This window comes from Scleropages formosus, chromosome 13 (genome assembly GCF_900964775.1).
Source record: "Scleropages formosus chromosome 13, fSclFor1.1, whole genome shotgun sequence".
Classification (NCBI taxonomy): domain Eukaryota; kingdom Metazoa; phylum Chordata; class Actinopteri; order Osteoglossiformes; family Osteoglossidae; genus Scleropages; species Scleropages formosus.
In genome coordinates, this window is record NC_041818.1 from 12774183 (window position 1) to 13062540 (window position 288358).

Here is a 288358-nt window from a genome sequence, read left to right on the forward strand (position 1 = left end):
AGGAGAGGGACTGTAGGGGTGCTCTTTTGGACGTGGTGCGGGAGCGGAAGTGTGGGCAGATGCCGCTCGTCATGGGGGGGATGTCGAGCGAGGGCCAACTTCCCCCATCCCACCGTGTTTCAAAGCTAGCGTTTGTTGTGACGGTGCTGGACTAGCATGACTGCTGCTGCGAAAGACAGCCAGACCACCCCCCCACCCTTTTCCTGCCGTCTCAGAGAGCAGCTGTTCTTGGTGAACCAAGAACCAAGTTTTCTTCAGTACGTTAAAACCCTTGAAATTTCATGTAAAAATCCAGCAAAGTACATTAGGAAGCCAGGAATAGACACCAGTGCAGCCCTGGCTGCCATTCCATTCCTACCCATCTCTTGGGCCTTGAGAAACCTTGCGCTATGATAGACTGACGCCTCGAGACACTTGCCCGTCTAAGGTTTTTCGAGATACACGAATGCACCAAATCAACGAGCGATAACGCCACCCTCACCGTAAAGAAAGACTCCAAATCTCTGAATGGTCTACTCAGATCTTACAGTAATGAGTTACTTCAAGGCCATATTTCAGCCAACTAAGCTAAGATGTCAGCTATTAAATATGCATGATGCAGTAATGAGGAAACATTCCTAATTAAATGAGAGTAATACTGTTATTTCATTTTGAATAGGGCATGAATACTTCATGAATGGTGTGGTAGCAATTAATACATTAGTTAGTATTCATGCGAATTAGCCCTGTGTACGTCCCGTCGTGAAAGTACACATCGGAAACACAAATCGAGAAGGCTGCTCCGAGAAAGAAACTCTCTCAAAGACATTTCTGTACAAATGCGCTGAGGTTTTGCGCTGGTGTTTATTTACTGTCACTTGATTAATGTGGGGTGATAAATCAATGCGAGAGGCCGATCGCATCATTGCAAAAGAAACATGCATTCTGAGGGGAAAAATTCCACCACACACAACTTTGATGCTTATAAGATGTGCGACTAGCTAAACCAAAAGAACCTTGTCCTTATTGATCTGCCATCATGCCAAAGTTTTTTTCTGCCTTCAGAAATAAATACAAGTGTTATAAAAGGTTATTACTAATAGAAAAGTGAAAAAAGAAATCGTCAGCATCTTCTTTCTTATCATTTCAATCATCATTTTGGAAGGACATTTCCTGGTCAGAAACCTTATGGTCTCTTTCTTGATCTGTCATCCATCCATCTCCAGGCCTCCTCCATCACTCTCATCTTTTTATTTCATCACTCTCCCTTTCCTCCATATCTCACTCTCTGACTACATCTCTTCGCTCATCTGTGTAACCCTATCCCCTTCTTCCTCTGTGTCTTTCTCACGATGACACGTCTCTTTACTCACCTTTCAGCATCCTTCTCTCCAGCCCTCTTCATCCCTCAGTCACTGTGTCCCTTAGTCTCCTACCTCTGTCTCTCTCAAATCCCATTTATTCTCACTCACTTTCTGTCCTTTTCCTTCTGCACTTGAGAGACCTGTATAATACTTGAAACTCTGAAAATGAACTTAAAGCCTACGAAGTTTTCTAACTAAACAGTACAATTAAATATTAATTTCACCAAAAGGTGCAACAGTGGGTGACTACAAAGACATGATGTCACACCGTCATGGAAGAAGGTGGCAGGGCGGTTGGTGGCAGAGTTTTGCTTTTCACTGCTCACTTTCTTTGTAACCATATTCCATGCTTAGGATGACCATGCCATCTGAAGCTGCAGAGGGCAACATTATTCACATGTCATGGAAAGGATCTTCTTAGTGTTTACCAGGTCACCAGGCTCAAGGCTGAAGGGTATAAACCTGCTCCACCCTCAGTTTGTTTCCATCAAAATTGGATTTTGGTGGTGTAGCAGAGACTATCCAGGAGTATTCCAGCAAATGGCTCGATCGCATACAATGAGACACAAGTGCAATCTTCAGAGCCCCCATCCTTCCTCAGTATAATTTAAACAATGAAATGCATAAATAAGTTATCATATCAATATGCATGTAGTGGAAGTATTTACAGTAAAATTTATCTTCTTATCCTCGGCTCCTCCGTTGTCTCTCTCCGTATCTCTCCCACTTGTCTTTCTCTCCATACTCTCTCTCTTTCTCCAACTGCTGAGGGAGAGGATGCAGGGAAATGGTTTCTGTTACAGACGGCATTAGTAATGCAGCGCATATACAGCTATGGCCCCCAGTGGGTAATTAATCACAATACAATGTCCAGGAAATCAGTGCCAAACCTCCCTTTCGCTGCGCCTCCGACAGCGGGGAAGAGACGCCTATAGGAAAATCAATGTGCCATAGAATGCTATGTATAAATAATAAACACTTACACCAACCAGACAGACTAGGGCAGTTCTCTATCATTTACTCCGTCAGCTTCTTGTTAAAACTCAGCAATTCTATTTTTGTCCTCTCCACTCAAAAACTGTTATTCATGTTCTATCAGAATACTGACCTTTGATCTGTCCTGCAATACTGGAAATAATCCAAGCTATACTAGTTTACAATGTAAATGTCAATTTAATGTAGGACAATTCAGAACGTGAAGCATGGATTTCTTAAAATAATTCTGGGCACCTTGGAATTCTTTATATACAACAGCAGTCAAAAGTTTGAGTCCACCTGCATAGGCAACATTGTCAATATTTGTATGAGAGGAACTAGATGGGAGAGTGAAAGCCAAGCAACGCTGAAGTCGCCTACATCTCTGGGAACTGCTGTAAAAGAGCTGGAAAGACATGTGGGCTCATTTCCTTTGGAAAGTTGTGAACAAAATTACAATGAAAATAAACTACTTTCCAGTAACTGTACTCAAACTTTTCACCACTTCACAGTGCTGTAAATGGAATAATAGTAATGTAACGATGTAAACACATGCTTAACACTTTAGAAATATTTATTATTATACATTACAGACTTAAATTCAGTTTAGAGATGTATCATATTTGGCTGGTGTGATCAGTGAGCAGTGAGTGTTTAAAGCACAGATAATGTTAGTGATATTGATTCCAGTGACTCTGTGGTGTTATAATGCATCCACGATGTTCAAGTGCTGGTACTAGTACCATTGTGCTTGGGTCATGGTGTTAATGTGTACAGTGTGTACAGTGCTGGTTGATTTTAATGGTGCAACGTCATTCAGTTTTTATCATTATTAATTGCATTTTTTTCTGTTTTGCTTTTAGTCTTGTGTTGCTGATTTCGACTATGGTGTTTAATTTTTGGTGTTATAAATGCAGTGTTCAGGTGTCATTTCAATGACCCCACTATGTTTGAGAACTCAACTTTTCAGCCCAGGGGAGTAAACACAGGTCTGCATGACACCGCTCACTCTACATTTTGCACTGACATGTCTGAACAGTTGCATCGTGGGTGGAATGAGCACCAGCTGACTAGTAGTGTGGAAGTGAAAACTCTTCCAGAGCTGCCCCTGAAGCATGGCCCTTGCTCACAAACAGGCAATAATGAATATTGTTTAAACAGCGCAGACCTTATTTCATTTCAGCATTACTGATCTGATATCCTGTGGATTCTTTTGTATGAGGGTGTAGATTAACATATCTGAGTTGACTTCATTACTCATCCATGCTAGGTGTATGACTCTTCTCCTCCATACTGGTGTACAGCTTCACTCCACCATATGTTACTACACTGCTTCTTGACTCCATGTTGGTGAACCTCATCTCACCCTTCTCACAGTTACAAAACTTCTCCCAACTATGGTGGGAAACAACTGACTTCCACCATGCTGGAACACGTGTCATTTCATCCATGTTGGAACAAACTCCTCTGCCCTTCTTCATAACGCATCTCCTTTTGGCTTTTACACAGCTCATCGGATCCATGTTAGTGCTATATCCTGAAAAAGAGAAAAGAAATCTACGACTACTGAAGGAAACTCTTCTAGATGAACAGTCATTAACATCAAATGGTAATTAGATATAGAGATAAGAGAAGCAAGCGTCCTGTTCCTTGACATCATCTCATTCTGCTCTGTTTTTATACAGATCAATTATTAACTGAATTAAGAGCTTGATGTCTAGAGATCAAAATTAATTGTTTTTGACATTCTGTCATCATTAACTAACTTCATCATATGAGATACTTGCTTTGAGACGATAGATGTGATCACAGGCTCCAGACATCACTGGGGACTTCCTGAATCGCTCTGAAAAGGCAGCATGCTTGATAGGAAGGTGGGGTTCCTTCTGAATGCTTAATTGTAAAAAGTATTCCAATCTCCCACACGAAGCTTTGTTTCAAATGTTCGGTTCTGGACAGTTGTGATGCAGCTTGTTTTCACAGACAAACACACAGACACACAGAAACACACAAGCGTACTTTTCCATCACACGTGAACCCAAACAAATATTCAAAAGACTTGCTGAAACTTTAGTGCATGAACCTGTAAAATGAACATAAAAAGCTTGCTATTGGCTCATGGAATCAGCTGAACATGCAGACCGGTGCTCCAGTTCCAGCTTTTACTGAATTCCAGTTCACTTATCCTTTGATAAATTTATCACCCGCATGTGAATCTACCCCATTGAGTTTGGTAATGAAATCCCATTATTTACCTTGATTTTCGTTCATTGCTCTCTGAAAACTGATAGCCACTCTAAATCAACATTAAAGTGCTTTATTAAATGTCAACTTTTTAAAAGTCACGGCGAATACAACCCCCTCAGATTAAATATCGACAGACAACACAATGGTTTACTGGCATGTTAAAAGTATTGATTGTGGCAATCCAAGATATACAAGATCCATATAAAAAGATTCAAGATACCCGATGGCTGCTTCCTGGGGACAGTTAGGTCTGCATGTGCTTTCAGTTACTTATATAGGCAAACAGGTCCAGCCTTAGGCCAACTGAACCCATTGAATCCAGTGGAGCCCTACTCCCACAGGGAATTGAAACAGTGAAGCTAATTTTTCCTTCCAGATACATTGAAAATCCTGGAATTACTTGATTTGAAAGAGTTGCAGGATTTCCCTTTCTTTTTATTGCCATGCACAGACTGTTCTAAGGTCAGACATGCTCCAGGATAGACTTAACAGCCTTGCAATACGAAACATAGAGTTTGATGAAGCAAAAATTTAAACTTCGACAAAATTTTGAGGGATTTTGCAGAACAGAACACAAGACAGATTTAAGTATAATTCTTTCTTATTGTGCTTTATGTCAAAATATATGCTAATAAATGTAAATATTGTTTTGTTTTTAATAAAACGTAATGGTATACGCATATTACTGATAACCAATGTGACAAAGTCCTAAGTCCAAAAGCCCATATCAAAATGTTCTAGATTGGGCCTCGCAGTTGCTAAGGCTGGATCTGTATGCTAACATTAACATACAGGCAAACCCAAGTGACCAACTCAGTCAAACACTAAGCAGATATAGACAATGGGAACGGGAGACGTCATTCCTCCATCATCACCATCACCCAATACATTACCCATTCAAGTCAACACTGGAAGTTATGGTGCCACTGCAAAAATTGTAATTACGTATGAATAATGCTCCTCTAAATTTATGTGATAGTTTAACCATGAACGACTGTAAATATTAAATTTCATGGAGGGAAAGACAATTGGTTGAGGAAATACTGATCTGCCTTCACCCTGACAAGCTTTTTTGCTTGTTTCACTTGTGTGGTGTTTATAACACATTTAAAAAACTAATTGACCATCTTGAAAGTGCTTTGGACAAAATATATCACAACTGATCTGATGTTAAGGTGAGAAAATATTAATCTACAGACAAAACAATAACTTGCACTGTGGAGCTCTGTGCAAGCAGCATCTCTTTAGTTTCTTGGCTCTTTGTGTTCTACCAGGTGCTACTGGAGTCTAAGGGTCATGAAAGTTCTATCTAATAATGTTGCCTAAGCATGGATGGAACTTTATCAAAAGCATTTGCTGGAACATGGTGCTGGATTTGTCTTCTTTTTTCTCATAATATGTTGTAGAAACAGAGACATCAGGTTAGGTTCTAACTTTCCCTCTTGGCGCCATTGGTGGTCGGCACATTGGCTGTCTTGCGCTGTCTTATAAACCAAAAGCTTGGTCATGTCTACCTGGAAATGACTAGAGAAAGTATATTTTCCTACATGTCACTGATCTGCAGATTCTAGATTATTGTGGAGTGTCAGATAGAGCACTGGACTTTAGACCTGAAGGCTTCTATGAGATACTGGGTATATGATTGGACCCTGGGCTTCAGGGTTAAGGGTTATTGCAGAGTCATACCTGATGGTTGTACATTGGTGTGGAATGGTGGTAAACATACTGGACTCAGTCTTGGGTGCAGATCAACCTTCTGCTGCATCCTCCCCATTAACATGCAGACTCCTCCGTCAGCTCTGCCTCGTTGTCGGGGAAGCCCATTAAGCAGATGACATACGCAAATGACATCCCCTTCTGCCCATCATGTAAATATTCTCCTCCCACAGTCCTCACGTAAGCCCTCTGTGCTTAAGGGCTCCTCGATTAACACGCCAAACACTTTAGCTTAGCGGCAGCCCTCTGCACAGAACCATCATCTGTTATGTTTCTCTAAATGTGTGTTTGATGAGCATGTACATTACCTGAGTGCTGCCATTTGAACACAGCGTGACCGCATTTGCAGAGTTATCAATACAGATTGGGATGCCAGGGTGGCAGCATCTGTTGGCAGGGCAATTTAAGCTACCCATCTTGCAGTCCCCTTTGACATTAAGCATCTCAAACATCTCCCACATTCATTCATTTACTCTCCTCCTGCAGGGATTCCTGAAGAAATCTCCCTCCTATCGTTTCTAATTCACAGTATTATCAATCTCTCGGCTGTGATTGTCACTTCAAGAGATGTGGATATTCATATACTTTATATGAAAATTTCTCTCAACACCTGTAGTTTTCAATTATGCCAAGAAGCCCACTGCTATTTTAATCTATAATTGAAACACAATTGTAGACGCATGTTGGAACACATTTCCGCACCACACTGGGCTCAAATATGAAGCCAATTGAAAAGTTAACAGGTAGTCATTTTAATCCCGATGTAAAGTAATCTTGGCACTTTCTGAGATGTAGGAAAAACCTTTGTAACTAGGGGTCTGCATTGCATGTATAGAACTGTGGGTTGGGTGGACTGGGAGTAAACTGTGGAACATGAACAGAGCCTAAAATTGGTGCCCTCAAACTGAAAAGAAGATAAATGATAGGTACTTCTAAACTCCTGCTGGGACTGCTGACATATTTAGCATAAATCTCCCTCTAGCAACACAGACATACAAAACTGTGGGGACACAAGCATCTGATGGACCATTCTGAAATGTAAATCAGATCTGCTGCTGCAGGCAGTATTGAAGAACTCATAACAGTAGACCTCTGACCTCAGGCAGTAGTGAGGACATGACAGCTGAGGACCATTGACATCAGGAAATACTGTGGACCTCACAGCCGAGGACCTCTGGCCTCAAGCAGTACTGATGACACCACCCCTCAAGGTCTACCATCGGAAGGGCATTCAGATCGCTCTCAAATATCTCTTTGGGATTCACATTTTGGTTAGATTGCATTATGTGCCGCCCGTGGAGTGAGGTTGCCTCTCAGGTTTCGGTCCCTCTGCCGTGTCGTGTTCCTTTTGTTCCGGCACTTCGCTGCGGTGGGCAGTAAATCGCATCGCAGGCGCTCCGTCGGAGGCTGACAAGCACTGTGTCTGGGGTTCTTCAGAGGAGACGCCTCCCGTGCTTTGATCAAGTGTTAGCGGGCGTTGAGAAACGCCTGCCAGATGTGTGCCATCAGCAACATCCTGTCATTCTTCCCTCTGTTCGGCAAAATCGAGACTCAGCCTTCAATCCCCCTTTCAGGGGAGGCTTGATGCGGCTCTCCGGCTCCACACAACAAATGAGAGCGGAGAGCGGAGGAGAGCGGCTGACACTCGTGCGCGCAACTTGGGGTGGGTGGAATATTTAGAGGTAATTAACTGACAAACAAACGTTTCTAAGCTTTTCCCCGTCACTCGCATGGCCTTGAGGAAGACTGGCAGGGGTGTTTTGTTTTCTTGTCTCGCTGTTCGTTTTGTTTCTCTCCTTGTGCTTCCTAGTAACAAAGTTGTCCCAAAGTTAAGAAGAGTAGATAGTAGTCAATCATCTAGGGTGGAGACCATGATTCCTGTTGCTCTTTAGCTCTCAGCTGACTTCTTGCAAAGTGTGGTTCTCTACCTGTGCAATGTATTGACTGTGCACTTGGAGGTCCCCAAGGGTTTGATAAGGGCATCTTTCATTGTTTCTTCACCCCTGAGGCCAAGGGTCAGAAGTGTTGTCCTCCGAGCGTTCTGATTATATACACATAGCATTTCACTTGTTTCTCGTTTGCTTTTTGGTTGCAATTCACTTAGACAACTTCAGACAAGTATACAGTCTGCTTCTGCCCCCTTCTGTGAATGTTTGTTTCTAGGGGCTACTGGAATGCCAGGACAATAAAAGCAGTGACAGTTAGCGTGTTGGCACTGATGGGTCTAACTGGGAAGGATACAGGTTAAAGAGCTTTAGGAATGACATACATGGTCTAACGCAATAAGGGCACAGTAAGTTGCCCTTATTATCGTAAAACCATCTCTCTTTGAATCATTGAAAGATATAGTCCATCTCTGAAAATAACAACCTTTAAACTATTTATTTGCCTAGAAGGCACTTTTCTCCAAATTGACTACATGCCTTACATTCTAATGACTGTTTAAATTATTACTGCATTGCTCGAGGGTGCAACAGCAGGGCCCTGCCTAAGATTCGAATTAACAACCTTTTGGCCTCCTGTTGCAGACAGGTAGACAAGGGCTAGATATTTTGATGTGGTGAGAAGAGCTGCTGACCTAGATCCTCCAATGCTCCAACAGTGTGCTTGCGTGGCTTTATACTGCAGAACATGCTTTGACGTTCTGCCTTAGATGTCTTCCCTAACCTTGACCTCTCCCAGTGAGAATAGTTATTTTCGTGTCAACTGTGAAAAGTCAAGAACATTGGAACACCAGTTTTTGACACAGCCTATTTAGGAATGTTTCTAACTTTGTCTATTTCCACTGATACTTATTTCGCTACTGTTCTTGACACTGCTTATTTCAGGAATGTCTGAATTACCTTAACGACCAACCAACCAATGTCAACAACCCGCTTGTCCAGAGCAGGAGCCTATCACAGAAACATGAGACACAGGGCTGGAGGGGGAGGGGAAACACGCAGGACGGGACGCCAGTCCATTGCAAGGCACCCCAACCAGGACTCGAACCCCCAGACCGGCCACACAGTGGGCACCGGCCAAACCCACTGCACCACCACACCCCACTCCCTTAACAAGAAATGTAATCAAACACTTGTGTAACATGTGGTTGGTATAGAACATTGTATACACTGGGATGGAGCCTGAGTAGTTTTCAGAATACCGAGGCCTGTTTTGTGACACATCGTTATTGAGAAAACCGTATGATCAGAGGCTGGCAATCTGAATAAATTCTTTTTCTTCTGCAATTGAAGTTTTGAGTCTATGTCTTACTTCCTCCTTGACCACCGCCACTGTGCCCATTCCTCAGCGTGGTCCAAAGCACTTCGAAATGTTTTGCTTGTTCCACATGTGGGTCCACCAGGCATGCTGACTTAACATACAAACTTTCCACTGTGCTATAACCTTATATTTCAGTCAAGTACTTTAAGAGAGACAAATACACGGAGAACAAGAGGTGGTCTCCTGCTTAGGGCGCCACCATTTAAAGAATTAGCACTCTCCTCCCCTGTGACGCCACAGCAGATACCCAGCCACCGAAAGGCATATTTATGACTTCATATGGTGTAATGTGCCGCCCATCCCCCTCCCTTTTCCCAGTCGCTCTCAAATTCAGATTTCCACATCAAGAGAGCCATCGCATCGCCGGAATCAAAGGGTGTTGCGTGTCTTTGAACTGGCTGATGAAGAGATGAAAAGGCCGAGGTAGCTGGCTCCACGTTTCAGAACACTTCCTGTCTGTCCAGGTTTACCTGGATGAAAGCCACCGCTCGCTCACTCTTCCCTGCCGCTCTACTCTTCTCTATCTGGCCCTCCATGTCTCTCTCATACATTTAAATCACAGAAAAAATGTTATTGGCCTGAATGGGACTGTCTGTCTTTCCCGAAGCAGTTCAAAGAATTCAACATCTAACACACAAAATAAATATAATGCAGACAATATGAAAAATAATGCGACAATCAAATTATGGGGTGCCAAAGTGTTCAAAATGGCAAATTAGTAACACAATAGTAACAAATAAGTCAAATCAAATCCGAATCGCTATTTGGTACCTGAACTAAGCAAGTTTGCACAGTGGTTGGGTCCCTCGGGTTTGGGACAGCGAAATACACCCTTATTGAAGCTGCCAATTCTCCCCCCCCCCCCCCCCCCCCCCCGAAAGTTACAGACGAACTCAAGAGCAGAAAAGCTCTTGCAATGCTCTGCTAAGAAATAATGAAACCATCCTCAGATGATTAAGAAAATCTCAGGCGTAGGTTTTAATTCAATGCCTGAAAGTGATTGCTTTGTTTAAAAAAAAAAAATGGAGAATGGTGGCAGCAGAGAAAAGAGAGCACTTCTTTCTGATTTGCACACACCTTGCTATTCTTTTTTCTACTATTGTGATTTTTCTGTGCTTCTCCAGAGCTGTGTGAAAGGCTTGTCATCCAGCTTATTCCAGTACTGCGTGTTTCATTATAGGTGATTGACAGAGGGGGAGTTTAATCTCGGAATTAGTCACCAGTGTGCTCCTGCTCCCCAATCAGGGGGACAAGCGCTGCTTTGATTAAAAGAGAGAGAGAGGGTCTCGCCTTTGATTGGAGCCAATGATGTGAGTAGGAATTCATGTGAAGAGCAACTTGACTTGTCATCCAGGTGATTTAGTCAGCCTGAGTTAGGGACAGTGACCACGTGATGCTCTTATCCATTTGCTGAATTTATTTCATAGATTCAGAGGGCTAAACATATCTAAACATATCTTGCCCTACCCCATGGGTCAATGGTCAGGAGTCAAAGATCAGCTCCCTGGGCTTTTTCCATGTTCCTCCTATGAAAGGCTTGTAGGTATGGGGTATTTGGCTATGAAGACCCAACGCAGTTGATCAAATCCTCATTCTGCAAAGTGAAAAAGGTCATCCCATTTTTTTCTGTTGAATGTTCCCCATGCCTTACCTTTTAGTGTGGCCAGTTACGAATGCACCATCACAAAATCAACCAGTTAAAGATCATCTGTTCTTACTGGCAAAAGCTTGCCTTCCCTTGAAAGGAGACAGCAAGCATTTCTGTCATTCAGTAATGATACCTGGGCTTCACTTTTGTGTGTCCTCCAGGGTCATGACCAGCATGAGGTTCTAGCATCTCATGTACAAAGCAGTGTATCTAGTTGTGTATGCTAAACTGCAGTTGTGTAGGGAATTAAGTTCCCATCCTTCCTGTTCACACTTTGATTACTTTGTATTTATTGCATTAGATCGAGACACAAAATGGTAGCCCACACACACGGTTATTTCTGTTCTGAGTCTATTCTTGGAGCCCAGAGAATGGAAGACTTGAAATCACGTCTTCCTCAGCAGCTGGACAGTCAGCCGGTCCAGTCTGTTTCTGAGAACCAGGTTTCTTCAAGTGCTCAAAGCTGTTTGGTTCTATTTCGAGAGGGTCTCAGGTGACAGTACAAGAAAGAGCAGGTAGGTGGGCTGGCTTGTATTCAGGATGTGCTTCGTTAAACTTGTAGATCATTCCATTACAGAAATGCAGCCTTGTTCAAAACTGGTAAAGGCTCACTTCACTGTTCAAAGAATATCATTTGGGATGGGCGTTTGAAGCCAAAGATGGGAGAGGAGGCACAGCTTGACATGCTTTGCAAGGCCGGTAAAGGTGGATAAGGAGTGGCTAGAGGTGGGAGTTCCAGTGGGGAGGGAAGTGAAAAACTGTGATTGGTCCAGATAATGCAATGATAATACCACAGTATACCTTCTCCTTCGCAACCCCCCCCGCCTAAATCTGCCAATGGGGCCGAATGCTGGCGTGGGCGGGCCCGGAGTGGGCGTCGGGGCAGTATGGATTGGCCGCCAGCAGGTACAGGCCTGAGTGACAGCCCTTAACGAGAACCCTGGAGATGGAGTCAGACAGCTGTTTGTTTGGAGCACGCAATAAAGAACAAACTGGGAAACTTAGCAGCAACTTTCAGTGATGGCCTCCAGCACTATGTCCCTGGTCTGGAAATGTGCTCTAAATTCCACCGCTAATAAGAAAAGTGGTGTGGGCCCTCGGTCTTTCTCAGAAGCCAACAGATGTTATTTTCATGACCTTTGGACTGTAGCTTGTTTGCAGATCATGCTGTTGCTGATGTCACTGGGGTATATTTAAACCCAGCAAGGGCAGAGTTTATGCAACATAATAGATATTTCTAACACAACTTTTTTTTTTTTTTCTTCACTGTGTCGGAACATGGAGAGGTAGTGTGATCTTCTCAGCATATTTTATCATCATGCCGTGTGGTCTTGTGTGAAGGCTTCCATAGGATTTCCGTAAAACTTTAAGTGACCGGGGGTCTACACATCATACACATTTCTCTGTTTTTGTAGAGGCTCAGCGGTTCTGAAGATGTGTGTGTGTGTGTGTGTGTGTGTGTGTGTGTGTGTGTAGAGGCTCATACCAGCATTTGTAACTTACATTTTATATTCATCATATACACGCACATATATATTGTAACGACCCACGTTGCCGTGGGTTTGAGCGGGAGAACGCATCCATCATAATTGGTTGAATTTGGGTGACATGCTGGGAACATAAGGGGGTGATTGCGTCTGCCAGTGGAGGAGAAAGAGGAGAAAGCCCAAGGGGCCCTAAGCAGGCTGGTTTGGGGTGTAGGTCTTTGAGGAAAGGGGTCCTCCGACTGTGAGCATTGTTTCCTTGTGTGTCGGTGTTCCAATAAACGTTCCTAATGAACGCTGCCCGTGCATCCTTATTTGCTCCATCCGAACCCAGAGTGCTGCATGCCACGATATGCATGTCGTGCATAATTTGTGATTTTACCAAAGCAAATCGATAAATGTAGTTGGAGTAACGCTTGAAAAAATTTTGCCCTTTAAAGATCTGAAACCACAACTCCTTGATAGCAAGGTCAAGCCTGACAATGCACTGGTCCTGTCTGCGGCTGCATGCTTGCAGGGTCAGGGTGGCAGGAGAAAAAGTGTGCAGGCTCTTGTAATACTGCTTACAAATAGGAGGTGGCAACTGTGCCTCATTTCGAAGGCTCTTCCCTCTCTCTCTGTTGTTGAGGAGCACACAGCCACTCTGATCCCGATGACAACTGGGGGGGACTTGTCAGGAAGTGCTCCTCGGGAAAAAAAGCTTCTCCCTCCAAAAGTACCTTTTCTTTTGGAGGGAAAAAGAAGATGACGAAGGGGGGAGGGTGGTGTTGGAGGTGTAGAGGAGCTGGGGTGGGTGGATGGTGGTGTTAGGTAGAGAAATATGTTCACCTCAGCGTGCCTGGGTCCCGGGGGAAGGGAACGTTTCTCTGTCTCTCCCTGCTCGGTGTCCCAGCCACCTGTTGTCTGACAGTCTGACGGGTGTTCAGCTTTGTTCCATATGTCGTGAGAAGGGGACCACAGAGAGAGGGAGGGAGACAGTAGGGAAAGAGGGAGAAAGGGCGATGTAGCTGAATTGGACGACCGGAGGAAGAGGAAGCAAGAGGGTAAATCAGGGAGACAGAAACGGGGGAATGGAGGGTGAGACAGAGGTAGGGAAAATTCTGAGAAAAACACGCAGGCGCAGCGAGCGGAGTGGAGATTTGCAGTGGGACTTGTTTACCAAGGGGTGTGAGGTGCTGGGAACAAAGATAAATCCAGTGCATCAACAGCAGGATGTCTTTTGTACAAAGGTAGAAGGTGGGATTGATTTATTTTTTTTTTTAGCTGCACTCATGATGGACATCATGCTGTCAAGCCATATTCTTCTCTTTATGGGACAGCTGTCCATGAAAATTGTTTACCATGAGACATAGTGTCAGCCAATGTCCACCGACCCCCCCCCCCCAGTGCACCCTAGTTGTCACCTGGGCACAGAGCACTCCATTGACGCTTCAGCCCACATGTCCTCCTTGTGAAAGCTGTGAAACGGCGCCTGTTCGTTCGTACACAGCACTTTGTGTCTAGAGTGTGCGCCGTCTCCACGCTTTCCACTGTAAATGGTCCCACTGGGGGGCTCAGAATGAGCGGTACTAATCTACCCAAGATGGTTCCTCAGCTCAACAGCTGAAACTCACTGCTGAATTTGTAATGCCAGAGGGGAAAAAGTTATGAGCCTTTTCACTCACAATACAACATACACACCTTCACTTTTAATGTCACCATTAAACCTTGTCTATCCATTGCGTTTTTTTTTCATGATTGGCCTATGACTGGGGCTCGGGTTTGAACCGTCTGCTGTGCTCCCTTGCTCCATTTTTTAAACATCCCACCATTTAGTGGATAGACACTGTTTCTGGAGGGAAACTGTGTTTGGGAAAGTTGTCAACTAAAATACTTACTAATGGCTTTTCAGTAATAATCTAGGCAGTTTGAACACAAATCTGTAATCTTATTACAGATTACATTAATTGTTTCAGAAATCTTGACAATATGAGATGGATATTTATGTCAGGGCATTCTTACAATAATCTCTTGTCAAGTACGATGTCATGCCTTAGGCACTTTATGCCTGTGCACTTTATAACAACTCAGGTTCAACATTTATTGTCTTTACTTGCCAAACACATAGTAACTGAATAAACAAATATCATGTGGCAAAGAAGGAGACCCATTTCCCAGGACCTACCCTCGTTTCTATGGCAACTCCATTACTCTGTAGTCGATACAGGAAGATGTCTTTGACCTGTGTTATTGCTGGCTAACCTGCGTTTGGAGACAAGCCGAGGCACAGTGCTGTCAGCCCTCGTCCAATCGCCCAGGCTAATAATAAAAAAGAGAAAACATTCAAGCCAAAAGCCCCATTATCCACTCTTATCTGAATGACTGGCCAGATAGCTTTCATCAAGCTGTTGACCTCGTGGTTGTCATGGTGACCACCTCCCCAAGCCAGTGGTGTTCAAATGCAGAAAGAGTCCCAGGAAAGCTGTGGGGGCGGGGGGGCTGGATAGGGGTTGTCTAGGGCGATGTTTTCCCTGTTTAGAGGGCAGAGACTGGCACAGGAGGGCAGGAAATAGCAGTTTTTTTCCCCCAAGGGGGCAGTGGGATAGCTAGGGCCAGACTTGGGCTGACAGAGTCCGCAGGTGCTGGCTGGAGAGGTTGAGCTCACCGATGCCCGCGTGCATTCATAGACAGACACACAGACAGAGGCGCACAGTGAAATTGACATCAAGTCTGAAAATAAATACACGTACACACTTGCACTGAAACACAACTTTGCACATACACACAGGTGCAGATACATGCAGTGAACCCATAGACTGTTTTCATCAGACCAGTGAGCCTGAACAGAATGGGCTTGTGTTCATTATAGACCTTGCAGACAGTTCTGGGCATGTCCACAGGTTCGGGGGATTTTTAGTGGGGATAGAGATGAGAAAAAGACTCTGGAAACCAAGACCACGATGAATGCATACCACTTATGCACATCAGCAAATAAACCATCACCTCCTCTCAGAGCCCTGCATCCATGAGCTATACAATAAACGTCAAAGGTCATGTGGTTGTACGTGTGCGTGGGTGTCGCTTACCTCATTTGTGTTTGTACGTCTAGTGTTTATGATCTTGGGTGAGCTACCGACTACCCTCTGTTACAGGACATCATAAAGGTCTAGGACACTGAAAAGGAACAGGAATGGGAGGAAAGGCCATTAACTCAGCCTATTTCTAGCCTCAGCCTATCTTATCTTTTTTTAAAAGTCCATCCTTGGCTGTTTGTCATATGATTATGCACCAGGCAGCCTAATCCACACATCCTTAAGAAGACTAATGGGTTGCACAATCAGGGAGGCAAACAAAGGTCAATGCCCTTTAATTCCATTAGACTGTAATCACGGATCAGAGTTTCAGGGTCCGGTGTATGCTCCTCCGTGATGGGCCTGCAGACAGTGCTCGCAAACGTCCCGGTCCCAAGGGGTGGCGATCAAACAGTGAGGCTCTGGAAACAGGCTTGCGGTGTGTTTCCCAGGGCAACACTGCTGACGTTTAACCTGTCGCATGCCCTCATAGAAGGAGCGATCTCAGAGCTGACGTGTGATGATCAAAAACACCATCACGGCTCGCTTTAAGCAAGTGGCCTTCAGACAACTGTATGCATAACGTCCGGAGATACCAGGGGCCGCACATGACAAGTTACATGGTCTGCACATGGAGAAAAGAAGAGACAATTAGCACAGAATTTAACAGCTTGGTAGAAAACTTAAAACTAAAGAAGCCTGACTTCCTGAAGGAAAATCTCATGCTTCCCTTGTTTTATCAAAATGCATCTCCTGTTATACAGTCTCCTTTTCGTGTTGCTGCATTGACTGCATTCACACTCCAACTAATGGTATGACTTCTCCACACAAGTAGATGGCGCTGTGAAGTCCTTTCGTTCCCATGATGACAACAGCAAAACACGTGCATTTAGCACCTGCACGTCCATCTGAAGAGGTGTTAAAGAGCTGCAGGTACATCTGTTTGTTTACAGATTGAGGCTGATCTTGTTAATGCACTACTTTGAGCAAACTGTCGCAGCTCCCAATAACCACCAGAAAGCACCATGCAAAAAAAGCAAAACTGAAGGCCAAGGGGCACACCTGAACCCTGCAGATACACAGGTAAAGTGTCCATTGTCCAAAACAGTTCCCTCTTTCACTACTGTTTATGCAAGCAGTCATTAGACCACTTTATACTGGTCTTTCTTTTCATCTGTAGTCAATTGATGTTGAACTTGTTCAAGTTGTTTGCTTATTATTCTAATTATTGTTTTGACCCAAGTAATGGACGATTAAGCTCCTTTTAGACATTCTAAAATAACTGTTCACTGGCAAATCCGGTGAAACCTTTCCTCACTCATTTGCATATGTGTGGAAAATGGTTCAAGCGTCTACAGCATTGCCATGGAAACCCAGTCCTTGTAAATATCTGCTTTACCTGTCTGCTCTGCTGTCTCTGATTTAACTCTGTCTGGTAGTCATGTTTAAGTGTAACCTTAAACTATAGTAGTGCCTACTTACTATTACAAATTATTGTATATTACTGATCTAAATTCAACGGGGATTGTCGTTGAGGAAGCCACGACCTCATTCTGAGTGTGACCTCTGAACTCGGGCAAAGACAGTCATGATGACTATGGGGCAAGCAAGAAGCGGGTAAAAGAAAATACTTATTTTCTCCTAAAGGTTTTTTCCATGCTGTAGCAGTTGCCAACACACCCCACAATGCCCCCCCCCCCCCCCCCCCAACTGAGTGGCGACATCAAAGGCTGTGGATGTGTCCTGCTCCAATTTGCACCCCTCCGTCTTTGACTTCTGGCACAAATTGGCAGGTGCCCGACATCCTGCCACAGAAGGGGATACCCTGGCTAAATTAAACCTGCACCAGCAAAGCCAGGCTCTTATGATCTGCTGCTACGGAGTTCCCAGATGGCTAATGGGGCAGCCCAAACTGGAACCACAGTCTAGGCCGTCGGTGCTTGTGAAGGCGATCGGAATGGCAGGGAGATCCAGGCTCCTGACAGTGTCCCGCCTTGAAGCCTCGCGGCTCTCTTTCCACATCTGTTCCCGTCAGCCGCTGCTTCTGTGCGTTTCGGAGCGGCTGTGAATCGCCCTGGGGACACTTTCTGTGCGGGCAGCCAAATGAGCGTAATGCTGATTGATTGGACACTTGTATGGAACGGAGAATATTCTGCTTATTATTCTTTCACACACTTAAAGATGTGTGTGTGTTTAAATTAGTCAGTTACCATGAGGAAATCTCCTCAGTCACTGCCTATAATAAAAATAGCTCAAAGAAAAAAAAAAAACGTGTTACAGCTTATTCTGCGCAGGAAAGTCGACCCCAGACAGCCGTCTTCAAGGTTGGAAAGCGTTCTGCTTCAAGTTCTTCCGGCGTTTTATTAGTCTTATCCTGATCTCCGGGCGCGAAGATCACTGGAGAACCTAATGGGGCAATTAGGGAATGAAACGTCTCTCTGGCAGCGCTCTGCCAATACGGAGGAAATGTCAAGCTCGGAACTGCAGTTTGACTTCTGATTCAGAAAGGGTGGAGTGAGTTTACTCAAGCAAGAGGAGAGTCTTCTGAACTTTGACCCCTCACCTTTATTTAAATGTCAGTCAGGATTCATTACAGCTCAGGCTTCCTCACAGACAGGGTGTTAACTGGGGAGTTCCTGGGCTTCACAAGGACTGAGATTTGGAGGAGGATTCCTATCTTCTCAGAGCAAAGGAGTTGTGATCTTTCCTGACACTCGTCCAACTTGTATCCGAGAGAACCGATACCTCCAGTCTCAAAAATGTCTCCTATCAGGAGATTTCTGTTTATTTTTAACTGGGAAGAGATGAAATCAGGCATTTCAGAGAAACTGATTTTGCAGAAGATAGGTTGAATTTGGTTTGGCCTCTCACATTTCAAACAGTTCAGTTGCTGCTCATGTTGACTGTTAAAGTGGACATACATCGGTTCTCAGTCCACCGTGTGATTAAATTACTCTCAGTTTTATTCTTCGATTCCACAAGTTGAGAACAGGGTCATCAAAAGGTTGGAGTATGTATTCATAATTCCATGATGTTATATTTTGTGTGGAGGAACGGTGGATTTGACTGGGTCATGCTCTCTGGTGGGTCTGGGGTTCGAGTCCTGCTTGGGGTGCCCTGCGACGGACTGGCGTCCTGTCCTGGGTGTGTCCCCTTCCCCTCCAACCTTGCGCCCTGTGTCGCTGAGTTAGGCTCCGGTTTGCCGCGACCCCGGTTGGGACAAGCAGTTTCAGGCTGTGTGTGTGTATTTTCTGTGTTGCATTATTGCTGTGGAACATCTGCGTGCCAGAGAATACTGACATCAGAAAATTAAAAGAATCAGCCACGTCTATTATATGTCGAAGTAGCCTCAAAGTTTGCCTGTTGCCCTCGACCACAGGAAGTGCTATGAAGGCCTTGCCTGCTATTTTCTACAAGGAAAAGTTCAGGTGGTCCCTGTAAAGCACTGAGTCACTGCTCAGGCAAGGGCCTACTCCACAGAACACGTCTTCTGATGACTATGAGGAGGCAATTCTGTCCAAAGCAACCCAGCCAGAACTTCTAATACGATGTGACACAGACAACGTTTATTTTTTTTTCTTCTCATCTCGAGGCGGAATCAAATAAATATGTGTGGGTGACAAAGAAAAGCTGCTTTCGACTTTTTTTTTAATAACGTTTGCATCGCTCCCTTCCACTGTGGTGAATCATCATTGTGAAGGTCGGAACGGCGACAGGAACTCGATCGCACACGAAACGGGTTGTGTGGCAACCGGAGCGCTGTCTCCAGGTCAGGAGAGCGAAGGGGTGCTGAGTGAAGAGGCCGGGTTCCAAAGTAATAACAGCTCCACGCTTATCTCTGAATCAGTTTATCTGGAACAGAGAGCAATGTAAACCTATGGATTCTGGTAGCTTCTGAACCACTATTGCACTCTGAATATATAGAGGAGAACGGGAAGAAGAGAAAATTCTGGAAAGGAGGGGAGGTCAATCGATGCTATAATAGGGGAAATTTCTTCAAAAAAGTGACAAGTAAAAGATAGTGGATATCAAAGAGAGAGCGGAGCTAATCTCAGCTATGTGCATTCTCCAGACAAAAATGAGAGAAGAACTTGGCCTGGAACTGGAGATCAGGAGCAGATGTAGCGGCTTACTAAAATAGGCATTGATTAAATATGAAGCGGCCAGAATTAAATTTGCAAGAAACTGAAAGTGACAAAGTAAAGCTAATACACTGAAAACACAAGCGCACGTATCGCAGGATGTCAATCTTAAAAACGAAGCTAATAAATCGTTCTTTATAATTCTAACCCACTGAAACAGCTGACCAGGATGAGTCCCACGCAATGAAAAATCTCCAAAAAAGCCCAAATTATTCTAACTCCATCAGCTCCTCATAAGAAGTAATGATACAGCATGATGGAAATTGTTTGGATGATTAGACGCATGGAATGAACTCAGCTCAGGTACAGCTGTGAATGTTGCCCCATTGCTGTGATTTTAGTGTGCTTTCCGTTGCCAAAACCCTTACTTTTTATGAAAAGTGCACATATACACATCAAATGGTCAGACAAAAAAAGTCAGTAAAAAGCTTCCATTTTGATTATGAAATATTTCCCTCCATTATTTCTTTCTTGTTCAATGCTCGCAGTAGGTAAAGCATATACTTCCCAGGTTTCTTGAACATGACATAGGCATGAGAAGGTCTCCTTTAGCTATTGAAGGGTCTTCTTGATCAACCCCAGACAAGATGTAAATACTGTACCACAATCATAAGCATGATGTGCTTTTATTCACCTCTTTAAATACGTCATTACACACGGAGGGCTAGTAGTGTAGTGAGTAGGGCTGTTGCCTTTGGCCCTAAAAGTTGCACGTTCAAATTCCACCTGCAGCTGTAGTACCCTTGAGCAAGGTACTTATCCTAAAATTCCTCCTGTAAATTTACCCAGATATACAAATGTGTGAATTGACTAACACCGTAAGTCATTTCCTACAAAAGCGTCAGCTAAATTAATAAATATCGATGTCCTAATTCAGTATGAAGATCAGGCATCAAAACCAAACATGAGGAATGTCATCTTCATAGGTCCCAGGGGAAGACCACCTGGCTGAGTAAACCCTGAGTGAATAAACACTCCGGTGAGGTCCTGACCTCCTACAGTGAGCCACCCAGGAGCCCCGTGGTGAAGGGGGCCATAAGAACGGTGCCTCCTGTTGGTCCGCAGGCAAAATGCACACCTCCACTCTTGTGCTGGATTGCAAACACAAGTACCCGAGCGCGGAGCGGCCCGCGCTGTTGGAGTTATTAGCGAGATGAATAATTCATCTTTGCCGGGAGTCAATATCTCACTGGGATCTGGGAATCTGGTCAGATGCTTGTTTGCCCTGTGATAAGCGGCCCCAGTTCAATATTGCATCAGGCGGCGCAAATCGCAACGTTTTTCGGCCCCCGCATGCAGATCTCATGCCACCAGCCTATGCGGAACAAACTGAAGGAGAGTGTGTTACATCATTTCATCTGTGATCAGGTGGGGGGGAGGGCTGTATTTTGACTGCTGTATTATTAAAACAAGGCCAGACGGACTATCTGCTCGAGCAAACAGTGCACCTTTCTGTGCTTTTGCTTATTGCTCATTGCTTACTGCCCACACACTGCAGAGAGGGCAGCGCTGCTAAAGCCAGGGAACTCCCGTCCACCTGTACCATGTTAATGACGGTGTCCTCGCAGCCAAATCGGCATAACAGCTACGGCATCTGGTCTGCCGGGGCTTTGATGAAATTGTCTTTTTTTGCGTTTATATCACTTTGTGTAATTAAATAAGTGGGCAAATTTAACTTCCAGTATTATCTCCTGTTAATCCTATACTAGCCGCTTTAGTACGAATAAAACCATAATAAACCCTTTTTGTGTCTTTTTTTTGCCTCGCAGAAATATGCACAGACTGTCAAAGTGGTTCGATATGGACTGCACAACCAGCTTGCCTTTGTTGAAACATAAAGCTAAAAGTTTCCTAATTACTTACAACAAAGTTTTTATTCTTTTAACCAGAGAGAGTGGAGTCGACAAAATCCCGTGTCTACAAAAGCACATGCTCATTAGAAATCAGTGAAATTTGCATTAAAATCGCACTCTTTAACCTTTAAATTCCTTTTCGTAATGATTAGGGAAGCCATGCTGCACTCAACAGATTGAAAGGGTTACTTAAAAATTAGGGAAACATAAGGAGAACGCAAGCTGTTCAGGTGAGGTATGATGCAAAAATGAAGCAAACAGCCTCAACTTCTCACCATAACATTTAAAAAGTTAACAGGAACACCTGGTCAGACTGTTGGGATTTTTTAGTTGCATTTATTTTATTCCCCATGGTCCCTCCACCCTTCTCCCAAAGCATGCGCACACACACACACACACACACACACACACACACACACACACACAGACCATCTGAAATACTCCCACTTCGAACTGAGTCCCTCTTGCCAGTATTCCTCTGCTGTTTCCACCACTTAGCACGACCCACCTTCACTCCAACCATCTCCCCCAGAATTATTTTTTTCCTTACTGAAGCCAACATATAAAACCTCACAATTTCTACAGATTAATGCTTTTACATATTTTAGCTTAATAGCTGAATTTTTTTAACTACAGAAAACATTTTTAACTCAAGCACCATTATGGCTGGCCTGCTTGGTTGATCTGGACAAATTTGGCTTTCAGAGGAAAATAAATGATTGGGATGAAAAGTGTAGCACTTTCAGAAAAGAAAAAAAAAAAAAAAATACAAATGCACACATTTAAAAAGCTCTGACAAAATAACATTAATAACAACAAACACAACAGTGCTAATAGCACAAACAGCAATGAGTAATAAATTAAAAATAAAAGCACTTGATGATCAAAATTGTTTCGATTATATATGAATAAAGTAAAGAACAAATCCATTGCTTGTGCTAAGAAGAAACCGCTCTTATCGGCTCTTTTGGAAACTTGGATTCTTTCGTTCTGATGGATCAATGTGAGGTTAAATTTGAGGTTTGTTTGGTTGTCTGCCTGAGGTTACCCATTTTTTAAAATGCTGCCTGAAGTAATTAGGCTGCCTTCTCTGTGCCTAACAAGCATACTGAATGACTTTAAAAGGCATGCGTAAAACTCTTAGAAAAGAGACAAAAGCCACTTGTGGTGCTGATAGCTTTTTCTACATGTTCTAGATAAAGATATTTTTCCCTATTATACATGTATATTATAGCTCTTTGCATATGGAAAAGACACAGATACACATTTCCTGGCCTCGTATAAATTGGGGGAAGATAATGTGAGAACTGAAAACACGATCTGCATACCACACTGTGAAAGGCAACGCCTGTTCAAGTAAATAGTAATAAAATAATTATGAGGCATATGGATGAGTTTATTGCAGAATTTTCATGCAAAGTAGGATGAGTCACAGTGAGTTGGGCATGGCGTGGCCATTCAGCACATTACAAGGCAAAGTCTAATTAAAGTAAAGCATGAAACACGAGCATTTTGGTGTACTTGGCGTACGTCATTTGCTGTCCCATCATCCCCTCTCCGATTGCTCTGGATCAAGCATCAACATGCAGGCAATGTGACCCACCATTGTCCCAGTGGCAGGACTTTGCCTGCGGCATAGAACACTGTCTCTGCAGTACTGTGTGGAGAACATCGCTGCCACAACTCCCTGATTAATTATTCTCTATAATTATTTTTTTTTCTAAAATCAGAGGAAATAATTGTTTAACTGGTGGGTATAGGTGACCCCTTTTGACCCCCCTGCTTCTGAGGATCCTCCCAGAGCATGGTATGTGTTCTCGATTAAACAAAGCGCTAAATGCAGAGTGGGGACACCACTGTGTCTAGGGTTTACTCTGGGTACTATTAATAATTTTTTTTTTTGCCAAACATTGTCAATTTTTTGCAATGCAGCCCTACTACAAAAGACTACTAAATATAACCATAAACCAGATGACTCAGCTGCAGAGGTGGCTTCAGGTCTGATCGATATTTGCAGTTTGTACAGGGCATGCATCAAATTGGGCAGTGAGGCAGCCCACAAGGTCACTTATAATCCAAACACATCCGGCGAGAAAAACTCTTTTAAGATAACTGAGCAGAAATATTGAGGATCAGGGGTTGCGCCGTGCGCGTGTTTTACAGCGCAGGGAGACATTTCACACATGCTGGGGGAATATGGCACCGAGTCACCTTAGAGCTGGAGGATGCGGGGAGAAGATTGGGGACGCGTCAGCTGAAATCATGTCAGCTGAGGTTACTCAGCCTCTTCATCACTAGAACGCAAAGTTTGGCTCCGCAGAAGGTACTGCCCTCCCGGAACAAAAAAGTTATTATTGTTTATTTAACAACAAAAAGTTAATCATTATTATAATTGTGTAAATCATAATTTGACATACTGCAACATAATAAAAATAATAACAATAATAAAAGACAGGTGTTTCATGTGGGATGGGGACTCTATATTGCAAGTAGTGTGTGTGTGTGTGTGTGTGTGTGTGTGTGTGTGTGTGTCTGAGAGAGAGAGAGAGACAGAGAGAGAGAGAGAGAGACAACTCTGCAATGCACTCGGTCTCACCCTAAAGCGGCTCCAACCCATCACGACCCCTGACAAGAACAATGAGTTAATGAAAGTGAGTCAGTGAAGAATAATAATAATAATAATAATAATAATAATAATAATAATAATAATAATAATAAGAAGAAGAAGAAGAAGAAGAATATAATGAAGGGGGCGTGGTGGCGCAGCAGAGTTTGGCCTGTGCCTGCTCTCTGGTGAGTCTGCGAGTCCCTTTTCAGGTGCTTTATGCGCTGTCCTGGCATCCTTGGTGCCCTGTCCTGGGTGTGTCCCCTCCCCTTCCAGCCCCACGCCCTGTGTTGCCAAGTTAGGCTCCGGTTTGCCGTGACCCCGCTTCGGACAAGCGATTTCAGTCAATGTGTGTGTGTGTGATAATAATACTAATAATAATTGTCATCAACATCATTAGAAACATAAAAAACATACTTAACCTAAAAATAATTTAGGTAACACTTTAAATATAAAATTCCAGTAACGAAGGTTATCAGTTCAGTTATTTAATTTGCAATAATTTAAATGGTAAATCTAATATGTTCAATACGTTTTTTTCTTCTTTACAAAAGTGTGCTTACAATTTTTTTTCCCATGTTTTCTCGCCAGAGGAGGGGTATTTTCCTTAGAAATATCAGAGGTCTGTCAGCTCCAAGCTGGAGCTGCCGAGTAAAAGCAGTAATAAATCGCACGGTTATAAGTTATAGCAATAAACCCGCAGAAACAAGGTTTATGCACGAGTCGATGCCATGCGTCCGGTACCTGGACGCGTCCCTCAGCCGCACACCTGATGTGCAGCCGAAGTGTCGCCGTTTCACGCTTGTTCGCGCAACGCCCTGAAGGTGGCGCTAAGAGAACAATGAACAATTCCTGCTGAGCTTAAGAAAGAGAAATCCAACAAGGCAGAAAATGGGATTTGGGCTCGGAGACGTCCACACCGGGGCCACGGTGCGCACACGTGCGAGCCGGGGAAAGCGCGCTTCGCTACCGGGGCTGCGGGAGCGCGCGGGGCCCGCGTTCAAACCAACACCCTTCAACGCATCTGGTTTTGGACCGTGAGAGAAGGACTTCGCTGCATATTTCGCAGCGTGTGGCCAAAATAGCAGCGAAGATGCAGACTAAGCAGTTCGTGCGACGGATGCAGGAATGAATGTCACGTCTGCACGCGGTCCTTGCAGAAAGCGGGACACGAGAGAAATGCGTGTTTCACTGCAGCAAATTAAATCCGTTTCCGTGGCTCTTTTGCGGCGCTCTACTATAAGCACTTAATAAGGCGTGATAAACGAGGGATGCGACCCCAGATGTCCAGCAGCAAGGCCCCGGTATTTTTGCAAATCCATTAAGTTTTATTGGTAATATTTTGCCCAGTACCCAGCAAGTTTTTCAAATATCTTGATGTCCCCAGAACGCAGAAATCAGTGACAGCTGCCATAAGTATTAGAGCAATAAGGTAGCGATAGGAAATAAACACGGGCATAAGGAATTCGTGCAATGGTGTTATTGTATGATTAACTTGTACACTTATTTTGCATCATGTAATGTCAAAAAAAGACCGTAAATGAGTTGAGCGAGTGCAAAGTAGAGGGAGGGGGGGGGAGAGGGAGCGGGAGGGGGGCAAGAGAGAGAGAGACAGAGAGAGAGAGAGAGAGAGAAAGCGAGAGAGCGAGAGAGAGAGAGAGAGAGGGAGAGAGAGAGAGACGCAATCGTGTGGAAATCGCTCCACTCGCACTTATGCATCGCGGAGCCGCGCAGAGGTGATCGAACCCGAGCAGCATCAGTGCGACAGACTGAGAGCGGATCAGGCGAGCGCGTGTGACGGATGGACAGAGCCCGTGGGCAGTCCGCGCGCCCTCCGCACCCACTGGGGAACCCGGTGGCGAAGAACTCTCTCTCTCTCTCTCTCTCTCTCTCTCTCTCTCTCTCTCACACACACACACACACTGACACTGTGACTGTAAGACTGTGACACTCTGAGGAGCGCCGTGGGGAGATGGTCGGACTGCGCGGCGGAATGCGGTGAGACCGGTCCGCACTTGAGTCCACGGGCTTCCTCATCGCCCCGACAGAGGAGACGGTGTAGAAGGAGGAGGAACATCAGACGTCTGATGCCCCAGAAAGACAGTTCTTTCCGAGCCGCGCATCATCGCCGCTGACAGTTCGCAGAGCATCGCCCGTCCTCTCTGTGGGATTCGTGGAAGTGGGGAAGGAATAGCAGCTCATCTCACTTCACGTGGATTTCTCTGCACTCCGGGGATTGCGCGGCGCAGCGCGGCGGAGCGGGGACTCCGGTTGCGGATTTCTCTCTATCCTGTGCTGCTGCTGGCGGAGTGCGGGGTGGCTGTTCCAGGGCTGAAGCGCACGGTGACGGGAACGCTGACACCGCTCCCTCCTCATCCTCACTCTCATCCTCATCCTCGGCACGAGCCGCCTCGCGGAGGAGCCCGCAAAGGTATGAACTCCGCACGGTCCGTAGGGTGAGGCACCCCACGCGAGAAAACAAGAGGGGGGAAAAAAATCACACGTTTGTCACCGGGAAACTCCATCTTTTATTTATTTATTTATTTGTTTGTTTTAAATAGGCCCGCGACAGCAGCTAAAGAAAAACTTGCTCTTCAGATGCTGAAATTCATTCATTTGGCAGCAATTCTTCCAATAGATGTATATATCTTTTAATGTAAGCATATAAAATATATTGCTGCTCAAAATATTTCCAGTTATTACCCATCGTAAAAATGTTTAATTTATTGCTTTGCGCATTTACTCTATAAATAGTACTTGGTGAGCAGGTGTAGGGAATGTGTGCCCGCCTCCAACGGCACCATGAAGGGGACACTTGTTGTTCTCCTCGCTACCGCTTCCAGTTAGTATTCAGGGCATGATCACCTCCTCCTCTGATTAGTACACTTGTACCATGTTTTTACCCCAGCACACCCTTAATGTCGATTTCTCTGATCGAGTCTCTTCGGGATCGCATGCCCGTTCACTGCGTTTTAGCTACAGTCGGTGTTGCCTTGCTTGTTACGCATGCATATTATTGCGTTTTATTTCCCTTCTTCGTAAGAAATGACACTGAGGAGTCCACCTAGAATCGGGGTTCCGTGTGAGGAAACTCGTATCGATTTACCATTGATTAGTGCTTTCAGTTTGCCGCTCTTTGCCCTGCTGGTGTTACCGAGGCTACAGCCGCAGGATGAGGATCCCGTCGCAGGAAACTGCGTTTCAGAGTCCTGTCATTTATAATTTTCCAGCATAAACGTATTTCTCAGTCAGTGGGGGGAAGTCATGCATTGCTTCAGTCAGCTGTGCCCGTGTGTTACCTTTTAGAAGAACTGTTTTTAATCGCTTACGCAACCTGACAGCATGATATGAAAATTGGCGAAGTGTTCATGCTGACACCCCGAACACCTGTAGCTCCTGCCGGTGTAAAACGTGCCGCGCGTATCGGGCTGCTGTTCCCAGCCCGTTCGTTCTCGGTTCTGCCACACGACGAAAGGAGCGTGTGGCACCCAAGACCGCCACATAATCGTATGTGCCGTGTTATTGATTTAGTGATTAAGTGTTGTGAGGAAGTCGGCGGGGACAGACCGGTCAGTCCGGCTCCTTTGCCGAAAACCGGCAGCGCGCGCACTCAGTCAGGAATGTGGCCGAACTCGACCGGTTTGTTCACCTCGTCCTCGTCCTCGGCTCTCATTCCGGCCGTCTCCACTATGTGCCACTCAAACTTTTATTTTACTCAGACAGGAACCAGCGGATATTTAAAACATGCCATTTTGAAGTCCACCATCGGCGACGTTACGCGCATTCGCACGCAGCCTTTGATCCGCTTATTGCTCCACTTTTCGTCGCGTGTTTCTTTCAATCTTTTGCCTTCAACAGGAACACGCGTTAGCTGACAGACTTGGCTCTCGTTTTCAGTTTTCTGCACTTAATATCCACTCTGCACCTTTGTGCCCGAATGTAGCTAGCTGTCCATAAGAAAAAAATGACTTTTCACGTTAGTATGTCTAAGTCTTTAGGTAACGTGCCGATATCATGTGTATAATATTATACATATATAAACACAGACGTTAAAGAGACTGAAAAACGATGTGGATCCTGTTAATTTCTTGCAGCTTTGCAGTTCGGTGGTGTTTTTTTTTTTTTCTGCGAAGCGAACGGTCAAAAGACGGTGATTTTAACAGGATTTATTGTGACTAGTGAGGCGGACACCGGAGACTACAGACGCGCGCGCGCGCGCGCACACACGCGCATTCTCAGGTTCTACTGAAAATACCACACGAACTCACCCTGTGAACTAACCCTTCTCTACGTGACAAACCCTGAACACCCCCCCCGAAACACACACACACACACACACACACACACACACACACGCTCACACACACGCCACTTCATTTACATGCGTGAATTAAGTTGGGGAAAAAAGCAGATCGATGTAAACTGACACAGTAGGCTATTTGGAGCTTCTTTATTATTATTTCATACACACACCAGTGAAAACGGGACATGGGAGGAAGGCAAAAAAAAAAAAAAAAATCTGCATTTCCGCGAAAGCCTGCTATCCAAGTGACTTTACTGCGCGTTCATTTCACACAATATTTGACATGTCACAGAGCTATGCTGAAGATAATTTGGACAGTTAACATATGGGCTCCTTTGTCCAAAGTGTATGTTATTCACAATAAATAGCCCTTACTGTCATAGCTTTGTAAATACACATTTAGCCTCTTACGCACGCAGCACTAAACGCTGTGTTGTTGTTATGTTATGTTATTCCACAGCTTTTTGCAGTCAATGCATTTGTTATATTTCAACCACTTTGAGTCGTGGCAGAAAGTCGATATTCGGGTGACAACTGATCATTCTCCAAATTCGGCAGTAAAAGACGGTGACATTGCATCCAAACCGCAGATCGCAGGAAACCATCGGGTCATCGCGTGCCATTTTTACCCAAGGCAGTGGAAGCTCTGGTGTTTGGGGTTGTGGTCATGTAACCAGAAGGTTGTTGTTTCGAACGCCTGCCCTTACTGTAGTAGAGAGTTTTACCCTTTACTGATAACAGTGACTCAGTGTTTTAATGGGCAAAATCGTAAGTTGCTTTGAATGAAGGATTCAGCTAAATCAAGAATAATGTTAATGCAGTACTTCACACACACACACACACACACACACAGTAGGCCTCGCACACACACGTTAGACTTCATTCTCCACAATTACTCCCAATCTGTCTCTCAGCGGGCCGTCCGCAAGCGACTACATTTCAGACTGGCGGTTATTTGTGTGTGAAGATCAATATTCAGCAACAATTTTGGTGACTTGTTTTGTGTGTTTCTGTTGTGGTGTTCTCTCTTGTCTCGTATCAATACTTTCATTAAACTGCGCATCCAGTCGATTTTCTCGGATGAAATCAATCTGCAACGGGAGGACGCGGTCAGCTCCAAGCGGCGCGTCCAGAATAAGCTGTGAACGCATAGATAACTAAATGAAATAATTGCGTTTTATAATGTGTTTTGCCAATGCTTGAGCGTGTAAATTAAGGATCTGAGACAAAACCCCCTCTTCATTAAAATTCAAAAATTTTGAAATTGCTTCTTTTGATGACACTTGTCTATATAGTTAGCCCCAGACCTCGGAGAACCACTATAAAGGGCGTTTTTATTCCTTCGTTTTTAGTTCTTTTTTTACTAGGATTTTGATTTTTGAACCTATTCAGATGGAGCGCATTGAATAATATTCGGTAAACAGGGCGAATAAAGAGCGTTACCTCTAAAATAAACAAATTCCAACTTAATGAGGCCAAGTAGTATAGATAGTATAGATAGTATAGTATGTTTAGAGGCCGGTTTCTTGTAACCAGAGGGTCGTCGCTTCGAGTCCCACTCCAAGGGTAGTACCCTTCATCAAAGTACTCACGCTAAAAATAACCCACAGTATTAAATGGGTAAATCACTGTGACTGCGTAACACTAGACTATGCCACATCGAACCAAGATCCGACAAATAAATTGCAATAAATCCACACTTTTACATACACTTAATTTTACTGTGTTATGCTGCCCAAGGGGAGCTCCGCGGTTGGTTCGTGAAACGCGCCGCACTTCAGCCAGTTTCGCTGGAAGCGGAGCACGAGACGGGAGCGGTCGCGCGCTCAGGACTTCACCCTAGTCCGACCCTCCGAGTCCTATCGCGCTCGCCCTGTGACGTCATCCCGGCGAACCTTCGCGTCGTTTTTTTCTCCGTTGCTCGCCTTGCTCGAGGTTGGACGCTGTATGTTTTCTTTTGTTTTAGTTAGTATATGTTATATGCTGCCGTACGCGATATTTAGTTTGAAACGGCGGTGTCAGCTTGCAGGCTCTGGAGACCAAATATAAGTTATATACTACTTATGGGGACACACAGCAAGGTTTATGTTTATGTTACACACCTGTACGTATCAGTGTAGATAGACGCTTTTCTTCTTTGAGCAGGCCTGCGCTACACAACAACCACCTGAGTGGATATGTTGTTATGATGAGTTGTGTTGCGCGCGGAGTCTTTTCTCTACAAAGAATGTTTACTTCGGGTTTACTTGTGGCAAATTGTAAAATATGCCGGCCTGTTTGACAAGCAGCAACGCCATAACCAGGCGGTCGCTGTCAAAAACGGTGAGAAAAAGAGCCGTGTGTTGTCTCGCCTGTCTGGAGCGCGTTACACGTCGCGACACCGCGCAGCGCGGGACCCGGCCGGCGGAGGCGCGTGGCGCTGGATGCCGCTGCGCGCGCGCCCCCCCTCCTGCCTGCGCGCGCGCCCCGTTCTTTGATCGGCGGGATCCGTGTCACAGTGTTGGCGCATCCCAATTAGGACTAATCTGGACAAACAATGTCTGAAAGAAACGATTAAAGTAATCCGTCAGTTTGGACTGTTAGGAGTGCGCGGGGGGGGGGCAAAGACCACCTCAGGCTCGAGTAGCGCGTGAGACCCCTAGGAAGGGCATGGTAGGGACCCCTACGGGCTGGTGGTCCAGGTGGCTGCACTCTGGGGAGACCTGCTCTTTACCCTCTTTCCTCCCCTGTCCTAGGGAAAGATACCCAAGCCATCATGTTCTGGAGGATGTTCCCCCCCTCCCCCCTTTCACTAGTATTCCTTTAAAGTGCAAACGGTAATAGGAACAAGTGGGGGGGTAGAGTTCTGCGAAGAATCCTCCGATACACCGCATGGTCGCCAAAAATTGGTCACAGAGAGGAGACCATGCCCCCGCCCCATACAGACGGAAGGGATGCACTTTGTCCCAAGCTCAACGGTGCTGCGGCGGGGTGTGTTTGTACACCTGTGAGTGTGTATGTGTGCTCATGCGATACTGGGCAGCGCTGTAAAGTACTGATTACCCCGGTAGACCAGGGCTCTGAGTTAAATATTAAGCGCTGCATTACTGTTCTGTTGGGAAAGCGGACTGAGCTGGATTCTGTTATCGGCACTCCGTCACTGGATCCATAAATGTGTGTTTGATGGAGAGACAAGCCTTTGTGTCTCCCGGCTTATCTCGTGGAGATGGTTATGAAGAATGGTGTCAATGTATGCAGGTACATCTTGGTGTTACTATGGTAAAATGTCGTGGTTTATTCAACATGAGTTTATCTTGTCCTTTCCCCTTCATGGCTGGAGATAAAGTAGCCCTTAGCAGCTCGCTGTGGATCAGTTTGGTGGTTCACCTTGTAGTAGTTTCAGTTGGGATAAAGTTAAAGCAAGTGGTGGTGAGTCACACTCAGTGCCATCAGTCCACACACACCCACACACTGTCTGAAATCACTTTCCCCAGGCAGGGTTGCGGCGAACCGGAGTCTAACCCGGCAACACAGGACGCAAGGCTGGAGGGGGAGGGGACACACCCCGGACGGGACGCCAGTCCGTCACAAGGCACCCCAAGCAGGACTCGAACCCCAGTCCCGCTCTTCGGCCAAACCCGCTGTGCCACCATGCCCCCCTGCCATCAGTACATTTACATGTATTCATTTAGCATATGCTTTTTTCAAAGCGACATACATCTCAGAGAAAAATACAGTGAGTGCTTTACATCAACAGAAAGAGACTCTTAGATACAGACACGTGATTCTAAAGTACAGTTAGTTTCTTTCTTTCCACCATATCAACCAGTATACATCACATGAGTAGCTGCGTAAAGGGTTTTTTTCCAGCGGCAGCACAAGTGATAATTCAAGGGTGATTTCGCTCTAGCTGAAGACAGAATGTTGTTGAGAATATTTGCGACAGAATCATTGTTAATAAATCCATTTGACGCCCGCAGTTAAAGGTGGGTGCCCTGCTGTGTAGTTTTTGGCTACAGAAAAGCTCTTGTAAAAGTTTAGAGCTTATTTCAGTGTCTTACATTTATTCATTTTGCTGACACTTTTCTCCAGAGCAACTTACAATGTTAATGTACTTTACAATTATTTACCCTTTTATAGAGCTGGGTAATTTTACTGCAGCAATTCTGGATAAATATCTTGCTTGAGGGTACTACAGCCAGAGGTGGAGAGCAAAACAGCGACCTTTGGCTCCACAGGCAGCAGCTCAAACCACTACCCTATTAGCTGCCCCAGCTTGCTGATACCTTGGTATCTTGGGTGTGTGTTGTCTATATAATGAGTGTCCCATCTGGGGATGGGTCCAACCTGCCATACATGGTCGGTGCTTGTATGAGGGTTATTCTGAACATAAACAAGCATTTTGTCAACTGCTTGACTAGGATCCAGTGTTTCCCCGACAGTGTACGCTGTTTGGCTCGACTCTCAGCCCCCACCTAGTGCCCTCTGAGAGCTGCTTATGGAAGGTGGGGGGGTTAGGCGACAAATTCCTTTTCATAAGACTTGCAAACTTTCGCGCTTGCTGTTGTTATGAATATGTCAGCGTGCATGTTTGCTGAATACCGGCTCGTCTGTTTACCGTGTTCACGTCCCACGAGGGAGTGTACACCTTGGCTGGCTGTTGAAGCAAAACGATGAGTTCACGTGTGTTTTCTGCAGTCGGATGAGACGTGAAGGTGAGGGTTGTGCGTACGACAGGTTAGGTCGAGGCCGCACGGTTTCTTTGTTTACCTTCCGAAACCTGGCTTTCTGGTAATGGGTGGTGAGTGCCGGATCAACTGGAATCCAAGGTGAGAAATTTGTTTGGACAAGGTTATGGATAATGCGAGGGACTGTCTTAGAGGAAGTCGCTTTCTGGGACGGCAGAGGTGTTGTAGTGCTTTGCGGTTGCCTCGCCTGCCGTCGTACCTTCGATTGAGGTACTTTCCCTGAATTGCACCAGTCAGAATACACTACTGTATGAATGGATAAGTCATTGTGAAGGTAGTTGTATAACATTAAAAGCCATCTTAGGTAAAGCAGTCAGGTAAATTAATGTTAATAAGGAAAATAAGGTGAAGCCCGCAGTGGGCAGCCGTGTACGAAGGACCTTATGGTACGACAGGAGCTGGATTCATTTCAAGGAGTGTCCTTCCTCTTATTGTTATTAACCATTCCTTAGGTGACACCTTTGTGCAAGGTGACTTGGGTGCTTCAGCATATTTAATTTAAATTGCTTTACTGACCTTTCCAGCTGTGCAAATGGGGGAAGGAGAGGAGCTGCGAGCTGTGTGTGTTGCTCTGGAGAAAAGCACCTGCTAAGCAATTGAAGAGCGAAATGCAGAGTGCTATTGTTTCGGCAGAACATCAACACGGCCAAGTCCGAGCGTGCCGACGGGTGCTTTTGATGGACTTGGTGACCTATTGTTATTGAAATTACCCCCGCCGGAGAGTGCTGCCGTCCACACCCACCTCCCGTGGAGAGCTCCTGTTATGTAGAGGAGGGCGGCGGACAGCTTTCAAGTCTGAAGCACAGGTGTGGTTTCGATGGGTGTCTGGTTGGCTGAGGAGGTCGCCAGAGCCCGGCTGAGCAAGTCGTTTCCATCACAAAGCCGCTTGTTGCCGAGGCTTTTAAGGTTAACGGTCGTTCTCGGGTTAGCTTTGGCTTTATAAGGAGACATGGAAAGGCCTGTGGGTGCACCGCTTCTGGTTTTTTTTTTTTTTTTTTCTCAATCCAGAGACTGTTGCTTAAATGGGATTTCTGTTTTGTACGGGTCTTGTTTAAACAGAGGTGGAGCGGGTAGCGGGTCTGCACTTTCCCATGCTTCTTTTATTTAATATCATTGAGTTCCCTCAATTTTCTGTTTGGTGTGGGCTTTGATTTAAAAGGAGAAGTGGACAGGGTAATGGGACCGTACTCGTTCCGCGTAGTGCGCTCGTTTTAAAGCACGAGCTCCGACGGTCCTTGCTGTTGTGACGACATTGCTTTTATTAGGAAGGCCAGTGTTTTTACAGTGTAGGGATACTAATGGTGAGGTGTTTTTTTTCCCCTCTCTCTCTCTCTCTCTCTCTCTCTCTCTCTCTCTCTCTCTCTCTCTCTCTCGCAGTGTGTTCCCAGCCCTGTATATGAGGCCAGAGCGTGGGAAACCAGTGTTGTGAGGATGTTAGGGCCTCTGTGCCTCAAGCTATCAGACCGAGCAGCAGTCCCGTTACACAGCCACGACACTTTCCGTTGTCCCCGTACCCCCCCGCGCTATGCTTCTCTAACCGTTCGGCACGAAGCTGCTGCCGCGGGGACTCTACAGTCTCGCGCCGAGCAGCGAACAAACGGACAGACGGACAACCACGGCGCTTCCCCCGGTAACCCTGGGCGGACCTCTCTCCCGCACTCCTCTCTCGATCCTGTCTCCAGAGCTCTCGAGCTCAGCGCCGTTTCGCTCGCGCGCCCGGAGTCCCCCACCCTGATGTTAGCGGTGTCGCGTTTCGGGCGGGAGTGGAGTGGAGCGCTTTCTCAGGCTTTGTGTTGGGCCTTCGTCAAATGCCTGAAGTATGAGCCTGCGCCGGGTGAGGACTGAAACATTTGGCAGCGTTCTGGAGAAGATTTGCAAGAGGGCCCGCGGAGGCATCTGGGGGCCTGCTCTTCATCGCAAGCTCTTGAGACTCACTTGTACTTGTGCACATGAATGTGCCTGGGACATGTGGAATTTCACCTGGTCTCCTCTGTAATTTAGCTTGACACCAGACAAAATGCCATGCCTTCTGGTCTCCGGCGGCGCACTCACCTGCGCGTTAGCACGTCCAACGAGAGTGCTCTGTACATCTTTCGGCGTGTTGTCGGCTCTGTCGCATTCGCATGGCCTTTGTTCCTTGCGTAACACGCCCAGTCCACGCGCAAGTCCGTGGCAATTTGGTAGCCACCGCACGGTTACCCAGTGAAGGGATTCTGCTGGACCCCGGCCAGGTTTTGCTGTGCGATGGGTCAGAGCTCTCGCCGGAGCGGTTCAGGCAGAGGTCGGCGCTGGGGTCTGTGTTTTCCTGCTGTTAATCCTCCGCAGCGTCTCATTAGAGTTGCCTTAACAGGAAGTGGCGCTGCTAGCTTAGGAGAGCCTATGCAATTAGTGCGGCCTGGAACATCAAAGCAGGATGACCCTAACCTTAATGGACTAAAAAGGAGTGTGACTTATTTATTTTATTCATACAGGTTATTCATTAAGTCGTGGCTGTGACGGGATTTAAGTTGGCGGGGACTATGCTTGCCTTCCCCCTGGTCTAGCAAAGGGAGCGGATCGTATTTTATTATTTTTTATTTTTCTATGGCAGGAATGTTGATTAAAAAGCATAGGGCTCTTCTGAACATTTCAGAAAGCGAAGTGACCAGTTGAAGATAAAAAAGACCCTCGTCCCGACGCTTGCCTCATTAGAGATCTCCACGGAAACCGGAGGGGAAGGCTCCCGGGGGAGATGGGCTTTCCCTCCATCCAGCGCTCATTTTAATGACTTCTCTCTTTCTCCCTCAGCCACATTCTTTTTCGGCTGGATGCGTTTTGCAATGGCGATGGGTCCCGTTTGCGGTGGAGCAGGGTTCCCCCAGCATGGGGTTGAGTGAATGCAGGCTGCAGCGTGGCTGGCTCTCCTGCTCGGGACTGTAGTCCTGCCACACCGTACCCTGGGGTTTGCCCCTTGGACCCTTCTTCAGAAGTGAGAGTGCAAGGGCCTGAAGAATTAACCCCAACGACCTGGCTGCTCCTCTCTGGAGCTCGTACTAGATCTACGTTCACTCAGGATATAATTAAAACCTAAAATAAATTGCAGCCAGCGAAGAAAGGAAAAGAAATGGCTAGCTCGGGGAATATGGATCAAAGCTAAACCTAAAATAGAGAGTGGTAATTAATACGAGAAAGAACAGGTTAGAAATCAAAAGGGAACATTGCATTGAATAAATTACATTGTATAAATTGGCGCTTTACAGAGTGGTGTTCAGGCGTGGATATTATCACGGTGTGAGTAAACCTTTATTTTCCGATTAGGGCATTTTCGGCTTCCCTTAAAAAATACGCCCTCCAGAAATATTTGGTTTCCTACTCAAAGCGGATACAAGATGCAGCTTAATAAGCTTTTCGCCTGGTATGTCACACTCAGAAAATACCGTGGGACTTTAACACGGAGTTGGAATTTCAGGAGGCTGAGATAGGAGGAATGTGTGAAAGGTTTCTCACGATGGCTGTGTTGTGTTTTCACAGGCCAAAACGGTGCCGGTGGGCTGGAGAGATGGACCTGCAGTGTGTTGAGCTGCTACTGTGGGCCTTTTTTCTGAGCCTCTTTAGCCGAGTGGCTGGGAACGTCATCTACCGGGTGCCTGAGGAGCAGCCCCCAAACACTCTGATTGCCAGCCTTGCTGCTGACGAGGGTCTCCCGGACTCTGGTCACCTGTACAAGCTGGAGGTAGGCGCCCCCTACCTGCGTGTGGATGGCAAGACCGGGGACATCTTCACTACAGAGGTGCCTATTGACAGGGAGAACCTGAAGGACTGCCGCAACCTGTTTGAAGGAGAGCCGTGCATCCTGGAGTTTGAGGTGTCCATCACAGACCTGAACCAAAACCAAGGCCCACGACTGATTGAGGGGAAGATCGAGGTCCTGGATGTGAATGACAACACCCCGCAATTTCCCTCACCAATTCTTACTCTCTCCATCCCAGAGAACACCCACGTAGGCGCCCTCTTCTCTATTCCCGTGGCCACTGACAAAGACTCAGGGCACAATGGTGTGGCCGATTACGCCTTGCCCAACGGACCCGACACCCCGGGGCTGTTCGGCTTGCAGGTGGCTGAGGATCAGGGCGAGAAACTACCACAGCTGATCGTCATGGGCAGCTTGGACCGTGAGCAAAAAGACTCGTATGACCTCAGCATCAAAGTGGTGGATGGCGGGAGCCCTCCACGCTATAGCAGTGCCTTGCTCCGGATCATCATCACTGATGCCAATGATAACGCCCCAAAGTTTGAGAAGTCAATTTATGAGGCTGAATTACCAGAGAACAGCCCTGTCGGACACTCTGTACTCCAGGTGAGAATTTTACACGTACGCATATAGTCGGCGTGCTTCCAGCCCGTGGTGAAAACGTGTGCACAGTTCATTAGTATGAGTGGAGGCATGTTTTCCTGATGTATGGATGATTGACCCATTGTAAGTAGTGGGTCTACCAGTGTAAGTCACCTTGGTAAATAAGATGTGTGGGCTGATAACACAGCATAGTATCCATTGGAAGTCGCTTTGGAGAAAAGCGTCTTCTAAATAAATAAAATGTAATGTATTTCACATCATATCAGTTATGTTCAATCAAATACACATTATCAACATTTAAGTGCAGAGTTAGTGGAAATCAGCTGTTGCCAAGAATAACCTAGGTAGATATTCCCCGTTCCTAGTGCTTGCTCAACGCTTTGTCTCCATACCTCCCAGGTTTAAGAAGGCTATTGAAGTGTTTTCTCTGACTCGTAACACAGGCCGCTTCTCAATCGATTCTGCACGTTGCTTTCATCAAAATCCCCCTCAGCCTTCCCCCTCCCTGTCCCCTGCTCCTGGGTTCAGGTGTCTCATGGAAACTCCCAGAATGAACGCAATTAGCGACTGTGGTCCGTAGGGTACAGAGCGAAACCAGAACTGGCAAACTAAGGTGCCATTTATTTCCTCCCTGCGCAAGGGCACTCAAGTCCACAAAAGCAGGCTGACAAGTGCTCTCGTACATGGAGGCCTTGCCTTGCTCCGCGGGGACTGGGCGAACTTCCAGCAGCATCGGGGCTAGGGTTAAGGAAATGAGGAAACCAAATCATATTTTTACAGACATCGATTTTTTTTTCCCTTGCCTTGGTGGCTTAAGCTTTACAAAACGGTACTGAAGTATTGACAATTGTAGGGAATTGCATATTGAATTGCAGAGCAAAGATTAGGCAAGCCACGGAGTTGGAAGCATTCCAGGAACTATGTGAGGATGCAAGTGTCCAGGCGAGGAATTGTTTAAAAGTTGTTGATTGTTTGGGCAGCAATTAATTGGTTCTATCAATGGTTTCTCAAAGGGCTCATGAAATGTATTTTTTTTTCCATTCTGTTTCAAAAGAAATTGATTGACGTTCAGACGCAGTTGATTTCACAGATCAGTTTTTAAGTGGTATTTAATGCAAATTATGGGGAAAATGTTATACGGTATTTTCTTGTTTAAAACTAAAAATAGTGTTAGACAATTCATAATTTTATAACCAGAAAATGCTGTGCTCATTTTTACAAGACACTGTAAATTAATGTAAAAACAATAATATCTGAGATATTCAATTTTTTTAAAGAGGGGGTAAGAACGTTTTGGTGAAGTAAAGGTGACTTGAATTTTGTTTGTGATTTAAGGGATAAGTGCAGGTTCCATTCAGTTGGACTGGTGGAAATGAAATTTTTTTTGTAAGAGGAAAGTAGGAATTTTATGGTGTGCAAGAGCTTGTGAGTGGAAATATAGTACAGTATTAATGGAGAGTTGGAATTTAGTGTAAATGGGGTGGAACTGTAATGTTTAGGGTTGTGTGGGAATAAAATGTAATGTAAAACCAGCACATATAAAACACAGCTCTTAGTATTCAACATACACATGCAGACTAGAAGCGATACAGGGGTGAGAAAAGAAACTGTAACAAATCCAGCCAAAAGCATTGTTTGTATTTCTCACTGATGCCCATGCCACTGGGTATATGACAGAAGTAGCAGATTTTCTGCATTAATGTAAGTGTGTCTGGTGTAAAAAGAATAAAAGATTGCATCAAGCAATCCGAATACAAAACTCTCATACGGAAGGATTTCAGCATGTATCCTAGATTGACTCTCCTAGGAAACCAGGCTTATATTCATGTGTTGAAAATCAAAGAGGATGGTATAAATCTTGTTAAAGGGCAGTTTGCTGGAAGGGTGCTGCATATTTATTACCCTAATGCAATCGGGGTGAGTTCTCACATTCCTGCTTCGGTGGATGGGGCTTATTTTTGGCAGGGTTTACCGCGTTGTTGGCTGATCTGATTCAGGCCCATAGGCTCTCTGTCACTCTTTTCAGTCTCCTCCTAATAGTGCTGTGTAAAAGGTCTGTTATTAACGAGAGGGGCTAATTAGCATGCAGACTCTCATTCGTCCAATTCACTGCAAATGAACCGTGTGACGATCATTTAATAGGATTGTTTCTTCGGCCTGTGCCTGGTGTACAGTGTATGTGTGCCAAAAGTATGCTGTGTGAATATCTTATGAATGTTGTATTTTGTTGTGCCCTCTATGTTTTCAGGTGAAGGCCAATGACTCTGACATGGGGCCAAATGGAGAAATTGACTACAGCTTGTACCAACCTAACGATGCAGTCCAAAGACTACTGAGAATCGACCGGTCAACTGGAATCATCTCTGTCAAAGGCCCTGTGGATCGGGAGGAAATCAGCATCTTGAAGTTCTACGTGATGGCACGGGATAGGGGACCAAATTCAAAAAGCTCTAAAGTCTTTGTGATTATAACTGTAAAGGATCAGAATGACAATGCTCCCACCATAGAGATCCGTGGCATTGGGCTGGTGACCCACCAGAATGGCATCGCCAACATTTCTGAAGACATGCCCATTGGAACGCCCGTAGCACTGGTCCAGGTATCGGACCGTGACGAAGGTGAGAACGCTGTGGTTACATGTGTGGTGGCAGGTGATGTGCCATTCCAGCTGAGGCCAGCTAGCGAGGCGCCCAGTGACCGCAAGAGGAAGTACTTTCTGCAGACGACTACACTTCTGGACTATGAGCGCGTGAAGGACTATCGGATTGAAATTGTGGCGGTGGACTCGGGAAACCCGGCTCTCTCTAGCACCAACTCTCTGAAAGTTCAAGTGATGGATGTGAACGACAACTCTCCTGTCTTTTCCCCGTCGCTGTTTGAGGTGGACTTCCCAGAAGAGAATCAACCTGGAGACAAAGTGTTGGATGTGGTGGCCACGGATGCTGACAGTGGCACGAATGCTGAGCTCATCTACAGCATCATGGACTCCTCTATGAAGGCACTCTTTGATATCAACCCTAACACGGGTGAAGTTCAGATGCGGACACAACTGGACCGAGAGCAGAGAGAGCGTTACGAGTTCCATGTTGCTGCAGCCGACAAGGGTGTCCCCAGTCTGCGAGGGACAGCTACTGTTGTGGTCAGGGTGTTGGATCGTAATGACAATGACCCCAAATTCATGCTGAGTAGCTACAGCTTCTCTGTCCTGGAAAATATGCCTCCACTCAGCCCTGTAGGAATGGTGACAGTGATTGACGCAGACAAAGGGGAGAATGCACGGGTGCACCTTTCGGTGGAACCAGACAATGGTAAGTTTGTCATTCAGAATGGCACTGGCACCATCCTCTCCAGCATCTCTTTTGATAGGGAGAAGGAAAGCACCTATACATTCCGACTCAAAGCTGTGGATGCTGGTGACCCACCAAGGTCTTCCTACGTTGGAGTGACTATCAATGTCCTGGATGAGAATGACAATGCTCCCTACGTCACAAAACCCTCCAATTCAACCTATAAGTACCTCCCTCTTGTTACGAACCCTGAGACCCAGGTGGAGGTGGTGGAGGCAGAGGACATAGATACAGGCGCTAATTCTGAATTGACGTACAGCATCACTGGTGGCAATCCACATGGACTATTTCGCATCTCACCCATGAGTGGAGAGATCACCCTGGCTAAGGAGTTCACCCAGAAGCACAATGGCCTCCACCGACTGGTGGTGAAAGTCACTGACAAGGGCAAGCCACCTCGCCACACCACTGCTCTTGTGCATTTCTATGTCAATGAAACCATGAACAATGTCACCCTGGTAGAGTCTCTGGTGGGCCACAGCCTTTATACCCCACTGGACACTGATATTGCTGGTGACCCCGAATATAGCCGTGCTGCCCAGCGCAGTAACATTCTATATGGCAGCTTAGCTGGCATTGCTGTTGTTATCCTGATCATTGTTGTGGTGATGGTCATTCGGTACCGCCTGCAAAAGGAAGCCAAGAGCGGTTACCAGGCAGGCAAGAAGGAGACTAAAGACCTGTATGCACCCAAGCAGGGCCCCAAGAGCAACAAGAGCAAGAAGGGAAAGAAGGGAAAAGCCCCCAAGCCAGCAAAACCTCTTGAGGAGGATGAGGAGGCCAACCGCCAGAAGACACTGAAGTTCAACCTCATTAATGATGGGGTCAATGACAGCCCCCGAATCCACCTCCCTCTGAACTACCCACCAGGGAGCCCGGACCTGGGCCGCCACTACCGTTCCAACTCACCTCTGCCTTCTATCCAGCTGCAGCCCCAGTCCCCTTCAGCATCTAAGAAGCACCAGGCTGTTCAGGACCTGCCTGCCACCAACACCTTCGTTGGCACGGGTGACAACAACTCGACAGGCTCCGACCAGTATTCGGATTACAGCTACAAGGCCAACCCTCCAAAATACAGCAACAAACAGGTAGGAGACAACTTCCTATACCAGGACAGGAATATCAGTTGGACCAAAGACGTGTGGTAAGAGTGGGACTGATCATCAACCAAAGAATAGTGTATTGCACTATTACTCTTCCACACACTGTAGACATGACACCAAACTGAGAAAGCCATTGGTTTTATTTTGCTTTATTTTATTTTGTTTTATTTTAAGTGTTTTTGTTTTTAGTGGAGAAGATCCATTTGAACTTTACAGTAGTTGTGTTGTACATGAAGGAGTTAATGCTGTCTCTTTTTCTGTGGTTTTTTTTTTTTTATTTCTTCATTTTTTGCGGACATTTATTTAGCAGGGCATAAAACATAAAAATTCAATTGTCTGTAGACATGGAAGGATTCTTTCTTTTAGCTGCAGTTTTTTTTTTCATTATAACTGCTTGTTTTGCAGATTATTGGTAGCAATATCAATCACAAAATAATTTAGCTGTTTGTGATGTTTTGCTGGGAACATACATTCAAAGTGCATTACTGCTTTATATAATGGGCGAAATTCAATCAAGCTGCATTGGCAGTGTGTACTCCTTATAGTTTTTGTTGCGCTTGGAGTAACAGGACTGTTTCTGTTATGCACAAGCAGAATTGCGTGGGGATAAAGCCCGCTGTAGGATGTTGGAACATATTTTTGTTGTTTCTGAGGCTGACATTTCAGAATCCCATTGAGCCATTGAAAAATGAATTTCTGGTGTGTTCATTTACTGGGGCTTAAGTAAATTTGTTTGCACAGAATAATGGCAGGTAATTCCGTCCCCCTTGTCTGTCTGCCGAAAGTGCCTTGCTTAATTTAATGTACATACCGGGAAAGGGGGGGGGGGGGGCGGTGTTAAATGCTTGCTTGTGACAAAGTTGCAGTTCATTTGTGAAGAATAAGGACAAGGTTCCATTTGACCGCCCATCGTAGGTTGAATGGTTACACAACTGTGAATTATGTTTGAATTACTTATGCCTTGCGAGAAACAGTACCAAAGTTGGTTGTTCCAACAGTTTGACCTCTGAGTGTTAGAGGCAGTTGTAGTATAAGGAAGGTATTTATGTCGATAATTCTGAATTTGAAGGTGGAGTGAAGGTGTTTGGGGCCTGCAGTATGTTTACGTTTTTACGTTGGCCGAATAATTGGCAGCATTTGTTGCATTTTGTAGGAATTTAAGTTCCCGAAGCTCTCCTTGTTATTTGAATTCACCTGGCACCACTAGCCTGCTTTTTTGGAACCAAAACCTACACCTTGCCATCATAAAATATGGTTCGTTGCCAGAAGCTTTCCCTGCGATGAGATCTATAAAGGATTTAAACCTGCTCCCAAAATAATGGCGGAATACGTGACTCTGCAACTTGTAACTAAGACTCAAGAGAAGCGGAGCAAAGTCTATTTATCCGTATGCAAAACATAGATGGCAACAGAGTGTTACGTGGGAGTAAAATTAAATCTTCATTCCAACATTGTATGTTTTAATAATTAATTAAGTAATGTGACATGTTGAGTGGAGTCAGGCTGTGGTCTAATGTATGAGGGTGACTGTAAGATCTCTGGGCTGGGCTCATCAGGGTATTGCTTACACTGTTTTTGTGCATATGTGTTAACTGCGAGTTGTTTCGATGCCTGTGCACCACTTGTATGCTCAACTGTATTTAAAGCTGCAGATACCCTCTCTTTATATTATATAATTATATACACAATTTGCTTTTGTCAGTTTTATGCAAAGTCTGCAATAATGTAAATTGTAAATTTTGTATCCATTTTATAAAGCAAAGCTAATTTAATTTCAATAAAAGTTCTGTGAAAATGTTCAGATTCACTGTGGTTGTCCGTTCATGGTGTTCTCACAAGCAGATACTAGAATGCAAAAGGTACAGTAATCTCTCATTAACCGTCACGTGTTTCCATGGGTGACACACTTAAACCATGATGACATACCAGTAGACCTGCCAAACTAAAACAAACCGATCTTGCCATAAACCCTCCAATGTTGAGCTAAAGAATAATAGTCCTGATTCAGTCTCCATTCCTGCTCTTGACATACTAATTGTACTGTACGGCCTCCACCGTTACTCTGAATCGTACTAAATGCATCGTATCCTACATCCTTACTCTAAAATACACTGACTACTTTGTACGTATATCTTATGTTCTTACTCTAATATATGCTAGCCATACTGTGTGTCCTCTAAAGTTACTCTGTAACATGTTTACCACTTCGTACTTCTTGCATGGTTACTCTAAAACATAGTAATTGTAACCTAGACCTTCTTCCATTGTTATTCTGAAACATTAATTATAAATGTTATCTTGTTTTAAGATGTACTACAGAGTACGTTGGAAAGTAGGCTGCCTTTATGAAACGTAATAACTGAAGTTTAGCTAAACTTCACATTTAAACAATATTGGTTGTTAGCACAGTGACCTTGGCATTCATGCTACACTAGTAGTCCTTGGCAAGGATGCTCACTGACAAATGTAGTGTATATCTGTATTCCTGCATCAATATGACACAAATACAACACATGGCATGGCATAACTTGTACTGACAGTGTGAAACACACTGAACTAAACAAAAGTGTTTCCTTTTTTGTACTAAAATAATTCATACAAATTACAGGTGACGCTGGATGTTTGGTAAGAAAAGAAATAGCGAGCCTGCGAGACACCCCACCATTCCCAGTAAAAAGAGCATGCTTTGAGTTCACGTACAGTGTTCCCATATAGGAACTCCGTTACATTAGCCATTTATGTTTTTTTTTTTAAATTATTGCCCTGCTCCAGTTACAGAAACATTTGATTGTGTATTTGTTCCAGTAGTCCTAAATAATCCTCCATTCATGGTACAGTTCCAGCCTCATGACTGTCATTGTCTTCTGTTTTTGACCTTTTTGGTTCCCTGTTTTTATAGAAAAAAATTCAAATTACAAGTGTCAGCCTCTCATTCCTTAATACAGCAGACAGTGAGAGGCCCTTTTTTCTTTCGTTTGTGGATTTTTTTTTTTTTTTGGGTCCTAAAATAAAAGAAAAAACGACGACACATTCCAAGAAGTATTAGCTCCTTGTGTCTACAAGTTTCAACAGCTCACTCAACGGGAGGAGTATGCAGGTGCCAAGGTCACCGCGATCGAGACCTCCAGGTTTCTCAACAGGCCTACCCTTTCTTACAGGTGCAGATATGGGCTGGGGCGGGGGGGGGGGTTAATAAGATGTGGATCCCAGCACCGGTCAACTCTAGAGATTGGTATGCTTGCAACGACTGTGCTTTGGTGCTGTCGCTTCTGCATTCGGCTTGCACTGTTGCCATGGAGACGGAATGACCAGTGTGCTCTGTGCTGACTCACTGCCCGTGCGATGCAAGGGGAGTAGAAGCAGGGGGGTGGGGGTTGGAGCAGGAGAGAGCGAGGGGGTGCCAATCTCACGCCACGCCAAGCTTTCAAGCTCCCTCACTCCGTCCCACTGGTCCTGTGCTATGCAAATGGCTGAATCCGCCTCCCTCCGTCCATTTGTTTATTCAGCTTTATTTTTCATAGGCTGCCACACAAATCCAATTTGGCGCTTAATTTATCCTCCCGGTAATGTTCACATCATTACATCTTCCACTGAAACGAATGGAAGTACCAACCGGATTTCCGACTGTCTGAAAGAGAATACTGTACCTTAAGCATAATCTTTGCTTGCATCCTGCAGCTGATGGAAGGAAAATATATTTAAAAAACACACTGGGATACTGCAGCCTTAAAACAATGTGTGTCTGTCCCTGCTTACCTTTGTCGTTATTTACGTGTTTGTGTATGTGTTTGATTTTGATTCTTAGCTGTTGTGTATGTCTTTGTATGTGTATGTGTGTGTTATGGATGAGCATTGCAGCTACACTGAGTCATAACGTGATAGCAGGGGCCACAAGCAGGGTTTCCGGGGCAAATGGCAGGTTACAGATGTGTTATCACCAGATGCCACGGAATCCTCTGGGCTACAGTGGGTCTGGGTCAGGTCAACTCCGCTTTTGCTTTTGCTCTTCTCTCCTTTCCAACACATGAAGAAAACTGGATGAAGCTATCCATCCATTCTCTCAGTGATACAGATGGCAGGACGATTGACGCCGACTGCAATCTGTCATATTAATCCATGCGGTTTGTGTGGCCCTCTGTGAAGGTTTCAAGTCCAGCACCATAACACCGCTGGCTGCCGGATAACCACGGGTTTGGTTGTCTATTAGTCTGGTTAATGATCAGCCAGGAGAAGGTGGATAACAGCTGACTTCAGTGGCTCGAAAGCTTGTCTGTTTCCTGGTCGTCAGGAAATGGAAGAAAACATCCATGGGAGAAAAGCAAATAAATTATCCCATGAATTATTCATGTGTTCCAGTATATGATGTTGAGATGATTAAAATAAAAAAGCTTCTAATTTTAAAGAGCTGGATTTTGTTTTTTTTTTTTTTTTTTTTTTTTTTTTCTTTCCCTGCTTCAGTGACGTGGTGATAAAATGAGAATCATTACCCCCGAAGCCACACACCTGTTTGAGCTCTCAGATTGATAGCATCTTTTGTGCGTGTTTCACGGGTGAAAATTGCACCAATTTTGAAGCGGTGTGGGAAGAGTGTCCAGGCTTTGTGTGCAGCAGGGATTCATCTGCAGTTAGGGATATTAGGGCCGGCTATTTCTGCACCGACGGGACATCAGCTCATTTGCTTGGCTTGTTCAAGGAACAAAAGATGGTGGGGGGAGAGAGAGCTTATATTGGTGACAGAAGATCATTCAAACAGTCCAAATGGAAAGGGGCTTATTTTGGTTCCTAAATGTCCACGGGGACAGATATAATAGCTACCTGCTTCAAGACAATTCGGGTTTGTGTGCTGGCAGGACAGGGCTGGAGTTGTGCAGCTTCTCAGCTCACAATGGGGCTGTTGAGGCATCAGGTAGAGGTTTCTTGTTGGGGGTGCTGGGGAGAGGAAATCACTCAGCAGCAGGAAATTAGAATGGTGTAGTGTCCCACGAGCGGGCACGTGTCAGGCCTCCTTGCCCGAGGGGACGAGCGTACAGGTGAACTGAGAAATGAAAGGCCCATGCTTACAAATACTCTATTCTTCCTCATCCCAAAGCTTCAGGAGCAGAGTCACCAGCTGACGCCTCCACTGTATTTGTAATGTTCCAGTATCAGTACCAATTCCAGTCCTGCAATGTGAATCGGTTTTAGTCATTTATAAATTAATACCTGTCCTGTAGAACACAATTCTTTCACCAAGAAAAACTGTCCTACTGGAAATGGTGTCCATCAGTATGATACATGCCTGGAATACTCAGCTGTTTCTGAAGTGGATTTAAATACCGGGATGAGTGAGAAACAACTCTTAGTGCAACATTTTCAAAGTTCAAACCAGCAGAGTATGGAGTCCCAACCATTTGAAAACAAGTATTCATTGTTTGGTAGTAAAAGTCCTGCTTGAATCAGTATTGTCAGTGTATGAATGAGGTCTTCTCATGGATGAACCAGTATCTATGAGTGATAATCAGTCTAGGATGACTTACTGCCATCCATGTGTGAAGGAATAGTAGTCATGGATGAACCAATATCATCCACATTTGAATGAGTTCTAACCCTGGGTGACACAATCCAAGTATGAATGGGTAAGAGACCTCGGTAAACCAATATGATCTATGGATGAACTATTTATGGTCATGGATGGACCAGTATTATCCATGAATGATGGAGTAATAATCCTTGGTAAACTAATATCCTAAGGATGATCAAGTAATAGTCCTAGATGAACCAATATTATCCATGGACAAGCAAGTACCAGTCCTACCTGAACTAATGTCATCCTTGATTGAACGAATACTAGTCCTAGATGAAGCAGTATCATCCGTGGATGAATGAGTATTAGTCTTGAATGAAGCAGGATCATCCATAGAGGAACTAATACTAGTCCTGCATTAGCTCACTACAAATAAATGTGAGCCATGTGATCAGGAGGCATTTTGTTTTCGGGAGTTTGTTTAGGAGTCAGACCGGAGCGACACGTCCTTCCTCGTTACCTCCAGCCCTCTGTGCCCGGCAGCTGTCACTTCCTTCCTGTCTCCCATCAACCCGTGGGGCAACGCTGGGTGACTTCACACTTCCCCTCATTGCGCCCACGACCCACTCTTCCCTACAGGGCCACCACATTCCCCAATTGTCAGCCGCCATCTGCTGAAACGCCTCCTTATTTCCATGCCCTGGCCAAACGACCGCCTGGTGACTGCGTCTGCATTTATGTGTCCTGACAGCAGAATGCATGTATATTCAGTGCCCAGGCCTGGCAGCACAAAAATAATCATCATAATAATCATAAAAGAAGGTGCATTAAACTTGGCTCTGGATTGAGCTTTCCCCACTTGCTGGGTTGAGCTTCCACCATGGGCTTGCAGCCACATCTGCATTGAAAATAATATTAAAGTGTTATTGAGTATATAGTCCATCTATATAGCCGTGAGGGAAGTTCCTTGCATGGCGAAACTGCGAGTTCTGTACAAGCCTCGGTGGGTTCCTCTCTGCGTATCTCAGATAGGGAGTGCTGTGTATAATTAGCTTGGCTGCGTGGAGGGAAGTTCGGGGCTGGGAATTAGAGGAGACGGATTGTATGCACTTTGCCAACTCTAGTGTGCAGTCGTTCACTGAGGCAGTCAAGCTGCTGCTGTCATATATATGACATTAATTGATTGTTTTTCCTTATTTGGGATCTGCTGCACATGCGTGCGCAGACTCATTCGGAAGCACACGCTCGCTGGATGACACGCGTATACTTACATGAACATGCACACACAGATATAAAGGATGAGATGACCACGTCGTCACACGCACACACAGTATGGCAAACACTTGCATGACCGAACACGCTGAGAGATAGCGGCAACATGCATACAGTATTCTACACACACAGATTTAGAGTAATTTACAATGCATCTCACACACACAACGCAATGAGTAATTTACATCTGCTGAGTTGGACAGCGTAATGCAAATTCACACATGTGGGTAACATCACTCATACACTAACTCTACTGTGGACACATAGGAGTTAAAATATATAATGTCATGTATACAAACTGATTTTTTTTTTTTTTTTTTGATGCAAGCTATAAGTCTTAGGGGCAGAAGAAAAATGGTGGCAGTCTGGGTACATACAAGAGTGTAAGATGTAATTGTCATTGAAGGAATGTACTGGAACAGATGTTAACTTACTTTATCACGTATTTCCCTCTCATCAAGAGGGAACAGATTGACCAAAAATAAATAAATAAGAAGGCATTGGCAGCCATATGGAGGGCCAAGCAGAATTGCTTTCTAAGCGGTTTTAATAGGGGTGCGGGGACAGTTGTGGGGGCGGTGGCTTCACGGAGTAGGCGGGGTCAGCGATGACCCAGCAGCGGCTGCTTGGATGCTGACCTTTCGGGTTGACGTTTCCTCGTCGCGTCCCTGTCTGTGCGTGAAGGCCCGAGGCAAGATTCCATTCCTGCCCCTGGCAGCGGTACACAGATGGCCCCATGGGAACAAGGGAGCTGCCTGCCTGGTGGCACCAGGTGGAACTTGTTTCCCTGGAAGAGCGTGGCACCTTTAGCACGCCCCGCCACTCCCTGCTTCCGCCCCTGCGGCCGAAGAGCCACGTACAGCGGCTGTGGCCCTTTCTGCTCTGCCACCGGGTGTGTTGAGCGATTGAGCTGCTGAGGGCTGACGGGGACGTTGACTGACAGATGCAGCCCCGTGAGGCAGGCACTTGTCAGTGACGTGTTTTACGTTTATGCGTTTGCCAGGCTGGTGTGTGCCAGCTGCCTTAGAGTAAGACTGATTATGACCTAATGATAATAATAATAATAGTAATAATGCATTTAGATTTATTCTTTATTTCTTTTCCTCCAAAGAAATGTGCAACTCGGAGAAAAACAAAAGTACGTTTCGCCAACGGACAGAGCGATACAGATATAGACACGATTCTCAAATTTCAGTCATTTAGTTCCATACCGTCTGTGAAGATTCTCAATCATCCAGGTCATGGTATGTCTAAAAAAACAAAGCTAAAACAAAAGCAACTAGACTTGCATGAGTTTTCTTGAAAACGTTTCACCACTCATCCAAGTGGCTTCTTCAGTTCTAAAACAGGGTCCGAAGGTGATGTGTTTTAGAACCGAAGAAGCCACTTGGATGAGTGGTGAAACGTTTTCAAGAAAACTCATGCAAGTCCAGTTGCCTTTGTTTTAGCTTCGATTTTTAGATATTACTTCCATACCATTGTTTCTGTCAGTGTACATTACGCAAGTTAGGCAGCTTGTAGTGAAGCAGTTAGAGCTCCTGCCTTAGGGCCCAAATGTTGTAGGTTTGAATCCCACCTCCCGCTGTAGTACCCTTGAGTAAGGTACTTACCCGAAATTGCTCCAGTAAAATTACCCAGCTGTACAAATGGGTAAATAATTGTAAGTAGGTTACATTGTATGTCGCTTTGGAAAAAAGTGTCAGCTGAATGAATTAATGTAATAATAATAAGTAGCTCCATATAGAATTGTTGGGAGTAAGTGTAATTATTCATTCATTTATTTTTTAAACATTTATGGGGCAAATAGGAGATCAGGACAGAAGAGGGTCTGAAGGAGATGTGTTTCGAGACCTTTCTTGAATATCACTTGCAATATTAGCAGAAGAAGAATACATCTTCTATCGGTAGAACAGAGGTTTGTTAATGGGACCAGGATAAGGTGAATGGGCAAAGGGGTGAACCTGCAGCTCAGACCAGGAGGCTTGTGTAGGTCAAGGAAATAAGGAAATGGGGTGGGGCAAGCAGAGTATAGTTCTGCTTTGGTCTTCAATCATCACAGTGGAAGAGCAAGAGCGGAAGAACACAGAACACACCCCCGCCCACCTCAACCCCTGCACTTCCCTGCCCTTCCCCCAAATTCCCTGACTGTGTCTCTGTGGCAACAGATTTAGAGACCCAAAGAGAGGAGGGATTAACGCTCGAGCAGGTCATGAAGGAGGAGTCAGCGGAGAGACCGGTTTCAGGCAGCGGGCTCTGGGTGGATGGAAGGAAGACGACCCACTCGGCGGCGGGGAGGTGTGTCCGCCGGATCGGCGGGGCCGGGCCACTTCTCGTCAATCAATATTTATTGTCCTCAGTGGGCAATTCATTTGCCGGCGCAGTCATACAAATAGACAACAGAAGGGAAACTAAATCTAAAATCCATGCGTCACATACACACATGCATTGAGAGCAGAGAGAGGATGTGTCGGTCAGGCATCAGCCCTACAATCAATCATCGCCCCGTACCCTGCACTCAAGTGCTATTTACATCCCATTATTCACGGTATCTGTTTGCTTAGCAGACATTTTCAATCAAAGAAACCTACCGAGCTTGCAGTTTTGCCTGTTTATACAGCAGTGCAGATTAAGTACCAACGCTTAGTGCTTCAAAAAGAGTTCTCCTCATCGCAGCTGACCAGCCATCATTCTCACCATGCTTCCAGTTCTTCAACCACTGTACCACCTGCTGCCTCAAGTCACAGAAGTCCCATTTGTACATGTCATTCTCTGCTCTTCATATCTTGATTTCTTGTGTTTTAAGCTCTCCGAAAAAAAAAATGACTGGGGGATATTGTTACAATCGGCGAATTTCAATGCTAGGACTGAATGTAAAATGTTTTCAAGGTTGCCCTCCTTGACCGCATTCCCCAGCTGGATTGTTAAACTGGTTGTGTTCCTCGTGAACCGATTGAACCAATCATGTCCAATTGGTGTTGTGGCACGTCAGAGGAACCACTTGCCCCAGTTTATGATTTCGGTATTGAGATGCGAGTTGCTAGAAGATGTTGAGGGGTGGGTGAGATGGGGGTTGGGAGTGTTTGTAGAGCCCATTCCTCGTGTCCCGATGTGAGAGGATGCATAACCATTCATGGTCAGATAAGGTCATGCAGCGTTGCTGGCTCTGACAGTGCCCCAAGGTACACTCAGTAGCTGCCCATTGAGCATGAAGTGTGGAACCCCCCCCCCCCCCCCCCCAAGCCCTTGGGGGCACGTGCACAGGCGGCTCGTTCCTAAACCCTCTCCACCCCCTGCCATTTCTTCCTCCACTGGCCTGCTCCTGCCCTTCCTTCGTCCTCGGGCTATGCGGACCGGCTTTTCGAAGTTGTTACAGAGCGGGGGCCATGAAGGGGAGGAATTGCCAGAGGGTTAGGGTAGGCTGCTGGAGCAGAAAATAGATTCATTGACAGGAGAGTTGAGCATGAGATTGTCTTAAGGGTTCGGTTTGTTTTTGCGGTTTAACATGACATGTTTGATGGTGGGCTCGGCCTTTTGGAAAGCATTCAGGGAGCAGGGAAATGGCTGGCGGCCGGCTCGCTGGGCTGGAGATGGAGGACTTAGGTTCAGATGAGGGTGTGATCTGTAGAGCACAGATCATCTTAAAAAAGCATATTCCGTGCAACGTGGGTCATGTCAGGACAGCGTAATACATTGTAAAGTATTACTATACCTTGGACAGTTCATGCACAGGACAGAGACGCCTGGAGAGCCCTCGTTGGCATCCTATGCCCCAGGAGGGGTGGAAGCCGTTAGTAAGTAAGGGCAGTTCACGCTTGTAGTACATGTTGTTTGACAGGACAGTGCACTGTCTTCAAGTGAGCTAATAGTAGCTGGGATACTGCGGTATATTGTACTCATCTAATACAGTATAATCATCAGTGAACACATTGTATAATATGTTTGCCTGCTGAATTCGCCTGCACAGTGAGGTATTTCACTTCCTCGGTCCTATCAAACTCGTGGTAATACAGTGCAGTTTACGGTACCGCGGTGCTTCGGTCCACACAGTTTAAAGGAGAAGCTCGCCTTCCTTCATATCTTTTCATGCTTGTTCAGTGTAGGGCAGTGGTACAGAGCCTGTTCCAAAAGCACAGGGCGTGAGGCGGGGTAGACCCTGGATGCCCGGCCGTTCGATTGAAGGGCACCTTTAAATGAACGTGCTATAATAATAAATCTGACGGTGCTAACTGTACTTTAGTGAGCTATTGTAGGATGCAATATGTGTTTATGAATCCTTGGAGTAGATGTGCATATTACTGTGCTGAACACTGCTCCTAATGCGATCCCATTTAGCCAAGCCTTAGTTTTACATCCAGTTTTCTCAGCGTGCATGCATTTGCATTCTTCCGTGCTGGGAGCTTTACGCTCGGTGAACATTTATTCGTACCGAAAACCTCTGACAAAGCAGTTTTTCACACTTTCATTGACTGTGTAACGATGGTCATAATTCAAGAACGTCATTAATCGCGCCTTTTCAAAGTCCTAACGCACATTCAGACAGTGCTCCTATCGGCACCCCTTATCAACTTTTCTCCCATATTTCCCAGCAGTCCCTACCGGTGGCATGCGCACGCCACTGTCAGCTTGACTAATGCACTGACAAGAAGTGGTCATTCTGACAACGAGATCGACGACGGCACAGTCCCCGTCGCTTTCCTCTCGAGCCGTACATCAGCTATCTTGCCTGCTGATTGCCGTGTTTAATATTGCCAGCGTGTTGCTCACCTTGAGAACGGACTCCTCCTTAGCGAACTGTTTTGGAAAGATAACACAATCTTTCATAGGGAAAAATGCATTATTTACGAGCCCCATCGCAATTTCTCTGTGCTTATTATCAAGAATCATTAAGCCCTGGGAACACTTGGGCTTTTTCTTCTGCGGGGATGGCGGGGGCTGTGGTGGGGAATGTGTCTGTGTTTATTGTGAATATGCTGATGACAAGTGACCCAGGCATTTGTCTCTCTCTGGCGGGAGCGATGGGGACCGCCGTCGCACGCATACCAATGCAGGGTGCTCCGCGCAGAGCCGGGGATCCGGAGAGAGGCGGGGGGCAGCCGAGCGGCCGTACCTGAGAGCGGTGCGACGGGGGAGCGCAGGAGAGACGGATGGAGAGGGCAGAAGATGTGAAAAGGAAGGAGAAGGAGGGAGAGAAACAGAGACCAGGGGAAAGGGATGAAGATGTGACAGGGGAGCGGAGAAATGAAACACGGAAGGAGACAGTCAGTCCTCTCTCTTTGGTTTTCTTTCTTTGAAACTGATTTGATTCTTTCTCACGCTTGTTCTGTGTCAGGTGGGGTTCTCGTTGGGCTCCAGGCCAGAGCTAGCGGTTAGTATCTGGATGTCCTGGAGCTGATGGTTCGCTCCTCCTGGTACCTGTGTAGTTGATTAGGCCCGCAGGTGATGCGGCGGCTTGGCCCGCAGCTAAACCATCCAGGTGTTAACGCGCGGACGTCCTGAGGCATGCTCTCAGCCGTAGCCCGTGTGGGAGATGAGCGGGTTATCTAAGCGTGACGCAAAGCACGGGAAACCTCTGTCGAAGCGGCCAATATAGAGCAGGCGGTAGAGGGAGGAAAGGAAAGGTTGCTTTTCTCTTCCACGCGCCTTTGTCTTCTGCAGGGCCGCAGAGGTTCTGTAGGCATTTCGGCTCTCCCGTGCACGGAGTCAAACGCTCAACGTGGAGCTGACTTAGGAACGGGATGGCCGGTTGCACACACGTACAGGGATGTGCGGACACAGGGCTACGCGTTGTACTCAGGTGACAGAGCAACGGGCCGCACAGAAACGTCGGGAGCGGCGAGACCGCCGGAATATGCGGCAGCTGCTGCTTCTGGCTTACATCCGGATATGGGGACAAACCAGGTACTAAAGCCGTTATTTACTCTGTGATCGTCTTAGCAGCAGTGCGCACCCATCTCTCAAATGGAGATTAGTAGAGATTAAGCGATCCCAGATCCTCTTTCTGATATTTAGCCGGTCTAATCTTTGCATTACAAGGGGGCCAGAGAGGTTCTGCGCGCTGACGTGAAAACCCAGGCGTCGGCCAGCGATCCCCGGTCAGGGCAGGGCCGCCGGACTGTAGCGCCACGCGGTTGCTAGCTGGCCACCGGATGAGGCTGAGTCTGGGAGGTCCCGCAACTGGTTCTCCGCGAGAGGGCCTTTGTGCCTTAAGGGGCTTAATTAATGCTGTCTTTAGCGTAGTAACCCAAGAGATTACCCAGAAGCAGGAGCTCACCGCCATTACATCCCGCGGAGTGGAAATGTTTCTGGAGAAAAGTTTAATTAGAGCACCGGGGTTCAGATTCCACTCCTCGCCTGACACCCCCTCCACCCGGGCCTCTCTCGAGTGGAAATGAATGTGTCTATTCAGGGTAGCAGTTTCTGACAGATGAATGCTTTATGGATAAGCTCCTATAATTCCAGCTCACTTCATTCAGTCGCTTCGTGCTTAAAGTCCTTTTATTTTTTTTTTTTTTTTTTCTCCCTCCCAAACGCTAGTAAACATTTTTCAAAAGACGGGGGGGGGGGGGGGGGAGAAAAGTCAGAGCCACAGAAAATTGAACAGACAATTTAAATACCCAAACAACTTCAAAGTAAAAACATTAAAAAAAGCAGTGTAGACCGAAAGACAGAACGAAGTGTTATTGCGTCGGAATCCAGGGCCTTACATGTACAAATCCGCCGGCGAGGCAGAAGAAAACAGGGGACGCTGACAACTGGAGCCGGGCTCGTGCGGCTTAGAGTCTGTTTAAGATTCGGGTTTTCGTACGGGACGGAACAACGGCACCGTCAATACCAATGAACGTTGCGAACGGGGAATCGCATCGCCCCGCCTCCGTTGTCAGGATTGATTCGAATCTCCTCGGACCGCTCGGGCTCCTTGTTTTCCCCTCCCCGCGCTGTTCGTCAGTTTAAACGCTAATTAGAAGCAGGCTGTGTTCGTCAGAGCTCGCTGCCAGAGATAAGGTGTCAATATAGGAAGTAAACAATGCGCGCTCTTATCTCTTGCGGCCGCATCGGGAACAGGGGCTCGGGAAACGGGGTTACTCGGCGCGCGGTCTCTCGCCGTTCTCGACGACTCGAGTCCAGCAAGCTGTTGATTCGGCCGCCGTGAGGGTCCGTTTGTTTTGCTGTCCCTCTTTCTTCAAAGCGAAATATAGTTTAAAAAAGCTTAAGCTCCCTGGTCTTCATCTGCAGCGTCAACAGGCTAGGATGGCAACGTGACACGCTGCCCCATATTTACTTTTTAAGTCTTTCCCGGTTGGATTTTTGAAGATCGCGGCTCTGCGGCCGCTCGGCTCGGCCCGTTCCATGGACATCAAGGAGAGGCTTTTTTTTGTTTTTACCCTCGGTGACTAAGGGTGTCCTGAGATGGAGTGGGTGTGCAAACAAAAGCTGGAAGTGAATATTAAAACGAAGCGGTGCCATCCCTTCACGCTGCCTGGAAGAGCACGCCGTCGCCTCGTTCCAGGTCCTACATGCCGTTAGTGTTTGCTCCTCGAGAATGATGGCCAGTTGACATTCTGCAACAATATGCTGCAGCAGCGGGGTGAGTTGCTACTGACCTGACAGCAGCATATTTAGCTCCGTGATTCTTTCCCTCCCTGAGAGGTCAGTGATGGTCAGGCCTTCGGAATCCAAGAGGGGCGGCCGATTCGGGAGCTCGCGGTCGAGGCCTCGTCCTGGAGCCCTTCAGGTCCTCCACATGTACTTGTAGAGCTTTCAGCCGCCTTCTCCATCGAATGGGCAGCATCTTCTTCTTTTTTTTACTTTTCTCACTTTTTATCATCAGTGCTTTCCTTTCATGACTCTACCTCTCAGTTGGAGGCACAATGCATGTGTGAGTGTGTGCGTATATTTGTGTGCGTTTGCTGGTGGTGGGGGCGATCATTCGGGAGACGAGCAGCGCTCCCTATCGCTTTTTAAAACGATGATTTCCAGGTTATTGAGCAAATTCCATTTCCCGGAGATAAGGGCAGCCACTCCACCGTTGATGAGGCACGGCCCTGTGGGCGGGCCCCCTGCCCCCCCCAGCAGCCCTGTCCGTTCCCAATCCTCTGCTTGACCTCCTCTGATCCCCATTTCTCCTGCACTGCTCCTCCGCTTCCCCTCGCGCCCGCCGCTCTGTTTGTACATCTCATAAATCCGCCGCGCTCTGTGAGCGGGAAAAAGACTTTGGGAAGTGAAGCGGCGATGCCGGGGTTTGCAGAGCGCAGCTCCTGCTGCCTTCGCCCCGCTTGAAGCGTAGCGTGTTATTCCGTGTGTGTGAGAGAAGCTGTGTGTGGTATGCTCCGTAAAACACTGAGCGCATAAATCTTGTCTCCCACAGCAATGGGCGACTCCGCCAACACCCTGTCTGTCCAAAATATGGCCGACTCTTGGGGAAGAGCCTGCGTATGCAATTCTACAGAGGCTTTCACAAAAAAGAGAAACTTCTCATCAGATTTCCAATTTAGAGGGATTACTTTTAGGTCATTATTAATGGAACCCATATAAGCTTTTGAGAGCAGATCCGCTGAGTGCTATCTTTGCTCAAATGTGGCATTAGGGCCTTGTGCGGCCATTGTGACGGACCAGGGTAATGAGCTCCGTGCGTTACCCCACCCAGCCGGGGTGGGGGGTGGGGGGTGCTTCGTGGGGAAACTCATCCCAGAAGCCATGTTATTGGTGTCATGTAGTTATTCTCCATGGGAGTGTAGATAAAGAATCGCTCAGTTAATCCTTTGGTCTGGGGCCATGGCGCGCTTGGAGGTTGCCGATCGACGGCAGGCTGGAGCAGAGCGGCACCAGGATGATAGAAGAGAGGCTGAGGGTTCGAGAGGAGATAGGCTGATAGACAGACAGAGAGGTTCCGGAGAGGGCTGCGGGAGAGGAAGGGACGGGGGCAAGAGAAATACAGCTTGTGAGAGAATTAGGAGTGAGGCACAAGCGGTGTTTAAACACAGAGAAGGCAGATGGAACTAGTGTTAAATCCATAAACAAAAGTAATTGCATTCCTCCAATGTCATGAAATTAAAAAATAATGATTATGGTATTATTAAGCTATAAATTACCGATTTGTCAGTGTCTTCTGGGAGGGATCTTTTAGTGTTTTCTTCATCGCTGTGCATTTTTCACATCCTTGGATGTTTTCCATAAACCCTCTTGCAGTGTTTCAGAAAGGGGTGGTCAGTATGTCACGTCAGGGCATTTGACTGGTGTTCTGATTCTAAAGGTGATTGGTTTGGGTCTCTATGTTGCTATGCAGCCAGACCCCAGAGGTCCCCATTGGGCCATCCTTCATATTCCGCTTGAGTATTAACATTCAAACGTGGTGAATCACTGGCTCAAAGCCAGGCCTGCACTTCCACCTGAACATTACCTGAGAGAAAAGGCGGCATGCCTGTGACTCACTGTTCCTGTCTGAAGGTGTGTGTTTTGGCGAGATTTCTGCAGAAATACAGTATAATGGCATATGAACAATTAGGAAATGATGGTGTAGCAATTAAATCTTGAGGACAAGGAAGGAACAAAATGAATTGAGGAAGCGAAAGAAACAGAGGGCAGAAATATATATACTACTATCCAAAGTTAACTTTTCACTGTTGTCCTTTCAAATTGTGTATGCAGTAATTGTTGGAAACCGTAATCTGTGGAGTTTATTCATTGCTTGTCTGGGCCAATATGCTTAGTACAAGATACATTGTGGGGGAAATAAGGCAAAGGAGGGAAAGGAGAAGGAGAAAGCGAGCAAAGAAGATGGTCGGGCGAAAATGGAAGAGTGGGATCGGACAAGAGTGACGTTTTCAGCCTCTGCGGTTGTCTTCTCATCACGGAGTGGGAGGAAGACAGACTGATCTCACGGCCTCTGCCTCCTCCACCCCCCCCACTGATCTCTCTCCTCCCGCCAGATGAGGAAACCAAAAGAGCATGAAACTTGCCAGAAAAGTCTTAACCGAGTGGCTTAACCGAGTCTCGATTCAAATTTCCTCCTTTCCGGGGAGCAGCTGAGCATCAGCGGAGCCCCCTGTCCTGAGGAATGAGAATGAGACAGCGAGAGGGTGGGACGCCCCCCCCTCCTCGGGATGATGTCTGCGCAGCCGCAGCAGTGGGAGAACATTGTTTCTACGTCTCAGTATTGTAATTGCTCATTGTCTCTCCATCACTGCAGTCTGAAAAAGCTGCACGTGGCACTAGTCACTGCCCGGTCCAGTTAAATAAGGAAACGGTCTCTATATCTGAGCAGTTTAAAAGATAATAATTAAAATAAAACAATAAATACTGCTCTTCTGGACCTCAGTTAAGTGAAAAAGGGAGCGAAGCTAGCAGAGGGATCGACTAGTGCGCGGAAGTGACCCAGGCGGTGAAAGACGGTTTCCCGCAGTGAGGTCTCCTAGCTGGTGGCAGGGCTGGGTAGCACATCAAGCTGTCAGTCTCGCTTCGAAATGTAACATGGGAGGGACTAGCTGTGACACATCCCCCAATGGTCATTACACACATCTTAGGGAAGACAGAGCACACTCCTGTGCACGTCGGGGCCCTTTTTACCAACTGCACTTCCCTCCGCCAGGACCGTGGAATTCCATTTCTCTCTTCCCTTTCAATCCCTGTCTCCTCTGATATAGCGATACGGACACGGTTATGAAAGTAGCCGAAAAAATTCAGATGATTAGCCTGGAATTAGACGGGCTCTTTTTTTGCCGTCCACAGCCATAAAATGGAACGACGTTCGTTTATCTCCTCTTCATTTTCTCATCATTTCGCATTTAAACAATTTGTTCCGTATGTATAGCTGCTCTCTCGTCTGCTGTGGGAAGGGGAAAAGAAGCAAAAATACCGAAACCACTGCGAAAAGTGTGATTTCGGATGGATTCAAACGGAAACTAGCGTACTGGACTGTAGCAGATTCCAGCCTTGCTATCTTCATATTCGTCACAATCAACACAATAGACAATCAATGCGTCAGTTTGCTGCTCATTGATTGTCTCCTGCCTTGCCAATGCTTTGCATAGCGCAGCGATGAGGCCTTGACAAATATTAATGTTGGACAACATGGAAGCATGCAAAAAATTGCAAATTAAACCAAAAGACACAGCGACAAAATTTAATTATATGCTAAGAACAAAACGAGAGGGTGGCCCCCAAGTTGCTATACCCCTACTTACCTATGGATGTATCAGAAAGCTTATTTTTCCCAGCCTGAAAGTGTTTCTTTGCGTGCGTTTCTGAATCTTAGCTAGTACTGCAATATAATGAATTTCATTGTTTCGCAGTCTGTGCACCCAAACGCTCACAACAATGGTGGCCAATGATGGTCGTGATGCTTAGGGTTAGAGTGAAGCCCGAACTTTGTATTTCTTAGTAGAAATCGTAATGGTCGCATCACAACTTGTTCTCGTCATCACTGCATTTATAAGTAGTTATAATTCACTCATTACGCCCCAACTAGACTGCTATGCTTCTCCACATCTGGCCGTTTTGTGGTCCCACGCACAACAGGTCCAAAATCAAAAACTCTCGGTTTGTCTCCGTTGTGGTGGAATGAGCTCCTTCTGTCACTCGAAACTGCTGAATCCATCTCTATGCAAGAAGAGTCTCAAAACACATCTCTTTCAGACACACTTCTTTCCTCATCTCCTATCCTGTGCGCTGGCCAAAAAGGTGTTGTTGGACTAGTTGACTGTAGTTAGTGAGTCGGGTGTCGGTACGTGTACCTCTCCATCCGTCGGTGAGATGCACTTCTGTTTAGTCTAAGTTGTATGTCGCTTTGGAGAAATCATCCAATAAATCAGTATGTACAAAAATAAATAATTGATTATTCAAAAGGGTATGGGGATTTTTTTTGGGCTGCCAACATGATAGTTTCAGTTCCAATGCAAATGGAAGCTCTACGTTCATTTTAGTATGAGGAGAGGTGCTAGAACACAGTGAAGGGACAATGAGAGGAGACTGAAGGAGACAAGGAGAGGCTTCTTCTAGCTGAGTTACTGCTCGGCTGTAACTAAGGCCTGCAGGGCGCTAGCACCATGCTGCTGCGCAGGCCTCCATTCTCCTCGTCCCGGTGGTCTACTTGAGTTTTCTGTTCCAAATCAGGATCGCCTGCAGCCCTTTGTATGCCATGGCAGGAACACTGGGATCCAGGACTCAACCGTTCAGCTGAGCCGCTCAGGGCCTCAGTGGTGGACCCTTTTGGTATCTACTTTTACCTTGGCTTATGTACAATTACTGTACACCCTGGCACATGAATGGGAGGAAGGTGTACACTACAGGGTCAAGGTGGATATCGACATTTGCAGTTAAATAGTGATGAAATGGAGGAACTCTGGCAAAGCTGTCTCCTAGGTGAAGTGCGGTGATTTATGGCTGGCAGCTCGTCCGTCAATGGGGCCTCCCAGGGCTCAGATGGATGAGAGGGATCAGAGCCTGGTGGGGGGCTCTATCTCGCTTCTGTCATGCCTCAAGCCCCACCCACAGTTGCGCTGTGCGGGAGAAGTATCCTGCCGGAGAAGTTAGTGCAGTTACATTTACATTACATTTACATTACATTTACATTTACATTTATTCATTTAGCAGACACTTTTCTCCAAAGCGACATACAACCCAGGGAACAAAACAAAACAAAAAAGCGTACTACACCAATAGTTGTGATGCAAAGTCGTACGACTGTATCCCACCCCTAGGGTCTAGCGCAGGAGTGCGGATAAGCTGCGCCCTATGCAGCTGAGCCCGAACTGCTGCGGTGGAGGTGAGGCCGCTAGGGACCTTACATCAGTTGTTATGGGCAGGAAGTAACTGGAGCTGCCTGCTGACCACACAATCCCAGGGACGGGACATGGCTGACCCTCACTTTACATAAAATTTGCATATGCTTGCATCGGGGCCACGGCCACTCTGTGCGGTCCTTGTCCGGGCTTTGACCCGCTGACACGGGGACCGAGAGGGCTGTGAAAAGGGGACTAATTGCCCTGAGCCTTTTGCCTTGCAGGTGAATGACAAACGGGCACTTTATGGCTGGGATAGCCTGGCGGAATCTGCTCGTTGTGCGTTTCGCCTCCCCGATTCATCCCCCACCCCAACACACGCATACACAGCGTTGCTCTCAGCAGCGATGTCTCCGTGCGTGGCAGGTAGTGACGGCAGTCGGCCGCCTGCTTTTCAGCAACAACACTTTTGTGTCGATACGCGCGCTAAACGCTGTTTCGGCAGCCGAGTGCCAGGCGCTGTGTCGAGCTTCTGGCTGGGGGCCAGCGCTCCAGATCATCTTTCATTTACGTTTGGAGAGAGCTGTGTGCAGATGCTGGAGGTGCTGGCACTGTTTGTTTAGCAGGGTGCACGATGAGTGATCCCTTTGTGTGCCATGATGGGCTGTCTCAGGGAGTGTTTGCATGTACATGTGCTTGAGCGATTGAGTATCTGTAAGTGTGTGTGTGTGTGTGTGTGTGTGTGTGCGTGCGTGTGTTTGTTTGCAGGCCGGATTGAGTGACTTCGAGTGAGTATTTGTCTGCATGCCTGATCCGGAGAGTGATTCTGGCTAAGCGACTGCGTGTACGTGCTTGCACGTTTCACCGAGCACCTGAATAACGGTGTGTATATTTGTGTATATGTGTGCATGCATGGCTGAATCTGCAAGCGAGAATGAGCGAGTGTTCGCGTGTGTTTCTGTGTCTGTGAGTGAGTGAGTGAGTGTGCGTATGTGCGTGTGTCTGCGGGGTGTGTGATGCCACAACAATTTGCCCGAGTTATTTGTGAATGTCTCCAAGCAGATTGCCTCTTGGTTTCACCTGCTTCAGGGTGGAGGAGGGACAGGGTCGGGTGCCTTTTTTTCGGGGGAGGGGGTATGTCGCCGTGCTGCGGGGGTTAAGTCCAGCCACAGCCAATCAGCCTCAATCACCCGTGATTGCGGCTTGACAAGCCGAGGAGAGGCCGCAGGAAACAGGACTTTTGTCGGGGGGCGCAATCATTTGAAGGGGTTTTAAATCGCCCTCCCTCACCAAAGACACCTCTGGGCAAACAGCTGCATTCCTAAACACCATGTGCAGCTTTTTCCCCCACACTCATGTCTCACATGGCCATTGGGTTGTGTGGTGGTTGAAGAGTTCAGCTCAGCGGGGAACAGAAGCTGTGTTCTTTTCCTTTCTCTCGAGATTGCTGTCACCGATTGTGATTATTGTCAAATTGTCATCCACATCCACATTTCTGTATTCAGTTAGTCTGCCCTACAGGGAGGCTTTGACACATTACTGTTTCCCTTTATTACGCAGATTAAGTGGTGCTTTTCACTTACTGGGCAAATTTCACGTTGCCTTTTCTCCATTACTTACTTCTGAGAGATTCTTTTCTGTATTGAGTAGCTTTCAGATTGCCTTTACCCTATTGGCTATTTTTATTTTCAAACTGGCGTTTTCCACTATTTGACAGTTTTGAGATTGCTTGCTCTCTATGGGATATCTTCGAAGGTACTCTTTTCCTATTGGGTGGTTCTGAAAAAGCTGCCACACCGGTCCTTCCCCACATGCTGTACCGTAACTGGCGTTTCTAAGATGGTCACAGGGAGGAGTTACTCGGAACAAAAACATAGCAGTGCCGCCAAAGCTTTCGTTTTCGTCATCTTGTTTTTCTTCTGGCATTGTGATGTCTGCGAAGTGCATTGATTTGAGCATGATGTGTTTTACAAAGTATGCGGGTTTCACAAAGTAGCGTGGGTTTTCTATAGCAGACGATGGTTGAGAAGAAGAATAACAGTAAGGCTGATGAAAAATGAAGTGATGTCCCTTGAATTACCCTGCGACAGACTGGCATCCCAGTCCCAGGGTATATCTCCTTCAGCCTTGAGTCCAGTGCCTCTTGGACAGGCTCCGGTTCGTGGTGACCCGCTCAGGAGAAGTGGTTATGTCTCCTCAATTCATAGTATGAAAACAATGGACATAACTTACATACAAATATGGGACAGACAAATCCCACCCAACACATTATATGCACATATATTTGCAGTAATGAAATACCACGAAAAGCATTATATAGCTGACACTTTTGCCCAAGTAGCCTAAAATGTTAGATAACCAACTTTGCATTTATTTACTTTTAAACAGCAGGGTGTTTTTATTGTGGCAGTTCAAGGTAAGTACCTTGATCAAAACTGTTACAGGAGGATTTGAACCAGAACCTTCTGATTACAAGGCAGGAGCTCTTACTGCTACGTCACATATTTACATTGATATTTGTCTATACAAGGGGGGTGCCGTGGCGCAGTGGCGCAGTGGGTTGGACCGGGTCCTACTCTCCGGTGGGTCTGGGGTTCGAGTCCCGCTTGGAGTTCCTTGTGATGGACTGGTGTCCCGTCCTGGGTGTGTCCCGTCCTGGGCGCGTCCCCTCCCCCTCCAGCCTTACGCCCTGTGTTGCCGGGTTAGGCTCTGGCTCGCCGTGACCTTGCCTGGGACAAACGGTTTCTGTGTGTGCAATATATTTAAAATTCTTCTGTTGTTATACAGGATGACGAATCTCACTTTACCTCGGTGACTTATGTGGTTCATCACATCCTGTGAAATAATACCCGATATGTATGATTCCCAGTGCCGCTGGCCAGTTGGCTATATTTTTTGGTATTTTCAAAGGACATTGAGTTTCAGCAAGATGGTTTTGTCTGGTCCCCAGTAGGGCCCAAGATCATACAAGGCACCCAAGATGATGACACAGGCCTCATTGTCGAGTGAGTTAGGCACACTGTCAGCTGGAAACCAAGCCCCTTCGTTCGGTGTGGGAGTAGTCGATATCTAGCCATTTTCTGAGGTGAATCCCTGACTCGACAGAAATGCTTGTTGTTTTTTCCCCCTCTGTGCCACACTTGGGTAATAAGACTTGTTTAATAAGACCCTGGTTGTATAACCCCTAAAATCCATCGTTGCATAATTCCCTTTCCTGTGCCACACGGCGTCAGCTGACACGCAGAATAATTTTGTGCTTTCTCTCATTATTGATGCCGTTGGGGCCCCAGACAGAATAGCAGTCTGTTTTATGAATATTGTATCACCCTGGCCAGGCTCTGGGTTGGAATAGGAGAGTTTGTGCTGCGCTCCTGCCTTCTGGGCGCTCAGGGTCTGGGCAAGCAGGCAGCAGTGCAAGTATCTCGCTGACGCACATGTTAATATGCATATGCAACTGTTTAATCCACTTGATATCTTGACCATGCTTTGGCATTTCCTTTGCAGTCAATCTGTTGTTGTGTAGCATTGTGTGTGTGTGTGTGTGTGTGTGTGTGTGTGTGCGCGCGCCTGCCTGCGGTGGGACCAGATTCCTCTTTCTCACAGATGGCAGAGAAGAGGCAGGGAAAGGACTTAGCAGCTCCCCCTGGCTGCCTGGAGGCTTGCAAGGCCTGGCAACAGGGTCTTCCTCCTGCACCGCAAAGCGTAGGTGAGGGGTCAGGTGGGCAGTGTTGATGGGTACATGTGGCGTGAGTGGGTGAGGCGCAGGACATCGAATCTGTCTAGGCAGATCAGTGGGAGGTGGGGTAGAGGAGATGTGTGCGAGCGATCGCGGGACGCTCGCGTTGGTCATCCTGGTGCGGGGCAATAACTCCCCCTTGGCCGCACCACCTGGGAGGGGGGGTGTGTAGCCCGGAGCCCAGCAGATACACCGGGGAGGCGAGGCTGAACCCCGGCATCAATGTGCCCGGCAAAGTGCAGCCATTGGGAAGAAAAATGACTCATTTCACTGTGTGTCGAGCACTTTTTCTTCTTAATTTAATTGTCTCCGCCAATAGTGGTGCTGGGGTTTTGCTAGGCAACGGATACGGCTGCTCAGAGTAAGCTCCGACTGCGATTGTGGCGTGTAATGAGGGCTGCAATATTTCATTTTCCTACCTGTCAATTATTCCGTTATTTCCCCAAGCTGCACTTTACAATAATGTGGATTCGTCAGCGCCAGCGGATTTTAATGCCAGACATATGAAAAGCTCTATTCTATAATCTACTAATAGTCAAGTGCAAACCAAAGCTTTTCGTTGGTACGACCAACAATATCAGATCTGCATAAACAATAACATACATAGAAAATTTATATTATTTTTCGCTCTTTGAAGCTTGCGATACGAGCGGTGCCACTCGCGATCCCGTTTCGGCCTTTACGCCGTCATTTGATCAGCATGCTGGTCTGGACCGTGTCCTGGGAAGAGTACAGGGCTTCAGCCAGAGAGCAGGAGAGTTGGAGAGAAACTTAAAGATCTGGACAAAATGGGTTTGGGTTGGAATCAACCCCATGTATGGAGGTCAAGATGCTGCCGTTTCAAAGCCCGTGTTGAGTGGCCAGCAGGCTACCCCTAGAGCCGCTGTTCCGTCCTCTAAAGATGCCGCTCGCTCGCATGATATTCTTTCATTTTCTAATATACTGTGGTTTATGCTGTCTCTACATTTGACCAAATGTTCTGTGGTGGGAAGAGCCCAGGTTGTGTTTGTCACCCATCCAGTGGTAATATGAGTCAGGTAAAAAGGTGGAACATCCTGTTTAGTGCCAGAAACACGCTGTGCCCATTGACGGGATGCCTGCATGTACGCGATCCTTCTTGTGCTGGCTTCCCAGGAGTCCCACAGTAGGCCACCTACTGCGCACCCCTCAGGCACCGGGTAACTCAGAGACAAGCGCAGGGAAAATAACAGCACGGGAGTGACAATGACGTCGCTCTCCAAACAAGCTGTCAGAAGACAGAGTATAGCAGACAGTCATCAGCAGGGATTTGTGGCCAGATGGTTGTGGATTCAAATCCTACTAGAAGCTCTACGGCTATACCCCGAAGCCATATACCTGATATACCAAAGCAAAATATGCATGTGTAGAAATGGGTTGAATTATGGGATTTGTTTGCTTGGATGAATACGACTTTAGGACAAATACAAATCCAATGTTTTCGGAACATGCGACATCTTCTTATGACACTTTTCAGGTGTTAAAGAAAAAGAAAAAAAAAACATTTTCCTTTCCCTTGTTTAACTTTCAGTTCGCATCCTACAATGTTATGTCCCATATGAAGCGGGTTACACTAATCCAAGATTAACTGTGTTTTTTTTTTTTTTTTTCTTTTCTCAGAACATCTGAGTGAAAGATAGAGAAATGGGACAGTCCATTTACAGGCTTCCGTACAGAGTGAAAAGCTTTTTCATGCGAGGTATTTGTTAATGTGCGAGTTGGTGCCATTAAATGTGAGATTCCTTAAAGATTATTTGGGTTTCGCTAATCGGGAAGCCTGCGCGCGGCAGCGTCCGCGTGCTGCGAGAGGCGGGCCGCGCGGAGAAACGGAACATCCCAGATGGTTGCTAATGCGCCGCGCATATCCGTGTGTTTGTGTGTTTAATGCACACGGGGACTGGCAGGAGGGGCCACGAGAGAGGCTTTAAATGCGTTTGCTTCGTATGAGGACTTTAAAGGGGACGTGCGTGTGACGGGGAGAGATTCTCGAATAATTTACTTAAAGGATCGTATGGAGCATTTTAGCAGCACCACGGCTTGTTGAGTTAATGGTTTTTACCGAGGTCGGGCCTGTCACGTGCTCCATGCACCCAACAGGCGGGTCGAGGCGCCTAGCGCTTAGCGATTAAAGACGAGGGTCCCGATTAAAGATTGCGCTTATCGGGCCTCCGCCGTGTTTCCGCATGTGCACGAGCGCGCCTCCTACTGTCCCCGCACGCGTGGTGCGGAAATATGCCCGTCCGTGTGAAAAAGACATCTGAGGCTGACGGAGATCGTCTGCGGAAGATTGTTGGGCAGATGATGGGCTGATGGGCTGATGGGCGATGCTCACGGGTAACGCTGGGCAGGAGAGCAGAGCGTGGGAAGACTCCGCGCTGCTCTCCGCGCTCCTCCCCGATTCAGCCAACTGCTCCTCTCCATCCCTCCAGAGCACCTCCAGCGACGCTGGAGAACAACAGATTACGGTTCACTCGGACGCTTCATTTTATCAGCCGTCTTCTTGGATCCGCTCCGTTCGCCTCCGCCACGGCGCGCGACCCCTCCTTTCCTGCCGCCGCTCCGCTTGCATTAATATTGATTTCCGCCCCTTGTTTCACAATAACTTCTCGAGCACGGTTAAGCGGCGGTTTGGTACAGAAGGTGCCGGACAGCGCGCCGAGCTCCTTAGCGCTCGATCGCATCGGCATGTCATCGCCAGTGTCGTTGAAACAGTGGGCTCGCGACTCGTGGCCAGATGGAGTCGTGCGATTGCTCGTGTTAAGGGCAGCTGAGACTTCAGGTGCAAAACCACTCAGTGGTGTAACATCAGAGTCGTTCAGGACTTTGGAGATACACCTGTGCCTGCCTGACTCCGGGAGTGTAAATATCTCTTTTTTTTCTCCCAGTTGGAGCTCCAGCTGTACTTTTTGGCATGAATCAAGCCGTTATGGTTGTAAATATATTGGTGAGTTTTATCACAGCTTTATGTGTTTGAGTCACGCGCGACCTTAGGGGTGTAGTTTTGGAGTTTGGGGGTCATCGGGTGCTTTGTATGTGTGGACTGTAGTTATTGGAGTCAATCGTGAGCTTCGCTTGGCAAATAGCCCTGTCAGGGAGGTATCATTATGTTTGAGTCATTCAAGTCTTTTGCCGTTTTAAATACTCCTGTCAGGGCCACGCAGCAGTAACTCGGTCAGGAAGCAAGGCGGCATCTGCTAAGTACAGGGGAGATAAGCGTTCATTTGAGCTCTCATTCTGACATGCAGCTGATGGTTCCTGTTGGACTCATGGTGTGTGTGTGTGTGTGTGTGTGTGTGTGTGTGAGAGAGAGAGAGAGAGAGAGAGAGAGAGAGAGAGAGAGAGAGAGAGAGAGAGAGAGAGAGAGAACACTGGATCTTGAGTGCAAATGTACAGTTACCGGAGATAGTCGGTACGGTAGTGTTTAAGGCAGTCGATGGTTCCCGGTTCAAATCCCACTCCTGCTGCAGTACTCTTGATCAAGGTTACTTACCCTGAATTTCCTGCTAATGTAATGCACACATTGTATTTTCGACGAGATGCGCGTCGCTTTGGAAAAAAAGCGTCTGCTAAATGAGTAAATGTAAATGTAATCTGGCACAGTAAAAATATCCCTCCGTGGGTGAATGACTGTAAAGTTTTTGTAGCACCCTAAGTCACCTTGTCAGATAAATAATGAATGAATGATAGTGTTCGTGAGCGACGTTGGACGGTCTTAACGTGAGCGATCGCTGTTTAAAGGTGAAACGGATGAAGCTCCAGGGACTGCAGGCAATCAGACTGTATTCACAGTAATGTTGAAGTGCTCCAGGGTTGGACAATAGGCCAGTGTTGTGAGCCAGGCCCGGTATGTGTTTAGCTGATAGTTTATGGCAGCGTGTCCGTCACTACGTTATGAAAGGGATCATTTGTGTGTGGAAGAGCCTTTGATGTTCTATGATAAAACCCCTCTCGGCCCCTCCTGTGCTGGCGTCTGGGAATCCGACGGACCTTTATCTCGCATTCCTCTGGAATAAAAAAAAAAAAAAAAAACACGGCGCTCACGCCGTACCCTGTTATCAGATGCGCGCGGGAAGCGAAAGCGAGAGCGCACGCCTTTCATTTCGGCTCATTATTTCGTAATTTCACAACCCAATAACTTTTGCGTCTCCAAAGAGAGACGTTCTGCGCCGCTCCTGCGTGGAGCAAAATAGGTCGCGTTGCGCCGCCGCAGCACCGGCTCTGGAACAGGAGTTGGGGAGGATTAATTGTGGCTACGGGGGGTATACCAGGTTATTTGTGTTCTGGTAGGCGTTTCATGGCAGCAGACACCCCCCCCCCCCAACCCCAACTCTGAGAGATGCTTTTGCTGGATACCTGCACATGTGAACTTTGTACAAGTATTTGTTCGGCAGATGAAGCGCTTGTATGTTGCCAGCTCCTCGCCCACCGTTGAGGGCTAGGAACACACAGTGGATGATTTTTCCCTTTTTTTTTTTTTTTTTTTCCCTTTTTCGCAAGAGGAACAATGTCGAGGTTGTAGGAAGCTCCACTTGTCTCTCTGATCCATTCCAGGGGGAAGTAGAGTGAATAAATTGGCTCAGAACTGTACTCCATCACACAGTACACTCTGCAAATTCTACAGGGAGCTGGTGCCCAACGTTGACCTGAAGCACAGCATACACAAGCAGGAAGTGCCACACCTGGACAGTAGTTATAATGAGACTGTAACACACCTGGAGAGCAAGTGTGGACTCTTAGCACCCCTGGGAAGGAGATATAGAGGGATTGGAACACATCTGGATAGGCGATGTAGAGGGTCTGTAACACACCTGGATAGGAGATGTAGAGGGACTGTAACACACCTTGATAGGACATACAGAGAGACCATAACACACCTGGACAGGAGATATAGAGCTTTGAACGCAGTGTGTTCTGCTCTGAATGTACGGCGGTGGAGGAGACACGCGAACCTTGCGGTGTTCATCCGCGCACCGATACAAAACCAAACAGGAGGTGGTGGGGGAGGCGTCCGCACCCCATAATCCACTCTGCATCTGTGCCGGTGTCGTTTCATTTGTGACAGTCATATTTAATTCCCATTTTGTAGAGCGGTTAAAAAGCAAAGTGGAGCAGAGCGCCCGCGCTCCTGCGCGCCTCAGCGGAGTTTATTGAAGCGCCGTGGCTTCGGGCCAGCTCTCCCCTCCCATTTGTCTGCGTCTGCGGAGAGCTAGGGAGATGGAGTTATTATTCTCCTCATTATTGTTGCATCTCTTCCCTCGGAATAATAACCATTACGCCGTATTCTGGAAGAAGCAGGTTCTCTTTTTTTGTTCCGCCTTTTTTTTTTTTCTTTTTTTTTTTTTTTACTAGAGCAGTTAATTCTGACGCGAGGCCGCAGTCCGCAGCGATACCTGATCAAATATCAGCGACGGCACTTGATGTATGGCTCCATTAGCCGTGCCTTTTGATTCTGCCCGTTCAACTGTTTGTCAAGACGTCGCTCTCAACACAAATCCAGGAAACCAATTTACATTATGTAAACCCTCCGTGGCGTCCGCGTTCGCTGTACGCGCCACCGATTTGTTTTTTTCGTAAACAGCAGTCTAATATCTGTGAAATGAGCTTCGAAGCAAACATCAAGAGGTAATTGTCCCGGGTATTACTGTGTCAAAAGTGTTAAACATCTCTCAGACAGAGAAGGAGGGGGACAAACTGTGGCTGACGAGGCCTTCCGCTCTCCGGATCCCAGAGAGCGTAATTTCCATGCCAGCCTCCTTGGTCTTATCTCATTATTGAAGTCCCGCTAAAAAATGGAGGGCAGGAGATCAAGAGGGAGTGAGCCTTTGCGATAATTATCTGTCCAAAAGCAATGGCTAGTCCCGTTGATGGAATCCAGTTTAAGTGCTTTAACACAATGGGACAAATTAGCTAAAGAGGAGGTAGAGCGATGTGGAGATATTCTCCAGAGGGAGCATAAGTGAAGTTGAAAGGTGGGCGACTTTCTGTTGGTGGCCTTTCTGAGGTTCCCACACTATCCGCACACCATCCGCTGGTGTACCACCATGGTGTGATAAACTTCTGCAGACCCACCTAAGGCAAGGGAAATTGAGGGGCCAGTCACTTTGCTATCTTCTGCCCCATTGGGTTCAACGCAGTTTGGCAGTCTGCAAAACTAGAAGACTGGACTTGGAGATGCTCCCAAAGAGGATGCTTCGGGTGTAGATGTTGCACGTTGAGAGACTGCATCGCACCCAGCTGCTATCATTATCGGGGGAACCCTTGAGGGGAAGGGGCCGAGACAGCCGGAGAGATGGGAGAAAGAGAGGGATGGATAGAGAGAAAATTCCGACAGCAGGGAGTGGAGAGAGGATGTTGTGGGGAGAAATGCAGGATGGAAGTACCGGAGATGAGAAGTAGGAGGAGATGAGTGGAGAGAAAGGCCCGGGGAGAGAGAGAGTAACAGAGAGAGATCGATGGAAGGAAATGGGTGCGGAGTGGCGATCAGCAGCTCCTCGTGAGAAGCCACCGAGGACTGAGAAGGATTGCTGGTCCCAGCAGCAGAAGCAGCCCCAGTCCCAGCTGGCGCATCAGCAGCATCTCTGGAATGCGTGGTACTATTAACTGTTCAGGTACATGTGGTGCTGGCAGCGCCAGCTCCGCACACTCATGCGCCGCGTTAGGGCACGGTGCTGGCTCTAGATCGACAGATGGCCGTGGTGAATGGGAGTCCAATGGGGGGCATGTTATTGACTACAGACTGGCAGTTGGAGGATGTGGTGAGTGGCGGTTCGGACGGCGGTGTGGGGTGGTGTAATGGAGCAGGAACAGCTCCCCCCCTCCTGGAGGAGAGGCAGGCCTGAGCTGACAGTGACAAATGGATCATCTGCTTTTTCCAGCCGTGAGTCTGATTCTCCCCACCACGGATCCTACTTTGTCTTATTCATGCGCTAAGCAGGCGCCCTTAGCCAGACAGAAAAACGACACGCTCCGCATCCTCAGCTACCCATCCTGCAGCTTAATCACACAGCTGGGCGCCAAACGGGGCAATCCAGGTAAAGTGCCTCACCCAAGGCTGGAGTGCTGGTTACGCTGTGCAGGCCCACTGCCTTAGCTCTTCTCCACAGCAGCGATGTCCAAGGGGAGAAGACGCAAGCGACTGACTGGTCATTCTGGAGGGTTGCAGTTGTCCGGTATGTCTTAAGTCATTAGGGCCCGAGTGCTTCAGCCAAGTGTTTGTGGCCCACTTTGTCAGTTGGGTTTCTACTCAAGGCCTTTAAATTTCAGTGCTGTAACCACTACTCCGCACTAACACCCAGCCCTCAGGTCCAAGCTTCAGCATTCCAACCTCTGCTGCAATATTTACTCAGCGAGTGGAGACGCTCACGGTATGAGCTGATCGTTCTCTTTACGCTCAAGGGTTTTATGGGGTCATAGCCACCCCCCGTGCTCAAACCTGGAGCCCATTCAGCGCAGCATTCTGCTGTCAGTACACTGTGTAATAGGCAAGCTCGCCTCAGTAAACCACTCCCCGGGTTCCGCTTTAAAGGCGCGTGATTTATAGCCGCCAGCGGGCCTGATTGATGCGGTCTGACTCAGGCCCCACGCGGCCATAAACGCTTTCCCCCTTGCCGCACGCTCACCTGAGGCCGGCGCTTTTCCTCCCCGCTCGTCCGAAGAAGAGGCATTCCGGGAAACCGAGAGCGGCGCTCTCAGCGCGCTCGCGGGGATTATGACCCCGCCGCAGTGTGTCGGCGTGTTCGCGGCGGGCATCGCTGCTGTTGCGACGCTGCAGTGGGTACACGCACCTGCATTGTCTGTTTTATAACAACTGTTGCAGTGGGAATCTATGGTGGCTATTATGCAACCCCATAAGTATTGTATAGCTTCTGTTGCAGCGTGCGTTTCTGAGATATCTAATGTCTAAAATACAGCTAGTGCGGCGAATATAATGTAACAGCAGAGCAATGTGTGTATCTGGTTTGTGCGCAGTGTAGCCAGCTGCTGCAGTAGTGCTTTTTTATATATCTTCTTTTGCTGTGTGCTTACCGGCGATGGGTATGCTGTGTGTGATAAAACTTCGAGATACAATCTACATATGTATAGTTAGTTGACACCTCTGGAATGGATGTACGAGCAATATTGCGGTGTGCACATCTACTGTTTGTACAATATTCTTTTGTTACGGAATGAGTAACTACGATGCGTATGAGTGTATTCCTGTGGCGGTGATGATAAAGCTGTGGCACTGTAAATGGTAAACTCTTTTGTATGTTGTACGTTCCAGCTGCAGTCGTGGCATGCGGACCATCGGCGCGCGCGGGGCAGCGGCCTTCTTTCTCCGAAACTGCAGCCATGTCCTGAAGGCTCTTGCGAAGGATTTCCGAATGATTGATGGTATTGCTAGAGGTCCAGATTTGCGGGAAGTGACCCCGTGAAGGCCCGACCTTGTGACTTCGGAGGCCCCTCCGACCCTAGGCGGTTGTTATGTAGCTGGCACTTGGCAGGCGGAAGCATCTGGCTGGGGGCTCCAGCCGGGTCTGGGGTCTGTCTCTCACGGCTGGCTCTCAGCAACACCAGATGCGTGAGGCCGCTACGCACGCCGCCCTCCTGTCGTCCGTCTTCCCGCTTCGCTTTGCTGCAGTGCGCCACAGAGAAACACGCGTGGCTTCCCGCTTCATGCGTTTGAACAGTTCTGTGTTTCCTGGAGCACTTCGTCAGGAGGACAACGCGTCCACTCGTGGGGTTTGATGCTGAAGCTTTCTGGTTCTTCGCTGATGAGATGCAGGCATTCCCCATTGCAGTCTCCACACTTGAGTTAAATCCTCCTTCTCGCTGCCCCCGTGCCGCGGATCCCAACGCGTGAGGTTCTGTTTGCCTCCGGCGACTTCATCTCCCCGACCAGGCCGTGCGAGCTTTGCGCTGTTTGTTCAGGGAACAGCGGCTCGCAGGACCTCGCTTTGCTCCGGGCTGCAGCTGGGGTCGGAGGTCCTCCGCAGGGGGAATGGGTCGATTCGGATGCGGCGGGTGAATCCTCCCTCCGCTGTGTTTGTGGGCGTGCCGCCGGCTCTCCAGAAGGTATTAGCAGCACCACCGGCGCTGGGCTGTACTCCGGTATCCATACGCATTGCCCATCTCAACCATGACCCAGCAAAGGGGGGTTACTCTAAAGAGGCCCCTGCAAACCACAGGATGAACAGACAGCGACGGCTTCTGATACTCTGCCCCCCTCTGACCCACCGTGCTCTTGCATATGTTGCTGAGGTTAGCCCGTCTCTCCGGGGTCAGCGTTGAAGAAACGATTTTTTAATCGTTTCCCTCCGCAGGCAGCCCAGTCAACGTAGCCAGGAGCAATCTATTTCTTGGAAAAGCATCTAGGGTGGTTTGTGGGGGGGGGGGGGTGCATTCCCTGTCGTCTACCCTTAATTACCTAAATTAGGGAGAAGGGGAAGAAAGATGTTCTGTGAGATGAGCAGGGTTCCCCTAGTAACGTTTATCTTAATTATCCAATTTATCTAGATTAAATTGAAACTTGAACCCCACATTAATTAGTCACCTAATCTGCTCTCCCTTATTGGGTCGTGGGGAATGCGGGCCTACCTTTGTTCCGTTAACTTCTGCTGCGGGTTCGAGCGTCCGAGGCCGGTCGTGGTCATTTAATGCCGGGAAAGGGTAAGCCGGCGGATCCCGGGGTGCTTCGGAGGAAGCCGCACACGTCGAAGCGTTCGCTCTGAGAAGATTATGGACCTTTTTCTGTCCGGATGAACGTGTGAACATTTTCTACCGAGAAAGATGAAGAAGAGCACCGTGGACCGAGCCAAGCGCTCGGGAAGCGTGCGTGCGTACACATCCGTAAGCCCACGGGCCACATCTCCCCTGTTTCCACAGCGAGCAATGCGCCGTTGACTTGCCACGTGGCCGTACACAGCTGAGGACTTAGCCAGCGATCGCGAGGGAGCTCCGCTCTGCCACCTCCCTCTTCTGCCCGCTTTCCTCTTTGCCCCATTCTTTCTTCCACCCTCCCCTTCTTTCTCTCCTTTTCGTCTCTCCTCATCTCTGCGGTCCCGTTCCCTCTTTCACCCGCCCCGGCTGTCGGGATACGGAGCTCGGCCGCGTGCTGCTCACTCAGTCTGTGTGATGTGAGGGGGATTTGGGGTGTTTGGGCTCACCGACTCTGACAGGTTTTAATTAGGGTCCCGACAGGTCTCGCGTCTGAGCGAAGAGGCAGAACCGCAGTCAATAGCCGGGGCCCTCCGTTTAACTGCGTGCGTTGCCGTGGGAGATCGCACACGCTGTATTTAATCAGATGCCCACCGCCCTCACCTCCCCATATATTCCTTGTCACAGAGCGGCAGTATTTTAGCAGCGAGCAGAGCTGAGCCGTGTGGTAGAGGAAGCGGGACGGTGAGATTCTTATCAGAGATGCTTCTCGGCTTTAATTATTCCCTGTGTTTCTATGTCTGGGCGGACTTCTCAAAACTCTCAAACAAGATGCCGGCACTCAGGACAATTAATCGCGTTTTATTTTATTTAAATTTTAGTTAAATTTTATTTTATTTCTTATTCTAATCCTCCCAGCACGGGCCTTCAAGACAACACGGAACGAGTGAGGCGGGGTGGTGACAAAGGTGCGGAATGAGGAATGCCCCCATCAACCCTACCCCTGATCAGTCAGAGCTTCGTATAAATGCACTCAGGATAATTTCACATGTTTTCGCACACACAAACACGCACACGCGTGCCATTGCCAGCCGGTATGTTGTCACATCACATCTTACAAAGTAAATAGGCCTCTACTGTCCTTTAATTTTTAGGGCTGTTGGCTTGCAAGCTGAAGGTCCCTGGTTTGTATCCCACCTCCTCCTGTAGCACCCTTGATCAAGGTACTTACTCTGAGCTAACACAATAACAATGCTGTAAAGCAGGGTAAATCATTGTGGAGCTGATCACAATGTAACACTATAAATTGTATCTAACACCGTAGATCACTAGGACAAAGCAGTATTTCGGTAGTGGTTAATATTAATAATACATGTGTCTTGTTGTCCCGCGTTTTGAAAGTATATTATCGCCTCATTCCCTTCCTCTCCTCCAGGAGATGTGACCCTAACACACTAGATGTCTCTTACAAACAAGTAAAAGCGTGATGCGTGCCGGTCACGGGTGCCCCCAGCGACAGGCGCTCTCAGGCCATCGGTCCCATTCATGGTGAAGTGCTTCATTTGCCTGCGAAATGGTGGATCTGCTGCATATAGATCGGGTGAAGGAGGCTGGCAGACTACCCTCAGCTCTCCTCTCCCATCCTCTCTTCTCCCTCCTTCCCTTTCTTTTCCTCAAGTGTCTTCCATTTGCATCTTGTTACGGGGCATACTCCTTCTCCGGGGCTCGGAGACACCCATCCCCGGCAGCCCATCTCCCAGTGTTTATGCAAAGCAGGTGTCTGGTCTGCATCACATTCGCTCCGCGACAGCGGACGTGCAGGTCCGAAGCTATAAACTAATCTATCCAGTCACGTGAGAGCGCTCTGGCATTTCTCTCCGCCTAGGCCACGTTTACCGAAACTCTTAAAGCCGGACGTCCGGAAAATGATAACGCGGTGAACCGAGACGATGGAGAATGCAGAACCTGAAATGACCAGTGAGGCTGCTTCCCAGCATCCCATCCCCCTTTCCTTTCCCTGCTTCCCTGCGCGTGTAAATCTGACAACGGCAGTCGTCTGCTATAGTGCATTTGCACGTGTTTGTGTGTATGTTTTTTTTTTTTTTTTTTTTTTTAACCCAGCTGAATGCACGTACTTTGTTTCACAGGTTTTCCGGTGTGGTTTATCTCGGTCTAATCACGGTTTCGCCGCCCGCTCCAGGCACGTTCCCGATCCGCGCTACCTGCAGGGAGACCAGCCAGGCATCCTGCGCTCTCTCGTATTTGCACCGGCTCAGCCTCTATATTTAGGCTCGCCATTGATCCGCAACCTTTGCACACACCGTTCCGTTAGCCGGTCAATACGGCCAGCGTGCGCCGTATGACCGGGGACGGCCTCGGCCGCTGCGCTCGCCGACGCTGATGCCAGCGTGTCGGGTCCTCGGCTGGAAAAAGCAGCTCACTTTCACTTTGGCTGCGAGTGCTGCTCCAGCGTCAGGCTTGATCGCCCTCCCGTTTGTACCCAGGACCTCACACCTTGTCATTACCATTTAGCAGATGCTTACATCCAAAGCAACTATCGTACTTTGCAGCGTCCAACACAGCTGCGCGGCGGGGAGTTTAAAGCAAAGCAATTCAGGTGGCAAAAACTGGATGATTGCAGCAGCCCAGCTCAATAACCACCTGTTGACCAAAAAACACAAAAAAAGTGTTTTGCTCTCCCCTTTTTTAATAATAGATAACCCACGCGGGGCCCAACTGGGCCCAGGTCTGGTGTACCCTTCATAACCAGGGCGGCAGCGTGCAGATTAAGGGTCTTGGAGCCGGGGACTGGTGCCTGTTATTGGGATAAACGCGCTGGTCGTCTGCAGAGCCAAAGAGTAGGAGGTGAACACAGCAGCTCACTCTGCGTGGGTGCATTTTATGGCCGCAGAGTTACTGCCCGTGGTTACAAAGGCCATTTTAGAAGCTTGTCAATACCTCAATATGTTCAGATCCCAGCTCTAGCCTTGGAATTGTTGTTGCAAATCTGTCCGTAAAACCTTGTCTGTTTTACGTCTCTGTCACCACGGGAGCTTCTCCGAGCCCAGAGCCTGCAGTATTATTTAGTTTGTTCTTCTAGGTTTGGTAAATTGCATCTGAAACCACTTTAGGTGCACTGCTGAAGATATAGTACACAAAGCTCATTACTCCATGCTATGACAAAATGAAGATACACCTTTTGTCGCGACACAGTGGATATACGGTTCACGTCATGATGTAATGAATATATAGCTAGTGTCAGGGCAGGAACCAGGTGTAACTCATGGTAACTTCGCGGTGCAGAGTTTATACCCCCAGTGGCTGTTCTCAGATAGTAACGAAGGAAAAAAATATGTGTTTCAGATGGTGGGGATGTGTTGGCGTGACGGGGTATGTCTAGGAAGACACCCTCTTGCCTTCTTCCCTCCTTTCTTGGCCATGCTGTAAGCGAGCATCGTTGACAGAGAAACACATTGCCTATTAGGGGCCTAGCGAAACAGGCGTAATTGAATTAGTTCCTCTCCCAGCAAATACAGAAATAAATAAGGGAATGACAATTCACAGCGGAGCAGGAGTGCTGCTGCCTGGGGAAGTGCCGCGCACTTGCGGGGCTCAGGCTCCCTCTTCGACAGGCAGCTTGGATCTCCTCGTGCCACGCCGTCCAGCCCAGGGCCGTCAGATAGCGGCTTCCCACCATCCCCCTCTCCCGCGAACGCTCGGCAGGAGTGTGGCGGGCGCAGGGACTCCGGGGGCCCCAAAGGAAGGAGGATGCTAAGAGATTGTTAGGAGACTGTGTTCGCGAGGGACTTTCGGGGGATGGCGGAGCGGGCCTGGGATCGTGGAGCTCCGAGGACAGCAGCCGCGTGACTCGGGCCTTCGGCGAAGGTTGCGGCACCGCTGGCCGGAACGCCTTCTGCGGATGATGTGAAGCGAAGCTGGTGATTCTACTCACACAGCCTAAAACTGCATCTACACCATACACCGTGGCAACAAAAGGGCAAAAAAAAAAAATTCATTACATAAAAGCCAAGCAGCCATATGTATGCATAATTTAGCATGAGGATGTAACTGTAATTGGGAGGACATAAACATCTTGGGCTGAGATAATTGAACAGTTGCTGCTCTAATGGATGTGTGTTGGACACGTGCTTTCGGGCGCTGGCGGTGCGTGACAGCTGCTTGGAGAGTGAGGGAATTCGGGGATGGCGGGAGGCAGCAGAACTGTCCGGAGAGGAAGACGGAGTGAGACGGAGGCTGCGTAAATGAAAGTTCAGGAAGGTGAATGTAGGTTCAAGCCCGGTCGTGCTGCACCCTTCTCCTCTAGGCTTCCCGAGTACTCTTCGATCAGCATCTCCGGCGTTTCGCATCACCTCAAACGCTGCACCTACCGGATATTCATCGTCAGAACAACACCTCCGTGTTGCCATGATGTCAGGCTCCACCCCGGAGTCACTAGAACTGTGGACAAAGCCACGATGCCACCCCCGCGCAAGACGGAAGTGGTGCAGCCTGCTTTGGGACGTGGCGGGCAATTGGGCCGCGTGCCCGTCCACGTTCTCTGCCTTTCCCTCTCTCGCTCTCTTTCGCTCTCCACGATGAAAGATGGCGCCCAGCGGGGCCAAGGAGCCCCTGGCAGCCGCTCAGGCTTCCGCCGTGCTCGCTCACCGCCTCTGAGTAATTAATTTTCAACATGGCTGGGTTTGCTCTCTCAGTTAGGGGAGAGAGGGTACAGTGCCTGCATCAATACTAATTTTGTTTGGAGGAAAACAAATGTATTTAATCCTTGGTTGTCTTGTCCCTGCCGTCTCCCGCCCCCCCAGGCCTTGCGGCGTGATATTCATCACCACCACGAGCGGAATCTTAATGCCCTCCATGTGATGGAATGAATATTTAAAACTGAGCAAAGTGAAATGTTCGAAGGCAGCGCCTGCTCTTAAGTGTAGACATCCATACATTAGCTAAATGGCTTTTTGGGACCGCACATCCACGCCACGTTGGACTCAAGCTTCGGGCTTTTCTGTGACCTTTCCATCTCGGGTGGAAGCGAAGAAGGGAGGATGCAGAAACCTAGGCTGGATGAAGGGGGTATTTCTTTCTCGGTCTCTACAGACCCTAGGGCGGCTGGGAAAATGGGCGGAGTGTACCTGTAGGCTGCTCCGCCCACCTCCCGCCAAGGAGACACGCGTGTTGGTCGTGGTCCCCAGTTAGGGTGACTCAGAGATGTGGGAATGTAGACAAATCAGAGGCACATCAGACCCAAGCGGTGAAACGGTTCAGCAACTGGCGCTTAAAAAAAAAATGTATTCACAGATTTGATCTGACGCACGGATCTGAGCCAATGGTGTGATTTGAAAGTGACACAAAAATGTTCTTACCCGCACGAGAAGTCGAGACCATCTGTACAATTTTCTTTTTTTTTTTTTTTCTTTTCCCGACACTCAAAGATTTTTAGATGCGAGAGTGGGAAAATATCTCGCCGGCACCTGCGTTTCGGGATGCGATGGCACGCTCGCACCTACTGTAAAATCGAAGCCAGCGATGCGAACGAGGCAACGGGAGGTTGCCGATTCAGGTCTCCGCAGAAGAGCCACCGTTGTACCTTTGAGAACTATACTTAACCTGAGCTGATCCAGTGAGCCATGCAGCTGTGGAAATGGGTCAGGTGTCAGGCTGTGAGTCACTTGCGTTTAAAAATCCGACTAAGCACGTAAGTTAGAAACTCCGGGAGAAACGAGTGCCGTCGACCCCCCCAACCCCGGAGACGTGATCGGTCGATAGAACTCGATTTTACGCTGTTAGGTGACGTGGCGGAAATGGATGATGTGAGAAGAGCGTCGTGCTCCTCCGTAGAGGACGCCGTCGGCACACACCTGTTTCCCTTTCTCCTGACATTGCCGCGTGCGTCTGGCTGCCGTCTCCTGTGCGCGCATGCCGGAAACCCTTGATATGTAAACGCACCGAGTCAGAGGAGAGGAGGAAAGCACGCCTCATCTTCCTGACGCTTCCGACGTTGCCGCCGTGCCCCTGTCCTTCAGTTCCGCCCGAATCTGTTCTGAGGATGACGGTCGCTTTACGGTTCAGAGCGGAGAAGCCGTGCTACTCCTCGTGGCCACATTTTTAATCCCTTTCTCATCCACTTGGTTGAGGAGTAGGCGCTTGGATGGCGCTCCACGGAGCGGCGCTGGCCCGCCTGCGATTAGGGGGTGCCCGAGGTCAGACCCGCGACGGCAGGGATGCAGAGCACCGCAGCACAGGGACCAAATGCCGCCGTGAGAGCTTCCGCACACGGCACAGCGAGCGCTCGCCGAGCCCTTCACACTCATTAAAGATTCAGCGCCTCCTTCAGCGCACCTCTGAAAAGGAGGCTCAGTGTGCTACAGGTCTGAAACACACACACACCCCCGTCTCACTGGCTAATCAAGACTGCTCCCGCAGTTACATCGACTGTAATGCAGGAAAATCACACACATTTACGTTCATTCATTTAGCTGATGCTTTTCTCCAAAGCGACTTACAATTCTTCGCCCGCTTATACAGCTGAGTTATTTTACTGGAACAATTTAGGGTCAGTACCTTGCTCAAGAGTACTACAATTTACATTGATTTATTTTTCAGATGCTTTTCTCCAAAACGGCTCCCAATGAGCTCTATGTAGTGTAATCAGCCCACACACCTCATTCACCAGGGTGACTTACACTGCTAGATGCACTACTACTACAATTGGAGGTGGGATTAAACCTTTCGCCTTTGAGTCCAAAGGCAGCACCTCTAACTACTTCACTACAATAGTACAGGGTAGTTGCACACCTGTGACATACATATTACCTACGTTGTGTGACGCAAGACACTTATTTTGCGCCAGTCATCTAATGCATGTGCAGGATACTCACGTTCGCGTTGTCGAAGAAAACATTTTTAAACGCATATATGGCATTCAGCTGAAAAAACGCCTCTCCGCATCTTTTTGTACACTTATCTCCTCTATCAGTTTAATCCACTGGTGTCACAAAAGTACCATTTGTGTCAAAAAGCAACGATGTATCATATGTACCGCTTTCCCTTTGTCTCATTTTTTGTTCTCTCCTACGTCTGCACCACCTCCCCTTCTTTTTCTCGCTATCTGGGTGCTGCAGTCTCTCTAGGTGCTAAAGTCAGACAGTAACATCTGGCATCATGTGGGAAAAGGGGCGGGGGGGGGGGGGGGGGACTACAAACAAACGAAAAGGCCTTTTTCGGGGAAACCCATTGTTTTCCATTTATTCTCCTCTGTTCCCTGCTGTGCTGGAAACCTGGGAGTGAGAGAGGGAAGCACCCGGAGACACAGCGAAGGAGATGAGACACAGCGAATCCAATAGCCACACTCCCAGCCCCCTACCATACACACACACACACACACACACACACACACAGAGTGACTCACTGCAAAGCCGCGAAGCTGCAAAAGCAGGTGACAACACTCGCTAATAAACAACGAGGCCATCGGTGAATCACCAAAAATCGCCAGGGTCCCCGTTGCGTCACGGGCAACGCGAAGGAACCCGGCCCTCGCCGAGGACCACGGGCACCGCGCCTGGCTGCAAGGCGCCGCCTCTCCAGCGTTCATTGCGTTTGTCTGGAGGGCCCGGCACATCTGCGTCTCCTTCATTGTGCCTCCACAATAGGACAGAAAGGGAGATCATCAAGAAATCGTTCAAGTATGATGAGGCAATTTGCTGTAAATGTTTCTGCTATTGATTGCGGATCCGCAGATCGCCGTTTGTGTTGTGCCTGGAAGGGTCGGTCTCAGGTGCGTTCGTCTTCGCCGTGAAAGGTCCCTCGGCGCGTTTGCCGTCCGTGTGCGGCCCTCGCCGACGCGGCTCGCGCTGCTCAATCCCGCCGCCGCACGCCCGGTGCTGGTATGACCCTGCACGGCCAACTGCTGCAAAGGCTCGCTCGGCGGGGGGCCGGGGGCACCGACAGATCAAGGGGGTTTTGGGGTCGGGAAAAGGCATCTGCAGCCATGGACCGCGGTGCACGACCTCAGGTAGCAGCACCAGCGGAGTGTGCGGGTAGATCCTACGGTACACTTTAACTGCTGCTCATTTGCAGAACGACTTCGCATGATTGCAAGGTGCTACAAATGTGGCAGCAACACAGTCGTGGTGGTGCGCGTTCCTTAATTTTATATTTGCGACAAAGCGGCAGCATCCCTTTTCTTCCCATTTTGAACGTACTGTAAATCTGAGCCATTTTCTTTATGTATTCTGGGAGGAACGAGGGAGGGTTATTAAAAGGCTCTTTTGGGTCCGGCCTCTCTCCCAGTCTCTTTAAGTGTATACATAAAAAATGATTCCTTTCCACCCTTAAATGTGCTGAGTCGGACGTTCGCAGCGCGAGCCATAGATAGCGTCCTACATTCCGAATAAAATGCAGCGCCACGCTTTCTTCATTCTGAGGAGATTTCTGTGGATCACAGTTTACCACCTCCGTTTCAGAATTATTTCTTTCCCCTCTCCCTTGATGTCTGTGTTCTCCTCCCATTCCCCGTTTCCCTCCCGCTCTCTCCATCTCCGCCTGCCCCGAGGCACACTTACAGCGTACGTTAGCCCTGGCGCGGCATGTCCGCCGCACCGCTGGCCCCCTCCGTCGGGACCCAGTGGCTTGTCAGCGCGGCGCTGTGACACACAGCAAAGCTGTCGGCACACGCGGAGTAGCGCATACTTTAGCAGGCAGCGCACCGAGTGCAGAACTACATCGTCCGTCACGGAAGCGAACGCAGCGTCCAGGATCAAGTATCGTAAATCCATGGAAACTGCCATACGACATGGCAGAACACGTGGTAAAACAGAGTGAAGTGTGTTCGGTCTTCCACGGCTCGTAGTGTGCGCTTCAACGTTGTTTACATTTATTCATTTAGCAGACACTTTTTTTCCAAAACAATGTCTGGTGATTGGGGGGGTGCAGTGGTGCAGTGGGTTGGACCGGGTCCCGCTCTCCAGTGGGTCTGGGGTTCGAGCCCCGCTTGGGGTGCCTTGCGACGGACTGGCGTCCCGTCCTGGGTGTGTCCTCTCCCCCTCCGGCCTTACGCCCTGTGTTGCCGGGTAGGCTCCGGTTCCCCGTGACCCCGTATGGGACAAACGGTTCTGAAAATGTGTGTGTGTGTGTCTGGTGATTATTATCAAATGTTTACCCGACACCTTTATCCAAGGTAACTTAGGCTGATTGACAGCGCTAAACTTTCTACGGTAATCCACCTATTTATACAGCAGAGCAATGCAACACTCTCATTCACCGCCTCTCTTTCGCTCTCTCGTGAGGTCTGCGGTCACCGACTCATCTAAAACGCGCGTGCTCAGAGTGTGAGAAGAAACCAGAGCGCCCCGAGGAAAGCCGCTCAAACGCGGGAGGAGCGTAGAAACTCGAAACAGACCGATCCACATCCCCGGAGGCACCGGCGCTGCCCGCTGCAGCGCTGAGTCACCCGGGGAAGATACTCTTGCACGTCTTGTAACACACACCCCAGCTGTGGGTCTCTTAGAAGGAGCTAATCTCATGCTGTAAATTGGTCAGAAGAGATGAAAGAGCAGTTTCACGCTGACTCCAGCCCATCCACACTGTCCGGCTTGGCGTCCTCCCGGTGACACCCCCTCCCCGACATATGTAGCCCTATCACGGCTCTCATGTTCAGCCCAGAAAAACAGGTCGGAAAAGATTAGCGTGATGCTGCTGCGGGGCCAGCGAATGCCACGCCAGGGCTCCCTCTCCCAGCACGGGCTCCTTGCCGGCCTGCCAAGGGGACCCCTCCATCTGGCAAAGGCCAGCCGACGAGAAAGTCTCCCCTCCCTGTACTCTCCTGCTCTTCTGCCGCCCGCCACTGACCTTGCAGGAGAGCGAGAGGTTCTTGGATCGCCATTCTTTCAGCATATAAATGGTGGGTTTTACTGCGGTGTTAACCGCTCCCGCGGACCTGTCAGCCCTCGAAAGCGCCTCTGCGGTGGCTCAGCCTGCCGCACGATCGCACCTGCGCGTCCGCCGGCAAGCGCAACTGCGCAGGTGGGGTGACGTCTGAACCCGCAACACGGGAAGCAAAGGGCGCTTAGGGCGCTTTCCAAGTCAAAGCCCTAAAAGAAGTGCACGAAAGTGTAAACGGTCGATTAAGGGTAGGGCTTTTGCGGTGTATTTTTGTCGGTTGGTGTGACGGGTCTTGTGAGCGTGGTCTTCTGCAAAACGGACGCTGGAAGAAGGCGGTTTCCCCCTCTGAGCAGAAATATATACTGTAATTGGGTGTTTAAAGAAGACTCCGAGTGGAGAAGGAATGTGCTTTCTGCTGGAGTACGGCGCTCGAGAGGGACAAGAGCGCAAACTGCAGCTGTGCTCTTCCGTTGCCGGGGGTTACAGTATGTATGCAAACATTTACGGCCTTGTCCTGTTGCAGGGTACAGTATTGAGTTGTTCAGACATAATCGGAGCATTTAACTTGTCATGATGAATCATAATTTTGGAGGAATTTGTGCCAAATTAAAAGTCAGTCCCAGTTCAAAGGCTTCGCTGTTGGCCCGGAACTGAAGGTTGCGGGTTGAGAACGTGTTCTGGAAAGGCGGGTGATGAATGGTATTGAGCAAGTACGGCCCAGGTGGCGGTTGGTGGCTTACCTGCCAATGTCTGTCATTGTCACTAACTGCCACCGAGCCTGTGTCACCGTCTCCACACGCAGCGCAGGTGGAGTTTGCTCCGCGGGTTAATGCCGGTAAACGCGTTGCGTTCCTTCTCTAGAGAAAAATGAGCCATGGGACCGTAACCTGTGACCCCAGGACCCAACTGTGTCGAAACTGGCGACACCACAATGGGAGGAGTGTCCCTGATGGCATTCAGGGCTCATGGTGGCAGGCCCAGCGGAGTGCTGCTGAGGTTGCTCACCTCACCTCTCCTCCACCACCCCACCCTTGTTTCCACCTGCCGTTAGCCTGTGCGGAACAAGGTTAAATATTTACACACACCCTCACGTGCCACCTTTGACCCCACGGCCCCTCCGTTCCCCGAGATCGTGGCTCGTAGGGCACACCTGTGAAACCAAACAAAACAAGTCCCTGTTTCCGTCGCGCCGCATCAGTGTACCGTAGGCTTTTCGCACACTAGTGGTGATTCCTGGGGTGTAAAAGTTTCCAGCTGTATATTGAGAATCCTGTCCTATTTGGACTCTCACCGATCCTCACTTAGACAGATGCTCCTTTCTCAAAGAGCAATTGTGGACTGCGACTTTCCTTATTATTTGGTACGAAAATATAGCAGTAGCGTGTGCCGTCGCGGTTAGAGCTGCCGCTTTTGGACTCGAAGATCCAAGGTTCCAATCCCACCTCCAGCTGTAGTGCCTCTGAGCAAGGAGAATAATTGCCCCAGCAGAAAGTACCCTTCTGGCTGAATGGGTAAAATAAACTGTAAGCAGCTAAGGTGTTTCTAAGTCGTGTTGGGGAGAAGCATTGGTGAAATCAGTCAATGTAACGTAATTCCAAATGTTTTTGTTCTCCCTTCTTATCGTTTCTCCTTGCGTGAGCTATGAGCCTCGTCCCTTTCTCTTTCTGTCCCTTCCCATCGCTGACTTGCCGTGTCTTTAGATGTCCCCCGATGTCCAATTTCTACGTGTAAGCGGAGCGGGAGAGGAGAGGTGAGCTCACACACAGAGTTGCTGGTGTTAATGGCCTGTGAGATGAAACATGGCAGCGGCCGGCATGGTGGCAGAGTGCAGCGCACGCTTGTGTTCGCTCGTGAACCGGAGCGAGGCGTCAGGGGCGGGGGGTCGTAGCGCAGTCTGGACCCCCGCGGTTCCGGCACCCAGGATGGCTCCGCTCAGACTGCCGGCTCCGGGGGTTAATGGCAGCCAGCTGTTCGCCGTTGTTCTTCTTTTCGCTCGGCACGCTGCTTCGCACTCTCATCCGCCTCGTCTCCTCCTGGCCTGAGCTCTAGCCTGCTCTCTGTCTAAGTCCATGGTAAAGAGCCTTGGCTGTGGGGCGTGAGCTCACAGTGCACAGTGAGTGTAGCTGATGAAAAATATTGATAAAGCCACGTTTGCCTTTAAAAAAAAAACTGCTGGCAGCTTCGTACCTAAAAATATTGATTCTGGAAATGTTGATGGTCTGGGAAAGAGCTGGTCTGTGCCTTCGGTTCAAAGGCCGCTGCCTTTAGACAAATAAAAGAATTAAAGGCGACTTACGCACACGGACGCACAGAGGCTCGTCGCCGCTGGGCCCTTAAAAATGTCACGAAATATCCACGCTGTGAAATATACGGACCTCTACAGACACACGCGGAATTAGCCATTAAATCTCAGTGCTGCACATGCACAGGGTGACTAATATGGAGCCTTTACTGCATGCAAACACAGAGTGACTAATGTAGGCACTTTAATGCTCATGAAGTGTGGGAAATGCAGACCTCTTACTCCACGCACGCTGGAGCGATGCACACAGTTGGCACTCGACGTATAGATGCAGCGACTAATGCAAACACTTCGCCGCACACACGCGGAGTGTGTAATGTAGAGCCTGCCCTCATGCATAGTGGGATGTATGCATTGTTAACTCGGCACACGTATAGGGAGTGAAGTGCCTGCCCTGCACTTACACACACGCGCACACAAAATGAGGCTTTTTTTTCCTTCTCTCTCTCTGCTCGACCGGCTTCGACGGCCTGCTCCTGACAAGGGCGAGCGTCCCATAAAAGGTGATGTCATTATCCCCGTCGATCCCTCATAAACAAATGGCTGGTTGCTTATGGAAACAAGCCCCGCCCCCCCAGCCCCGAACTTTCGGACGCGCGCGCCCACCCTTTTTAGGTCTTGCCGTACTTGCGCTGCCCCGAGCCTCTAATAAGACCTGGAATGTGGATGTGCTCGCCGAGCCTGTTGGTCGACCTTCTTGAGCCAGTGACCCGAGTACCCCGCCCCGCATAGCTCCTGGGTTATTTTCCTCACAGCAGGTTATGATGTGCTCATAACTAACATACCTGTTGGAGGAGTGAGTCCGGTGACTCACCGAAAACAATCAGCTCCCAGCGTTAACTCAAAGCAAACAGGACCCAGTCACCTGCCGCACACTCCCGCCGAGAGCCTTTTGAACCGAACGTACACGCTCACAATCGTATATTTTTAAAAGATAATATAAATATGTACTTTTGACCGACGCCAAGGAAGCGGGAAGTCTCTAATCATGTATATTGTAAAGTTACCTCCTGATTAACCTATTTTATCTTCCTGCCTCAATTTCTCCGCTGTCGGCAGGAAGTCAAGAGAGAAGGCCACGCAGGATTTATGTGCGGAATAATGATTTGGCGGACTGCTGCGGTGGCTATAGGCGAATGCTAAAGAGCACGGAGGAACGTGTCATTCATAGTCCACTGGAGGGGAGCTGCGATAGAAGCAGCCTGCTTGAAATTCTGCGGCGTGCCGCTGCCCCCTTCCAGATCTTCAGAGTAAATAGGACTAATCTAGGAGAAGTTATATTGTTTAATTAAAAGCACTTTGGTGAGCGGAGGAAGCTTTCCCCCAGCGTCTCCCTAAACCGCAATATTATTCTGCCGGATGCCCCAAAGCCCCCCGGCCCGGTTCACGAGCATTCAAAGACCAGCAGGGGGTGTGGCGGTTAAGAAAGTGGATTTGTGATCCGAAGCTTGCCGGCTGTAAGTCAGGGGGGAGAGAAGTATTACTTTTGTAGGAAACTGAGCTGCGCGCATTGTTTTGGGGTGAAAACAAAGTTAAGCAACTCGGCGAGCGGTGACAGAACCCCGCCGCTTCGCGTTTTTACGGCATCGCAGAGGTACGCGGCACCGCCCTGGCCCCGTCCCTCGATTTGACCCCCTCCGACGGAGCACGTCGCGCCTCCCTGCATCGGGCGCGTGATGTTCGCTAAACTCGACGCCCGTCCACACTGCTGCCTTCCGTCGCTCATTAGCGGCGGCTAACAGGTGGGAGGGCATGGCAGAGGGGAGGGCGAGCCACCGCAGCGAAACGACATCACTTCCTCTCCTTCCACAGCGAGTGCTAATTACCGCGTTGCTAATTACCTTTCTTGTTTTGAGTGCAGCACAGGGGGTTGGGGGGTTGGTATTTGGTGGTCTCGGGGAGGCGGGGACCTGGAAGCTGACACCAGACCCTTCGTGCCCACCACTGCTTGCGTCTGGACCACCTACAGCACACGCACACTCTGCTGCGTGCGCCCCATTTATTTTTGCACTTTTAAATGCTTTATCGTATATATTATTTAGCTTTTTTTTTAAACTTTCCGTACTGTCTCGCTTCAGAAAGCACCTGGAGCTCTTCCGTAAAAAAAAAAAAAAGTGTTATATAAATAAAGAGCATCGCTAAAAGTGCTTCCATTACTCAGCTGCTTAGCAAGCACCTTCATCTAAAGCACCTTACGGACTTTCACTCGCGGTTCTTGCTCATTTATACGGGAAGGGTATTCGCCATATCAAATCAGCTTAGGCGCCGCACGACCGACCGTGGTTCCCTTTGGATCGGAGCCCGCAAGCTGTGGATCGTCACGTGACCCGGCCCTTCGGCGGCGAGGGATATACCACAGGCTGACGTCAGGAAGGCATGAAAAGGCCACGTGCTCTTTTTCGCCACGCCGTGCTTATTCCCGTCTGTCAGCTGAGAGCGGGGAAGGCGGAGCAGTGAGAGATTCCCTGTGACTGCATCTACGCGGTGCCTTTTAGCATTAATAGATGATGCCTGGTGTCGCTCCCTCCGGCAGACAGCGCTCCCGATGTTCGGCGAGAAAGGGCCTTTTTGTTCAGCGGGAGCCCTCTCGCGCCACAGCGGACGCCTGGTGTGTTCGTCAGCTGTCGGTTCGATTAACCCCCCCCGGATGACGAAGACAATGATATTTGCCCCCTCTCGGACCGGAATGCGCTGGGGCCCGACAGAGGCGGAAGGACGTGGCTAATTGAGAGTCCAAGCGCACGGAGACGCGGGCTTGTCAGGCGACCTTTCGTGAGGCATGAGCCATCTTCATTTGAATACGACACCGCTGCTGTTTCACACTCTGCTGCTCAGATTTAATAAACTGTGAACGATCAGCGGGAGAAAAAAAAAAAAACACAGACCCGGCCCCCACTTGGGGCACGGTGTCAAATGCTCGAGTCAGATAGCAGGAGTCAAAGAGCAAAGCCCGATACCAGCATCAGATGTTGTAGGAGATACCTGAGGAAGTCGCCAGGTTTAGGAGACTGAGCGCGATGCCGCAGCGGGACACTGGGCGCACGGAGCGGAGTCTTAGCAGGTGCCAGAGTCGGAGCTCGGAGCCGCAATCACTGGAGCGAACAAGTAGACAGTGAGCGCAATGAGACAGCGGTGCTGAAGCACATAGGTGCGTTCCGGTGTGAGACGTCATGGTCCAGCTTGGGCGATGTACTGGGTCCTCACTCAATGGAGAGGCGCTCTGCATCAACTCTTAGTTTAACCCTTCGACCCCTGGTCCAGCCAGGGTCACCCCCCCCGAAGCGCTTCGAGTCCGCTGCCCTCAAACCTTTCTTCTGTGCCGCCAGAAATTGCCTCATTGTGCGTTTGATGTCAAGGGGAACGGTGGCTGGACTAATGGAATCCGCTCGTCATTAAATTGATTGACTGTATTTACATTTTACCCAGCTATCCTCACGCCATCTCGCAGCCTATTTCACAGATTACCTGCTCACTTTGAAAACGAATGAAGGTAATTGAAGATAACGGCGCTTTAGTCTCCTGATATTACTATGTCAACATTAATAATATATTAGCGGCATAATTGGACCTAAATTGTCAAGGCACATTCAGGAGTTCATCGAAAGAGAATACTTAGTGATGCTAGTGCTGGTCATCAACGATTCATGAAGACTGATGGGAATTGGGCAGTTTGTCTTTCATTTTTTTTCCGCGGTTTTTCAGCTTGTACTTAGAGCGGTAGTGGCAGGACAGCGGGGCAGGTGCTTCCCCTCTCGAGGATTTCCACACGCTTTGAGCTGCTGTAATCTCCCTCTCCATAAACTGGAGACCTGGGTCACGGTGGATTTGACTACCTCCTCCCATTCTCTAGCGGCACAGTGGTGCAGACCCTCACATCTCCTGAGCTGTGCTTTTGGAGGCAGCTTCAAATCCAGCTCAGGGGGTGCGACACACATGAAAGAAAGCAATGGCAAAACACTTCTTTACCCTCTCTTACCATGAAAGTCTCACAAATGGTCATGCTGAAGTCACTCAAAGTGGACTTCACAGCATCCCCTCATCATCTGGGAATGCTTTGCATACATGATCGTGGTGATGATACAAAAATTAAGTGGCAAAATATTTGAAAATACAGACATCTGGGTTCTTGCTTCCGAACCTTGAGTGTGGAGCTTGTCAAGAACAGATTCCGCTGAATAAAGTTTGAAATCTTGCTTTTGATAAATCAGCATAATAGTAATAATAATAATAATAATAATAATAATACATTTGTATAGCACTTGCCTCTCTGGAATTGCTACAAAGAGCTTTTTTCTTAGTGAGACACCTTCCTGAACCACCAGCAGCGTGTGGCAAGCTCCATTCATTATGAATGAAGCAGGTAAAATGCTATTGGACACACTTGAGCCGTGTTCGTGCTCTGCAGTCCTTGGTGCCAAGCTCTAGCGAAACCCTCAGAAGTTCTTCTCCAACTCCGCCTCTGAGCGCCAGCCGGAGAACAAATGGCCGGCGCGGCTGTCACTCGGCCTTGTGCGGGATCGTACTGGCTGGCAGCCATCGGGGCCGCGTGTCGGCACTGCTGTTTGCGCTCAGAGAAGGGGAACAAAGGCAAGGCGCACGCCTGTCAGCCTGCGCTTCACACCTAATCGAGGATCCGGGTTGCCTTTAAAAGGCTGGCGGAGGTGCTCTGTGTGCACAGTGCCACGGAGGGACAGTCTGTGCACGTGCCGCGGCTCTCGAGGGCCAGGGGAGGCCCGGTCCGGCCCAACGGGACACGTCCCCAGGGTGACCCAAGGATCGCACCTGTATGTTAGGCCTCCCCCGGAGCTGTCTCGGAGGTTCCTTAGTAGTTGACCGCAACACACACTTGTGCAATCACTCAACTATAAGACACACAGCATGCTCACACGTACATAGTAAACATTATAAATCGTGCACATGGATATATGCAAACATAGTACATCCAGCACTCTGATGCACGGATATACTTAACACATGCATCTCATAAACTCACACAGCACGCTGAGGCACTTTGCATTTATTTATTTAGTAGATAGTTATCTCCAAATCATCTTACGATTACCCATTTGCACAGCCAGATCATTTTTACTGGAGTAATTCACAGTATGTACCTTGCTCAAGGGTGTTACAGGAGAAGGTGGGATTCGAACCTGGCTCCTCCAAATCCAAAAGCAACAGCTCTAATTGCTGCACCACCTGCTGCCCCAGCACAGTAATTAAAAAAAAAAATTAAAAAAAAAACAAATCTACAGAGTAAAACAAGCACTCAGAAACATAGTGAAAAAATGCGCACAGAAATACACACAGGGCTGCAAACACGTGCGGCCCGTAGCATACTGACATACATAAGACACAGTTCCACATACCAGACACACGCACACGGCCAGTAGAACACATCCAGTGTTGCAGCATGGCTTTCCTCATGGGTCCGCATGCGAGGCACGCGTAGAGCTGAGCCCGGACGTGTTATTGGAGGGGTCCGTGTGGAGTTCAACACGCGGAAGGGCCCGCGATGGGTGCCAGCGCTGCCCTGCTGTCGAAGAGAGGCTTCGAGGGCAAGGCTTACACGCGCCGAGAGGATTACTAATGCTGAGCTGGTTCCTTGTATCAGCAGTCCATATTTTATTTTCCCGTCAGAATAATCTGGCGCATTTTTTTGCAGGCCCTTTCTAATGTTGTCCTTGCTTTTCCTTGTATATCAGAACACATCTCATTTTATGGTTTAATTTTCTCTTTGAAGCGGCAGAAAACGCCCAGAGAATGCTGACTGCACACAGCGGCGCAACATGAAAGGCGCTCGGCCCCAGATAAAACGAGGCAAGCTCTCCGCTGCCGCCGCCGCGCTATTGTTGCTTGTGTTTTTCAGCCCTTATTACGGTATGCAAATGTTCTCTCTCTTCCCCCACCCCCATTCCATCTGCACGCGCTCCGCAGGGATCGAGTTAAAAATACCCATCATGCACCACGCCCGTGCCAGGAGAGGGATGCTTCGGCCGAGCGAGTGCGGCGTGAAGCGGCCTGTCCGCATAGAGACGGAGCCCCGAGCAGAAAGGAAGCCACTTCTGCTACTATCCTTCGATCCCTTTTGGCACGGGATGGTGCGGCACGCGGTCTGCTTTGGATAACGGAACTCGTTGAGCCGTAGATCGTACCCCGGAGCTGTGGATCTGAGACTGGTGCCCTGCAACAGGCTGGGCTCACCTGCAGGGGCCTTCTCAGTCTCACCGCTTGGCCAAGGAGCTGCTTCCATATGGTGGAGCACGTTGCAGGGCAGGCGGGGACGTTAGCGTTAGCTGCTAACCGCAGTGGCCACCGACCCAACGCGTGGCCCTAGAATTTGTCACCGGCTGACCCGTGGCAGTCAGGGCAGAGGCCCTCTCCCACCTTGTTAGGGAAAAAAGAGGCAGCGCAGGCCTGAATTACCCTTCGCTGGGGCAGCCCCTTTTGGCCCGAGAGCGTGTAAAAGCACCGGTCTTCGATGACTTTACTGCTGAGGTTCTCGCTCAGTTCACCCTACTCTCCGCAAGATTTCAGCCGCCGCTTTCTAACAGAGGAAGACGAAGCCTAATGTTTTTTGAGCCTATCGCAACGAAGACTGTGAGCCTGTTACCCCACACCTGTAACGCAGGGCCAGATTTAGGGCTAGTATTCGTGATTTTGTTGTGATTTGGGTTAGAGATATTGGCAGGGTTTCGGATAAAGTTAGGGTCAGGGTTAAGGATAGCCGCAATCCTAACTCAAACCCTGGAGCAAAAGGGCCATGAGTTTAGCCACAGCATGGCATGAGAAGCAACCCAGGAGGAAGAGCAAGCAGGCCTGTCCAGCCCTGCCCTTTGGCAAATAGTGCTTGTCACCCTGGGAAGGAATCACTATCAGAACATATTTCCTCAGATCTGGCATAAAGGAAAGGCTTGCTTCCCTTCTGTTTAGCACCTTGTCTTCAACAATAAAAACACATGTTAAAAGTGCTCAGACTCTCTTCTCCCTTTCTACTGCTGGGCAGCTTGGAATCCTTTCTGACATGGCCTCCAAGCGAGGGAGGTGCCGCTGTGATGTTTTTTGTTTGAGCTGTCATGTTCTACTTTTCATCCTGTCGGCGGAGAGCCCTCATCTGCCCGTCAGTCACAAGGCGGGAAGTGGCGTGTCCAGTGGTAGGTCTGGCCTCAGGTGCGCCCGCATTCGGGTCGAGAAGCTTTCCATTATCGGCCTGCAGCTGACCGGCACTCGCTTCCGCAGCTGCTCCCCCACCTCCAGGCGGCCCACCCTCCACCCCTTCCTACTTCAGCCTGGACTCCAGCAGAGCAGAATAGCACCCGCTCCTCCTCCTTTCGGAGCCACCAGCAGTTGTCCTCCATTGTTGTCTGCGCTGGTTCCCCTGGCTGCTGATCTCCTCGTTCCTGGAAACGGAGGGCTGACCCCTGACCCCCGGTAGCAGGGGTCGTAGCCCTGTATCCTGTCCTACCATTTCCCTGGCAAGCTCACGCTGAGCCAGACGTGCTGGAGTCACTCGATGACTATTAATAGGGGCTTCTGGTCAGGTTGGGATCCACATAGTTTGTACAGCCAGCAGGGGCGGGGCTATAAGCCAAGCATCATTTGCATACCCGCAGAGAAGAGCGCACAGTAGGCAGGTTAGCAGGGTCGTGACACAATAGGAGGCTCCGCAGGTGGGATGACATGGTCGGCCACGTTCTGCATGCCATAAAAGACTAAAAGGTCATAGCGGAAATGCTGGATGGACCAGCGCCATTGCTAAAGAAATTTTTTTCTTGTTTTTGATTTTAGAATACAAACAAATTTCCCTTGCTCAAATTGGCGGCAACAGGTACAGCGTAACAATCGCAGTTGCTTCGCACTTGTCGAACATGGCCTTTGTAGCCCGCAGTGCAGCAGCCTTGGAAGAAGACTGATTCAGAGGAGCTTCAAAAGCGCAGGCCGACAGAGGGATACAGTGACACGAAGACACACTCGCGCAGATCTGAAGGCAGATGTGCAGGTACTGACACAGTCAGATGGAACACCTATCAGAAACACACACAACCAGGCCCAGAGGGAGACAGACAGGCAGTCAGACAGAAATTCAAACGAATGGAAAGGTGGGCAGACAGGCTGATGGTGGCAGAGCCAGCAGGGAAAGGCACGCTTGTAGGTGTGCAAGTAGGGTGGAAATCGGGGGTTCTGCCAAGGACACATAGATGAGGAGGGCGGCAGGCTGCCTGCAGGCTCACCCTGGCAGCAGAACCTTAACAGTGCTGCATTGTTGGCCCTAAAAGGCCCTGCTTTTCACTGAAGAAGGGGCTCAGGTTTGACTCGGGAGGGGGGCACGGGGGCTTTAATTGATTCCATTATGCGTGCAGGGCAGTCAGGCAGGGGGGCTCCCTCGGGTAGGAGGGTACACAAGCTCTTCATTATTTGGGCCTCTCTAGACACGATACCTGCAGAGCGGAACGGCCTCGCGCTGACACCCAGGCTTACCTCCCTCCCCCCACTGCATTTCCCGGTCTCACTGGGGGCTATCTCCACCAGAAGGCATCACGCTGCTAAGTGAATAAAAGTGATGGCAGCTCCTGGCAGCCACAGCTGGTTGGGCCAATAGGCCACCCGTTTCGGTGTGGCCCTTGCACCCCGAAACATGGCATCACGGGGAGAGTCTCGTGCGGTCGGCCGTTCGTGGCAGCTCGTCCGAAAGCATCTTGCACATACCCTGCAAACAGAGCAAACGGCATGCGGCACGGTCCATGAGGGGTGAAGGGGGCGCAGTTGAACGAGGGTCCTGTGGTGCAGGTTCCAGGCAGGTTTGATGGCAGGACCAGTCTGAACATGCAGGCAGTTGTGTCGGGGGTGGGGGGTTCTTGCTCGTAGGGAAGAAAGTCGGGACTGACAAAAGCAGCTGGTTTTTCAGCCCTACAATCAGCCCCCAGAGCAGCAAACAAATGAGGTTTGTTCTTAGCTTGTCATCTCTGGTGCCCGAAATAAACACATGGTCACACTCTCGATACATGTCTTTCCTCTTATGTGTTTAATGTGATCTCACCGAACCTAAGAAGTCACAATAGATATAGTTAGTGCATCCAGAGCAGATGTCACCAAAAATACTGAGCTATCTTACACGGTATGCATAATGTAAAAGAACATTAATAAGGACATCTTATTTATCATCAGTTAAGTAATGTAAAATTCTAGCTTTGACTTCAAACGGCCATTCACAGCACATCAGAGAATATCAAGCGAGCCTCGGCGCAGGCTGCGGGGGAAGCAACAGCGAACAACAGGATACGTCATGGAGCCAGTCATCGACGATGAAATAAAGGCAGCTTCCCCCCATAGATTTCCCAGCGTCATATTTGTATGGAAAATCCCATTTCATAACATAATAAGTCTTCCTTTTGACTACCCCAGGAAATAGAATCTGCAGAAAGGGGAAGAAGTAGAGAAAACACTAAAACTCCAAATATGAGCGATTGATGCCAATAAGCATCAATGTCTTGAACCTCTAAACAACCGAACCGAAACGGAATATGTACATTAAGAAATCCACATCCTTTCATAGACATAGTAAATAATCTAATGGAACTTTTCTAGGGAAGACGTTTTTTTTTTTTTTTTTTTTTTTTTTTTTTTTTTTTCCAAAAGTCAAAATTGTCTTGACATCTGTTTATTTGCAGAGGAGGGAGGAAATTCCTGCTCCATGCCTCACATTCACAGGTAGTTCCTGTTTGCAGTGCATGTGGTAGCGAGAGGCTATACATTCCTGAGAACAATGTAAAATGCAACGAAATGAACAATAAGCGCCGCCGTGTGTGGCTGTAAGCAGCTGCGCGCATTGTTCTGCTCGCGGTGGAAAACTTCCTCTCACCGCGGAGACATCGGACGCAAAGAAAGGAAACGGCTCTAGTTAAAATATTAATGGGTTTTTCGTTCGGCTGAACGTGATCCGCAGCCGTTCGCCACTCAAGTCGAACGGAAAAGCGCGTCGCTGCCAAGTCGCACGTTCGCGTGGCCCTTGCTTAAAGAGCATGGCCGGGATGACTGAGTTGGAGGCATGGGCCGTCGGCACGGCCCAATAGCGCCCCCTTCACAGAGGCACGCACGCCGGTGGCAGCTCGCACGTCGCAGGACCCTGCGATGAGGAGGATGCGGGACTCGGAGGCCATCGATCACGGGCGCGGGCCGGCCCGAGAAGCGGGAAGCTTAATGCCGCTTGATGTATTAATCATACAGCGGTGTAATTGAAAGGCTGCACGCCGACTTGGGCGCTGCATCCACCTTCAATCAATGTCTCATTTCAGCCCCTTTGTGTAAACACTTAGTATTGTTTGGTGGAATATTAATGGAGCTATTTGGTGTGCACACTGTACCGGAGGAAAGAGGTGACGGTGACGTCCCAGGAGCGCGCCTGCGCGCACGCCGTTGTGAGGCTGTACGCCGCCGCATCGCGTGCGTGTGTTTGCGATCAGCTCAACTCACCGGTCAGTTTTGCCCTCGCGGTACGCGGTCTTCTGGGGACGGCGGTCTGGATGGACCCTTGATGTGGCGCTCAGCAGCGGCGCTACGTGACACCTGTGCGGAGCAGATTAATGAATGTGGCGACAGGGAGCTGGGCCCCTCTTTGTGGATGTAGAGGAGGACCATCCTCACACGCTGCTCATTCATCTGCAAGCAAATGAATAATTCATATCCTCGCCCTCATACACCCCTCATCACAAGCCTGATGGGTATAATCTCACACACCTGGAAGTGATAACACCTTTAAAGTATTGCCATTAGCGAAAGTCCTGTGGTGGTGAGGAGTGGGGCCTTGAGCTGGTTTTGCCAGGTTTCCCTTTTTGTGTGCAGTGGGTGGCATTGGTGTTAGATACAAGTACCTGGAAACCGAAACCCACACACAGTTTCCAAACCGCTTGTCCCTTACGGGGTCACGGGGAACCGGAGCCTACCCGGCAACGCAGGGCGTAAGGCCGGAGGGGGAGGGGACACACCCAGGACGGGACGCCAGTCCGTCGCAAGGCACCCCAAGCGGGATTTGAACCCCAAACCCACGGGAGAGCAGGACCCAGGCCAACCCACTGCACCACCGCACCCCCTGAAACCAAAACCCCTGCAAGGAATTTATTTTACAGCTCCTTTAAATGAAGGATGTTTATCATGAATTTCTTCCTTTATTTAAATTACTTTTTCAATTAGAGGTGACTGCTGGTCCAGCAGGGTGAGAGTTTACAAGTTATGGGAATTTTAATCCTCCTAGGTTCAAAGATAATTTTGAAAGCGGTGCAACGTTTCAGCAAAACAGTTCAAGACAAAGTGAAAATGAGGCAGCTGTGGTGTCCTGTGAAGTTCAGGGAGTAGAAGGTCTCATTCATGATCCGGAGCACAATTTGGACCGCTCCGCTGCTCCGAGACACCCATTCTGACTAATCAGACTAATGCTCTCTATCAGCATTTACAGTCACTTATGAAACTGTGAAAAACAATTATACTGAATTATATACAAATGCTGTTGCTCTACCTTGTTGATTAGAAGAAAAAGCTCAAGTGTGATGTACAGGTGAGGCTACCCACTTACTGCTGACCCCACAACCTAGGGCGGACCACCCTGTGGGACCATGATTGGGCAAATTTGCCAGTCCTGCTGGCTCATTTACCCAGTGACCTACAAAGCTCTCTGCAAGCAAGCACCTAACCTACATAGTGAATGGCTATTTCAATGCTTACCTTTTACTTATTTATTTCTGCCACAATGTCAGTAAGTCGGACAACTGTGCTACTTATTCTGAAAAAGTTTGGTGGGAAGGAGTAGTGACAAGGTGCAGATTGCTGAGCGCCCTTCAATGTGGACGGCTGGAACCGCAATGGTTAGAGCTGCTGTCTTTGGATCCGAAGGGTGCAGGTTTGAATCCCTCCTCCAGCTGTAGTACCCTTGAGCAAGGTACTTACCCTAAATTGCTCCCATTAAAAAAATTACCCAGCTGCATAAACGGGTAAATTATTCTAGGTATATTAACACTGTAAGTTGCTTTGGAGGAGAGCGTCTGCTACATGAGGTCTTTCCAGTAGGTGGACTCTTCCAATCCTAGATGTGGATATAATTGGCAGCAACACTGGGGTTGAGTGAATGATTTGCAAACAAGCCTTATCTGGTTCCTGCAATGCACAGGATTACCTGGCATACTTCAACAATGGTTATCTGCTCCACATGGCCCTGGATCAGATAGATAGAAGGATATAATGATGGGTTTTACATCAGGCTCCTTTTGTCGGGCTTCAGCGGGATGCCCTTGGCTCTCCGAGAAGTGATTGACAGTTGAGGACTTTTATTAGCCCGAGACCTTCTGGTGCACGTCCAGGATCTTTGCTGTGTAAAGCCTGCCTTTAGGTGGCTGTGATTAAATGTGGCCCAAATGAGGCATTTTCGGGTCCATAAATCCAGGTTGTAAATTTATGCCTCAGCACATGAGAGCCTATAACTGTCAGGACACGACGAGGCGATTCACTTACATGGCATGTGACAGCAGTGCCGCGGCTGCATTCCGAATCGCAGGACCGCAATCAGAGATTGGATTTCCTTCGAAAGGTGGGACCCGGGGTGATTTGTGCGTGATGCCCCACGGCATCTTTCATACTGCAGCCAAGCAATGGCCCTTCATCACTTGTGTCTTCTAGAGAACCACCAGAGCTGTTTGGAACGTGTGCCGTTGCTATAGTTTTAAGGGTAGCGAACGTTAACATTTGGACGTTAACGTTCGACTTCGTATCTATCCGAACGTGTCGGGGTTTTCGGTATTTGGTTTGGCGAGTGTGTGGGATTTACTGGATGACTGAGTTCCGTGGCTGTGCGGAGATGTTTGAGTGTTTGGGAAGGGATTACAAAGTGGTGAGGCTGCACATCACTTAGCCTCATGACCCTGTTCTCACCCTCTGCTGGATTAGCACATGGCAGGAAAAATGGTTTGCATTTCTGTGTGTGTGTGTGAGCTAAGATATAAAGTGTTTATTTATTTATTTATCCCCCCCCAGCTCTTATCAGCGTAGACTCACAGAAACGCACAAGCGCGCACACAAACACACAAGTCCTGCTGATTTTCAAACAGAACCGCTTAATTAGAAAAGACAGATCAATGCTTTCTGATTACGAGGTGTCGGGAGATGAAGCTTCTTGCTTACGACCGTGCGTTTCGCTTTGTTCCCTCCATTTTCAGACACAACAGCCCTTTTCCGCCATCCGTCCCTACGCCCCCGCTCCAACCCCGGCATCGATCGCTCGCGAACTTTTTAATGAATCCATTTCGCAAAGTTGCTGATTTTCCAGCTTCTGCCACCCATATCAGCGCCTGCCGGTGCCCTCTCTGCGGCCCGCGGTTTAATCCCTGCTCGGTATTCGGACCAGGCGGTCCTGCTTCCCGGAGCTCCACCTTGGGTCCGGCCCGGGCCCCGCAGCGTTGTCCGCGCGCCTTTTTTGAAACATTTTGCCCTTTTTTGATTGGAAAAACTTCTCTGGCGCTGCTCCAAGCGCTTTGTTTATGCACCGTTTTCTGTGTCATTGGACTGAGGCTGTGAGAGCGCGGGCAAATTTAGCATCCCTGACCTAGAATTGCCGGGCAGCGGAGCTGCGCTCGCAATCGCTGCTCTCGCCTCCACGAGCCCGGGCGAGGAGGGCACAGGCGATGCGGTTACAATAGATCTGCTGTCACATTCGATAAGTGCGCCGGGTGTGGATGTCCAGTTCGAGGACTGTCGTGTGGACGTCCTCAGAGCCGCCGAGACAGAAGGCTTGCCCCGATACTCTCGCCGCTTCCTCGTGTTGGAGGTGGAGGCTCCGAAAGACTTGGGTTTGAGATTTAGTTCCGTGTTCATCGCTGCTGGCTCCACCCACCTGCACATGGGGGGTCCTTACCTATCAAGGCTGCCAAGATCCATCCGTGTGTTGATACTGCCAGGCCCGGCTTGTCACCTGTCGTCTCCTCCCTCCGTCATTCGCCGTTCGCTTCATCGGCCTCGGACCCGGACGTTTCCGTCCGTTGACGGCATCTTCCGCCCACCTGGCGCGCGGCTGGCAAACCGACTACCACATGTTCCCTCTCTTTTTCTTGTCTTAAAAAATTGCTCTCCCCATAATCACCCCAAAAACATATGAACAAACACAACGGCAAGTAAACAGCAATGCCTTTGTATGAGCACTAACAAGCACATAAAAGCCTGGATGGGGTTTTGAAGAGGATAAGCCCCTCTATAGTCAAGGGAAATGCAGAGCCGTGGGAGAACCTTGGGAGCTAAGCTGACTTTTGTAGGCACGTGCTCTGGGGGCAGCGGGGGCGGAGGGGGCGAGGCGCAGCGGGGGGCCGGGTTTGGGTACAAACAAGAACCTTGTGTTCTTCTTGAGCACAAGACCGTAGGATTCGGCATGGGGCAGGCAGGCAGACGGGCACTCGAGCAGGACAACAAAGCACTTTAATCTTCCCTTTATTTGTTAGAAATCATATGCTATTCTTTATCTCTGGAGAGGGCGAGGGGATAAAGCCCCCTCCCCTCCGAGCCTTTATCCCCCGAGTGCTGTCGTGAGCATGGCATCTGGGGGACACCCCAGGACTGACTGTCTCAACCACTTGTTGGGAGGGGGAATCTCCGATATGAAAGATTTCATTTAAAAAGCGATAAAAGCGCATGCCCCGAGCTTAGTGTTCCCTTTAGTGTTCCTGAGAGAGATGAGAATGTTATTAGGCTGTGATATGGGCAAGGCTGCGTCCGCGGGGAGGTGGGAGAGCATTCCTCCACCAGTCAATTCCATCTGCTTCAAAGTGCGCGGCTGCTGGGACGGCTGCGGCGACCGGGAGACCCGCCCCCCGCGCGGAGGCGGCCCTCTTCCACATGTTCGACACGTCAATCCAACGAGCACGTGTAGACGCACGTACGCCGATGAGTGCAGCACGTGCGTTCCTTCACATGCGTGAACACACAAACATGCACGCACGCACGCAAGCGGTGTGGATGCACTCCCACACAAATGCAAATACGCATACGTGCATGTGTTCGCCAAGCGGCGCGTATGCGGACGCGCGCGCGCGCGCGCGCGCATCTCATCCGGTGTATTGTTTCAGTCACAAAGGATCCACAAAATGTAAAAAGACAGGCTAAAAGGATGACGTAATCTTTGAAAGCTTCTTTATGAAACAAGTCCTTTATTGCTTTTGGGTTGGAGCTGGTGTAGCGGCAGTGTTATTGCAGCCTGTCACAGCTTTATCTCTTATTTATTGGTGCCACAGAGCTGGAAGGGACTGGGGTGTAATCTGATGGGCCTCAAGACAGAGCGACGCTGCCTTGTGGGACTGCGCCCCCTGCAGTGCGATCTGTGCAGCGTAAGTAGAGGCTGCAGCGGGGATCGTGGTATGGGGCATGGACCGTTTGACGTCGACTCTTCGGGTTGGATGGAAGAGTGGAGCGTACGGTAGATTCGGAGACGCGGGAGCGTTCACGGTGGGTATCGTAGAGGAGGCAGAAGCTGGAGTAGTGCGGTGCGTGTTTGCGGTGGTGAGGTTGGAGTAATGTGACGGATGTTGGTTGAGACGTTCAAGTAGACAGCTGGATGCTGAGACCGTACCCATCGTGCACCAAGGCTGAATCACTACCAGTACTAGCTGCGTGCGATGTGGCCCACAGCGAACGCTCGCAAGCTATTGTTTTCTGCGGCCTGTCTTGTTTCAGGTATTTGTTAGTCAAAAAACACGTCGTCATGGCAATGATCCGTACCAAACTAAACCAACGGGAGTGAAACGGACTCTTTTGGCGCCAGCGCTGCAAAGCAGGGTTACGGTCGGGTGGATCCGCCGCTCTTCCGAGCGCTCGCCCCTGGTATGCCGAGCAAAGCTGCGCTCCGGCGCTTCCCGAACAGCCGAGGGGGGCGGAGCCGCCGGGTCCCCGTCCAGGTGGAGTCCAGGTGGAGTATTAGCCGCTCCGTTGAGGCCGTGTCCGGGAGCTGGAGGAGGGAGTTTCGAGCGCATGGCTGCAACCTGGAAACTTGCGGAAGGACGTTGCTTTCGTCCGTTCTGATGTGTCTCCGGATAGCCTGACCTCAGCATCTCTGTGATTAAGCTCCTCCAGGTGCGTTTGGAAAAAACCCACCTTCAGCTTGATGTATTTGTTCATCCTTTGGCAAAATGCTGATGTATTTTTTCTTCCCCTCGTCTTCGTAACCTTGTTTTATGCTACTTCTTGTTATTTATTTTGCCCGCACATCCCATGACTCCAGCACTTTGCTAGGACAGGAAGTGTCAAGTGTCGTGGGGTGGGGGGTGGGGGGTTTGCATTGGCGTCAAATTTCAGAAATTCTCTTTGCCCCCCCACCTACTCACTGTGTGTGCCACCAGTTTGCAGCTTCATGCGCGCAAATCTCGCCCCGACTAAACAAACTGGGTCACTGCTAGAGTTTGGCTCTCAATCTGAATGTGTGTGCGTGTGTGTGTGCGTGTGTGTTCGTGGGTGCGTGCGCACCCATGTTTGTGCATTTCTTCCGTTTGGACCGTTAGCGGTCTTATGATCCCAGCCAGTAGCGGGCAGTGTAAATAAAGGCTCCGGGGTGACCGCGTGGGGGGTGGGTCGGGACCCTCCGCTCGGCGTGGGAACTATCCAGCAGCCTTTCTGTTCACGCTGACAATTTTACTGCTGATGCGCAAACGCAGAACGTAAAGCTGGCAATTTGTCAGGTTTAGATGAAATCTACGGCACGGTAAATGAGGCGGAAACGTTGCAGTATATGTTTTGGAAACAACGAGAACACAACTCCTTGTCTTTTTCAGCTTGGCTGACCTCAGGAGGAATCGAGCGCTCGCCTGTTTATCTATTTATTTATTTAACCGCTCATAGCTTTTGTCTGAAGGCGTCAATCTAATTCGGCGCGGTTAAACTGAAAGCTCGCGCGCAGATATCGGAGGGTATCCGCGTGGCCCCCGGAGGTCAACCTGGTCGGCGTGAAAAACGGCTAGAGGGAAACCTGCAAGGTGAGATACCCAGCGGGGCATCATGGGAAACAGCCCCTCCCTTTCAGACCAGGAGCGGCAGTCTCCGGCCCTGTAAGTGGGATAAAAACTCCCAGTCTGCAAATTCCTGCCCTGTGCGGTTTTATCTGCCCCGGACTCGGTTCGCGTGGGCTCGCGCACCTGCGTATTGACAAGGCCGTCTGGCGCTCGAGGACCAGCTGCCGTGTTGTGCTATCGGTGACGAGCAGCGGCACCTCTCGTACGCAGATGCTTCCGGAGCAGCGAAACGATAAGTAGTTAGTGCGCCGTCCGGGCCCGCGCGTGGACGGGTGCGGGGGCAGCGGCTTTAGGAGAAGCTCTTTAATGTCTCATTCTTAAGCTGAACTTGGGCCTGGCCGGTTCTTGCAGAGCGTGTGTGGCCTGTGCCGTCAGCATGCCCTCCTGCTGGGCGAGTCCCTCCGCCGGAAATATCGCACGCATAAAGACGTGGAGTCGCATGCGCTGGGTCACATCGAAGGGTCTCTGCAGGCTGCGGGAAGGGTGTGAGATACACTGATGCCTGTGGGTCCCGAACATATGGGATACGCTGACGTCTGTGGGCCGGCAGGTGGTGTAGCGGCTAGAGGTGTTCCAGTCGAAGGACGTGGGCCTGAGTCCTGCTCCTGCTGTAGTATGTTGAGAAAGGGATTTTTTTTACATTATGTTTATTCATTTAGCAGATGCTTTGATCCAAAACAATGGTAACGATGAGTTTTTCAAGACCACTTAGAGTACTAGATACACTATATGCCCCTATAACCATTCCTCCGTTTCCACAGCAGAGCAACATAATCCACATACACACACACATGCACAATGGGCAATTTTGAGTGTCCAGTTATCCTGAAACCCAGGTCGATGGACTGTATTAGAAACTAGAACAGCTGGTGGAAATGTATGCATACGCAAAGAGAATATACAAACTCCACCCAGACTGAGCTGGATTCAAACCCACATCCATGCCCATAGCCGAGGAGTTGTGATGCCCAAGTGCTACCCGCTATGCCACCGTGCCTTGCTCTGTTACTTCAGTAAAACCCACCCAGCCATCCAAATTGGAATATACAGTAATTGCACACACACACACACACACACACACACCGGAGCCTAACCTGGCAACACAGGGCGCAAGGCTGGAGGGGGAGGGAACACACCCAGGACGGGACGCCAGTCCGTCGCAAAGCACCCAAGCAGGACTCAAACCTCAGACCCACCGCAGAGCAGGACCCGGTCAAACCTACTGCTCCCCTGCACCCCCTACCACAGTAACTGCAAGCAGCTTAATATACTATATACACCTGACATCGTGTACTAAACTACAGTGGAGAAAAGGGTTGGCTAAGCTCAATAGTAATAATAATAATAATAATAATAATAATAATAATAATAATAATAATGATCATCATCATCGGTCTCTCACACGCTTACTATCAGTTACTGCTTGTCGAAATCTAGGTCACGGAGGTTTGGGACCCATCCTGGAAGCGTAAGGTGCAGATGAAAGTGGTCATAATAATAACAGGTACACTGTGATGGACTGGCATCCTGTCCAAGCTATACCCCCCTGCGAGCCTTATGGCCAGTGCTTCTGAAAATGATGAAAAATTGGTGAGAGAATAGTGAAAATAATAATTAATAAATAGAACCCCAGTGAGACAGATCTTTCTTTTTGCCTTTTGCAAGTTACACTCTGGCCTGTAGCCTTTGCTGTGAATTATGAAACGCAGGAGACCTCTGAGAGCTACACCGGGGCTTGCAGTTTATAGTGGAGTCCTGTGAGGTCCCTGTGTTACCCAGAAGCCCTGTGAGATGCACAGTCTTCTGCGAGTTATGCCCGTGGCCTGCGAACCGCACACACGCACGCACGCACGCACACACACAGACACACACACACACACACACACACCCTCTGTGAGCAGCTATATTTAGAGAGCGCAGGGCGAGCCTTCTGGTCGCGAGCGCTCCAGGCGTCGGTTGAGCAGTAACCAGTCAGCCTCCCTTCTGAGCACATGGAGACGGTGGAAAAAATGAGGCGCAGGAAGAAAAATGACAAAGAAGGAGTGCACCTTTAAAAAGATGCAGCAAGCATAAAATAATGAAAAGTGAACTGGAGGGGAAAGAAACGCATATGGAGCTGTTTTTTTTTTTTCTCCTTAATACTCCCACCCTCCCTCTCTCCTCTCCCTTGCGCTCCTGTCCGCTCTTCTTTCCAGAGTCGGGTATCTTTCAGGTGCAATCGCTGAGAGGCACACATGGTGCTGCGATCGCTGGGGTATTCGGGGGAGGCTGTGCTTTTCACAGCGCTGCAGGGCCCTGAAAACAGATGGGGGAAGATGGGGAGCAAGGATTGGGGGTGAGAAGGGGAGTTAGAGATGGGGGGGGGGGGATAGCAGGTATGGGGTAGCACTGACAACTCGCAGCATCTAGGCTGTGTGGTTGGACCTGAGTTAGTGTGTATGTTCTCATGTTTGCGTGAGTTTCGTGCGGGTGCTCTGGTTTCCTCCACCTGTCCAAAAGGTGCGTTTCAGGTGCATTGGTGACTCTAAATTATACTGCTGTTGTGTATACATGGTGATTGGCTGTAGGGAGTTTAGCGTGGTTATCTAACACTTTGTCACCTTGAATGAGTGTCATCTAAATATCGCATAATCACTGTATGCTGCACTGAAGAAAAGTGTCTTCTATGTATGTATATAGCTGATGCTTTTCTCAAAAGCACATTGCGACTCTTTACCCATTTTTACAGCTGGGTAGTTTTACTGGAGCAATTTAGGGTAAGTACCTTGCTCAAGGGGACTACAGCTAGGATTTGAATGTGCAACCTTTGGGTCCGACGGCAGCAGCTCTAACCACTACACCACCAACCGCCCGAAATATACGTATATGTGTGTATGTGTCTGTATATTTCTGTGTATATGTAAATATACACACATCATTACACACTGCACTGTGTCGTGCGACTGGATACGAGTGCAGATATGCAGGGCTCCGCATGCCGCTTCTCTCCCTCCAGCCCGAGCTCATTGAGCGCGCGCTCTAATCCGAAACGAGTCCTCCTGGGCCCCAGGCCTGGCTCCTTGTCCTGTCACCTGGAACATCTAGCATTACACAGCACTTTCTGCAGAGCGCAGCACTGTGGGAGGGAAGGAGAAACACAGAGAACAAGTGCGGTCGCTTGTCGTGTGCACCTCTGCCTGCCTTATATAACAGGATGCGTAGTAAGCATAACGGAGAAGAAATGGGACATGATGCAAAGGGTGAAAGTTTAAGTCTGACACACACACACACACAAACAAAAGAGCCTTCCAAAAACACTTAGTTTATGTTTTCATGTTTCTACGTATAGGGAGGTACGGTGGCGTAGCGGGTTTGGCCGGGTCCTGCTCTCTGGTGGGTCTAGGGTGCGAGTCCCACTTGGGGTGCCTTGCGACGGACTGGCGTCCCGTCCTGGGTGTGTCCCCTCCCCCTCCGGCCTTGTGCCCTGTGCTGCCGGGTTGGGCTCCGGTTCGCCGCGACCCCGTGTGGGACAAGCGGTTCTGGAAATGTGTGTGTGTGTGTGCGCGCTTGTGTGAATGTGCGTCTCCTCTCCAGTCCTCCTCCAAGCCCTTTGGTTCATTGCGATTCATGAGCCGAGGGAGTCCCCGCACATCGGTCATAGATGCTTTTGTCAAACACACCATCGTCCTCGGGCTCAGAAGTCCCTCGCGTTGCGATCGCGCCGCTTTGCTCCGACTCCCAAGCCCAGGAGAACACACAGCGCCCCTCTTTCATGGGCTCCGGCCTGAGCGCCGGCCGTACTCCTTTCGGTACGAGTATGAAACGCACCGCATTCCTCTTCCGGACACAAGCAGCAAGCACAGCGCACGCCTCCCGAAGGTGCCGTTATGAAACATTATAACATCATATGAAACATTTAACATTATACCCTGGCACGCTGCTATCAAATACAGAACATCCTCACCTACAGAACTTCCACAGGTGTGAAACATGGCCTCACCATGTGCACCCTTTTACTCTTTCCAGCTGATTTCTTTTTAAAGTACGCACATCAAATATTCAACATTACAAATTAAGATTTAAGTGTGTGACCAGGGGTGGAAAGTTTAAACGAAGGGAGCCCAGTATGTTTTTCCCACTGCCAACAAGGTCAATGAACATACACTGATTTGGACCAGGTGGAAGTTGGTTAAATATTGACCCTAGTATGTACAGTATAGTGGCTTTTGAGACCTTTAATGTATTTACAGTATGTCAGTGAAGGGAAATGATGTATTTACTCTAGATTTGAGGCAAAGGTTCTATTGTTCAGTGATTCAAAGGGCTTCTGGAAGGAAGAGGGTCATTGTACCACAGTACGAACAAAGAGGCAGTGGCATCAGGCTGCCTCAGACATTCCCTCCAAGGATGAGGAAGTGTCTGTCCCCTGACCTCCCAGACTCCTTCAGCACCGGGGGGATAAGGGGTTGAACGCGTTTCTTTTTCCAGGGCGTATGTAGAGTTAAACTTTGCCACAGGTAATATTTATATTCTACATTATTATACTTGACTCAGGTTCCAAACCGTGTTCCTGATATTGTACCCTTGAAAAAGGTAACTGCCTTGCATTTTTCAATATAAATAATTACCCAGCTCTATAAGTAGGTTCATTTTTTTAAGTAGCTTAGCGTACAAACCTCACATAAATTACCTGGGTAAATGTGTCAGCCAAAAAATAACGATAATGTTTAGTTATAGGCTGGTATAGGGAAAAGGGTGCATTTATAATCCAAAACAGGTGATGCTGTCATTTCAACTCTGGTACGTGGGGGTTGGTGGAGTAGCGCTTCAAGCATGTGATGGTGGTTGGGTTAGTGTGGAGTCCGGTTTGAGCGCGCCGGTCGGGAAAGAATTCAGCAGAAACCCAAGTACGGTTCATAGATAAATGGCTTCATGTAAATTCCCACAACCCTAAGGCTCTAGTGACTTTCGATGCGCTAGAGAGGGAACGGAATGAAAACTGCTTGAGACCGACCAGACTACCGCTTCCCGTCCTCCATCGCCGAAATCTCGGGTGAATAAAGGTAAAGGCTCCGTGGAGGTTAATGGCAGGGAGACGACTGAGTTGGCGTTCTGGAAGTGCGCGTTGGAGGCGGATGGAGACGCCGGCGGCGAAGATGCACGATCCCTGCCTTCTCGAGCGCCTCGTGGACCCACTGCATCCGTGCAGCCGTGCCCAGAGGAAGCATTTAAGCAAGAATACATATTTAAACAACTTAATGTTCTCTTGTATTTAAATAATAATGTACCTCGTTAGAATAATTTGCTGTAATTTGTTTAATCCCATTCTCTCTCGGCGTTCTCCAAGAAACAGGCCACGAGCAGGTCTTAAAACAATCGTTTCGGCAGGGGGAAAGACGACGGCAACGGAAGGTTGCGCAGAAGGTTTCTGCTGCTCGTCTCTGATGAGTCTCCTGGATCCAATTATCCTGCTCCGGCTCCTCTCGTTCCTGGGCGTCTACTAAACGTGGTCTACGGGAAGCCGAAGAGAGCACGTTGCAGAGCTCTCTTTGGGCAGCACATCAGACGAAACCTTTTGGAAAAAGAACACAAATAACCCCCACCCTCCTGTAAAGGTGTTGCTCCAAGATGTGTGGGCCACTTTGATCGGAGAGCGAATAACTCAGAAAGTTTGAGTGCACTTTGCAGGGAAGAATGGCGTGCCTACCTTGACAGACACACACACACACACACACACACACTCATTTGCTCTTTTTCTTCAGTTTTATCATAGCACAGGATGATAAAACCAAACCTTCAGGGAGAGGCAATATGCTGAGAAACTGCAAATAGGTCCACGGGCTTAGAGTGAGGCTCGAGGTCAAAAGGTTACAGTATGTCACAGGTATGATCATGTAGCCCTTCTGCTGTGTTCTAGAAGGATGTTCAGAGACGCCAGGATTCCCTTTAAACATTTTGGTCATCCATGTATTTACAGAGTAGGGGCACAGTGGCGCAGCAGGTTTGACCGAGTCCTGCTCTCCGGTGGGTCTGGGGTTCGAGTCCCGCTTGGGGTGCCTTGCGGCGGAATGGCGTCCCGTCTCGGGTGTGTCCCCTCCCCCTCCGGCCTTACGCCCTGGGCTGCCGGGTTGGGCTCCAGCTCGCCGCGACCCACTTGGGACAAGCGGCTTCAGCCAATATGTGTGTGTGTGCGTATATTTACAGAGTGTACATTTGTAAGCGGACTGACAGGAGTGTGCCCACACCCGCCTTCTGGATTATTGGCTGTACCTGATTAAGAGACAAGGGTCAGGTGCGACCATATTATTTTATGGACTGGAAAAGGACAGGAGTCATTTCGCTACAGAACTAGGACTGCAGTTGGCATTTTTTTCTTATTATTTTTTCGCACTATTTACATTTATTTATTCAGCAGCGGATGCTTTTCTCCACAGCAGCTTACGGTGATGTAAACATTTATACAGCTCAGTGATTTTTACAAGGGTCTCTCAGAGTAAGTACCTTGCTCAAGGGTATTATAGCAGAAGGTGGGATTTGAACCCGAGTCCAGAGGTGACAACTCTAACCGCTATGCCGTCTGCTGGCAAAACCTTGTAAATCCAGCCTGTGCTGCCTCGCACCTGGTCATTCCCCAAACCTGGCATCCCCAGCACATAACAAGCCTTGCAGGTGATCGTGTGCACACTTCTGTAAGGAATGGGACATGATGTTCATGGTGAGCGTAGAGAAGTGATTTGCTGTACATATTTGGCTTGCGAACACAAGGAAGGAGGATGTGGGGACGCCACATTGAAACCTACACCCAGAAGAGCAACCCAGGAACGGAGGCGGCACCGTTAACCGCTGCGTCACTCGCACTTTTGAGCGCGTCACTAACGCACGCGGTGCCCCTGCAGGATCGCTCGCCCCGAGAAAGGAAGCGTAGGAACGCGGAACGGCCGAGCAGGGAACTTGCCTTGCGCTAAACTTTTCCGCTGCGGATGCTTGCTGCTGATTTCGATGCCGCCCCGCCGCTCTGGGGGCAGGACTGACGTGGCAGCGGTTCTGTTGTCTCGGTATGCGCTAATGAAGCACGCTTAATCGGGGGAAGAATTCTGCTAAAGCGTGCGAACGCACACCGCTCTCCACGTCCACCTGCTGCGAGAACCGCGTCGACGCGGATCCCGCCCGCTGAGGTGCCGCGCCCGACTCGACGGAGGGACGTGGCGGGAGCCGCCCCTCGAGCTCCGCCTCCGGCCCCTCCCGTGGCCCCGCCCAGGAGACACCTGTCTCCGGGGGCTTCGCTGCTTCTCTTCATTACCCTGTCAGGCCTTCAGCGCAGGCCTCCCTGCGGGGATGAGGGAGTGATGCTGATTAGCCCTGTCACCTCCTTCTTGTAACCATCATCCTGAGGGAATCTCTTATTTTATATTAGCATTACTGAGGGAGATGAGATGCAGAGCTCTGCATCACTTAAAGTGATGTTCGGCGTGTGCGTACGTGTACGGGAGCAGGGCGTATAAGAGTGTGTTTGTGTTTTACATATGAATGTCCTTTCCCTGCACGTTGTCTGTTTTGTGAGCCAGAGCGATTCGAGAAGTGAGAGCGAGAAAAACTTTGAAGGTAAACTGTGTGTGTGTGTGTGTGTGTGGGGCGCGCTATTCCTTTTGTCAGTTATATTTCAGTGTTTTGATAAGTGATATGTTCGGGGCACCCATGCGGTAAATTGAAAATATATGCTGAAGTGCCTTGATATGGCGGAGTTCATTTCACAAAAGTGAGAATGTAAAATGCATCACAGTAAATGGCTGCCAGCTTCCCACTCTCACACCCCACACTGTGTGAGTGCGCGCGTGTGTGTGAGCGTGAATGCGTGTATTTAGTGCAGGACAGTTCCTTGTATGCGCGTCGCGCTGCTGCATGTGTTTCGTGCGGCCCTGGGAGGTAACGCACGTGTACGCGTCCCACTGTGCGAATGTGCGACTGTATGGGAGAAGCAGCAGTGCGTGTGCGTCCGTGCGTGCGTGTGCGTGTGCGTGCCCGTGCGCCATACCCCTGCGCTTCTTGGCTGTGATACGCTGGGTGGTGATGTTCGATCCAGTGAAGCCGTGCCGTTTCTTCGGTATTTAAGTGGCGCGCAGCGGACGAGCCTCTTGGGACCTGTCGCCTCGGCTGTCTCGGTCCGACCGCCGCGTGCGTAGCGGGGAAGGCGACGAGGCCGGGGGCCGCGGCTGGGGGCCGGGGACCGGCGGGAGGGCGGGCGGAGTCGGCAGGAGCGCCCCATTGACCTGCTAATGGGCTGTTGAGATTCAGCTGCACACCTCTCTGTGAACTCTCTGCCCCCAGATCTCAGGAGACCACCTCTATGTTTGTTTAGAGATCAACAAAGCGTCTGTGTGTGTGTGTGTGTGTGTGTGTGTGTGTGTGTGTGTGCGCGCGCGCGCATATGGGAAAGAGAGCGATTGCGTATGGGTGTGGACGTCTACTTGTTTTCCTAACCTGGTGGGGAAATGATTTCATCAACATTCATATGTTTTTGAGGTTCAGTAGAGTGGAGTTATGAATCATTGATTTCATTAAAGTCAGAATCAATATGAAGTCCACACAATGAGAGATAAACAAACGTGCGTGTAAATAATACCCCTCATTTAAATACATTTCCATAAATGAACTTGTCCTTCCCCGACAGTGTGTTTGAGCACCGAGGCTCGCTGGGGCTTGCGATGATGACGACGACGATTACGATGGAGATGAGCGCGACACTAGGAGCGATGCGCCGCCGTGACAAAGGGCCGCGTTCAAAATGACCGGCAACCCCGCTTCCCGTCTCCGTGCTTTCTCCCATTTTGGCCCAGGAAAGGAAAGAGAAACCGCCCGTTTGCATCTACTTGTAATATCTGCGCGTGGAAGCCGTATTCAAACGCGACCCAACTTTGACTGACAAACCCTTTCTGCTTTTCCAAAGCAGACGTTGCGGTCGTACGTGCATCGCGACGGCCTCTTCGCGAGACACGTGGGGTCGACGCCCTATGCCGCCTCTCGCCGCACAGAGGCAGCGGGGCCTTGGGTTGCGACACTCGACAAGCCAGTAAGGCGTGATTCTGAGGATTTCCCTGCTGAAACATTTCCGTCTTAAGGCGCAAGCGGCGAGGATCCTCCTTACACGGCTGCCCGTTTGGTGCGCCGAATGTTACATTGGCTCCCCGGCACCTGTCCATTCGCCTCTCGCTCGTCCCGATCCACACCGGGCGTCAGACCCAACATCTCGCCTCGTAGAAGGAAATCCATCCTCGCTGTGCCTTCTTGGGCAAAACGCTCATGATCAACTCGTGGAAATTTTTATTCCCATAAAATCTCCAATACAAATGGTTATGTCTGTTGGCCTGTGTTATTTCAATTTGTTTTTGTAAATTTTTATTTTTTAATTTTTTATTAACATACATGAAAAAAATCGAACAAAAAATTGCCAGGATGCACTTGATCGGGAAAAGTGAGAAGCGTACCCTAGAAACTTGGAAGTAGGCGTGGGTACACTGTTACGGCAGAGGCACACACAAAAAAAGACACGGTCCTCTCAAGCCCTCTCCCTACCCAAAGGCCCTCCTGTGTTACATCCGTGCGTCGTCTGCGTGCGAGGTTAAGCTGCGGCGTTTTCTCATCTGTCCGCGCCGCCTCTTCGCCATCCGGGCAGATTTCATTTAGATCTGCGCTCATGCTGCATGACGCCGCCGCGCGGCCTTAGCCGAGCTGAGGGACCGGGCCGACCTCCGAGCGGGCCGCTGTCAAAAAACCTTCCTCCGCACTCCGTATCAGCCGCATGCTCGCACACTGCTCTGGCGCGCCGTCTTCAGGGTACGCGGGCCGTTTGGGCGGCGGGGAGGACGCAGTTCTTACCGCGGAGTGCTGTTTCAGCCGGGGGGCTGCATTGCCTCCGGCACAGTCGCACGCAGCAGACAGTTTTTATCTGGAGTGCCGGGGCCCATCCTCACAGCGGCAGGAGATAGAGGGCTTTTCTCCACCGCTGCATCGCCGAGTGTTGGAAACCGCCGGCGTCCTTATCTCTGCCAGGAGTGCGGTAATGAGGAGAGCAATACAATGAGCCGTCCGCTCGCACCCTCCTGTGGAGCTGGCCCCTCGCAGCGGGCACACCGGACCCGGTGAACAAATACCCGGCAGCACAGAGTGGCCGCTGTCGACATGGCGTTCATCAGTTGTGCTGAAAGATCAGGCGGCGTGCGTGCGCGCGCGTGCGTGTGTGTGTGTGTGTGTGTGTGTGTGTGTGTGTGTGTGTGTGTGTGTGCGTGTGCGTGTGTTCAGCTCAGTTTCAGGTGCTGCCGCTCTGACTCACCTCAGTTACCCGTGAGGACAAACAGGGCTGCGTGTCGCATTATTTACGGAATTTGCTTCGTAGACACTTTTATCCAAAGTGACTTACATAGCTAACAATATCACACGCTCTATTTATGCAGCTGGATCTTTTTTTTTCTTTTTTTCCCCCCCATCAAAATATTTCTGAGTCGCGATCCCGTTCAAGGACGCTGCACAGCCTCCCTTCACCACCTGAACTCGGTTCTTTTTCGGCCAAGCCCTTAACCGCCGCGCCATCCGCAGCTTCCGTGAGCGTGGTGGCCTGGTGGAAACGGGGGAGGGGAAGGACTGTCGAGGGCGGGGGGGGGCGTAGACACGCTCAGCTGCATCACCTTGCAGCTGAATCACAGAATGGCTGCGCCCCGCCAAGCTGCGCGGTGCCCAATTAAATGTGTTCTTCCGTTTGCGACATGGCACCGCATCTGCGACACGACACCTATCCTGGCCCACTTCCACAGCGATGTGAAGAAATGTCAAAGAAGGGGAAAAAAAGCGCGCGAGTGAAACCCCGTAGATCTCGGTTCGTGTGTTTTTTTTTTTGCGTGGAAGAGGAACAAAGCGTAACAGCGCGACGGAAAGAGCGGCGGCAGCTGTGCGTTAAACGCTTTTAATTCGCGCGTAAGAGTACGCTGGCTCTCCGAAGGGCCGAGACCCGAGATCAAGAAGTGCCCCGTCGATGCGCGCGCCTGCATTATTGATACCCGCTAACGCAGGGAACCCGGCCGCGCCGAACGTTGCCTTTCGGTCCGTGGGTTTTCCTTCCCTCCCCGTCGCGTTCGCGAGCTTCCGTGGCAGGTTTTAAAATGAAAGAGTGCCGGCTGAGTGCTCGGTGCCTGACAGCGGCTCTGAGCCGCACGGTCCCCAATTTGCTGCCTGTCTCTTTCGATAGCGACGGAACGTCACCCGCGGTCCGAGCGGCGTTCCTCCGGGACGAGGGGGGCAGCGCGTCGCCCTGTTCCTCTTCATCGGGATTGGCTGACGCAGTCAGGGGGAATTAAGAGTGCGCGGGGAAACTGACCGCTGCGCCCCTCTTCTTTCGCCGGTCTGCATTTGTGGGTTAACGTGTGTATTTGTGTGCGCGCACTCTGTCCGTGTAGGTGTTTTTAGCACACGGGTGCGGAAGCGGACGGAAGCGTAAACCGCACTGGAAAATTCGCTCGCGGCCGAGTGCTTAGAACCGCTTCCTTTCTACCGTAAGGGTATAGGCCTGTATCCCGCATCCCGCTGCAAGTGCTGTCGGTCAAGGTACCGACTCTGAATAACTCGAGTGAGAATTCCCTTGCTGTATCGATTCATCGTCGGCCCTGCATCGGGCAGAACCGCTTATAATGTGCTCGAAGGCCGGACCCAAGCTGGGGCCCCGTTTTTTTTTTTTTTACGTGCTTCAAATTTAATTGCAAAAAAGAAAGAAAGGGAGACAAGGAAGCGGTTAACTTTACACTCATTTATTAAGAAAACCGCAGTGTAATCGGGCGCGTAGGCTACTGCGTAGACTCCGCCCGGGGACTCATGTCGGACAGTCATTTTACTGTCAGAATGCGCGTCTTGTCATTTGCCCGCTTTAAATCTTCGGGGCTTATCAGTTTTATCCTGTTGAAAATCCACCGTGATACAGTGCAAGTGCTTTTTGAAATTTACAAGTGCAAATTTTTGTTCTTAGCAGTAAAACACACTGAAATTTGAGTGAAATCGTCGAAGAAGTGTTTTTCATTATGACATGTACTCCTTTACCTGTTTTCACTCATTAACGTGTAACAGTCATTCACTGTAGTGAGGTACTTTACATTGTTTGTTTCTTAGTGGGGGGGCACAGTGGCACAGTGGGTTGGACTGGGTCCTGCTTTCCGGTGGGTCTGGGGTTCAAGTCCCGCTTGGGGTGCCTTGCGACGGACTGGCGTCCCGTCCTGGGTGTGTCCCCTCCCCCTCCGGCCTTACGCCGAGTTGCCGGGTTAGGCTCCGGTTCCCCGCGACCCCATATGGGACAAGCGGTTCAGAAAATGTGTGTGTGTGTGTTTCTCACTGTCAGAGATGAAACGGTTTAGTTTACATTATAATACGGAACAACGCGGACTGACTTAGCTGTAAAAACATTCTCTTTCCAGTATCCAGCAGGGATATGATTCTGTGTGCTTCGCACCAGTCCACTTAATTGTCTTGAGTAATTCTGACAGTGAATTACATCCACACCCACGGCAAAGGTGTAAAAGCTAATTGTATTTTAATTAATTAGCCTTCAACATGCTGTAGCACCTGCCTGCCTACCACGGAGCAGATGCTGGTGCCGAGAATGGGCGTGTCCAATCTGAAGTAAGACCGTGTCCCTCTCTGTCCTCTTTCCGCCAGCTGCCACATCGCCGGGTGACGTTCTCCACCGCTAATCAGGCGCAGGACCTGCAGGACCCTTCGCAGCACAGCTACTACGACAGCGGCCTGGAGGAGTCGGAGACTCCCAGCAGCAAGTCCTCCTCGGGGCCTCGCATCGGGCCTTTGGCGCTGCCTGAGGACCACTACGAGCGGACCACACCGGACGGCAGCATCGGTGAGATGGAGCATCCCGAGAACGGTAAGAGCGCTCGCCCCGGTCCACTGCCCCATCCGCTCCCCCCACCGCCCCCCCCACACACAGGCCCGTTTCCCCATGTGCTCAACATACGCGTCACCCATGTCAGCGAAGGGCTGATCCCTCCAGGCTGGACCTGTCAGTCACGATGGTACAGGCCACGCCCCTCAGCCTGCGGGGAGAGGGCCACTCGTGCGCTGACAGGCCTCTGATGTCCGCCTTTTCCGCAGGCCAGGGGTGAAGGGGCGTGCGGGGGCAAGCAGCGCTGTCTCATTGAAAGTGGAAACGCCGCTAACTCATGACAGGGTCAAACAGTAAAAAGAGGAGAGAGAGCTTGATTACCTTGATGATGGAGATTGAATTTGACACCCAGATCAAGTAAGCCTGCCTGTCAGCAGTCCCACTGTTAGTGCTCTTCACGTTTGTGTGTCTGTGTATGCGTGTGCCTCTGTGTATTATGTAATGAGTCTCTCTTATGTGTGTGTGTTTGCGTGTGACGGTATGTGGGAGGTGTCCGCGTCCATGCGTGTGTCCCTATTATGTAATGAGTCCGGAAAGTGTGACTTTGTGCAAGCGTGTGTTTCGGGGTGACTGTGTGCGGTGCAGTAAGGGCACTGTGAGGCTTTTCTAGCTCCTCTTCTCTTACTCACTGTGATGCCCAGGTGCACACATCCTAATGGGAGCTAGCTAATCATCACTCCAGATGACTGTAATCCAGTGTATCATGTAGACAAGCAGATGAAATAACAGTGTTATGCAAAAGCGCGTCTGTGTGTGTCCCTTCGGTGGTTGGGTACGCTTGTGTATATGCCCTTGCACACGGTTGCATTATTCCATGTTTTATTCTGCCCCCGAGATCATTCGTAGAATTTACTCCCAGCTGTAGAACTGCATCCGTGAGAATACGTAGAAAGTAGGTCCCCTCCTTAGTTAGGAAGTGCTGCAGCACCATTAGACTCTGGAGTCAAACCACCCGTGTGTTCTTCTCTTCTGAAAACAAGACAAACATGCTATTTCCCTCCTTTCGCTTGTTCATGCCGGGGGAAAGAAGGGGTGAAAAGTAGGGGAGGAGCTGATCAGTGGGTCAGCGTGGGACAGCAGGATGGGACAGAGTGAAGGCGAGGTCAAGATGCCAACTCTTCCCTCAGGCTATCCGAGGGCGGCTGTAAGACTCGCTGTGAATATAGCCATTCTCTGGAAAAGGCCATCACCCAGAGATGGGCTCCAGCCCCCCTCACAAACACGCTGAACAAGAGGACCACTGGGGGTTCCACACTTTGGCCATGAAGGGCTGGGGAGTGAGGTCACAGTTGAGTTGCAGGAAGGGGATCTTCTCATCTGTTGAAATGCTTAACTCCAGATATTTCCTTGGTAAATGAGTGTATCTGTGCGTGTGTGCATGCACGCGTCTGCTGGCATGTCCAGTGTGTATCTGAATACAACACAGTGTGTGTGCATCCGTGAACGTGTACAGGTGCGGGTGGGTCCATGCGGAGGTCAGCGGCACCACTGCCCAACAAAGAACCCATCTTCTGGCTCATCTTGATGGAGGTGGCCTGCTTTTCTAAAGCTCTTCCGAGTCGCCCCAGGCCGACCCCAACCCCTACCCCCTCAACACGGGCGAGGGGTTGGTGGCGGAGAAGTGCATTGTGTTGAACCGATTGTGCCTCGCGCACTCAGACAATGCAGCTATTTAAAGAGATGGGATCTCAAAATAAAACCCTCCCACAACAGTGCCTCAAATGACTTCGCCATCCTCCTCAGATATGACACCACCGCTATAAATAAAGGACTTCACAACACACCTTTGAATGCACGCACTGCCAGTTTTCGAAGTGTTTGGCATTTGAAAATGGTTATTCAAGTGCAAAGTGCCGCAGTTGAGAAATGGGTGAAGTAAGCATCGAAAGTGCATTTCCGCCTGTATGTCTCGGTGTGTGTGTGTGTGTGCGTGCGTGCGCGTATAGTCGTAGCTGCAGAATGTTGCAGGCTTTTGAAAGCAATCGATCAGTCATTGAAGGTTCATTCCTGTTCATTGGGTCCATTCCCGTGGACCCAATTCCAATGACCTCTGGGGGTTTTCTCAGTAATGGCTACTCCTGCAGCAGTGTAATCAAAGGCAGCCTTGAAGATAGGAGTCCTGCCTTCCTGCACACAGTGAGTTGGTTTAGCCGAGTCCTCTCTCCATTGTTGTTTTTGGTAAAGTCCCGAGTCCATCCATCTAGTGAGTGCTGATGGAGCCCCTGTCTCACCCAGTGTCTCTTACGCTACTACCTCTTTGCTCTTTGCTTCCTGTTTTGATCTGATCCCATCCACTGCCTTGCTGTACACATACAAATTCAGCGAGGTGGGTGGAGGCAAGTAACTCGCTTTCCTTAATTGAATTAGACAGGAAGTCAGCGAGGTAGTTATGAGATTATTCTTGTTCCATTAGGATGAGGCGATGGTTACTAACGCGAGACGAGGTCCGACACCGGGGGGGGTCTGGTTGGACAAGGATGGTCCTCGTCTGTGGTGGTTTCGTCTCACTTCTTTGTTCCACGCCCCTATGCTCAGCTACGGGATCGTCTCTCCCAGATAATGGAGCATAATTCCATTAGCCCCTCGCATCATCCCCTTGGGTGGGGATGGGGGGCTTGCAGCCAGCCACCCTCTCTGCTTCTAATGTGCTCATTTCCTCTCCTAATAGACATGAATGCATCTGTGGGGATGGAAGGTGGGCAGGGAGGGGGAGATGGTGGATGAGAGATTGCGGAAGGGGCATATAGGAAGACGGCTGTGAAGATGGAAGAGAAGAGTGGCAGCTGAAGGAAAAAGTGAGAGAAGGGGTGCCAAGAGGGTGTGCTGAGATCCAAGACTGGGTATATAAGGCAATCAGGATAAGAGGAGAGAAAATGCAGAGGAGACTGAAGTCGGATAACATGTAGAGCAGGTAGCATCGCAGTTAGAACATAAACTTGTACCCTGAAGGTTACTGAATCCAACCTCATTCCAAACCTACTCCTGCTGTACCTCGAACGTGGTACTTACCCTCAACTGCTTCAGCAAAATACCCAGCTGTGAAAAATGGGTCAAATAGTATAGGTTGCTTTGGGTAAAAGCTTCAGCTAGACAACAAATCAATCATAGTAATGGATAGAGTTTTGGATTAGAGGGCAGACAGGAGGAAAAGGCAGTTTGAGTTGGGATTGAGAACTGGGTGGAAGAAGATTTTGCAGAACAGGATTTCGCTGTGGACGGAGTATGTTTGAGAGACGTGGACTTTGCTGTGACTGGGGTTGTGCGTCGTATGTGTACTCGTACCGTATCTCCGCTTCTAAGGTGAGAAACACAATCATCTGCAAGTCCACTCTTCTGCTGGCTGCTTTGAGGACTCTTTTGTGTTTAGCCAAGCAAACCAAGAGAACATACAGATAGCGTGCCCAGTGAAACTACTCAAAAATAGAAAGTTTGACACCAGCGCTTGAGCGACTGGATACGACTGACGTTTGAGGCTTTAGAGGACAACTGACAGAATGGTTGAACTCGATGAGGGGTATCGTTGCCAGGAGCTGGGTAATAATTACATGGAGATGAAAGGCTTGTTTCACACGGTTTGTGGCACCTTTAGATTTGGGGATGTGGTGCTTCTGCCAGCTGCTGGATGTCAAAGCTCAACGAGCAACTCTGCGGTCCCCCGACTGCTTGGTCAGAGAGCGTCTAAAGAGGGAGCCGCAGCTCTGGCGACCTCATATGTGAGGTCTCTGTGATGGAGGGACAGAGTTTGGTACCGGTCCACTCCTGAGGGCCCGATGTTGTCTTCGATGGGATCGTCTCTTTTCATCCAGGTCCCGCTAGGCAGGTCGGCCATGTTGGCGCATGGCTTGCTAATGGCTCAGGCAAACAAACAAATGAGCAATCATAAAAAATGGAAAACGCTTCAAGTCGCAACATCTGTGCCGTCACCGGGACCCGTCTCTTCCGCATTCCGTCATGCCCAGAGCAAGGTTTCTCCAGCTGCCCGTGATGCCCCATCGCGAAATTCCCACTGTGCTCTGCTGCGAGCAATCAGGCTTCCTAAACACACCGCTTATTTGTCCCGTACCCGGAAACAGAAATAGAAACAATTGTTTTTCGAACAAGAAAATAGCAGCTTTCAACAACTGCTTATTCAGACTGCGTGTTCAATTTGATCGTCAGGCTTACTTAAGGTTACGGCCAACGAAGGAATTGTTTTGACAGTCAGGAAAACATGTAGGTCAGTTTGAATTTTATCTATTTGTAATGGAAAACAACAGATTTCAACTCCTGCTGAGAACATGAATAGTGGAGAAGCTATAAAACCAAATGTCTTTCTTTCTTTTTTTCTTTTTGTCCCCCCCGATTGACGGTAGGACTGTTTTGAACTTCCAGGTTTGGCTACGGGATGAAACCTAACACTTCAGCTCAGAAAAATGTAAATTTTGCTCTTGATAGAAATTAAACCGAGCAAGAATTTCACATCTGAATGACGATAATGTTGATGACTGCATTTGTTTTTGTGCGTGTTCTAGATTTTAGTGGTTGTTCCGTGCTCTGAGCATCACATAATGACAAGTAGTTTGTTCATCAGTGACAGTTTATTACAACAAGCTGTTTCACTTCAGCAGTGATAACTTCCTGTTTTATTCAGAGCCTCTTCAGAAACAAATGGCATCTAGAAAACAATGAACGCAGCTGTAAAGCAATGAGTCGGAAGGGGACCGTGAGGTCGAGGGGACGCGTCGGCCTGCACGGCGACAGAAGCAAAGGGTCCCTCTTGCTCCACGTGCTTCTGCACTGCGGTCCAGTTGCTGACCCCCTGCTGACCCCTTTGCCCCCACTGAAGGGAGAGGAAGTGGTTAATGGGCCGTGTGGGTTGTTGTTGTTCGGGGGAACGAGGGAGAGGAGGAAGAACAGTCAGTGGGAGAGGAAGCGGGGGGCAAGAGGGGATTGATCACAGCTGCGCGCTGCCGGCCCTGTCCGTTCTCACAAACTCTTTTCGCACTGGATCCTCGTGTCGCAAAGACAACAGTGAGGTGTTTCCCACAGAACCACACAAAATACAGTTCATCCCTGCATGACTATACTAATGGGGGGTCGGTCATGCATGTATCTTTCTATCTGAACATGAATTAAATGTTTTACTTTAATAAAAATGTAAGATTTAAATATAAATGTGCATATTTATAAATTTAAATAAAATATTTTTCTGTTGTCTATTTAGTGTTGTGCATGTGCAAATCCCTTGAAATGCAAAAAAAAAAAAAAATTACATATGATAAAAGTTGGATTTTATGTACTCAGAATTGTATCCTTGAAAATTACTTAAAATAATTACTTACTGTAATTTAAATATTTAAACAATTCGGCTCGCATCACTCTTTTCTTTTTTCCAATTCCTGAAGGCGTGTTTAAAAAAATATTGTGATTCCCTGGGCTGTCCGGTCATTCCAGTGTCCAGTCACTCGAGGTCCGGTCATGCACAGAGGAAATTTACTGCATTTGTTCCCACAGAATCTCAGCATACTGTGTTTATTCCTACAGAACGAGGCTGCCAGCTGTGTTTGTTCCCACACAATCCACAGCAAACTGTTTACTCCCACAGAACCACACTTGAAACTGAATTTGTTCTCGGAGAACCTCACAGAATAACCACATAACCAAGTAGATCCACAGAACCTCACAGTCAATTGTGTTTATTCTTATAGAACCTCTACAGACTGGTTTGATTCCCCTGTAACCACACAGCACCCTGTTTGTATCCGCAGAACCACACAAGAAACACTTTTTTTTGGCTCACCGAGAACAAAAGGAATCAATTTTTTTGCAGAGTGCTCCTCAATCCATTTCTCCATCCCTGAGGAGGAGCCATCTCTGCGTAACCATAGGGAGCAGGATGCCCCTGCACCCCTCTCGCCAAAATAAGTATCCCTGATGGAGTCTGGCAGCGAGCCCATCCCCAAAGCTCTCCAGAGCCGCCGGCTCTGCAGCTGGGGCCCGCTTCCTCAGGAGCGCTGGTGGAGGAGATGGGCCACCCTCAGACTGGCGCACAGTGGATTCTAGGGGGGAGGAGGCAGCCACACGCCTGGGGCTTTTGCACCACACACGCAGTTGTGGCCATGCTGTTCGAGCACATACTGGATAATGGGCCCAAAAATATATGTGACGTTACGTTTATTTAGCTGACGCTTCTGTCCGAAGCAACTCACACTTACTCACTCATTTATACAGCTGGGTAATTTTTACTGGAGCAATTCTGTGTATTGGCATGGTCAAGGATACTGCAGAAGGAGGTGGGATTTAAGCGTGGATCCTTCGATCCAAAAGTTGGCAGCTTTAACCAATACGCTATCTGCTGCCCCAATTTATATGTGAAAAACACAGGGATTGGGCCTCTTTTGAAAGAAAAAAATCTAAATGGTGAGAAGTCCAGAACGTAGACGACCCGATTCAGCTATCACGATGCTAACTGGGAGCCTTCTGCTTATTCAGACCAGCTGCCTTTTATCCGATCCGTTATCCGCACCATCATTTAGCGTACTCACAAACACAGGCCACATGTAGTACAAGGCAAGAAGCACTTGGACAACATTTGGACTGTATGCAAATGGCATGTAGACAACAGAAGACCCCAATCGGAAGTGGGTTTGGGTGTTGCTCTGCAGATCTGGGGCTTGTGAAGGCAGCCGGGGTCTCTGGAAAAGGGTTGTCAGTGGTTGTTTAGAGAAAGTGGGGATTCCGTTTTTTCTCCTAATAAGTTGAGAGAATGCTTTGCCAGAGGATGAATGAATCGTGGCCTGTGAAAGTGGGTGGGTGAGCTTCACAAAGAAAGGGGAAGGTGTGTGTGCTACCAGCAGTCCTCACACGCACACCGAGAGAGATGGCTGGTGACGGTGGCCGCAGCGCATTTTTGGGGCTGTTGATGAAGATGATGTAAGAGGCCAGCAAGGTGGGGGAGAACTCACAGCTCTGTGCCATGGATGCAACTTAGTCTCTGTGTTGAACTCTGTGTGTCTGGTATGACTGTTCCACAGCTTTGTCCCTGCGATGACTTTATTTTCGCTTTCCTTCTTTCATCTTTTATATGTTTCTATCCGAAGCAACGTACAACTGAGAGTAAGCAAAATGCATATCGCCAATGAGGGAAGAGATACAGATGTAGACATGCGAGTGTTACTTTGTATAGTACTGCCATTTTCGCTGGCATACATTACAAGTGTAGCTGCCCGTAGCATTGATAGGGCAATACGGCGGCTATCTATAATGTAACTTTATAGAGCATTTAGGAGATCTGGAAAGAAGTGGGTCCAAAAGAGATGCGTTTTGAGATCGTTCTTGAATGCCCGAAAGGATTCAACAGTGCAGAGGGACAGAGGGAGCTCATTCCACCAGTCAGTGATATGAGCACTTCTCACTAACAGTTCTCAAGACAGTGAATCCATAGCTGGAACTAGAGGCTTGAAGAGGGATGTGATCTATCTCCTTGGGGTCGTTCCAGGGGGGCTGGATTTATTTATTCTGTTGTTTCTGAGCTTATCTTCAACAGCCTGCTGCTCCTTGTCCCTCCTCCACCCTGCTGGGGGTGTAAATCGGAGAGAAGCAGACAGAGTGGGACTCATGGGGAACAGGCACATCCTGCGGAGCACCCCTCCTCCCCCTTAACACACACTGTGCCTGCATTTGAGTGTACGGTCCATGTTTGTGTGCTTGGCTCTCTCTGTCAAAGGGAGTGCAGTAGTGACTGTGTGCCTTGGGATTATGGGTAGCTATCTTTGCACAAGTTGCTATGCCCCGCTGGGACTGTGGCTAACTGTCCCTGAACAGGTCTCTATCTGTCTTCGGCCTAGTGGCCAGAAACCAGAGTGGCGGTTGCTTGGTAATCACAAGTCCCCAACGAACCAGGGCTGATGTTGTTGTTCTCCTCAGTGTCCCAATGTGGAAGATGGTGGAGTTTGGGGATGAGGTGTTTGCGCTGACTTCACAATCTGATCAGTTTTGTGTGGACGGTGAGGTCCTGGTGGGACAGGAAAACCATGGTTATTAGTGTTCGTGGTGGAGTCATGGGCTCATTAACTCATCAGGAGTACCCCGGGGACAGCAGACAGCTGTGTCCAACACAGTAACAGCACCAAAGCATTAATGTACTGCTTTAAAAACAAAGATAAGCAACATGATGAGAAAATAGTGGCATTTTACACACTGAAGAATTATGTACACCAAAGTTGTAACACGCTGAGAAGATGTAAACTCTCACTACCACCACCCATGGAAGGAGCCAGACCCGTAGGCCTGGACCCCTCGCTGCACCGTGTTTGATTAAGCAAGTCAATATTCAACTCTGTGTTTATATACAACGGTCTGTTTACTTCTTCGGTGTTGCCGTGTCGGTGTAAATTCTGTCCCTAGATGCAGCTGAAGATCGTGGGGGTCCATGCCCTGGCTTGGACAAGTTACAGCTGAGCAAAGCCGGAGTGCTCCTCAACCCGGGGTTCTGCCTTTTTTCTCACAAAGAGGATGTTTCCGAACTGTCGGCGGCAGGCTTGCGAAAGGTCCACAGGTTAAAGGGCCCCCAACCGCCGGCGGTGTAGATGCATCGGCCCAGAAGCTCGACTATTTTCCAGAGGCTGGAAAACGTCAGGAGAAGCACGTTTTGCCTGCACTGATATCCAAAGGCTTATCCAGGCCAGTCACAGGCTTTAAATGTATCCCAGCTTTCCTTCTGGTCACCGTATCAGCTGAGCACGCCCCCCTCCCTGGCCTATGTAATCGCTTCCTTCCACCCGCCGTTGGTGGGGAAAACGGTGACAGTGCAGCACGGAGAGGAAGTGCGTACGCAGACCCTCAGTCACATTATTGAAAATCCGAACGTACGTATGTATGTGTGATTGTAGGATAGAGCTGTGTGCCCGGAAAAGGGTGCGGCGATTAAAGGCTGCGATACAAGACACAGTTTTGGCAAATTCAAATTCAGTTCAATCTCTGTTGCACTGTCACACGAAGTACTTAAAATCTTCCATTAGTAAAACTATTAACCAATGTAGTCTTGTTTGAAGTCCATCTATTGTGTCACTTTATGACTCGCAGACTTTGACCTTCAGATTTTTTTTCCCCATCTTAAGTGTAAAATATCATTGATATTTAGTGTTTTAAACATGCATGTTAGGACAACTGCTGCACTTGGGAATATTTATGCAAACTGACCACGCTACAGTCCTGCCAGGTTTTGCTGTTTATTAATCCTCGAGCAATTGATTCCTGGTCAGTTTTATGACTCTCAAAGTGATTAATATTAGAATGAATGTTAATCAGTTATTAAGGGTGAGTTAGTGTTCAGTGGAGTGTTTTCCTTCCTCGTCACAGTGACCTTTTCATTTGCTCGTCCGATTGAAATGGATGCGTTCTGAATGCGAAAAACAGCATGAACTTTTTATTATGTTACATCCTATGTTTTCTTATTTTTCCTGGGTTTAGAATCAGAAAACTGGGCACCTTTTTCAAGCCTGGACTGTTGTCATGGCAGTAAATTAAAGTTGCTTGGTAGCGGCAGGGCAAACAGGTGGAGCGAGGGCTGTGGGGGACTGCAAACAAGCCCCAGACAGGAGGAGCTGTTATCGGCAGCCCCGGGGCACATGAAAGCCCCCCTCCACCGAGGCAGGGGGTACCGCCCTACTACGTTTCAGACAGGTCTTAACTAGGGCCTAATCTTTAGTTACGGGACTTTAATGGGATTTAGGGTTTGGGGGGGCCAGCCCTGAACAAAAGCCAGGAGCTTATCCAACTTGACCTAAAATAATCCCCTGTTTGCCAGCGCTTAGTCGGGTGATCCCTCCTCAGTCGAAAGTGACATTTCCTGCACTGCGCCTTTTTGGGCCAAGATTATAAACATTAACCACAACCCATGTTCTCTGTCCCTGATCTTCGCATTTTGCTATCACTCCATAGACTGAAGGAAGTGCAGTTTCTGTTTATTTCTACAGGACTAATAAACAATAACAACAATAATAATAATACTAAGAATTTCAGATTTTTTTTACTCCAATCAATGGTTCAGATTTTACCGAACGCCTTTCACTCAGTTGGATTCAGAGTTCCATGGACCTTTGATCACTCAGGTGAGGAAGCCTTGGATGGCGTTTTTCGATTTGTAGCCAGGATCCGCATGAGGACACCTTCCTCCCGAAACTTAGGGACAGGTCAGGCTAGAGTGAGTAATTACCCCCTGCATCATAGCTCTGTGCCCATTGCTGTGGCCCATACACTGGAGTGCCCCACTCCTCCCCCCACCTCAAGCCATCCCATGGCGCGAGCCCTTTCATCTCAGCATATGTTAATCAGAGCCAACGCACACTATCACACACACACTTTCAGAACCGCTCCTCCCATACGGGGTCACGGGGGAACCGGAGCCTACCCGGTAACACAGGGCGTAAGGCCAGAGGGGCAGGGGACACACCCAGGACGGGACGCCAGTCCGTCGCAAGACACCCCAAGCGGGACTCGAACCCCAGACCCACCGGAGAGCAGGACTGCGGTCCAACCCACTGCGCCACTGCACCCCCCGCACACTATCACTTGATATTAAAATGTCGCAACCAAGTTGGTGCTCTCCTCGCTCGGTGCCAATGAGAGCTGATGGATCGGGCAAAAACTCCCATTCGCCGACGTTTGATCTAAATCTCACTTGCCTCCATCAAATCTCGAACCGGCACTCCTCCATGTGACACTTCAAATCTATAATATATGTATCGGCTTCCTTCCCAAAAAGAGGAGACAAAGGAAAAACAGAACTTCCCCCTGCAAAGAAGAGGTACCAATGGAGCGTGTGCACCGCAGTGTTGCTTTTGTGGGTCGCACGGCTGGGAGGCAGCAGAGGTTTGCCTGGTTAGAGACTGTTATCTCTGGAAGCAGAAAAGCCTATTATTAAGGTCCGTTCAGAGCCAGAAGGGTAGGGAGGGCCAGAAGGGGATTTGGCTGGCCTGAACAGGCCAGCAGGTACACGGTTAAAGAGCTGGAGCTGAGCCGCTTAGGTGGATGGGACCGCAGCAGGTAATCCGGTCGGACCCAGAGCAGGAAGCAGATTGTTAGCAGGGGATAGACCTAATTAAAATGTGATTTGCACTACAAGGAGCTTATAGAGAAAGCTTGCATTTTAAGAATGGCTGGAAAAAATGTATAGTGGGGGAAAAAGAAAAAAGCTTGTCTTTCTCCTTGGTTCTCCAGCACCCCAAATCCCTCTTCATCCCTGCAACCCATATCCCACGTTCCCGTCATTCCTCGTGCTGTTGGTGGTATCCCAACCGAAAGGATGCCGAAATCCCAGTTCACAGTTCAATCAATGCGGTCCGGTGGGGAGGAGAGATGACCCCAGTGTTGGGTGGGTGGATGGGTTAGGCCTTTACGTTTTGTCAGAGGTGTCAGCGATGGCATCCTGGTGACCTCGAACCTGTGAACGTATCCCTTTTTGAACCTGGAGCATTTTGTGCTCTGTCCTCAACAGGAAAGCTGCTGCAGTCTCACCCAAGAAAGGGAGGCTAGACTGTGGCTTCCACCCGAGTATGAAAAGGCATGTGTTTGTTTACCTTCTCTTATTATGCTCAGTGCAAGCCGCGCTCATGCTTGCCTGTGTTTCTGTATGAGGATGTGCATTGCTGTGGTAATCCAATAAAAGACTGCATATAAAGGAAGAATGGGAGAGAACGAGAGATGTGTGAGCAGGGGATATGGCTGTTATGAGTATGTACAGATGCATGTGTTGTGGTGTTCACTCCGCCTACACACGGGCCTACTGCCTGTAGACCGAGCAGCAGCATCCAGTGCCCTGGGGTGGTGTTTCCAGGTTGGTTTGATTTGCGTTGGGGTGGCTATGATAATAGCTGGTAGGATGCACCACTGCACCATCACAAGCCTACTTTGTGAAATTCTGAGTACGGTGTAGGACAGCGAGAATGCGGAGGCCACCTTCTCCACTGTTCAATTGCTCCAGGCAGTCAGCAAGAGAGCGAGGAGATGAGACAGCACACGCAGTGTCTCATCCTGACCTCACACCATCAGTAGCTATTGATTCCTTGTTGTTTTTATTTATTTTTTATTTATTTCTTCAATGAGTGTGGTAGCCTTCACCTGGGTTTTCACCTCAGGCAGAACCAAAGAATTACTTTACACACATATTTGGTCAACTCGCTCTATCCTTTCTTGTGTTATGGAAATATACTCGATCCATCCCAGGAACGTTCGTTCATCTTTTCAGAATGTTTAAGTTGACCAAAGTAAGCAGGGATTTCAATAGATTCCTGAAATGCGTAGCTTGGAAAACTGATATAGTGGTTGAATAAATCAATGTGACTGTTACTTTTTTGAGTGTATGTCTGTTAAGAGACCCGAGGAGACTATAAATGAACCTTGAAGGTGTGATTGGCGATAAACTTGGGTTTGTCCTACCTACTCAGCTCAGACTAAAGCTGGCCATTTCCTGGGAAGCAGCTTTGTTTAATTAAAGGCAAACAGGGACATATACTATGTGTGACTGCGTATGAGTTTTCAGCCTCACGCTGTCGCCTATGCCAGGTGCGAGGAACACAATGACACCAGTAATTAATTATTACCATGAAACCACTACTGTGGGATCATTACTAATGAAGCCTGGTGATGTTCCCTGGCTTACTAGTTCTGCCTGTTTCGCTCTAAATAATTAAACAGCTCAACAGTTTTAACACAAGGCTTAAAAATTTCCATTTTACCCAATTAACCAGCAGCGTGGTATTTCTCAACATCGTCTCCAACCCTCGTGGCAACTTGAACCTGTAACTTTTTGGTTCCAAGTCATTCACAAACACCTGTGCTACTCGCGTCCTCTACTGGACGTGATATCATGTTGCCTTTTCTCCCTTTGAACTGATCTGTACTGACCTGCAACGCAGAAGGACCACAACGGCCTTGGTGCTAGTTACACTTCCACGCTTCCTATGGACATCTAGCTCTGGCAGCTCATGGCAGTGCATATGGCTGCAGGACAATCTTCTTACAGATCAGGAACACTGGAATTACACGGATCATTGGTGTGTGTGTCTCTTCTGTAGAAGACAATGTAATCCAATCAACCCACCCCTAAGAAAACTAATTAATGAGAAATCCATTAATCCGTATCTCTTAGTAGCTTTTGCATATTGTATGGCTAGAAAGATAAGTATCGTCTTTAGTATCCACAGCTATAGTTGTAGCTATAGGACACTGTTCCCAGGACTGGACAGAAGACATGACATTGTCATTTATGATATGGGTGCATTCTCTGTTCTACGGTCATTTGCCTGTACCCAGCTGCTTGCCTACTTGTGCGATCCAGCAGCAGATCCTTGGCCGTCTTCTGCAAGGAGTTTTACCTCTGTAAAAATCTCAGTGACCGCAAGGGGTCTTAGTCTGTGTTCTCCTCAAGCTCCCCAGACTAGGTAGAGGAGGATGCTGGATCAGTCCAGTGGAAAAATAGAGCTGCTTAGAACCCTTCCTTGCCCACATGGCCTTTTGCTAGCTTTTGATTCTTCAGTCTTCCATCTGATGAACTCTACAGGCAGGGGAATAGACATCGTAAGGACAAAAGAGACATGAAATGGACAGCCGGACAATGGTGAATGTGGCGATGAAATTGTTTCCGCATTGCTTGTTTCATCGCTTCCTGGGCAATAGAGCAACGGGGATAAGGAAACCCACAAACGTGCTGACTGTGTGCTTATGACCCCTGCAGTCTGTCGGGAACTCAGTCCCATTCTCATGTCCGCCCAACAATCAGAGTTTACCACTGCCTGAGCAAAAAAAAAAAAGCTTAAATTAGACATAAAGTTGTATACAAAACTTCAGGTTTAAGCCGTTAACACAGCTAGAGGACTGGTTTCATAGAACCATATTTAGTTTCGCTGTGGGGGAGGAAATAACTTGTGGATGAGTAACTGGGCTCAGGACCAGAAGAGCTTGGCGTCATATTCCATGATGGAAAGGCATTTGATAAATGCAGAGACCCTTTAGAAAGTATCTAGCTATATTCAAGTGGGCCTCGGCTTATGACAGAGTTCTGTTCTAACAACCTCAGCGTAAGTCGACTTTGTCATCAGTCACAAATCCTCTTATTAGAAATTGTCAGGATGCATAAACAATTAACATGCTTGTATATTACATTGTACTTTAATAGGCAGCATTATATTTTTTGCACTAATTTCACATTATTCATATTAAAATAATACTAATATTGAATAAAACTCATACACAGTAAAATAGTAAAGTTATATTTTCATGTTGTACTGTTGTTTTCACTTTTCTAAAATGATAACACTTTTTTCTCATTTCGAAATCATTTGATTTCACTTTTTCTTTTCTGCACCACCAGAACGCTCTGGTTGCCACTTGCTAACAGACTGAATCACAAAGGAAAAGTTTTGTAAACAAAACAGTTGCTGCTAGACAACCAAACGCTGACTGAGACCCAAGGCCAAAGTTATCACACAGAAAATGGAGGGGTTGTCAGATGTTATGACCAAAGGTTTGGACTTGAAAACAATATATGGTTAAAGGGACAGCTGTTTGGATGCTCGTAAGTCGCATATATCGTAATTCGAAGAGCACCTGTAAATAGGCACAAGTATAAAGCTGCGTTTGTGTCGAAGCACCTGCTTAGGCTTAGAAGTATTATTCCAAAAAAGACAATGTAAATGCGAGGCTAGTGGGGACAGTTCTGGTCCTGAAGGGAAGGGCACTTTGGCACAGCTGGACATCTGGGAATGAACTGCAACGTAAGGGGAAGGGTCACAGGAAACAGGCGATGGTGGACCCTCTGGGTTCCTCTACCCTGACCTGTCCCAGATTCACAGGCTGGCCTCCGAGCAGCACTGTCAATCATGGTGGCAGCAACATTAACACACTCATAAACACACACAGAAGACCATTCAACCATGAACCATCCCCAGACACACACGCACACTGCACACGGATACATAACCCCCGCATCCCCAGCATAGTTTTTACACATATTATATCGTACATGCATTGTCAGTCATCCATCTAACCTTGACGCACACGCGTGCTGCTCTCAACTGAGCCTCTCTGTCCCCTCCGCGAACACACCGTCATTCTATCCTAGGATTGAGAGGACACATAACTGGATGTCCTCAGTAAAGCATTCAAGTAGTGACCTGTAACGTGCAATGTCATCTCCCCTTCAGACCCTTTTGTCCTAACCACCCAAACACACACACACACACACACACACACACACACACACACAACTTGCCCTGATCCCTCTCATTCCCCTGAAACGGTTTTTCTTCCCAGTTTCCTCTTTCGGTTTGTGGGCTGTTTTACAGGCCAGACGGGAAAGCGTTGCCAAAGATAAGACACGGGTAAGCTTACGATAAGGTCACAGCAGACGCTACATTAACACTGTGAACGAAACTGGAATAATTGTACAATGGACCATTAACCTTAATGCCTTAAGATAGCAGTGGTAATGAAGTAAGTACACTTAAGAGAGACATCATTCAATAAATAGATTGAGTCAACATGCAGGTATCGTTGATGTTCTTACATGCTATAACTTCTTTTGATATAAGTAATGTTCCCTTTTCATTAAAAAGCTTGTTTTTACAGTTTAGGATGTATCATACTCAGAAATTGTTTTGTTTATTTTTTTAACGTGTTCATTTCTTATAAAGCAGCTCCATCCCTTGAGTCCCTTAACTGCGTTTGGTTCAGGAGGAAGCGTGTCACACTTTTCACCACATGATCACAAGAACTCTCTTGTCTTGTCCCTTCTCCATAGCTGAGTTATCGCAGATCTTCTGCTTAGTTGGGTTCATCCTGCTTTGCATCTGACAGTGAAGCAATACCCTGCAACACTGTCATTTCCGGCACTCGCCATAATGATGCGCTTCTTGTTCCCAGTTATCTTTCTTCATCCTCAAGTTCTTAATAAGAGTTAAATTTAACTACTAATTTGGTTGAGTTATCTGTGAGACTGAAGTCACAGTCATGCTTAGCAGCGGTCAGCCAGTTGGCCGGGTAATGAGTTTCTGCACTGGCCAACTTGTGGGTGTTTGCTTCACTTACATTTGAGTGGAAAAACTAACTTTTGTGTCTTATTTCTTGGTCTTTCCCATCGCTCTAATGAGCCACATATCATGACCCACTCTGCATGTTTTGCTTTTGGTGCGCTTCAAGTGCACTTCCTGAAGGTCCACACGCAGAGCCCCGGGACTGGATCAGCCCGGGTCTCTGAGTCTTTTCAAAGGGTGCTCAGGCTAATTGGAGCCCATGCGCCACCTCTGTGCTGTCCAACCACTTGGCACATGCTGCCCGTTATGTTCATGCTGGTTATTTTTTTACGATCCTGTCCTCTCCTATAGGAAGATTCTTTTTGCATGACCTTTCCGAGCTACGGCAATAAGCGTAAGGGTTAGCCAGACCTGCTCTGATATGGGGTCATCGAAAGGAACGCTCACCTCTAGATGGATTTTGTTGTTGACCTGGAAGGAGCTGTAGTAAAACATTTGTACTGAGGCAGCAGAACCGTGACGCCCCCCATCCCCAGCCGTGTGAGTCGAGTTCCATTCTGGTGAGTCAGTGTGTTAGGCCAGGGGTGCCATACCCTTGAAAGTGCCTCCCCATTTGGCTCGATGAAACACCTAACAACACCTAGTATTACGTATGTGACTTAAATGAAGGTTGGCACAGTGGCGCAGTGGGTAGTGCTGTTGCCTCACAGCACCTACGCTATTCGGGCACAGTTTTGAATCTAGCCCAGCCTGTGTGAAGCCTGCATGTTGTCCCTGTGTCTTTGCAGGTTTCCTCTGGATGCACTTGTATCCTCCCACAATCCAAACACATTAGTTTCAAGTTAGTTGGTGACTCTAAATTGCTCATTGGTGAGAATGCATATGTGTGGCTACCTTGTGATGGACTTACATTTTGTCCAGGGTGTACCCCACCTAGACTAACGGCTGGAGAATCTGAAATAGGCTTCATAGCCCGTTGGCCCTGACAAGGACAGCTGGTTTAATTTCAGTTTAACCAGCAAGTGAGTGATTAAATGAACCGAGTTCTGATATTTATTGCTATAGCGGCAACATGAACACAGCTCATTAGTATGTTGCTTCAACAGCTATTTCAGCATAACTTTGAGTTTTAATGCTAGCATGACTACATGAACAAAAATTCACGTGCACATTGCTGGAATGAATACATAAATGTAACCGTTTAGTTTACAGGTAAAGTGAACACTTGGGCTTAGAGTAAACAGATTGTTAAATTTTATGATGACTACGCAAGCAGAGCTCAAGTGCGTTGCTTGATTGACTGCATGAACTAAACTCAGATTTACTGCCGAAATGAATATATAAATACATCTTATAAATTTGCAGCTAAAATGAATGCATGAATATAGACTACATGTGCCTAGGTTGAATTTTGACTACATGAACATAAATCAGAGATATACTGTTGCAATGAACACATAAACCAAATTCAGAGGATTGTTGCTGGAATCAGTACATGAGTAGAGCTCACTTTTTACTACTGGAATGCCTACATGTACACAAAAACAAAGCATATAATATATTTAGTAGAGAGAGAGCAGCAGGAAACCTACGTTTCCAGAATGGCCTTTTTAGGATGCATAAAAAGATTTTCATATGATGCAAATGTGTTTCTGCAAGCATTTTTTGTTTTGCTTTTATTTTTCGAGAAACACTTTTCCCTGTGAATCCCTGAAGGAAGGCAAGGAACTGATCTTGCTGGGGGGGCAGAGGACTGTGCTCACTGGGCGGAAAGGTCTAGATGTGGATGGGTTCCTGAGGGGGTGCAGAGAACGGGTGTGGGGGGGCACTCAGAGCCGGGGGGTGTGTCATATGTGTCTGCTGTGTGATGCTCCTTGGGGGAGGATATACACATCACGGGTCACATGATGTCACCGGAACAGGGGCAGTCATCCGAAAAGCAGAGGCTGGTGTTGGTTGGGCAGGGAGGGGGCATTTTGGCTCAACCCTATTATTTCTCTTTTGTTACTTTGACTTGTCGTCTGCTCTTTTTTTTTATATGCATCTTCATTTGCTTTGGTCAGACCTTCTCTCTAGATTTCTGTTATTTGAAAGGTTTGTATGGAAACACACTGTCAAAAATGCTCACAGATGTCATGTGAGATTGCAAAAAGAGGTTTTGTTCATGGATTTGCCCAAAAATTTCAGTAAATACTTTAACTAAATAAAACACACTTAAACCAACTGTAAATAGGCTGTTCTGATTACCTTTAGCAAGGATGCTTATTAGTCCTGATGTTATTACTAACATAATAAGTATTTGAGTGTTTTTGTGAAAAAAGGCAATAATTTACTGCAGATTTCCCAGAAAATAAGTGAGCACATGAGTGGATAAACTAGTGTGGAATTTTAAATGTGATGCGAATCCTTCCAACTGCTGCTTATTAGAGCAGTCAAAACCTTTTTTAGATGACCTCTACGAAGCATCTACACATACATTTCTGTGGAAGGAAAAGAGCTCAGAATGTTCGCAACCTTTGACTTTTGATACTGTCGGATCTTTTCGTAAATTTGTTTGACCAGTTTAATGAGATCCATTTCGATTTATATGAAAGGTATATACATTAACAGATGGTTCCAGTTTACAGGGAGACCTCTTCATTGATCTCTGGTTGAAATGAAGGCAGCATTGGCACCTTTTTTCTGATTGGGCTAAATGTACCGGTCAGAACAGCTGGCTCGTAAGGAGAGCCAACACATACATATCCTGGTACACACACACACACAAATGCATATCATACACCTATACCATAGATGTAGAAACATACATTGTAAACATACCTAATTCAGATGATGGGGTTAGCTGATGAGACAGGGTGGGAGGGGGTAAGGGAGACAAGTAAGTGCAAGGGTGGTGAGATAGGGAGTGATGGGTGAATTGGAAGGGTTGTGCATTAGTAATGTCAGCAAGCATCCTCTTGAGAACCAAGCCAAGGAAGAAGATTCCCGTTAAGAGGATTAATGGCAAGAGGCTGGCATGGAGACTTGGCCCACAGGCGGAAAACTTCGCTGTTCTGTTGAATAAACCTCTCTCTGTGAAGTATGACAGTAGGAAGGGTGGGCCAGGTAATCGTGAGTGTGGCTCAGAGGGACTCAGGTTCCATATCTGACGAGGACTAAACTCTCGTGATCCCACTATAGTGGTAACTATTGGTACACATTGCCTGACACCAACCATGGAGCTGCTCAGCATCCTTGCATGGCCTTGATGTAGCAGATAAGTGTTTTTTTAGGATGTTTCCCCCCTGTAGGTTCTTTCATGTGGATTTTATTCAGTTTTATATAGCAATGGTTCACATGCCAAGAGCTTAATGGGAAGTGTCTTTCTCCTGCTTGGCAGATCCCGTAGATGAAAACGGGTTTTTATCCAGTTGAGGCTTCTTTTTTTGCTAAGGCCTGCACTTCATGCTGTGTCCTGCAAGGGTTTACTACAGGACGTGATGCATGAGGCTTGCGGGGCACAAAATGAGGCCATTATTTAACCTGAGGACTAACTCACCCACATACTGTACACCAGTTTCCACCCTCTTGCAGTGGGTCTTCCTGAGCATAAGCCTTGTTGAAGGAACTTCATGGTGAACAAACAGAAGAACTTCTCACATCTCACTTTACATAGCTGTGGAACCGTGACAGCAGAAGCCTTGGTCTGCATGGCTTTGAGACACCAGTGAGCAGCTCGGTATTTCCAGTGTTTATAGATGGGGAAGGACACAAAGGAAGACTGTCAGATGGACACGGTCTGGCAAGAGACGCTGTGTGTTCAATGTGGTGACTGACTTTCATCACTCCGGGCATATGACGTTAGTACTGGACATAAAAGCACAGTCACTGGTCACACCGCATTGCATCCCATCTCCATGGCTACGTATGCCGAGTCCCATGTCATCCCCTCCCCTCCTGGAATGACAGGGATCCGAACACCCTTCCGTCTCCAGGTCCGGAGGTGGGCTTCCTCCTCTCCGGCAGCAGGTCGTGCAAACAAGCAGAGTCGGACGCAGCCTTGCTGGGAGCTGGCCCGCATTTCCGGACCACCACGCCACTGACTCCGAGGGGATCGAGGAGTCTGGGCAGGTGCCCCAGCCCCTTTCGTCCTTGCCACACAGATCATAACAAAAGCTTCCCGCCGCTTGCCCTCAGACTCCACCGGTGGGTATGAGACTGCCTCGTGTCCCACTGGGTCCGCAATATGTTTCAACTGGCAGTTAGGGAGGCAGAGAGAAGAGACAAGAGAGGGATAACAAAACAAAGGTATGAGCCAAAGAGCAGAGCAGAGAGAAAAAACAGAGAAAGCACAGAAAGAGCAATAAAAAAAATCCCAAATCACCGTTATGATGAGTCCGTTTCTTCCCGTCACCATTTTAATTTTCTAAATGGTTCCACATACTCTGATGCTACTTGTGTGCATTAGCAAAAGGGATTCTTCTCCCTGCTTAACAGGGATGACTAGAGAAAGCCCCCAGCTGTGTTAACCAGGGATCTGTGGGACTTACTGTAAAGTGTGGCCTTAAGGTAAGCTGGGAGTTCAGGAGCCAAAATGACTATTTTTCATTGCAAATGAAGATGCAAAAATTGGATTACGGAACCAAAATGACTGGTTCACATGGTGAATTAACTGGTCCAGATAGAACCGGGCGCCAAAATCTCTGAGGTTGTCTACATTAACCCACATATTTTTCATTACTAGTTGCTGAGTCCACTGCAGACCAGAACACATCATGAAAAAAGTTTTTTCTTCTTTTACTTTTATTTGTTTCAAATAAAAGTAGTAGACACTTAAAATTGATGTCTTCCAAGTGCCAAGACCACCACTAATATGATAGCAAATAGTAAAAAAAAAAAATCTGCCCTTTTTCATATCTTCACTTTCATAGGCAAGCACATGTGGCACTTTCATTCTCCCCTTTAAAGCCTAGCAGGAGAAAAATGCCAGATTTGGGGCTCTTATTACCATGATATTGACAGACAGCAGAATTGTTTATTGCGGGTATGAATCTTTATTTGTGTCATTTTTTCCACTAAACAACAAGCGGAGATGGAAATTTATGAGGCGTAATTCATCATCTTAGTCCCATAAAGCAGACCGTGCAGTGGAGTGAGGGATTGAAACCCAGGCATGCACGAGCGCAGGATCACGTTGAAACACACCGTCCTCCCCAGCAGATGGCTGTGTGCTAATGAAAGAAGCCCTTGGACCACAATTCCATGTAGGAAAACAAAACAAAAAACATACCTGGCCAGCCAGCAATCAGATGTGCCTTCAAACAATGCTGGACGGAGAGCGTTTTAATAACATGGCCTTTGGAGAAGCGTGGGGATTATTGCAGTGCTCTACACCGACGGCGGCTAATGTGTTTTTGATAACGAACACGGCCTGCGGCTTCTCTCTTGCCGGCGCTCTGCCTCACTGCCTTTATTCTCCCTCTCCCAGCATAGCCAAAGAAAAAGTCTGCTGAACCTTTTATTTGTATCCAGAGCAATACCTCTGGAAGCCTGGCGTGAAGGAAGGGTTGGCCATCCTAACAGGCTGCAGAGTCCATACCCTGTTTAAAATAAAGCCTGCATCTGCCTTAGTATACAGCATACATCCATCAGTCTGCTCGACCCATGGTTTGTGTCCCCTGCAGTGCACTGATTCTGCCATCTACAGCTTACACCCAAAATATTCATATATGTTCTTTACCAAACATCCATGACCTAAACCCAACATGCGTCTATGGTCCACATCCAACATCAATCTACAGCCAACACCCAATATGCATCCACAGTCTACATCCAACATTGATCTACGGCCAACACCAGACATCTATCTTTGGCTTTCACCCAGTACTGTACGCTCTGTTCCATCTAACGCCTATTTTCATGTCTATCAAAGTTAAAGTCAACTTTATTGTCATTCTGCCTATATGTGAGTTATGCATACAGGAGAATGAAAGTACGTTTCTCTCTAGACCTCCGTGCCACATAAAACATACAGCCCAGTTTGTAAAAAAAAAGATAAATACAACAGATGAGTGCAAAAACAGACAGTGTAGTACACAGGCCAGAGTCTGGTGATAATATACACAGACAATGTACACGATGCTATAAAAAAAAATTCCGTATATTGTAAATACTTTTTTTACAGTTTTTAAAACTGTTTTCTATTTATATTATTTTACATAATATAAATACAAAAAAATCTATACCGGACATATAATTTACACTGTAAACTATAATAAACATGAGACACAGGAGACTAGACTAGAGACACTAGACACTAGCTCAGGAGCAGTAATAAATTAAATAACTATTTTGAGTATATTGTTATTTGCTTAAAGTGACGTACCTTGTACAAAGTGAAGTGCAGACTTTCTTTTATATGTGTCGGGGAAAAATCAACTATGTCAGGACATGGGTGTGCAGATGGTCTAGGGGTTTGTGCTGATGAAGATTCGCACAGGAGAATCTTCTGAATTCTTCAGATTGTGTTTGCCTGAAGGAAGAAGCTGTTGCACAGTTTGGACGAGGAGGTCCGGATGTGTCAGTGAGGAGGTCATTCGATGTATATACAGTGCATACACATTCACTCCCCAGTACGCACCCTGCATTTACCAGAACAGACTCAAAGCCTCATTCATGTTCCATCTCCAGTCTATACCTGCTAGAACATACAATATAAAGACCCCTTTATACTGTATATAGTTATAAAATCTACCATAAGCAAAGGTTTTGAGACAAATGTCATGAAAGCCATCAGACTGCAATCCATGACTTTTAACATGCCACTACAGCGTTGCCAGTCAGATACTGAAGTGTTTTTAGACAGTATTTCACTTGTTCTCTGGCTTTGCCTGACTATGAGGCCATCACGGTGAACCATTTCAGTCGAATTCTTACATTTACAGGCCTTGCGTTCAAATCAGTTCATTCCAGATGGGTTCCCTTTGTGCTGGGCATATGCTTTGAAAACAAGGTTCAACATGGGTTCAAGCAAGACACAAAAAATAAAAGAGAAAAGCAAGTCGTATTAAGCAGCATCTAATAATTTTGAGTTTGTTGATGGGTAAACAGTAGTTTAATAAGCTGATACCATTTGATTGCCAGTGCAAATCTCACAACAATCTCTCTTTAACATTTGCTGAGGAATAAAATTTGAGTCAGTGGCCGGTATGCACCTGTCTCACTAATGTCTCACACAAGATACTAATATTCGTTCATTTCACAACTGTCCATTTGTTTATCTCTTTCTAAACAAAGAAACCCCATTATCAGCCCTAAATTATATTTTACTATTATTGATTAACTTTTTATCCAGTTCATTAATATTATTATTCACTGTTTTATTTGGCGAGCAGATTTTATAATGTGGTACTGCTTAGCTTTCAATATTGACACATTTTTAAAGCCTTTTTATACCGAGGGGGATTAAGTACCAACTAAATTAGTATTAATCGAGAAATTACTATACCCTAATGGTGTTAAGATGATTGTACATTGTTTTATGACTATTAACAGAAAAACAATGGTACTTATTTCAGTCAGTCAGTGATCATTCTTAACTTTTGAATATTAAAAGACGTTACGACTGATATACCTACACTACATAAATAAAAGTTCATTATGTTATGACTTAACTTCACAAAGAACACACTGTATTTGTACAAATCCACCTGACACTTTGAAAATTAATTCAGTTTAAAGTGCGAAAAACAAGTTTGTACCTAGCACATTTAGTTTAATGTGACTTGAGTGGTGTGATGCATTCACTGTAAACCCCAATCAAGTCATTTAATTAAAGGCTCAGTGTGAATGAATATTGGCATACCATCACCACACGAGAACCAGTGCTGTCAGTCCCTGCTGTAAAGGGACTGTGTTCAAGTACCAAGGGCACTGTACAGAGAAAGCGCACTGACTTGTGAAGAGAACCTTGTGCAGTGGGTATCAGAAACATAGAGCATGCGAAAAATGGACAGACTAGGTTTAATCAATGGCCTATGTGGAACAGAGAGCCAAAAACAGTCCCACCAGGAGACGACCTTTCAGTGGTCTTTCTTTGAGGGTGACATGGGACAATGTGACAGGGGAGAGTGTTCAGAATGTGGCCAAATTGACTGCAATCTGGAATGAGCTGAGAGATGCTCTTGGATGGACACTGAGAAAGGCTGTCCATATGATTCCTAGAGCCTTTACAAGGTGCTTACAATCTGCAGTGTTCATAGTTACTGGCTGTCCACTCTGCGTGTTGGAATTTCCTTGTACACCATGGCGGTTGCCTTCACTCAAATTCAAATTGATATTGCAAGACCTGAGATCGAGTTAGCACAGTTTCAGTAGGGAGTGTTCCGGCAGGCAATCGGCGCGGATGCACCAGTACTAGTGGCCTTTACTTGAACCCACTTTCCAACGAGGCAGGTGAAATGCAGGATTACGCACACAGTGCTTGCACAGTGCACATGAAAGAAATATCTTTTGGAATTCAGTTGATGCACCTTCCTGGGGTGACATCTCCACCCAGTTATTGCAGAAAATGGGCCACGAAGCCATGCCCCCCTGTTGTATTCTCAGGCCAAACCCACCCCTCAATACTCCGTTGGACACATTCACTCTGGTCATGTGGCGTTCTTCTAAACCTTTGTTCCATTATTTCATTATATTCCTGCAAAGACATGTGGACAGTGAAGTGTTAGTACCATAATTATTCCTGAGGTCTGGACTTTGCTAAATATTTTTTAGTCGCACACTTTGTTGCACGTGCTATTTTTTAGAACGATGTTTTACAAATTGTAAAACCGTGGACCTGACTGAAAATTTGACAGTTAGTGCAGCTCTTTTCGTACTAGAAGGCAGCAAGCACTACCTTAGTTGAATGGTTAGTAATGTTGAGTTTAGTGGTATTACCCAAGAGGGGTAATAAATTTGCTTCAGAGATCTGTTAAGCAGTATGAATAGAAAAGATCGGAATGGGCAGATCCTAAAATTACGTTTAGCACTGTTACCAGAGAATATGCCTCACTCATTGACATGGCCAGCAAGTGGCTTGAGGTTAGTGGTATAGTCATAGAGTGGAATTTAGCTGAGCAAAATGATCAGAGCATTGCAGTTCTTTGTTCTGAGGGTGCATATCCTCAACCTTACCCCATATAAGTATTTATGGTATTTGATTTTTTTAAACTTTTTCCCCCTTCTGTTTTTTCCACATTACTGTCACATTTTAAGATATTTCTGCATGGAATGTCTTGCGTTCCATTCTGTGAGTAGTAAGCCGTATTTATCCTCCCGTAGGTGCAGTGTCGAGTGCTGACCGACAGAAGGGGGCCGGCCAAAAAAGACTGCCTTAAAACAAAATAAAAACACCGTTCTTTTTTCCCCGAATTGCCAATAACTCTGAAATTGGTGCACTCGCCTCTCCATTGCTGCACTTCAAGGAGTTTTCCTACCGAACCCTTCCCCTGCCTGTGGTCGTGATCAACATTATTGCTCAATGTTTATGAATTCAATATTGAAGTGGTACACCGTTTTATTGTGGAATTAAGAATAAAATTTGCTTGTGAAAATGAAAAGAAAAAACAAACCTAAAACAGCCGCAGTGTCTTTTCCGAGGACGAACTCAGAAGTTGCACCATAAATTTTTCTTGTCTGTTTTTTCTTTCCAAAGCACATTTTTCTGAGGGAAACTACTTCCCCATCTCTGCTGAGGCCTTCTCCATGCGGATATAATCTTTATCTAAGGGATCCATTGCTGTGACTGGATTACTTGTCGCCTGTGATTTTTTTTTGGTTTTTTGAGTCCTTTGGGCTTTTTTCAGTTTCTTGCCCTGAGATATTGTCCAGTTTCTGCTCATGGAGGACTGCGGGGCTGGAGCAGAAGTCTGTTTGTGGACCCTGTGCTGTATGGCCCGTAGGAGCCCTTCGCAGGAATGGGCTCTGCTGGGTGGCTGTTTAAGTACTCAGCATTGGTTTGCAGGTAGGTTTCAGCCCTCGCTCTTGGCTGCAGTCCTGTGTCTCCACAACAAGACAGTGAGAGAGGAGTGCTATCGATCAGCTAATGATGTCCTGTAACCCTAGAAAGTATCATGCAATGACTAGCCTCTTTTTTCACTCTCATTTCCCTTCGAATAAACCCAGGTACTGGCAGAAAGCTGCCTATTTAAACAAGATCAACCTTATTTCCTTCAAAGGGTTATTGAAGTGAAGGGGTTCCTCAATAAAGGTTTCAACAGAGAACTTCCGAAATAGGGCATCTTGCGTCAAAGCACTTTCTCCAAGAGAAAACACTTTCAGAAGTTAAGCACCAAGAGAAAAGGCTCAGACCTGTACATGAATGACACAGTTCCGCTGTTTAATCACTACAGATTGTGGCTTTGGACAAGCAGACTCCAAAGTCCTCAAGGTCTTACTCTACCAGGACATGGCGTTGTGCCACTGTAGACCCCATGTAACATGGCATGCTAAAGACAATGTTTTCACCATAGTTTTTTTAAAATAGGTGGCAAGAATGTTTCTACAATTAAATTGCTTGAAGACAAGGGTTTGGAGCCATAGTGAAGGATGGAAAAAGAAATGAAAAGAGAAAACCGGTTATTTTCCAGAAACGTATTTTCTTTAAAATGGAGCAGTACCCAATTTCAAAATCTGCTGGCTTTGTCTCATGCATTTGCCTTTTTACTTTGATGGCCACTCACTCAAAAAGTGTCCCTCACTAAGTGCCACTTGCTTTTTTATTTTTTGTTGTTTTAATTTTGTTGGTCTGGTGATAATAAATTCAGGCCTAGAATGCTTGGGGATATCCTAAAGATCACTCACTACAGTAGGTACTGGCATTGCATATGCTTTAATAAATATTTGTATTTTTGGATTTATTTATATACTATTTAAAAAAAGCAAATATATATATATATATGTGTGTAGTATATTAATGAAACAGATTTTTGGCCAACGGCACTTTTTCCATTTGCATAAATTGTAATCAAATTATTTTTTATCATTGTGTGTTTGACCGAGACATATTTCTCTTCACACTTGGCTGCTGCTGCTTTTCCTTGGTATATGTATCCACACAGTAGCGATAGAAGTACTTTTGGCTTTGTGAAAGTCCAAAGGAAGTACATGTGAATGTAATTTGTATTCAGTACTTTTTAATATAATAAAGAGTGTAGAAAAATCTGTGTGTTATTTGTGATTTCCTTCTACTTAAATCCTGGACTTTGCCCTGTCAGATGAAGTAACCCATACATATACCTTGGTCAAGGAGGGGTGGTAATGTCCGTTGGGACCTCCAGGGAAGGTGCATTTAACAACAAAACATAACTGTACATAATCAGTAAATGCATGGGGTCTTCTCCAGCAGCAAAGGAGATGAAGCAGCATTGTGTGGTCTTCTCCCCCTTTTCCCTTTATGGCCACAGTCTCTTTGGAGCGGAAAATGTTATGGAACTGTAGTTGACTTTGAGTCTTGCTTGAAATATAATTAGTTTTAGGACCGCATTGAGATCCAGCAACATGGTTCCGTGTAGCACTTTATGGGAGCGGAAAGCAGGAGCTATAATGTAGTGCAAACTGTTCAATATCTGTATTTATGTAGCCAGCAGTTTACTCTAATGGTTTCAGTAGTTCCTGGGCAGCTTGTCAGTTGGACACCTGTCTGAGGACTGTCTTTGTGACTGCTGCCTGGTCTGATGGGATGCCCTGGCTCCACATCCTGCCAACAGCCACGACAATCTCTTGGCATGCTGTTTGGGGAGTTTTGTAAAAATGTATTTTTTGTGTGTTTGTCTTTACTGTCTGTCGAAGCTCAATAATTACTGTCCGGTGGGAGAGGTGCTTGGATTCTGTTGTCTGGGATTATTGTGTCACCAGCCAGCTAAAGCTAGCAGCCCCATGGCTGTTAGTGTCTCTGTCCCTGTGGTATCCTAGGCAATATCATGAAAGCAGGCCAGCCAGGAGGACTTCAAGGGTTGTGCAAAACCTATAATTCAAGGGATGGAGTGTAACCTCACGGTAGAATGTTGCCAGCCTCACCCTAACGTGAACCATCTGGGAGGTACAGAAGCAATGATGGGGTGCCGTCACAACTAGGGGAATAGGAGGGGGTCAGAAGGTCCTTTTCAAGGTGAAACCACCATGAAGGTGTTAGAAGGTCCCACAGAGAGAGCATATCCCTTTCCAAAGGGTGACTCACTGTAACAGACAATGTTGCAGAAGCATGGAAGTGTGCCACTATAATTTTAAAGCCCTTTGCAGAGAGGTAAAGGGCTGGCACAGGTGTTGGTGCTGTGGGATGCCAAGCTGGCACAGCACTTACATGAGAGACAGAAGGACTGTAGAGATTGCCCATTCAGTGTAGGTGATATTTATTGTCATTCATTTATGGCTCATGTGATGCTTTTATCCAAAGTGACAAAATATTTTGAGCAATTCACAGTAAGTACCTTGTTAAAGATAAAGATGTTGGGGTGTTGGGGTGTTGGGCTTGAAGTGGCAATCTTCACGGTACAAGTCTATGTCCATAAATATATATATGTATACCTGAACAAATGCTGGTGATTTCCATTTACTCTAGACCTGGCACAGTAAATTTTGAGCTGGAACAGTCAATGAATGTGAGTAATATTGAGCATAGACCTGGCATAGTTAAAAGAGGTAAAACACAGTGAATATACAGCTGGCACTGTCAATGAAGGTCATCTTGGCTATAGTGGCCGTGATTAACCATTGAGTCAAGGTAGCACTACCTAGACACAAGCTGGGGCCTCATCAAGGGTGAAGGTGTCTGATGTCAAAACTCCAGAAACCCCCCATGACCCCAGGTTACATTATAGATTATGTATCGAAACAGTCAAGAGTAGTAAATGGTGGTAAAATAGAGCTAGCACTGTTGATAGTGGTGAGAAATTCTGAGTATAGACTTGGCATCATCAGCTGAGGTGAATGATGGTGTAGAGCTGGCACAATCAATGGAGGTGAGTAACAGTGTAGACCTGGAACAGTCAACAGGGGTGAATGATGGTGAATGCACAGTTGGCATAGTCAGTAAAGGTGAGTAATCCTGACTATAGACCAAGAACACTCAAGCACAGGTTTATTTATGAGAGAGAAATCTACAATGGACTTGGCACAGTCAATGTGGTTGAAAGAGATGGTCTACAGACCTTGCACAATCAAGGGAAGTGCAGTGAAGTGCTCCTCTGTCTAAGAAATACAACAGTTCGGGTTCGGCTTGTGTTGTCTCATTAGGGGATGTTTCGGCGGCCAGATCAATGAACAATAGAGTCATCACGGTTACAGACTGCAAACGAGTTTGTCACTCACAGGCAAGCGAGACACTATCTGCAGATGCCCACTGCGCTTTTGTGACCATTGTCTATGGAAAGGGACTGCAGTCTAGAGACGGTCTAGAGAAGCACCCTGTCCTTTAGGTGGGAGAACAATAGGCTCTATTTTTTCCACAGTTCATGAAGTCACGGGAGTATGAGTATATGTGAGGGAGGGAAAGAGAGGCGGCTTTGTGTGTGTGTGTGTGTGTGTGTGAGAAGGGCAGTGTTGGGCAGAACAGCGTTTGCAGGATCTTCTCGGTCCAGAAAACTATATTCCAGCACACTGTGTTAAAACAACACTGCACAAATATTATGCCCGAGCCGCGCGGTCCGTGGCTTGTGTCAAACGAGCGTGTGGCAGTTCAGCGATCATTGTGTGACATGAGGAGATGTAGCTGAGGAACAGGAAGAGACAGGCTGAGACGAGGCCGGCCGAGGAGGTTCAGAGCACATCTCCGGCACATGAAGAAGGTGCCACCTGTTCCTCTCTCCAGCGTTCCGGCGGCGCTCTCGGCAGCATGCACAGAGGTGGTCTTATTTTAGCTGCTCTTTCAGCACAGGTGCAGGCTTGGTGTTGTCCCCCGGGGGGTAGGGGGAGACGGGAGATACCTCGCGTTGTCACGGCACCGGGGCTGTGAATGACAGGCGGGCTGCGCGCTTCATTACTGCCTGCCGAGGAGCATGGAGCGGCAGCGCCGCGGCTGCAGCGCCACCGGCTCCGCGCCCGTCGTTGCAGGGTTGTTGGCCGCCGTGACGCGGACGGGAACGGATTCGTGAGCGTTAATAAAAGCCAAGGCTCGGCCCAGACAGCTCCCTGAAGCCCAGCGCTAATCACTTCTCGCCTCCGTGGCCGAGCAGACCTGCCGGAGTCTCCGGGTGCTCCGTGCGCTCGCGTGTCTCTCTTTTTAGGAGGCACGAGGTGTGCGTGCTTCTCTATGTGTCTTTGTAGGAGATTGGATGTGTATATTAGTGTACGTGTGCATTTCACTATAGGGGTGCGTGTGAACATGTGGCAACCTGAGGGACCCCCAGTCCATCCATGCCGTGCCCCCAGGTGAGCACGAGCCCCTCGTTCCCTCCGCATTCCCCCAGCTGCACCAGCAGATTAAAAGCTCCTGTTACTGAGATCTATTTGACACAGCAGCCCCGGCTTGGGGGTCCCAACATCTTGTACCCAGACGGGGGACTGAGCCAGGGTGGCAGCAGCGGCACGACTTTGTGCCCGTTTGCGGGTTGGCGAGTGTCTGTGAGCGATCGTGCCGCAATTAGAAACGATTAACTCTGGCTTTCTGATTGCTGGCTCAGCCCCGCGTTCCCATCTGCGGTCGCGTACACCTCCGCTCTGCTCTCCGTGCGAGCCGACTCGTTAGAATTCCGGCCGCCTCCCCGGCGAACGGGACACAAAGCAGGCTGCGACGTGCCCTAACTGGGAAGGAGAAGCACAATGATGAAGGCAGGTTCAGGGAGCTGGTGCTCCCTAAAGGACGTGCTGCTGTAGTGGGGTTGGAGCCCGCTTTTCAAAGCTTGGCTTTGTGTGTGTGTGTGTGTGTGTGTGGGTGTGATGCTCGATTTTGTTCTGTGTTTGCTTGCGGGGAGGACTGTTATTCTCAGCATCGTTTACACGCACATGCACACTCAAAGCACACATATGAGTCTTCGTGAAGCAACCCTTGGCACAAAGATGTACTGATGAACACCAGACCTCTAAATATGTTCTGAATTTTTCTCTCCTCGGTTCCAGTCGCGTGCGTCTGAATCTGCCTCGCTAGCACCGTGTCACGGTGCTCACCTGCGGCCTGCAAATCCACCGGTCAAACCCCCCAACACGCCTGACCAGAGCAGTGGAGGTGTGTAAAGCCCCATTAGCAGGGTGTTTAGTGTGTTGCATGCGAGCCCAGGAAAACAGAGGGTTCTCATTAAACACGCCTGGCAGCTGGAACTCCCCGCTCACACAACGGAGGCATAATCCACTCCCCTGCCTGCCGTCCCTCTGCCGTAGCGGGCTCGCTTCTCGCTGTTTTACGATGAGGAGGATAAGGCATGGTAGGCTCGGGGAGAGGATGAGTGCACGTAAACAAAGGGGCATCCTGCCCGCGGCTATGCCGGGCGTACGTTGGCGCTCGCTAATCCTTTCTCTCTCTGCCGAAGCCCAGCGCATCCCGCGTGCCGTACTCAGCCAGGATTAACCGTCTTCGCCTCCCCCGCTACTCTGTTTTACCACCGAACAGGTCAGGGGAAATAAATTAACGGCGCGAAAATGCCAGCCTTTGAGCCACTGTCACACAGGGGTGCGGTAATTCACCCAGGCCCCTCGGTCCGGGAAGGGATGGGATAGGATGGGCCTGAGCCGCCGAGCCGTCGCCTTGCAAAGCCCAGTTCTGGGCGCCACTCCCTTCAGTTGACCTCTCTCTGCGCTACGTGGAAATCCGCGCTCCACAGCCCAAAGGAAGCAGGCCTTTTGATTCCACGCGCGCGCACGCTCACCCAGACGGACGTACGTGACCGAGTGCCTTCGCAGACCTGTTATCTTGAAGTGGGTTGAGTGTTTTGCTCACCCACCGGCAGCGGTGCGGGGATTTGCGGCCGATCTCCGGCAATCCGCGAGCCCAAGCTGTGGATGTTGAACGGGAAGGGGAGGCGGGGGGAGGGGAATTGAGGCGAGGCGAGGCGAGGCGAGGCGAGCTGGGCCGTCGAGGGGAGGAGAGTTTCTGCATCGTCACGTGACCCCAGGCCCGGGGATGCGCTGTGTCGAGCTCTCAGAAACAAGAGGAGGGTGACAGCCAGCTTCCTGCCCTCGTTTCAGTCCCAAGCAAAGTTTTCAAAGAAAAAGGATGGAAAAAACGTGTCCAGAGGATGCGGGTGGGTAGGAGCTGGTGGAGCTTGACGCGTGGAGCCTCTGAGAGGCTTTTTGGCTCCAGGGTGCGGACGATCGGTTTCTGCCCCAGTTAGGAGAGGGGGTCCCGCGGCAGTGGGGAGGCGGAGCGGGTGGCTGCAGTCTGTGCTTCCCTCACGGGGGGTCGGCTGGGGGAGAGGCTCTGCAGGATGCTGTAGGGTCTATGCGTGTAAGTAGGACTGCGCAGTCAGGGAAAGCGAAGCATTTACTGGGGACCGTGCAGCCGAAGCGTGATCAAGATATGGTGAAAATAACACACACACACGCACACACACACACACACACACACACACACACACACTGGGGGAAACGCACCTGCTTCGCAAGCGGTGCTCTGCGGAGGGGACTCAGCCTTCGATGGCGACCGCAGATCCATCGGGACGTTCTGGTGCGCGGCGGCCCTTCGGCGGTCGAGGGGGACCGACCGCTGCCATAATTAAGAGCGCGGCGGCGATGCAGCCTACTCTCTGGGCCAGGGGGCGCTGTGTCACTCAAACCCCCCTCCCCCACTACCTCCTCCCAACACTCACACAGAACTGCCTTTGTTAGTGCACATTCTCACCCTGGCCCACTTTTCCATGGGCCCGCGCCAAGGCGCTTGGCTTGGGGGTTCGCTTTAAGAGAAGAAGAGAATCTCATTTGCATGTATAACGAAGCTTTTTGGGCGGAAAAGGGGCAAAAAAAAAAAAAAAAAAAAAAAAGAAAATAAAAATAATGTCTATTTATTTATTTGTTTTAGATGTTTTAGCCATTTGAAGGGATTCCAAGAAGGATTTTAGTTGCGTGTGCCTGAGTGTCTGTGCTGGAATTTTAACTTAGCCAGTCACAGTGTGCGCAGTACAGGCAGTGTGACCGTGGACCATATCAAGACCAGGGGAACATGGTGCCTGTTCCTACTGCACTGGTCCTGGTGTAGAGAGGCAGGGGGAGAAGAGATTGTATGAGTGGGGGGGTTAGCTGGTGGAGTGAACGCTTCCCACAGAGTTGCCTTCTTGTGAGGGTCAGTCTGACACACCCTATGGAGGGCTCACTGGGAATAGCCGGTTGTGTGTGCCGCAGTGTGTATTGCATCCGCGCGAAGGCCAATGTTTCTCATTACTGGTGAAAATTGGATGTTCGAGAAAATGCTTCAGAACATAACCACTTCTGTCGGCCTCTTTGTCTCTCGATCTATTTATATAATCATCAGCCTCTTTTCATAATACACTTACATCTCCATATCTAGCTATTCTCGTCCGTATCTCTTTATGTATGTACGTTTATATTCATTGAACAATACAGCTGTATATAAAGTTGACTGATGCAGATAAGAACACACAAATGACCTTAAATGAGACCATAAATATTTGCTTGGAAAAGAAGAATTGGAGTGATAAGGATCCCATCTGCATGCTTGCGGTGATGCAGTGATGGCAGTGTGGACACTGCTATCGTAGGCCGACTTTTACGTAGCTGGTTGGCAGGGGGCTCACGGGCACACACACACACACACACACACACACACACACACACACACACACACACACACTCTTTCTCTCTACCAGGCCATGCAGTCTGGCTGGGAGAGCTTAGTATAAGTGCTGTCTGACCCTCCCATCCGCCGCCATTGTTATCCACTGTCTTAGCTGTCCTCTTTATCCACAGAGATTTGTACCGAGCTTAAAACACAATACAATTCAGTGCACGCACAAAAAGCTTTGTAGAAGACTTTAAACATCTTCATGCATTGTGTATTTCTGCATCACACTGCACTGCCTTTGCTCAGCCTACATGGAAGAGAGGATACACTACACTATACCGTATACTATATTGTACTCTACTGTACTGCATTGCACTGTAGTACAAAAAAAAAACCTACTGGGTCTCTACTCCACTGTATTCTACTGTACTATGGCATGCATAATACGCTGAGACACTGAATTAGAAAGTGGTTACTAAAAATGGACGGATGGAGTGTTGGCGCGTGCTATGGGGGTTCTTTACGCCAAAGCAAAGAATTGTAGAAGTCGGATATCAAAGCGGATAAGAGACTGGGTCAGACAATAAACTGGACAAGAAAGGTATCCGGATCGCTTGGACTATCTTTGTACCTTTAGGTATTCACCTAAAGCGTAAATTTTCCTCTTTGTAAATGGCAGAAGTATAGATTTATTAGTTATGTGGGTTGTTTCTCTCGTGAACCCTGCACTGGTATAATGCTTATAACAACGATAAAGAATGACAGTAATAAAAGGTTCGTACTGCTGTAGGAGAGATGGTTTTGTTCATTAAAGTGGGCGCACTTCCGTGGAGACCACTAGACCAGGAGCCAGCTGTGGTGTGGTGGGGCAGAGCCCAGGGCTTAAGAAGCACAGTAATAAGGGGAACATGGCGGATGAAAGAGACCCTAATTACACAGTAATCCTGGACGTTGTCTTAGCATTAGTCCCGATGAATGGGCTTTGACCTGGACTAATACTGCTTGAAGCGGGAACTCGCACGGCGGGCCTGTGGTGCGCTGTTTGTTCCTCTCTGTCGCGGTTGTAATGGAGTGCCTAATCTATTACCCATAGTCCCCTGGGCCAGCTGCGCAGAGCTGCACACTAATGAACTGCCCACACACAGAAAGCGAGGGAGAGAGACAGAGATGTCCTCTTCTTACACAGGCAGTCCCGCACAAGTTTAGGTTTGCCCGCCTGTCCGAGCGAAAGCGCCGTCAGGTTTTCACCCGTTGGTGGAATTAACAAAGAATATACTAATGAGGCTAAAGCACATGGCTCAGGGCTACGGAGAGACCGCAGAGAGCGAGGTCTGAATCACACCCCCCCGTTCCATCGTTACTCATCCGAGCAACTCCTCGATTCATACTTGTGTTCTCGTTGCGTTCGGTTGCGCGTTTTCGGCTGCGTCGGGGTCCGTGACTTATCATAATGCCGTGCGCTCCAGCAAGCGCCTCTGACGTTTTCGTCGAGCTTACATTACCGTTGAAAGCACGTACACTGGAAATGTTATTGTTAACACTCTATCGCTGAGCCACCACCTTAGGCGAGGATGAGTAAATCCAGAACAAAATTAGCAGGTTGCCAGATAGCAGTTTAAGTATTAGAATGGCAGTAAAGTCGAAGCATGAGGGGCTTATAGTCACACACGCCTGTATACACACACACACATGCACGCGTGCGCACACGATTTCTTACGTGCACAGACGCAGAGGCCTGCGTGAGACAAAAACACACACATTCAGAACCGCTTATCCCATACAGGGTCACGGAGCCTACCCGGCAACACAGGGCGTAAGGCCGAAGGGGGAGGGGACACACCCAGGACGGGACACCAGTCCGTCGCAAGGCACCCCAAGCGGGACTCGAACCCCAGACCCACCGGAAAGCAGGACTGTGGTCCAACCCACTGCGCCACTGCACCCACCATGAAACAAAAACATATAGTCACTAATGGGCGCATACAGAGGCTTACAAGTACAAACCACACACGCAGTCTCATAGCTGTGAATCCATACGCACAAACACACCGGCGCTCGTGCAAAAGCCCGAGAGCTACACGCGCAGACCTTCGCGCAGACCTTCGCGCTAGGAGGAGACAAGGTGGGAGAGAGGAGGCGAGACACATTTCAGAAATCCCTAAAAATTCCCGATAGTGCCGGCGCAGTAATTTAAATTTAAATAAGGTAGAAGACCGGAAAAGGTCAGAGCTACATGCGTTGGTCTGAGTGGAATTCCAAGTTAAGCGGGGATCGGGCCCGCGCTAAAAGCCGGCGGTGAGCTGAGCGCGTTCTCATCACCTCCGGGTGACCTCCGCGCGGAAACCAAAGCCCCCTTGAAGAAATTCCACTCCCACAATGGATGTGCATTATTCAGGTGAGGCCTGTTTGGTCTGCCGAGCTCAAGTTCAAGCGGGATGGAAATCGCTCCTACTTATTTCCGTTTTATTTTCGGCATTAGCTGGAGCCTTTTCTCCTTCCTGTCGCTTAAAGCTTGTCAGAAAAGCTCTTTTGTCTGCGCTACGCCTTTTTGGAGGGAAATGAATGTGCGGCAGATTGCAATTTTCCTTATTTTTTCCCCCCCTCCTCGCTTATCCGTTCCTCTGCCTCCCACTCAAGGTCCCGCTTCCTTCAGTCTATTAATCACCGTATCATTTGTACGTTTGTGCGCTTGTTTGTTTGTCTGTCTGTGCGCAGTTTGCAGGGTTATACCCGGTCGCAATTAAATCGGTTCCATAACCCACACAAACATCGGAGGTATGGCTGTGTACGTGTAATGCCGGATTATGTCTGTTACCACATACATATGTTATTTACAGTATGGGTCGTCATAATATGCAGTGACTCTGTGTATCTGTGTCTGTGTCAGGTGGGCTCTGTGTTTCACGTGCTCTCTTGTCTCGTTACGTTATAGCGTTGCGTTTAGTGGGCTCTGTGTTTCAGCTGCTTTTGTTTTAGCTGCTTCTTTGATGGGGGGGGGGGGGGGGGTGAGCATGTTTAGGGAGTTTGTAAGAGATCTCGCTGTGACCCGAAGGGGACCTTGCAGGTGAGAGGATGGAAAAGAGCTGAGAAGGTGATGGGGGACCGTCACCTTGGCAACCCCGAGATACCTGACATTTGCAAGGAGTGAGAATTGCCCAGCAAGGTGCCATGCCAGCTCACCCTGCGTGTGTATGGGTGAGAGAGTGTGTGTGTGTGTGTGTGTGTGTGTGTGTGTCACAGCCAGAGGCCCTGAGAGCACCACCATGCTGACGTCCTGCTTGGCTGGAGAAGATGTTCTCTGAACTAGCCGCTTTACTGGACGTACAGCCCCATCTCAACTTGTTTTCCAGCTTTCCTCTTTCTCACTCCATCTTCTCTTCCTCGTTTCCTCACGTTGAATCTTTTCTCTGTGACATTTGTTCATTCAGCTCACGCTTTTCTCTAAAGCAACTCACAGTGGAGAGATACAATTTTTTTTTTTACCATTTATACAACTGTATCGGTTTTAGTGGAGTAAATCATGCCAAATACCTTGATCAAGGGCACTACAGAAGGAGCTGCGATTTGAACCTGCAACCTCCTAAGGCAGCACTCTAAGCACTATGCCACCTGCTGCCTCTTGTCTGCCTCTCTTTGTCCCTCTACAATCCTCATCCATGTCATGTTGCTCATTTAGGGGATGTGGGGAGCTGGCAGGTGGTCACTGTTGTAGGGGCTATGGAGTGGAGGGCTGCCAGATGTTGGGGCTCCTGAATTCCAGCCCAGATCACAGCCCCCCATCCCTCAGCCGAAGACTCCAGCAGAAAGCCAACTCTGTGCCACTGTTGTTCGCTGCCTTATGACTATTGTCTTACACTTTCAGGTCTAGTAATTAAAGGCCTCCTGAATCCAAGTGTGTGTCTGTATGTCCTGAAGTTCATGTTCATGCATATCTCTCAGCATGATGGCAGGGTGGTGCAGCGGGTAGCCTTGGCGTCTTGCAGTGCTTGGCCTGCACGAACGGATATGGATTTCAATCCAGCTCACTCTGTTTGGAGTTTGCGTGTGCTTCCCATGTTTGTATGGGTTTCCTACAGGTGCTCTGGTTTCCTCCCACAGTCTGAAGGCATATGTTTCAGGAAAGCTGGTGATCCTGCATTGTGTGTATGGTTGTAGGGAGTTAGTGCAGTGTATCCATGTAACCCTGTAAGTGACCTTGAACAGATAACTAAATAGCACTTAATAATGAAATAATAAATGCAATGTTTCTGTGGTAGGGGGTGCGGTGGTGCAGTGGGTTGGACCGGGTCCTGCTTTCCGGTGGGTCTGGGGTTCGAGTCCCGCTTGGGGTGCCTTGCGGCGGACTGGCGTCCCGTCCTGGGTGTGTCCCCTCCCCCTTCGGCCTTGTGCCCTGTGTTGCCGGGTTAGGCTCCGGCTTGCCGCTACCCGGCTTGGGACGAGCAGTTTCAGACAGTGTGTGTGTTTGTCTGCATGTATGTGTGTGTCTCACACTGTAATTGAACACACGCTGTTTGGCACAGTTACACAGATTGTCCCCACAAAGCAGTGACTCCCCGGCTCCAAGATGCAGCATATGGTCATTCTCTAAACAAGATGGTCCTGCTCGTGCGCCGCGCATTCCAAATGAGCGCACGCACGGCAGGATGTGACATCACACTCGGGTTTCACTGCCGTTTGTCCACAGCACTGTCCCTGGGACCTCTGTCCAAAACACTTTGCAACAGCCCAACAGTCACCCTCAGAAACATACCCTCATATACACAGCCCTGCGCACTTACATCGAGACACACACTTTCACACACACACCTTAGCTGAAGTGCTCACACACTTGTGTTGTCATAGTAGCACATTCTCGTGGATGATTTACAACAAGCTTTAAGCTCCTTTTGGTTTCCAAGATCACGTGAATGTGTGTGTGGGACTGACAGCATACAGTATGTGTTAATGGATCGCGAATTCAAGTGTGTATGTGTATGACAGAGAGAGATACGGTGGAAAGGCTGGCTCAGCGCCTGCTCTCTGTTGCTGTCAAGACGAGATACGCAAAGCCAGGGGGACGTTAATAAAGCGGACAGACGACGGAGCTCACCTTGTCCCATCCTCCTGGTTTGCACCTGGCAGCTGAAATGCAGAGAGTGTGTGTCCTGCTGTGTGCGCCCTTTGTGTGTATAACTGCACGGCTACATACATGCATGCATCCTTCTCAGTGTTACAGACTGGACGTGGACATGGAGAGGGCCTCTAGGAAGCTGTTCCTTCCGCTCGGGGTGGGTATGGAGATCTGGAGACGAACGTTATTCCCATTAACATGCATGGCTTTCTTGTGCTGTAAATTATGATTTTGAACAGTGCTCTGGCACAGGGTGTTTTGCATTCAAGCCTGGACTGGCATAATTCAAAAACAAGGATCAGCTGCATTTGCATACGTAAGTGAGCTTTGCGGTGGGTGGCTGCTGCACCCGTCAATCAAGCCAGCAGGGGGCGTGGCCTCCTCCAGGAAAGAGCTGATTGGCTGGTTTGCGCTATGTTAATAGACAAGGTTTTAGACCATCTTCCTGAATCCTGTTGTATAAAATCTTTGACAGGGCTGCAAAGAAAGCTAACGGAGGGTGTGGCTGGCTGCTGCTCCTACAGCGGCAATGCGCACAGGTGACGGCTCCAATTTACGAGGCCCAGCAGTGTGGCGGGAGCGGGTGGGGGCTCCCGACGCGTGTAAATCTGCTGGGCGAGAGGGCTCTGCTGTCGTGCCCTGCGATGCGATGCTGAGTGCGTGCTCCTCCTTGCCTGGGCCTACAGGCTGTGCTGAAAACCTTGTCCTCGGAGCCTCAACTCACCCTGCAGCACACAATCGCCTCGGACAGCGGCACACACTTCACCCTGCCCCTGCAGCTCAACGCGGGGTGGAATCACAGCCCTTTGACTTAAACACACCTCTTTACGACCCCCAAAACACAGAGGTTTGGTGATTTTATGATGAACAGCATCATTACTGACTGGACCGTCCTGGTTAGGATGGATGGCAATTACCGCATCCCCTCCACTTCCCTTCTTTGCGTTTCTCTTCCCGACACAGACACACCACCCGAAGACTCTCCGGGTGTGTCCGCAGACCAGATCCTCACCATGGGCCCAACTTACTGGAGTCCCAACAATCGCCCGAACCTCCCACGCTCCCTGTTCCCCCTCTGTCCCTCTGTCTGCTCTCGCTTCGTTCTCAGGCTTATTTTAGAGGGACAAAAATGATGTGCCTTATCGGGTGAAAAAAAGGAACATGGTGTCACGGAGTCCATTATCAGCTATTTCAAAAGCAAATATTGATTTCCTCGCCGTGCGATGTGCTCATGCCGCTGAGCAAGTGTATTCATGGAATCACCCCCTACCCCCCACTGCGGACTGTGTTTTCTAATGATATTACAGTTGCTTGATACATTTTTTAAAGATTCAGACGGGCCTCTAACAAGCTTCCGTTCTTCCCGTGCCCTTAAAAGCAGCCTGGGAAATAATGGGAGTGCAGGCAGAGGCCCGAGCAGAACTCCTCAGAATTTATTCACTTTTGCAGTATAATTGAATTTTTCCTGCGTTGTATTCCTTTGGGGAGGAGATAAATTGGAAGCCAAAGAGATTCTTGCTTTGCTCTTAAAGTTTTTTTTTTTTCTTTCTCTCTTCCCTCTTCAAGCCGTAAATAATTGAAATGATTATTTATAGAGTATAGATCCTCATCTGAGTCTCTCGCGTTGTGTCGCCGGCTTTGTTGCCCGTTATCTGTGCTGCCGCTCGGTTTGTTTGCCGGCGTTCAGGTGCTCTGCTACTGTAATATGATTTGGCTCCTTGTCGGTGCGGCCCGTGTCACTGTCTTTAATTGAGAGGGATTCGCAATCCAGGCTGCCTCTGCTTTGGTGTCAACATGCGATTAATGAGCCTTTCAAGACGCCTTTCTGTGCGCGTGTGTATGTGTGTGTGTGTGAGTGCGTCTCGGAGCGGCGCACGCACTGCGTGTGGGTGTGATGATGCGTTTTCTTTGTGGGTTTCTCTGTGTGCTCGTGTCACTATTTACACGCAGTCTTTTTGGTTGTGTGTGTGTGTGTGTGTGTGTGTGCGTGCGCGCGCATCCCCGGACGTTTTTCAGCGTAGCCTTACGTGTGATTACGTTTATTGTGAGACTTCATGAGTGCATGAGCCTTCTTTTTTTTGTGCGCTGGCGTGTGTTTTTGCGTGCGTCGATAATGGTTTCTCCGATAACGTTTGTCCGTCTTTGTGGTTTGAGTGTTGTGCACATTTGTATGCGCACATGTGTGTGCTTGTGCGTCTGTGCCTGCATGCGAATGCGAGCGCGTCCACGCCCATCGGCAGGCCACGTGCGGCCAGCGTGCTGCGCTCCGATTGGCCCCTCGCCTTCCTCGGCCGGCAGCGGCGCAAGGACGCGATTGCAAAGCGCCGTCTCTGGAATAAGAGGTCCTCACGCCTGTGTTAGTCCATCTTTCAGTGTGCGACCAGGAGGCAGGGAAGACCGCGCTCAGCACCCCGACGCACGGCCGCCTGTCACAAGACCGGCTCGTCATCCCGGAGAAGTTCACAGCTTCTCCTTCTTCAGCAGAGCCGGAGAGAATACACCCTCGCCGAGACGTGGTACAGCAGCCGCAAGCCCTTAAAGCCCTTCTGAGCTGGGAACGTGTTTCCCTGAAGCTGCAGCGGGGTGCTTTTTAGGACCCAGACGAAACACTCTTGTTCTAGTGATTCTACCGATTTAGGCCTCTTCCTTGGGTCCTGTTCCCGTAATTCCACCGATTTAGGTTCATTCCCAGGTCTTGCAGCGCCTGCAGGTTTGTGCTTGTGTTGGCTGGGCCCGTTGGTGCGGCCTGCCGGCGTTCCTACCCTCGGCTGCTGGAGTTCGGGACGGATCTCTTGAACCGGGTCACCTGCAGGTTCCCTGTCTCAATTAAGGAAAATTCCAGCGGTAGCAGGTCATTCTGTCGTGGGATGTTAGACAGAGAGGTACAAGTAGAAGTGTTTTTTTCATTGTACTGAGCACTGCCAGCCACTAGGGGTGCTATTGGGGCCCCTTTCGACACCAAAACCGAATAAAAAAGGTGCCGCCATAAAATTTTGAAAATAGTTTATAAGGTGTTTGTCAGTTTAATAGACCACCTTTTTTTGTCCAGTGTGTATATATTGACCAAAAAAAAAAAAAACAGTGTCTCACAACTGGATATTTGTGCCACAAACCTAATATTGATTTTGCAAATGTGATTTGGATAACGTGCTGGCAAACTAGGCCACTGGGTCCCTACCCAACTGCTCAAAGAGTTCAATCGTTACAGCATAATTAAAGGCTTATCACGAGCAGAGCAAGGGCCTTGTTTGAAAAGTACATCCCTGTCTGACAGCTGCTTATAGCCTCATCCTCCACGATCCCATGAGAACGTTCTCAGACACGCTGGTTCATTTACTTTATAATGGATTTTCTTAAGCATTCGTTTGTTCTTATATGTTTTAGATTCCATAAATCATTAATAATTTGTCTGCATGAGGAGAAATCAAAAGCAACATATTCCAACTGCAGAAAGAGCATACAGATGACACAGCATCCGTTGTACCGCGATATAGATGGCATTTTTGATCAGTGGGCAAGTGGCGGACTCTGCACCTGAGGGCTGCGTGTTATCGTGGACTAGTGGTCGGAGGACTGGTCACTTTACGTATTCAGAGGTTTGTCGCCCTGTGGCTGATCGTGGTCTGTTAATCCGATTGGAATGTGTACCTGGTTACATGTGATCGGTGTGGTCATTTTGTCAGCGATGGTGTGCCTCCTGGGCCTTTGAAGACAAATGAACTGTGTGCATTTGCTGTTAGACAGGGATTCCTTTCCAAAGGGATATAGCAGCAAGGTCTGCCATGGCCACACCCCCTCAACCCCCCCACCGCCACCCCATTCCCCCCCAACCCCTCCGTTTCCCCCTTGCTTTCCAAGCACCGTGTCGATTAATTAATAGCCAGCTAATTTAATTTCCAAAAAAGTAATAACTTGTTTAAGCATGAATAAAGACTGACAAGGCAAAGTTCTAATCTGCCCAAAGTTTAATTAGACTCGGCAAGGTTTTCACAGAAGCAGACTGGGTCACTCGGAGCGAGGGGGGGGTCTTAAAGCCCGTGTACTGTGACTCACTGGAGGACAAGAGCTCTTAGGCAGACAGGCATGCTTGGGAGGGCACTGCTAGTGACAAGCATCTTTCATGACTGCTCCCCCTGCTGGCAGCACATCAACATGGCGCCATGGAGTAAAAGACCTTTAAATGATGCTGCTGGCTGCGAGTATGTGTCACAAACAGGGGTTCTGCTGTATGGGGTTTGGTGATGTCTGTGTGTGGGGAGGGAAAGGTGCGAATTTAGCGCAGGTGGTTCGAGGGGGCTGTTTGCGGTTTGAACGAGGGAGGCAGCCAGCAGCTGCTGTCCGTATTTAATCATCAAAACCTGTGACCAAAAAAAGCAGAGGAGGCCAAACTATCACGCCAGACCCAATATTTCCAGATAACACCCTCAATTTCTTTTTCACTTCAACAGCCGCTGTAGACAACAAAAATACACGGCTGCAGTGTGACATTGCAGTCACGCCAAAAACTGCAAAGTACAAATCTTAGGTATGGACCTACCGTTGGGCCGCTGACAATAGAACTTAAAGAAAACACCTTTGTTTAATTCCCTGCAAATAAACTGTTGTATAAATTGCAAACAATGAAATGATCTTGCGATTACTCCCCCGCTGTGAGAACAAATAAGCGTTTGCGTGCAGAATGAATATGCAGCGTTTGACCATAAAGGAAAGTTATGCTGGGTCAATAAGAGCGGCGAAGCCGCTTAAGCGCAAACCCGTGTCTCGGCTTCTGCGGATCCAGCCAAGTGGGGAAGAACTTCCTTGCTGTTTAAAGAGTAATGTACACATTTGCCGTGCTGTGCACGGGAACCTATTATGGAGGAGGGAATTCTGTTCTTATATACATGCCATTCAATGACTGCCTGGAGGAGAGCTAGCGGAGAGAAGAGCAGCGGGGACGGAAAGCTGTAAAGGAGAGGAAGGAAGGCTAATACATTCTTCCCGTGAGCAGGCATGGGCAGATACTCATCTCCAAATGATTTTCGTTTCGGTCCGGCACCATCTTCCCAAGCCAGCGCCCGCCAGAAAGCTAATTAGCTTCAAATAAGATGGGGGCTGGGCTGGGGGGGGGGTGGAGTGCACTCCTCCTATCCAGCGCATACCCCCGAGGTTAACTGGAACCCGAAAGCAAAAGATAAGGCTGCTAAATGAAGGACCTCTTCAGGCTAATAATCTCACCTGCGACACGACGGCCTCCCCCCCTCCGCCACACGCCGCCGCTTTCTCATCCGCTCCCCGGCGGTAACCGTGTGAGGGCTGCTCACGAAACTTCTTATATCAGTTGTTATAGATCTTATGCCAAGGTTCTTTAAAATTACTTACCATAACTTTTATTTATACTTTGGCCAGACTATTCTTTCAGAAGTGACTGATGTTACTGTGATATTTGGAGTTTGTGAGCAACATTTTTCATCTGGGGTAGCACGTAGCTTAGCGGTTAAAGACAGACTTTTAATTTAAAAGTTGGATTAAGTCCCAGGAAGGTCCCTCTTTTAGTGGCCATGAGTACCAAGGTACTTAAATTAAATGACTTCAGTAAAATAATCAGATGTATAAATACTGTAAAAAAAAAAAAAAAAGTAATTTGTCATCAACGAAGTATAGACATAAAAATAAATGGCAGTCAGGACTTCCGTTTTTGGTGTTAGGAAAAGACAAAATTAATAGTAAACAGTAGTAGGTGTGACGTGTGGGCACGTGACTCGGGATACGGAAGGAGGGGCCAGTGCGTGGTGGTAGGCGGGGCCTGCGAGCACACGTCTGCGGAGACTCCCTCCGTTTTTCCATCCGGAGAAGTCGGCCGGGCGCTCACAATGGGAGCGCTCGAGGAGAAAATAGGACAGGCTTCAGTCAACGCTTGAAAGCGGAGGATGTGGAGAAGCCCAAACAAAGGCCGCATGAACATGGCTCCTTCAAAGGAACGTTTCGCTGGGCAGGTACACATCTGGTGCTTGTGGCATAGACCGGCTAAAGAGCACTAAGGAACGCCTTAAATGCAGCTTACACTATAATCACGTTTTATTTCCCTTTTGCTCTTAATTTTACTGCGAATATTACTTACATATGCGACACAGTGCAAAGGCTTTGAAAAATCTCTTGCATTATTCAATAAAATAACAAATCTGTCAAATCAAAGGCATAGACACACGCTCAGTCAGTCAAATATATATGCAGATCTGGATATACATGCAAACATATACTTTTTTCCTGTTACCTTGGAGACTTCACGCCTGACTTTTACTGTAAAGCAGTAAGTCATTCCCAACTCTACCTCAGTGTGCAAAACATGCAAAAGTTGACAAAATACACAAAGTTTTCCCACTTTTGCAACTATTTAGCGTTTGTTTTTCTCCACTGATGTACAATGATTATTATATAATATTTCGTTTACACCTTTATCCAAGATGACTTACAGTGCTGGATGCACTCCATTGAACTCCCCGCCCCACAATCCATCTCAACACCACAGCAAGCTAGAAGGCACAAACACGCTTATGGCAATAAAAAAAGGATGAGACAGCACTCTCAGCCTTTGCGAACCAATTAACTATTAATTTGTGCAAAACGTGTATGCGTTTTGGCTAAGTCAGAGATGTTGATTATGTTGCATCGTCTCTGGGTCTCCTGGTGTCCTGTGGTGTCCACGTCATGTTTTTCGCGCTCCCTTCCCTCTCTTCCCTCTCCTCATTCTCCGTTTCCTTAGTACACCTCTTCTTCTTGTTGTCAGGACATGGAGGTTTGGGTTCTGGGTCATAAAAAATGCACGGTACAAATGTCCGTGGTCAAAGACGCTGATGAAGGTACTTAGCCGAAACGCGTCCTTGTTTTGTGCCAATTTAATAGTTTATTGCTTCACAAGGTTTGAGAGTGCTCTACCATTCTTTCTTCTAAGGCATCGCATACACTCGGGACTCCGGCTCTCAGGCTTCTTCTTTAATTTTGTCATTGAGTCGAGCACATCTTTTCAATATTCCCATGCACAATTTCAGAGTCACCGGTTTGCCCGAGAGACTTCTTTGGATTGTAGGAGGAACCCAGGGCACTTGGAGCAAAGCCAAAATGAGGAGAGCGTGCAAACTCCACACAGATTGAGCTGGATATGCCCTCACATCCACTCACACAGTCCAGGAGCTGTGAGGCGCTAGCACTACCTGCTGTGCCACTGTACTGCCCGCTTTTTTTTTGTAAACGGTTGCTTTTCAGTTCTTCTGGGGTTTCTTTCAGGTTTTGCCATCCTTGCGATGACAGTTTCCTCAGAAATGTCCCCTTGGTGGTAAAGCACCCAAACACACATCATGCAGACACACATTTTCAGAACCGCTTGTCCCATACGGGGTTGCAGCGAACCGGAGCCCCCCCAGCAACTCAGGGCGTAAGGCCGGAAGGGGAGGGGACGCACCCAGGACGGGACGCCAGTCCGTCGCAAGGCACCCCAAGCGGGACTCAAACCCCAGACCCACTAGAGAGCAGGACCCGGTCCAACCCACTGCGCCACTGCACCCCCTAAACCACACACCCACACAGACGTAATAATTTCTTTGATGGCACTGACTGTTTCTGCAGCGTGTTCGCTACGTGATGGCAGTTGCTGCATGTGGCGATTGGGTCAGGGTCACTAACACAGATGACAAGTCTAAGAGGGTCCCCAGGTAATGGCAGCCATTAGAGTTCCCTCCTTGTGACTCTAGCCCATTGTTCATGGACACAGTTGACGGAGAATTGTGAAACGCACTGACCGTGTCACTGAGTGAAGGATAAGCACCTATATCGTTTCACGTTTAGCATGAATGTTTAGGCCGTGAGTGCGCTTGCTCATGTCTGCCTTTGTCTGTGCTGTGTTCTTTTCTTCTGAACGGATATTTTCGAAGAAAATGTTCCCGCAATGACCAGTGAGGACATCCACACAAGAAATGCTTTTTTAAAAGTTTGCTCAGCTTTCTTTAGGGAAAAAAAAAAAAAAAAAAAAAAAACAACTAAAAGTGCAAAATTCTTTATGAACTTTCACATGTTTTTTTTTGTGTTTTTTGTTGTAGAGCAATGCTGCATTAGGGAGTGAGTGGAAAAATTCCCTTAAAGAGGAGTTAGAAATATACTGTATGTGTGCTTTTACATATTTGCGCTTCTCCACTCTTGTCAGACAGGGAATGTGCGCGTAGAGCTTTTGTGTACTTTTGTCGATGTTAATTTTTATAAAGTCAGTGAACATGCCAGTATGACTGCAAAAATGCATATCCCATTCTAATATTTATTGTGTTACATAAACCCACACATTGCTTCACAGCTCCAGGGTTGTGAGTTTGAATTAAACCTCAGCTCTTTCTGTGTGGAGTTTTCTATGTATTCAGGTAGCAGGCAAACTTAATGGGAGGGGGTACCTAATGGTAACATGATATAAGGTTACAGGTCTTATATCCGTACAGCTACTATTAAACCCACCTTTCAAAAAATAAAAGCAAATCTAATTACTTCCCAAAGTGTTTCAATGAATAATGTAGAGCGGTTTAATATGCCATACATGACATTTTCAGGACAACACGCTCAAGTCAAACAATGTTAAAGTTTGAGTTTGGGTATTGCATGAAGTTGTTTTAGATCAACAGAGGGATTGATTTCTATCATGCTCACTATTTAATTACTACAGTGCAGGTTCTGCAATAATTATGACATCATGATTTGTCACTTATTATATAGGATGTATTTGTATCTCTCTTAAACACACATACTGATGAAACCATTTTGCCAAAATTCTCCCACATACTGTACGAATGAAAGTTTTTGCTTACCAAGTTTTTGCTTTTATTTTAAATTTCAAATGCGCCTTGGAATAAATTCACTGTAGTGTAAATCTGTCGCTGTAAATATGTTTTAACAGCAAAAATATGCACTGTTTAAGGCAGGGAAAATTTTATTGAAACACAAGTAACAATTGCTGTAAAATACGCATGATGACACACCGAATGACATTTGATAAAAGTCTTCATATTCTGCAACTGTTATTTTTTGTTATATATGTGCGATATACAATATATGTATGTTCCTCGAAGTGAGCTAATACATTCTTTCAAGAATGTTATTTGACCACTGTTAACACTACGGTGCTAATGCTACTACTAGCATAACCTGCAATACACGGATATTTTTGAAGCACAGCCGACACTTGCAAAATAAATCTTATTTAAGCTTAGCTCACACTTTCTGTGAAGCAGACACGTGCTTTAAACGTAGCCAACATTTCCTGTGAAATATGCAACTTCTTTAATGCAGCTAACACTCGCTATAAAGCCCTCGTCTTCTTTAAACGCAGTTAAGACCTCCTGTGAAGCATGAATGTTCTTTAAACACAGCTGACGCTTCCTATAAAGCCCTCATTTTCTTTAAATACAACCAAGACGTCACATGAAGCTTGCATGTTCTTCAAACGCAGCTATTCCTTGCTATAAAGCCTTAGTCTTTAAACGCAGCTAAAAGTTCCATGTGCTAAGGGACACGTGTGTTCTTTAAAGCCAGGGAAGGATTATTTGCGCCAAAGCTGTGCTCCTCTGATACCAGATAATGAATTTCAGTTATGCCCGAAGCCAAGGCATTTGGGGAAATGAATGCTTCCCAAAAGGTCTGCTTTTCCCCCAGTATCAAAGAATAATCTAATGTCACACAGAGAGGAAAGGTTAGCTCCTGCATACACATCAATATTTCCACCAGATTCTGACCTTTGTAGATGAAGCTGTGCTTTTCAGCATCGGGCTACAGCTATATTTTTCCTGTTCAATTAGCATTAATTATTCCCAGTGTTGTAAGTAAATGCGGCTGTGGTGTTTGTGTAGCCTTAATTAACTCTGCTCATAAAATGGCATTTTAACCATCTTGGGTATTCAAATCTGGGTTCTCTTGCAGTTCCTGTAACACTTTGCATCATATTGTGGGGATGGAAATTACATTTGTGTAACGTTACGGAACACTTGTCTACTGTTGCGCAACCTAAGTGGCGGATAATTATGAAATTACACTCAAGACCTAAAGAACCTTGTGCTGGTGAAGGCGACATCACCATGGTAAGCCTCAGCTGTCAGTCAAGCTGACAATTTCCACCTGTGAGTCAAAAAAATGGTCCCTTCCTTCCTGAAATAATGAAAACATTATTATTTTTCTGGGTGGGATCCTGAAAGCTTATTGAGAAAGCATGATTTGATTTTGCGTCATGCAGCAAGTTTGGCGGCTTCCGCTCTCAGTGGCCTCTTCACGCCGCCACTTTTGTGTATCCCTGGATGCCAGTTGTCATGGCGCTGCCCTCCTTCGTGCCCTTAAAAGGGCCTGCTGACATCACTGAAGAACTGAGTCGAAACCCCCAAGGATACATCTGTTGTCTGTCTGTGCTTGGCTCAGAATTGTAAACTGTCAATGAGTCACGGTGGATCGGCATCTTCGATACAATGGATTCTGCTTGCTTTTTTCTCTTCTTTTTTTTTTCCCCAAACAGATCTCATCGTGCGTTTTTAAGGTGCATCCAACTGCACTCTGGACATTTAATAACATATATTTATGTTTTTTGCTCTTTTACCCTCTACCTTCAGAATAAAACTAAGGTCAAAGGATCGACTCGGAGCGCCTTAGATAGTTGTTTGTTTTTCCCTTTGCAGAGTTTAATTCACCCCATTTGTTTTTGTGTCTCTGAGCCTGTTTGATCATTTTATTTCTTTTTTTTTTTGGCTGCAGATCTCAGACCTCTGCCAGATGTGGCCATGACGGGGAACTGCACTCGGGAGTGCACTGAATTCGGCCACTCCGACACCTGCTGGATGCCAGGCCAGCCATCGCCCAACCGCAAGTCCCGTGGCGCACCCAAGCTCTCCACCTTTGTGCCTTACCAGGAACGGGAGGTGCCAGAGCGCCCGGGGGGTGGGAGCCCCAAGCTGGCGGAAGAGCGTGCCGCCAAGGTGGCCAACATCCGCTTCGTCCCCCCCTACAGTGCCTACTCCAGCGCCAGCAGCCAAGAGCCAGGCCCAGACTGCCCTCTGGAGGAGTTCCCCATGGGTCAGGCTGCTACCACACCCTCCAGCCAGGGCTCTAAGAGAGAGATCTATCTGTAGGAGGCATTGCCCACACCCTTGCTCCCTTCCTCTGGCCATGCCCCCAACACACATACCCCACCCTCCCTGTGCCTGATTGCAGTGCCGTGTAAGGAATATCACAGCACCGCTCATCTTTTTGTAACCAAGACAGAAATGGCTTTAGAAATCCAAAAAAACTATATATAAATATACATACATACGTACATACATATATATATATATATATATATACACATACACATATATATACATATACATGTATGTATATATGTGTATATGTATATACAGTATGTATATATATATATATATATACGAAATGAAATGAAGAATCACATCGATGAAACTGCTAGTGAAGGAATGTAAATTATAGTTTGAACATTTTGATGATTTAAGTTACTTTTTATGCTCCTTGCTTTTTTCTTTTACATTTTTATTTCTTTTCCTTCTCAGATGAAGACAGCATTATAGTACAAATTTAAAAATGTTTTAAAGTGGATTGGAAAGTACTCATAGGCACACTGTATTTTCATTTTCTGAGTTGCTCTTTTTAGAGGCACGTTCTGCCAGAAGCAGGAACTCCAAAGGTACAGTAAAGGGAGTAATGCACAGCCAGGTCATGTGACCGACAGAGTGCTGCACACTTGCCAAGCGACAGGCTGAGTCTCTCCATCGCTGCACCGGAAAGAGGGTTGTTACTGTACACAACTGTAAATAGACTGGGTGGCGTGTTCCTGTCCAGCAGACTTTGGTACTCTTTCTTCTGCGTACGAAAAACAACAAAAGCAAAGATAACTTTGGAACTTTTCCTTTTTCGTTGTTGTTGTTGTTGTTTACGGTTTCAGTGGAAACCCTTGTTAATGGGTCGCCCGTTCCCCCTGACCACGGAACAGGACGTCACGGGAGCGCGCAGAGCAGAGAACTCGTACCCATTGGCATTGTATACGGATCCAGCAGGAATTTCTGCCACGCTTCTTCTCATATTTACCCCGAGCTCAGGCAAAAGGGGGGACAAACAAAACAAACCGTCATTGTTAGCAGTTTCTGTATTCTGGAGGGTTCTTCCATCCACCTACATCAGTGCTGACTGCCTTCTCTTTATTTATTCATCACCACCTCTTAGAGGAGATTGCATCCACCATGCAGACATGTCCCACTGTGACATCAGAGAGAGGCCACACCCCCCTTGTCCACACCCATCCTCTCCGTGCACCGGTTTGCTCACCGTCTTCAGCATGGTCCGACTACAGTGTCTGCAGTTGTCGGAGGTCGAGATGCAATCGACCACAAATGGTCAGGGAGTCCACCGTGCGCTAAAAAGAGGACCGATTCCTTGCCTTGGACAGTGGGAGCTTGGCAGTAAGGATGCTTCATTTCCTCAAGCTCAGATCTTGACTGGGGCGCACAGGGCTGGAGTGTGAGCAGGGGATTGGATGCACTTGGATGTTGACTTCTTAACCTCTTTTCCTCTTGGGTCAGCTGTCAGTGGAAACAGTGCGAGGGTGAGAGTACGGATGGCACGCTGTCCTGTGGGCTGAGCGGTTCACCCCCTGCCGGATGCTAGACTGCTGCCGAGATACTATGTCACTAATCACGCCTCTGGGGTCTCTTCATTAATGGTGATAATTTCACATCTAAAACGGGGAAGGGTTTGTGGTTTAAAGGTAATTTTTTGAGTGCTGTATTAATAGCTGGTGACATTAATGGAATTTCACTTGTGGCGAAACGTGTCAGCTGTAATGGGATTAATGAAAGCAAAAGAAAATAGCCCTGTCTGCCGTGTCGCCACTCAGACGCGTCGCATGCTTTCCCTAGCCGCCCTGCCGGCACGCTCCACGCTGGCACGGGTGCCACCGGGAAACAGCAGCGTCGCTCCGTGGCTCTGCCTTGCCTCTTACCTTTATTTCTTGTGCAGTTTTCGTGACTAGGCGATAGCAGGGTAGGTAACAGGGACTTGGCTCCGAACTTCTTTGTGCATCGGCAGTGGGGGTTTGCGACGGACTTGTGACGGCTCCTAATGTGCGCTGATGTTTTCTCATGCCCCGCCACAGTTTGTCGCACGGCGTCCTGCGCGCATTAACGATGTGGTATATGAGCTGTCTGTTGGCGGAGCGCCGGACCTCGCGGCACGTCCGACCGGGGGAAAAGGTGACGCTTTGACAGGAAACACAGAGACTGTCCAAAGCGATCTGAAGCAATGTCTGGTGGGAGGGGTGGAATTCACATTTCAAGGTGGGGGGGTCGGCAAGCCCCGTAAACATAGCACAGACGAAACAATATGACGAAGACTGGTCTTTGGGCTCCTCTCGGGAAAGATCCCATGGGTGGCCCTCCTAAGGAGCAGTGCACCAAGAAAGCATCCTCCTCCACGCGAGCAGTGCCCTGCTGAGGGATGTGTGCTACTTAATTAGTATTCCAAATTCATTTTCATGTGGTCAAACAGGAGTCCCGACTACTCATTTAAGTCCAAAGGTCCTGTGTTCACCATGACGACAATCAATTAAAATAAGCCACTTAAATGGCCAGGCATGAAGATGAAAAAATGCATTTTCCTATTTTCAAAGCCATTTAATGGCCATGATAAAATGTGGTTAAAAAACGTAATCCATTGTAATTGCATTTGAGCCCGGTCCATGTCAGAGCCGCTCTGTTGGCTCGCTATGACTATAAATTCTCAGTGGGTTTCCTCTTCCATGCTTCCCTCCCCTGCAGCGCATCACCTCGTCCTGCGTCTTCCCGTCTTCATTCTATCTATCTGCGTCATGTGCGCATCCTAACTTTACTGCTTCGAACGCACGGAAGGCGCCGGAGCCGCCACGTGCCACTCGGGATTGGCCGAGCTGAGGCGCCTTCAGAAGCTCATTGCTTGCGACATGGAGACAGATGGAGCAGAGCACTTGAGGTTTCGCAATTTTTCCCATGGAACCCTGCCAGTCTAGAGGCAGTGACAGTAATCAGGAGCACAGTGACATGTTCCTAACTCAGCTTTTATTTGAAGGTGTGAACTCCATCGCTCTTTTTTTGCGCTTTTATGCCATGGTATGGCTGATGGACTGCTGGCACCGCTGTCACACTCGAGTGTTTGAGGGCTGAAGGGCCCGGCCGTGTCGTCACGTAATGCTCGGTGTTAATTGAGGTGCTCCATACCAGACAGTGTGGTCAAGGGCACCATGTGAAGGGGAACGTATGATGCTCCCACAGCACGCTGTATTTAATTGTCAATGCTAAATTGGTTCACTGTGGAAGGGCAGCAAGGTTCATATGAAGAGGGAGCTTTAATAATGAGGAAGTCTCTCAACATCACCTTTCATCCCCCCCGTTTTATTATGTGGAATTATTACTTTTTAAATCACCCATCTTTTTTTTTTTTTTTTTTTTCCTGGTTATGTGAATGGACAGTCTGTTTGAAAAGGAAGTAACACAAAACCGTTATTATGCTGTTTGGCTTCCCCAGTACCCCGCTAAGGCAAACAAGTCATTTTTCATAGTGACAAGGTCTCTGCTCTCCAGTTCCCACTGCGTGGCCTTGAAACACCCTGTCCTCCCAAACTCCCACCCCCCCCACTACTCTTATCTGACCCATAGACCCAGGGAAATAGGCCCAGAGCATCATCCTCGAAGTTGACACAGCAGATAAATACGCGTGAAGCTAGAGAGAAGTCCTTCAAACTTCAAACCTTTGAAGAAAGCATGTGAATGACTCAACTGGCCCCCTGCCCCCTTTGCACACACACTAGCTGTCAGGGTACCAGCTGGGTGCTCAAGCGGGGGTCATGCACCCACTGGCTTCTTCTTCTCCCGTCTCAGACTGGAGAAGTCTGCCAGATATTGTGAGAAGATGTAGACCTTGCTCGTGGCTGAGACAATCTGGGATTCCCTGCTATAAGGAGCTCACAAAGCCCCCTTAGTCTTTCAGGAGGGGGGAATTTGAGGATGTGTGTCCTTGTGGTGGGTGCAGAATCCAACGTTAGCTATCAAGCTACTGCTGACAGAAGACCTCCAGAGTCACAGTAGACGCACACGTTAATCTTAATTTAAATGTATCAGGCTTAACAGTGATAAGTTCAGTTACGATGGGCTATACATACCTATGTGTGCTGTGGTGAAGAAGGAGGGGGCGTAAAAGACGATCAGCCTGCCCATTTTTGGGGAAAAAAAAAAAACTTTGTGTTATTTTCTGGCAAGGAATTTTCACACCGCCCCTCGCGGCGATCAGTTTGAGGTGGACCATTGCAACCGCATCCTGATGACTTTGGAACAAACAGTTTTCACACTGTCATTGCATCTTGTTTTGTTCCCCCCCACCTTTCTCACAGCATGTATTTTTGCATCAAGTGTGACAAATAATTTTCTACTACGTTTGTGAAACAAACAACCAGCCAGAGGACTTTCCTAAACACGTTGCTATGTTCATTGCAATTTTTTTTTGTTTGTTTAAATGAATCCTTGCAAATATTTATCTACGTAGGGTTTTTATCTGCTCCCGGTGCTGTGAGGGTGCAGCCTCTGAAGTGAGAATGCAAAGAGTGCGATCCAGTTGGCTCCATCGCCAGCAGATAATCCAGTTTGCTGCTGTTTGCTTAAGACAGTAGTGCAGGTGTTCCAAGTGGTCGCCAGTCAGTGCAGACTGCCTCGGTTTCGCTTTACTTTTCAAGCCTTTTTTTTCCCTTATAAAACAAAAACGTCGGCATTGTGGATAGTCGAACCGCTATCTCTTGCAATGAGCTGCCACTTTTTTGCAGTGGAATAATTATTTAAGCATAAGATAAATAGTCGCCCCTAACACCGCATCGGAGAACAGAAACAATTACCCTGTATATATACACAGACAGAATGAGGCAACAGCTCAGTGCTGAGAGACTCGTTCTGCACCATTCTGCTTGGCATATAGACACAGTAGTTAGTCTGTGCTTAGATTTGTACTGTGAAGATCTGACTGGTGGGTAAGAGGGCATTCGGTGACTTCCATGCAATTCCATTCCAGGCACCTGCAATTATGGATTTAATGGGTGTGCAAAGGCTAATTGTGCACATTTACGCACAGTCAGATTCCTCCCTTCTGTCAGAACAGAACGGAACCCATCAGGAAGGTGGAACCGTGGTGCAATTTGCTTAGGCCTGCAGTTGAAGTAATAGGAAGTACAAATAAGAAGGCTATTAGTAGGAACTCACAATGCCTTGGTTAGCAGGCTTATCCAGATGAAGTAATTGTCCTAGTACAGCATGAAAAAGCCAATTTTATAAATATATACATTTTTTGTTGTTGTTGTTGTTGTTTTATTAATAGTAAGAAAAAAACAACACTGTTATAAACATATAAATGTAAATGGTCATTGCTATTTTTTACCAGAGATGTTGGATTTGGGTTTGTAAACGATAACGTGTTCGAGTCAGGCAGTCTGTTTCTAGATTATCTTTTCTTTTTTTCCTCATGGTTGGCGATTTGAATACATTTGCAGATTGAGCTTCTTTTTGCCACTCGCACATGCCGTGAAGCTAACACATATTTAGCAAGTGGGGATTTGTTGAAGAGGCTATGAAGGGAAATGGCAATCAAATGTTGAAGAGTCTGACTTGACCGCCATCATTACCAGAGCTATAGCAAGAGTGCTGTTTCATGGGTGACCAGCGAAAGAAAGAAATGAAAAGACAAATAAAGACAACAGCTGCCAATGAAAGTATGTCTTTGCAGGAAGTACAAGTTTGTAGCCTAAACTGTTGGTTTATATTTATATAGGAAACATGCTTGTGATGCCTTGTTTTTTGTACAGTTTTATGTACATGCAAGTGTAGCTTTTTAAAAAATGAGGACAAAATCCAATGGCAAATGACAATTGTAAAATATTTTTAAGATAGGGGTTATTAGGGTGTGATCGGGTGGGTTCTTGCAATGTCAGTGTGGATGCAAGTCTAAAGCGTTTACTGTAGTTATTCACTGGCTTATAGTCTCCTTTAAGGTTTTGTCTTTTATTTTTATTGGGTTTTATGTTTATTACAAACTGTGCGCTTTGGGGGGGAAATGGGTTGTTTGTTTATTTGTTTTATTCCCATTTGTTCTATTTTGTTCTGATCAGTATTCGCATGTTGGAAAACACTAATTGTGGTCTTTTATTTTTGCTGAGCAAATCAAAGAGAGAACACCTTGTAATTACTCCCTCCTTATAGCTTTACAATAAAAATACATTCAGAGAAGGAGTGGTCTGTATTTATTGCACGTTTGAATGATGAGAATACTGGAAAAAAAAGTACATTTTTAAAAAAAACTAGACTTTCTTTGTTAAAGGCCTAAATCAATCCCTAGAGTGCAATTTCCACCTTGCAAAAAAAAAGGGAGTACATAAAAGAATATTGGTGAGGTGCTTTCAAGGGCAGTCAGAAACACTCAGACATTCTGAAAAAACTCCTTATGTTCTGTGCCATACCGTTTTAAGTTGAACTTGGGAACAAAAATGTAGAGATGCAGCTAACTTTAACATGAACATGCTGACATACGTGCTTTATGTTTGGGATAATGCCATAAATATGGCCACTTAAGATCTTATACTTACATTTACATTAATTTATTTACATTTATTTATTTAGCAGACACTTTTCTCCAAAGCGACTTCCGATGGATGCTATGTAGTGTTATCAACCCACACACCTTATTCACCAAGGTGACTTACACCCCTAGATACACTACTTACAATGGGTCACTCATCCAAACATCAGTGGAACACACACTCTTATACTTTCAACCATTCATTATGTAAAGTGAGTTTAAACTTCCAAAATGACACAAGGCTAAACATATTTGCTGGATTGCTGGAGCAAATATGTTTAGCCTTTTGTCATTTTGTAACCAGCCAGTGGTGATAAGAGTTGTCACCTTTCAGTCCGGTTTGAATCCCATTCTTGCTGGAGTGCCCTTGATCAAGGTACTTATCCTGAACTGATACAGTAAAAATTATTCAGCTGGAATAAATCTGTAAATAATTGTTAGTACTTTGGTATGTAAATCAAATACTGTTGCTTGAACTGAACAAAAACACAAATAAAGCTTATCAATTGTAAAATTTTCACAGTTCCATCTCACACTTTAAAAAAAAAAATACTTGACGTTCTTCCCCAAAGTGTAAGATCTGTACACTAAGCTTCTGAGAATGATTTACCTGTTTATACAGCCTGGTAAATTTTACTGTGTCGCTACAGCATAATCACCTAGTGTGAAGTGTAGTACTTCAGGAGTGGGATTTGAACCTGGGCCCATTTTGACAGTGAACTGATGTGTCGCAATACTTCCAAAAAGCAGTATTGAAATCAGTCTGTGATTGATATCTCACTAAATATTTATCGTCTTCTTTGACAGTCACATTTGTCAAACAAAAAACATACGAATGACTGAATTATATAAAATGAGATGATGGCCATGTCATCTGTTGAGGTACACAGTAGGTTTCCAGGTGGAGAAACTAATCAAGAACTTTATTGGTTTCCTTTGCAACAGTGAAGAAACACACTATGTAAGCAGTGAATAGTTTACAACAAATTTGCATTGTCATGACAATCTGTTAATAACTGTAATGATTCATCAACACATATGGAAACGCACTAGACAATGGAAACGCAAGTGGCTCTAATAGGTGTCATAGCCTTCAGATAAAGAGGGCAGATCTCTCAAAGAAAATATTAAATGGCTTTATTAATAATATTTCCTGTTTAAATTTAAGCTATTTAAGTAGCTGAAACCTTTGTTTGAGGAGACTTAAAAAGTTGGTGTTGTACGCTAAGCTACTTCTTACAGTTTATCGATTCATATAGCAGGGTATTCTTGCTGGAGCAATTCATCATTTTTACCTTGCCCAAGGGTACTGCAGCAGGAGTGGGGATTCAACCAAGCAACCTTCAGATTGCAATGAGATAGCCCTTGTCGCTACAATACCAGTGCATGTTGCTGGACACTCAAGAATGAACCAGACTGAAGGCTTTCCTTAGAGACAATGTCTCTATCTACTGTATATTCTTCAATGTCACAAACACTGGTTTAAGTGACTTTATGTCACAGTAAAGACTGCCATCAAGCAATTAAAAGCTACAGCAGGATGGAGAAACATCTCTGATCAAGGATTCACTTGTGGTTTCTGTTACTTTTTTACCCTTACAGAAAGCATTTTGGATGAGATGGGTCTTGAAACATAATATGTATTCTGCCATATAAATTTATTCTTCGTTTCAACCATAGCACATATAGTACAGAGGGTAGGGCTTTGTGCTGTCAAGTTAAATTCAACTGATGGCAACCATGCATGTGCTTTTGATGGTAAGATAGGGTACGAAAGTGGTTCACCATGGGCTTCTTCCCCACATGTCTTTGGGTTGTGACTTCATATACATAACTTGCAGCTCAGGCCCTCCTAAGCACAGTTTTACTTGCTGCACTGCTAGCATAGACATAAGACCTATAGTTACCTCATACTTATTTCAAAAGCAACTTACAGCATTAAGGTTGCAATTGTTTAACCATTTACATAGCTGGCTAATTTTACTGGAGAAATTTAGGGTGAGTACCTAGCTCAAGGGCACTACAGACAGAGGTGGGGATCAGACCTGCAGCTTTTGGATCTAAAGGCAGTAGCACTAACCACAACACTACCAGCTGTCCCAAGAACTTTCAGCTATACTTTTGACTGACCTACTGAGCTTTTGACTGACCTATTGACTGTATTATTTTTGTTGTAATTTTCAAAGAATTATATGCATTACAAAAGAAAAACTTGTATAGTAGGAGTTTGTTCTTGCCATAGGCACTTTATTCCTTTCCAATAACTGTAATATTGTCTCTTGTCTTATAAGTATTATATTATCAGTATTATCTTAGTATTTTATCTCTTATCTTATTAACCTTTGTCCAGGTTAATAGGTTTACTAAGGAACCTAAAATAAGGATCTGCATTCTGCGGAACTGCTTTAATATTGCAGCAATTCCCTTGTTAGGATCTGAACCAGTAACCCTTGGGTCACCAGTTGCTTTGCTTCAACATTGCACCACCTGCTGCCCTACAGGGCTACTATGGGGCATCCAGACAGAAAGAAAGGTTTAGAATCACTGGCCTGGAGTATGGCCCCAAGCGCACACGTTTGGACCAAGTCAGGGAAACTGAACAGTGCTGTCTCTCTGCCAAAGCCCCAAACACTAATTTGCAGGTCATCGTCTCTCCACCTGTTTCTTCCACAACACCTCTAGCGTGTGGGGAAGCCAAACTTACTTTATGGTAGCCGAGGAAGAGGGGGGAAATAGAATACCATTTTAATTCCCACCAATCTTGTAATCTTGGCTCAAAGCTGAAACACAAAATATGCTAAAAGGCCAACTGGCGCTCTGGTCTCCAGTGTGAATTGGGAGGGAACTCTGCCAGGCAAGCTGAAAAGGCCAACTCTTCCTGGTACCAGCGTTGCAACTGCACTTTTTTATGTGTGTCGGTTATTTGATTCAATAGGAATCGGTGGCCTGCATTAGGACTTTTCCCCCATCGAGCAAGCTGCGCTTCCCCATCAGCGACAGCAGCAGGCGTGCCATCATCAGGCCTGGTCGTAGGCTTTGTGCATATCCACCCCCCACCAGCACCACCAGCCCACGCTGAAAGGTAAGGTCACTGTTATCTCTCCTTCTGCTGAACGAGCCTGGAGATTATAGGAAAAAAGCAATGTTGTGGGTATCTGAATGGTAAATATTGGCATAGAGACATGAATAAATGAAGCATCTAATGGCAGTCATGAAATAAAAATGCAGCGCGACGGCCGGTCGGTTTCTGATGACAGCTGCTGGATTTCTGATGGAGCGGGGAAATAAAGTGACTTAAAATCGCTGATGGCCTGCACAAGCCAGATCCGAATCGGACCTCTTTGAGTCTGAGGGATGAAAGAAGGAGCTGCCTAGTGTCACAGGAACGCTTGGTGCAAAATTCTGGCTAAGAGCAGAAGAGCAGCAGTTAACTGTGTCCATTTGCTTCTCAGTGAATGATGCGGATCATTATTTCACAGTGAAAGCATCTTTTAAAGTGATTTTTCTAATTTATGTGGCTATATATAGGTGGTCCATGACTCAGTGGTGGTCATGCATTGTAATATTGAAGCACAAAAGCAAAGCAACATCCATAATCATGTATGCAGTATGACAGAGATAACTTGTGACACAGTTAGGAATGGCATGAACATGGGTTGGATGACGTAGAACTTGCATTGGTGCTTAAAAGCTCGGGGTCATCAGGGCTTAGTTCAGGCCTCTCTTTCAATAGAAAAGGCCGCCTGCTGAAGGATTTCACTGAGCAGTGCTTTTCGGATTAAAAAACGGAAAATTATTTTTTCATTATGTTTTTTTTTATGCAGCTCATCAACGGACCTCATGTTTTTCAAAACTGAGCTTGATCTGAAAACGCAGTTCAGGGTAACGTTAATATAATCTATCTTATTGTTTTATGCATAATAATAACACATTGTCTGAACTGCTTGTCCCATACGGGGTCGTGGGGAGCCGGAGCCTAACCCGGCAACACAGGGCGTAAGGCTGGAGGGGGAGGGGACACACCCAGGATGGGATGCCAGTCTGTCACAAGTCACCCCAAGTGGGAATCGAACCCCAGACCCGCTGGAGAGCAGGACCCGTTCCAACCCACTGCACCACTGCCCCCTCAACAATAATAATAATAATAATAATAATAATTTTATTTATTTGATAGATATGATTAAAAACTAGGAAATTCAATGTGGAGTGTCATGCAGTTTAGTTGTGACCACAGTTCTGAAGCTAAAATCCTCAACCCCTTTTTCTTAGAACATCAGTCACCCATCTCAGTAGTCTGGTCTCTTAGTACCTCCAATTACATTTTGCAAAGCTTAATTGCAATTCTTGCTGACTTGTTTTACCTGGAGATCCAAAAAGTTCTTGCTGTTGTTGTAGCTGCTGGAGGATTACACATGTGAGAGACCAGGTCTCTGAGGTCTGGATGACAAGTGTGTCTTGTTAATCTACTATTGTTAGGATATTTATATGGAAACATATAGGACCTTTCAGGTTTTTGGAATTCTCAGCTATGCTTTCCCTGACATTGCAACGGTGGCATTTCACGCCTGTGATAATGCCTTAATGTATGTATGCTGATGGACAATTTGCATTTATATTGCCCTTTTCTCCTACCCACAATGCTTTATGTTAGTGTGGGCAGTAACTTGCTTCAAACAATAAAAATGTTTAGCAGCTATGCAGTTCACATTCTTGTGGAGCATCCCTGCCAGCTGATTCCGTGTTCCAGTCATAACCTTGGAAGAGGTGCGATGTGCTCCAGCTCACTCTGAGAGGAGCACTTGTTCAGGAGGGCTGCTTACGCTGAAGGACCTTTCTTTTCATTCTGAGGATAACTTGGGTTTTTATTCGGTTTCTCCAGGGTTCCCCCCCACCCTACACAAGCAGCAATAGGGAAAGATCTTTTGGTGCCTAGAGGTTCCCCCTGCAAGTACAGGCTTGCTTTGCCAAACTGTGTTCATTAGCACTCGCAAATTAGCTGTTTGAATTCTGAATTTAAAATGAAGGAGTGTCATTTGCATAAGACAATGTGTCTCGCTATTGAAAATCAGTGTCTACAAATGTTCGGCTTTGGAGTTATCAGAGTTTACGACCGATGACATTTGTCAGAAAGTGTTACCGAATGCTTTGTCCATTGCTTCTGAGTGCAACTAGATAAGGTGGGTTTCGTTTAAAGCACCTTAAATCAAACTGCTTCAAACGTGCCCTTTCGGTCGATTCTCCTATCGAGGAAGGCTTGTTTAATACGGTAATGGTAAATGTTGTCATTACGATATGAAAAACTGAAACAACCAATGATGATGATGAATAATGATTGCAGACCTGAGTGGGTGACATCCTCTCCATGCTGAGAGGTCAGTGTTAAACAGTGATCCAAAGTTTAGTGTGGAGTACAAAGCCCACCGTTACCTGTTCACTGTGTGTGTGTGTGTGTGTGTGTGTGTTTGACACCTCTCCCTATCTGTCGGTGCTCTACAGCCTCTGGATGTGTAATAGACGGGTTTGCACACCTACTCATTAGCTGTGTAAGCTCTGCCGAGTGAAAAATTGCTGTGGGACTTGTCGGTTTCTGCACAGTGTTGTCTGCACCTCGTCTCACCTGGGGGTGCTAGAGGCCTTGCTCATGGGTGCAGCAGCGGCGGCGGCAGTCGTGGGATGCAAACCTTTGGCCTACTGATCGCAAAGTTCTAATTCCATAAGCCACTTGGGCATCTCCTGATCCATTATGCCGCTCACGGTGCTCTCCGACGGGACTGGAGTGCTGCTCATATCTGGCCTTCACCCTTCAAGACATCTGCCATTTCCCCGTAGCGGGACTGCTGCTCTGCTTCTAGGTTTTTCATGAGAACTCAGTAGTGAATATACTTGTTCAGTCAGAAGTCTGAGTACACATCTCAGAAACATGTTGCTTTTCCATGAGACATTAGGTTAACAAGATTCGCCAGGTATGCCTCCCAATATGTCTTCCCAGCTCTTCTGCAGCAGTTGCCAGAGACGTAGGACACTTGTGGGTCGCTTTGCTTTCACTCTCCTGTCCAGTTGGTCCCATATAGCTGTTTCTCAGGATTCCATTCACAGTATTTACTGGGACGGTAAAGAGACTCCATTGAAAAAAAAGCAGGTGCAGGTAAGCCGGTACTGACTTGCAGCAAAAGCCTTTGCATACCGTGGCCTTCCAACAAAGTGCACCGATGAGACCGGACCTGTAGGGAGGCTCTCGCATTGTCTCGTGCTACGCTTTTCATAGGCAGTTCCATTCTTCACCTGAGGAATTTGTGTCAAACTCTGCATACTTTGTTCTGCTACCGACAATTTTGCCTTATTGCTTTTGATTTCATCAGCTCAGCTCAGCTGCAGCATTATAATATAAGAGTCTCCTTGTTGATGGACAACGAGTGCGGGTAAACATCTTTGGGTGATGTGGATGTTTTCAGCTTGAATTTCTGCACATTTCAACAAACATCTGAAGGGAGAAGTCTACAGTTGCTTATTGATGGAAGATAAAGATGCAGCCTAATATCAAGTCAGAAAAAATTCAAGGGTCAACACATAGCTGACATCCAGGTGAACTACATCTCTACCTGAAGCAGGGAGAGTTATTTTGTTTGATAAGCTCAATGGAATTTATAGACGCCAAATGGCTTTTTGACTGTCTCTCTCTCCCGCTCCCACACTTACGGTGGAGGGGGAGCGGGAAATTTCATTTAGATGTTAAATAATATTTCTGCGGACAATTGTCTATCGATCATTTATTCATGTGCACAGCAGAGAGGCTGCAGATTTACAGCAGATATGAATCTGGGTTTTAATTGTGTCCCATTGTATTAGGAATGTGCTGTTTCAATATCTTATAAATATCACCTGCTGACGTTTCATTAAAGTGTCTGTATAACTCTTTCCGGCGGGCTGGCCAGGGAATAATGAAGCAAAAGTGTGCCAGTAAAAAAGCAAGCGAGGAGGCTGCCGAAGAGCGCTCAGAAACAGAGCATCCCATCGTGGCTGGAGATTCATCAGGAGACTGTTAAAAAAACTTATCAAAATCCAGCTGTCCAAAATGTACTTCTAAACAGGATTTGCGGGTTTAGAGAGAATATGAGTAATGTAAACATGGTCTGACGCAGTGTTTTCATCCTCACGGTACAGCAGTACATTTACATTTACATTTACATCAGTAAGTAATAAGTACTTGGAAAACAAGCACATTTGCTTCTTTTTTGGAGTGACGTTTAGATATGATATTTACATTTGATGCGTTATTCTTAACTTCAGCATATGTTCAGTGAATGCAAGTACAATGTGTTTTAAAGCTGGTACGAACATATTTACAGCCTGTTTTTTATTATTCCTTATCACTGAAGTCTCCACGATAGTTACAGGGATATGAGAGGAAATATGTCTTTTTTTACAGTGGCCATACTACTGTTTTATTCGTTTCCATCATTTTTGTTTTGGTAATTGCTTGTCGTTGCGTTTGCTTCCATCCGCCAGTGCTCCTTGTGCCTCACCTGTCCTGGGATATTTGTTGCCACGATGTTCAAAGCGCCCCCACCCTCAGCGAAATGCGGTCGATTGATCGGCGATCAGCCCTAAATGGGCTGAGGGGGGTGGAGGTGTGGGGTGGTAAAGATGGGATGGCTGGGATGGGTGGGGTGTGTTGCGTAACTATGAGTCCCTTTGCTCCTGAAGCGGGTGGGTTGCAGCGTCCCTTGATGTGGTGCCAGGGAACAGCGCGTCTCTCGATGCCCGCCGCTCCCCCTGATTGATGTGTTTATTTATACACGCTGGGCCTCTACTACGGCTCCCGCGCTGCTCCCGCTCCAGCACAGGCAAGCACTTTTTGTGGGAAAGTTAATCATTTTAAAGGGTGCTCTGAAAATCTCAATAAAAAATGGCCACCACTGTGGTTTAGTCATTCATTCATCTCAGTGGAACCTATTAGTTGTTATGCAGGTAAGAACGGAAGTGAAACCCTTTCAAACACGGTTTGATTGCGATGGAAGGAAACGGTGATAACTATGTTCATGCGGGTTATGTCGTACTCAAAAAGCATTCACAATAAATGTACAAAAAGTTTTTATTGTGGATACTTTTTCAACTCTTGCAAATACGCATGCACACTCAAACACACACGTACACAATTTGTTACTCTATGTGGGTGTGCGAATTTTTCCGTGTTTTCCGAGGAAAGTCTGCGTTAACGCTTTGAGAGCTGTCATTATGCGGTCGTATAGTGTGCATGCAGGTGACTACGCACTTCACACATCGTCCTGGGTTTGGCTGTGTTTTTGTGAGAGAGTTGCACACTGCGAGAGAGGCTAGGTAGCTCTTGTATGTAGTCACGAAGCCCACGGGAAGCCTGTCTTGCCATATGGGACACATTTGCTGGAGGACTGTAGCCGTTTTACAAAGGTTTAGGTGACCAGCTGCTGTCAGCACTTCTCTCTGCAGCAGACACACTGCAGGTAGCACACATGCGGAGTTACAGTCTGAATGTGACTCTCTCTGTGTGTGTGTGTGTGTGTGTGTGTGTGTGTGTATTGCTCGTTCCCTCTTAGTCATTCTGGATACCTGAGTGTGTGGCTTCCTGATTGTACTCGTGTGTATTTAAAGGAACCGCCTAGCATGTATACAGGTGTCAGAGGCGGTATATGTGTGTGCGCGTGTGCGTGTGTGCGTGCGTGTATTTAAAGTGTGCGTAATCCCCTGTGTGGAGAGCGCATTGCCTGGAGAAGGTTGGGGGTGTCAGCTCCGGCTGGCTGAGGTGTCAGGGCGCGCTAGCGCAATGTGTCTGTAATGAGCTCCGATGCTATTAGCCAAATGAATATTACATTAGCCTCTCCACCGTGACATAATGTAAAATCAATTTCCTTTTTTATTTGTAATCCATCCACCTGAAAACCACTAAGTATGCGCTGCAGATGGGCTATTTTCAGTTGCTCCAAATGCCTTCCCTGCATACAGACATTAACCTTAACATGGCATTTCCCATAATGTTGCACCTCCGGGGTGGTAATGTGTTTAGGCCCTTCCCCATCAAAGTCAGCGGAGTAAAGGTTCGCGACACGATACTGCAGTTTCTTTCTCATTATGATGTCGTGGACGTCTGCCGAGTTTCGAGAAGTGACAACGTTGCTTTCCAGAAATCTGAGAACCTGTTGACATGTTTTTGTGTCTTATCGCTCTTTTCCTTTTACTTGGGAAGATAATGAGCTCTTTAAGACTTCCAGTGATTCAACTTCTTTAACAGGTAGTAACTCCCCCTTGTCACACTGTCCTGGCAAAAGGCCAACCTCTATGAGCTGCAACATACACTACTCTTCATGACTGTGTACAAGTTTATACATTCACTGTAACATATGTCAGTGAGAGGGCAGTGATTATTAAGGTTTAGGTTCACTTGTCTGTTTTGGACAGAAAGCCCCCATGAAACAGTCGCATCAATAGGCTACAGTACGTGACCTTCCTCAGGTCAGTCATGAAACATTGACCGCTTAGACACGTTTCACCACAGTGCTGCACCCTGGGGGACTCCTGCATGCCGTGTCCAACGCCGTCCGCATCCGAAAGGAGTCGTGTGGAGGGATGAGTGGTCCTGGTTTAAAGATAATGTGTTCAACTGGTATGGAGGTTTGGAGTTCATGATTTGGAGAGACCTCTAAGATACGACCTCAACGAGATCCATGATCCATGAGCTTGCCTCAATAATGTGGAGAAACCGGTGAGGCGAGTTCTCCCTCCAATCTTATCTTGGAGTCTGCGTACCTGAAAGATCTCATCTGACCCCTCAGTGTACGCTCTTTAGATACCTGATTTTTGAAATCCACACATATTTGCTTCTTCTGTTGTGAGCACACTATTTAGAATTGTGTAAGTGAGACTTCTTCAGCGTTGTGATTATTATGTATTTGCTTAACTGGAACCGGTATCCAAAATAGTAGTTTACATTTTATCTGCTTATACAGCTGATCATTTTTACTGAAGCAGAGCATGTTAAGAACATTTTCCAAAAATTCAACAGCAGTGTCCGTGAACCAAGGGGCTGCATTGTTTTTCATGTTTTTCCTACCTGATCTTAGTATAAATCTCCCCTCTTAAAAAATATTGAGTTTTCTGTAGTTTTTTCACCCAACTGGCCTTTATGAAATCCCATGTTTAATTGGGTGTATTGTTTGCCTTATCGGCTGCTTGACTCATGTAAATTGTCTGATGCACAAAATAATGAAAACAATGTTTTGCAAATGCCCATTTTTACACGAGTGAAGCTCGGATTGCTCATAATGCAGCGCTAGGAAAACTGCACATTATTTGGATATATAAATGAATAATACAGAGGAGGCATATTCAGCCAATGCTAAAGACTCACATTAGCCATGAAGCTCTTACAGTGCAAAATTGCCTCTGCAGGGAATTCTATTGAGGGAGAGTGCATTGTTCTGAGACTGAAGTTATTAAAACAATTTAATACAATCATTCCTTACTGTCAAAGTACAAAGGACTATTGCATAAGGCTTCACATTAAGTCTCCTACTGGTGACATCTATTGGAGGCTGAGGGGATTTCATGCACACGATTGGTTGGTAGGAGGGTCTTTGGTGGCTGAAAGGAGCACCATTGGATGCACATTCCAAGTGAGGGAGATGCTAGCTTAATGATCAGGAGAGTCCCATTGTGGAGGTTAAAGTTGCCCCCAGGCATGTGTCCAGGATCCAGCTCTCCCAACCATATTCTAACAATTAACATTATTAATGAAAATTCAAAACTGGCTCTGGACCAGAACTCATGGATCTGTACCTGTGCTCCTCCCTTGGTGGCTGCAGGAGAACCCAATTGGCGCTGTGCCACAGGCACATAGGAGAAATGGCATTAGCTGTTGATGCCAAAAACAAGATGGCTCCAGTCCATTAACTCAAACCCTCATCCCGGCAGTGTCCCAGAAGGGGAGGGAATGCAGTGATGTATGCAGCAGTAGCACTGCTCTTATTGATATCCTCCATGCCACGAATGCACATCTCTTGCTGTCTTCTGATTGAAGATCTTTACTCAGAACCCCCTCTTCTATGGATGGGAAATCAAGTGCCTACTCGAAAGAGAGTTGTCAGGGTCCATGGACACTTTACCTAGGTTCGACTTTAATAACATCCCAGAATAACTCAATGGTCATAAGAAAAGAGTCCCAGGTGGGTGTTCTCAAACAAGAGCTGCCTGAATGAATAGGGACCCCACTTCAGTCCTCATGCTTAATGTGCTGAGCCTCTTCCAGCTGTATTAGTGACCTTACTGAATCGCAGCATAAACCGAAATTCATTACTGTCCGTCTGACCACAATACAGTTTAAAAAAATCAGAAGCTACTAAAATCCAGAAGAAATCACCCCAAACGTTAAACCGGTTCACTCCAATTAAAAGGCTTTCTAAGTAGCCACTCCTAAATTAAACAACAGTAAATCCATTGCAGCCAGGTTTTTTCCTCTTTTCTTTTTCTTTCTGCACTAAGGCAATTTGACTGTAGAAATGTGCACCCTCTTTATTAATACATGAGAAAAGAATAATAGGTATTAAATAGTGCATGAAGGGGAAGAAAAACAACAAACAGTCCTGAAGAAGACGGGGACAGCCGAGCCCTTGAGAGGATCCACGCATGCTTATTCCATGTGAATAATGGATGACTGGCCGCTTATCCCTCAGGAGCAATTGGGGAAATTCAGGACTCTCGAGACACTGCAGCCACTGTTCAGCACAACCAGTTTGCACCATGTGGCCTACCGTAGCTCTTGAAGCAAGGTGGTGCTGCTGACCACACACTTACCAGTCAGTTACTGAATGTGAATTTTAGTATTAATAAGACTGAGGTTGTACAAGCGCTGTTGCAGCAAAGTAACAAATAATATAACCCTGTTATTTAAAATTCCAGAAGGGTGGTAGGTAGCACAGTAGTTACAGCTGTTGTCTCGCAATTCAAAGACTTGGGTTCAAATTCCTGACCCTCCCGTAGTAGCCTTGATTGAGGTACTCACCCTAAATTGCGCTACTCCAAATTACCCAGCTCTATAAATAAGTAAGGAAGCTTCCCTCCAGGGGGCCAGCTTGTAGTGTAAGGGTTAGACCTTCTGCCCTTGGACCCAGGGGTTGCAGGTTTGAACCCTACCTCCAGCTATAGTTCCCTTGAGCAAAGTTCTCACCCTAGAATTGCTCTTGTAAGATTGCTGAGCTGTATAAATGGGTGAAGGTTTGTAGGTAACTTAACTTTGTAAGTTGCTTTGGGAAAAAGCATTAGGTGATTGTGAGTGACTTTGTATAAAGATAAAATAGATCTTTAATGGATGATGTGTTATAGAGGTGCTTTAATAACCACATTCATTTCAAAACAATTGCAATAACAATGAACTTATTTATTCAACACAGCAATAAACTTAGCACACTCTCAGTAGAGAGAAGGGACAACCATCAATAAATTATTGCTTTATTACTAGAAGGTGATTAATGAACTTATACCACAGATTACAACACAGTTTTTATTGTATTTCTTCTGAAGTTTTGTACATATTTATTTGTTTTGTGTTTTTCTAAGAAAGGTAAAAAAATATGAAAAATAGAAATACACACACACACACACACACACACACATTTTCAGAACCGCTTGTCCCATACAGGGTCACGGGGAACCAGAGCCTACCCAGTAACACAGGGTGTAAGGCCAGAGGGGGAGGGGACACACCCAGGACAGGATGCCAGTCCATCACAAGGCACCCCAAGCAGGACTCGAACCTCAGACCCACTGGAGAGCAGGACCTGGTCCAACCCACTGCGCCACCGCACCTCCGAAATAGAAATAGAAAATACAAATTGTTAATTTTTTAATTTGGTGAAGATGGATGTGATGTTTACTCGGCAAATAAAAATGTAAAATGTGTGAAAGAAATGCTATGTGAACTGCAGCAATTAGTACAATAATTCATCGCAATTTGTTGCAACTCATATAATACAGTGTATTTCCATTATTTTCCATAATATTTTCATGGCTTCTCAATCCATTATATTTCGCCATGATCGGTTGCAAGACTAATTTTATGTAATAAGGTAGATGTGCACAATTGTGCATATCAGTTCAAAAATACCCCACCTAATAACCTAAATAAAAAATAAATCCTTAATTGTGTTTTTTGGCATACTTTTGGTATTTCTTCAGTTGTCTGAAGTGTGGCTGGCATTTCTTCACGGTTTCTACAAATCTGGGGTGCTTCAGAACGCATGCCGACTACAAGGGATTTCTCCCTGCCGATAATAATTAGCTCGCCATTATTCAAATATTCTCTGCTTTGATATTGCATTGATCTTTGCTTCATTTACCTTGTAAAAAAAATTCAAATGTATTTTGATAGCTTTTTATGTGTTATATTTAGGCTTGCAATTACATGTGGAAAAAATGGAGACATTTCATGAAATTCTTTTATGTTTTACTTTTTATGGAGTTTATTCCCCTTTTGCTTGTTAGGAAAAGTGTTTGCACACTATGCAGTCTGTATTTACAGTTATGTGTATATGAACACAGTAGATGTTTTGTCACAACATAATTATACATCTATTTTAGAAAAAAAAAAAGTAGTTATCTAATAATGTGTGCAGTGCAGTGGTAAAATCATAACATCATGTAACTCAGCATGTGTGAGAATTTAACTGACCATAATGGAAACCAACATGAGTGAATTTCTGTAATGATCAGATTTTATTTAATTTCTACTGTTTATATACTTTTTAAAATCCCGATAGAAAGAAGTATTGTTTCTTTCCTGTGCGAGATGTGTATATTTATACCAGGCTCCAGTGAAGTCACAAGGCCGCCTGTTGGAGACAGGATGGGCACAGGGTCTCTGTGACTTTCTCAGTCTGGAGGAAACAGTTAAAATGTGTGAGGTTAGCAGCTTGCCTCCTTGCCAGCAGATAACCCCTTGTGGTCGCTCCTAGGAGCTGAAATGAAAGTGCAGCTAATTAAAATGTTAAAAATAGTTATACAGGGTGCTGGAAACATGCGTTGGAGAGGGACACTGCTGAGCCTGACATAGTTTGCTCTTATGCATCGGCACTGGCCGGTGGACAGATGTGCAGCGCTCCAGCTGTGGGGTGTAAGGCCAGGTGTTGAGGGTCCCTTGCTGTTCATTTTGCTCACTCTAATAGAAATGAGGGTTCAGTTCTGCATCTGTTCATCAGCAGTTGGCCCCTCCTTTTCTCCAAGACCTGACAAAGTTTTCACAAGAATAAAGATCCAGCCCTCTAATCCCTGGGGACACATGGACAACGTCTTTTGGGGAAAAAAAGAGAAAAAAACTATGCACTTTCTGAAAAACTGATCATTTTAACCAAAACACAGATTTTATCTATTGGCAATGGAACAATTAACCAATGCAGTGCCTTAACAGGTTGCATTTCGCTTTCCTGTCCACACTTTTAAAAGGAAATGACTCGTTATATGACAGTGGTGGTCAGTACAACATCTTAAAACAATGACCTCTTTAACGGAAGATTGAGCTCTTCTATGATGTGCAAGATATCCACAAGAAATAATGTTCAAAATAATTTGAAAATGTTCTAAACAGAAACAGAAACATGGTCATCGGGATTTCAGGATTTCCTTCTTTTGATAATTTTGTGTTTGTTTAAAAAAAAGAAAAAATCAACTGTGGGCTCAGAAACCAATTTCTGGGTAACAATGATACCCTGTTAACCCACTTTGGTAAATGTCAAGCTGTATTTTTAGCTGGCTGCGTTACACTTTTACTCAATATTTTTTTTTTTGAAACAATACCAAAAATTCTCAAAAACAGTTTGACACAATCCTCAAAGCACTAAGCTCAAAGCGCTGTTCTAAAAGCCTCATTAATCCAGTGCGATGCATCCAGTTTTTATGTGTATGTTTTATAATACATTTCTTGAGACATTATTTGTGTCAGCTGTTCTCTGTAGATTAAAGTCTGCTCTTTAACCTTTGTTCTGTATATAAATATATAAACAATACCAATGACTGGAGGGAATATTGTACATATGATACTGAAAAAAACGACTGCTACCCTTCATGAAAGACTGGAGGCTCAGTAAAAACCTACATTTTACTGTACGTATCAAATACATTTTTTGTAGCTTGTTCATTCTTAAACTTTAATTTTTCCACTCTCTAAGTCTCTAATGTCTCATCTATTTTTACAGCAACACAATAAAATATAGATAACTTTCAAACTTTCCTTTCACTCACAGAAATGTTTCAGTGAAGAAATTTCTATGTGGGAGTTTCTTAGGTCATTTTTGCTTTTTGAATCAATAAGAATCATGGTGGTGTGTACAGGGTTAGGATTAGGGATATATATATATACAGATATATATAATGAAAACAACTTAAGTGATCATTGTAGTACGATGTGAACTAATAGGGAAAAAGACAGATGGGGACAAAATAAAAAAGAACTTATTCCATTCTGATAGCTTTAAAGTTTTTTGTATTTCAGATGATGAATAATATTTCATTAAGTCACACATTTTTATTAATTTATTGACCATTTTAGTTACATTTTTAAATTAACAATATTGCTGTTTCACTACAGAAAAAAATCTGGATTTTTTTTAAAACAATTGATTGAAAAAAAATCCTGATACAAAACATAAAAACTTCAGTTCTGTATCATTGCCTCATTTTAATATTTTCTGTCTCTATTTTCATCTGCATCTTGTGTATAGCAGTTCTGTACACCAGTGATGCCTTGTGTACATTTCAACTTAAAATGATTATATGAATATATATGTATAATGCTTAGTTCTTGATTTTCAGTGAACATATACAAAGGATGGTTTTTATTCAGAAGAAACAGAAAAATGTGCATATGTCTTTAATTTCTTGCCATTAAAACAAACAAAAAAAGCTTTAGCAGATGATTTTAAATTCAAATACTTGCATATACCCAGCTGAAATATTTTGAAATCAATTGCCATGATTGCTTGTCATTAGCAAACATGCTTCACTCTTCTGAAGTGGATTCTGTTTAGTGAGCCTGGGTTCTGTCTTATGTATAGTTCTATGTCTTTGTTTGGTCTTGAGTTTTATTCTATGCATTCTACAATATTAACTTTTCTGCTGTTGTCAGAAGCAATGGAAGAGAAGCATGAGTGACAAGGAGTGGAAACACACTAGTCTTTTTACATCATTAGTTTATTCCTTTTTTTTTTCCCAGCACACCATATGAACATTCATGCTGTGGATGTGGCCACATCAATGGTATAGATGCTCATGAGAGCAGGTTTCCCAGCACAAACTATTACTATTATTTTACCATTACTTGATGCACAGGGGGGTGCGGTGGTGCAGTGGGTTGGACCACAGTCCTGCTCTCCCGTGGGTCTGGGGTTCGAGTCCCGCTTGGGGTGCCTTGCGGCGGACTGGCGTCCTGTCCTGGATGTGTCCCCTCCCCCTCTGGCCTTACGCCCTGTGTTACCGGGTTAGGCTCCGGTTCCCCGTGACCCCGTATGGGACAAGCGGTTCTGAAAATGTGTGTGTGTGTGTGTACTTGATGCATGATCATAAGAGTCTCAAAGATCACAGCCCAAAAAAAAAAAAAAAAACCCCCCCAAGGACTTCCCACTGCCAGAGGAATGTCTTCTCCCTCAAAGTTCTCTCTCTTCAGTCCAGCTGGCTTTTATCAGTACCTTGATTGTTCCCATCAGTCTGACAGCTGGACTTAATTTGTATTTAATCGCTTAGTTCAAGCTGTCCTCCAAAGCATCTTGGAAATGTTTTAGCCAGTTATACTAGAAGGTGAGCTTTAGTGGAGTGGTTATGGGTACTTAAGTTCCTTGCTTTAAGGTATTGCTGCAAAAGATGGTATTCAAACCTTTGACCTTAGAGCTGGTGGTGGCAGCTCTAACTAATACACTACCTGCTGTTTGGTTTGCAGAAAGAAATTTGAGTCTTTTACTAGCTCACATCTTATATTATGAAATGTGTACTGTAAGAGTCAAAAATTTAAGTACACCTGAGCAGTCTCATCAATAATTCTATAGGATGAACTTGACAGAAGAAGAACACAGAATGATCAGGATCTCCGGGAACTGCTGCAGTGGATGTTGGGACATACAGACAAAATGTATGTATAAATTGGCTCATTTCCTCCTGAATAACTGTATGTTGACAAAATTGTGAAGAAAAAAGTATACTCGGAGTTTTGACTGGTACTGTACCTGTGCATATGAGCAGGTTTGAGTAAGCAAAAATCATGTATTGGATTTACAATTTACTGAATGAACAAATCTTTTTTGTGTGTGTATCTCTCTCTCATATGAGAGTAGGAGAGAGGCTATTTATACTGTCAGGTACATGGGTTTCAACACAGTTTTTCAACACACTCACAGCCAAATGTGTAAGATCAATGGAAGCGATTTTATGACAAGGGTTTTCTAATTGGACATGAATGGTTTCGTTCTTTGCACAAGGCTTGTTGCGCTGCATGATAAACTATCTCTGCTCATACGCCTCACCTCTGTGCCACAGCTCCACCCCAAATGACCTCATAATAGCTGCTAGATTCACACCAGCAGAAGTGATCTTGGCAGAAGTAAACCTGAGGAAAAAAGATCAGTGCAGACAAGCACAGCTCAGCGGCACTTTCCAGGAAAGGATTATATTATGGAGGAAATGGGGAGCTTTCAGGAGGTTCAGGCCATGATGTACGCTTGATGCTTTGCCCGCTCACCTAGTACCACACCCCTTAAACACACACCACGTCTGCTTGCTCGCCAGCCCTCGTCCAGAGAGGCTCTGCTCCCTGTCAGAGTGGCTTATGCACCGTTATCTGCTTTGTCTGTTAGAAACGTGCCCGTTTGGAGCAAGTGAGACCGTTCGAAATAAGCTTGACCTACAATCCAGGGGCTTTAAATCTGATAAGCGAGATGGGGGATTGCGGATGAGCTCAGAGTTTGCAAGGGGTACTCGCATGGAGGCAGGATGAGAGGATGTCTTGTGCTGAGGATAAGATGAGGGTTGAGACACAGTGAAATGTTGTGCTTTTTTTTTCTTTTATTTTTCCTCCCAACCCCCCCCAGGTGGTTATGCTTCACCTGAGCAGCACAGTGCTGGATTGTTAAATGTGTGGTCAATCATGACTTGTGCTACTTTTGTTGTCATCACTTTTTTTTTTTTTCTTAATTTTCTTGTGAGCACCTAAATGACAGTTACAACAATACAGGCACTATCAAAACTTTTGACTGTTCTCATGTCATTTATTAGCTTGCAATTTATGACTGGCTGCATAGGTTTATATAGCAAAGTATTTAGAGATTAAATACTTTGATCAAAGGTATAAGAGGAATGCTTCATAAGATTTTGTTTACAAGTCAGCTACAGGAACCTTCCTAACCACAACACTTGATGTGCATTATAGTGTAGGTATTTTCATTCCCAGTAGTGGTTATGTTTATTTTATCTAGCAAATCACATTTTGACCTTAATGCCCCCTGGTAACAATGCTGCGGTTGCTCTGAAAGACAGCACGGGAAAAGGCTTTTTACTTGGCCATGCCAGACATGGTGTCTGTGTTCTTGTTGCGCTCAGCCAGTCACTTCTGTTGGGTTTAATTTATAAAACACTCGTCAGCTTCTTCCCAGATAAGTTTTAATTAATTTTGAGCTCTAATCCAATACCTTTCATAAATAGTTATAAAAAGAATATTTTTGGCTTCTCTGTGTCTTTGTAGAGATGTGAAAGATTACTGAAATAGTGAAATTATTGATGTCAGAGTCTTTATTCTAGTACATTACCAGTCTCCTTTCCCCCCCCCCCCCCCCCCCCCATTCTTTTCTCTTTCTATTGTTGTGGTCATGATATACATTGACAGTTTATTATTATCCTCTCCCCATATGCAAACTTAATTTACTGCTGAAGAGCCATCTGTGAGGATACCCAGAAATCTAGAGAGAACTGTAATCTTAACCTAATTTGAGTTCACTCAGAAATGAGCAAAGCATACACAGCCGTTAACATTTTTTTTTCCTGAACTTATCGGTTTCAAAAGGCAATACTATGGGTGTTGCTTGAAGTGAATGAAGTGGTTTTATGGCTGTTCTGGATATATAGATGGAGACTAATCTTTACATGAAAAGAGTAGTACAACACTTCTAAACAGTTTGTCGGCTATTAGGCAATGTACACATGCACTAAACAATTTAATGGAATGTCAAAGTGGAAAACAGAAAAGCAACAAAGATAACTGTGGTTCTATCTCACCAGTGGCTGGAGTGAGGGCTTTGGTTGCAATATAATGTGTGAGAAAATAAGTCGGGGAAATGAATTCTACAATTCGTGTTGTGTGGTTGATTACAAACAAATTTTGTTTCTCTCATCATCGCCAGTATGATTCAGCAGTGGAAAAAATAACTGTGCACCGGACAATTCAATGCAACGTTCCATGTAAACAGAACCTATGGTCCGTACCCAGGTGCTTCATTTGCTGCATATGGTAGGAGACACATCCCCTCAGATTTTCTCGATATACAGACCTACAGGACTAGATAACCTGGAAACTGATTCCTTACGCTGGGATGAGCGGTATACATTTTTATTACTGTGGATATCTGTATATTGAGTGTCTGTTTATTGGAGAAAGGTGTACACTCATCTGTTCATCCTGATTACATTTTTGAATCTGTTTTCTCATCATCGTGCAGTCTGACCTTTGTGTAGTAATACCTTTTTACAGTTCACTAACTTGAAAAACTTATTTTCAAGAACTCGCACTGAAAAGAATGGAAACCGGTTCACTTGCTTAACCTCGATGTCTTCGCATTGTGTGCATGACACTTCAATCTCTGGCATTGCTTACTGCATGAACTTCCAGTAAAGATCACAACATGAATGTGAACCAAAAAAACAGCAAGCGTTTTCTGCAAAGGCACATGTGGTTTTTGTGATGTGTGAAATTATGAAACGATCTCTTTTTCCACCCAGCGAGCATCTGCAGCGGATGCACCCAACGCGGTGAGCAGGTTGCCCCTGTCGGCTCTTCCGTGTGGAGCTCCTTCTAGCCTCTCTCCTACCTTCAGGCTCTGCCCCAAGCAAGACACCCTCCCCACCCAACTACCGGCTAAAAGATACACAGCTACACATCATCTAGTCATCTCCTTTCCGCATGTTCTGTTATTCCTTTGAAACTGCAAAAAAAAATACAAGATTAAGTGAGACGTGATCAGAGGCCAGCCCAAGTAATGACAAACAATATAGCCTTGAGCACTGAGGTCCTGCAAGCTACTATTCCTCACAGCTTCTCATAAACAATGAGGACATGTGCCTCCGGACAAGCGGCTGCTTGTGATGTGTGCTGTGCATTCTCAATGCCGGTTGCATGACAGAATCGCTATGCGCAAATTGCATTTGGATAATTCCAGAAGTAACCGATGCAGGAAGTACCATTTGTGACAGCAATAAACACTAAATGTGGTGGATAAGAATTGCTTGTTGTGTTTCCTTGGGTCTTATCCTTCACTAAGAGTCAGAGCAGAAGAATCCATTGATGCATCCAAAGCTCATACTATTGCTATGGTTCCATGAAATGTTAGTGATGCTTATTGAATTGTTTTGCGAGGTAATGATGTCACCCATTTTGCTGCCAAGCCACAGCGTCACACCCATTGCAGTCGGTAGTGCTTAATGACTCATTTGTAGCTGCAACCATACTGAAAAGCAAAACGGGAAGCGGCAAGAAATGGCATCTTGCGTATATTCTTTTCGCGAACACGGCTAATGCACTGTGTGTGTAATCGAGCTGGATTGTGTAGAGTATTAGAGGGGATGCATTGCTGAAGGTACGGTGTATAATACAAGCAGGCTCTCTGACTCAATTCCTGGCAAGCTGTGTGTTTGCTTTTGGCCTGTCCCATCTCCTAAACATCTTGGAGTAGGAATATTTGTTTGTTCAGCTGATGCTTTTTCTCCAAAGCAGCTTACATTGTTAAGCTACTTAGAACAATTTACCCATTTATACACCTGGATGATTTTTTTTTTTTTTTTTTTTTTTTTCTTAACTGGAGCAATTTGGGGTAAGTACCTTGATCAAGCATATTGCATCAAGAAGGGCAATACATCAGTTCTGCATATTTCAAGTGTAAAGTTGCTGCATATGATATAGTTGGGTATCGTATAAGATATACTGTTAAAAAAAAAAAAAACACATAAAATGAAGGTGGTACTCGAACTGGTACTCAAACCCTCTGAGTGTTGTTTTTCTCGCAACTTCTTGGCCCAGGATTTTTACTTTTTCTTTATTCCTCAGTTTCCAGATGGCTCATTTTCAGTAAAATTTACTAGCAATTCCCTTTATTGGTTTTTTCTTTAGATCACTCTTTGCAATAACCATATTACATTGATTCATTTAGCTGACACTTTCTCCAAAGTGACTTATAGTGTTAAGCTACCTGTAGTTATTTACCCACTTCTATAGCAGAGTAATTTACTGGAACAATTTAGGGTAAATACCTTGCTCAAGGGTACCACAGATTTCTAATTATAAAAAAAAAAATAAAAAATTAAGCTTGTGACCTTTGGGTCCAAAGGCAGCAGCTCCAACCACTATGCTACCAGCCGCCCATGTGACACATCCACTTGTTGAGAAAAGAACTATATGAGACTATGGGAAAACACAGTGAACTAAGTGGTTGTGTATTTTTGTGCTCTTTGCAACAGATGTCATTTTAGGCTGTCGTAAGGCTATCGTCTTACAAACGTGCACTTTTTTTTTTGCTTTGTATTATCACATTCCTGTATATTATCTTAAAGCTAAGTCATATATAAGTAGAAAGTTTGTACTGATGTGGTTTAGCACAGTACAAATAGGTTTTCTGTTATACATGTATTTACGTGTTCAAATTACACAGATCTGTCATGTTTGGTAGGAAGTATCAACATGATCTTGTTTTTTTTCAGTATCACGCTGACCACAGATGTAGATCACAATGATTGATGTATCTGCCATTTAATCTATTTGCAAGGACCTTTCTATATCAATTGTACAGTGTATATTCTATGAATATGCTAACATTTTAATCATCCCTGTCACTATTATTTTGGTGTTTGTTTTCGGCTGCAGTTGTGTGTGGAAATGAATCATTGTTAATTTGAAATGCATATTTCTCTTGGGTGCTCTCCCATTGTGCAAGATTGGCATGCCAGATTTAAGCACATTATTATAAAACACATTCACAACATGATTTATGTTCCTTGTGTTTGGGTTTCCTTCAAGGCTGTTCAGAGAGGTCCTGATTGCGACGCATGGCAATGCGAACACCAAAGACATTTACTGACAGACTTTGCCCAACAGAGGGAACCGAATAGAGCAGCAATTTTAAAAGGTTAATTAAAATTGGTGTACCATATTGACGCTATGCAAGTTAAAAGGTGAAAGTTAAGAAAAGCAGAAGGAAATTATAATGAAAATAGTCCCTCAACTGAATTCCCTTAATCACTGAACGTTCCTTTTCTATTAATTGAAGATAATTATAGGATTTTAATTTTCTTATGTAGGTTGCAAGAAAAAAATCATTAGGAATGCCTTGGGTGATGGAGTGATGCAAATTAAGACTTACGTATGAGTTTATATCTTAGTCAAACTGTTCGGATAAGGAGTATATACTGGTTGGAAAACCTGTAATTCCAGAATGAAATTGTGCCTGCTTAAATCGGTTTGAAAAATTTAAATATGATTCTGTGAAGAAAGAATTGGCGATGACAAACTGATTCACCAATGAGCATTTATTATAGATTTATGAATAAATGCCTTTTACATAACCTGACGTCAGATTTTTTTGTTTTTTTTTTAAAAAACAAACTTTGCTGAGCTTCTAGACTTATGTGAAGTGACCAATATGATACACTATAGTACAACAAGCTGAATCATCAATTAAAGCATCCATGACAGGACATGCAGCTGATGAGAGCCAAAGAAGGACTTTGCTATAAAAAAAAAAAAAAGATCAGTGAAAGACTAAGGCCAGCAATACACAACAAAAACCAATTGTCCTCTGTACATAATTCAGTTATTACTGCGAATCATATCTGGTCTGTCTACGGTCCACAAACTGCATCTAATCTCTGGGTCGCAACATCCAGTTTCTTTTCAGAAATCAGGATGCCCTTTACTAAGCTTTGTTTTCTGTACTGCATGACCAAGTGTGGTTTTTATTATTTTTTTTTTTTGTTTGACAGTTTTGTCTGTCTCCTCTGAAATCCAATGACATTTTAGTTTGCTTTCATTTCAATTTAAATTTATTTCCATCCATGTGCATAATTTGGCATGCATGCGGGATTAGTTCTATTTTTTAATTTTTTTAAATTTTTTTAGATGTGTACCAAATGACCCTTAATTCTGCACAGCACCCATCTCTCAAACAGACACACAAACGCGCACCAAAGGCGGTAATTATTCAGGTGGGCAGCTGTGTTATGACTGAATACACATGGATCCCCATCACCTGTGACTTGGATGAGTTCAGATGGAAACAGCACACAGAGCTAATTTGTTCAGATGCCCTGCTGCTGTTTGGACACAGTTAACTGTGCTGTATTATATGCAGGCTTTCCCATAATATCAGACTAGTGTGTTAGCTTATGGCCTGGGGTTTAGCCAGAGTGTTTTCACAGCTTTCAGTCTGTATCGGTCAGTGGGCAGAGGAGCGCTAGGGGCGTGCACACTCGAACGCTTTCCGAGTGCAACCTGCAGATTTCTGACACGCACACACTCGCTGCCTAAAACCCGGTGGGACGTCTTGCTCCTTCTTGGAGACTCTGGAGAGCAGATTCGTCCAGCGGGCTTATCAGTCGATTACCAAGACAGATGAGCATCCTTTCCCACTGCCATTTATATCTGAAGAGCATGGCCCTCCAGAACATTCTGCAAAGCACAAGTAATAAATGTTCTCACCCAAAAGACAGAAGGAAATAGAACTGTGCTGGGAAATTGTGAAATAGAAGAACAGAAGAATGTTACCCAAACTTGGAATGCTTCACCACATAAGCGCTGTCAGGGATGCTGTCAATCTGTGGCCAGGGACTGTCAATCCATACTGCAGTTGGGAACACTGAGGAACATTCCCAGGAGCGCTTAAAGCTTCTAATATGCCAATTGACTGCGGGGAAATCCATAGGCATGGTATGCGAGCATAATTTGTCCTGCCAATGTTTCTATGTAACTCGGATTACTTTTGATAAGCTTTTTGGTCCCCTCAGAATCTGACAAGTTGTCACACCGTGTGGGGAATATGTAGCTTTACATATAAGACATGGAAAAAATAGTGTAAACATTACATTTTTCCAGGGTCTGAGTGATATAGATGATCCACACTCAGAAACTTAAGGCATTTATGGTCGAATGGGAATAAGTTATGCCTTTTGTTGCAGCATAATATCATTTAATCACACAATGAGAAATGATTTCGGTGAGCAGCATGACATTTTCGACATGAGTGGATTTCATTAAAGAGGGCGAGTGACAGGCGATATCCTCACGCTCCGATTGAACCTGCAGCTTTCGGGCCGAGTGGATCGCGGAGCGCACCTGGTGCTTCCTGACACTCGCAGGACGAGAATGATGCTGCGGCCACTCCCTTGTTTGGCGACAGTAGCCTTGCAAAATCAGGAAGTCCAGCTTTTGCAGTCAACTAATTTTATTTCATCGCAAGCAGCTGCTCAGCAGACCACATCCAGAGTGATTACAATTTCACACTTTAACTATGTACGCAGCTGTGTATTTTAGTATACAAATTCAGGTTACGTGCCGCCTTCAGCAGCAAAATGGAAGAGCTTCTCTCAGAACGTTGAGGTCTGTCAGCGTTTGGTCACAAGATGTGTTGTTTTCCTGGAGCTGTACGCAAAGCGCCCGATGAAAGATATGGTGAGATAGCAGCTAGAGGGCTGTGGAGAGCTTATACTTTCTCGGCGTAGGGCTGCGCTCACTAACCATGTGACATCGCCATTTGTCTATTCCGTATTTTGGAGCGTTGACTGTGGGATTTGCTTTTCTCATTCGTCCCGTGCAGTTGCTCACACCTGGCCCCTCTCACTGTCAGAGGTGTTTAAGCCAAATGTCTGACAGTCCAAGAGAGTAAACTGTAGAACAGATGGAGGAAACAGTACAGAACACAAGGGGACTTAAGCGCTACATCAACTTTGCATGTGCAACTTTCCCAAACCCTTTGCTGTATATTAGCTGTGTCTGAAAATTTGTGAGTGTGACCTCTGACCTTGGAGATCTTGCTTAGTTTATCAAATGCAGCATGTGCCCCCTTGTCCACCCCCTGGGTTCCATCACCCAGCCATTGCTGTTCCCTTCTGTGAAATACCCTGGCTCCCAGCACAAGCAGACATTTCCAGATTGAAAGGAACGTTATCTCAGTGCTTATAACTGAACAGCAGTAGCACAAGGAGAAAGAGTCACTGCCGACTGCTGCTGTTATATCGTGTATTCGGGAAATCAAATTAAATGCCCTCCTCTTGTGCGCTGCTGCGGGAATAATAGAGCATACACATGCATTCATTGAGAAGTGATGGGGTTTGGAATTGTGTTAAAATGAAGGTCTTATTGCACTATGGGGTGGATTTTGGTGATCGGGAAGCTGCTGTGACTGCCCAACTTGGCCTTTTTTCCACACCTGTGCCACACACGTGGCATGCCTATGGTACCAGGTACTCTTTTATACCTGGTAAACTCACCAATGCTCTGCCGCTATTATTCTTTGGTGCAATGATTGTGCATGCCTTGGGAATTGGGATAATCGTGGACTACAGATGCTGGCCTTGCCGGATGAGGACATTAGTGTAGAAAATCGATAGGTGAATAATGAATGAACAACGCTGGACGAATCTGCTTGGATAAATTTTCTCCAGGCAAGGCTTCTCCCTGGGCTTGCCTGTGTAAAATGGTCCACCATTCCTATTCTGGGAGGGAACATGAGTATGTATGTGTATGTAGTGGGTATATTAGGTACGTATCGCTTTGGAGAGGAGGAAGAACCTTAAATCAAGTCGGCTAGTGCTTTGTTAAACTGGCATTCTGCAAGTGTGCCGGCGGCCCCTCTGAAGACTCCCTGTGTAATTTCGCTGAATAGGCATATCATGAATTTAACAGGGGAAGCTGGGTAATGCGCCAAGGCTCCCACGGAGCTCTTCATCAAAGTCAACGGAGTATATTAAACAGATCTGCAAGGCCGTATGAAAAATACGTTACAGCAGTCAGGGAATTCTTACCTCAAAAACAAAATTAGTGGACTGGGATTTTTTTTTTTTTTTTAAAGATCTGCAGATTTTTATAAGTGGCGGCTCTGATGGACCAGAAGCATCTGAATAATCATCACATCACAGTTTGGAGATGAAGGCCCTGTCTAAGCAGCATGTTACACCTCAGGAAGTTTATCATATGATTCTCGCACTGGATGCAGGTCAGATCACAACACGTGACACGCGGCTCTGACTCCAGCCCCTCCTACAGGAGAGGCATCTGCCGAATGACACTGATCGCTGCAGGGAGTTTCGCGATGAAGGCGTTTACATGCGTGGGGTACGTAGTGAGCTGACATCTGTACAGTGTTGTTTAGGACATCACAGGGGCCTCTCCAGTGTAGTGTCTGTGTTGCGCAGCAGAAGCACTTGCAATAAATCCTTGCTATCACTCTGCAGGAGCCCTTGCAGTAAAACGGTGTTATTGTGTTTGGCGGAAGGGCCCCGCAGCGACGCACTGTTACTGCTTTGCCGAAACATCGCCGTTAAGTCGCAGGAGCTACGCCGCAGCACAGCACCCCTGTTTCTCAGGAAGAAGTGTACGGGCACGGATGCATGCCATGTGGTGTTGCCAGGGAAACCCCCAGGCTGGAGTGGGAGGTGGCTGCTCATGCTCTCTCATCCGCAAGTCCCCGTACTTCAATTAAATGTTGCGCTGCTGGCAATTAGACCCAAAGTGTGGAGAGCAACGGAGGCCAATTTTTAATCTAGTCCCCAATTAAGTTGTGTCAAACAGCCATGTTCTTAAAAAGCTTGAGCTATGTGGGGTGAAATAAAGATTTGGCCATTGGGGTTCATAGCGTAGTGAGGACGATTCAGGTGACCTTTCCTCAACTTGTGTCCATAGCCCTGGTCTCAAGAACAGTCGCCTGTACCAATGACTGACTTCATACACGTGTTGCATTTAAAAATTGAGTCACTATGCCAGTGCAAGGAGTAAATGCTTGTACAGCTACTGTTAGTCAAAGCACATATAATGCTCCCTGTATTGAGACTTTTTCTCCAGACATTGCCCAAGAATACATATTTCAATGAAAGGAGGCAGTCTATCACAGAGCATAATTACTGAAGTGGCACATATAATCATTCTGGTCGACTTCTACTAAGCTATTTGTGTTAGAGAGGACTGACTCACATATTGAATTTAATCAAATATATGTGTAAGCGCTACATTAAAATCAATAGAGCCATTTAAACAGCATTATCATTAAAGGCATTTGTGTGGAAAGTCCCCAGCAATGCTCAAGATGATCTTCTGTGGTGACTGTAGCTTAAACCAACATCATTTACTGCGCCGTCAACCCTGCATCGAAGGTATTGCCTCGTTAAGGGCTCATTTCGGCCGCTCCTGTCCTACCGTCGTCAAGCCCATAGATACACACATACCTGAAGTTGCTTGTGTGCGTCAGCTAGGTGCAACAGCCCCACCGGTGACAGTCATCTTACTTTATATGCCAGCCTTTACATTTTCCTCACATGCCACTCACTTTCCACCCAAATACTTAGATTTTTTTTTTTTTTTTTCCCCCTTCCCCCAGTGATGTGGATGGTGCAGGGGGTTGAGGGAGGATGGTAGTGACTCAAGGGTCATGGGTATAACTGTCTTTGGGGCCAGCCTTACGCCCTGTGTTGCCGGGTTAGGCTCCAGCTCCCCGCGACCCCGTATAGGACAAGCGGCTCAGACGATGTATGTGTGTGGGTATAACTACCCATGACCCTTTAATCTACCCATATACACAACTACCCATGACTTTGAATCAGCTAGCCAAACAGTCTGTGCTCTGTTCATGGTACTCCATTACACCATTTCATTACAGTCTCACTTGTGATCATAGTTATGAGAAATGTGTATAGTCTATAAAAAGGACATCTCTTCTGTATTAGGAGGAACACGCAGACATAAGCAATCATCAGCAAACATCTGAAGTCTGTTTGCTATTGGTAAAGATAGTTTTGACTGCAGGAGAATTAATTACCTTCCTCTGCTGTCTTTGGGGCCATCTATGATGCATCCATTGTCCTCTTGTGAGCTCTGTGGGGCTACCTATTCTAGTGAAAATGGTCAGCTACATCAGATCCAGAGTTATTAGCACTACGAGTTGGCGTGAGCAGGCGTAACCGGCCCCCGGAGACAGGGGGGCTCAAGTGAGGCAGGGTGGGTTCTCGGAGGTAGCTGACATACGCTTCCCCAACCTCATTATCGCCCTCCGCCCGACCTGCAGAGATAATCACAAGCTGCTGACCCAAGGGGCCGGCCCCAATCAATGGGGCGGGTGCTCAGCAGCGACCCGGGACGGAGGCTGTGCTGTGCGGGCTGGGGGTCAGTGCTATCTCTGAGGAAGGTAAGCTTTGTAGCTAGGCTTTCTCTTGAAGAGGAGGAACAGGGAGCGTGAGTCAGAGCGGCTGGAAGCTGTGCTAATTAAAGGTGCCTGGAAGACAGGTGATGCTGAGGCACAGAAAGAGTAGCAATTTTTTTTAAAAAAAAAGAAAATGCGAATGGTGCAAAAATCAGGTTGTGTGTGTTCATATGTGTGTGGGAGGTTAGGTGTGTGTGCTTGTGGAAGGGTGGGGGGTTGTCATTTGCGAATTAAGTGTTCGTCATGCATCGTGAATTGCTCAGTATAAAGCCTTGCTGGTTGCTTTGGGCTTCACCTCCTCCTCATCTGACTGCCTTGTGGAGCATTAGCGTCCAGATGAGCCCCACTGCTCTGCACCTGCCCGAGATGATGTTTCCACGCTGGTAATTCCCTCCCAGTGTCTCTTTGGACGTTGGTAGACACCGAGAAGGAAGCAGAAGGGGTAATCCTTGAGGAATTTGTTGAAGGGACCTAGGGCTCACTACCTCATGGGTACTCCGCAGCTTGATTTGTGTAGCCCACTGGCACCAGTGACCTCTCTCCTCTCACAATGATTTTACCTGTCAATTACTAAACCTGCTCCAACAGCTCATCATCACGATTTTCACTTTAAGGGAACTTTTTCCATCATTACTCCACATCTCTTTGTTGGCTTTCTCATGCTAAGAAGAACTATGTTATTGTTGTAAAGCTGCAGAAGATGGTAACACCTAGTAAAGCAGGCAGGAGAGCATTTAAGTTATGACTTTTATATAGCTTATTGCTTTCTTATGACCAGGTTGTTTTAAAGGCCAAATTACAAGCACCATTCTCCGAAGAAAGGTGGGCTCATAGTGGGTAGACCACAGCTGCAGCAATGACATGCCAATTGTCCATTTCATACTTAATTAACTTTGCACTGAGGAAGAACCCAAAGCAATGCCCACTCCACAACACATCTGAGTCCTCAGTAAACAGCAAGAGTTCACCTTGTCCTCATGGCTTCAACTACAGGATACAGCCAAAGGACAATCTTGTGCTTAAGGCTCCACCCACATGCTGCCCATTTCTTCTTGTGCTTAAGATTTTTACATTCACAGGTCAGCATGTGTGTGTAGCTCAACGTATAGGGCAAAGCCAGTTGTCATTTACATTTCTTTATTTCATTGATCCTTTTCTCCAAAGCAACTTAGAGTGTTAAGCTCCTTATGGTGACATAAGTATCATAAATATCTGTATCAGTAAGTATCATAAGTACACGAAACATAAGTATCAGGTCAGAGTAAGTGTCTTGCTCAAAGATACCACTGCAGGAGGTGGGATTTCAGTCTTTGTCTTGAGTTCAAAGTCAGTGGTTTTAACCAGCACTCTACTCAGAGTATCAGATTGATCTGTAAGCTCCACCCACCTGGCACCCCCCCACAAGGTACCCGGAGCTCAGAGCACAATCAGCCTGTGGTGGGAGCCTTACACACACAAGCGGTCTCTTTGTAATACCACCCACAAAACAGGAAGACCTATTGCCCCTGCCTCTCCTTTCATTATACCCCTTTAACACACAATCATTTCCAATTATATAGCTATGTTGACAACAATAGCTTCTTAAAGCTTATTCCTCAGTAGATGGGAAGATAAAGCTGATCAATTGAACGATCATATCAGCCTTTGTTGAAGTCTGAGATGGAGGTGATGTGTTGCTCCTTTCAGGTTCAGAACATTGGCAATGCAATCACTCCAGAGACATTTACCATGTTGTTTGGGATCTGAGGCTCTGCCCCTTTGACAGGATTAAAAAAATGCAAAAATCTTTGTGTACCAGCTTTCCAAACTTTGTTACACATTAGCAAATGACATCATTCAAGGGATTTGTTGGCTTGACAATGCAAATAATGCATTGGCTGGGGCTTTTTTAATTTTCAATGGGCAATTACTAATCATACAACATTTAAGCGCACGGGTATGATTATGGAAGTCGATTCTTTCAATTATCTAAGGCACACCTTTGCCTCTGCCTTTACAGACAAACTGCATATTAATAGCCTAATTAAAAAGCAATGAAGTGGAGTGTGAACTACATTTTTTTTTTTTTTGTGAGAAGACATTTTTCATTTAATAATAGATTTAAGTAAATGTGAAAATCTTTTATGAGTGTGGTGATATTTGAAAAGAGACTGGCAGCCCTCTTCTCAGACCTTGTTGACCTCCCTAGTAAGGATGTGTTAAAATCACAGTTCCGCTGAGGATCAGCCTCAATGCGCGAACTTCTCTAAGCATTCCTTGAAAAAGAAAAACCTTGGATAGACACCTGCCGGCAAGAATGAGGTGACATCTACTCAGGAGTACACGATGTAGACGCCAGAGTGCAAGAGAAGGGTCACACGGATTAAAGACAAGCACTCGGAGTGGTCTGATCGCAAGGCTCTTCAGATTCTTGGCGTCCCTCCTGGGTGCACCTCATGCCTGGTTTGTTGAGGCACGGGCTTCCATCTGCTGGAAAGGTTAATAACTCAGAGGGCACTATGGCACTTGTGGACGCGGGTCTTGTTTAATCAAACGTTCGAGGGGCCACAGTCACCACTGTAGAGACCAAAGAGTCTCGTAGGCTGAGAGAGGGAGAGAGGCAGAGAGACAATGAGAGAAAGACAGATGAAGGCGGGTAGCCTGTACATAGCCTCAGGGCAACTGGATGAACACCCAGAAGCCAGATATTATATAAACACAAATATATATTATACGTACATATGTATGTACATATATACATGCATGCTGTATACACATGCCAGCTCACGTCCATCAGCCTGCTTCCTTTCTTTTAATGAGCTATAGCTTCTATTGGGCATCTTAACTGGCTTGGAGAAAGGCATTCTTTGTCATGCTCTATCCACGGGTCTGTTACTGCCCAGCCACAGCAAACCCGAGGGTAGAGCATGACGAAGAATGTCCAGGTGTCACTTTCACAGTTTCATTCACCATTTCTGTAGCTGTGTTGCACACCAGGGTTATTTGTGCATTGTTGTTCACGAGGGTAAAACATATTCAATTTCATGCAAATATCAAGTGAAAAGGGATGGCGAGACATGCGATTGACATGCGATGTAGAGACGTGGAGAAAAAAATGAAACACTGGTGTAACAGATGGAGAAAAAGGAGAAAATGAAAGAAAAGACAATAAAAAAAGTGGAATGAGACTGAAAGGAGAAAGGAAAAGAGAGATGTGAGAGAGGGAGGGTCCTATCACATAATTTTCGTTCAAGCCTGTCAGAAGTGTCAGGGAAATTCTTCCATAAGCTATACAAGGAGATAAAAGAACAATAAAGATCACAGGGAATGGCTGCCCAAGTCAGCTATCCAGCCACAGTTTGTCTGGATAACTTTCAAAAACATATTTCATTTGGACTTAACCTAGGAAAAAGTTTGCCTCAAATGTACAGTTTTGCCCTTGAAGAGGTGAAAATGCATACGGCTGGACATGCCTGAGATTTGGTCAATTTATTGTAGGATTTCCAGTGGTCCAGCCAGATGATGCGGGACTTCAGAGAGTTAGAAGTTATGAGATAAAAAATAGTGTTAAAATACACCCTACTGGGAAACCATTCATGCCTGGATCCAGTTAGGATTTCCATTTCAGATTCTAACCATTAAAGGTGGCTTCTACCATTTGAACGTAGGCAAAATGAACGGTAATCCCATAATAATAATGGTGCTGATAAAAAATGATGTCTGGCTTTTAATGCAATTGTATAACTGAGCCGCATTCATTTGTCAACATTTATAGATTTCTTTGAACGCCAGCAATGGCAGCCCGAGTATAATAATGTGTGATTGCATTTCTAAGCTCGGTAATTTGCCTTTCTAAAGCACACCTGATGATGTAGTTTATCTTTCCACCACCTCTTTTACTTTTTCAGCCTTCTGTCATGCGCCATATGAACATTTGCCTCAGATGAAACTTTTCATGTGTGGGTTCATTTTTTTTCAAGTCAAATTCTCTTTAATTTAATTTAAAATTGGAATTAAGAAATGATGACTCACAGAAGAAACATCTTGTTTCTTTAGAGAGTGTGTTTGGTCTTTGGGACTGTATAAAAAAAGTAAAAATTGGTGTTAGAGCAATGTGCAATGCTGTTAGTATTAATTGTACATAATTTGTGAAGGGAAGAAAAAGCTTGCACCTCAGTAATTCTAATTATCAGAATTGTGATTATAAGTAATGCAAATAGATTATAAATATCTATTGTGAAATTCTGTTAAAACACATTATTTTTAACATTTGTCACAACCCAACAGGGACAATACCCCTACAGGCCAGAGGAGGCGCCACTCAGTGCCACTAGCTCAGACCCATGCACCAGTTCATAATCTGGTGGTTAATGAGGTATAAAAGGAACAAGTGGTCGAGGATAGATTGCAGATTCTTAATCAGCGTTTCATTGTGATCTCTTGGCAAACTTTACCGACCTGTTTCTCAAGTCTTGTCCATAGGTATTTGTTCTTGTTCCAAGTACCTGTCTTGTCTACTCCTGCCTTTTATGCTCTACTCCAGCTCCATTGTCCCAGTCCGATATTTCATCACACCTCCGTGTTCAAGTCCAACTCAAAGATTCGTGTTTCACTTTCCACCTTTCTAAAAATACACCGTGTGTCTCCTTGTCCCGCGTTCATCACCTCCACACTGTACTTTACAGGTTACACTGTGCACTTATACACACACTCTGCACGTTGGGTCATTATACCTTTTGTTTGCGTTCGGACGTAACAGCAACACACGTCCATGTCGGACTCTTGTCCGGACGCTACATGTTTCTTCAGATGACACCTTTATCCACAATAACGTATAATGCTGGATAACTAGGTTAACGATGACAAACCCTTTTATATAACAGCATATTTGTACTATATGATTTTGGGGTAAACACCTTGATCTTGAGCTTGCAAGGCAACAAACCTAACCACTATGATGCCTGGAACTCTAAATATGCATATATATGATCAAGCCACATCTAGAGTTGGCCATCTTGTGTCTTGCATGGTTTGCCTTGTGGGGGTGCGGTGGCGCAGTGGGTTGAACCACAGTCCTGCTCTCCAGTGGGTCTGGGGTTCAAGTCCCGCTTGGGGTGCCTTGTGACAGACTGGCGTCCTGTCCTGGGTGTGTCCCCTCCCCCTCTGGCCTTACGCTCTGCGTTACCGGGTAGGCTCTGGTTCCCCGTGACCCCGTATGGGACAAGCGGTTCTGAAAATGTGTGTGTGTGTGTGTGGTTTGCCTTGTTGTGCCAGGAATGATATAAACAAGCAATCCAGGCACAGCTATTTTTGCAAACCCATCCTATTATGTATTTACATATGGTATTTCATTCAGAAGTAATCTCGAGTTTTAAAGAACCTTTTTTAAAATTTATGTTTAAGTTTTCAGCACCTACAAAGAACAACCGGAGGGGGGGGTGATGATGAGGCGAGTTCAGCCAGTGCCTGCTGTGTGGCGGGTCTGGGGTTTGAGTCCTGCTTGGGGTGCTTTGCAGCGGACTGGTGTCCCGTCCTGGGTGTGTCCCCTCTCCCTTTGGCCTTGTGCCCTGTGTTGCCAGGTTAGTCTCCGGCTCACCGTGACCCCGCTCGGGACTGGCCGTTGTTGACAATGGATGGATGGAAGAACGATCAGTACTTGCAAATGTTTATCTGCATCAATTTGGAATTTTAGTGGAAAACTCTCATATTCCACTACCCCCGTGCTGGATTTCAGGATCTGTACTGAAATCTTTGTGCCCATGATAGCAATTGCTACTTTTAAAATAAGTTTTATTCAATTTGAATTGAACAAAAAAAAACAGAAATGTTGAAGAAGAAATAGAAACACTTTTGGATCAAATGTGAGTAACAATGTAAGAAAAGCAAGTCCCACTTTGAAGTTAAAGACTTAAACCCACATCCTTTGGATTCTAAGTTGCAGAGTATTTCTTGCTGTTGTACCTCGAAACAGTAGTAAATTGAAGTAATTTAAGGGATTTATTAATAAACAAGAAACCACAAAATGGAAATTGCATAAAACATTTGCAAACATATAATAATCTAAATGAAACATTGGTTCACTTATACTTTAATACTGAGTGTTTTGTTTGACAAGTATGCGGTCTGTTAAAAGAAGTATTAAGAAGAAAAAAATGATTTTTTTTCCATGTAGTGAGGAAAGAACGTGACAACTGGGAATTGGTCCCACATCTCACTGTAATACCTGCATGATGTCACTCACAAGCAATCTGTTTTGTTAATACACAAAACAGGTTTATTAACAGCAACCTCCGTAGGAGAACAAAATGAACTGAACCGCCTCTCTTTGTCAGGGCAAGGAGCCAGTGTGTTCGACCACAGCAACGACACACTCGCAAAATGTTTGCTTGTGGGAGATCAAATTAGGCAAGCTCATCGGTTCTGGCCACCCAGCATGGGTCACTGTGCCTCTCCGTTTTTGCTGCGTGGAACCCATTCCCAAGATTCGATTTCAGGACGTGGGGTAAGCACTCAAGTCAACTGGAGGGCTGGGAGTCCTCAGAGGTAATGCATCATGTGCCACTACATTTATTTATTTTTTTTGCGCACACACACATATCTTGTGGTTACATTAGGCTGAAAGCTTCCTGCGGAGCATGTAAGCAGTGGATGCTAAATGACCCTCCCACGTTGCTACATAAAATTCATCCAGGCAGTCGAATGGGATGGATGGCCAGTGCATGCATGGCTTCAGACACAAGCAGGCCTGGAGCTCCTCACTCTGGCTCTTTCTTCTTTCCTTTTTCCCCTAGTACCCCCACCAATCCCTTCCCCTCCCACTACCCTTCCTCCTCCGTATGCGGTCGGTCATTTATTTCTGTGCAGTGTGAGATTTACTCGCTAGCAGGACGCCATGCTTCATAATGTCAGCAATTCCTGGCACTTCGATCCATTCACAGGTGATACATTGTAGCCGGGGAAACCATGACGTCTCCTTGCACAACTTGCCCCTGGGCCAGTCCGCAGCCGAGCAATGTAAATGCACCTTCCGCACACAGACAGGTACATTAGAGTGCGTGTGTGTGTGTGTGTGTGTGTGTGTGTGTGTGTGTGAGAAAGAGAAAAAGTGGGATAGAGAGAGAGAATAATACGTTCATATCTGTGTGTGTGTGTATTCATATGCATGTGATGTTGGCTCACCCTTTGGTATTTACCATACATTTGTGTGTGTGCATCTGACATAGTGACAATAATACATGTAGATCTCTACGTGTACACACGGGCATGTGATATATCCACATTCGTCATTCATACATGTGTGCTTGTTTGTGATATATTCACACGCATATATGCACATTCATATTTTTGCGTATGTTTTGGTCGATGTGCGTTTGATTAAAATACATCTGTTTGTGCATGTGTGCTAGTGTATACATGTCAATCTGCTCCAGAAGGAAGTGCTTGTATACCTATAATAGCTGTAAGAGCTTTGCAAAGTGCAGCTGTTGGTGACTGGAGTATGCAACCCTTGTAAGGGCTGTTAAGATATTCAAATAACCCTGAGCACAAATCAGAATGCACCTTCTGTCATTTCTGCTATAAATGTTTGCAAAGGAATAATTATCCGAAACTCTGATATACAGTGACAGCTTTCATTCCCCAGTGTCTGTAGAATATTTTTTTTTCTTCCATGTGCTTGAGTGAAATATTAATAGCAAGCATACCAACATTGTGGTCAAAAAAAAATATTATTTTAGTTAGATGGACACAGCTCATAATTTATAACATCATTTAACTGCTATTGCGATGCAGCTTGTATAGCTTATGTACCTTCATGTTTTTCAGATGCGATAACCTGCACTCTGCAGTTTTCTGATTCATTCTGAACTTTTCTACTCTACACAGGAACCTGCTGGGAGTGGTTATGTCATACCAGTTACTTTTTCTGTCTTGGAAGAGGGATGTTAGAATGTAAGGTATTTTTATTTATTTTTTTTTTTTACAAACTTTTATCCAGAGTTACATAAGCATTTTATTTTAAATTGTTTTCAGTGTCTTAATTAGGCATGTAAAATCCACATTCAGTTCCACATATGTCTTGATGGTTCTTTGTACAATTGAATATTTAATATAATTAGTAATAATTTGGCATTAGCTAAGGGAAAGTAGTAATTTGTTGCCCCATGGGGCAGGTACTCTAGCATGCATTGCCACACTTTTGACCATCACAGAGCTTGACAGCTGGAACAAGTGTTTCCAGCTGCAGTTTCCAAGTGGTCAAGTGTGCCTAGACTATGTCTGTAGAGTCTCTTTTCAGCAAATGCTGAGTTGGTAATGAGTGGCCAAGGATGCGTAAGTCACAAAGCACTGAGGTGTTCCTGTCTGTGACCTCATGTGGAAATGCACTAAAGCAAAAACATGATGTATGAGCAACCCTTGTATATTTGCATTAAAATGCACCCAATAGACAAATCAATACATTTTCTTCCACATAGCTTCATGTTGGCTGCTGGCAGAATGTTGCTTTTCCAAACTACCCTCTCAGCTCCGATCCAAACCCCAGGGCCTACAGTAAATTTCTAGACCAGGGCAATGAATGATATTAGGAAAATGAAACACTAAATTTGAAGTCAGTTTTTCATGTGTGGGTGGGAGAAAGGAATCCAGCCAATCGGCTGTTTTCCACAAAGAAAATTTAATGTTAAATGAATTTCACGGTAATAAAGCTGTCTCGTGAATGTATATTCCGATCCCCAGCCATTATTGGAGTTTCAAGCATTGGTCTCCAGGTGTCGTATATAAACACGTGACACTGCTGCAAACTGCACTAGCTGGAGGTAGCAATGACAGGAGACCCATGCCTCCCCCTATAGTCCAGGAGGACTACACAAAAACACTTATGAGTCACTTGCAATGGATCCATAATTCTGAGCGTCCTCTCTCATATCACAGTGCTTCTTGGCTAAGACCTTGCAGGTAGACGGAACAAGTCAGAGATCTGCTCCACTGTTGTTAAGATTGGTGTCAGTAAGCCAGGTGATTTCACCTGACGTCATCTTCCTTTCTTTTTGTTGATCTACACACACAGTGCTACTCTTTGTTCTTGCACGGTGATTGACTGGTAATTGCACCTTTGCTCATATGAAAAAGCACGTCTTAACGGTACTTAAGAGGGTGATAACATTTCCAGTCACGGTTTAATTTCTACTTTATTTCAATGACCTGGTCCATAGGGAAATCTAGCTTGTTGTCAATGTTTTGTTGTATGAAATTTCAGTATTTCCCAACAGATTCACAAATACCATCAACAAGACGAGGGGCTACAACAAGACGGGACTAATGATATTGCTCATGTTTGATGAGTCCCTTGTTAGTTTCATTAGTGTGAGTATCATCCCAGCATTCACTTCTTGAACCCAAAAGGTGTGCTGACTCCCACCCAAACTTTAAGGTGCAGCTGAAGTTTTTTTTTTTTTTAAAAAATATATATATTTTTTTGCCAGCTCATCAAATGTGCTACTCAAAACATAACATCATTTAATACAATCTAATGGTTTCATGCTTGGTATAACGGCACAGATACCGTCAGATTTTGACAGTTTGCTGATGTGGTGAGTTTGCCTAATAGAGCATGTACTTCCTGATGTCATTTCTCTAGGATCTTGACATAATGCTATGTAGCATCAGAAACGATTCTGACTTTAAACACACACAGCAGTATTGAACTTAAAAATAAAAGGTCATCTCAGTGCAAGCTATTGCTTTTTTGTAATTCAAGCTGTTTTTTTTTTTTTTTTGGGTGATATTTTCTTCTGAAACAATCATCTCATGAAAGTGACTGAAAAGCTAGAAAGCTGTATTTCTGAATTTTCAGCTTCCCATGCTTGTACAACACTTCTTGATTAAGATGTCATTCGGCATTAGTGACTTTTCCCCCGATAATATTTCTTTAGAGCTTGTCTGTATTTTTATTCCTTGTTGCTTACGCAGAATGCTATATACACCAATCTAGAAAAAAAGCCATCCTTAACCTAGGTCATGTGTGTCGTACAGACTTTGTCTCCTTGTCTGATTATGGCGAGCAGGCAAAGTCATTTTTATCATAGTATCTTCCCATTTCCCCTTCTGCAGCACTCCTCGTCAGAAGGATAAACAACGATGGGATGACACTGGATTAGGACCCATGAGGAGGGAGCTGGAGTCAAAGTGATTTAGTAGTTTGACCAGTGTACTGTGCTTGCATTCACTCACTGTTTGTGCTACTGCTCCATAACTATCCAAGCCTGATTCATCTGCTGTTCTTTTCCTATAAACAGACACACACCAAGACAAACAACTTCACAGCTTAACTTCATCAACATTGTATGAAGCTTTTACTGACCAACAGTCTTCCTAACACAATGGCCATCTTTGACGGACTGTTCACAGGCAGTGGAAAGCCTTCACGATGCTTTGTTACACTAGAAAACAATTCCAAGTTAAAAAGTTACAATGGTCTGAGGATAGATTTACAGGACATAGGATAACACTGAGGTGCAAGTTCAGATACTAGGTTGCTTTTGATACCCCTTTGAAAACTAATGCCACTTAATGACTTATTGTCTTAAATGGTCAAGTTATGAATTTTTGAAGATACTAACATTTTACAATTATCATTCTTTTTTCATTAATTGCATTTTCTTCAGTTATGTTTTGTAAAATGTCTGTCTGTTGCAAATTGAAGAAAATTGTAATTATGTGGGGGGGCGCGGGGGCGCGGTAGCACAGTGGGTTGGACCGGGTCCTGCTCTCCGGTGGGTCTGGGGTTCGAGTCCCGCTTGGGTTGCCTTGAGGTGGCCTGGCGTCCCGTCCTTAGTGTGTCCCCCCCCTCTCTGGCCTTACGCCATGTGTTGCCGGGTTGGCTCCGGTTCCCCGCGACCCCGTATGGGACAAGCGGTTCAGAAAATGTGTGTGTGTGTGTGTGTGTGTGTGTGTGTGTAATTATGTGGCCAGCTGACAGAGGTCAGTAAAATAGCTCAATCAGTAATGTGGGACCACTTCAACAGATATTGCTTCCAGAATTTTAAAAAATTGTCTTTAATGTTTCTGAGTGTTGATGATCAATGGGACAAATATTGGACATTAATAGAATGACTCAGATGAGGTTTCAGAGAGAATGAATTTTTCTTTTCATTCATTTTGAATCTGTTTTAATTTCAGTGTAGCTTGAAGTTACAAATATTTTTAAAGAGTTATGTTATATTAATATATTATATACTTATGTACAATATTATATTTCATTTAATGCTGGACTGATGGGGACCATGATGTTGAGTGTCTTCATTCCTCACACATCTTGTACCTCCGGGCCCAACCTTTTCCAAACCAGCAAGTTTTGTTGAGACTCAGAGGGCATTAAGGTAAAAAAAGGAACTGGATGGTATTGTAGCCAGTCTGCAGTAAGGCTGTGATATTGCGCTTGGAACACCACAGGGGAGAAAGAGCGTAGAGAAGACAGTGTGGTGGGGGAAGGGGGTGGGGGGAGAGATTGATGGAAATCTCTGGTATTTCATTAAGTGGAATGTTGAGGCACACAGTTATCATGAGGGCTGTCTCTATCAACAGCAAGTCATCTCACTCACATCCAGCTTTATTGAAAGATAGGATAAAAGATTGCATCACGTTTTTTTTTTTTTACTCTGGAGGGAGGGGGGCATCCACGACATAACTGCGTTAACTTAAACTGCGTGAAGGAGTAACGGAATTTGTGGCATTATCTTTGAAGCGGAAATAAGGCGAGTCTCCGACTCATGGCTTCCTGTGGCTGCAGGCTTGTCTTCCATGGTTTTACTCCACTCTGATGGAGTGAATCTCGATCTGATCAAAGGCCTGATACAAGCTAAAAGTGCAGAGTCACAGTCGCCGCTGAACTGGTGTCACCATATGGAGTGTACACACGTCACACCGACTTTCAGGAATAATTGGAACACAAGACTTCAGATATGAATGACCGGTTTGCCTTGAGATGGAAAAACAGTTTAGTTGTAGACTTTTAGTGCTATTTTGCTCGATTGTAAAAACTACAGATGTAATGGCTTTGTTTATTAGCTGGCAGGGTCTAAAATTTGTGACCTGTTTTAAATAGCTAACACAACATTATTTTAAAACCAGCTTATAAGCAAGAGTAGCCCAGTTAAAGTCAGTGATTTTGGAATGCTTTCCCAGGGTCAAGTACTTTCAGTACGCACCCTACCTCATCTCTCTGGGGTTGTGATACATCTCTTCGGAAGCGATCCATCACTCTTCTATCAGCTGTGAGCAAGAAGTACGAGGGAATATATGTCCGAGCAGAGAGCAGACCTCACGGCACGCTACACGTGTGTGTCGGAGCCCTGCGTGACTCTTCGGAAACTCGTGTTGGAACGAAGCTAATTAATGGCGAGCTGTCACTGGAACTTCTTCAGCCGGGTCTCCAATCTAAACTTCTGTCACTCTGTAAAAGTTGTGCTCATTAGAGAGTCTCGATCAAAGCCGCATGCATCACGCTGACCCCGTGGGTAAATCTCTGTCGTCCCTTTGCAGTACTCTGATTTTATTGGATGTTTTTTATTGTTGTTGTGAGATGAGCTTTTACACAAAGAATAGCACCGTTTAATTAAAACCTCTCCCTGCAGTGAAAGCTTGGGTCTGCTTGCTCCGTTTTCCCGCTGGCCTCAGTACGTGCTTCCTGCAGCTGTGGAAAGTACTCCTTTACTGTAACAGCTACTGTAACATCCATTTCACTCCTGCACAGAATCAGGGCTTTGCTGAGATATCGGCATAGCGATGTGGCCAGAAATGTCACCACAGTTTGATACTGTCATGTAGTGACTCACCACTGTTGTCAGCTATTCATTTACGCTCAGCTTAACAGAGACTTAGCATTTATTTGATGAATAAAAGTAGGTGGAACAATGCAAAGGCGTAATGATGACTGAAGGAAAAATATATATATATATATATATATATATATATATATATATATATACACACATACACACTGCTAGGTGATTTTTCTGTGATGGCATCCATGTATAAATTTCAGAATTTGGGAGTAAGCTATGCTGTATTGCATTTTCACCAATTAATTTTTTTCTTAAATTACCTTATTATTGTTTAGTACTACAATTGCTAAATCAGATGGGTTTCAAGAAAGTATATGTATATAAAGTATTATCTATCCATCCCCTCATCTTCTTCCTCATCACCTTCTGTCAGCACATCAGCAGGGTGTAAGATGCAAGCTGGGACAGAGTACATTGAGAGGCATAACCAGTTGGCTTGGATGGTGTAGAGGAACACCTGTGCCGAATATGGACTGGAAGTCCCCAAGTCCAAATGAGAGGCACCACCAAAGGTGGTTGAAAACAGCAGAGCTAATGTTCTGTGAGACTTCAAGTTGTTGGCCAACCAGCCAGACACAGATGGTCGACAAGGAGGAGAAGAGGGCAACTGTGATTGATGTAGCAATCCCAAGTAACAGCAATATCATAAAGAAGGAGCATGAGAAGACTGAGAAGTACCAAGAGCTGAAGGAAGAATTGGAATGGATGTGGAAGGTAAAGTCCAAAGTGGGCCCAGTGGTAATAGGAGCACGCGGGGCTGTAACCCCCAAACTGGAGAGTTGCTCCAGCAGATTCTGGGAACAACATCTGAAGTCTCTGTCCAGAAGAGTGCAGTCCTAGGAGCAGCTAAGATACTGTGCAGAACCTTCAAACTCCAAGGCCTCTGATAGAGGATCCGAGTTTGAGGAAGACACACAAACACACACCGCCCCATGTAGGGGCGAGAGGGAAATTTTATGTATATATATTTATGATGGTTTAACTTACTATTTTTTTTCGACTTCACGATGGTGAGCTGGCGATAGACATTCAGTAAAAACCCTACTTCGAATTTTGATTATTTTCCCGGGCAAGCGATATGCAGTGCAGTATTCTCTCGCGATGCTGGACAGCGGCAGCAATCTGCATCTCCCAGTCTGTCACGTGTTTGCTATACAGATACCCCTCTGTATCTACATTGTGTTTTGTGCATCCATAATGTCACAGAAATTCCCATCTGTGTCTTCTGCAATTGGGGGAAAAAGAAGAGGAGGGCAATTACTCTTGCGGAGAAACTCAAGATAATTGCCCAGCATGAAGGCGGCAAGCCCATAATGGCCATCACACATATGCTAGGCTGTGATGTTTGGTAGGTTAAGTGTATTAAATGCATTTTCGACTTATGATGGGTTTCGCGGAACGTAACCCCATCATAAATTGGGGACCACCTGTGTGTCTGTGTGTGTGTGTGTGTATATATATATATATATATACACACACACACACACACAGACACACAGATGGTTTGGAAAGTATTTTTTAATAATAATTTTAATGAAAGGAGTTTAGCCTGGCAGGTTAGAATGGTCAATCACAGTATAACAGGTGGCAAGAAATAAGCCCTGTAGAGAGAAACCCTGTAGCTCTTATGATATCGGTAGATTGTCCCCACCACTTGCAAGCCTTCCCCTGACTGCTATACCAGCACTTTGACATTGGGCTACCTCTGCCTTATGGACCAGTCAGTAAGCAGCTACAGCTTTGCATGTTTTTGTTTGTCAGTTTTCGTATACCTGCACTCCCATGACCACCTGCTCTTGCTGGCACTTGAAGGGTTGTGGATGGGGGGGGTACTCAGCAGATAATTAAAGCAGTTTACTAAAGGGGCTTTTGTGTTAAGGAAGCCCCGGGGCTCTGCTTTCAAACAGCGATGAGGAGAGGCGGGAACATGACAGTTGGCAAGGAATCTTAAATACTGTTTGTTCCCTCGTGGGCGAGACAAAGAAATAAATAAACGCAGCTCTGTGTCTGAAAGAGAAATCAAATGTAAAAATATTTCAGATTTAATTAGGGCAGTGATGACCCCAGGCCCTTCTGGGGTTAAAACCAACCCTTTCATATCCACTGGCAGTGGAATCCTGAGATCTGATGCAAATATCTGATATCTGCTGGTAACAATGAGTGCACTTGTGTTCACCAGGGAGGCCCGTTCATTAGCAGAGGAGTCAAATCATCACACTGCCATTGCCACCTTTCCAAGTAATACAGCTGGCTCCCCTTTGACTGCTGCTGTTGCTTTGGCTGTGTATATCTCTGCCGATACAACTGCCACCATCACTGCTAATATCAGCGCTACAGCTGTCACCAACACTGCTAATGTCAGTGCTACAGCTGGTACCATCAGTGCTAACATCAGTGCCTCTACTGTTACCTCTGCTATAGCCATCTTCACCTCATGATATTACTGTTAATACAGCTGCAATTAATATTACTTCTTCCGATAACTGGTATAATTTCTGCTCTGACTGATGTTGCCAAATGTTACAATTGCTACTGCTACCATGAATGCTAGTATTTCTGCTGTGAGTACTGTTGTTACCATCATCTTCAGCTCTTCAGCTCTTCTGCTGCTACTACTACGCAGTATCGCTGCTGCTACAATAACTGCTAATGTTTTGCTGACTCTAGCGGTTGGAACAGTTGCCTTGTTGTCTCAAGGTTCTTGGTCCAAATCCCATTTCTACTTTGACAACTCCGAATAAAGTACTTACTTGTTCCACCCAGAATTCTATAATGTATCAATGGGTAAATAAATGTTCATAACTTTGGACAAAATGCATCAGCTAAAGAAGGAATAATGATCTTTGTGCAAAAACTGCTATGTTATAAAAATGAGTGTTATAGCTGTTACTGATGCTATCATCACTGGTGCTGCTGCTACTACTCCTACTGCTATTACTACTACTACCACCACTGCAGTGAATATCACTATTTACTCGTGGTGCTGCAGTTGCTACTCGTGCTTCTGACCGCTGTATATACCGTGTCAAATTGTACATTTTAAGTAGGTCTTGCTGAAGTGTATGGGCCATCTGCCACATTACTATATTACAGGCGCTGCCTTTATGATAAGAGCAGCACTGACAGAAAAGTGCGCATGAGTGGTATAGGGGCAAGAGGACAGCACACCCACCCGGAAGGATGGACACTCCTCAATCCCCTGCAGCACAACATCAGCTACATTTGCCAAATCAGCATGGTGCATAATTACAGCTTGTAAAAGGTGCTGGACAGTCAACTCCCATTCCAAGTCACCACTGGGCACGCCTTCGGCATCAATATTCAGCCTGCATTTTCATATCGTTAAGCATAATTAGCATCTTAAGTGACAGCCTACTCTATTTGGGTCAAATTAAACCCATCATTGATAAATGACACAAGAACAATGCATGATGTGAGTTAAGCAGCTGTATTATATATATGGGCTTGCGACGAGTTACGAATGAATTTGAGGGCCAGTGTCATGGATGCTGGAAAAACAAGGTTCCATCATATCTGTGTATCAGAAGCACTGTGTAAAAGAGCTAGAGGACCCTCAGACCTCAGTGAAAGCAAAGGTAGCTTGTCTTTCACCCGCTGTGTAATCCCACAACAACCAAGCAGTGGTGGTGAAAGGCGTTCAGCGATTTCCTACTGCTACTGCATCCACTCCAGCTCATTTTACACACTCTCAGCGCTCAGTGGAAGCTCTATTGTTACATCGCTGTTCCCGGACCCTTCTGTCTTCTACAAAAGAAATGCTACGCTACTTTCAAATCATTAATAATTGCTCAGTGCCGAGTGCTGAAGTACAAGTGAACCCCAGCACTCTGAACTTGAAAAGCGATTTGCGGGTTTCTCGCGAGTACAATGCTGCTCTCCACACCGCCCACACAACCTGCTCGCGGTGCCATTACCTCCTAAAACATATCTCAAATGCTCCTGTCCGTTCTAGCGCTGCACCTCCTTCTGTTTACCTCCACCCACAATTACAGTTCATTATTGAAAAAGAATGGTCGGCCCGTGAGAGGAGAAACAGCAAGATGTAATTCATTAATACTGCACTGCTCTGAAAAAAAAAAAAATAGCCACGTGCAATAATTTAGAGCATTTTGTCCATTTGAAGCAGAAATAAGATGCATATATGTCAATCTTATTACACATTAGGTAGACTCCAATTAAAACGAAACTGTTATTGTTAAACTTTGTTTTTGGAAACAGCTCGGCTTCACCCTCCAGCCTAGTGCACTCTGCCCCATGTTCCACTGATTCGGGATCAGTAGAGATCCAGCATCCAACTAGTGGGCCTTTTGGTCTTACCGAAAATAAGTTCAGGGTTCATTGTAGCTGGAGTCATTAACATGCAGTTTGCATTTGCTGCTTTTGATCAAGCTGCGATCTATTTAACATACTGTTTATTCCAGGAGAAAAAACAAAAATGTATGTGTAACGCCTTCAAAGACACTGGCACAATTCAAGTGTTTACAAGTTAAATACAAGTTTAAATGCACTGGCTGAATTGTATTTTATGCACGTATCTGGAGCAGCCACCGACTGCAGAGCACAAATAAGTGTGTGAGCGTATCTGTCTTTAAAAGAGATGCAATGGAAGATGAGGCTATTATTTACCAGGCCTGTTTTTTTTAAACAGCAGCATCACAGAACCCCGACCACCATCTGCATGTACAACAATAGGGAGAGCGTTGACCGCAGAAGATCACGTCAGCCCATCTAGCTTCATCCCCTACCAGCTGCTCGTGCCCAGAGGCGGGTGAGAAAAGGTAGGCTCACTGTGGCTCCCTCCCATCACTTCCAGAGAGGAATAAAAACCTGTCTCCCTCTCCCATCTGCACCCCCCCACCCCAAGTCCCTCTCTCTCCCTCTCTGTCGCTCTTGTCTAAAATTGCGAGCGGAGCAGCTGGTAATTGAAGATCATTGTCTCTGCCCCAGCCCTGAGGATTGGCAATTTCTTTACGAGCGCTCATCTGTGCCAGTGTTTTTCAGCTATCTAGCCAATTTTGTACCCCCCTTTTTTGTTTGCTTTTTTCTCATAAACCCCAAAAGCCTTTTGAAATTGGATTTTCATTTAAGGAGGCACGGGCATTGTTTACTTCCCGGTCTCTCATCCCAGTCCCGGTGCTCCTTCCCAACTCAGAACTAGATGGTTTTCACCCTCGAATGGACATGCAACCCCATCCATCAACTCCCTTTTATACATTCCTACAAAATCAAGATTCTGGAAAACTTCCATTTTATAGTGAATTTTATAGTAGGAAGTCTTGTTTTACATTATGTTAAGCACCTGAGATGAAGTCCAACAGCAAGACAGAGCTTAAATTAAATTGAGTTCAGTATGAATGAGGTCAACAGAACTTGGAGTTATTAAGCCCAATATTTTAAAAAAGAGGAAATCCCAATCTTGACTGGGATTTGTGTTCTTGGTTAGGGAGGGAGGAAAAGGGACTTGAGCGGAGGAGTGTAGCTGTGTACGTTTGAATATAAAAAAAAAAAAATTAATAAAGAAATGTGTTAAAGATTCACTGAAAATCATTGAGAAAATATTGCATAAATATTTGTAATAATACAAGAAACTGTTATAGCGAAACTTAAGAATAAGCTGGCAGGTAAAGCATTGAATTTTCTGAATAAATATAAACTGATTAGTTAAGACAAAAATGAAGACATTAAAATAAAGACATTAAGGGAAAGTAATAATAATAATAATAATAATAATAATAATAATACTATTGCTGTTGTTGTAATAGCGGAGCAGGAACAAAATTATAGCTGTATTAAATTTTAGCTGTAATAAACTCCAAATATTAATTAGGATTAGTTTTGTGCATTTTCACATGAAAGAAAAAAAAAATAGAGGACATTTTTAATCTGGTAGTTTACAATATTTATAGACAAGCACATTTATCTTCTCGAGCAAAACAGCATTGTACTTGTGTGTGTATGTTTGTGTGTGTGTGTATGTGTCAGTAATTTTGTGTGTATAAATAATATAAAGGCCCTGTAGCCAAAACACTACAGTGCCTTAAAAATGACATGTCGCAGTGAGCCAAACATTGAGAAATTAGCCTGTCTTTATCCCTCTCTGTTATTGATCACCAGACTTCCTTCTCTATTTCCACAAAACCAGCAGGACTGACTTAATTACTCAAAAGAGAGCCCTGGTAATTACATGTCACTTTAACGATGTGTTTTATTGCCTACGAGCGCCGTGGTGGAGCAGAGCAAATGTAGCGGCTGGTTTGACGGGAGGGAGAGAAGCTGAGATCAGCGCCTGATAGTTTTCATCACGTCACCATTCATCCACTTAGCAGGTGATTCTATCCAAACTACCTTAAAGTTTTACAGGTTAATGGCATGGTATGGGCACTGCTCAAGGATGCAGAAGCAGGTCCACTCTTGGCATGTACATATGCTTTTTTCCCCTCACAGACCACTTCCTTAAACACTAAAACATCAATTTATGCTGTTATTGCTCTCAATTTTTTCACTACATCAGTGATATAGAGCTGCACTTCGCTGTATGTTCAAATCCTAGTCTAAAGCAACTTGCTGGTGTACCCTCATGCAAGTCACTTCAGGAGTTTGTCAGGTATTTACTGTAGAAGAACCAGACCCTGGACACCCAGGAAGGTAACTCTCTGCACTGCCCCTTGATCTGTGTCCAATTCCGAAACATTAAAGGGTAAATTACGGAAATATGCACCAAACTGACAAAGGAAGTGAGCCTCACGGTTATTCCAGTTTTTCTGTTTTGCCCCTCCTCAGTTCCACCATTCTCCTTCCCTCTTCGCTCACCATGTCCCCTGCGACACAGCAGCATAATCTGAGTAAAAGTTCAAAGCCTTGTATTCCAGGGACTTGAACCACTCAGGTATATTACACATCTGTCTCCGTTGCTTAAGTAGGAAGCTGCCAACCTTCAGCCTCCTGCAGAACAACCTCAGCAGGCAGTCGGTCCCATTCATCATGCCTTTCCCAATGTCCGGCTTATGCTCCCTCTCCTTCTCTGAGCTCACGGGCATGCTGATCCCACTTTTGACAACCGCTCCGTTGGGTTCACTCTTAGCTGTCAATTTCCACGTCTCACAATTTACGCTCGGGCCTGTTTCTACGAATGTCAGGATGGCTGCTGTAAAATGCAACACGTCTGAGGTGTTAGTCTGAGTTCATGGCTTTCACAGATATACCTCTTGCAGTGGTTTGGGAAAGGTTTTCCATTTGCTAACTTGCTGAGCATGTTGCACTGAGGCTTCTTTTTTCCATACTGCAAGACATTGTTCTGGTACTACTGTTTTATTGCAAAAAAAGTACAAGAGGAAAAACCCTGCGTATGATACACTGCGTGCCGTATCTTAAGGAAAACTTGTTTTGTTACTGCTTGCCAGCGAAGAGGTTGGTGGGGGCTGCTGATCATTTGCCAGAGTCTGCAGCACGCCGGGGGCCCCAGCTGTCAATGGTACCTGTCTGCTTGCTATGCGGGGCCCAACGTCTCTGACGGAATAGATATCAGGCTGCGGCCATCCGAGGACTTTCCTGGGGTTGTGTTTTCCATGCAGCAGCAACTCTACTTTAGCAGAATGGCTGTGAGTTCGGCGGGAGGGAGTCCAGTGGTATTGTCCTGCTACAGTCGCCGCAAGAACTGCACCACACCGTGACGTTTGTGTTGGCTTTCCGAAGCAGCCCTCGTGTACTTGACTGTGTTTAGGTGGGGTGAGAGCAGCCTGTTCCGTAAAATTTGGGATGCCTTGGGAGTGAAAAGGTGATGCATAATCAGCAGAGATGAAAATCAGCTCATTCCACAAGTTTGTGTGCCCGTGATTGGTGTGACGCTCTTATTGTATGGGCCAGAGCAGGCTTGCATGCACATATCCTGGGACTAAGAATGTGTTTGTGGTCAGAGAAAAGGACGGCATCTGGGTTATTAAAGGGCTACTATGATTTTACATATTCCAAGGTTCCATTTTTGTTTGCATTTGAAATTAAACACAGTTTAACGTCTCTGAAAGACAACCTATATTGAACTGTACCGACACTTGAAACTATTCTATCTAATCTAACGACTTTGAGTGTCATTTATCATGTACCTTTGCCTCCCTCAAATGATAATTAGTATGACAATTAGTGAAATGTCAAGGTGCTTTGTGTGCTGGCATAGAGTACTATGTCCCTGAACGCTCACTGATGTTAGTTCCCCACACGGAGCTCACCTGTGCACTGTTATGAGCAGAAGCTCTAAGGGGCCATAGGACACAGGACGCTGTTCATATCCAACCTGCCATCTTCTAATGAGTCACCAATATGCCCACTGGGCTGAGGTAGGCCCATTGTGTGGTTAGCCTAATTACATCTGGTCCATTCAAGGAGAACAAAGCTCCACGGTTTGGGTAGTAAGTGATCCTGGGGAAAGTGGTGCTTTTATCTTGTAGCACTGCCACTCATGGGGATCAGCCTGGGCCTCCGTGGCTGATCGGAAAACAGCAAGCTCTTTGTTCCCATTGCAGTTCGGAACACCTTCCATACCCCAAACTTCTCACAGGGAAACTCTCTGTTTATTTAGTTTGTCTCATCTGGGGCAGTTCAGGCATGAGGTCCAACTCCAGAAGAAAATGGTAAAAGGTGGTTCGATGAAGCAGGGGCCATACAGCCGTACTAAGCCATTGGTTAAGGTTCAAGAAGGAGAACCGCTGTACATATGTTGAGAAGGAATGGTTTCACTTTTCTCAATTGCTCAGGCATCCAGAACGGCCACCTGCGAACTGGGCAGCCACCAACCTTTGGAAATTGACTGGGATTTTTCTGAAACCAGGATGTAGTTATTGTTTGGTGCTGGGCAGAAGAGTGGAATAAAGGCCAAGTCTTGCCATTTTCCAGGGGTACGAAAGGAATAGATTTCAGAGGTTTTTCAGAAACTTGCTGAAGACAAGCCTTATCATGCTTGGCCTCCACGAAGTCCCAGAAGGGGCATTAATAGCAAGTACAAATGATTTGCTTCAGCCCTTTACGTGACCAGTCATGTGTGCTTGCTGTGATCGTTCAGATTTATATACACTGCATGAGTCAGTGTCAAGTTTGCCAGGATCTTTTCCTCATGGTCCATCTACTGGGCTCCATAGTGGCTTCATGACCTCAGTATCAAGCACACAATGACCTTATACATGCTATTCCTGCAAAAGGATAACAAGAACCTGGCTCCAGGTCCCTAATATCTGACAGCCTTTATCAAAAGTGCTACCCAGTAATTGTTTTATTGGGCAGGGACATGGAAACAGTTTAAAAACTGGGTGCCGGGGCATTCTTATTATTATGCTGCAATTGTTGCTATCAAATTGAAAGCCCTATCGGTGGGGAGCAGAAAAGACCTTCAACTTTCAGTCCCCTTTGTGTCCCAGCAGAGGAATAATTATTTTAAGAGCAAATTAAAGGGAAATCAACTTTCTAGTTGATGTTTTATTGATTTTAATAATAGATCAGATCATATTGTAATCTGATGAAAGCTATGTGACTTGAAAGTAAAGACAACACATCAAAAGCAAAAACTTTTGGGAAAAAAAAAAATTAATCCTGCAATGTTATACTCCGGGTGGCTTATTAAAACTATTATGAGCATTTAATACTTCTAATCTTGTGCCTCTATAAAAAGTGTCTAAATATAAAGGTCTAGAAAAAACACATTGAAAATTAATAGGTATTTCTAGACACCTTGTGATGGACTGGCATCCTGCCATAAATGTAAATGCACCCTGCTTACTCTTCTACTTCTACTTCAATAGAAGTGACTATAATCTTGTTAACTATAAAATTAAAGTCATATTATACTAATATATAAAGTAAAATTATCATTGGTTACATTGTATCATAGGTACAAAGATCAGTTATACTTTTGTTAGCATTTGACCTCAATATACCTTGCCTGTATCCTCAACAATGATTGTGTTTTCAGTAGTCAAATGGGTTTTTGATAAGGTTTGAGTTAAGTATTCTCTGTTGAAGAGTAATGACCACACTGCATTGCTTTTATTTCTGTAAGTTGTTCATTAAACCTCAGTCCACAATAACCTAAGCACACCTGGTAAGCTACAAGAGTAAAGCAGAAAGAATGTCCTTAACCTGTGGGGTCACCCTCAGCTACAGATAGGATGGTTCACACATAGGCCCGCTAACACATATCCGTTACATGTCACCTATGGGTTTACCTAATAACATGCATTTGGGGAAAGTGTCATTATTTCCGGTAGAACGCCTGCCAGCAGGATAATTGCCTGCCATATATTAATCACAGCTAAATGAATCACTGCAGTTATATCAGACTAAATTGCTGCTGTTGTTGTTGTTATTGTTGTTTTCCTTTTTTGAATCAGTGTACTTTCCTCTAGTTATAACCAAATGGAACTGCAAAGGGAAGGCTATCTATGTAATTGTGTCAAACAGAAGAGGATTTCTTAAAATGTAAGTTTTCCTGGTAACTTCCTTTACAGACCCTGCAGGCTGTTGAAGTTGACACAACTGGATGGCCCCTGTCATGCCCTACACCTTTCAATGTGTCTGGCACAGTTGATTGATCCCACAAATTGTCAAAAAGGACCCCCTGCAGCAAAAACGCCCTTTTCTTCAGCGTGATAACACCGTGTAGTAGGACCCAAAATCCACATTGTAGATTGGAAGCAGCTGTTCTATCTGTCTGAGTTTCAAACTACTTCTGCACGATGGGCACCACCCCAGGAACACCAGCAGCCCCCACCCCCGGACCCTACCCTCCAGAGAAAGGTCAGTGAAAATTGCTAGCCCTGCAGCCAAATCACAGTCATTTACACCCCTTCCATGTCACAGTCAGAACATCAAGTGTTTCGCAGTTATGTGGTATGTCATTAACACTCTGAGCTTCCTACCATGAAACAAGACTTTCTTCTGAGCTTCTTGCTCTTGCAGTTTATGTAATGCAAAGATGTGGGTGGTTTACAGTGTCACCAGAATCCAAGTGAGTTGCAGAATTGCCCCGTGTGTGTATTACATGCAACACGAGTTGTACATACAGTATGTTTATTCACCAGGTAGCGGATTAGCAGATGCACAAACCTCCACTGGGTTGTACGTTCCCGTGTGACAAGTGAATTCATAGGTGCTACACTTTTATCTGATTTTTGTATTTGCAAATAAAGGGAATTTCTATGTGGCAGGTGTATTCATAAAAAAAAAAAAAATAAATAAATAAATAAATAAAAAGTTCAGTGTAGCAGATATATTCTTAAACACCACACTTAAATTTGACAGCTAGATCCTTCCTTTCACATCACCAAGGCCTTGCAAATGGAAGGAAAGTGTCAAACATGTTTATGCTGCAGTAAGCCCATTCACCCTCCTACTGTTAATGAGATTGATTTTGTTTATGACTGTTTCCTTCCTTAGAAAAGAGATGGTGGGAAAAGTGTATTAAAGGAAAAAAAGAGTGCTTTGAGCATTTCCTTATATTAATGGAATTTTTTATTGTAGCACGAAGTTTGAGAAGCTATTCATTCCGGCAGCCGTATGTATAGCTAGGATGTTGCTTTCATTTTGCCAGCATCCCATGATGTATTTCAGATGTTGAAGGCACCACTCGATTCCCCCCACACACACACACCACCACCCCTTCACCACTCAACCACCCGCATAGTTTTTATTCTAGAGCTCCATATCTGAGGAATTGTCTGACGGTTTTACCGCAAGATTTCTCACGCGGCCTGCAAGCAACGACTGTCCCAATTTGCAGCGCTTAATGCAGACGTTTCACCCCCATCTCCTCCCGTTAACTAGCTGAGCTCGGAGACTGTCAGGAAGAATGTGCCAGTGACTCCGCTAGACCGCTCGCCTCTTTTCATTTCTGTCACCGCGAAGGTTCCTCCTTCCTTTGACTCGATAATTTTATCTCTCCACGTGTCACAACTAATGAGTGCAACAGCCCCACATACACAAGAATGTGTATTTAAAGCACCACGCAAAATGCTAATGTTCCCATTTCTTGTCAGTGGAGATAGCGGTGATTATGTTGATTGGGGCTGGAGGGGGGGTTTGCCAGTTGGAAATGCAAACTGCAGCAATAAATCAAAATAATACACTGAAATTTGAAAAGTATTGTTCACTAGTCGTGATTAAACACAGTGAGGTATTGTGCACTTTTCAGCTATTCAGTGTATGGTTCTTTACATTCTCTGAATACATTCAAATGCAGTTGTGTCATATTAGATTGCTTAGAATCCTTGACCGTGTCTTTCCCTGGTCTTATCACTGGTATCTATGTCACATCTATCCCCACCCTCACTGACTATGTTCTCATACTCTGTGCTAAGCATACTGTATATGGACCCTTACTATCTGCCCTACACTTTCTATACGCTCATTCTCAACATTGTCATTAACTTAACATTCATTGACTCACCACTGTGATAAATTTTTCATATTGCAAACCTTTTGCACTTTCGTTTGGATGTGTAAGACTTACAGGCATATGCTTTTGAGGTAATAACTGACTTAGGCTGATTTAAGCAAGATTATACTGATAAGAGAATGACTCACTAATTCTGATACCTTAGTTAATCATATACATCTAGACAGATTGGTGTGCTTTCATCTATGTTTTCAAGGCACAGGTAAAGTTAGTTAAGTTGAACTATACCAGTATATTATTTGCCGAAAGCTAACAACATAAGACTGATCCCATCTTGGAAAATCATAATATAAACTCATAGAAATGAAATACATCTACCTGGAATTCTGAATTTCTGACTGGTGTGGGTCCCAATGGGCTACTGACATGGCAATACTCCATATGTACTTATGTGTATGAGTTTTAATGAATCTTAATGTGTATTTCACTCAGTTCCCCTGTGAGCTGGGCCTGGGGCTTCAACCCATGTGCCAAACTACGTTGCCCCCTGTCTTCACCTACAATGTTGCTGCTCTCTCGGCCACCCACTGGTTGGCTCCAACTGCTCCCCAGGCCTTACCGGGGAGCATATGAATTATTAATACCTCTATAGAAACATAATTATGCAGTATTTTGGCTAGGTTTGTTCATCCTTATAACCCACAGCCTGTTTAATGGTTGACACAGTCTTCAAATTCTCCAGGCACCTGTAGCTTCTCACCACCCTAGTGGACCTAATATTGCCTCCCTTCTTTTAGAAGGCAGGATCCAGTGTGGACACAGGGCAGCTAATGCCTGCATTAGGGGGACCAGCAAGCACCAAGGGAGCTGGGCTAGTGTGCAATGGGCCTGAGGGGGGCAGTTGTGGCAGCTTGTACCTAGGGCAACTCCATATATTCTTGTCACATACCAGGCACAATCGATTGCATTTAGTTACGGAAGTCATCCGGGAGAATCGAGCCACTGGAGACCTCAGCAGGTTCTTCAGCGCGGAGGAACCTGGGATGTCTCCAGTGTTTCTTTGTACCATGCCTCTTTGGGGAAACTATAAAATGTGCCCTCAAATGCAAACCCAGCAATGCCTAACAGCCTTTGCCCCTGGAAGAGAAGCAATTAAAAACATTTTTTTAACAGAAGTTCTGTTCTTTAAGAGGACTCTTTCTTTGATGTACATCAAAGAAGATGCTTCTTCCACCCTTGTAGAGATAGCGGTAGTGGGATCACGCTGCTACCATATCCATGAATTGGCAATGCTTAGCAAATTTGTAATTAAGTTCAAGGCTTGTTTAACAAAGATGGAGTGTATTGTTGAAGGAGAAAAGCAGTTTAACAACCCTCAAGAAATGAGTTGCATTCCACTCATTTTTGTTCCTGCCCTTAAATTCATCGGCACCACCTTAATACTTAAAGATCATTTGCGGATGTCTTTTTGCCTATGTGTATAGAGCAGGAATAGTGGAAATGCCTGTTACATTATAAAAACATAAATTGTAAGGAGCATACTATACATTCCTTTGGATAAAAGGGCTTCTTAAGCAATAAGACCTAAAAACCTGGAAGTTATTGTATTTTTCTTTTGAGGTGATAACGGGGATCGAGTTGTCTTGTGACACTACTGCAGCAGCACTGCCAGGAAACATGTGCTGTAGGGTTTTGGGTGATGGTGGGCACATAAGGGGAAATGGGAGATGTGTCCCCAGGAGGTGACAGAACCCTACCAGGTGACACTGACCTCCCCTCCCACCTCCCCCACCCATGTTTATGCATCCCCGGACCGCCACGCCAGAGCGAGCAGGTGTCACGTCGGTGAAGAGCAGTGACAGCAGCCTGGGTTAGCTGCAGCCGTGACACCTGGCAGGGTGACAGGCCGCCTTTGTATTCTGCCCCACACAGAACACCCTTCCCCCCACCAAAACTTCACCCACTCTCACTTCTTCAGCGTGATCAGGATCACTTGGTTGAACATAAAATTTTTAAAGGTGTGCACATAGATCAAAACACCCTCTGCTATGCCTCACATGTCTAATTTAACAAGGGGATCCATTGAGCGTGTAGAATTTTGAGAGCTTCATTTAAAGTGGACAGAAATGCATAGCTCTCAAATAATTATTTTTGGAATTATAATAACGGTTGCATTAATATTTTGGCGGGGACATGTATTGCATCGTTAGGACCCCCTACCCAAAACCCTGTACATTTCCTCGTAAGGAGGCTGCCTATAGAATGGATTAATTCAACCACAAATGAAAGGGAAAAAGTCTGCTCCCTGACTGCACAAAGGTCTGAGGAATGAGAGTGTAAGTGAGGAGGACCACCTAGACACAAGGTAGTAGGATATTGCCCCTGACACCATACTGTGCCACTCCTCCCACCCTACACCACCCCCGAGGCCACTTTCATCCATCAATAGCAGCACCTGTGCAGGACTAGCTTGCCCCGCCTTGAGCTAGTTGCTCCCTGATTTGTGATAATCGGGGTCGATCAAGAGCATCGATTCCTGACCAATGTGGAGATTTAAAATGGATCATGGGGGAGGTTGTGCTCACAAGCTACCCTGTGGCGCTGCCTCCATCCTCCCAGCCACCCTCTCCTTCTCCAGGGGTTTTTGGACTGGAGGAAGGCAGGAGAGACACAATTACAACCTCATGGTTGTAGGCACAAGTCCCAAGTTCTATTGTTATACCCAGTAAAATACACAGCTGTGTAAAATGGGGAGGGGAGGCTATTACATGTTTTGAACTGAACCTGTATCAAAGCAATAAAATACTCATATCAGACATGTGAGTGAAAACATGAGAGGCAGAGTCCCGACAGACAAAGTGTAGGGTTGAGATGGTGTGTCAGAGAAAGTATGTTTGTAGGTGTCTGTCTGTGAATTTATATGGTTATTATGTAGAGACTGTCAAGTTGCATAGGACAGGCTAAAAAAAAAAAAAAAGAATGGGATTCTTCATATTCATCAGTATCTGTGTGGATGCAGTGTTTTATCAGCAAAGGACACACAACGACTGAGTCTTTTTGGGGAGATTTCCAATACAATGCGGTGTTTGAGATAGCGGGCCGTAATTCTCTCAGGATTGGGCTGTCTGGCACCAATCACAGGGAAACTTGACTAGAAAATGAACTTGTTAAAGGCCTAAGCCATCACTCACAGCGGCTGATAGACAAATCCATCCAAATACCAAACAGATCCATCTGAAAGGAGAACATGCTTTCCGCATTCTTAATACATGCCCATTAACACACACGGTCAGATGTGTTTTCAAAGACACGGACTCACATGCACGCTGGCATGAGCAAGCACACAAATAGAATCTTGCAAAAAATTTTGGTGACAGAATTGTACCTTTGTGCCTCTCAGAGCTTTGAAAGGCCCGTACATGTGGGAACGTAGCTGAACTGTATGAATGTGCAGAGAATGCGCAACTGTTTGTATATTTGGAGTGTGTGTCCTTTGTGATGGAGTGTAGGGGAAACTGTCCTGTCTGTTTAGCATACCAGTTATTAACATTTTATTTATACATTCCTTATTAAATATTAATATATCAGTTGTTATTTATAATTAATGCTATTTATTCAGGAGGTCTTTTAAAATTGTGTCTTGTAGCTTATTTACTTACTTTTAAAAGCTGGCTATTGCTTGCAAACCATCCGGTGAGAATATCCAAAAGCAAAAAATCCAAAAATAAAACTGACCTTGATGCATATGAAGCACAGAGGATATTATGGTTGTAATAAATTTGGATGCATGATAAATTTTAATATTAGAAAAAATTTAAGAAATATATTTATTACACACTAGAAGTTACTGGACAAATCATCAATCCTAAGTTCATCAGAAGCAATCGCAGCTTAATAATACACACATTATCTGAAACAGCTTATCCCATGTGGAGTTGCAGGGAGCTGGAGCCTAAACCGGCAACACAGGGCGCAAGGCTGGAGGGGGAGGGGACACACCCAGGACGGGATGCCAGTCCATTGCAAGGCATCCCAAGCAGGTCTTCAACCCCAGACCCACGGGACAGCAGGACTTGGTCAAACCCATTGCGCCACCGCACCCCTGGCTTAATAATAGCTTGTCAAAAAAAAAAAAAAATAATAATATACAGAACAAGAAAGTAACACATAACAAGCAGCAGCATTGTTTACAGAGTATCTAGATTGGTTGTTCTCTCTGGTTCAGCTAGGACCTCATGCCTGCATGTTGCGATGATCTGCTGCTGCCGTGACTGCGCCAATATTGTCTTAGAAAAGGGGATGCTGTCCAAGTTCGAAATCTCACACGGTCCACTGCAATGGAGAGTCATTGTAGCTGCTTGGCAGGGAAATGCCATAATATTCACAGAACGTGCAAGCCTCTCGAATATGTATTGTTCACAATGACAGGTTGAATAGAAATGCAAATGGGAACCCCCCTGATGTAGTTTAATTTGGTAATGTCATCTTCGTTGCCTGTAAAAGGTGGTAATCTCAACTCATGTTGCATGTGAAGCAATAAAGTTGAGCTTCTCTGAATTGTAACATGATTAATAGTTGATCTCAAAACAAGTGGATTGCGTGTTAGTTTGGAAAGCTGGTTATAGGGCTTGAGAGTTGTGGATTAGTGTGATGCAGAGGCTAGAGTGTTGGATTGTGGACCTGAGAGTTCTGGATTGGTACAGGGTAGTGGTCTGAATATTGTGCTCTGGAACTGAGAATTGTTGGTTCGAATAGTATAGAAGTTAGAGCACTGCACTCTGGACCACAGAGCTGTGGATTATCATAGAAGTTTGAGCATAGAAATTTGAGCACTGAATTCTGGATTTAAGAATTGTGGTTTAGTATAGAGGTTAGACTTCTGACCTCTGATGCTGAGAATTGTCACATAGGACTCTAGAGCAGAGAGTTACGGATTAGTTTAGAGTAGTGGTTTGAACACTGCGGCCTGGATATAAGAGCTATCGGTTAGTGAAGAATAAGAAGTTCGCGTGTTGGACTCTGGACCTAGAGGTAGTCTGCTAATGTAGAGCAGGGGTTTGAGTGTTGGACTCTAGAGGTTAGGACTGAGTAGTGGCTGAAGCACTGGACTGCAGAACTTTTAGTGCTGAAGACTATAGATTAAAATCAACTCCAGAGACTGTGCTTTTGTACATTTGTTCAAGCCACTTTATCAAAGTGCTCCTAGCAAGAGTGTAGCTGTATAAACAGGTAGTGGTGTCTGAGTGTGCAGGCGGCCCTGGGTGAGATGCGCTCGGCAAACAGGTACTTTGAAGTGCAGAGGACGGCCAGCCGGGAGACACGAGGACACTACTAATGCGATCCGTTCTCCACTGGCTGTCGCATAGCTTCCCATCCCAGCGCTAATTACCCGCTCGGTCTTTGGAATCTCTAACGACCGCTGCAGTGCTGTTCTGCCTACGAAACGCGCAAAAGAACCAGGACCGTGTTAAACACGCGTGTTAAATGGGTCTCCATCGACGTGCAGCTTTGACTCCACAAACTCTGCCTCATTCTAGGAAAAAAAAGGTACGGAAGAAATGGGAGCTTGCTTAGGTGCGGTCTCCAGGTGGTTCACTAGAGTGTCTATGAATAGACGGTATCGGGGTTTGAGCTGTTGTCTTACAATCAAAAGACACAAGTTCAGATCCTGGATCTGTGGCAGTCATGGTATTTGCCCTAATTTGGCATAGTAAAAATTGTCCACCTTTATCAATTAGTAAATCATTGTGAGTAGTAGTGTGGCTTTGGAGGAAAGCGTCAGATAAATTAATGGATAATTAAAAGGGGTGACATTTGAGGGGTTTGTAGAGTTTAATTTTCTAAAAATGTTTTAATTTTCCCAACAATATGCTCGTGTTCTATTAAGGGTGTGCTCCGCCTTATGCCTTATGCCTTATGCTTCTGGGACAGACCACTGTGACCCTGCATTAGCACAAGTGGTTGTCAAGAATACTTGGTTGCCAAGTGTTTTTTTTTTTTTTTTGTAAGAACTTAATGGATGTGCAGATGCTGAGTCATAATTGAAAAGTAACTGATCACTTTGGACTACATATTTCACTCGTTTACATCTGAAAGGTTGTGTTTGCCAATGTTATCCTGTGTCTGGCATTTATCGAAGCCTTTACAGCCTTCTTTAGAGTATGACACAACACCATGACACTGCACTATGACATTTACGCATGTGATGAATGCCTCAAGAGCTGGACGTTGGTTCTTTAGCTGAGCGACTATAAAAACAGACACACTGGCTGAAGCTGCTGCTTTCAAGCGAGGTCGCAGTGAGCTAGAGCCTTACCCAGCAACACAGGGTGTAAGGCTGGAGGGGACACACCCAGGATGGGACGCCAGTTTGAAACAAGGTACCGCAAGCAGGACTCGAACCCCTGACCCGCCAGAGCGCAGGATCCAGCCAAACCCATTGCACCATCACAACCCCACTACTTTAAAGCCATTTTTTTTTTAAAAGTCATAAAGCTTCTTGCTTCATCTACTGAGTTCCCTTCTCACTTTCCTTCAAAGAAATTACTCCACATTGAAAAAAATCTAAATAACCGTTTATGTTTCCTTTATAGTTATTGGAGGGCATTGTTTGCTGTTGCGTGGCAAGACATAAAACAGTGAGCGAAAGAATGAGTCGGGATGGGCTCTCCATTGCCTGCCCACAAGATGAAAACCTTTTATCACAATTTAGGATCTGTTGGTGCACTCCTAGAAATTATAGCAGCGCTTCATGTAAATGCTCCATTACTCATATCAATCGGACGGTCTCAAAGCTCAGAGTGAGCCCATTCTTTATACGGATGGGAAATTGCATATTGATTGCAGGGGGGTGGGAAAGGTGAAGGTGGATGGGGGGAGGGTGATGTTGACTGTGTGCCAGAGAAGTGAGACATGAAATGGGACAGGATGTTTCCAGAGCTGGAGGTGGTTGAGGGAGGCTTGGGGGGGGGGGTTGGCAGAAAGGTGTTGGTGTCTGCTAATCTGTTTACTTTGCAATTTGTGATTCAGACTGAGGCCATTAATTCTAGTTAGAGTGACAGGTCCCCCCCCCCCCGCCGAGCCCGCTGCAGGGGAAGCAGGAGATGGGGCCACAGTGTCAAGGGGCTGAGGGCTGCCAATTTTAACTGGCCCGCCGACATGCCCATCAACTCAAAAGCAGACGCTGATAACATTCTATTGGATGACCATTGTATTACAAGGGTGTCTATTGACCAAGGCATGAAAAATGGCATTTCTAAGAACACAGATTTATCCCCCTTTGCCAGGGATTTGTCTTTTGGTTTAGTATGTAGTGTAAGCCGTGCAGGTAACAGTAATAAGCTTGTTAACAGAAGGTTTCAGATCAAAAACCACAAACAAACTACAGAAGTTAAGCTCTAGGCTATAACAACATCAGTAACTATCCAGCTTTGTGAGCAGGTGATATACAGTATGCAAAAAGTACAAAGGGAGTCAATGTTTAATGACATCTACTACTGATCAGCTATGAAGAATGTAATGCTCCTTACATTTTGGAGTATGGTGTAATTATCTACTTTTAACACATTTTAACTTATTCATTTGACAGTTAGTGTAAAGAACTGAATTTTACAGTGCTGTGAAAAAGTATTTGCCCTCGCCCTGATTTTTTCTTTTTTGCATATTTGTCACAGCTAAATGATTGAGATCATCAGACAAATGTTAATATTACACAAAGATAACCCGAGTAAATACAAAATGCAGTTTTTAAATGATGATTTCATTTATTAAGGGAAAAAGCTGTCCAAACCTACCTGGCCCTATGTGAAAAAGTAATCGCCCCCCCCCTTGTTAAATCGTGAATGAACTGTGATTAACCACATTTTTTGGAAAGCTGAGTTAAATTTCACTTGCCACACCCAGGCCTGATTACTGCCAGACCTATTGAATCTAGAAATCACTTAAGCAGAACCTGTCTGACAAAGTGAAGCACGCTAAAAGATCTCAAAAAGCAACACATCATGCCTCGATCTAAAGAAATTCAAGAACAGATGAGGAACAAAGCAATTGATATGTATTAGTCTGGAAAGGGTTACAAAGCCAGGCAAGGCTTTGGGACTCCAGCGAACCACGGTGAGAGCCATTATCCACAAATCGAGAAAACTTGGAACAGTGGTGAACCTTCCCAGGAGTGGTCGGCCTACAAAAATTACTCCAAGAGCGCAACGACAACTCATCCAGGAGCTCATAAAAGAACCCAGAACAACATCTAAAGAACTGCAGGCCTCACTTGCCGCAGTTAAGGTCAGTGTTCATGATTCAACAATAAGAAAGAGACTGGGCAAAAATGGATTCCATGGGAGAGTTCCAAGGCGAAAGCCACTGCTGACCAAAAAGAACACAAAGGCTCATCTCACATTTGCCAAAAAAACATCTTGATTATCCCACTAGACTTTTGGGCAAATATTCTGTAGACTGATGAGAGAAAAGTTTAACTTTTTGGAAGGTGTGCGTCCCGTTACATCTGGCGTAAAACTAACACAGCATTTCATAAAAAGAACATTATACCAACAGTCAAACATGGTGGTGGTAGTGTGATGGTCTGGGGCTGCTTTGCAGCTTCAGGACCTGGACGACTTCCCATAATTGATGGAACCATGAATTCTTCACTCTACCAGAAAATCCTGAAGGAGAATGTCCGGCCATCAGTTCGTGACATCAAGCTCAAGCACACTTGGGTTATGCAGCAGGACAACGATCCAAAACACACCAGCAAGTCCACCTCTGAATGGCTCCAAAAAAATAAAAATTAAATCCAAGTGGCTTCCTCAGTTCTAAAAGACTGGTGGGGAGTTTTGGTTTTAAACCAAATGAGTGGTGAAATGTATTCAAGAAAACTCATGTAAGTCCAGTTGCCTTCATTTTTTAGCTTCGTTTTTTTAGATATGATATGATATGACCTGGATAATTAAGAATCTTTACAGACAACAGCTTTTTTCCCTTAATAAATGAAATCATCATTTAAAAACTGCATTTTGTATTTACTTGGGTTATCTTTGTGTAATATTAACATTTGTTTGATGATCTCAATCATTTAACTGTGACAAATATGCAAAAAAGAAAAAATCAGGGCGGGGGTAAATACTTTTTCACAGCACTGTAAAATTCAGTTCTTTACACTAACTGTCAAATGAATATTAAAAATTGTTTGATCTCAATCATTTAACTGTGACAAATATGCAAAAAAATTAAAAATCAGGAGGGGGAAAAATACTTTTTTACAGCACTGTATGTTCTCTGCAGGTAGTAATAGGGAAAGGAATGTAGCTGAACTGTATGAAAATGCAGAGAGTGCAACTGTTTGTATATTTGGAGTGTGTGTGCTTTGTAATGGAGTGTAGGGGAAACTGTCCTTCCTGCAGCCTTATCTCCAGACCTCATGAATTAGGATCTGAGTACGCCTCTTCAGTGGGGCAAGCCGTGTGCATTATAAACACCTCCTCTTCAACCTGCTGCAGCAGGGAGAAGGGGGGGGTGCAGTCAAAGGAGGAATGCAAAGCAGTGTGATCCCATACTTTCATTCAAACGGACGCTCTTGGCCCCGTCTCTCGGTCTCGGCTGAGCTCTGTTGTTCAGTGAGCGTCTCAGCAGGTGTGGACCAAAGCTTCTCCTTCAGCACAGGCTCAGATACTTCCTGTCCCTTTTCTTACAGAGACCCTTCTACTCTCATACACACAAGAAAAATCCTAAACTGTGTACACGAGTTCACTCACAGACACCGTACACAAGCATAAAACCCAAAACTCAGCCATATGCTCATTCGGAAACACAAACCCAAGTAGGAAATGTGCTCATCTACAACACAAAAAGTAATATAGACAGTTACACACCAGCATGAAGCTAGAATTTGGTTATGAACACCAGTCATCATATTTCAGCCACATGTAGAACCTTTAGTGAACCACTGGTGTTGGATGTGTTAGAGGTGCTTAGAGCTTCTGCCTTTGGGCTTTGTTGTAGATTCCAACCCCACTTCTATATATACTCACCTTTAATTGCTGCAGTACAAACAAAAAAGCTGTATAACTGGGTAAATCATTGTAAAGTAAGTTAACTTGAAGTTGCATCGGACAAAAAAAGTGTCAGTTAAAATGAATGAATGTAAACGTGAGACTGTGGGCTGCTCCTCTATTTTGACTTTGTGTTTGTTTATGAGCAGAGTTGGGGCAGTGAAGTCGTTGCACAGTTGTTGTCCATCCTGTTCAGAGAGTACAACATTCTGGCCCTTGGCAGGATTTAATGCTGTATGTGCAGAGATGGAAACCTCCTCATTAGTATGTAAAGAGAGGACACACTGCACTCTGTACACTTAACCATCAAACTGACGATGCATAAGAATTTTCTGTCCAGTTTAATTTGATGTTGTGTATCAAGAGGAATACAGCATATACCACCTGTGTAATGACAGTGTACTTATACCTAACAGCAACAACTTTTGAAAACCAGACTATGGTCCTGCACGTATGCTGTTTGCAGCAGCTGATGAGTTTTGTTTATAGCGAAGGATGTAAACCAGACAAAATGCTTTTGAATGTGTTGTGTTTCTAATGGGATTCTGTGCTCCAGACATTTAGTCTAGGCTGTGTACTCACTGTTGCGTATCCAACATGTTAGGGCACTGTATGCGCTACGTTTGTAATGACTGATGCTTCCTGGACAGTATTGCAGCACGGGCAATGTGTTTATCTGCGTTAGGTCATCTCTGTGAGCATGCAGTAATTTCCTTTACTGATAGGAGCGTGTTCTGTGTCAGGTCTTCATATTCCTGCCATCCATCAGGTGGACTGTGTCAGAGTACATGTCGGCCTTGGTGACAAAAACACCGTATTACCCACGGGAAGCCAACTGCCCTGTTGACAGGGGACTCAGACCCTCTCGCTGTTGTAGATGGCACTCTCCAACCCTGGGTCAGATAACAGATAATGTTTGAAGTGAACTTTCGGTTGTTGGGCTTTTGGTGCCAGACAACAAATATCTTGAAGATTGGCTTTTATGACATCCTAGTAGTGGTCAGTCTTTTAACAACACAGCAGCTCGGTGGAAAGCAAGACCTACACGTGTCTGCAAGCGATTTGTGATTATTTTAAAATAAATGACTAGCTACATTAATTTCTGCTTTTTGATACCTTGTAACACATTGCTAAGTACACAGTCATTTTTGATGCATAATAGGAAATGAGAGCAAGGTCAGGCTGGAAATCGCCAAGCGGTGACTAATGAGTGAGACTGGAGAGGCCATGACTCATCCTTGTTTGGCGTTCCACCTCGACTTTAATGCGCATTGCTGCTCAGTATTCAAATGAAATGCAAGTCAGAGATACAGATGGTGTAATTTATGTATGATTTGCACTAAATTTTACTTTGCAATTCCAAGTTGATCGAAGTCATGTTTCTCTTGTGAAATCTAATTGGCAAATTAATTTACACAGCCATCTAGAATATGCACCAATTAATGTGTAGAGAAGAATTGTCATTTTATCTTTAGATGGACGGGGGTGTAACATAACAAAAGCAAAGTGACTGTCGACTGCAAGTGCTAGTCAGGAACTGAAACTTCTTCTGCAGTCCAGCTACTGTCCTGAGTTCATGTCAATGGACCATTCTGCTGAACCTATTCAGTGCAGCTCTGGGAGTCCAGACAAGAAGAATGGCTGGGCTCTACATGTATTCCAAAAGTGGATGAGGGTAGTAAATGATACTTTTCTATTTTATTTATGCATACATGTAGCAGACGCCCCTGGCCATAATTGCAGAACCCTTTCCACAGCACATCCGTCAAGCCAGAACTCTCCTCTAACACCTTTCTAATCCAGTTTTCTCTCTGTGTTACGCCCCTTTTTTGGCCTCTCCTCTGAAAGTGTTGTTTCTCTAAACAAGTCATGCAAGAACAATATCTACTGCATGTGCAGTGGCTTTCTTCAGGCATTACTCTAGAAGTTCTGGGTTGCAGATGAGGAGAAGGCAGAGCCTGAAGCAAACCTGACATCTGGTATCTACCACAAACCTCTTTGTCAGCATGCTTGAGCGTCCTATTGAAGGACTCCACACCTGATGTTCCCATGGGACTCCAATACTGCCTTACAGTGAACAGTGACGTGCAGGGCTTACATATCCAGCTAGACTTTCTTGGTCGTTTTATGTGTCCTATTGAAGATCCTTAAGATGATGCATGTTAAGCTCTCTCTACTTCATTTCCAACTCAACTTTCTCTGAACAATGGGGAGCAGGTTGCCAACTAATTCCGTACTTCACTGCAGGCTTCTGCATCCCCCCCCAACATCTCACCAACGCTGCCTCCACACCAACGCCACCGCCGGACTGGAGTTGGAGGAGGCCAGGCAGCTTTGCAGGGCTGTGATTAATTAGATTTACCGGAGCAGCAAGATCAGCGCTCGTAGTGGCTGCTTCGCATCGATCGCCCGCTCACAGGCTTTGCCTTCCCGCACTTATGAAAGGTTAACGGAGGAGCAGCGAGAATGAGACGTGGTCCGGTCCTGGGGTTCAGAGCTCCTCAGTTCAGCAACCCTGAGGGCTGCATGCTCATTGCTGATTTCCAGTAGCGATTTGCCTTTTTAGCTTTCCAAATGAGCCGCAGCATGTTAAAACCCTTTGTGAGGTGAATTTTAGAGAAACATCTGTGGACAGTGCTTAAGCATCCATCTGTGATTTACATTCTGTAGAACAGTAAATAAGATATTATTAAGATCCTGAAATTTTGAATGATGTTGCAACTACAGTTTTGGTGATTTCCTTATAGGGAGTTGCTTAAATGAGTAGTTACAAAAAAACTGATTGATTGACTGTATAATTAATACTGTAGGTATCGGGGCAGTAGGTGGATTAGTCATCTTTGCAACTGAGGGCCCTGGGTTATAATCCCTGCTCCTGCTGCAAAACCCTTGAGCAAGGAACTTATGCTGCATTGATTCAATAAATAAACCAATCAACCAACCAATGCCTTTGACCACTTGTCTCAAGTGGGATCCTACCAGGCAACACAGGGAGCAAGGCTGAAGGGGTAGGGAACACACCCTGGATGGGATGCCAGTCCAATAAATTAATTAAAATATGGTATTATACTAAGATATTAACATAGCTATTATGATGTTAAGGGTTAGTGGGAATGTATGTAAAGATCTTGATGGGTTGTTAATTTGGTGATCATGTATGTGTCATGGTTTGGAGAAACAGTTTGCCCTACATCTCATAATTATAAATATATACAAATAGTAATTATTACTTTATAGATTGTCTTGTAATTATTGTGTTGTAGAACTGAAATTGCAGTACACAAGTCATCAAGCTTTGAACCCACAGTCTGGTATATTTTCCTGAGTAAGAAGTATGTCAATGAAAAAAATATCAATTGCATTTATGTCAAAAGGAGCAATTTTTTTTTCAGCTTTGTCTGAATGACTTCCCAGGAATAAACTATATTTTTTCACAAAATCAAATGTAACTGTAGGTTGGAACAACATGTGCAGAATCTTCCATCCTGCTGTGGGCTCAGAGAATGTTTCTCACCTTGTGGCAGTATGGTCAGTGAGTGCTCAGGGAAACTGGACTTGTGACCTATTGACCGTAATGTTCGACACTGGGGAATAGCTTTACAGTCCAACAAGTTTCACACTGAGCACTTTTGGAATGTGTTAAGCTTAGAAGGTGAATACTTAACATCAATACCCAGAAAACCTTGAGAACATGAAAAAAACAGGAGGTATGCTATGTGTCGTTTTGGGGAGGAAAAAAAAAAAGACTTGCTAACACTTTTTTTTTTTTTTTTTTTTTTTTTTACTTCCTATAAGTCACATTAAGTCTTTCAGCCTTTAGAGTGTACTATTGAAGACCCATTTATTCTTGTCTTTACTTTTCCATTACTTCCAATTAATCTTAGGATGCTTTACATAGATTTTTCTCCTGATGTCCACTCTTTCGTTCTCTGACTGGCATCCCTCCCCCAAGAGCTTCTAAAATACCTTTTCCGTGTTAACAATTACAAAGGAACCAGCAAACAAGGCAAATTCAATTCCAGTAAAAAATCGATTAGGCTCCGCCCCATGTGCAGATGCTTTCTTCTCTCTGTTTCTGGTGATTACCTCCAGAGCAGTGCTGATTGGGGATTGATTGTAAACTGGAATTAAACAGCATCACATGAGTCACCTCAAAGGCAAATGTTCACAGAGGGCTGCTGCTGGGTGTTGAGGGACACCATGTCCCTGAGGATTAACAGCTACTCTATGACTCCACAAGGTGGATCATATGGTTTTGAGTGCATAACGCATCCAAGGAGGACCCCTTTACCAAAAACCATCTAGAGAAGAAAATGGCTTGGCAATGAAGTCACACTGCGGAGAGTACCAATACAGCTGATAAATTGGAGTAGCATTGACTTGGATCAAACACCAAATATCACCACCATCATGACTTACCAGGCAAAAAAGGATTAGTTTGCTAGGGTGAAGACCACAGGGAATCAACTGAACCCCAGCCTTGACTGAGCTTCAGTGTTAGCTCTCTCAAGCCAGTTCATGAAAGGCAATTCTAGCAATATTTTGACAGTGTTTAACACTGGAACTAGAACAGTACTGTACCTCCGCTCAAGAGTCCCTGTTATGGACAGCAAGCCATGAGATGACAACGTCCACCTCATACTGGAAAATCTTAGTCAACCATACTGCCTCCTTTTTTAATGCAAGCAACATGACATCTAAAAGCAGAGGAACTAGTCTTGCAAAAGAAAAGTTTGCTGATTTATACTCTGCCTTGCATGAACATTGAGTTCTGGTAGACTGGTACAAGTCGTCTGTGCATCTGTTGTCTTGACCTGTGGATTAAAGGTTTCCAATGCCTGCTCCTGTCCTTTTTTCTGAAAACCATTGCAGAGGTAATGGGCAATCGCTCTCCCACTTGTCCAGTTTCTGCCCTGTGCCCCTTCTTACTGCACTGTGTCTCCCCCCTTCTGCCACCAGCTTATATTCCCAGGGACCCTGGTGACCTCAGGTGACCCGCCCGTCAGTCACGCTTGCCGCAGAGGCACATATAAAAGCAGAACACACTGAACATACATTATCCATTTCCCCATTTTAAGATGACTTTCAGAAAAGAATAGTTTTTTCCTCCCTGTAATTATAAATACTTTAGTATGTAGTGTCCTTTTTGTGAGTAATATTTCACTTTTAGAAGAAACGCCTTTAAGATTCTTATTTGTTTTATATAATTATTTATTTCCATTTGGTTCTATGCTATGTAAAATAATTAATAGGAACCTCTCGGAGGGTTTCCTGAAGTGTGTTCAGTCTGACTAGGGATAAAAAACTGAAGCATTTTATTCATAAAACATTTAAAGTGCAGAGGGAGCTTCGGAGACTGGAAGAAAGAATGCACAGCACATGTAAATCAAGGGACATTCGAGCAGTACAAAGCTGACTCAGGATGCCGCCACTGCTCGTTCCTGAAACATCCCCTATGATGCCTCGGAGGAGGCAGATGGTCAAGTTCAGTGGCTCCAAGGTGCAATCAGAGAAGCAATAAATCCCGTGCCACATGAATGATGTAAATGAGCAGGAAAACACTGAGGTCCCCCAAGAAGGTGTGGCTGTAGTCTTTGCTGCATTCTTTTAGGTTGCTTCCTCAGGACAACATAAAAGTGACAGCCATCCTTTAAAGCAGCTCTTGAAAAGCTTCTTTCCCACTCCACTCTGACTGTCTGAGATAAACAGGACTTTCATCAGCAACCAAATGTTAAGATACATCTGCAATTAACAGCAACTTTAGGAAAGTGGTGTTCTGTTTTTTTTTTCCTGCTTTCTTTCTCTGTCTGTTCAAGTGTTTGCCTTTCCTTTCCACTCCTGCCTCCATGTCTTTCATATCCTTGCGTAATTGCCTGGGAAGCCCAGGAGCTAGAACAGGCCAGTGCTGATAATAACTGTGGAAGCTCATCGCTGAGGCATTCTGGGTAATATACATGCATCAGTCTTGCTATCTTTCTGCATATTTTTTCTTCTTCTTCTTTTGCCTCTGTGCTTCTCTTTTGGCTTACCCTGCTGTCTCTTATTGTTAGTATGGAAATGAGAGTCTATGTACCCATCAGATAAATAAACGTTTTTCATCTCGGTTTACCTTTGTAACCAGCGCTTTGTGGAAACACTCAATGAGTGCAAGAGAACGAGTGGAAAGGGCAGGCAACCAGGTACTCAAACACTTTTTTTAAGTTCTCCAATTTGAAAGACTTTTTTTTTTCCTTTTTCTGTCAGAGTCCGTCACAGTGGGTGCTTTGAAGGCGAAAGAAGGAGCGGAATAGTCTCTTCAAGAAAATTGACACCGAATTACTTTTGCCTTCGTCTGAGTTCTGACCGCTTGTCGCTCCCCTCTATCGCTCCCCCATCAAGCCCTCGACACCAAGTCTATTCTCTGGTAATGTTTGTTTAATACTCTAAGGGCTTGCTCTCCAGGAATAGCTGTCTGGAGCCTGGTGGGAATTCACACGTGGCAGTGTCCTACGAACGGAGGCGGAGGGGCCCTGCTGGAAGAGAGCGGAGCACTCGAAGTTTGGAGCTGCGTAGGAGTTGAGTAGTAGGTGGGAGCCGAGACCTGGGTAAGAGCTTGGAGGTGTTTAGGAGCCGAGATCTAGGTTGGTACTGGGATGTCTGTAAGACCTAAAAGATGCACCAGAGCTAGTAGGTGTGTAGAAGCTGAAATCTGGGTAGGTACAAGGTGGAATATCCTAAGAGCTGTGTAGGAACTAGGAGGTGTGTAGAACCCAGATCAAAGTAAGTATTGGAAAGTGTGTAGGGACAGAGCTGTTTGCAGGCTGGCAGCTGCACAGGATGTGGGAGCGTACCTGAGAATATAAACATCCTAAGCAATGTGACCACTAATATACACAGTTAATTAAGATGTATTAAATGTACATGAGAAATTCAAGGGAATTAAAAAAAAAAAAAAAAAAAAACTGCATATGATTGCTAATTACTGGTACATCAGCTTTCAGTTCTGATGATATTATGTGGTGCTAAATCCACATAAAATTACTTTTATGAATGCAGGAGCCTCTGGTTTATTTCTCAATAAAAATAAAATAAAGTGGCATATTTAAAAGCAGTTAAAAATGAAACATTCCTCTTCCTGACTCGTTTCATCGCTGCGTGCAATCAGCATAATGTGCTGTCTGATTGCTTTTAAAGCAGCATCTTGTTGAAAGACACCCTGTGATAAGCAGAATACAGACAGCTGGCATTTCATGCACTTGTTTGCATGGGAAAATTAAAAGCCATTAAGGGATTCTAGTGCATGAACGAGGAAGAGCGATGTACCTTCCCCGGGTGGAAGGTGCATTGACCAGCCCTCACAGACTATCAACTTGGGACTGAAAACCATCTCTTTAAAAAAAACAAAAAAAAAAAAAAAAACAGCAGGTGAGTTAAACCCAGAGGGCTCACTTTGTTGAATCTGAAACAGCTTGTGCTTCTGAGATAAAATAACAAAAGGTCCCAATTCCCTTTTCACTAGACAATGGGTGAAGAATAGCGGTCCAACTTCCTTGGACTTGTTTTGGTCCAAAATTAAAGTCCTAAATTAGATGAATTCATGGCTCAAAGAAAGCGCCGCACTTTTGTATGATTTCTAATGTTACATTTAAGAGAAAAAAAATGAAACAATTAAACAACCATTATTTGAATCATAATGGACCCCTCCTCCACCTTTAATTCCAATTTGGAGTTTGTCCAACTCAAGTTGATGAGCCTTGGCTCACCTGCCCTGGTTGCTGTTCTGCAGCTGTGGCCTTTCCACATGGGCAAGGCTGGTAAAAGCTGCTAAGTGTATGAAATGGTAGACCCTTCTCTTCTGCTGCTTTGGTCAGCATTCTGGAAAAGTAATTGGTCCGCCAGAGGTAAGGACCAGGCCTGTAAACACATGTTGGACAGAGTCCTCCTAATGAGCCCTCACTGAACATGCCAGTCGTCTCTTAAAGTTACCAAAAAAAAAGAGAAACACAGCCAAAGCTTTAGATAACATATGGTAGCCTGGCATATCTGGCATGTGTCCTTTCATTGAGCTGCTTTAGAGATGAGCATTAGGACGGTGGCAGTGAGGCTTGTTGTCGATACACTTTTCATGTTCACACAGATATCCTCCTGCTGTGGGAATTCTTTCTGAGAGTTGGAATAGTTGTCCTCTAACAGGGCAGACACTGCAAGGGAGCGTTACTGAAATGAGTCCTAAAAATGCTTCCAACTTCTGCTGCTCTGAGCTGAATGCCACATCTCAATGGCCTAGCCCTTTTATTGTGCTTCTCTGGGGTTGAAGGCCTTCATCGCTGGTACCACAGTAGGTTATCTCTGGCTTTTAAAATCTTTATGCTAAAAGTATAGTTTGGACACATCACGCTAGGATAGGATTCTCCCACAATAGCTGGAAAACTTGGGGGGAAATGAAGAAGATGACACTGATAATGGGCATAACTCTTTTACACTAAGTACACAAATGGAGAACAGAACATTCTGGAGACAGTATTTATGGGGTCACTTGGATCCAAATGGATCCTGGGTAGTTAATCCAAAGGTGTGGTATTTATTGGGGCAGCTAATAGAGTAGTGGTTAGAGCTGCTGCCTTTGTACCCAAAGGTTGCAGGTTTGAATCCCATTTCTAGTTATAGTACCCTTGAGCAAGGTACTAACCCTAAGTAGTGCCAATAAAATTATCAAACTGTATAAATGGATAAATAACTGTAGATAACATTATAAGTTGCTTTAGAGAAAAACATTGAGTAAGTGCACTAGAAGTCAACACCTGTCTGGTGGTGCCTAGTAATAGTTTTTCAGCAACTGCGTCATTTCTTAAAATATTCTAGAGCTCTTAATGTTTCATGGTAAAAACAAGCTATTTCACCAATTCATAACAGTCCTTCTCACTGCAGTTTTTTTTTTTTTTTAATAATTTTTTTTTATATGTACTTGTGGAGTGCCTACTCTATGCTGTGCAGAGCTCAGTGGACTGTGTCCTAGTCATGTGCTGCTGTGCAGGTGCCACACTCCTCCTTGCCATCTCCCCTGGTTTGGGGATGGGGTGGGCAGTGGGGTTTTATCACAGCTCTGGCCACAGGAAATAAACAATAGCTTCCCCAAGGCAGAGCCGTCACCGCTCTTCATCCACTTCCCGGCTAGTTAATGGAGCTGTTGTAGTGCCTCACGGAGGACATATCTCACCGGGGCTCCAGTTCTGCATATGTGAGAGCTCTCTTTCAAAACAAAACGAATATCCTTTACATTGCTTGTGAAAGAGAGCAAATTGGGCCTGTCTGTTAAACCTAAAGAGTCATATAATTAACTTGGGAGAAGCTGGATGAGTTGCGGAGAACTCATGCGGTCTGCAGAAGGCAGTGGGGCTCTTTTGCGTAACTGGTGCTCGGCGATGGGCTCGGCCATCGTAAATGCAGCAGCCGGCCCTTCCCAGCAATTTCAGCGACGCTGCAAAGGGTCCGCGTGTGGGCGATCTGTCCAATCCACAGGTCATTTTATTAGCATGTGGTGGAGTGGCTTTGCCCTGCTGACGTTCACCCCCCTCACAGATCCATGGGGGGCATGTTGATTGCTGACCCTCTGGACTATCAAATATATTTACTGCTTCCTCAGCTCGCACCATTCACAGCTCGCCAATTTAGCCACGTTTTCAGGGACCTGCTAACCTTCCCTTCGCGGACTTGTTTGTTTGCCTCGGGCTATGCAGTTAACACATTTCCCGCAATCAAGAAGTGAGTCAAAAAGTGGTGGTGGTTTTTATATTTGCATTTAGATGTTATTTACTTATTCATCCATCTGGGTAAGTATAACATGTTTTTATTTATTTAGTACTTGCTTTTATAAAAAGTGTATCTTTTTTTTTTCTTTTTACATTTTTATCTGTTTACACAGCTGGTTATTTATTAACTGCGGGAATTCAGATGCGGTACCTGACACAAGAGTTTGAAAAGAGAGAAGAGAGAGTGGAAAAAAAATGAAGGTTTCTGGAACACACGGCCGGGTCCTTAACCACCAATACCTGCAGGGTTACAGCATGTGGATGTGCTGACAGACTGTTTAAAGTGCCCCGTGTAAAGGATTCCTCCTGCACCTGTTAAAATGCCCCTCTGTGGTGCTGTAGCGAAGTGCTCAGTGTGGAGAGAAGGGAAGAGAGGCTGAAAACTTGGCTTAGGATGGGGGTGGGAAGTGGGTGCTGTGGGAGGGGAGGGGGGGACTGAGCTTCTGATGGGAGACGTGAGACTCTCCCTGCTGCATCGACATCAACATCAAAGCAGCTTGTGGGACGGGCGACAGCGCGCGATGGCACCCCTTCACCACTGTCACCGGCCGGCTTGGATAAACAAATCGTTTTAACCTTGGCAAAGGCTCCAGGATGAAATGAGGTTCAAGGCTTTCCCGCTCCTCTGCTTGCTTCAAACGGCATTGAGTGCCTCGTTGTTATTTCAGCCAGCTGGATTCATAATTTCCTGGGGTTTCACGGGCAAAAGTGGAGCTCACAATGTACCTTTACCTGGAACTAAAAATAAATAACTGTGGCCTGCATTTAAAGGACACGTTTTAACCACAAGTACAAAATGTTAGCTCCTCCTTTAGGGTCGACCAGATTGTTCAAGCGGGAGCACAAACTCTGCACACAGACATAACTAAACATTTAGAAATTTAAAAGAATGAGCCTGGACATTTTTTTTTTTTTTTTTTTTTTGTCATTTATTGAATCATGCATAGACAAATGCACACGTTGTCTGAAACCACTTGTCCCAAGCAGGGTTGTGGGAAACCGGAGCCTACCCCGGCAACACATAAGGCTGGAAGGGGAGGGGCCACACCCACGAGGGGACGCCAGTCCGTTGCAAGGCTCCCCAAGCAGGGCTCGAACCCCAGACCCACCAGAGAGCAGGACCCAGTGAAACCCGCTGTGCCACCGTAGCCCCCATTGCCAAGCATTACCCACATTTTCTAACCCATTACCCATACCTTCTCGCCAAATTCTTAGCCTCCTCACGTTATTCAGCCGATCTTGGTAAGTCCACATGAGCTGGCCAAACACTTTCAAAGGTCTCTGCATGTAAAAAATAACTTGTTATGGCTTTAATTAGGGTCTCTAGGCCAAGCACCTTACCCATCTGTGAATGGGTACATATGCCCATCTGTGTGTGTGTGTGGGTGTGCGTCTGTGAGGGCTTTCAGCAAGCTCCATAGGGAGCAGAGCATTAGGGGACAGCTCTCCACCCATGGCCACAGGGAGCCCTCCTCACCAATCTATCACACTCCTGCCTCTAATTTCCCTTGAACGTTCTCCTTTTTTAGTGCTTCATTAATCAGCCCAGGTGACCAGCGCCCCTGTGGTCAGAGGTGCTGTTTTAAACTTAGTTCATCTCCAGGAAGAGCCATGTCAGTGACCTGGGGAAGAGTTGGCCAGTTACCTTTGCGTGCAACTTTGGGACAGTTCCGTGGGCTTTGGTACACCGAAAAAGTAAAACGGGCAGGAAGTTAAGCAAAAAGGTCGTGCAAAGGCGCAGCGACAGCAGGGCGCTCACACTGTGGTGCAATGGAAACATTTCACTGACCAGATGTAGGTTGCTGTAGCTTGCCAGAACTTTCTTTGCAGACTGTCTTTTAGAGGAAGGTTGTCACACTCGAACACAGCCCCCCATAACTCCCTGTGTTAATATTAGAGTTCAGCTCAAACCTAACTCTGCCAGCACCATCCCAAACACAGATTTAAGAGGGGGAGGGCTCAGCGTGGGGCTAGAAATGCCATCCCATAAAAGCTCAGCTTTCTTCGCAAGTGTAGTAAAGTGGTAAAGTGATCCCAAGGACTTCAAGCCTGAAGGAGGAAGACTCAGCACTCATGGGGGGTACGGTGACACAGTGTGTAGCGCTGCTGTCTCACAGCACCTCGGTGGTGTGAGAGGACATGGATTTGATACCAGTCTGCGTGGAGTTTGCATGTTCTCCGCATGTCTGTACGGGTTCCCTCTGGGTGCTCTGGTTTCCTCCCACAGTCCAAAGACATGCTGTTCAGGTTCCCCATTGTGTGTGAGTGATGGAGAGAGTGTGTTCCAGTTATGTATGGATGAGTGACCCAGTGTAAGTAGTGTATCTAGCAGTGTAAGTCACCATGGTGAATAAGGTGTGTGGGCTCATGACACTGCATAGAGTTCATTGGAAGTTGCTTTGGAGAAAAGCATCTGCTAAATAAATGAATATAATGATGGTACAGGACAAAAGTCTGACAAACTATTGATGGTGGCTTGTATCCCTCCCAGGATGGCAGGTTAAATAACTAAACTAGTATTTGTTCTTTGACTGTTTATCTATTATAATTTGGGACATATAAGAAAATATTTAACACAAAAGCTCCTCTGTTTCAACAAAACGGCAATACAATACAATATTTTTAAAAAATGTGGTTACATGTACGTAGGTGTGCGTGATTGTGTGTTTGTGTACGTGTGTCTCTGCGTGTTTTCCTCAGCTCATGCTGATGTGGGAACGGGCCTGTGTGTGTGCGTGCGCGCAGTGCAACGCTGAGCTTTAAATGATGCTACGGAAATCCCAGGGCTTTAATAGCGTCACGTGTTGCCTGTCTGTCTCTCTCTCTCTGTTTAATATTAATTAGTAGTGTGGCAGTGTAAAATGGAAAATTATTACTGTGGAGATTCACTTAATAAAATATTCATGCTTGTTTTATTGTACTGGAATGCTCCAAAAAAAAATGTAACATGAAGGCGGGTCACGTGTTACCAATAATTCTCCCCTCCCTTTCGCCAGCGGGCCTCTGGGAGCAGGTGTCAAGCCAATGGGTCTGTCACCGTGGCAGCCGGTGACACAGGCCCTGCCCCAACCAGGAGGAACCCTGCACATTAAAATGTAAAAAGCTTTTAGGCTAATCTAGCATCCTGGCGACGTGCATCCAGAACCCAGGCTTTCTGAAGGATCACACGGTTTCAAGTTGCGATCAGCTTCCTGTTCTCATACTTCTTTCATATTAGCTAAAATCTGGAGTGCCTCATAAAAAACAATGAACGAAAAAGAAACATGGTTCTGTGCAGTAAGTTGACGTCAAAGTGAAGCTGAAGAACCCAGGAGGAGAAAGCTGCTACTACTATTATTATTATTATTATTATTATTATTATTATTATTATTATTAGTATTTAGCTGTTTTTGGTTTTGCCAACAAGCATAAAATCGCTGTTTTCTGTGTATTCCTTCTGACTGACCACTGTAACAGCTGACGGGTTATGACAGATCCATTCTGTGTCTGCTGTGTGTGGGGAAAACAGTGTACTGTGCCATTTTGTAGGAATGAGCTCTCAAATGTAAACTGGGGTGGAAACGTGGTGACATTGCTCTGTGACTGCGCCGTGGCATGTAAACAAACAGCACAGGACTCCGCAACTGCCACAGAGCTCACCCGTAAGTCTTTCCGAGGAGTTTTCTTCCAATTATTCGGAAATAAGTTGTTTTTTTTTTTTTTTCTTTTCTTTTGGGCATCTGAATTTCTGTTCCTAGCCGCTTGACTTCGATGCTCTGCCATTTCTGTCGCCATAGCAACGCGCATGTTCCGACTGTCTCGTGGAACACTTTAAATACCCAGCGTTTCATTTGCATAGAAATAACATTTCAGAGCGAATGGTTGCACTCATTATCTCACCCTCATGTGAAACCCCCCTTTAAACCACCACCAACCCCCCACTACCACCCTCCATGACCGCACTACCACCCCTGCGTTATCGCAGGCCTGCCCTCCAGGAACCCACGTTGGCAGGGTTTCCACACATCTCAGCTTCCCTCCTTCCACAAATGTCCTTTGCAGACCCCCCCCCCCCCCCCGCATGACAACTTCTGCCTTACCTCCGGGACACTGTCATATCACTAGCCTTCACCCCCCTAAGTCAGCAATGCTCTTCTGAACCCCTTCATGCTGACCCCTTCTCCTGTACGCCTGCGAACCCCTAACCACTTTCATTTTTGCACCTTTGTCTAATTTTGGCCACCTGCGCCTTGGCCCTCCTTTGGCGTTTTGACAAAGCCCCAAGATCACAATCTTTATTGCATGAATATTTTATCAATCAGCCTCATCAGGACTGTAATAACATAATCATCTTGCCATGCGCTCAGAATTTTGGAGGGGGGAGTGTGGCAGCCTGCGCTCATTCCGCATGACCGTGACAAACATTCCGCTTGTAATTACAAACTCTGAGCAGATTCCTCCTCCATGCTCGAACCCCGCGTACGGCACTTGCGTTGACCTGCTGCTGGCAAACACGCAAGAGGAGTTACATCACCTCCGATGGCACTCATTCGAAACACCCTGTTAATTTAGTTGTACTTTTATGCTGCGCTGAGAGCTACTGCTGGCCCAGAGCCGAGTGTCTTAGGGCGAAAGCAGAACCGTAGGCCTTGTGTCCTCTTCCAGGTGACTCCTCCGTGTTGTGCTCCAGTAGATGTTCGCAGACAGCTGCAGCGTGTGATTAATACTGTTACACAGTAAAGATGTCTGATCATTTTTACCGTGACATCTTTCGGCCGGTTCATACTTTCATAGATTGTGCAGTATTCTGATGCCCTCGTTGTATGTCGGCTTTTTCATAAGCAACAAAAGCCCACAGGTCGCGTTATGTGAAAAGTAAGGAAACAATCTATATTAAGGCTGTGTGGTATGCCAGGGCTTTGTTATATTTTTGCATTATTTTAACACATGCTTCATGTTAAAACAATAGTATTGTAGGGTAATAATTATAGAAATGCAGTGGACTATTATATTTTCATGCTGTGCTGTTATTTTTACTTTCATTTCCAAATCTTTCTGAGTTTTTCACCTTTTCTTTTCTACATCACCAGAATATTCATGTTTTCACTTGCTGGTCGCTGTAAAAAAGTAACTTGAACGGAATCACAAACAAAACATGCTGTAAATTAAATAGTTTTTGTAAATAAAATGCCAGCCGATGTTCTTGTACAGCAGACGGAGAAGCTGTCGATGGACATTATCAGCAAATGTCTAGACTTGAAAATAATGTAATAAAGTGGATGCGATGGCTGGATGTTCACATATATCGTCACTGAAGAGCTACCTGTACAGCAAACATTTTATGAATGGTGCATTACTTCTGATTACATAATTTCTGCGATTTCTTAAGGAATGACACGTGTCGCTCACCTGCCTTGCTGTGTTACGTTGACCCCTAGTGGACAGGTAAGTGGCATCGCCGTCACGTGGGGGCCAGCTGGAAATGGGGAAACAAGGCAGCATTGCTGACCTGATCCATCATCCTTTCTCCTCTAACGTATTTACTGCTATTTACCCAGTGAAGGCGATTGATGGTGATGGCAATCGAACCGTCTGCTTCCCTTCCTGTTGCCTGCCTCCTGCTCCAGCCACATTAAGCCAAACACTTCCCTGCTTTTCACAGCCAAAGCCCACTTGTCAGAAAAAAAGCAATATAATTTCCACTTCTTTTCTCTCCTCTTTTTTTCTTCTTCAGGTGGCTCCAGATTCGGCAGTATTTTTGCAGTGTGTGTGTGGGGGGGGGGGGGCACACCCATTAAATCATAAAACATTAACTGTGCTAAGAGCGATTATGCCCAGCTGCAAGTTGCAGCCAGAGTTCATTCATTATGCATCTGTTGCGCTGTGCACTTACCTCATCCGCTTTTACATTGTGTGTAGGTTTGGGCTTGAGTGTTGCCCGCGGAGGCCGTGGCTATTAGGAGAATTAACTCCAGCTAAGCGTGCTGCTCTGGAAGAACATAAATTCTCCATTATCTCCCACTCGGGCTAAGCAGGGCTGCAGTTCCGGAGGCTCGTAGGGCCTAGGAAGCGCACACAGCGCCAGGCTGGCCCGCAGGATACAATACACCCTGAGTACTTTCAGTGTGCAAAATAAAGAGCTTTACCTTGTGCTTTAAATATTCACTTTTTTCCACGACATGCAAAGAGAATATAGTCCTGCGTTTCTGTTTGTGTGGTTCCGGTGCGACATCAGCGCTATGAATGTTTCAGGTTTACTTTACACGTCATGTGGAGAACTCTGTGAACTGTTAAAACAAAGTAAGCAGTGACTCCTCAGGGTTTAGGTAGCTGGCAATTTTATTATTATTATTATTATAATAATTTTTTATAATTACAAGCTAAGAGCAAATATCAGAGCTCAGAGACTTACATGGTCATGGTTTGCTAGAATCGTTTCATTTGATATTTTGGATGTAATTGGTTTATCAAATTTTCCCTGTCTCATTAGAAAAAAACCATATAACGGGTGAGGTAATAATAAGCCATTTGAATTGACGGTACACGTATTGCTTTGGCCCAAGAGGAGCGTTTAAGGCGATTACGTTGGAAGGAAATTTTGCAGCTTTTGTGTGCGGCGGTAACCTTGGCCAGCCGCGAACGAGCAGAGGCCGCGCAAGCCTACGAGTGCACAATGGCAGTGATTAACGATCAGCTGATTAGGCACTTACTGTGTAATCTTAAATAAAGGATATGAAATCACTTGCTTTACAGCCGTGAAATGATTTTCCTCACAATGGGCTACCTTGCGCTAATCAGCTTTATGGCGCAGAAGGCAGGGAACGTATGTGGCCTTCTCTTCCCCACTCGCGGTGATAATGTGGGATATTGGAAGCTCTTCTTCTGAATAGCTGGCCCTACTGGGTCCTTGCCCCCCCCTCTGTATACCTTCTCAAATGAAGCTAAGCTTGCGTGTCTCATTACGTGTCGCAATGGAATGAAACAACACAGGCAACCATGAATTTACACAAGTCATACAGTACCAGTCAAAAGTCTGAGTATGCTTGCTTAAACTTGTTAACCGAATGCCCAGCGTTTGCCATCCTGATAACTCTGCAAAGCATCTGCATCTGTTCTATTTTCAAATATTTGTTGTAATTTTATGTAAAGCATTGAGCTTTTCACAAGCAGGCGGCATGGTGGTGCAGCGATTATGTTGCCCCTCAAAGAACCCGGGCTGTTTGGCTATAGGTTTGTATCTAGTTGAGTCTGTGTGCAGTTTGTATGTTCTTCCCATCTCTGCATGTGTTTCCACCAGATGCTCCAGTCTCCTCAAAAAGACATGCAGTCCAGGTTAATTCGGCACTCTAAATTGCCATTGCTCAGTGAATATATGCATGTGTGGCTACCATGCGATTGACAGGCATCTCTTCCTGGGCGTCCTTCCCCCTGCCAGCCTTGAACCCATTCTTTCCATAATAGGCTCTGGACTGCCCCGACCCTGACCAGGATAAGAAGTTATGGAACTTGAGTGAGTGTTTGACAAGGGTACTCAACCTTTTGGCTGCTACTGAGAAAGAATTACCTATAAGTTGACAGAATGATGACATTCCTACAGTCACCTAATACTGTGTTTCATAATGCACTTATACTTCAATATGATACGCCCTTTATTCTAAAAGAAGGTTAGGCATATAAATGCTTTTTGTTCCAAGACTGACTTTTTTGGAAATTTTCGATAAGCTGTGTAACCTTGTAATCTGTGTAGCGATGTCTGAAAGGTGTTAGTGGTACAGTAGTGGTATAGCAATAAGAGGATCTTTGTACAAGACATATATGACACTCAGAACATTCATACCTGAAACATTTCAGCACTGTTAGAATAATATAGCACGAGCAGGAATGTGGGAATTGTGTCTTCACGGCGGAAACATGTATGCAATAGAAAAAGCAATCAGCCTGCAATTGGAACCAATCGGTAGTGTAATAAGCTCCATGCCTTTGACTGAAACATGTAAGCAATATAGTCAACAACACAGCTGTGACGGGACCATGTAAGCATACTCTACATCCACGTCTGAGCAATTTGAGCAATGCTGTAAACAATGCAGCCGTAACGGAGACATGCTTATGGCACAATAATGGGTGAAGCTGTTACAGAACCCTAATGCCACAATGAGTGACCCTGTGAGTTCGCCAGCATTGTTAACAGCAGGACCATGTCCATGAGCATGACCACACTGCTCAAAACCTTCCTGTTCTCTGCGGTTCTGCAACAAGGACACCTTGGAAACGGGAACTGAATATGATGATCGTGGACTGTCTCAATGACACTAAATAACACAGTGTTGGGTTCGCCGATAAGCCTCGCTCTGGGTGGTGGCACAGGTCCACGTGGCCTTTATCGCTATCTCTTCTCTTCTTTCTCCACTTTCTCTGGTCTCTGCATTCATCTGGAGATCCCACTTAGCAAGACCGCTTCCGACACATTTTGAACATGAGAAAATGAACGGCGCCACTGTTTTTCCCCCTCTAAATACACGTTCGTATCTATAATGAATGAACTACATTTAATGTGACACGTCTCTGCATAATTTAATCGGCCAATCAGTAAATAATACAAAGATCCCATACATTATTAATCATGACCAATCAGACTGCTTTTCTACAGGTTGATCTGGAAGGACAGATTAGTGAACTTAAGGAAAATATTATGCATCATAAATCATAACAAGAACTTGATTCAGTTGTTGGAAGTCACCGGATGTTTCCTACAGCTTCTGATTTTTCCAGTTTGTGCATTTAAGAGACAATATTAACAGTCAGTTATTTGATGCATTGCCTATGCTTGACGTAACAGCTTCAGAGACCCTGATTTGAGCAAGAAAGGAAAGCGGGTATGATAAACTGGACAGGACTGCATTAATCTAGACAATTGTTTTTATGTAGCTGTCACTTTGCGTCTGAGCTTAATCCTGATGGTTGCTGTCCACGTCCCGGCAGGCAGCAGTGTCTTACCTCTCCGTGTCCCGGTGTCGGGACTGCAAGAGCAGATTGTCTGCCCACAGTTCCACCACTGTACTGCTTGACAGAATGGCTATAAATTTGACAGCTTGGTCTGATAGTAGCTCCAGGGATGCAGGTTCAACTTTGGGCCAACTCTGATGGTACTCGAGATTCACTAGGCTGAGGTACTGAGGTATACCAGATTCACCCTACCTTACAACAACTGGCTGTCTAGACGACCTGATCCATCCTTCCTTTTGCATTTATGTGAATGTTTAAAAGATTGTACATTTGCGCAAATGTCCAGATGAAATAAACACTACAACCATACATTTGTGAGGTATGGCTGGACATACTTTGATGGTTACCTAAAATCGCTAATAACAGCCTTGACTTTATATCGGGAAAAATTTTTTAGCGATACTCATTATTATCGCTGTGACACATCTAGCCACTATTACTAATGGGTTAACATAACTGAATATGCTAATCACGTGATGTGAAATTGAAATATAAGATCAAAAAACTTTAACATAAAAAATGCTTCTGTCAAAGAGAAATAAAATGTACTGTAAGAACATTACCTTGCACATGATACTGTTTTCTTCCTTGGAATTGCAAAAGATTTCACTGACAAGAATATCTGATCATTTTTGTCCCATTATTTCAATACAATTGCTACCCTGAGAATAAAAAGTATGTTTGAAAGTGTGTTGTACTTGTTCCGGTAATCAGAGTCTACTTCCAGAGGCCAGCACGGCGTGCAACTGTGAGACACACTGTTGCGTATTTGGGCAGCGTATTGGAAAGAGACGGTTCAACTTGCCCATTAAAAAGTGGGAAGAGGCCGCTCGATAGCCTGGGGGATTCTGGGTAATGACAGACCCCAAGGACTGCTGGGTAATTGGGTTGTTGGAACACAGGTGATTGTGAATCTTGGTTCTGGTTGACCAATCAGCCGGCTCTGCACCTGGACAGTTACAGCAGTTGGACGCAGGAAGCCCTTGGAGGATGACCACCAGGGAGGAGAAATGGAAAGACGAGGAGAAGTTTTAGTGAGAGTCAGCCATGCCTTACGGCAACGGACGAGACCTGAGCCAGCCTTGTTTACAGTCCTCTCCTCTCTTCAGGTCTAATCCTGACCAGGTATGTCGTTTGGCTCACATTGTTGCTAGCGCTGCACTTCTCAGCTTGGGCTCGCGGGTGTCCATTACTTCATCAGAGAAGTTGTGCCTCCAAAACTGCTTTGCTTTTTCTTTGTATAGAACATCGTGTGACTCAGCTGAAACATGCGTCCTTGTTGAGTGTGTTGTGTCCCCGTTATTCGCAGGTTCTCTTGGGTTCAGGTCCCTCAAAGTGTCCCTTCGAAAGTGCCAGCTTGCAGAACCCTCCTTTCCTGCAGCTGCCCTCCCCTGGCTGGGACGGGGGTGGCAGCTATTTTGAACCATCCACATTTTTTCCCCTCCACGCTTGGCGGAAAGGGCGAGTCTTTAGTGGCGTCCCCATTCAGGATAGGGCAGGAATCCATCATTCTGGATGCACCCCACTGCTCCTCTCCCCCCAGTGGGATGGTGGGAGCAAAGTGAAAATTACACAGAGTTCAGGAGGCACCCGGCACCAGGGAGGTCCCTGATAATAACGGATGGGACCGGCATGATCTCTCACTTTGTTTTGCCTTTGAATAGCAGAGCTGGCAGCAGCTGAGGCCCAGTGGCTTGAGATGGCGCTCCATTGTTTGCGCACAAAAGGGCCGCAGTGGGCTGAGTCGTCGACCCATCTGAATGGCTGTTTTGTTTGCTTATTTATTTGCTGCTGTTACTCCACTTGTGATACTTTTATTGTAACACTCTGTGCGCCCGCACTCGTGTTTGTTTGTTTGGCAGCACTTGCTGATCAACCGGGATGCAAAAGTCGGTCACATAATGTGTCGTCGCGTCCCTAGCGGGTCCCATTCCAAATACGTGAAGGGAGAGGCGCCTCTCCAGCTCAGTGTGAGCAGAGAAGCAAAAGAGCATTCCCCCATTAGACTGTTAGCGCCGCATCCTTCTCAAAGAGAGCACTGGCTCACATTGACAACACATAATTAATTGATGACAGTGAAAAGTTAATGCACTTAATTCTTTTATAGTTTCCAAAGGCCCTAAACCAGCATTTTCCATTAAGGACTTGATATGTTCAACCTCGACTAGATTCAGATGAAGTCTATCATGAGGAAATTAGTCCGAAACTGCAGAGAAGATAAGAATATATGTAGCTGCCTAAAATCAAACCATCGCATCTCTGATTCTAATTATACAAACATAATTACTGTAGGATAGCTCATACCAATTATCATTTTTATTCCACGGTATGTTGGCATTGCTTTGATTCGCCTTTACTCTAGACTGTATGAACATATATTTGCTCTGCTGTACTTTTTAATTGGAATGTTTGTATTTTAATGCAAATTTATTTCAGTGGACATCAAAGTGTCTGCATGGGTTTCCCTGTGTTCGGGTCCACATGCTACTTAATATTCGAGTACAGCTTAATTTTTCTTATGGACTAACTAACTGTAGCTTGCCTACTTCTTGCATGTGGTAGTCTATGGTGCTGCAGTTATGTATGTACTATGTAGCTTCCTAGTTGCCACGCTCAGTGCCATGAAACCACAGTGTTAAATCATAGTGTATGGAATTATTACTGTATTGTTTCCAGGTACAGTTGCTTTGTATGCTCCGACTGCAGAGACTGAGTGTAGATATTCCATTTTATGCTTACATCCAAGTGCTATCAGAAAGAACTTTTTCAGTACAGGGTCACTCTTATCCGGGGCCTATCCTGGGCAGTGTTTGGACTAAGGTGGGATACAGAAGACTACTCACATACAATGAAAAGTAAGGGTTACAGTAAATTTAAATTTCTTAATTCAACTATTGGTGACACAGTGCCATAGCAGGCAGTGCAGGGGCTCACAGAGCCTGGCCAGGCCTTTTGAGTATAGGTTTGATCCTTACTGTCTGTGGGGTTTACGTTTTCTGCTTGTGTTGGTATGGGTTTCCTCCCACAGTCCAAAGACACATGTTTTAGGTGAATTGATGATTCTAAATTGCCTGTAGTATGTGAGTGAAGGAGTGTGTGTAACTACCCTGTGATGGACTGGTGTTTTTGACTAACCTAGTTCCTCATGCTTCCAAGATAAACTCTGGGTCGCCATGACCCTGTCTTGGGCAAGTGGTTTTCAATAGTGAATGTTTGCTGCGAATTTAATTGTCTGGACTGTGGCAGGAAACCAACAAAATCAACACGGAAAGAACAGGTAGATAGAGCTGGATCCTCCCCAATACCCTGATCTGTTTTGTTCCATAATAACTGCTTTGTCCTACCCAACTGAAGTAAATCTACAGTTTTTCAGTGTAGAAATGGTGCTGTATACTAGTCTGCATAGTGTATAGACTCCAAGCGATGATGTTTTACAATGCAGAGAGTGTACAGTATCCAAGTGTAGTGATGATACATTTTTGTATTTGATAATTACAGCTTACTTAAAAGATGGATGTGTCCAAGCAGTTATTTACATGGTTTAATCCAACTGGAAGACCACTACAGAAAAGATGACCAGAGCGTATGGCTGTATTAGCACACAGTATCATCGTTTTTCGTGCATATGACAAACTGTATCTTGTCCAGAAGTATTTCTCTAGCCCTTCCACTTTTTGCTTAACCTTGTCTTGTTCTGCTTAATCTGCCACTCATCCCTATTGACTCTGCCACATAAGAAGCTTTGCCATGTGTCAGTGTAGCCTGTCTGCTACTCGCACAAATATGTGGGCATTCTGGCCATACTGTACTTACTATTCTTGCATTCTTGTTGTGCCTCACACACATCCTGGCTGCAATTTGTTTCCTTGATTTTCATGAACCACTTATCCCGACTAGAGGCTCTCCCTGAAGTGTAGGATGTGATGGGATGGGACGCTAGTCTCAGTAACAGGGCAATCACACACTCATACATGCACACAAGGACAAGGTGGAATAAAGGGTCAGCAGTCCACCTGAAACACCTGTCTTTGGACTGTGGGTGGAAAGTAGAGCACAGAGGAAACGCACACAAACACAGAGAGATCATGCAAAATCCTCATTGGCTGTGTCAGGTTGGAACCTACATCTGAACACAAAGCCCACAAGGCGTGAGACACCCACTCCACATGCTGCGCCACTGTGCCACCCTTTTGGCTTTGCAGCGCATCTCACCGCACTCTGCATTTGTACTCTAGTACGAGCACGCACAGCTCTGTCCCCTTGAACGTTCATTGCACTCTGGCTGGAAAATGTGCTTCCCTGGGCAGAAGACCCTACTGCGTGCTTCAGTTTAACAGGTAGTTCACACAAGTAGACTCATCTATTAAATCTTAAATCAGGACGAACTGGTGTGGTGTTGGTCATTCCCATAGTTGCCATCATGTGCTTTGATGGCCTAAGTTGTGAGCAATAGTATCAACACAAATTCGAATTCTCATGTGATGAGAAAAAAAAAAAAAAACCCTGGTTACTAGAGGCATCTGGACATTGGTCGTCATCTTCAGTCAGTAGAAAAACATAGAAAGTCTATAATAATAATAATAATAATAATAATAATAATAATAATGATACAATTTATCAGATTCATTTGGCAATTCACTGAGCCTGCAGCACAATAATTACTTTGTCTGTTTTTGGCATGTGTCGACTGAATGTGATAATGTGCGTCCTGTTTTCACAACATTCTTGCAGAAGTTTTGGAATACATTTAAATCACTTTCTGTTTTACACCTTAAAAGGTGAGGTGACTTACCTTTCAAAAAATGGCTTCAGTAAAGCAATTAAACGCTGAGCTGAGCTAAAAAAAAAAAAAAATCTGAACACCTCATGTGGCCCTTAAAGACCTAAATTATGCACCCCTGCTCTGTGTGATACCTTTTCATATTCCCTGATTATGGCAGGTAGACAGTGGCACAAACAGAAGAAAATGAGCTGCAACCAAAAAAATAAAAATAAATAATAAAAACTCCTCACAAAGAGAGATACCTACATATAAATTACAGCCCTCAAAACTTTCATGGATGGTAATAGATATTTCAGCTGCCAAGCTTTTTTTCCCCTGTTGTTTTAAGAGAAGAAAAGTGAATGATGAGTAAATAACTTTGAAACTGTGAGCCTGCCTGAACGTTGGCCTCCTCTTATCAGACAGCTCGAATTAAAGAGAGAGAGAAAAAACAAAAACAGAGAAGAGGGCAATAAATTCCTGATGAGGTAATTCCTGTGAATGGGTAGCTGTAAGTTACTGCTGAAATACAACAGCGGGGCGTCTGGCTGGGCTAACAATGAGGTGAAATATGAACAACGTGTGGCGAGGGGATTCTCAGCACATTCAGTTATGTATGAGTCCTAAATCAATATTTATTGCACATAAAGGAGCAATTTTCCCATCATGAATGATTAAACCTCTGGACAAAAAAATACCTGCAAGTGGGACATATTGTTTTATGCTTATTCAAACTGATAAATAAGAAATTACAAGGTCCAATGTGGAAAGCAAGACTCAACCTTTTTAGGTGTTTACAAAAGCAGGTTATTATTGTAGTATTGCATTCTGAATTGTACACTGTTTACAAGGCAATGAGCCATTAATATTTAACATGGGCAAAAGCTAAGCAATCACAGACATGCTGGGAACATTGACCATATTGTCTGCAATTCCATGCCATTGTTTTTAGTTATTACTGGGTGAATCTCAGGTGGATCCCAGTATGGAATATTGATGCCAATCGGGGTTGTAGAACAGCTAATGCATAATTCAGTTTCTCTATTCCAGTTCTAAAAAAGATCCCACTTAATAGTGGTAGACACAATGTTCCCTATAATTACTGAAACACCCTTCTGTCCGCTCTTCCAACCTCTTTCATCAAGCCTCTGCAACTGATACAGAATGCCATGGCATGAGTTGTCTTTGACTAGTCAAAGCTTAGCCATGAATTGTTCATCCTCGTCTTTCCACTGCATTCCTGCTGCTGTCCATATCAAGTTCCTAAAAGACAAAGGATCAGCAACCTAATACCTACAGGGCTTGATCAAACACTGCCCCAACCAGAGCTCTACTAGCATGCAGCTACTCTTGAAATGTGCACCAGCATAAACTGACGTATTAGACAAACTAACTGTGCTTCGATATCCATGAGAATGTACATAAAGCTCTTTGTCGGTTATGAAATGCAGTTTTGTTTACATTCATTTGCACATCACTTTAGAGAAAATCTGCTAAATGAATGAATGTAAATGTGAATCTAAATGTAAATGTAATTACTGCAGAGTTTATTCAGATTAAAGTTGCAGTACTACATTTATTGAAGACCAATATTGATGTAGGAGTTATCTGATAATCACATAGATTTTAAACCAGCATGATCAAAACTTTCGTTGTTACACAACAAGAATGATGGGAAACCCTTCCAGTACAGACCCCTATTTTTTCAAGCATATAAGAACCATCAATCTGACAGTTATCGAAAATCACTCATCCAATGCACAGTTAAAGTGGCCTGGAGCCCATTTTAGAAGCAGATGCAGGCAGGGTACATCCTCAATGGGATGCCAGTCAATTGCGGGGACAGTTACAGACATTGACTCCCTCACACATACACAAACTGATTCAATTTGAAGCTACCAGTTCATCTGACACAGGTCTTTGTACAGTGGGAGGAAACCAGAGCACACTGAGAAAACCATATCAACATGGGAAGAATGTGCATGTTCTGAAATCCTGTTTAATTCCCAACAAAACCCTTGTACACTTTGTACAAATGTAAAAGATATAAGAATATAAGAGATTTTCCGTCCTTGGAGCCACAAGTTTTTCGCCTTTGTAGTCTCAAATTTCAATGCAAGTTTTGGGTTTAGAGAAAATAACAGGAAAGCAGTAATAGAAACCAGCTGTGCAAACCTCATCAGATTTTCTAGCACTGACTAATGACATCATACAATCAATCACATTTTGCTTTGTAGTAGGGTGCTTATTGGTCAGTAATAAGGGTAAACAACAGTGAACATTCCTTAGATATCTGGGCAGAGTTTGATTTGTAGGGATTCCATAAATCCTCCCAGACAGCAGTATTTAGAGGAGTGGCGATATAAAGTCACAGGAGGGTGGATTGATTGCCTCTGCCTCCATCTTATCCATTAGACTTAATTTATGACATAAGTGACCTACATCAATGGTAATCCACCCTGTTGACTGTCTTCGTAGATATGGCAGGCTAATAAAACGGGCTGAATTGAAAAGAAAGTGCTCTTAATTGAGGTGCGCAGTGAATAATTACAGAACCCATTAGTGATGGTGGTACATCCTCCTAGCTATTTGGCAGGGACTTGTACGAAAGCTGCTGGTCACATTGTGGCGGTGGAATAATGGATATAATGGTTTGTATGAAACGTCGCTTACGCTCTGCTCATCACACAGCCAAGGAGATTGAAGGTTCTGCGTTGCAGGGTCTGTGACCTGGCACATTGTGTCACAGGATTGTAACCTACCTGTTTAAATGAAGGAGCAGCAGATGGTGTGTGGCATCACTTCTAGTGGGGCTTTTCGCAATGTTTGTTATAGCACAACTTTGCTCAAGTAACCTTGAGTAACCTGCCTTGTTTTCTTGGAAAAGTTAACTTTTTGTTTTTCTTGTTTGATATGAGCATATCATAAGAGTTATCTAACAAACACACATTTCCAGTTTGTATAGTGAGACGTACTTAACAGCAGACCGTAATGCTGGTGCCCCAAAGTACCAATTTATTTATCTGAGGAGACACGTTCCTCCAAAGCTAAACTCAGATTATGGCAGAAACGTATCCCCATGTTTTCAATCTAAAGCCAAAGGAAGGTGAACCAGTTCTGTACACTCCCTTACTGTGAAAACCACATGGTCACTCAAAGACACTCACTATACCAACCCAAAGGAGCAGAGATTTGAGCCCAGGCCTTTCCATAGCGAGGTGAATCCAACTCTAGCCTCTGTGTTACCTGCTGCCTCCATTAATCACAGGATCACAGAATGAAACAAATGTACCCTGTATGTACATGAATGGAGTGGTCAGTACGACATGTGGGAAGAGTGCCCAATGGGAATCCTGAATTGCATTACAGAACTACCTTGTTTATGTAAATGTGCAAGTAGATGGTTGGAAGTTACATTTTCATAAATTATGTTCAGCTGTTCTTCATCAGTTTGATGTATGCACATGCATCTGTGTGTTTACACACACAATGTCTACAGCCTCTTCTCCCAAGCGAGGTCACAGCGAGCCAGAGCCTAACCCGGCAACACGGGGTACAGGGGACACGCCCGGGATGGGTCGGCAGTCCATCACAGGGCGCCCCAAGCAGGACTCGAACCCCAGATTTGCCACACAGCAGGCCTGGGCCACTGTGCCACTGTGCCCCCCCCCCCCCCCCCCCCCCGTGTGTTTAGTAACATCAGATTTTTTAAATACAGAATCACCCCATAGTCTAGTCCATGCCAATGACCTGTCAGATCATAAGAAGTATGGTTTGTGCTTTTAATCTCCGTAAATACCATTCAGCATGGTTGTTATGCACAAGGAGGAAAAGATAAATTAATCAAAGAGATAGAAAATCAATTTGGTTTTCAAGCTGTCATTTTGAATAACATTGCAGGGCCTTTCTTTATAATTGGGCTTAATTTGAATACAATTCTTGAGATGAGAGGTACTTCAGACGCAATGGGAATAGTGTGGTGGGTGGTGGGGGTTGGGAGGGGTCGTCGTGCAAAGAGTCCTGCATAAGATGGGGTGGGGAGATGGGGGACAGCAATATACACTTTCTTAAATTATCTTGGAGCGCTGGGGGAAACGGCAATGACTACAGCAGCACAACCAGATTCATTTAGAGAAACAAACCCCCAGACCTAGAGACAAAAATGTCTTTGAACAGGACTTAGGAAAAAATTAATTATTTAATAAGTTGGTAATTGTTTCCTTTTGTTGCATGCTTTGTTACAACCACTTTTATTTATTTATTTTTTTATTTTTTTTGTTTTCTGAGTACAAGCTTGTGTCGTATTATTTTATTTATCGTTTATTTTACTTTTTTTCTTCCGCTTAGCGCTGTATCAGAAACCTGAGCTCTTCTTCCATTTTCATAAGACTACCATCTTGACTGAACCGTGTCAGTGTTTTTCCGCATCTTTGAGGAGTTTTAACGATTCCAACAGCTGAGGCTTCCCGCTGTTCAAATTATGGAGAAAAAGGTTCCTGAGAGTTTCACGCTGATAAGTACAGTAATTGTGATGTATTTGATAAAGTGCACCGGCTGCCTCAGTTCAATGCCCACCGCACTTATGTCGCTATAAAACACATTTGACCTCTCTCGTATTTGTAGAATTCTGGGAAATTTCTCAGAAGAACGTGTGTGTTTATCCTCTGCCAATAGCATTTGTTTTTAATCTGTAGCTTGTTCCTGTTGATAGTTGAGTCCTTGCTTCTGTTGTGGCTGAACTGAAGATTCCTATGAGGGGTAAAAGAGAACGAGAAGGGGGTGTGCTGTCCGCTCCGCAACACCAGCTGGCTTTCCCTTAACCCCGCAGCCATGACACGCACTCATACAGACACACTCACACAAACACAGTCCTGCTGATCCAACTATGAAACAATGAAGAAACTAGTCAACCTTAATGGATTCAGGAAATAAAAGTTTTTCTCTTCGTAGGGATTCAGTTTGTAAAAGCTTCTGTAGGTGGAACCCATGCCCTTCTCCCCAACATGCTGCCTGACCCGAGTCTTAAACACCATTTACGATATGTACGTATCCATGGAGACACAGCTTACAGTTTTACACTCTTACCCATTTATGCAGCTGCATGTTTTTACCAAAGTAGCAGCGAATACAGCGCTGCTCAGTGGTAAACCAGCAGGTCCCACAACGTGATGCCTTCAGGAGATCGGAACCAGGACACTTTTGCTCATAAGTCCAACTCAACAATCACACTTCCTTCTGTCCCACAGCTGAACCGCACTCTGATTCTGAACAGCGATGTTACCTTGCGCTGACCGGGGTCTTCCTTAAGCACTCCTTCCAGAGAACTCGAGGGAGGTGAAGTCACGCACGCTGGAAGTTATGTGGGTTTTGTCTGGGTCGCAGCAGCGCCATGGAATCACAGCAGTAGGAGCTGGGTGGAAAATGTCAGAGTTCCCCTTGCAAACCCATGCCTTTGTCATCAGGGAGGAAGGCTGCACTGAACAACAAAGCCCCAAGGTTATCTGGATAAAAGGCAATGATCTCAGGAGACTCCACATGGTTCAAGTTATTTTCTCAGTTTTGAAGTGCTTTTCCCATTCGAACATGTTGTGTTTATGTTTATTCAGCCATACTCGCTGATGCGGCAGCGATCCTGAAAACGTGTGGAACCGAACATTGTTCTTGGTGCACACATCTTTGTGAGTGTGTGTGACTTTGGAATAGGTGGATATATGTGTGTGTGTGTGTGTGTGTGTGTGTGTGTGTGAGAGTGCTGGGCATACAGCAATGTGTTCATGTTTGTCTTCATCAGTGTTGGGGCACAGTGCGTGAGGTTATGCAGCCCAGCTGTGTTTGTGCGTGTATGTGCAATGCCGTGCTTGTGAGCCCACTGCCCTTGCAATGGTCGTGGACATTGTACAGTGGAACAGCCTCCTGCAGAAGTCCCTTCGGTAGCTGATGTTCTCTGAACAGAGGAGCTAGGAATTGCTAGTCAGACCACTGCAGTTAACCATGAACGCTGATGCTGAGCACACGCTTAAAGAAGTGGTTATATTTGCCACACTCTGATTTATCATGCTCTCTGTGTTTATGACTAAATGAGACACTGTACCATTTCTATTTGCCCATTTATTTACCTTTACGTTTTTAAAAGAAGTTGCCAATTTATGCACTGCTAGTGTTATTACTTAACGAACGTCAGTGACTGGTGGATATGCTCCGAGCCCAAATACATTTTAATGTTTCTTATTTCCCCACCTTTAATCTTTGGGCTACGAGTCCGGTTTCATTACCTCGGCACCGACTGCTTCCTCGTCACCATTACGACATTACTTACACAAAAGCCCTTGTAAGTGCGGCGCACGAGGCAGATACCGCACATTTTGAGTACTTGAAAGAAATATTTGAGTAGGAGTGGGTAAACTAATGAATCCATTTTTTCCTCCATCACTTCTTTCTGAGGATCTTTTGATCTTTTACATCAAATGCAACATGGACTGAATCATACACGTCGCACCTCCGCTATTTACCCCAGACTTGTGTTCACCGCAGTCCTCCAGGTCACAGGCACGGCGCATCGTTCCTCGGCCATAGTTCTAATTACTAAAGGCACAAATTCTTCTCACCCCTTCATTTCTGTTTTATTTTCCTTTTGGTTATTATAGTTCACACCCGTCTCCGTGCTGCTCTTCGGTTTAACTCAAAACTCCAGTGCTAAATGTTTCTCAGGCTAAGAGGGCCATAAATATTTCACGACGAAATGATCATAGCAGCTGCTTGCAAGGACATGACAATAGACTCAGCTGGAGCGAAAGACGTCATTAGCAGCAGTCTGAAGGGGTCCCATTGTTAACACAGGATGTGTATACTTAGTACTGGTGCCATATAGTTTACACACCATCATCTTGGCCAGCAGCCTAGGAGTTTGCGTATAAACTTGTTGTCTTATCTGCTTCTGTTGTTCCACTTTCCCTTTGCTGTACGGGAAGATCAAGCGATTTTCTCTTCTTCTTGCTTGGTTCTACTGCCATTGTTCCCTAAATAAACATATTTACTTAGATTTATTCATTTATTCTATTTTACTGAAACAGTTGAGGGTAAGCACCTTGCTCAAGGGTACTGCAACCGGAGGTGGGAGTCAAACCTGCAACCTGTGGGTCCAAAAACAATCACTCTAATCATTACACTACCCAGTGTTTGGCTGCTTCTTTTCTTCTGTATGTGTGTATGTGCACATTCACACTTCCATTCGAAGAAACTACACATAACACACACTTTACAATTAATTCAGGCTACCAAACTACTCCTGCAGAGGCAACACGGAGAGGAGGACCTCTTTCCCACGACACTTGGGTCTCAACTCGGTACACCAGGATCTCTTACTACAAAGCACAACACAGAGGACTCACAACATTTGATAATGTGTAGTCAAAGTGAATTTTTATTGGTACCATAACTTTGATGTGAACATTCGCACTCAGAGAAGCTCATTTATTTTGAGAGGAAACGACTAACCTCCTATCGGTTTCTGTATTGTGAGAATGAGGTAAACAAGGACGACCTTCGTAATCCATTCTGAATTATCCATGGGTGTGGGTTAGGTGTCTTTAATGGTGCAACAGTGGGGACATGAAAGAGAGAGAGACATCCATCCTGTTAAACCAAAACCACCGAGGCTTAAATCATGAATAGTCTTCCATTTAACACTCACTTTATCCACATACACCGTACAGAGTACAAAGTCATCTATAGATTAAAGAAGTAACAATACAACGGCACCAGCCATTTGTTTAAGAATTTACATGATTAACTGTTTAGAAACTCAGTGGAGTTTTGAAGTTCTCATATAAAATATAAATATTTTTCTTGCATTAAATAGCATTTATATTTAAATATACCGCAAATATTCTGACCTGTTATGTTAAGTCATGGGTTTCTATGTACTTATACAACTTTGACGTCTTTTTCTGTATTTTTAAGAACTATACATTCATTTCATTATTTATTTCATTTAGATTTATTTTACTTGTCACGTGATCACTTTTTTAAAAACATCATTATTCTTTACGAATTAAAGGACTCTGAGTTTTTCATTTATCGTAGGGTGTGTCACCTTGGTTCCCAGTTTCCCTGCTCTTTTTAAGTGGATGAAATGCCCACTGGACAAACTCCCAGATGTCTGTGCCTTTTTGTGATCAGAGCGCAGCCACGTTTCGGGCTCGTGGTTGACGCTTGGCAATCAGCATGCAGGCAGGGAACCCGGGGCTTTGTGTAGCTGGAAATGATGCAAGACCCGGGCAAGACGCTAAATACCTCCGGCGAGCGACCAGGAACAAAGGCGCGGAGACGTCTGTGGCGAGGTGATTTGAGGAGCGAGGGCGGCTTCGAGTAACAGGTGCGAGGATGTGCGATGTCATGCTCCACAGGGGCCTTTCCTGTCGCTCCTCTCCAAGGACCCCCTGCTCTGCCTCACGTCCCTCTGGGGGTGGCGCGGTCTCCTCACCATGTTCTGCTATGGTATGCCCTGCGTCCACGTCCTTCATCTCAAAGCCTTTGTGTTGCAGCACTTTGTCTGCACCCTTCAAAGGGCATGCATACAAAATTTCAGGTGCTAAAATTCAACAGTTGCAAAGCCTTGGAAGGCCTGCAAGGGCTCCGGGATTGCCATTACGGGTAATGCTGACAGTCAAAAAGTCACCACTGTAAGCACCAGTGTATTATACCCATGAGAGGTCCACAGTGGCAAGGTATGTTATGGAGATGACGAAGACTCTATTGTAAGATAGCAGAGTATGCTGGAGCCATGATGGATATGACCATTCTACTGCAATGATGAAGATTCAGTCCAGTGCAAGGTTACGTAGAGCATCAGACACCTGATGAGAAACTCCTCTGCAATGTATTTATCAAATTGTGACATATACAGAAAGAGTTGCATCCAAACTCCTCCTTGGAAAAAGCATAACAAAAGATATCCACAGTGCTACACATGGAAAGGTAATTGACTTGCTTGCACTGATTATGAGTTGAAACTTGACCCAAGGAGGAAACTTGCTCTCTTATTTTGTTTCCTTTTGAGAATTATCATTACTGCAATGCTGGCCTGCTCATCATCTCATCTCAGCCTGTTTATATTTCAATTCTTCTGCTCACTTTTCAATAATGTGATTAATCTAATCAGACTTGGGTAATTTGTCTTTCAGAAACAGAGCTTCGACATTGGTCTCTTAGTTTTGGACATAGCAGAGGCTTCTTATGAGTTTCTGCTTTGATTGGACAGAGTGGGTTTGATGGGGTGTGGAATAATGTCTGGGTGCGATTGTGTCGTGCTCACATTCTCATCAAGTGGGATTGCTTGTCTGCCCAACACGATCTATGTTAAAGTATATATTTATTTATTTATTCTTTTTGCATTTCGGTACTGTTACCTTTAAACCTAAATTACTGTCCATTGCCATATTTGTAAGAAAACATAAAAAAGATATAATAAAGGTGAAATATATTCTAGTGTTTGGAGACTTGCAGGTCTGACATTTAATGCTTTGCTTGCATGTTCTGTATATGAACGCATACTGACATTTCATTTTACATATGTAAGAATTGTTATTTAAATACATATATAAATGTAAAAGTATTAGAAATCTACATCAAATTTAACTTGAATGCTAATGTTACCCCCAAAAAAAAGAAAAAAAAAAAAAATCTCCCAGCTGGCTGCTTTATCCCAGTGCACCCTCAAAGTGACATTGAAACAAAGGTACACTTTGCAAACATTTATTCATTCACTCATTCATGGCTGCCTGTCTATAAAACTGTTCAAGTGATCTGAATAAATAAACGGCATCGGAGGATTCTCCGACGCTGTGCTGTGCATGCTGTAGTTGCCTAAGCTGGGTAAGGTTGTCAATGTTGACAAAAACCTTTAAGGTGTATGTATATGTGTGTGTGTGAATGTGTGTGTGTGTGTATGGGCAGGGAGTAGCCAGAAAGGTTATTGAGGTCTATTTTTGACATGTAATACATACAGATGGAGGTTGAGCCTCAGTGCAGTGAGACACACCCGCCACGGCGACACCCCGAGTAATTAACTCCTTCCTTCACGCTAGGTGGCTCGGCGAGCAACGAGGAGAAGAACGAAGGGATTCTGTTTTAATGATCTGATTCACTGATCCCTTAAATTTCCCCTGGAGGAAGGTGCACAAATTAAACTCCATCTTAATTTATTGTCATTTTAGCTGTTTTTAATGCCGGGCAGATTAGATATCAAAGCTCTGTCATTTTAAGGCATAGATGCAAAACAAGAATCATGGCATGGATAGAAAATTGGTGATCTTGTTGATCGTGTATTTTCTTGAGTTTGAATTTTTACACGCTGTTCTTAAGTACTCATTTAATTCAGTAAAAGCCCAAAGCAACAATATTATTAATATGAATAACATTCAAGAATCAAAAAAAAAAAATGCTTTGCAACAATTGGGAGCCAGTACTATCTCCCAAAATGTAGAATCTGATCCCCATAATAATGGTTTTAAATTTGCTAGATGGGGTCAGCAATGAAGAGAGTCAAGTCAAGTCAAGTCAAGCTTTATTGTCATTCCACTACATGTGTGGACATACAGTGGGACGAAATGTCGTGTCTCGCAGGACCACGGTGCTGTGTAAAATAAGCATAAATATAAACATGCAACACTAGACCTAAGGACAGCTTTTAGACCTACATAACTAATTTACTAAAAAAGCAGCTTTGTTGTCCAAGGCCAGTCTTCTGCAGTTGGACCAACAGGTTGGACAATGAATGTCTGTCTGCTCCCTTGCCCAGAGTGCACCTGGGGAGTTACAGCAGTGGCTGTGTTGCCATGACAACCTCAAGCTGCTACAGAGACTTGCACCTTTGTTGCAGCGGTTACGGTGTTAGCAACTCTGTGCCCTTTTTCTGTCCCCTAGGAAGACTGATGAAAATATGCCTATAACTATGGTAAAAAGTGCCCAATATAATTAGTACATAAGTAAAACCAAATGTTCCACTGTGGGGAAAAAAAAAAAAAACGACTGTTAAATGGCCTGGCACTTTTGGCACTTTTGGACAATTTTCAGTTTAATCTACTCAGAACATGAAGTTATTTACCAAATTTCTTTTTGCATAAATTTGCAAATTTTGGTAAAAATCTTTGGAGTTCTTTTTCATCATTTATCACAGTGTTTTTTTTGCATGGAATCTCCAGGAAATAGTTACATATTTGTTAATTAATTTAGGATGACCCTAACTTAGTACTGTACATTTATAGACGATGCGGAAGAAATAAAAAAAAAAAAAAACTTCTGAAAGCAAATAGATTTTGAAAAGAAGCCGCCCAAAGATATTCACCATGTTAAGGGGGCAATTTGACTACTCTCATTTCAATTACCCAAAGTAACAAGAGCCATTAGATTTTTGACAGTTTACAGAACTTTCTTTATTAAAAAGAGTTTAAGCCTCTAAGTGGGTTAGGTGTCTTGAGCTTTTGTGTTTCTTTTGACAGACGAGATCTGCCTTTTTAATTGCCTGTACCTTGGCAGGGCATAGGCTACCCCCGCCCCCCAACCTGTCCCAGAGGTGAGCTATCTGAATCCATTTATGCACCGAAAACCCTAGCACTTAGAGGGGTGAGAGAGGGGGGGGAGGGCTCAGGGTGCTTCTTCATCTTCTAATCCACCCCTACCCCCACCCACCCGGTCCCTGGACGAGGAGCCAAGCTGGAGACTGACACACTTCTTAAGAAAACGCTAAGCAGCGGCAGCTCGATATTTTAACTAAGCTTGGAAACAGGGGGCCACTTCCACCAGGGACAACAGACTGCAATCCAACTTGCGTCCGTCTGGATGCCCGGGTCTGTGCCGGTTGATGGGGTAATCTGTAAGACACAAATTAATTGTCAAAGATGTCAAGCAGGCTGGTGAGGCAAGTCTTGAAAGATTGAAAGATGATTTAAATATTTTCCAGGATTCACCGCTTCGTCAGCAGCACACTTGATTTGACAGGTTCTAATGGCTAGAGACATCGAAAATTCAGAAGACGACAGAATTAATGTGGAAATGGAAATCTTTTCTCTTTACTCCTATTATGAATAAGGATCAAGAACTTTTGCCTTCTTAATGCTGTTTTTGGTAGCTTTGATACTTTTTGTAATACTCTTTGTGTGTGTGTGTGTGTGTGTGTGTGTGTGTGTGTGTGTGTGTGTGTGTGTGTGTGCGCGCGCACACGTGCTGTAATGAGAACTGTGCCAGATTTCCCCGTCCCGAACGTTTGAATCATGCACGGGGAAGATTCACAGCTGGATGCCTGCTGTTCATTAAGAACTAAAACCCATAAAACATATTAGTCGCTATATTTATGGACTTAAACAATTACACCATGCACTTTGTGAAATTCACATTATGCATTTTAAGTAGGAGAGTGATCATCTAGATCATCAACCTGCTCTTAGCACAGGCTTTTTTATTGATTGTGTAGGATACAGGATCACAGAAGTACAGCTGGGAGAACTGCAAGACTGCTCTGTCAGTTTCTGGTCTCAATGGGACACCTTATTCCCACAGTACAATGATCCATGGCAGTTAGTCCACTTCTATTCATCCTATAGTGAGCACTTTAACTTTGTCTCACTAAAGTGGCCCGGTAGATGAATCGAGAATAGTGGCCCTGTAGAGTCTGCAGTGTTATCCTGGATTACACACAAAACCAGAAATGATTGTTGATAAAGCAGCACAGCAAAGCCCTAGAGAAGTTTAAAAGTGGGTCCCTATAATAAAGGAAATAAAGAAAAGAAATTAAAGGGTTTATTTCACAGTCTACGGCAATATGTCCTTTCAGTGCCACAGCAAAGAAATCCAGGGACTCAGCTTTTGACAGTCATTGCTCTGTAAGAACTCATAGCTTATTTTGTATTCCATTGTCCTTGGCTGAAGTGGAGCGGGAGCTAGACTGATACACATCTGGCACCACTGTGAAGAACAATTTCTTCCATTATGTTCATGATATGCAGTTATAGCAATCATTGGAGAGGCAATGGGTAGTGTATTGTTTAGAGCTGCTGTCTTGCACCTGAATCTTCTGGGTTTGAACCTCCTGCTGTAGTACCACTGAGTGAAGTACTTACCCTGAACTGCTTCAGTAAAAAAATACCCAGCTGTGTAAATAGTTAAATAAATCTGAGTCACCCTGGTGGAAAGTATAAATAAGTTAATAAAATTAGCTGCCACATTTAACATGTTTAATTTTATGAATATTTCTATATATTCTACAGGCTACATATGAGACCCTGGTTAATATAATGGTGAGGAGCTTTATAACCTATGACTTACAGTTACTAGTTCAAGCCCCAAGAGGAACTCTACTTGCGTGTACTACAGTAAGGTAATTAACCTCAAGTGCTTGAGTAAAATTTTGCCATTTCCCGAGTTAGTAAAAAGTAAATATGAGCCTTGTAATTTGTTCTGGAAAAGTGCATCTACCATGAAGCTAAACAACAGGCCGGTGCAGCAACATAAAATCTGATAAATTTCACTTTTTTTTTCTGAAGGTGGGGTCAGAGTGGCAAAGGATTCCTCCGTACGCGGATGCATGTGTCTGTGAGAGAGGGAGGCCCATAATCGCGTTTGGAAGCCATGACTTGAGCCCACTCTCTCTAAATTTCCCGGTGTAAATGGAAGCTAATGGGGGAAAGGTCTGTGTAATTCCGTCTCCATTAGCCACTCCGGACGGCCTAATTGCCTAGCTGTGCCTGAACAATTTCGTTAGACTTTGCTCGGGTAATTATTGCCGCTTTGGCTAAAAATAACAACCTCCTGGAATCCCAGTCAATGGTCTCCCTTTCCCCACCCCTCTTACCCTCCACTACTCTAATCTTCCATCAAATGGCTTTTGAGGAGCACTGAGTAAACATTGTTTGCTGATGCCTGATTTCCGAAATCGTGAGCGTCCTGCTCTGTGGGGACGGATGGATCACAAAATTTGCGGCCGCACGCGACAAACGTGTGCGGGGCACGCTGCTGCACAAAGAACGACCCTGACCACAGCCGGCGAGAACGCAGAACGATCTGAAACGCTGGCGCGTACGCTCGCTGAGGCCTTTTGTTATGCTTTTAGCTTCAAATGGAAGTGGGTCAGCGCAACTGTTAATGAAGAGGTTTTAGCTTCCATTTGGGGGTATGAACAAAGGTACCATTAATAGACTCTTTCTGTGGTCCATATATGTGAGAAAATAACTGTCCTTCACTGGTGTCGCTTTTAGAGCCTCCCTCGGGTGTATGAATCACATCATTTGTTTTTGGTGACCTTAGATTTTAAAAGGGCTTCGCTGTGCTTGTTCTTTTCATAACCTCAATCTCCTCCCTTTGTAATGGTTATATGTTAGCTTTCTCACCTGTGTCTGGTTGCCGCATAATCTCCGTGTGTTACCTTCCCAGACTACATCTGTTCTCTGCATAACCTCTCCGTGTTTCCTTTCTGAACTGCATCAACTCCATTTATAACCTCTGCATTACTTTTCTGAAACACATCCCTTCCCTCTGTAACCTCTCCGTGGCACCTATGGTAGCTTCCTTTATAGCGTTTTTGTGTTGCTTTACCAACTTATCCACTTGCTTTTAACCAGTATATATTACAAAAGGTGTTCAAGTACAATAGCGGCTCCACTTTTAGGGCTGAACTGGTGAACCACTTACCACGGGTACTTCATTTGCATCCTCTGCTATTGATAACAGTCACAATTCAATCCAGATCTCCTTGTGGCAAAATGAAGCAACTCTTGCTTTATATTTACCAAATTCCATTTATTGCATTAGTAATAAGTACCAGTGAAACAGCACACTTAATGGACTGTCTACACTTTTAACAGGTGTGTGTCTATATTTGAAGCCCTTATCCGTTATTGAATGAACGTACTATCCCGTCTGATTTGTAATACCCTTTGGAGCATCTGCCAAATCAATACATGTAATGTCACATAATCTGGAGGTTGACTAGATGATGATTCCAGCAAACACTGTTCCATTAAACTGAATTCCTCTTCTTCTCAGAAGTAAGAGTCCTCCCCACTCTCTCCAGTGCCATACTCTTATGAACTGCAGCAGCTCTTATGAGGTCATCTGAAATGTCTTTCAATTGGGCCATATTGCACTTCAACAGAATTCTGTTGTGATGGTCATTCATTCATTCATTCATTCATTCCGGCAGGGCAGTTCAGATTTACAGCTAAATTGACTGCAACACCTAACTCATTGAGAACATGTCATTGTCCTAAAGCTCGACAAACTTTCTCCATCAATGACCTTGATTGTTTAAACCATTTATGCAATAAAAATACTGCAACGTAAAATGCTGTGTGATGTTTTTAAATAAATGTGTTTATTTATATAAAACATGAATGAGGATCAGCTCACATTTTAGGAGCTTTTAATGCAGAATTCCCAAATATTCCAATGGATGCACAAAGAGTTTCCTCAAAAACGTAATTGACGTCACCTCCTCAGTGGCCTGGCTTTTTATTTCTTGTCTCATCATTTCACCCTTCCTGCTGCTTCGGGGGACCATGCGATAAGTTCTGCCAAGGGACGGTTGCTGACTTGCAGACATTTCTCCCAGCGACAGCCGCACGTCACACCAGAGTCATCTCACTCCACGGAATGAAACAAGTTTGGGGGAGATGCTCCTTAAGAGCTGAAACTATTTAATTATGAGTGGAAAGCTGCAACTACACCAGCTTTCAATTTTTATTCTCTGTCTACTGAGGGCAAACTTATTTTTCATTTTTTTTTTTTTCAACTTTCTCTAGCATATAGCTACATAACTCGTTGATCTGACCGCTACACTTTAACTTGCCTCCGTGGGTTTCCTGCACTCATATTGCAACTCCAGCCCTATTCGTAGCAAGGATTGTACAGAAAATGTGTTTTTCTCCAGAACTAAAATGCTCATGTTTATAGCAGTTCCTTTTTTTGCTGGTCTTGCTTTTGTGTTTATGTAGCAATGATTGATGATTTATATTTTGGCAGTATACATCTTGTTGATTTTGCTAAGCTGCACTTTTTAGTGTGTGTGCGTAGTTATAGGAAGATATTGCATTTCGTTTTTTTTCTTTCCTTTTTTGTGCTCTCTTCCTTGGCATATGAGCAGAATATATGCACTCTTTGGCTGACTTCTCGTTGTCGGAGCATCACTTGGAGCCATTTGTTTATTGTTGCCTCTGACTAACAATGTCAGCCTGGGTCCCCCTGTTCCACAATGCTGTGACACTTCTTCTGCCCCTCCAAGTCTGGCTTTTTACATTGTGAAATGTACGCCTTACACCTGGGCAAAGAGGCATCAATGTGTATGACGCCATTGGAACGAGAACAAGTGGATATATTGAGCTACGGTGCACAGAAATGTCCTAGTGTGCTGTTCCCACTGTCATTGAAAACATTTTCACCGTCAATTAAACTGTCTATAGGCCTCAACACTAAAGGCATAGAGGACTATTTCCCAACATGTGTGAGTAATGAGGGAGACTTATGTTAGGTACCCATCAGGTACCGCACTAGTGCTGCTCTGATGGGCTCTACTGAGTAATGATGCAAGTGTGCCATGAACCACTGAGGTGGAAGGCAAGGAATGAAAAGAACAATAACCACTTTACTCTTACAAGGAGCTGGGGTCTCCCATCAAACTTGCAACTGCGCCTTTGTGCTAATTGTAACATGTTAAGGCAGACATTTCCAAAAAAACGGGACTGAGGATGGCCTCTGTGCTGCCCCTGCCAAGAAAAGCATTGCTGAGGTTTGGAACACAGCTAGAAATAGACAAATCACCACAGTATGGGGAGGTGACAGAAGAGACAGAAAATCAAACACACATAAGCCAAACACTGTAAACAAACAAAAGGTTTTCATCATTAATAACAACAAATACGCCACCGTAGCTACATTTACTTATTCAACTGAAACATCTCTCTGGAACGATTTACAGTGTTAAGATACTTACAATGATTTCACCCAATTATGTAGCTGCGTAATGTTTACTGGAGTAATTTGAGGTAAATGCCTTTATCAAGGGCACCACAGAAAGAGGTGGGATGCAACCCTGGGTCACTTAAATGGAAAACACGCAAAGTCAAAAGCAGTTCTAACCACTACGTTATCTAGGGAAACAAAAATAGTTTTAAGAAACTGGAATTTCTAACCAGAAAGTGTACAAATTCAAGCTTAAGTAAAAATATTTAACTTGAATTTCTAGGGTAAAATTTCCAGCTGTGTAAAATTACATGCTGTGTAAGAAGTGTTGTAGAAAACGCTCTGTTAAAGTAGTGAATGATGAAATAATATTGTGAATATAAGGGCATTCAGTACAGTGACACCCCCATAAGAAAGAGGAAAATGTCCCGTAGAAGGCCCTGTTTCAGCCTCTGAGAAAGCGCTTTGCTCACAACCACCCAGGTCAGCTTCAGCCTCTCTCCCAGTGATGCTGTGAAAATAGTTGAGCGCCGTTGCTTTGCCCATTGATCTCGAGACAATGATGAAACGTGGTCATGATGGGAAGCAACGGAGAACATGTCGCCCTGTCCCCTCGCTGGTTGCTTCTGTCTGGTAGTTTGACAGGATTCTGTGTTGGGGCAGAGCTTCAGAAGAGTGACTATTATCCTCTCTCTCGTTCTTTCAGCTAGTAGTAAAAATGGGCAGAGAAAGGGGCCTGGGGTGGAGTTGGGTGTTGGCAGCGCTGGAAGAAGGTGTGAAGCTGGGACTGGTCACTGCAGTCAGTGTCAGCTGAGTTTTCTCATGCTGAAATTCTTTACCTGACTTTGAATCTGAATGTTGATCCTTACATAAAATATACTGCCTCTTAGTTATTTTATAGCGATATCTATAGATATGTTGCCTGGAATATTTTCTTGGCCCTGGGAATGAAACATTCAGACTATTTCAGTAACTAATACCTGCTCATAACTGGTTTTCTTGAATAGAATCCAGATTCACAGTATGGTATGAGTTTGTCTTCAGCTGAGTTTTTTTGAAAATATAAATCAAATTTACATCCCACTCAAAGTCTATACTTCTGTTAAGCAGTACAGAACCTTACTTTTTAAATAAAATGGTGGCATTTCACTAAGAAAAAACAACATAAACATAAAGATGCGTCTGTCTTAATGGAGACTTTGGTATGGAAATGTGGCCGCTTTCAGGGCCACATGTGCGGCAGGGCGGTCTAGAGGTGAAGCGCCCCTGGACAGAGGACCAGGGAGAACCCAACGGTGAGCAGTTTGGTGTGCAGGAGCTCGCCTGCTCTTGGGAACCGACGGGCCTCTCCTCTCTGAGTCAACAGCACAACACAGTGGACAGGCTGGCAAATGAAGCCTGCCTCAACTGGAGACTGCCTCCGCACACGGAGCAGGTACTGTACGTCTCGGCTGCGCAGCGAAGGCACTTCAGCATAAGTACATCATTGTAGGTGTACGTCAACTATAAATCAGAACCCTTCTGTGTAGGCGTGTACACGCTGTGCGCTATGCAGTGTCTATTCTGTACACAACACACATTCTGCATGTTGCCGGACATGAAAGTGCTGCCTGTGAATTTTACTTTCAATGATCTGAAATGTGCAGTGCAGTTAGTAAGTAGTATTTCCATGACGCTTTTGTCTAAGACAACTTACAAGGCTAGACTTACTATACTGAACTACCTAAAAGCATTCATGGCAGCATGTGAAGAATGAAAAGAAAATTGCAAACATCAGCTTAGTATCAAGTTACAGTAATAGTCCCCGATAATCTATTTAAATTTCTTTTGCAGACAGGGAAAGAAGAGAGAAAATCCTAACCCAAAGCCTATATGTGTACGGTCTTCTCTGTTTGGCACTAGTCCTGGGGTTATTTGGTTTTGCCTCTTTTTTTTTTTTTTTTTGTTAGTTTTACCCATCTTTCTGTCCTGTGATTATCCCCCTGCTCCAAAGTCTCATCCCGATTCCCAAAATTAACAATTTAATTGTTCATTTCCTCCTTAAAGAAGTTGGTCTACAACACACCCGTTTTTACAACAGGGCAATATACGACACACTTACGCACTAAAGGGCAATTTTTATTCACCAGTTTGCTCAAAACCCATATTTCAGCTGAGTAAGGAAACCGGAGCACTTTGAGGAACACAAGGATCGCTTGCAAACTCTGCAGAATCTCCAGTTTTGAACCCAGGTCCACACCCAGATCTCTGGTGGAGTGAGGCACTAATGCTGCCTGCTGTGTCACCATTCGGTCAGTTTAAAGATGTCTTAGTACTGTGCCTGGGTTAAATCATGGCAGTGCCTGTTCTGAATAGTGTCTTTAGATGGTCACATCTCTGTGGAAGGAAATGAACAAAAAGAAATGACAGAATTGTGCATTTCATGGTTTGGACAAAATACAGCAGATCTGAAGCGTGTCACCAGTCTACCTGAGATTCAGACCTTCCACAGAAGAAATATGATTTTTACAGATAAAATAACTATTAAACATTTATGGTTGGATATAATTCCATTCATCTATGCCTAATAATTATGGATTTATGGAAGCAGTGTGAATGAGTAGGGATTTTCAACTCAGAATAAATGAGCTTTTGCCAGACGGAAATATATGAACGTGACGACCATCCAGAGAGCGTGTACAGCTTCTCTGCAGCACTGTGGCCACAAAGTGGGAAAAGTTCAGGCTTCACTAGCTGCGGGTTCCGGTTCATCATTTCAGCTTGAAGCCGTACTTCGGCACAGCTGCACGAGTGACACCTCACGCTCTCGGTCCTATGTTGGGATCTTTTGGTTGTTCGCCAGAAAAATTTTGGCTTGATGGAAAAAAATCAACTAAAACAAAATATTCAGATTTTGGATTTAGACCCAATCTGTCTGGCCAGAATTACCGGCAGGTTTAGCCATTTGAAGAGGTCAGACTGGTGCAGCTTTGGCTTTATATCATTCTTTCTCTCGGTGAAAGGATGCAGAGATACAGAAATTGTTTTTCTTTCCCTCAGTTGTGGCAGTAGAGCTAAATTCCTTCTGTTGTGTTAAAAAGGGTAGGCGTTGAGCTGAGGCCATGGCGTGGATACAGTGAATGAAAATCTGCCCTCGGCCGAGTTTGGCTCATTTCAGATCTGTAACCTCGGGCCTGACATCTCCGTCGCGGGCAACACAATGCACCCCCATTCAAGTCTCCCCCACCCACAGACCCCCTCTCCTAAGTGGACAGCTAGGAAATGCATCTCCACCTGCGGGGGCGAGGGATCCCACCTGCTCCATTGTGCCCAGTCTGCCGCCAGCGAGAGCGTATTTGCATATTAATGCACCTCGAAAATGACTTCTCTGGAGCACTGGCGGTAAACACTCATAGCGGCTCCCGACAGCATGCGGGAACTTCCTCCTGTCTGTCCCTCAGATTGCGCGGTGGAGTGAGGCAAGTCTGATCGCTCATCTCTCTTGAGATACTGTGCTGTGCCATGAAAAACCGTCCGCTTCCTTTGTTGCGATTTTGTTCTGCAGCAGAGACAATCGAGATGCTTATTCTCCGCTCTCCCCTGGTAAAGTCTATTGCTGTGTGTTGGATCTAACCAAGCCCAGAGTTTTATTTCACAGTCCTCTATTGTTAAACAACAACAAAGATCTAAATTGTGCCCCACTGCCCAACAAAAAAGGGATATTGTTTGACAGGTATCCATTTTATATAATGAGACAACATAATTAGAACATCATTACAACATAATGACAACATAATCACTTGGTCCCAGTGCAGAATGGTGCTTTCAAGCTTCCTGAGTATTTTGCTTATAATGGCTACAAGGGATTAAGGGCACGGCATGGGTAATGCCCCACGTAAACACTGCCCCGGAATCCTTTTCCTCATAAGCGTGGAAATCTGCAAATCCCTGGCACATTTCAGCAGAGAGCGCGGGCAGCAAACGGGTGGGTAATTACCCACGTTTTCCATATTCATGGCAATATTAATTCACGCTAATGCCAAAATATTACAGAATTAATCCAGCACAAATACCTGCCTGTCACACTGGTCTAGAGCACGATTACACCAGAGACGAGAGAGACGGGGAAAACCCAAGAGGAGGCCTGCCATAGCGATTAAGGAGCACACGGTGAGTTCCTGATCCATGTCAACAGGCGGTTTGCAAGGCCTCCAAGGACCACCTCTAATCATATGTAAAGACTAGGGTTTAGCTACATCAACCTTCAAGTAAGTGTCTCTGTTTTCTCCTCTAAGAACAAGAGATTATTATTTTTTTCCTCATATCATGTAGTTGACACAGCAGTGACACAGCAGCATGTTTTGCACATGGCACGCCCCACAGATTAGTGAGAAAGGCAGAGGAAGTTTTATCGCGAGAGCTTTAATATTTCAGCGCTGGTAAGCGTTGAGGGCTGGGGAATAAGGGGTGCTAGTGCATGATCCCAGGAGAAATGGTTCATTCGGGAGGAAGGTGGACTCTGCAGGAGTTGGCTTCTGTAAAATGGCTAGTTTCCCAAGATTGATTTACACACACAAAGGCAGCCAGGATTCAGCATTTGATGGAATAATAACACCTGTGAGGTGCTTTGGGGCCCCCGCAGTAATAGGCTGGTCTTTTGTGCACTAAGAACATCTGCTCTGAGCCTTGCCTTGCTCTGTGGTGACAGCCTTTGCCATCTGAACCTCAGACTCACTCCTCTTTGGTGGCCAGAGAAATACTAGACACTCTACTGACAATTATCAACCGCATTACAGTATTTTCTGCTCAGTATAAACTTTCATACAAACCTGGAATTTTGTAATTTTTTTAATTTTATGTTCTGACATTTTAGCACAGGCGACTGTGGTGCATAGTTAAAGGATACAACAGGAGTGACCTTTTTGAAAGTCGAGTTATGATTTTTGGTATGCCTAATTTTTTTCTTGAGGCCAATTTTTTCTTTCCTGTGATACTAACAGTACTACCTAGCCATTGGTGGCACTTCTTGACATTGCTGTGGACCATTAAAGAGTCTGAACTTGTATTATACTTTCATTTTATTCTTTCATCCATTACATCTACAATGTTAAGGTAATGGGATGGCAGGTCAAATGATAATAAAAAACAATGGATGGACAATCAGGGCCGCTAACTGGCATCTAAGGAACATCAAAAGAGGACAAGGGAGCTCAATCCAAAGATTAGAAGGCTTACCTATCAAAACTTTTGTCAGAAAATGGACAAGAACTGTCGAAGACATTGAGCCAACGTATTACCACAACCTGCAATCTTGGACAAATGACTGACTGCACAGGTTCGTCAATGGATCAAGGACCCATCATGATAGGTGTTACTCTTAAGGGCTATAATGTTAGAAAACAAACCTTATTAAGTTTAGACATCAACAGGATTTCTATGACAGAACAAATTAAAACTTGAAGTTGTAATTATAAGGAAGTGTGTAATACATACTGTATTAATCCATAACCCATCCAACAATTTATTCCAGTAAATTTATCAGCACAACTAATGACTATTCAAGTTATCACACATTATCACACATTCCCTCATATTCTCTGTAACCAAAAGTAGACTGGGAAAACCTTTTGAACTCTGTATGATGTTAAAAATCTGGGACATCTTGACTTTTGAAAGAAATGTGCATTTGACACACTGCCTCTTAAAATGGAGCTCATTAATATCAACAACAGGAACTTTTACATGAACACAGCATTTCTTATATTTTAACCCTAATGAGTGGTAAGGCCTTGACAGTCATAATATGCAGTCCTTACCCTTCAGTGAGTAGACTGTAATTCACCTTGGTGGTGTGAAACAACTCAACTAAGCATTAAAAGTATAAATAAATAACTGGGTACAGAGAAAAATAATAATAATTAGTTTAATGCACATAAAGACATAAATGTGTGACTTAGAAGGATCTCACTTATTATCCCTGTTAAACTGTATATTTCAACGCTTTATTAAAAACAGAATATTTAATTTTAGACACTATTGGGCAAACAACTTGACCTTTAAAATACTGTTTATTTTCATAGCCACATTACTTTATCAGAGGTTCGTACTTAATGCTAAATATTTTAGCCGCTGTTATCAAGTATTCGGCTACAGAAACAAGGCCCCTCTTTGGATCCAACACTGAAGATATTGTGTCACTGCCTTAATTTCATTACTTACTGCTGTCCGTATGGGTGTTACTCTGAATCTTGAGAAGAGCTGAAAGACTGGGAATGGAAAAAGTGTTTCATGATCAAGGGCATCATGGAGTCATGTAGTCTTTTCACTTTATGTATCTCATTTGCATATTAACAATGGGTCTAATTCAAAGTTGTATGGATTTTTCAGTGATGGTCAGCTCCTCTCATTTCTCTCAGCTTGTCTTATAACACCACATAACAGTTACAAGAAAAAAGTTTGTCAACCCTTTTGGAATTATCTGGATTTCTGGATTAATTTCTTATAAAATGTGGTTTGCTTCTTAACTAAGTCATAATAATAGAGACAATCAGCTTAAACCAATAACACACTATATATGTGTAAAATAATCTAAACATTTAGGCTTTTGACTTCTCCAAAAGCTATTTGGAGTTAGGTTTTCCAGTCAATGAGATGGGATCTAAGGACTGAGCTGGAGGTGTCCTACCCTAAAAAAAGGGCACACGAAGTTTAGTTACTTGCAGATCCTGCTTCTGTATGCTTTTTCAAGGTTATACTTTAGGGGATTCGATAATTCCTCATGTCCCCTGGGCCAGAGAAGAGTTTTCTTTTGACTTTAGTTCTAGCTGACTTTGGCTTCCACATGGTCAAGAGTAAATCTAAATAACACCTACAGCAGAGACAAAAGAGAGGCTTTAGAGAGACTATTTCATCCAAACTTGATTCTCTCAAATCCTTCAGCAGAAGACAACCTGGTAGATTAAGTTGTTACTGACTTTTCTCCTTCGTCCTCAGTCCCAATTTGAAACACCCTCCCTATTTTACATATACATGTGAGGTGTGTAAACTGAGTAAACTTAGTAAACTGAGTAAAAGTATCAATAACTCAGCATGTGCAATGTTTCATACTTTATCTGTGAGTTCTACTATTACTATTTAATAAAATGATAGTAATATATGTGAGATTAATACAGTGGAACATATATAAATGTATAAAACTGCTAGAGAATTAGAGGAACATGTGTTCTTGTATGCCATATTTTGAAACTCTGCGTTGCTGTGACAGGGACAAACTGAAGCCCCATTTGCCTGCCACCAGGGAAATGCTGGCACCCATCCTTCAAGTTTTATTTATTTGTTTAGTAGAAATGATTTGTGCCAGGGGCAGCAAAGGTGCGAAAGTCTTCTTTGCATTAACTGTGCTGTCTGCCTGAATCTGTACATGGGAAGCTGTGCCGGACTGCTACGTCACCCCATTAAAAACACTCCTACGCTCCAAGGGTGAGCTGTTGCCCCCACTCCCTCCCATTAAAGGCCAGCAGCATGCTTTTCATCCTAATGCCTGTGACAATGTTGACAATTATCACTAAGAGGAATCATCGTTTGACAGAGGGGTACAGTTGCAACCAGCTTAGACATGTTCACTGAAGGGACCAAATCTGTTTTTTGGCTTAAATTAAATGAAAATTTGTGAATGCAATTCATTTAATTATTTTGTTTTTGAAAGAGTTTCTAACTTTACAGTGTTTGTAATATGTGTGCATGTTAATTTAGAAATTTCATAACTTGGTCTTTATGCCTTTTGAATCCACATGTATCCACAGGCAGTTTACAAAAGCAGATAACCTTGAATAATGTGAACAAAATCTGGACCCATGAGTTGTGGAAAAGTGTTTATTGTTTTTATTTTATTTTTTTTATTATTATTATTTTTTAATATCTAGCCTATTTTACGTATGAGAAAGAAAGTCAATAGGTACTTTAACCGCACATTATCTGTTGCTGCCTGTAGACATGGGGAAGGATCTTTCATAGCAGAGGCAGTTATCTCATGACAGCCTTGAGAATTTATGGTTGTTTTGCAAAAGCCAGGCGTTATGAAGCTGTTAACAACCTGGGTGCATATATAGATTTTCATTTTGCAAGACAATAACACACATGTACATATCAGAAATTATCTGTGCGGTTTTATAAATACCAAGATAACATGACAAAGTCATACACTGTCAATGGGCTCTGCAAACACCATATCTAAATATCATTGAAACATGTAATGGTCTGTACCCTTGTTGCAGTACCCTTGAGAGCAAGGCACTTATCCTGAATTGCTCCATTAAAATAACCAGGCAAACACAGTAAGTCACTTTGAATAGATGCATTGGCTCTTTGCAGCAACAAATAAAAAAAAAAAAAAAAACAATAACTTGTGATTGACGTTAGGATGGCTCCTATCCCATTATCGAGATGTAACCCCAAACCCTTTTTCGAAATGCTAAAGTACCGTAATGTCTGAACCATTATAAGTTCGAAAAAATGAAAGGCTGGAGTTAAACATAAATATAATAATATCTAATAGAATTCTGTCAAATCCAAGCTTTTGACTTTTTTTTTTTTGACATTTCCCTTCTTCATTGCTGCAAGTGACAGCTGATGTGAGAGATTAAACAACTATGTGGAATTCCTTTGGCATTTGGAGTGTGCACATCGGAGATGAAATATGAGCGCTCGTCTTTGCCAGTGTCAGTTTCCCTTTTGACTGAAGAAAGTCACATTAAAATGTGAAAAATCAAAATTGATAAACAGAGGTTAGATGGAAGAAAAAAAAAATCATTAATTCAGCAAAGTTTATGGTGTCACAGACTCCATTAAGAGATGAAGAAATGTTTCATTTTGAGGCGGCTCAGACAGAAAATGAGTTTCACCTTTGGATATGGATCTGTTTTCAATCTCATTAAAAATCAATTTGGTGGGTGTAGTGCTGCAGTGACATAGTGGACTTGAGCATCTTCAAAGATCACAATAAAACAGGGATTATATTTTGGGAGAAATCTGGGACTGCCAACTATAGAGGCTTGATATGGTGCAACTACTTAGATTCTGGTGGCAAGGCTATGATGAGAAGTCCAAACTTTATATTCAGACTTTGACTGCAAAACTGGTACTTAAGGACATCTGTGTATTGGCTAAGCAGCCTATTTGCAATTCTGGAGCTCTGTCACTGTATGTATAGTGCCAAGGAAAAGTTTGACTCTACCTTTGCAAAGTTCCCTCATTTCCTGCTGAACCATGTTGCGCGAATGTGGAAAAAAAAAAAAGTTTTCAGGAAGTGTACTCAAATTTTTGATTTCTGCAATTATTCAGGGTCATGAGAGTCATAACCAGTTTATAGTTGCGCTGTCTGGCTCGTGAAGGGTCCATTTTTGAGTTAGTTATGGTCCTTAAGGTTCCCTTAAAATTCAGTGTCCTAGTATGGCTGCTCTATCCCGAATCTTTAATGGTCACAGTCTATGCATGGTTTCTCAGTCCTGGTGTTTGGGTATCACAACATCATCAGTGCTTAATCTTTGGAGGATACACTTTCTGCAAAGAAGTAGCAGTGTGTAACAGTTCCTGTACTCCTACTCACTCCCGCTTCTGGGGGTTACCATATATTTAAGTCACCAACTCTAAGTGCAGCAGTTTCTATGGGGCTCAAATACACAGATTTTTAGAGACGCGCGTCTGCCGGGTTGAAAATCACGGTATCTTCGCTTTTTCATGTTTCAGAAAGTCTCTTGCCTTGTGGAATTTGTAATGTGTTCATTTACTCATTTTGATTTCTAACATTAATAGCTGAGCTTGGACAGTTTTATGTATACACAAGATGTTTTTAGATTAGCAGTAACACACACCATCAGTTTCCAAATAGGCTATTTCTCATGCATATTTCCCAAGCACTGTATCATCAGTGAGAAGTAGACATACAGTATGAATATTTTTCACACACACACACACACACACACACACTCTGTTAGCATAGGGAAAAGTTCCACATCTAAAAAAGCACCTCGCCTCTATCGCAACACACACATTCACAGATTTGTGATATACATTGACATAAAGGAAACTGAAGATACAAGCATGACATCAAACTGGAAGAAAAAGCAAGTACATGGAAGAAGGACCCCCACAGTCAGTGCAGAGGAGGAGGTTCGTATAGTTTCAGCCCTATGGCCCTCAGCTATATTTCTCAGTCACGTTGTGCTTGCAAATACTTTTTTCTGTACTCAACTTTTCTAGTGGCAGAATGACATTTTAGAACAAATATAACTAATTGTGATGCTATTTTTGCTAATGCTTAGAACTGCCAAGCAGGTGACTTTCTTGCATCGTTGACAAATTGAAAAATCAG

At 45.7% G+C, this 288358-nt stretch overlaps 1 protein-coding gene across 3 annotated transcripts; it reads left to right on the forward strand.

Moving 5' to 3' along the window:
* The first annotated feature begins 26007 nt into the window (after positions 1-26007).
* Positions 26008-167130, forward strand: pcdh1b (protocadherin 1b). 3 transcript variants are annotated; one of them, XM_018737386.2, is made up of 5 exons: positions 26008-26758; positions 36868-37693; positions 39939-42125; positions 116908-117127; positions 166701-167130. In XM_018737386.2, exons 2-5 carry the CDS (start codon positions 36896-36898, stop codon positions 167072-167074), a joined length of 3579 nt encoding a protein of 1192 aa, XP_018592902.2. In that variant the 5' UTR covers positions 26008-26758; positions 36868-36895; the 3' UTR covers positions 167075-167130. The 3 variants fall into 3 exon arrangements, with proteins under 3 accessions (XP_018592902.2, XP_018592904.2, XP_018592903.2); XM_018737388.2 differs by lacking the exon at positions 166701-167130 and adding an exon at positions 142459-142896; XM_018737387.2 differs by lacking the exon at positions 26008-26758 and adding an exon at positions 34963-34987.
* Positions 167131-288358: the final 121228 nt, after the last annotated feature.

Bases quoted from the DNA above. Each gene is read 5' to 3' on its own strand.
- pcdh1b (XM_018737386.2), top strand. From the start codon at position 36,896: ATGGACCTGCAGTGTGTTGAGCTGCTACTGTGGGCCTTTTTTCTGAGC. The intron at 42,126-116,907 runs GTAGGAGACAAC...TCTTTCCGCCAG, and splicing joins CAAAATACAGCAACAAACAG to CTGCCACATCGCCGGGTGAC. The intron at 117,128-166,700 runs GTAAGAGCGCTC...TTTTGGCTGCAG, and splicing joins GATGGAGCATCCCGAGAACG to ATCTCAGACCTCTGCCAGAT.